This window comes from Triturus cristatus, chromosome 8 (genome assembly GCF_964204655.1).
Source record: "Triturus cristatus chromosome 8, aTriCri1.1, whole genome shotgun sequence".
In the NCBI taxonomy this organism is placed as follows: domain Eukaryota; kingdom Metazoa; phylum Chordata; class Amphibia; order Caudata; family Salamandridae; genus Triturus; species Triturus cristatus.
Window position 1 is genome coordinate 1,461,472,139 of NC_140591.1, and position 288,358 is coordinate 1,461,760,496.

The following is a 288,358-nucleotide window of genomic DNA, read 5'->3' on the forward strand; positions in this document are numbered from 1 at the left end:
CAGAGACACCCAGAAGACACAGACACAGGACTGGTCTGATTTTGTGGATTGTGCCACTAAGGCTTTGGAAGGTTGGTTAACTGGCAGCAAGGTGCAGGACTATACAGGATTGTACAACTTGATTATGAGGGAGCAGATCCTTAGTAATTGTCAGAACCAGCTTCTCCATCATCACCTGGTAGACTCAGATTTGACCTCTCCCCAAGAATTGGGAAAGAGGGCAGATAAATGGGTCAGGACCAGGATTAGGCCTAAAAATCAGGGTGGTGACCAAAAGAAAGATACCACCAAGCCTCAAGAGAAGGGTGGGGATAAAACAAAAGAGAAATCTTCCCCAGGGCCCCAAAACTCCACACAGGGTGGTGGGTCCCAAGCTCCCTCCTCTACCACAGTTAAAAAGCCTTACTGCCATGTGTGTAAAACACCTGGGCATTGGAAAACTGACAGCAGTTGCCCACAGGCTAAAAACAAAACTGTTCCTCCAACTACTCCTGTCACACCACCTATTACTGTCAGCAGTAATCCCCCAGGTGGTGGGAGTGCCCCCAAAAATTTGGTTGGGTTTTCTTGGGGAACACAGGGGGACTCTGGCTTAGCCAATTCCCCTACAGCAGCTACTCTTGTCTGTGATGGTGGCATGGGGTTTGCCAACTTCACTGCCTGTCCCAACACTTTGGGTAGGTACAGACAGGAACCCTACATCAATAGTAGAAAAGCTGAGGCCTACAGAGACACTGGAGCTAACATCACTATGGTGGCCCATAGGCTAGTTCCCTCTGAGCAGCTTTTGCCTGGTTTCTCATACCAGGTAACTAACATTGATGGCAAACAGAACAGTCATCCCATGGCAGAGGTATGTCTCAGCTGGGGAGGGGTCACTGGCCCTAAAAGGGTGGCAGTGTCTCCAACCTTGCCTGTGGACTGCTTACTGGGGAATGACTTAGAACTCTCAGCTTGGGCTGGAGTTGAACAAGACACCCATTCCAAGATGGTAGGCCTTTCAAAAAAGGGTAGTGGGGTTGTGCCAGTCACAACTCCTGTCCAAGTAGATTTCCTCCCTGAAAAGGTTGGAAGGGCAGTGGTAGCCACAGCCCAGGCAAAGACAGACTTCCCTGTAGAGATTGGCAGAGCTGTGACAGTCACAGCTCAAACCCAAACTGAGTGCCTCCCTGAAAAGGTTGGCAAGGCTGTAATGGTCTCAGCCCATACTCAGACTGACATAGGTGTAGTGAAGCCTGAAACTATGGATCACTCCACACAAACAGAGAGTAGTGGGGAGGAAGAAAAGTCTCCCTCTCCCCAGACATTAGGAAAAGGTCAGCCTCCTCAGGGATCTGACCTCACCCCTTGTGAAGGAACTGCCCCAGAGGTAGCCAGGCCTGGCCTGGCAGAGCCTCTGATGTCAGTGGCCCCTTCCAAGGTGGGAACCAGTCTGGTGCAGGTAGCTTGCCTCTCTCTACCCTGCCTCAGTCAGCCCAGGGCTGCAGAGGTCAGGGAGGCCAGTGGACCCCGAGAGGGCCCCTGTCCACAAGAACCCCCCAATCAAAAGAATGAGGATTGCCTGGCTAGTAGCCCTAGCCAGGTGATGGGTAAAAACATTCCTGAGGGATCCCCTTTACAGGTAGTTAGGGACCTCCCCCAGAGGGATTCTGTTGGGCACAGGCAAACATGGGACCTTAGGGCCCCAAACCTGACCTGTCCCTCCAGTAAGCCCACAAAAGGGACCCAGCCTCCAGCTTTAGGTAGCCAGAGGCTGACCCTGAGAGCACAGTGCAACTCAGTTAGAGAAAGAAAGGCATCCATGGTGGAGGATGATTGGAGGAAGCTGAGGCCTCACTTTGAGGACACTCACTTTAGTACTCCATCTCAACACCAGCCTTTTACTTTGCAAAGACACACCAAAGGTAGAGATTCCCTATGGTGGAGACCCTATGATATCTTTAGGATGAGGGCTTGCTTAGTGGACCATGAGACAGGGGGTAACCATGCCAGTGCTGGTTCTTCCTTATATGGCCACTCAGGCAATAGAGGCTTACCTTGTCAAGGCCAGCCTTATCTCCTTTCGTTTGGGGGGGGTTGTGTAGGAAGGTGGATATCTGACTATGGTTACCCCCAACTTTTTGCCTAGTGTCTAGCTGGTTTTTAGACTTAGTTGGCCTGAGATCCTGCCATTCAGGGTCTCAGGCTGTCTGCTCTCTCTGTAAAATGGACTCCATGTACCCTAGGTACATACACAATTGGTAAGGATCACCTTATTGGACCCTGTACAGTGTACCCTAGGTACCCAGGGCATAGGTGTACCCTAGGCCTCCCAGGGGCTGCAGCATGTATTATGCCACCCCTGGTCTGGCCTTCCAATCAGACACAACTGGCTGATCACTCAGCTGGGGCAAGGTCGTGTAATCACCCCTTGCTTAGATATAGTATGCCTATATCTACCCTTATATATAGACACATGTGTACCTATCAGTCACTCCTATGGCAGGCCTTAACAATCCTGGAGGCAGAGTGCTTGGTAACATGTGAGATGGTGCTCTAGCATGAGCTGAGCCTGTCTGCAGCTTTCGGAACCATGTCCTTATAGCTGTTCTATGATATAGCCTACCATATACTCTTAAAGTGCATTATAATCTTAAACGGTTATGGTAACTATGGTTTGGCTTTATCAAAACATGTCGTGTAAGGTGTCTAACACTTTGGAATAATACCCCCATACCATTTCTGGTGATGAGGATATTATTCCTCCCTTCTAGAGGGAGAGACATGTTAAAATCCTACTTTGCTGTTTAACTCTAACCAAAGCCTCAGCATCACAAAATGGATGCTGCTGCCACAGACACAAGTCTGACCTCCTGCTGCTGGGAGTGATCCCAGCCAGGGAGGCCTGGACAATAGGTTTCCTGCTTGGGGAGGTGCTAGCACCTCCCCAGACAGCCTTTAGAGTATTGGGGCAGGGTGGGCTGAAAGGAATTAGACATGCCTGGGGCACACAAGGTGTTCCTTGCATAGTCCAGTTCAAACCGGCGCTGGGGCACTCCAGCCCCAGCTCTGGCGCGAAACTGGACAAAGGGAAGTGGGTGTAACCACCCCCTCCCAGGTCCCACCCATAAGGCGTGACCTAGCAGGTATCCCAGCCCCCCAGATTAGTATAAGAGTGGGAGTTGGGCCTCAAGACTTTAGATTATCCTGAACCTGCAAAACTGAACAGAAACTCTGGACCTTCGACATTCGACGAAAGAAGAAGACTGAAGAATCTCCCTTGTAGCCAAGGAGTGGCTACCCTGTGCAAACAGGCACCATCAAGAGACTACCCTTTGCTTTGCCCACGTTCTACGAGGAACCGACTGCAGAGCCTGACCAGAGCCTTGACTTCCAGACTTCTCCGACCCTGATCCACATCAACAGCAAAGCTGAGATCCGTGGAGGCGACGAGCGACGTGGGACCGGCTTCCTGGAAAAAGTGGCTAGTAACTTAAAGCGCAGCTTCTGAGGTACCCTCGAAGTTGTGCACCGGGGATTGAGAAGCCCCAACCTCAAGCACCATCTGCACCGAAGATCAGCCCCCCACACTCCACGAGTCCTGCGTGGGGCCCTTCAGCATTTTCCTGCTTGCCGCGTCTGTCCGGTTGCTTGCCCGCTGGCTAGTGGCCTTTGTGACGACGCACCCTGAAATCTTCTGCGCTGGTTTGGCTCCTCCAGACTGGCTCCCGCTTCTCTGCAAAGAAGAAGCACCCCAGACCTTCCTGGTCTGCACCAGAAGCAAGTCCTTCGTTCTTCGTGGGTTCCGCTTGCCAAGGCTTGGTGAGTCCTAGTCCAACTTCGACGCCGCCGACAGCAAGAGCTTTCGTGGGACAGCTCGCCTCCTGGTCCTGGTCGTCCTCGACGCTTCCTGGTCCTCCTGGCTGCAGCGACAAGCTTCACCTTCACCTGCAATCTTCACGACATCGCCTGGTTCCTTCCTGGTTCCACGTGGTCACTGGCTAGTGACCTTGACTCTGTCCCTTCTGCTTGCAGGTTTCCTCTCTTCTTGATCCCAGCCTTGGGATCCACCGGACACTCTTCACTGACTGCCTGTCAGCATCTTTCTTCAGGCATCCATAGGAGTCGACGACGAAAACGACGCATCTTCACCCCTATGCACCCGCAGCCTGTGGGCTAGGTAACTTGGGTACTCCGGTGCTCATCAGGATAGTGACTATCCTAGTGTCTAGTTTTCAAGTCTCAACTTCCTAGATACTCCAGAAGTGTCCTAAATCTACCGTTTTCTAAACTGTACTATTGCTATTGACTTTTACGCATTACGCGTGAGTGTTTCCACTCTGCACACGAATCCCGTGGGCCTCCCACTTCCTAACTAACGCTAGTGTAGTGTAGCCCCAGCGATTCCCTAGGCCTAGGCCTATTCTATTTCCGTGACAGTGGTTCTTATACCACTTACTTAGTATATGGTTTGCGTGGCCCCTAGGGCCTAACTGTATTACTTACCTGTGTGACTTAATGTATGCTTAAATAAGACTGTGTTGTACTTACCTCTAATCTCATAAAGAGTGCTGAGGGTTTGCTTAGAATAAATACACTTTATTTTATATATATATCTGTTGTGGTGTCCTTTTATTTGGTATTCAAGGGATTATATATGGTATCACAGCTGGCTTCACATGCCATTCAGAGTTTAGCCTAAGACTGCTCTTGTCCATGCTACCACTAGGATAGCTGGTCTATAAGGTTGACTTTACAACCAATCACCATAAGGGTATTTGGACTGATATAAGGTGTACACTAGAACTAGTGACATCATACATCAGGCCAACTTCTCACAATGGGTCAAGAATTTTCAATTCTATTAAGGAGACGGAGACGAGGATTATGCTTCTCTTTCTTTACTGTCGCAAAACAGCAGCCAATAAAACTTTAATCTACATAACCCTTAAGGCATAGTTCGCCTTCTCTCCACCAATCAACATGCACCCCTCTGGGTATATAATGATAGCTCACTAATGTCCGTCCTCTTTCTTTGTCAAACAGTCAGTAAAACCATGAACACTAAACTCCATAACTTTTTCAGTCTTCTGAATGCTCTCCTTCACAGGTCCACTAACAGAAGGAATCCTCCAATCTTCTTCGAAACCAGGTTATTTGTTCCTCAAGATGCCTTAGGTCTTCTTGCTCTCTGTGCCTGAAAAGAAACAAAAGCCATAATATCTCCTGTCTAAAAGGTGTCATCAACATTGGGTGGGAATTTATAACACTTTATTATACATGTATTAATATACAGTTGACAGTCAACATATCTCCCAATAATCAAATAGTCGAATATATCAATCTCTAGGGTGGGATAATCCTCGCCTCTGTGTCCTTAATACAATTGAAAATTCTTGACGCCTTAGCTAGAAAATGATTTATTCTATGTAAGGAAACTGAGGCTTCTGATTATGCTAGTTTAAAGTTTTTCAACTACATTAGATGCCACATCAACAATTGGTTTAAGATAAAATGTCTTAAATGTTGAATCAGAACGCCAATCCGCCGCAGTCATAATGTCCTATTCAAGCAAGAACCAGTTATAAAAGCCTTAGAAGCCATAGCTCCTCTCACTGAATGAGCCCCAAATATAGAGACGTCAATTTCGGCTTCACTGAATAACTATTTGACCCATCTGGCCAAAGTCAATGAAGAGACCGGACGGAAAGGTTTCTGTAAGGATATCAACAATTGACCTGACACATAGCTTCTAAATTCACGAGTACAATCCTCTTATCATTTCAAACATAACTTTCTATGATGTAGAAAAGCAAGATAACTCACACATGTGGAATTCTTATTAGTCCGTTTAGAAATTGTGAAAGACACTCCTGAGGGTTTAAATACTCTACCTGCCAAATCCAAGGTCCGTACACCCGAGACCCGTCTGCATGAAATAAGACACAGCAAAAAAGTAAGTTTAGCTGATTACTGTTTGCGCGAAAGTCCTTTAATCGCCGGCCAGTTTTTGATAAAACGAAGTACCACATCTACATCCCACATCATGGAATATATGGGTTTTGGTGGTCTCACCAATCTAATGCCTCTCAATAGTTTACAATCCAAAGGGTGTTCTCCCACAGTTTTCCGCTCCACGTGGGAATGTCCTGCCGAGATCGCAGAATGAAAATTGTTGACCGTCCAATACGCCATTCCCTGGCTGGCCACCTCTGAAAGAAAATTCACAATCATATGTATACTGGATCGCAAGTGATCCACCTGTCGTTCACTACACCAACAAACCCATCTACGCCAAGCCGATTCGTAACATTTGTACATAGCGGGAGACCAAGATTGTGATAGAAAAAACATTGTGTCCTGCGAAACTCCTGCCTCTTGCCAGCGTCTCCAGGCCATGAGGGACAAGTGAGCCTTCAGCACCAGTGAATGCGGACATCCCATCGGGTCTTGCAAAATTTCCGGGAATGAGAGAAGATGCACCGGAGAGGCACAAGTCAAGGTTAATGTCACCGCTCCCTGACGGCGAACTTGCGCTAGCACTCTCTGAAACATGGCGAATGTGGGAAAGCCGTAAAGCGTGCCCGTCGTCCAGGACTGTAGAAATGCATCCGAGTTGAGCCCCAAGAATCTGGTCACCAACTGGGGCAATTGAGTGCTCAATCTGGATGCAAAAAGATCTATTGTTGAAACACCCTGGGGTGCAGCCTCCAATTGCTGGAATCCTAGAGAAATCGGGAGTTAAAATCCGCAACTACGTTGGAGATGCCCGGAATGTATTCCGCCGTCACTGAGATATGATGTTGAAGGCAATAGTGCCAAAAATCCTTGGCTATCTCTGCCAACAGACGTGACTCTGTGCCCCTCAAACAATCGATGTACTGACATTGTCCATCCGCAGAAGGATACAACTCCTCGTTTTTTGTGGTGATAGAGTTCGAATCGCGAATGAACCTGCTAGGAGTTTCAGACAATTTATATGCAACTGAAGTTCCTCTGGGGAACATCTGCCCCCATCTCCACTGACCCAAACCGGGCTCCCCAGCCCCAACGACTGGCATCTGACTCTATCACTATCTCTGGAATTGATGCAAAAATGGCCTTGCCATTCCATGCATCCATGTGCTCCAACCCCCCGGACATTTCCGTCCTGGCTTCTGTGGATAGGAGAATCTGCTCTGAATAACTCAAACCCTAGCACAAATGCATGATCTCCAATTGTTGCAACGCCCGGTAATGCAGAGGGACCGGGAAAATCGCCTGAATCAAGGAGGCCAAAAGGTCTACCAGGAGAGCCAGAATCCTCAAGGATATAGTCAGAGAGGCAAGCGCTCTCCTTAACTCCTTCTTGATCCACCTAGAAATCCATCAACTGTTAAGAGATCAGGATCGACTTGTCTGTGTTGAAGACAAAACCCAGATCCTGAAGGAGCTGGATCGTCCAAGATAAGTAAAGTGACACTTCTCTGCATTCTGTGCCATGATCAGAACGTCGTCTAGATAAATGATCAGCCAAACTCCTCTCTCTCTCAGATATTGTACTATCAGTTTGAGCAGCATGGTGAAACACCAAGGGGCGGAGGAGAGGCCGGAGGGCATGGCAATGACTTCGAACCATCGATGTCGCCATTGAAACTGTAGGAACCGCTGATGAGGTGGGAGGATAGGTACTGCCAAAAACGCACCTTTGAGGTCGAGATGCACCATCCAGTCCATTTCCAACAACAGATCCCTCAACAGGTGTATGCCCTCTATTTTGAGATGGCGATACACAATCCAAGAGTTGAATTCCCTGAGATTTAAAACAAGGCAGAATCCCTGATCCGTCTTTGGCACCAGACAAACTGTGCTGACAAAGCTGTGTGGATGAGGGACTGATTCTACAATAGCTCCCTTGCCCATTAAAGACATTACCACGTCGTCTATGAAAGAGCTCTCTGTGCAGGGAAAAAAAGGAGAGGGTTCGGTCTCCAATTTTGGCTCTGAAGGAGTAGAACTAGAGGTGGAAAACTTGAACAGTTTAAAGTAACCATGGGTCTTGCGTTAATGCCTCCTAATTTTGAAGAAACAAACCAATCCTTCCTCCCACCAACACCTCCCTGGTCTGAACAATTCTTACCTGCGTAGGTGTCACTGGAGTTGTTGTTGCCTCCTCTGTAACCACCACGATTCTGCCTGCCTCTCCAACGTCTGTTACGGGTGGGGTAAACATTTTAAAAGGGGGTTCCACCACATCCCCTAATCTCAAATCCTCTGGAGGTCTGGTAGTATCCCTGGCCAGCCCTCGAACCCCTGAAGAGTCCGGACCTGGCAAAAAGGCCACTATGAAAGACCTTCCTAATGGAAGTCTAGGCCTTATCTAGGGCCGAAAAGGTGGCAACATACTTCCCTAGATCTTTGACGAATTTGTCGCCAAACAAAAAAACTTTGGCCAGCAAGCCTGCCTCCGTAGAGGCCATATGTGCAAATTGAGGGTCAATCCTGATCAAGAAAGATTGTCTGTGTTCTGTGGACAGCGCACAGTTCGCGTTCCCTAAAAAGCATAACGCCACCTGAGCCCATTCTAGTATCTCAAACGGGTCCAGGTTGGAGTTCGAGTCCTTAGCCCTGACTGCTAGGTCTAAGATCTTGGTGAGGGGTCCTGACACGTCTAGTAACTTATCTTGGCATCCCTTCCATGCCCTATCCAGCCCCTTTTTAGGGTCCTTAGCAATTTTTTTCAAGGAGGTAGCCATATTAAGGTTTAACTCCGGGGCGTCAGTTACCTTACACAGTAGAGTGGGTTGTGGACATTCTGATTTTAATGTGATGCGCAACTTATGCTTGAACCCCTGTCTCATATTCTCCCGCACGTAATGTGCGAACTCTGGGCAGGGCACCCATTCTGTGCACCTTGGGTGAATGATGTTCTTAGGGTCAAAAAGGAGGTTTTTATTGGAGGACTCTGTTCCCATGTTATGTGTTTTGCGCTTGCGTTTAGCAGCTATGCGCGGTTTGTCTAGAGCTTTGTCTGAGTCTGACGTTTCTTTCGAGGAAGGAGAAGACACCTCCACCTCCACTGGGTTAGAAAAGAAATAATTACCTACGGAACCTGAAGGATAGGAGCTTCCATACCTATGGTCCTTAAGGACCGTCGAGGCAACTTGCCACAACACCTCTGCTGAGGAATTGAGGGAAGGTCTCTCATCGGCAAAGCCCTGCTCACCCAACAGAACATTCTTAACTAAGGATTCCCAGCATGCGCTTGCTATAATTTTTGAAGTGTTTGGTGAAGGGTTGTAATGCTCTAATCAATGCTCTGTTGACTGAATCCTGCACATGAGTCCAGGGCCTCTAAAAGTTGCTCCTCCATCTAGTGGTCGTAAGGCACCTCTTCAAATTTGGCATAGTCATTCTAATCATCAACCTCCTCGGCGAAGTACGCCATCTGGATAGTGGAGGTGTGAAGGAGCTTCACGGGGAGAGCAACCCAGGGGTGAATAACTGTGGGACAGTCACAGGCCTAGAGCCTCAAGTCAGCAGGCCTGTTTTATTATTATCGCCTAAAACACTTGTCTGCAGTCAATTTTGCTTTGTGTGGAGGGAGCCACCCCCAAACTCTCCTAGGGCAGTGCCGTTCTCCGTTTTTGCAACTCGTCGGACGTTCCAGGGACCGAGGAGATAGCTGCTCATGTCCACTAGCACGAAGAGACGATCAGAGAATAATTATCTCCGATTGCCTGCTCGCACATGCGCTAGGCAGTCTGCAGTGAGAGGGGACTGCCGGTCTCAATTTCACATGAACAGCGCATCTGTCCCACTCCACTAATTACCACTTCAAATAATAAGCGTTTACCTCGGGCGATCCCACGCACAGCACTGCAATATCATCCACCCACAATGCGCATAAGCTGTAAATTAGTAAAAGAAATGAATGTGTACTTATCTCGCTGCTGCACAGCAAAGAAAGAGGACTTTAGTGACCTACCATTATATACCCAGAGGGGTGCATGTTGATTGGTGGAGAGAAGGCAAGCAATGCCTTCTGGGTTATAAAGTTTAAAGTGTTATTGGCTGCTGTTTTGCATCAGTTAAGAAAGAGAAGCATAATCAGAAGCTTTCATTAACTGACATAGAATTTAATTTCCAACGTGAAAGTTTGCTCGGTTGCAATGTTTTCTTCTTCTTTGAAGGTATGTTTATATGATCTCATAGTTAGTGACAGGCACATTGTGTAAGAGAGATAGTGAGGCTCAGGGGGAGAACTATTGGCAAAGACAAGAGGTGCTAAAGATCAAAAGTAGGACCCCGATTCCTGTTATAACTAGAGATTGGATAAATCCAAGGATGATCTGATGTTCGGACCAGTACATGGGATTATAGAGTACGGTTGCCAAGTTCTACTGTGAGAAGGTGAAAAAGTACTGGGACTCATGATGTGGGATTCTTAAATGTTCTGTGGAGTTGTAATTGGTGGTCACACTTTAGCTTTATTCAGAATTCCCGTTAGACTCAGTGGAGTGCAGGCATCTTTGCTAAATTTCTGTTGTTTCACTTAAAGCTATGCAATACTCTTTACTTGATCTAGTTAGAGTTTTCCCAACTAATGCTAATGAGCTCAGGCTTAGTTAGGTAATTTAGATGTACTCATGTATAGGCAAAAGGACTGGAAATCATATACTGACCAACAGATTTTGTTCCTTGTTTTCTACTTTATTACTGAATTCCTTGTATGCTTTATGCTATCAAGGTTATCTTTGTCAGACGATTTGGACTGCGAGTAGTGATTCTGTATTTTTACAACATATTCTTGAGACTTGTATACATCAGTTCAGCTCTGAATTTGCAATAAAACTACATTTAATCCCATTTATCGACTTTAGGGTCCTCACTGTGTAGCCAAATGGGCTACGCTATAAATTGAACTTTTGGATGAGGTTAACGCATTTTTATTTCTCAGGTATCTGAAAAGGTCCATTGCAGGGAAATTTGTATATGCGGCTCAGTGCCCTGGCAGCAGCAAAGAAAGAGGAATCAAGATGGCGATTCCATTACTTAAGTGACGCTTCACTGTGACTGGAGCATAGTATGGTAGTCATGGACACAGCAACCACGATTGCTAACAACCTACCACTTCCAGCATTTAGCTACACCACCCAACCTTGGCCAGCCACTCTTCGACCCATGAGAGCACAGAATCAGCTATCCACTAAAGACATTAAAACCCTGCTCCTATACTACAATGACCACGCACCACCATGCAACACACTAGTCTTCAACATACAGCCCATGGATTTCAAAAAAAGATGAAATCCTCGAGAAAAGACAGAACACAAACCATGAGAGCCTAATTACAATCATAAGAGAACTAAATCCCAATCCCCGTCACACCCAAAACCAACCATCAAATATATGTTACTAAACTGCAGATACGCGATCAAACATGCCACAGACATAGCCGAAACCATTGTTCACCATAATTTTGATATTCTTTTCCTGACAGAAACCTGGCTAAATCAATGGTCCGCACCGATGCTCGACTTACTCGTTCCTCCAAACGACACCATCCAACACCTCGACAGACAACATTAACCAGGAGGAGGGATTGCAATCATTCATGAGAACTCTTTTCAAGTCAAAACCTTCCCTGTAGACAACCTCACATCCTGCGAATACATCAGTGCACAAATCTACACAGCAGAGAAATCATAAGCCAAAGTACACCTCTTTTATCACTCTCCAGGAGACAACCTGCTGTTCATTGAACAGATAAGGGAAACAATCACAATACATTCCATGCTACACCCCAATGCGATCTTTCTTGGTGACTTTAAACTTCGCTGGAATGACGAGGACGACACACAGGTCTCTACCCTTAAACAGTACCTAACTGATCAAAACTTGACCCAGTCTTCCACAAGCCCAACACACAACAAAGGCTCGACGCTCGACCTAATCATATCCAGAGAAGGGGCATTGTCAATAAACTCAATAACACGCAGACTGGTCGGATCACTACACAATATTATTCCAAATCCTTTCAAACACACAGACCACCAAAGGGCAACTAACCAAACAAAAATACTGGTTCAGAGAAACCAATAACATAGGCAACGTGAAAATGACAGAATTGTGAAAAAAAACTAACTCCCCCTGCAAAAAACAGTATGTGTTAGAATTAACTGAACACTACAACCGAACAGTATCAAATATAATGGAGGCAGTAGCACCTCTAAGACTCAAGAAGCAAAGAATAGAACCTTCCCAGCCGTGGTACTATCAAAGCCTAAATGAGGAAAAGAGAAGTCTTAGAAAGGCGGACCAAAGATGGAGACAGGAACCCTCAACGCTACTTCTAAGCAAACTACATCAACGATGAAACAACTACAAGAAAACACATCTGGGAAGCCAAAGCATCGTGCTTCAGAAGCCAACTAGAAAATGCAAAAAATCATCCAAAATGAATGTTTGAAATTGTCAACCAACAAACGGGGGTGAACAAGTTTACTAAGCTCAGTAATAACTCAGTGGAAAAATGTGAATCGTTTGCCTCATTGTTCAATGAAAAGATTTTAGAAATCGAAAAGGAAATTGCAACCCTCAATCCCAGTTCACAAGACAATATAGGCAATGATCACTATCCCATCAATGACCCTACGCACCAGATGATGGAACAAGGGATGAACCACCCTTACAAGACCAAAAATCAAGCCACATGGAGCGAGTTCTAATCACTAACAGAGGATGAGGTCCTCAAGTTTTTACTTTCTATATAACCAACCTCACATTTTAATGATCCCATCCCCTCCACGACACTAACGGAACTAAGTCACATCTTCTCACCTATACTAACAGGGATTGTTAACATCACTAAAATAAGGCCGCATCCCAGAATGCCTTAAGACTGGTCAAGTGACACCCCTCTTGAAAAAAGTGGGTGCTGACCCTTCAATCCTGAGCAACTTTTGGCCGGTGTCAAATATCCCCTTTCTAGCAAAATTGCTGGAAAAATGTGTGCACAACCAATTGAGCGAGCACACTGAACATTTCAATCTACTCAACAAATTTCAATCAGGGTTTAGATCAGGACAGAGCACTGAATCCGCTATTGTCCATATAATGGATGACACCCTGAAGATATTAGACAACAACGACTCGTGCTTACTCATACTCCTAGACCTCTCATCAGAGTTTGACACGGTCAATCACAACACCCTACTACAAGTACTAGAAAAAAGAATGGGGCTATCTGGGAAAGTGCTTGCTTGGTTTGCTTCCTTCCTATAGAATGGCTCCCAATGCATCAAACTTGGCAACTCACTCTCTGACCCCTCACCAATGAGGTGTGGAGTCCCCAATGGTCGACCATCTCCCCCACACTCTTTAACCAAATAGGGAACCACTAACTGAAATCCTCAACCAATCGAACCTTGCATACCACATGTATGCAGACGACACACAACTATACTTACAGATATCCTCCCCAGATTACGTTATTCAACTAAACAACACTTTAGTCAAAACCCAGTCATGGCTCTCTCAAACCAACCTCAAGCTCAACTCTCTGAAAACCGAATCCCTTCTTTCCTACCCACTAAACAGCTCATCACTCATCCAAGATTGGCTTAAGCACCTAGATGCACTCAATTGCAAACCTACCATCATTGACTCCACGAAATGCCTTAGAATAACATTGGACAAGAATCTAAATATGAAAGCTCACATCAGTGTGACCACATGCAGTGCAGCATTTCAACTCGGAACACTGAAGAAAATGAAACCATTTCTACCACCTTCTGACTTCAAACAAGCAGTACAAGCACTGGTGGTCTTCAGACTAGAATACGGCTCGGCGACCCTGGCAGGACTACCGAAAGTGAGAACAGCTCCACTCAAAACAACTTTTAATGCGGCAGCGAGACTGGGAACAGGAACTAGACGCTTCGACCACATCACCCCATCGCTTAGGTATCTAAACTGGCTTCCTCTTGAGGCAAGATCTCAACATGAAAATTGCCTGCCTCACACACAAAGAATTACACTTCAAAGAACCAAGTTACCTGGCAGAAAATATTTGAATCTCAGGTGGCACCCGCTACCTAAGAAGTGCTAACTCTCTCAGGCTTGAACCTCCTAGATTCCAAAACCAAAAAACGTACACACGATCCTTCTCCGGGGCAGCACCGAGGATCTGGAACTCATTACCACCCAAGTTGCGCCCTAACCCATTGACCCTCTTGTTCAAAAAAGAGGTAAAAAAGATACTAATAAATAGATTTCTTGCATAATCTTCAAAGTCCTACGACACAAGGATGGTATAAAGTACAGCAAGTTTTAGATGGATCAGAGACACGTAGTTTACAGGAGAACCCTCATAAGCTCTGCTTCTCGGGATACCTGGATCCGAAGAGTCTCAAGAGCAGCAGCAAATACCCACCATGGATTGGATAGAAGAATGAAGACTAATAGAATATCAATGGACCAACTGTTGTATAATTATGGTATATGTTGCAACACCCCATTGTGACTCTTATACTTTATCTGTCAATACCTTTCATCTTGCTCTTTCAACTCTATGTACAGCGCTCTGATACCCATAGGTCATGTGTGTGCTTTATAAAACACTCTAAAATAAAAAATAAAAAAAATGGAGTGTGTTCATGGGTGTGGTGGAGCGGTCTAGTGGTTGGCACGCACGCCCCGTGACATCACAGGACGTCCAGCGGCGGCCATTTTGTCAGAGTTAGAGCGCCGATTTCAACGGGTGCGGAGCTCCGTGCCGGCGCTCCTGTGAGGAGAATAAATACATCGTACCAAGACACCGTGTACGTGTGGTTATTACAGCGAGTGGCCACGAGGGCAGGAACATTACAATGGCGACGAGGTGGTGATAGGGGGGATGGCCTTGCACCCTGAACCCGAGCCCTCAGCAACATAAGCTCCGAGGAAAAAAAAATACACCACGTGCAAGCCACAGGGGCGTGGCAGAGCAGCGGAGGAAGCGCCCACCAGCACAGGCGCAGGGAGGCGCACAGAGCGCACCGCACAGAGCGCACCAGCAGGGGAGGCCACAAAGAGTAACTGTGTGCCCCGGTGCAGAACAGCGAAGGTACAGGCCACGACCAAGGGGAGAGAGAGCAGCACCCTGGAGGAGGCAGGCAGCAGTCCCGCGGAAGAGTCCAGTCAGGAGGACAACGAAAGGGGCAGCGACGTTGGAGAGGACGAGACAGCAAACGCACCCACAACAGGAGGAGGACGCGCTGGCAGTAAGAAGATGTCCTCCCAGATGTGCTCCTTAACGAACCCAGTACCGTTCTTGGCCAAACCAGGGGAGCCTGAGATGCCGTGGGACGACTGGAAAAGGTACTTTTTAAACTACCTTGCAGCCCTGGAAGAGGAGGGCGACACTCCATACACGAGCTCACGGCGGAAGAAGATCCTCCTACATCATCTGGGCCCGGCAGGGCAACGAGTGTACCAGGACTTGGTGAAAGAAGACAGAACGGCGGCAGGCGACGACGTGTTTCAACACGCGTTAGATGATCTGGATGCCCACTATCGGCCAGTGGTGTGCACGGCGATAGACAGGTACAACTTTTACCATCGGAAACAGAGTAAAAGTGAATCAGTCGACGAATACGTGCCAGCTCTACAGAAACTGGCTCTAACATGCAAGTTTGGTACCCTCCAGGAAGAGCTAATAAGGGACCAAATCATAATGCACACTGTGAACACGAGTATCCAGGAAAAACTGTGGACCAATGGTGACGCGCCACTGAAAACAGTTGTGGCCCTAGTAAAGAAAGCAGAACTTTCCAGAAGGTGCGCGGAGGCAGCCAAGCGCGAGAGCCTCCCAGAACAGACGGTATGCAAGATAGAAGACCGGACGGCGACAGACAGAAAACAGCCAGCGTGGCAACAAGGTACACGGACACACAGAAGATTCAACACTAGGACGCCAAGAACGCAAGGACAAAGACAAGGGAACAAGACGGCCTGTTACAGGTGCGGCAGCGGCACCCACGCAGCCAGCGACAAGGGTTGCCCGGCATTTGGCGCCAAATGCTTGTATTGCGGACTCATAGGACACTATGAAAAGGTGTGCAGGAGGAAGTCCCAAAGGCAAGAAGTGAAGTTCGTAGCCCAGGGAACACGAGAAGAAGAAGAAGACGGGGACAGAGATGAGGATGATGAAATCCTGATTGTAGAAGATCAAGTATTGGGCATAGAGAGCGTGGCGGACAGAAAACCCAGGTGCGAAATGAGGATAGGGGGCATACGAACCACCATGGTGGTCGCCATACACAATAGTACAAAGAAGGATATGGGCGGAAGACTTTGCGCCAAGCACGACATACTACTTGAGGCCCACTGACATCCATCCTGTAACCTTCACAGGGGAACCGATACCCATGGTAGGGTACTGTCCGCTAACCTTCGAATTCCGAGGCCGCACATGCGAAGGGAAACTGTATGTGGCGGAGAAAGGACCATCGGTGTTGGGCTGGAGAGACCAAGGAGAATTGGGCATAAAATTGAACCCAGGAGGACACACGCAAGTCCTCATGACCGATGAGGGCCAAGACACCGAAGGACGGCGATGGAAAGAAGAATTCCCAGAGGTATTTAAAGACACCATTGGCCGTATGGCGAAGTTTACACACAAGATCCAACTTAGAGCGGGAGCACAGCCAGTATCCCACAAGGTGCGCAATATACCGTTCCGCGCACGGGTTGCGGTGCAAGAAGAGCTACAAAGGTTGGAGGACAATGGCGTGATCGAGGCGATCGATAACGCAGAATGGTTGGCTCCCTTAGTTGTGGCACAGAAGCCCAACGAGAAGGTGAGGTTTTGCGTCGACCTTAGAGAGCTGAATAAGAACATTGTAGTCGACAAGTTCCCGCTTCCCAGGATTAATGAGATGCTAGCGAAAACCCAAGGGGCGCAGTGGTTCTCCACGGTAGACCTTACGTCGGCCTACCACCAGATCGCCCTGCATAAGTCATGCAACCACCTGACGTCGTTCATTACGCCGTTCGGGTGCAACAAATTCCTGAGGATGCCGTTTGGACTCGCGGCCGCGGTCTTCCAGAAGTTGATGCATAAGCTATTCCACAGGAAAACAGGCATCCAATACTTTCAAGACGACATCTTGGTAATGGGAGCCTCCCGTGACGAGCATGACAGGAGACTGGCAGAAGTCTTGACGGTGCTGAAGCAGAACGGGCTCACGGCCCAATGGGACAAATGCAAGTTCGGCTTGAACACAGTCACATACCTGGGCCATGAAATAAGCAGGCACGGTATAGAACCCAAATTATCTAATGTCGCCGCAATCAAGGAAGCGCCCACACCATCGAGCAAAGAGGATGTAAGGACCTTTCTGGGGATGGCGGAGTTTTATAGCAAGTTCGTACCCCATTTCGCCTCCAAAACCCATCTAATGAGGTCACTTCTCAAAAAGAAGTCCACCTTCATATGGACGGGAGAGCATCAACGGGAATTCGAGGAAGTGAAAAAGAACATCAGCGAGGCAGTGCCGATTCACGGATATGACCCGGAAGCCCCCACCATGTTGACGACGGATGCCAGTGATCGAGGGCTGGGGGCAGTCCTGACGCAAAGGACAGTGGGCGGAGAGATAGCCACGATTAGCTTTGCATTGCGAGCGCTAGCCCCGAATGAAAGCAAGTTCAGCGTCATTGAAAAGGAAATGTTGGCGGCTGTGTGGGCGATGGAGAGGTTCCGACAATTCCTATGGGGCGGACGTTTCCTGCTACGCACAGACCACAAGCCGCTAGTGAAGGTCCTCACATCAGGTGGACATGAGCACGCCATGCCACGAATCGCGAAGATGACGCTCAGATTATTAGATTACGTCTACGACGTAGAATATCTACCAGGACACCGGAACAAAGTGGCGGACTTCCTGAGCAGGGCAGCGGCCAAGAAAACCGCAGAAGTCCACGAGGAAGGTGGTTGGGAAGAATATGCAGTAGCATTTACAGGCGACCACAAAAGAGCAATAAGTGCTCAAGACTGGGAAGAGGAGTACGGGAATGACGAGAAGTTGAGCGCAGTCAAGGCGTACGTAACAAACGGATGGCCAGAGAAGAGATTGTTGGGTGAGGAGCTCAAACAGTTTTGGGAAGTCAAGGAAGAACTGTCCCTAGGAGAGAAGCCGTGGTTCTTGCTGCGCGGTAACAAAGTGGTTCCCCCACACTCACTGAGACAACGCATATTAGCCATCACCCATGAGGGCCATCTGGGCATCGTAAAGACCAAGGGGAGAGCCAAGGAGGATTACTGGTGGCCGGGAATAGACCTGGCAGTAGAACGACATGTACGAGGATGTGAGCACTGCAGCAATGCGGACAAGACTCAAAAGATGTTGAGACCACCCCTGGGCAAGTACGCATGTCCGGATAATCCATGGGAGGAGATCTCCATCGACGTCCTGGGACCCATCACAGATGCCGACAACATCCAGAAATACATTACTGTAGTGGTAGATCGATATTCCATATGGCCAGAAGTCCATGTGGCAGACAATGCAGAGACGGAGACGATTCTGGAATTCCTGACAGACGTCTTCATAAGGGAAGGTATACCCAAAGGGATTCTGAGCGACAACGGCCCGCAATTCACCTCCAGCAAATGGGTAACCTTCATGGACAGAAACGGAATCACCATCAGGCACACCCCCATCTACCATCCGGCCGGGAAAAGGGCGGCGGAAAGGTTCAACAGAGTAATCATGGGATCCGTTTAAGCAGCGATCAGCCAAGGAAAGGACTGGGAAAGGGAGTTGAAAAGGCTGATGTGGGCCTATCGGATTACCCCCACCTCAACGGGGTACAGTCCGTTCCGAGTGCTAAGGGGACGAGAGCCCTTCACAAAAGACAACGTTGCCTGGAAGCGCCTCACCGTTCAGAGTCATTAGTCCCCGGCAGTAGTGCGGAAAAACTGGGAGAAGGCACAGGCAGTATACACTGAACATTATGACAGGAAACACAACACAAAGGAGGTGGCCCTGGAAAAGGGAGAGTGGGTGAGAGTCAGGCTACCCACCCCGAAGAAGAAAGGGGACAGTAAGTTCACACCGCCGTTCCAAGTGCTGGAACCGTACTCAAGATCAGCGCTTCTCAGTGATGGGAAGGTATGGTCACAGGACCGCATGGCGAGGTGCTTACCCTTGGAAGAGAAGACACCGGTAGAGGCGACGCCCGCAGGGACACCACGCGGAGCAAAGAGTCCAGCGAAAGGGCGAGAGAGCCCCCCGGAAGGAATGGAAGGGAGTCCTCCGGTGGAAATGGGACACAGTGTCTGCGAGGAGAAGAGAGGGCAGGAAGGAGAGGCCCAAGAGGACAATGAGACCAATGAGAAGGGACATGCAGGAAGGGAAGGCGAAGATGGGGCATCAGATCGACGGAGCATGACAACCACTCCGAAGGCTGGCGAACCCAGTAAGTGGACAAGACGGGGAAGGAGAATCACACTGCCCCGGAAATTCGGGGAATTCTGCATGGACAACAAGTAAGACTGTATATGTTCTAAGGGGAGTAAGTTGGGTTTGTGTTGAAAAAGGGGGAGATGTGGTGTAGCGGTCTAGTGGTTGGCACGCCCGCCCCGTGACGTCACAGGACGTCCGGCGGCGGCCATTTTGTCGGAGTTAGAGCGCCGATTTCAACGGGTGCGGATCTCCGTGCCGGCGCTCCTGTGAGAATAAATACATCGTACCAAGACACCGTGTACGCGTGGTTATTACAGCGAGGGGCCACGAGGGCAGGAACATTACAATGGGATATGAGGTTCTAAGTTTCATGTGTTTTAATTGGTGCTGTGTTTTTCATGCAATAAAGATAGAGAAGCATAATTTGAGCCTCCAGTCCTGACGTACAATTAAGCTGGGCGCGCGTTGCATGCAGTGCAAAGGCCAGCCCCTTACATTAAATTCAAACCAGCAGTGTTTGCTGAGTAAGGCGCCACATTGTCTACACGCGTGGAACAGAGACACCTAGGCTCTGGTGTCCCAAGCAGGGCCTAACATATTGAGATTGGACCAGACAGCGTGCTGCTGTTAATTAAAAAATATTGCAACCATATACTACAATCAACACATTAAATTACAAATAACAGGTAGCCTATCACTTAGCTGAATCCCACTGAAAAATGGGAACAACGTAAGGATGTCATAACAGGCTACATGGAACAGTATTACGTGTTTGGTGGTGTATGTGGTTATTTTGTTACTTGTTTATTTGTGTGACTAGGAAATATAGTTATGAATTTATTAAAGGAACGAACTTGCAAACGAACGCTATTTAAAGTCAAAATAGAGATGGATAATCCTCGCCTCAGGTCATGACCACGTCTGTGCAAGTATGGATCCATGCGTAAAGGAGGTGGGTAGATTATTAAAACTCGTTTCCGTGTAGATCAGCCTTTTATGTATAGTGTAGTCTATCATCTTTGTCTATCCTGCCTATGAGTAATTAGTTCAGTCCCTCTTCTATGTATACGCCCCTTTCCTCCAATCGGCGCGCTCATTCCTCCAGGCCGCCTAGAGCACTGTGGAGCCGCTCTCACCTGAGGGGCCATAGAGACGTGGTGTAAACAAGAGACCCGTTTACGATTATTTATTTTTTAATTTTTTTTTCGTTAACCTCTAGGACACAAAGGCGTACGATGCCCAACTTCTGCGCGGCCCCCAACTGCACACAGAAAAGCACGCAGTCAGACTTGGCCTTCTTCAGATTCCCTCGTGACCCAGAGAGGTGAGGAGCTGATACGTGGCAACTTGGGGCATGTAGGGGCAGAGTAATTCATATACTCTACGAACACACTGGGCAATATAATGCGACTCAAACTTAAGCCTCACGCTAGGAATCGATTTAGCGACGTTGCAATCGGTGTAATCTCAAAGGAGGAGTGTAAATACTTGGTGATGAGTGGTGCGCATGCGTCTTATTGTAGCTGGCCTGTCATAGTTCTAGACCGCTAACTATAATGCTCACGCGTGTGTTCCGTAGCCATATTGGATGTGTGTATTGGCATTTTCCTGCATCCAAAGGTATTATTTTTAGTACATGTATGAGGTCTTCTTTTAACGTGAAGAGAGACGCGTCAGGGAAGACGGTAAACTAATATGACTTTATTAAGACCAGCTACAATACATTACAAGTGAGGAGACTCCGTCGCCACTCAACAGCCTCCCCCCCCCACTCTTCATCTGTTGTGTTCCATGACCCTTTAGAACAGAGTCTGCAAACTTTTTTTCTCTGGGACCCCCTTCCCTAAAAATTTTTCAAATCAGCCCCCTCTCCAAAACCTTTTGGCAAGGATTGGAGTGAGGGAGGGCTGAGAGAATGGGGGGTCGGGCTTTCAGGGGTATTTTTTTATGTAGCTCATGATAATCCACACTAAACGTTAGATTTTTGAGTAAATGCATCAAACAAAAACAGAAATGAGTCAACAAACTCTACTTCCTGTAATTGGGGGTGTTTTGTGCCCCTCACACTGTAGGGCCCCAATTCAACAACACTTGTTACACAATGATAGCACTGACCCAGAGTATGAGGCTGTCTTCTTTGCCTCTTTAGCCCTTACTCACCATGTCTAGCCAATTATTCTAATCTTCCCCTTTCAGAAATCAGCTCCCAATTATAGACTCTCAGTAGCAAGCCAACTTAAATGCCAGCAAAATATATGAGCCTAATTCCCCTTTTGTAAAGTAAGATGGTCATAATTGTGATCAGTGGGACTTCAATCTCCACCCCCTACCGTGTCCTTGAGGCTCAAGCTTGGGTTTCTCCTCTGCATCAATATCCCCCAAAGGCTCGGAATTTTGAAGCACATCCCAGTCAACAGTTGTATGTAGACCGGGATATGTGTCAAAACCCCATGGTGGTTTCATGGGAACTCCCATGCACTACTCATGGAATGTCTCCTTAATGCAAAGTAACACAAGGAAGCATATATTGTAACTTTGTGTTGCCTTGGAAAACAATCCAACGCAAATCCTGATAAGTGTTGGATTTTAAATCCCAGCATAACGCTTTGTGTTAGTTTTGAGTTACAAAAGTAACGCAAACCCATCGCAAAGCATTAGTAAATCAGGGCTCTAAACTGGCACTGCACAGCCTTGCATTATGTTTGATTACAATCCAATGCATATTGTGATTTACAATGGATTGTAAATACCAGCACAACACTTTGGTTCAGGTTTGCGTTAAAAAAGTAAATCAAACCTGACGCAAAGTCTTTATAAATCCAGGCCTAAATAATTTGCTACAGCATGTCATATGCTGTGCCATAGTTACCAACTGTCCCGTTTTTGCAGGAACAGTCCTAGCAATTCGGAGACTGTCTGGGGTAATATTGCAGAAACAGTTCCTCTTTATTACACACAGGTACACAAACAGGAACTTTCTATCTGCAGTAGCCCTGTGCTGCAAAGAGGCACAGGATTTTTTTCTTCAAATTTTGGCAACTATGCTGTGCGTAATACAATTTTAAAATAATAACATTCACAGTGCTTTCTGTTAGAGATTGGGACCTTGTAGCACCATAAATGCAGAAGTCACTATTGCTTACTACACCAACCAGGGTTCAACTTTGACTCTCTTTTGTCACAGACTTCTGTGTGATCACATTACCCAACTGAGGTTTTGAAACATATGAGTGCTTTTGCCACTGATTAAGTCACATTTATTTTTCATCTAAAGTATGTGTGTTATTTTATGTGCAGTTAACCAAAGGTGAAAAAAACAAAAACAGGTACAGAATATTTTGTACTTTTATGCAGGTCATTGACCCTGCCACGAGTCTGATTGCTTTATGCCCCATGCAACTTAGGATCACAGTTCCCGTGCTTACACTTTAATGGCTTTATGTAAATTAAGACAGCCTGGAAACATGCCAAATAAACAAGGTTGTACTTTCAGGCTTACTAACAATAAAGGGTGGACTGTGTGCTATATTTATCCAGGTCCAGCATACATGCCCTTCAGTACTACAAACAGAAAGGTATTCAGTACCTAATGAACACTTTCGGTTGATGTGTAATTAGTGTGTAGTGAAGTACACACTAGAAGCAGGAGGGGGTTTCCTCCTTTCGGAAAGGGACCCTCACACACCCCCCATCAGTGGGGTGTCTTGCTTCATCTTTGGGTCTGCTCCTTATCGGGTCGACGCTGCAATATCCGATTGATGCCCTTAACTGGGCCTTTTGGCAGAGATCTTTTTTCCTTATGCCGCAAGGTGCAATGCGTGTGAGGCCTCTAGTGAGTGTAGATGTAGTATGTAAAGGAGTGAGGTTAAAACAGGAGGTAGTGGTCCATCCAGAACTATTTTAATGATTGTGGCCACTCTCCTGGCTAAAAACGTGAATGTAGTGCACCCCTGTTATAAGGTCACGGGGATCTGCGCTCTCGGGGTCAACATGTTTCTTGCCATTATTTCTATTTGAAGGCAATTCTTCAGGACCAATGCAAGATCTATCCACACTTTTTGGTAGTGGTACACAATCAATTAATTAAGTGACCACCCATACAGCACCCTAAAAAGTGGTACCTGCAGATCTAGGATATCAACCTGTAAGAAAATAGGGAAGCATAGAGATATATCAGAGCATTACATGAACCTACCATACTTGTCTCGTGTTCTAATTGTAAAGTAAAAAAGTGATAAAAGGTATGCATCACTTAAGGTGGTAGTGATCATGCACACGGCGATATGGAGCAGCATTTCAGAACAGCAGTTTTTGAGAGGCAGCATGTGAGGTGTACCGATGCTGCGTGCGTTCAGTGAACTCACCCTATTGGGGTCAGAATTATGTTTCGTCGGTGGCCGGCAAGTTCCAACACTGAATAGTGCAGTGTCCTTGGGAAGGTGGGAAATAAAAGGAACATTCATATCATGCTCGGTAGAGTCAATGAAAGTTAAAAGAGATGTAGTACGTATGAGGCTGAAATACCCCAAGGTTAAGGGTCGATGCTAGTGAGGCGCGTATATCATGTTATCCCGAGTCCACATTGGCTAGTGTAGCACCCTCAGTCAAGCCCCCCCAGGCCCAACCAAGTAGGTAACACTGAGGGGCAGACCGGGATGTCCTCACTTGCCACATGTGTCAGGGAATAGCCTCCGGGTATCTTCAGCAACATCGTGTCTACGTAATAAGGAAACAGTGAGTCCCAATGAGTGGTTTCATGGGAACTCCCATGCACTACTCATGGAATGTCTCCTTAATGCAAAGTAACACATAGGAAGCATATATTGTAACTTTGTGTTTCCTTGGAAAACAATCCAACGCAAAACCTGATAAATGTTGTATAGTAAATCCCAGCATAACACTTTGTTTTAGTTTTGAGTTACAAAAGTAACGCAAACTCATCGCAAAGCATTAGTAAATCAGGGCTCTAAACTGGCACTGCACAGCCTTGCATTATGTTTGATTATAATCCAATGCATATTGTGCTTTACAATTGATTGTAAATACCAGCACTACACTTTGGTTCAGGTTTGCGTTAAAAAAGTAAATCAAACCTGACGCAAAGTCTTTATAAATCCAGGCCTAAATAATTTGCTACAGCATGTCTTATGCTGTGCCATAGTTGCCAACTGTCCCGTTTTTGCAGGAACAGTCCTGGCAAGTTGGAGACTGTCCCGGGTAATATTGTTGCAGAAACCGTTCCTCTTTATTACACATAGGTACACAAACCTGAACTTTCTATCTGCATTAGCCCTGTGCTGCAAAGAGTCACAGGATTTTTTTTCCAAATGTCGGCAACTATGCTGTGCGTAATACAATTTTAAAATAATAACATTCACAGTGCTTTCTGTTAGAGACTGGGACCTTGTGGCACCATAAATACAGAAGTCACTATTGCTTACTACACCAACCAGGGTTCAACTTTGACTCTCTTGTCACAGACCTCTGTGTGATCACATTACCCCACTGAGGTTTCGAAACATGAGTGCTTTTGCCACTGATTAAGTCACATTTATTTTTCATCTAAAGTATGTGTGTTATGTTATGTGCAGTTAACCAAAGGTGAAAAAAACAACATTTTGTACTTTTATGCTGGTCATTGACCCTGCCACCAGTCTGATTGCTTTATGACCCACGCAACTTAGGATCACAGTTCCCATTCGTACACTTTAATGGCTTTATGTAAATTAAGACAGTCTAGAAACATGCCAAATAAACAAGGTTTTACTTTCAGGCTATTATAATTTAAAAGTACTTACTGAGACATTGGCGCTCCCCCTGGGAATGCAGCCACAGATCCCCAGGGAGGTGTTCCCCACAGTTTGAAGACGTCTGCTTTACAGCGTTGCCAAATTAAGTGGTGCACAACGGGAAAGAAATTAAGAACATATTTACATAAAATATTCAGTCGGTCCCGGCTATTTACGTAGCCATCATGCATAACCTTCAACCAATCCTCCAGCTAACGTCACAGAGGAAGGAAGCTCTTTGTGGAAGTAGAAGGGTGTCTGTCACGTCTTGAACATCGTTTCGATGCATTCCTTAGCGTTTTGAAGTTTTCATTTAGTTGAACACTAAAGAACTTCCTACTAGACATTTAGAACTGGGGCTCAAGTAAAGTTTTATTATGTATTCAGTTGGGCTCAGATAATTGAAAAAAATATTTATTGTTCAGTTGTTTATTTGAGTGATATGTGATGTAATCACGTCTGTTCCGATTGAGCATAGGTGGAAGTGCATGAAACACTTGCAGGACAGTGAAATTAGAGAAAATTGGTTACATATATGCCAACAGACCCGATGCAGACAGGAGACTCCTGATTTTTAAGCTAAAATATGTCTATATTTCTTTCACTCTCCCACCTAAAGTTCCCTCTGTTTCAATGTTAGTCAATGGGGAAAATAAGTTCACCTGATTATTTTTATCAGTATCTGCCTCTTTTCTGTATCGAAATGTTGGCATGTATGAACATATGAAATTAAAATGCGATCTAACTTTGTGTCTGTCTTTTGAACGCATGTCAATCAAGAATTGGGGACTTGCTTGAGTAGGCGTTTGAGTGCGACAGGTGCTGTTAATGTGTGCACAGATTATAAAGCAAAGAATAAACTTTTGGTTGGCTACTTGAACAACCTAGAGTAGTTAATAAGGGGACATGCATGAGCTTCACCGATTATGTGCTTTCCTGTGACACTGCTTTAAAGAAAAATCTGAGGTTTTTGACATACTCCAGCAATAGAGTCCAGTGTTTGAAGGCTACAATTGTTTAATTCGACGCAGAATATCAATTGTTGTCCTGGTGGGTGTGAATTTGATACATCAACATTCAGGGGGGGCTTGCTGATCTAAACTTTGCCATGAGACACTGGTCTCTCTCACCAAATGGAAGATCTAAGTTACCTTATGCCTAGATTGGCTGGTAACGAAACATTTCCAAGCGACTGTGAAGTAAAGTTTAAATTGCATTGAGGACACAGTGGTAAAAACTGTGCTTATCTTGTGCTATTCAACATACAGCAGCCTATACAAATATACATTTTCATAATTCACCGGGCATGTTAGAAAACTATAAACACATGGGGTCCTTATACTTAACTTTCATATTCTACCTTACTGTCTCTTCTAAGTTCATCTGCAATCTTCAGTGCACTAGTATTTCAGCATCTAGTGTCTTCATTCTGTTATGTCGAAGATGATTTCCTTTATCATTTCTCGCCTGTTTATTTCTTCACTATCACCTAGGCCTTCCTTTTCACTTGGCACCCTTTGAGCTGAATTAGGCGGTTTACAATCAAAGCACATATGCTTTCATAAACTTACAAGATGCTGCACTTTTTTTCAACCTGCATGAAAAAGGACTTTGAAGACAGAATTTTTTTTTAATTGCATTTTGTGTAGTGCCAACCATAAATACCTTGGGAAAGGCAACTTTTGAGGACAAGCAAGATTACAGGCTTTTAATGCTTAGGCATTCAAAGCGCAAGCAGTGCAGGTTATGAAAGAGGCACAGGTTGCACCATCTTTTTATAGTATTGATGTTTGGGATCCATGATTGAAGGGTCTGTCCTCAGCTCAGACTGACAGCCCCTGAACTGAAGTCCGAGGAGAGTGACATGTAGCCTTGAGGTTATACAAACCCTCACAATGTATGAAACTGACCTGCAGCAGGGGCATACAATCCGCTTACATTTCTAAGGCCTCTCCCCTTTGCATCAGCTGAAAAGATTCTTTAAGTGACTGGGAGCTCATGAGCAGAAATCTTTAAGAACAAGTTGATGTTTCTGAAACTCACCCGTACGCGGAGCCCATCCTTCATGAGGCAAAGGGTTCAAGGCTTTGTCAGACCTCAACCCCTGCTGCCAATCCTCTCCTGTCCAAGGAGAGAAGAGGCACCGAGCCAAGGTGAAAAGACACAGCGGGCACCCCCCTGGAAATAGGCCGGGTTGCAAAACACTGTTCCCAAACCTCTTAATTCAGAGATATCCTGCTTGTCCAAACTCTGCTGCCGAAGTAAATCTCTGTTGTTTTAAGTGCTGGAAACCAACATACATCGGAGCTGACTTATACTCCGAGTTTTATTGTCAACAGTAAAGTGTTCAATCAAACAAGGGAGCTACAGAGGGAACAAGTGCCAGGACGCCCTCCAATCAGCAATAGTTCCAACAAAAAAGTACTGGCACAATGTAGCAAAAAACTTTCTTGTTTCTCTGGACTAGGTGGGAGGGAGTGTACGTAATCACAGACCTCCAATGCTCGTTCATAAAATCTAGAGACAACCCATCCAGAATGCTACAAACTTAACAATTAAAATAGACAGAAAAGTGAGAAAAGGAGAGTGTGTGGTCAGTCCAAAAACAATTACACTCTACAGATGTCCTCAAATGGTGACGAGGTGAGAAAATATGTAGAGAAAGAGAGAGAGTGCCTCACGTGCGCACCACCAGAGGAGCTACTGGTTGGTTCTCACCAGCTTGCCCACGTTTCTTTCATCATCGGTCACTCTCTCTCGAGAAAAAGGGGGGTTTACGGTGTCCAAGCAAAGCACGACCAGCGTTGGTGCCTGCACCCTGTCTCTTGTCTAACCAGGCGTCACCTCAGCACTGGATCCAGACTCCTAACCAGAATAAAACAATCATTTGTGAGTCTAGACACTTTCACTATTTGTATATTTGTCGTTGTCTGCACAATCTATTTGTTTGTTGCGTTTTTCACATGACACTGTCTTGTGTTTTGTGTTTTCTATTGGACACCGTAAACCCCCCTTTTTCTCGAGAGAGAGTGACCGATGATGAAAGAAACGTGGGCAAGCTGGTGAGAACCAACCAGTAGCTCCTCTGGTGGTGCGCACGTGAGGCACTCTCTCTCTTTCTCTACATATTTTCTCACCTCGTCACCATTTGAGGACATCTGTAGAGTGTAATTGTTTTTGGACTGACCACACACTCTCCTTTTCTCACTTTTCTGTCTATTTTAATTGTTAAGTTTGTAGCATTCTGGATGGGTTGTCTCTAGATTTTATGAACGAGCATTGGAGGTCTGTGATTACGTACACTCCCTCCCACCTAGTCCAGAGAAACAAGAAAGTTTTTTGCTACATTGTGCCAGTACTTTTTTGTTGGAACAGTAAAGTGTTACCAAAATATACATAAAAATGGTGTACAGCACGATGTGTCCAATACAAAAATACTGTATTTTTTTTTAGCACTACGGGAAAAGGATAGAGAACTGAATAGTCTAGCTAGAGTTTACAGAGTCAGCGTGTGAAGGCAGTAACACTGTCTTGTGTGCCGGCCCATTGAATTCCTATGTTCTTGGCAATGTTCTGCAGGTGATGTTTTGTGTTTCTCACTGACGATCATGATGATTAGAGAGCACATTAGACACTCTTTTGTTCTGAAGAAAAAGAAACGAGAGGAGACGGCTGACTTACAATTCTTCTTTCTGGTCCTCTGCTCCATCCGTTTGGTGTTCAGACGGAGGCACTAAACACCAGCAGTCCGCTTTTTCGTCACTACAAGCTGTTAAAATGCTCTAACCAGATACATGAGGCACGGTAGCATGCACATGTGTATCTGTTTAGAGCATGCAGCCACTCGACCCGGCCTCAGAGAGCCATGAGTTTAGCCTCATGACTCTGTGGCGACAGGTTTCTCACGATTGGCAAGCCCTCTTGCAAAGACTGAAACCCCTCCCTTTCCCAAATCGTCACAGTGACGACTGGGAAAGGGAGGGGTGGTGAGAGTCAGCTTGGAATTGACAGGCAGCCCTGGGAAATACAGGGCTGAAACTGTATTTGCCCGGGGCTGCTATCAAAATATGACGCTGCATCACGTAATTACTGGCCTATCTCCACGGAAGCATTTTCCAATTACCATCCTTAAAGAATTAAAAGTGAGAGGGGCGCAGCCCCTCCGCCCATCATCAGGAGCCGCCTTTACCACCAATGTAGGCATCTTTGAAATAGGTTTTAAGTTAAAGTTTTTGATGGTGGAATCTGTAGACCAATTTGCTGACTTTAAAATATTCTCTATTCTAAGGGCTTTTGAGGACATGACACTCCTGGTAGAGTGGTCACCGAAAACTTAAATATCAGTACCCACTTCCTGCATCACCTATCTTGCTAAAGTGGGGGGTGGCACTGGTTTGTGGGGTTTGTTCAGAGAGATCAACAACTGGTGGTCTAAGGCCCTACTCATGCTCTTTAAGGCAACGTCTCACATGCAATCTAGGGTTGTTGGGGAAAGATGGATACATAACATTTAGCAAACAGTTGCTTTCTAGATAAGTCCGGATTGTCTGACCAATCACTCACGAGTTTCAGGTCTACATTAACTTCCCATGTTCTAGTGTATTTGGGAGTGGGCAGGTGGGAAAATCTGATGCCACTCACCAACTTCATGCTAGTGGACCTGCTGATATTGTTGACCTGAAAGAGTTAATGGTAGAGTACTCTCTGCCCCCTTCTGCCAGCTGTGCCCGGAAGTTCAGATCCAAAAATATTGTCCACTCCCATGAGCTCTACCTGTCCCTCCTCACACCAACTAAGCCATGTCGAGTAGAGCAATCTATCACCATGGGATGCGATTTCCCCATTCCTGGCCCACGAGGAAGTGCGGATGCAAGGGAATCCTGATCTGCAGGTCACTTGATAACTCCAGTAGAAGAGGAAAACATGGTTGGGCTTTCCATTCCGGCATCACTGAAATCATCTCGGTCTGTTGATTCCTCATCTGATTTGTCACCTTGGCTATCAGCTGGAATGGGAGGGAAGGCATAATGCCATGGTGAAGACCCCCCCACCCTTCAGTTCTGTGGGAATGTATCCACTTGTGTGGCATCTAGCTGAAGGAAAGTGGAACTTGCACATTGAGCCTGGACGGAAACAAATCCCTAGTTGGGGTGCCTCATATGAGGCACAACTGATGAAACACTTGGGGATAAAGTTTCCAGCCTCTGGAGACCTGGAGAAATCAGGAGTTCCAGTCTGCTCCAGTATTGGATAGCCATGCATGGTGAACTGCTGTCACACTCACTTCCTTCTCCAGGCAGTAATTCCAAAACTCATTTGCAGTCTCTATCAGGGTTCTTGAGTGGTTGCCTCTCAGTTTATTGAATTACTGGATCGCTGAGATGTTGTTTTTTTAGAAGGATAGAACACCTGACTTTGCCCTTCGCTAGACTCTGGATGGCGAACAAACTGTCCACAAATTCCAAGCAGTTGATGTGTAAGGACAATTCTTCTGGAGACCATTGTCCTTCTGTGGAAGGTATCTCTGCAATGAGACCCTCTGCCTCATCAGCTGGCATCTGACTCTGTCGCTATACCCAGTTCCGATCTGAAAATTGCTTTACTGTTCCATACCTTCCTATGGCTCAGCCACTATATTATCTCCGTTATGGCCTCCTGATAATGTGGAACCTCTTCCGAGTAGGATACTCCCTTTTGTAGGTGCTTGATTTTTCAAACGTTGGAGTGCCCTGTAATCGAGTGGGCTCAATAAAAATCACCTGGATGGAAAAGGATAGAAGACTTACCATCCTTGCAATCGACTGCAGAAACACTCACTGTTTCGTAATGAGATTCTGTTACTACTTCTTGATGGAAGAAATTGTGGAACCTGGGAGTTTCAAGTTTGTGAATTGCAAGTCTATTTTGAATCCCAGAAAGTTCATCCTCTTCTTCGGGTCCAATGTATCTGTGTTTATCCGGAAACCCAGATCCTCCAAAAGGGATATTGTCAACTACGCCTGGTGGAGGAGTGTGAAATTTTCTTTCAGCATCAAGATGATGTCATACAGATAAATGATCTGCTGCAACCTTGCATCCGTTGGCCAGCAAGTGGCTGGAGGAGTTTTGAAGAACACCAAGGTTCTGAGGAAAGGTCGAATGGGAGAACCTGAACCCCCCACACCTGTTGTTTCCAAAGGAATTGAAGAGAGCATCTGTGTAGAGGGAAAATTAGAATCAATAGATATGTGTCTCTCAAGTCTAGATGAATCATCCAATCTTCCTGTCTTAGAATGTCTCTTAAAAGTTGGATTTGCTCCATCTTGAAGTGACTGTAGATCAAACATCCATTGAAATATCTCAGCTTTATGGCCACTCTTACTCCCTTGTCTTTTAGTCTCTCTTTTATTTTAATACTTGTTTTTTATTAAGCAGTACATGTGAACAGCACAATGCAGAAGTGGATGCCATATGTGAGAGTCATAGCGTTCCAGTACCGTCTTCAAGCAATATGATCACAACAAAAAGGGGTGCCCTTTTAAATGGGGTGCAGAAGAGGTGCCGCTGCTGTCCACGTGGCGCAAGGAAATGGACGCAGCCATGTTTGCGGAGCGTTCTATATTCATTAGACGGGGGTGTCCCCGCAAGTGGGCCAACGTCTGGGGGGCATGGAACAAGTACAGGGGAGAAATATGCGAACCACCGCCTCTTTCCGATGAGGAATCCTCTGACTCAGATGGTTAAGGGGTCCTGTGGGGCGGTGGGGGGATGGGGAATTAGAGTATTTCGAAATACATTAGAACTTGGATTGGTTGAGGGATTGTGCAATGGGGTGATGCTCTTTCTATGGATGTGTATACAAGGCTCGCTTCAATGTCCTACTGTTTTCACTGTTTTACAAAACAATAAAATTCTTTAAAAAAAAAAAAAAAAAAGGGGTGCCTTTTTTCTTTACTACAAAGATGTTGCTTAAGAACCCCTTTGGGTGTAAAAAGTTTTCTTCTGCTCCCTTGACCTTCAGGGATTGGATTTCATGTTTTACCCGAGAAGAGACCTCTGCTAAAAAGGATATGGGGTCGGTTTGACATACTGGGTTGGAGAGCCCCAGAACTCTATCTGAAAACACTGGTGTAGGAGAGTAGGATCTGCTTCTTATAGTTACCCCCACTTTTTGCTGATGTTTCAGGGCTTTAGTCTGGCTGGGATCCTGCTATCCAGGACCCCAGCCTAGCTGCTTCCTCTCTAAACTGCTTGCATGTACTTTAGGTACACCACAGATTGGATTCTGGGGTACTCTTATAAGTCCCTAGTATATGGTATCCTATATACCCAGGGCATAGGTACCCCAGAGGCCTCTCGGGGGCTGCAGCATGTATTATGCCACCCCCTGGGAGCCCACTCAAAATGACACAACAGGTCTGCTACAGCAGCCTATGTAAGGTGGTGCATGCACCCCTTACTTAGATATAGGTTCACTATATCTATCCATATCACTGCACATATAAACCTATCAGTCACCCCTATAGCAGGCCTTATCAATCCTGAAGGCAGGGTGCTGAGTTTTATGTGAGAGGGTGCCCATGCATGAGCAGAGGCCCTCTGCAAGCTTCGGAACCTTTTATCCCTGGGTTGTTTGTGATGCAGCCAAACCATGTACTCTTAAGTGCATTATAACCTGGTGATAAATGCTAACTTTGGAATGGCTGCATAGAAACATGTCGTGTTTGGTGTCATACCCCTTGCAATCATACCTCTCTGCCAGTAACTGGCGGGGGAGGTATGATTCCACCCTACTAGAGGGAGAAACATGACTTCACCGGTACACCCGGTACCAGCTTCACAGACCCTGGCATCACAAAATGGATGCTGCCAGCTACAGACACGGGTCTGCCCTCCTGCTGCTGGACGAAACTCCGCAGGGGATGGCTGGACAATAGGTTTCCTGTCACAGGGAGGTGTGACCACCTCCCAGACGGGCTTTAGTGTATTGGGGCTGGGTGGGTGCACTCCAAGAGTGCTTTGATGTCTGCACTGTGGGCACATTTGGTGTTCCTGTGCATAGTCCAGCTCAAACCGGTTGCAGGGGCGCGAAACTGGACAAAGTACATGGGTGTAGCCACCCCTCTATCCTGACCCTCCCATTGGTGGGTACCCAGAGTTTGTCCCATCCCTTCCTTGGGTATAAAGTAGGAACCCCTTGCTACAGGACTTTAGATTTATCTGGACTAAACTCTGCTACAGAATCCCAGAACTTCAACTATCTACACGACGTTTGATGACCGAAGAATCTCCCTTGGAGTAAAGGAGTTACTCCCCTGCAAGGCCGGCACCAAAGAAGCATCGGTCCGGTTTGCAACTACGCAGCTCCTGAAGGACTACGAAGACTTTGCAACACAGGAGGTGGGTTTCCAAGCTTCCCGTGCTCTCAGCAATCCTGAGATCCAAAGCCCTTGTGGGGACCGTGCAACCCAATTCCTGGACACCGTGCACATTTGCAGCAGCATATGCTTTTTGGCGATCACTGAGGCTGTGCTTTGGGCTACTTGTAGTCCAGACTCCGAGCAGAGACTTCACCGAAGATTACTGGCCCACACTCCTCGTGTGTCCCTTGGTTTGGTATTTAGTGATTCCTCTTGAGTTCCCTTCAAGATCCCTTGTCTGTCGACTTGTGGGTCCCTGAGAAGGGTACTTTAACTTTCAACGGGCTTATTTGGTTGCTCCAGACGTGCCCTGACTCTCCATCGCTTGGGGAGTCCACAGGACCTTGCTGGTCCACACCGAAGCCGTTTTACTCTCACCGCGTGGGTTGCCAAGGCTTGTTGGTCTCCAATCCGGACACCGACCCCCCAGCACTCGACATCCTTCGTGGGACAACTCGCCTGCAGACTGTGGTCGCCGTCGACGCCTCCTGGTCCCCGTGGCAGTGGAGTCAAGCTTCACCTCATCACACCTGAAACACCCAACATTGGTGGGCATTCGTCTATCGTTCCCCTGGTCACTGGTAAGTGACCCAGACTCTGTCCCCTCTGCTTTCAGGTTCGTCCCATCTTCGATCCAGGCTTGGATCACACCGGACACTTCTCCTTTCCACGGCAGCAGCACTTTGCAGCAACTCGCCATTGAAAACAGCGAAGATTCCCAACATCATTCGACACCTATGCACCCGGCTTCCCTGGGTTAGGTAACCCGAGTACTTCGGTGCTCACTTGGGTGCTGTCCTTAGAACCTTCCAAGTCTAAAAGGGTTTGCTCCAAGTCCTCTCCTAAGTGTCCTTAATCTTTAAAGTTCCAACCGCGACTTTCCCATAGGATTGTACGGAGCTCGCGGCTGTGTTCTCACACTGCAGTGCGTCCCCCGTGGCTCCCCTGTGTCACTACCTTAGGTGGTTCCTTGGGGTCCCAGCGATTCTACGTGCTCTAGGCACTGTGTCTACTCAAGTCATGGTTCTTATGCCACTTTCTTAATATATGGTTTGGTCTCCCCCTGGGGCACATTGTATATTGTGCTATTTACTGTCATTTTGGAACTGTAATATTGTGTGCCTTGCTCTCTAATTTCATAAAGAGGTTAGTAGAGAGTATTTAATAATAAATACATATATTATTTATATATATATATATATATATATATATATATATATATATATATATATATATATATATTCACTGAAAAAACCATAGGTTTCACACATGTTATAGTTAGCGGAAATTTTACTGATAAAAAACCAGTGAAATTCCCCCGTTATAGTTAGTGCTGGCAACTATAACTCACGCGACCGCAATCCTCTGCTGATGCTAATACTGTATTTAGACACTTATTTGCCCATGTCTTCTTCCATACATTTTTAGCTATACATATATTATAAATATTTTTTTTTCATAAAGACACATATGTCATCAGCAGAAGATTGCGGTCGCGTGAGTTATAGTTGCCAGCACTAACTATAACGGGGGAATTTCACTGGTTTTTTATCAGTAAAATTTCCGCTAACTATAACATGTGTGAAACCTATGGTTTTTTCAGTGAATTTGCAAGGTTTTTTAAATGCTAATTCCTAACTATAACGTGTGTGAAACCTATGGTTTTTTCAGTGAATTTGTACGGTTTTTTAAATGCTAAGTTACTTTACGCCATTCGTGGCGTGCGCGCCCACTTAACGCAGTTCGTTCCGTGCACGGTAATATTTTAATTTTTCGTAATTTTTATAAGCCATGCACAAATGGTGCCCTTCGGGCACCATTTGCACACGGGGTGGAGAGAGTGTGGATAATTTTTTCTTTTATTATTTTTGTTTAAAATATTTAGTTTTTGTCATCACTCATAAGCCTTGTACATTTGGTGGCCTTCGGCCACCAAAAGCACAGGGGGTGGGGTGAGTGTGGATAGTGTTTTTTTTATTTCCATTTTTTTACCGTACGGTAAGCGTAATCGGCGAAATTACCGAAAAAAAAAAAATTGCATTTTTGCCCTTGGGGGGTCTTTGGGGACTCCCTCAACATGGCTATGTGTGTGGGAGTTGTCTAAACAGCCCCTTTATATGATTTTTGACTTTATTTTACAATCTAACTCTCAGTGCGAGAGAGAAAATGGCGGCCGCCGCTTCCGGGTTTCGGCCGATTCGAATGTTTACTAAGATCGAAGAGCCAATCAGAATCGCGCTCGCGCACGCCACCGTACGCGTACGGTAAGCGTACCGTAAGCGCACCGTAAGCTGGCTCAGATATATATATTGATTTAAAGGCTATTTTCTCAGAATCTACCGAACAGATTTACACCAAACCTACAAAAGGCACTTCCTTGACCTGAGGACTACCTCTCTGCCAAATTTCAAGTAATTCTGTTCAGCCGTTCGGGCTGTAGCCCTGTCTAAAGGTCCTATGGAAAAATGCATGGGAAAAACGCGTTTTGGGACCCCCCTTTTATCTCAGCCCCCGCTTGACGAATCCCCCCGAGACTTTCAGGGTAGGAGCGGAGCGTAGCGCCCCACCTATTTTGAAAAATTCGCGAGGATTCGTCGACCGGCGCCAAAGTTATTCAAAATAGAATGTTGCGGATTTCCTATGGAAAAGGGGTCCTAACTATAACTACCTACTGGCGACCGCCAGTAGGTAATATATATATATATATATATATATTATCTACTGGCGGTCGCCAGTAGATAGTTATAGTTAGGACCGTGTTTCCATAGGAAATCCGCAACATTCTATTTGGAATAACTTTGGCGCCGGTTGAGAAATCCTCGCGAAATTTTCAAAATAGGTGGGGCGCTCCGCTCCTACCCTGAAAGTCTCGGGGGGATTCGTCAAGCGGGGGCTGAGAAAAAAGGGGGGTCCCAAAACGCGTTTTCCCCATGCAATTTTCCATAGGGATATATATATATATATACCTTGTGTGGTTCTCCTTTCAGTTGGTCATTCAAGAGGTTATAATCTGGTAAACCAAGCTGCTTTAAATTCCTTCGAGACTTAGCCTGAAGGCTGCTCTCCATAGCTACCACTAGGATAGCTTTCAATAAAGGTTGTCTTAAACCTAATCATCGATAAGGGTTGTTTGGACTGGTGCAAGGTGCCCACTATAACTAGTGGACAGCATATACCAGGCCAACTTCTCACAACTGGACTGTTTGAAGGACCCAAGCATCTGAAGAAATTTCCCTCCACTTGTGAAGTCACTTGACCTTCCAACCCTCTAGGTTTATGAGTGAAGAATATTTGACTCTTACCTGAGGCCAAAACCTCGATTGGCATGCCCTCTCTGGAATTTATTGCATGATGTAAAGAAGCGAGTGTATCCCTTTTGGTCTGAACAATCGCCTCTTCTTTGCTGTCTCTCCAGGAACTGTGAGAGAACTGGTGGCTGGACAAGCGTCTCCTTCCATGACTGGCCTAGTCACTCTAGATGAGAAAACAGTCTTAAGGGAGGATTACCCTTTGTCCTTCGCAGTGAAGGCTTGGAGGAACTTTTAAAGGTCTTTGATGAATGCTTTCCCAAATAGATTGTCACAGGCTTCTGGTCCTGCCTCTGAAACGACTAGTTCCACTTATTTTAGGTTCAAGCGGAGTAAGATGGATCTTCTATGCTCCATAGATGGTGTGCAATTTGCATTACCCAGCATATGATGGGCCCATCCTGCGAGGACCAATGGGCCTACAGGGGTCCTTGATTTATTTTTTATTTTTTTAGCCATCTCGGCTAGGTCTGTGATCTTTTTTTGTGGGGACCTTCCAGCTCCAAAATGATTGTCCTGGCAACCTTGCCAGGATTTGTCTGCCTCTCTTGAGGCATTTAAGCAGCTATCCCTAAAATGTCACCATTCTGGTCTTGCCTCTACTTTCCCTCAATAGAGGGCATCAGACACCCTAGGTCTGTTTCCAACCTCTTTATACATAGGTTGGCAAAGTCTCTGTTTTAGGTAGTGTGCTACTTTAGGCGTGGGTTCCCACCTGAAGAGCGGGGATGCCTAATATCCTCAGGATCGAAAGAGCGCCATGTTAATCTCGGTCAGTGGAGGGTTGTGCCAGGTCTCATCTGTGTTTCTTGCTGGCCACTCCAGAGGGATGCCATTCCACCATTTGTTTTTACTCTCTGTTAGAGCTGTCCAGTGAAGGACAATTCTGTGGGTACAGTCTGGGACTTTAGGTGAGACAACATTTAGTGTAGCCCACTCGGGCCTGCCATTTCCTCCGAAAATGTATGCATTTGATGAAAGAGGTTGCACAATTTGGAGAAGGGATCTGCCTTATCTGTGGGAACTTCAGGTCCTGGCTCCCCAGTGGGGAGGCTCACGCACCAAACTGATGCTTCAATGTGGAAACACCCTGCAATTCTAGTGGGGTCAGGGCGAGGGTGTCCTGCAACTTCTCCAAGGCCCTAGACCATGCTGATTCAAATGATTTTAAAAATACATGGTCAGTCATGTTGAGGAACCCAGAGACCATGTTATAGGACTTTGTTTCGTATTCCTGGACGCACCCATGATCTTCTGCCATGAGTCTTAGCTTGTATAATACCAGGGGACTGATAGAGCCCAATACCAAGAGGTAGGGTAATCACTCTAACTGTACTCCCACAGTATTCCAGAAGTTTCCACCTAACTACCTTAAAACCTGAGTTAGGTTTTTGTTTTACCAGATTAAAGCAAGGAAGATGCCAGGGAGTTCAAACCTTCCCTTTAGAGCTGTTTCCTAGAAGTTGTTAGACTCAGAGAGTGCACCGACCGATTGAGAAATACTTAAAGTGGTCACTGTGCTCTCGCAAAGGCATATAAATGAGCTTTGTCCCACAAACGACGTCATCACTCTGAAGTGGCAGCTCACTGGATTGAGTCCAGCGCTGTGGAGAGGATAAGAGTAGTCAAATATAGAAATATACTACAGGTTAGTGTTCTGTTGGAACTTCACCTCTTAGAAGTTTAACTTAATGTATCTTGCTGTGCCAGGATCTTGTTGGAGATACATAGTGGACCTACATTTATGATTTTTTAAATTAATTTATTAATTACATTTTTATGCAAACAAAATACAATCACAGTAACAAAAAAGAAAATCACAGGTCGCATATAATATACCACTATACGGTACCAAGGAGGATGAGGAGGGGAAGAGGCGTTCAGCATACCCAGCTGCTACAGTGCGACATCGGCATCTCACAAAGGGTCATGAAATAGTTGAAAAGGCGATCACCCCACAAGTCACTTTCAGAGAAGGATAACCCCAGCACTATGATTCTACATCAAGGGAGATTAGAATAGCAGAACACCACCACTTTAGTTCTCTTGCACTTCGGCTGCTGTATGGTTGGATTCCTGATATTGAGCCAAAAGTCCCCAAAAACTTAAGGGACGGGATGAAGGTGTAAGCAACTCGTTGTACACATCTGACTGGGTGTTGCAATAAACCATGTCTCTCTCCCATTCAGCCACTGTCGGCAGAGGACCCCACAGCCCCCTTATTGCTAGTCTATGCTTAGCCCAGAGAAGACCCATAGCTATCAGTTTACGAAACTTTTTTTACAGAGGTTTCGTATAACCCAGTAGAGCTAATAAAGGATCAGGGGTGATAAGGGTACCCACAGTGGTAGTCAGAGTGGCAAAAATTAGACTCCAATACTCCGCCACAGGGGGACACAACCACGCCAAATGATAAAAACCAGCTCCCGGACCTTTGCAACGCTCACAACAGAATCCCGCAGCCCATATCTGTGCAATCGCTCCGGTGTGTAGTGAACCCTATTGAGAAATTTAAAATGTGCCAATCTATGCCTGCCATTTAGAGAGATTTTACGGGTAACTTCACAGCAATAAAACCAAATGCTATCTGAAAGTTGTTCGCCCGATGTCTGCCTGCCAAGCCAGGCGAGCCTTTGTGTAAGGAGATACCTTAGTTTGTAAGGCTGAGACATATAATTTAGAGACCAACTTAACCGGGTTCTGCGAACGGAGTAAAATGAACAGAGGAGGGGATTCCACCGGTTCTGTCAACTCCTCGCCCAACACCTCGCGCAATGCGTGTCTCGTGCGATGAAACTGAAAATGTGTTAGTACAGATGGCCGCTCCTTATTAGCGATCAAATCGTCCCAAGTGAGCATCAGACCATCCTTAAACAAATTGCCCATTGCCGACAGACCTATGCTATGCAGTGCACGGAGCACACCCCTATCTGAACTAAAAATGAACCAATGGCACCATTCAATACGCAATCGGGGCGAATACAGTTGGGCTCTGGCGAACAAACCAAGGAGGGTGTGCCACGCATGAGTCACGGAGTTCACTGAATCAAGAACACCCCAGCGTCTAATCGGAGCTTTAGCTATAAGCCAAGGCAGAGGCTCGGGAGGAACAGCAACTTTCTCTTTGTGAAGATGCGGTTGGTTTTGGGGCCCATATATCTAGGCATACTCGTCGGATGCCTCCGCAACTCTATAATACAGCTCGAAATCTGGAGCACCCAAACCGCCAGCAGATCACGGCAGCATAAGTGTGTCCATGGAAACGGGTGGCGCTTTGCCCGCCCAAGCCAATCTAACCATCAACACCCATAATTCCTTAAACAGATGTCGGGGAACCACAATAGGAATGTTGACAAACAAAAAGAGTAGGCGAAGTAGCACCACCATTTTCATTAAAGAAACTCTCGCCACTAAAGACAACGGGAGACGAATACAACGGTCCACATCCTCACTTAATTTCACTATTGCTCTGCCATAATTAGCCCGGATCACTTGGTCAGCATCCGAATGAACCCGGATACCAAGATAGCGGACTGGATCAGTGGTCCATTGGAAAGGGTAGTCTAGCTCCACAGGGGTGGTACAAGCAGTCAGTGGGAAAACTAAAGACTTATCCCAATTAATATTTAGCCCTGATAACCCACCATATCGCAAAACCTCGCGTATAACCGGAGGAAGATGTACTTCCGGGTTTCTGATGTTCAAAAGTGTTTTGTCCGCATAGGCGGACACTATCAAATTATAGTTAGAGAAGCGGAGGCCTCTGTGGCTGTGATATTCTGTCAACGCTCTCAACAAGGGTTCAGCTGCCACCGCATACAGGAGTGGATAAAGTGGGCAACCCTGCCTGGTACCCCTGGATATGACAATCGGGTCAGACACCACATCTCCCACACAAACTCTAGCACTCGGCTTATTGTAGAGGAACCGACCAACTGTAAAAAAAATCACCAACCCCCATACGACGCAGAACCGCATAGAGGAATGGCCATTCAATAGAATTGAACGCCTTTCCGGCATCTAAGAAGACCGCCACAGCCGGGACATCTGGTCGGGTATGCTGTAGAACACTGAACACCGTGCAGAGATTGTGCGAATGTGTATGACCCGGAATAAATACGGCCTGCTCCGGGCCAATTAACTGAGGCAGCAGTGGGGAAAGATGATTGGCAAGGATCTTAGCGAATACCTTAGCGTCCACATTCAGCAAAGATAGCAGACGATATGAGGAACAAAGATGTGGATCTTTATCTGGCTTCAATAAGGTAATGATCAAAGCTTCCCTCATAGTCTGTGGCATGAACCCCGCCGCACCAATGTCCTGGAACAAGGTGGCTAAATGAGGGATCAGCAAATCACTAAAAGCTTTATAGAACGCCACCGTGAGCCCATCTTGTCCAGGCGCACTACCTGACTTCAACGCCAGACAAATATCTTGTAGCTCTATAGGAGGCATTAAAAACTCCCTATGCCAGTTTTGTAACCATGGGAGTTTGATATACTCCAGATATTGCATTATGTCCGTGTCGCAGGGGGACACTTTGGAGCTGTAAAGCTCTTGATAGTAGGTCCGGAACTGATCAGCGACTGCAACCGAATCCGACCGAGTCGAGTCAGGGGATGCAGATACAGTGGGGATACCAGTGGAATCAAACCACCTCTTTGCCATGGCTGCCAGGACCGATCCCGGCCGATCCGCCTCCCCGTATACTCGAGCAGAGCATATTTTCCCATGTGCTTAACCTCGCTATCTGCCTCAACATTGAACTCGGTTAGTGTGGATTTTAAAAGGTCTAGGAGTTGAGGAGAGGACCCCCGAGACAGTTTGTCCTCCAATGCGGCAATTCTGGCCTCCAAAAGCACCAATCTGCCATGAATAGAATGGAGTACCCCCGCATGTTTGCTAATGGTAATACCCCTAATATAAACCTTAAAGGATTCCCAAACAGTGGCAAACGAGTCAACTGAGCCTATGTTTAGGGTGAAGAACTCCGAGATAGCTTCGCTCAGTTCTGCTTTAAAAACTGCATCAAGCAACAAATTGGGGGGAAGCGCCACAGGAAGGGTGGAGGCCTGCGTGGAGGGACAGACAGAGTCAACAAAATAGGAGAGTGGTCCGAGATTGTCCCAGCCACCACCTCACAATCCAGTACCCGGGACGTCAAGGTTTGCGAAATAAACCAGTAATCTATACGTGTATGTGTGTCGTGAGGGGCAGAGTAGTGTGTGAACCCACCCACATCCCTTGAGCGCATCCTCCACACATCAACCAACTGCAACTGTACAGATACATCAGCGATCGCTCTGGCAGCAGCCGAAGGAGGCCTAAGTGGGCCCTTGGAGAGGTCCAAAGCTGGATTCAAAACACAGTTGAAATCCCCGCCCCACACCACAGAGGAAGGAGAGTATGAATTAATAGCTCGGGATAAAGAGTGATAAAACTGTATCATCATAATTTGGGCCATAGGAATTTACAACCAATACATCAGTAGAGGAATTGTAGCAGCAAGTGGTCACATATCTACCAGAAGGATCTGCTTCATGGCATCCCATCCGGAGCTTGGCAGCAGGATTAACCCAAGTCAAAACGCCCCTAGAGTGTGAGGTGAAACCCCTAACAGACGACTACCTGTCAGCAAGCTGCAGTGTGGGTGAAGATGCGTTTCCTACAATAGAGCGATATCTACCTCTTTTCTTTTCAAATAGGCTAGGACTTTGCGCACTTTCCTGTGGTCATTAAGACCTCTAACATTCCACGTCAAAGGTTTCAAACACTTCTGATTAGCCATACAGCCCAGTGATGATTATGTAGAGAGAACAAGCGCCAGTTCCGCATGTAACACTCACTAGAGACACCTCCCTTTGGTTCAAGAAATAGTGATCATAATACAGGACCTGTAAAGAAAGAAAATCATGTACATAAAAAAACAAATCCCAACAACGCCATCCCCTCCCACGCCTTGCACACCCCAACCTAGCAAGAGTGACAGTCAACCCTCCACCTACGAAACCCGACCCAATTCACTCATATAAAAAAAACCCACCAAAAACAAATTCAAAAACATTGTCGATAGCAACGGGCAACGCTTGGGGGCGGATGTTACCCAGCAATCGCGCAACACATTCTCCAGTGCCACACCACCATGAGCTAATACAGAGCATCAAATACAGAGAATAGGTTTCGGAAGGAGGCAAGAACCAACAACAAAGCGTTTATAAACACACAAATAACGAAGATCGTCAGAGAGACAATGCTCCAATCAGCAAACAGCATCCCGTAAAGAGGAAACAAAGCTCCCCCCCCCCACACACTAGTATAAGAAAAACAACGACGGAACTGTGATGAGCCCGGCATAGTACACAGAAAAGAAGGAACAGAGCACAGTTTCTGCATTCAGTCATTGTCGTCCAGAGTTGGAGGCGAGGTATCGCCGTCCGTGCCTTTTCCCTGAGCTCGTTTTCGTTTACCCGCAACTTCCCAGGACTTCAAAGTCTTCTGCAGAGATTGTGGGTCAGAGAAAATTTGCGGCTTGCAATCAAAGAGAACTTTCAGGTGCGCCGGGTAGAGCATAGCGTACTCAAGGTGGTGTTCCTGCAGCCTGCGTTTCAGGGGAACAAACTGCTTCCAGGCCTCCTGAACCCTGACGGTGAAGTCAGGAAAGAGAGAGAGGGAGGAGACCTCATAGTGCAATGCCCCCAGCTCTCTTGCTTTACGAAGTTCTGCATCCCTGTTGCGGTAGTTGAGGAGCTTAGCGAGGATGGGCTGAGGGGGGGCGCCAGGTCGGGGCCTAGGACCTAGGGAACGATGTGCCCGCTCCACTACAAACATAGCGGAGAAGGTTTCAGCCCCCTGCAGGGTCTTGAGGAGCTGCTCGACGAAAGTTTCCATGGGTCCTGTAGCTGTAGTTTCAGGGAGGCCCGTAATACGAAGGTTGCAGCGCCTTGACATAGCTTCCAAATCCTCTGCGCGGTCTTGAAGCATGACCAGAGCATTGCTGGTGTCAGCTTGAGCTTCCTCTGTTTCAGTGATACGGCGTTCCGCCATCCTATCCATCCTTTAGGCTAGCGTGTCTATATTGGCATCAACATCAATAGCGGTCAGACCACTCCGCATGGCAGCAATTATTTGTTTGATGTCATTCACAGGGTCATCTGTATGGTTATCAGTGTCCGCCAACACTGAGTCGGCCGCCTCCTCCTGGCACCTCGACTTGCGATGCTCAAAAGTCAGTTTGGGCTGGGATTTATCTGGCTTGCCCATATTGTCGCAGGCGGGGCACGCGCTCCTCACCGCCAAAGCACAACCAAAGGGGGCCGGCCGCCCCTCACCAGGTGTCGGCCGCAGTGAGCTGAGGGAGCCAGGGGCCGTGGAAGCAGCGGGACAAAGCGTCGAACAAGGCTGCCAGAACGTCGATATAACCCCAGAGAAGCGTGCTCGTGACAGCAGACTCCCAAAGAGGCAGGGAGGCCGGGGACCCACTGGACGCACAAAAAATACCCAGTCCACTTGAATGGCACAAGTCCCACAGAGTCCCAAGAATAGAGAATGTGACTGTCCCGGTAACAAACCAGCGCTCAAGTGGCAGCAGCCGCAACACTGGGCAGCTACCCGGCTGCGGCGAGTAGAGGCAGACAGCACGAATCCCTCTGCCCACAGAGAAGCCACCCAGCAGGGCACTGCGCCGTGTATGTCCAAGATGGCCGCCTCTGGCCCAGCGCCACAAAACAGGCATATAGCAGTCCCCAGCTCCGAGGCGCCCACAGAGGCCGGAGGGGAAAGTTACAGTTTAATAGGCAGAACAAAGCACTCACTAAGCCCAGTAGGGTCCGTGTCTCCCACCGTGACTCAGGCAAGCGTCGTTGCCGCCGAGATCCCGCCTTCCACACAGCAGCCGGAGATTTGAAGGAGCAGCAACCCCAGGGTCCCGAAGTATGGCGCCATACAGTCACGGGCCGCTAACCTCCAGGACACAGGACCAGCAGCTGGGCGAGACCGCTCCAAGTTCACTGGAGCAGCCGGAACAGCACCTCAGCGGCTGCCGCGGGATCAGGCCGAACCTCGCGCTCCCGAACCACGGGAGCACAGCACACGCTACCCCGCCGGCACTGTATCATGCCGTCCTGCCTTTACCGCCACAGCAGCCGCCGGCAATGCCAGAAGGCTGCGGCGTGCGCAAAATGGCTGAAGATGTGGGCGATCACCTCCCCAACCGAGGCATACGTGGTTGTGAGCAGAAAGATCAGCTTAGATGCCGGATAAATGACGAAGCGTGCGGTGGCTGCACGAAGCTCTACGACTACGCGTCCATCTTGGCTGCAGGCAAGCTCCGCCCCCCGTGGACCTACATTTATGACCTCTCACTGACTCCATCCCTTCTGCTGAGTCTGTAAACACATCAATTGGTTTATTTTTTCAAGAAGGAAGCTTCCAAGGGCGCACATCAATGCAGGGAATAAGGCATGCCACATATGATGCATGCAAGTGTTTGAAAGACACATAAAGCCATACTTAACATCCACAAAAGCAAATTCTGGTCTTGCCAACGTCACCCCAAAGAAAATGATTTTCTTTTGCAAACTTCATCAGAAGTCCTTATTATTATATAACTGAGTCAATAGATTTGAGGCTTCGCTGCCCAGCTATTTGTCTAGCTTTATTCCTCCTATAAGCATGTAACTTTGGTATTCTACTTTAAAAACAGACCCTCTGCGTGTTGTAAAGGCTACACAAGTTTGGCAAGTTGTATTTTACTAAGAACTGTGTCCTGGACATAATTTGGAAAGTCAGTGATAGTGTTATTAGAAGGGATTATTGCAGCCTAAGTGACATTTTTCCATCTGTCTATTCTGAAATGCCTTATTTTCATGAATGAAAACGAGATCTGGGGGTTCAGCACTGTATGTGGGATGTTCTCCAAGTCTTCAGTGGCACTCTCCCTTCTTTTGTTTTCTCTGCATTCAATTGCAGTGTTGAAACCGTAAGAACTGAATTTTAAGAGCACTTTCATGCACATTTTGGTACAGAAGTTTAACTGAAAGCTTGAACCCAGTAGATTCTTTACAACGTACTGATGTGATTTATACTCCTGTTTGTGAATGTTTAGATGTATGAAGTGGGTGGAATGCTGTCGGAGAACTGATTTAGAAACAAAGACTCCAGATCAACTGAATAAGCACTACAGACTATGTGCTCAACATTTTGAGTCTTCAATGATCTGCAGAAGTGTAAGTTAAACAACATTTATGTCCTATTGATCATATGAATTATTTTATTTGTTCTATGTTTATATAGTTTAAACAATGAGCTTATTGATAAATTCAGAGTGTTCTGAGACAATGTAAAAAGACTGAACCCTAAAAAGAAACTACAGACCTATGCAGCAAACACAGTGCCTTGATTAGTAGCAAATCCATCTGCTAGACTGTGCATTAAGGGTCTCCATCATGTTTGCAATACCAATTTGCATTGAGTCATAAAACGTGGTACATAAAAAAGTAATTGGTCTGTCTAGTTCACTGGGTACCCTTTTTAGGTCGAGCATTAGAGACCTCTTGTATATACTTTAGTACACACTTATATGTATGTTGTTTGTCGGCTCTGGAGATCAGCCCTAGGTCTTATCTCCTTCCGCTTAGGGACTTTTTTTCTGTTCAACTGCCTCTTTTTAACTGTCTTGATAGAAAAAAAAACAGTAGAGGTCAGTAAAATACCAGAATTGCTTTCTGCTTGTTCAACTACCTCTATTTAACTGTGCTGATAGAAAACGACCAGTAGAGGTCAATAAAATACCAGAATTGCTTTCTGCTGAGGGACTTTATTTTTTAAATTTTTCTGGCAACTGCCTCTATTTAACTTTCTTGATAGAAAACGACCAGCAGAGGTCAGTAGAATACCAGAATCGTTTTAGCATTCTCTAGATTCCAGTCCATAGAAATTGTCTTCCACGAGCACCCGTAGACAATAATATTTTTTTCAAATTTTGTATTTTCAGTGATATGACCACCGAAAGCCCTGATTTTATATTTAAAACAGAGCTTTGGACTATACCATTTCCCGCTGTAAGGCAATATTTCTCTACATGTGTTCCTATACCTGGCATGTCACGCAGTTTGGTGCTTATTTTCCCTCCAAAGAACAGTAGATCTTTTAGCACCCAGGCTAATGTGCTGCATAGCTGAATACATATAAGGTCCCAAAGGCGAGAACGATTGCATTGCAAATGCTTGTTTATTGAAGCACCTAAGGGATCTAATAAATATGTCTGCTTCCCAAAACGTGCCCCTTTCAGAATCCTATATTTTGCTGTCTACAGCTTTTAAGTAAACAGTCTGCATTGCGTCAACCTAATCAGACCCTCCAGGATTTCGCGATTTTGCGGTTTGCCGCGAAATCGGCACTTTTGTAAAAATGCAGCGATTTTTACAAAAGTGCCAGCGAAATCGGCACTTTTGTAAAAATGCCGCAGCAATTTTCACAAAAGTGCCTGCTAAATCGGCAATGTACAACCCCTGGACCTCTTTCCGCTGTGAGGGATTGCTGGGTCTGAATCTAAACCAATGATGCAGGCGCTATTTCTTCTGCAGGGAAACACTCGTGCATATCACCTGCATTTGACCTTCCGAAAAAAAAGGCCAACCTTACAACCACAGCTCCTGGCATTGGGCTTCTATTCCTGTAGACCTGCCATAATTGCCTGCCTCCGCTGAACATTCCATTCTGCCAGGAAGATCCTTGAAATGCATTCAGGGTTTGAGAGATCTCTGAGCTTCCCCAAAAGTGTTAGGTAATCAACCGCTTCACACACACCTGTAGACCCAACATCAATATATATGATCAAACCCCGTAGTTCCCAACAATTAAAATATAAAATATTTGATTGTGCAAGTAACTGCTCATGCAGCAGACATGAGGACAATATATTATGCTGCAGCAAGTATACATTTTACTGCCACCCACAACGTTGTTTGCATTAAACTCTTCTGTATGGAATCAAATGAGTTATAATGAATACGCTTTTATTTCTGGACAGAATACAGGGTGAGATTTTGAAACTCCTTGAATAAGTCCCTAGGATCAGTCAGAAACAGCTTACCAGTGCCGGTGCATTGACTGTAATTAGTTGTCAAGTAGTTAAAGGAGGCAGGCTTAAATAAAATTAGAAGTGACCATTTTGTCCCAGAATGCATATTTTTAGATATATTCTTGGCTTTACTCTAAGTTGTATGAATTGTAGTTTTAATGATTTTATGGGCTCATCCAACATTAGTAAGGTTCACGATGTAATTAGATGAGAAGTTGATGAACTGCTTTCACTGGGAGATAAATCTCATTGAGCTGAAACCATCCACACCAACACAAATGTAGCAATATATTTGTAATTTAATAGTACATTGGATCCACATATGTAAAGAAAGCAATGGCAACATAATCTATTAAGCACGGTGGTTCGGCGGGCCCAGGTGGCATTCTTTTTGGGCCCGCCGCACACAGAGTACGCGCCGAGGCCTGGGGGGCATAATTTTTTTTTAAAACACTTCTATGTAGCCTTGAAGCCAAACAAAGTGTCTACATTGTAAATAAACCAAATATACATAGCTTCAGCTTTTTAAACACTTCAAAAAACTAAGATATCTGTTTGTTGTAGGAAAAACTGCAAACTAAAATGCCGCAAAATTGCCGCTAAATTTCCATATTTGTGCCGCTAAATTTCCATATTTGTGCCGCTAAATTTGCTAATCCATGTCGTTATATCCTGGGGGGTCTGCCTAATGTTTATCATTGGTTGACTTTCTTGTCAGTCTCATTTGCTTGCCCTTATTCGGTGGCTTGCCCTACCTGTCTTGTGTTTGTCTCTCACCTGGAGCCTGGCTTCTTCCCCTTCTTTTCTTATTGCATGACTTGTATCCTTCCACTGCTTACATTCAGAGAACTACTTGTTGCACCCCATCCCCGCATCGCCCCTCCATTGGAGTGCATGTTTGTTCTTGCCCTCTTCCCTGTGTGCTGCTTCCTCCTAAAAATTCCAGCCTCTTGCACTCTGTGTTACTTCTGCACCCTCTCCCAATTCATTTGTTGCTTCTCTGTCCCTCCCAAATTGTCTCAGCTTTATTTGATTTTGGGTTTCAACTCCTTCAAATCCTCTCTCTTGCTCCCCATCCCATCTTCCCTTTTTTCTGGGATATTAACTCTGTCCACTTTACCCCTGCTAACTAGGAGTAAGGTGCCTGTTTTCCTCCTTTAAACATTTCAAAATTGGCTTGTCCTTAATTGGCATATTTAACTTTCATATAAGCCCATAGTATATGGTGCAGAAATACATCCATGTTATGGAAAGTTAAATGTCACTTGTGGGTTTCAGCACGAATTTTGCCAGTCACTACAGTGACAGAGAAAACATGGCTTCAGGCCTAAATGGCGTAGCCTAACTGCAGCAGCCTAAAACCTGCTGTACAGACCTGTCAAAATAACCTTTTTTTACAGGCAGGAACCCCTGCTTTTAAATAGTAATAAGTCACCCTTGAGTACACCGAGTCACCCTCAAGACATGGTGCATGACATTGAAAAGTTGAATATGTGTAAATTTAAAATAGGCTCGTTTCTCCACTGGCTTGGCCCCAGAAGCTATCTCCACTGGTAGGGCTGTAGCTGAATCCGAAAAAATGTCATAGTACAGAAACTTCAATCTGTAACTTTGACAGGAAACGGATACAATAACAGAGTAATTTAAAGCTATTTTTATAATTTAGTAAAAATTAAATTTGTTTGTAAGGTCGGACTTTTAAGTTACCTTTTATGTCACCAAACCTCCAGTTAGCTAATTAGCATTAGCCTAGTGACAGCTGGTCTGCAAGCACTTTGCCTTAAATGATGTGTGAAATCTCCTCAGAGCAGAAACAATCGCCTGAGTGTGGGAAGTTGTTTTCAGTAAATGTAAGGATATACATAGAAAAGGCAACCCTTTGTTCCCCTAGTCAGGCTAGCACCAAACCCATGACAGGGGAGCTGCCTCCAGAACCAGTGTTGAATGACCATTCGAGGGGGGTGCTCATTTCATGGTCACACCTCTTGGTGAGCACACTTGTTCTGGCAGGTCTCGAAAAATCCACTCGCCCGATCGCATTTGCGAGCCAGATTCAATTAGGGCGAGCTATTTTCAGGTCCTACTTGCCCTTTCTGGCGAGTAGGAAGACAAACTAACTTTTGACCTTTGTCTCTAAAAGCAGAGGAAATGTGACAAGATAGCAAGGTTTAAAGGCATCATTATTGCTCACAAAGTGAATGAGCAATAAAAATGCCTTTAAATCTTGTTAACTTGTCACATTTGCTCAGATTCCAGAAACTGAGGTCAAGTGCATTTCAGTTATGTCGAGTACATTTTTTAGGTTACTAGACCTGCAGGTCTAGTAAAAATGTAATGCTTTTTCTAGCCCTGTCTGCACAAGGGAGGAAGGGTTTCTCCATCGTGAAATTTAGGAGTACGGTTCATTGGAATTGTATGCACTAGCGAAAGCAGGAACTGCTGCACAAGTGGGTAGCATTGCCCTTGGGATCATTTACGCCATTGGTTAGTGAGGAGCCAGGAGTCACACATCTTACTCTCTAGCTCAGTGTTTTTCAACCTTTTTCAGCCAAGGCACACTTGTTTCATGAAAAAAATCACGAGGCACACCACCATTAGAAAATGTTAGAAAATGTTAGAAAATTTAACTCTGTGCCTCTATATTGACTATATATAAAGTAATTCTGTTGAATAGGAATCAAATAAACACAAAGAAAGTATTTTATAATTACTTTATTATGAAATAGTTAGTAAGTAAACAGAAATATGAAAAATTATAAAATACTTATTTGATCAGTGCGCAACCTGGGCCTGTTTGGCTGAACACAAAGCTGATATTCTGGCTGGAATTGAAGAAAGACACACACGTAGCTCTTCGTCAACAGCTCTCAGTCTCTCTCTGTATTTAGTTTTTATAGCAATCATGCTTGAAAAGCTCATCTCACACAGATATGTAGTGGAAAATGGGAGCAATGTCAAAATAGCTTTGTTTGCAAGAAGGGGGAACTCCTTGGCAGTATCCAACCAAAAACTTTCCAAAGGTAGATCAGCAAATCTTAGCTTGAAACCACGATTTTGCCTCAGTTCAGTTAGTTCCTCCTGCTCCTGTAAAGTCATGTCCTTTCCACCAACTGATGCTGAGCTATAAGGGTCCCTGACCCAGTCAAGGCATTCAGTGGAGACTGAAGAGAAATAAAATGACAACTTCTCCTCGAGAGTTTTTAAATGTTTAACTATTATCTCACACAGTGCAGCAGTGTGAACACCTTGCCATTGCTTGGTGAGTGTGAACATTTCAAGATTGCCACTTTCCACGTGTTGATGCCAGAGTTGCACCTTTGAACGGAATCCATTTATTTTATCTGTACTTGTAAGCAGGTTTTCATTTCGGCCTTGCATTCGTGTGTTCAGTTCATTCAGATGATGAAATATATCTGCCAGGTATGCCAGCCTTGCACACCACTCATCACTTGCAAGCAGCTTTGCGTAATCTGCCCTCTCATTTGTCAGAAATACTTTAAGTTCCTCCCGCAGCTCATACACACGAACCAAGACCTTGCCACGCGACAACCACCGGACCTCCGTATGAAACAGCAAGGTTTTATGCTTCGCTCCCATCTCCTCACACAAAGCTGCAAATATGCGACTTTTCAGGGGTCGTGACTTTACAAAGTTTACCATGCGCACAACATCATCCAACACATGAACTAGGTCTGCTGGTAAAGTCTTGGCTACGAGGGCCTCACGGTGTAAAAAACAATGCGTAACAATCACATCTGGATTTCTTTCCTTCACTCTGCTTACAAAGCCTTTGGTGCGCCCGACCATGGCTGCAGCTCCATCGGTGCAGACACTTGTGCAGTTTTCCCACTTAAGTCCTCCTGCAGCCTAACTAAAGTAGTTATATGCCACGCCATCACCTTGCTTGAGTGAGATAATCTCGCATCTTAATAGTTTACTGCCCATCCCCCTGCCTACTCTAAAAGCCGTCAAGAGTGAATGCGGGTTTTGCAACTAGAGTCTCGGCACAGTGCTCACACCCAACAACCAGCTGCCAGCAGCGGGGGCCAGCTCATATCTCCCTTCATACAAGAGGCTGCCTAGGTCTTTATTAAGTACAATGGGCCACTGAAATCCCTGGGTTCAGGCATCACGCTCTCCCGACCTTTGCACAAAACAGAAACTTTTATGTTGTGTAAATTTCTAAAAGTTAAAAAAAAACTGAAATAGGCCAAACGATATCATTCTAAATATCAGGTTGTACCTCTTACGCAGCCCCTCTGTAATATTATTAGACTGTTGCAGTGTTTAATATGTGTTTAAATTAAATATACGTTTAACATCCGTAGCGACTGATTGCACCTATGTACAGCAGGGGCTCGGGGATGGTAAGAAGGATTGCTAAGAGAGCGGATGAAAGAAGTTTACAAGAGTCCTACGTCAGAGACTGAGTACGCCTTTCTCACATACTAATAAAATTGCATTCCTCTTGACATTAATAGAGACAACTGGCACTGTTGGAAACAACGGGCTGTTTGTGCAGCGAGCACATCCGGGCAGGCTTTTGTTGCACAGTTATGCGATTCACATCAATGCCTATCAGCTGACGGTATCATGCCCTCATTTTCATAGAAGGGCTCGCAACTCCCTCCTCGATATAAAGTGATTTATCACCAAGAATCAGTCGTCAGCAATTAAATACACAGATGCAGATAGCCAAGGGTGATAAATGGGAACTTGGGGAGCACTTGATACTCGTGTTGTACTCTACTGGCAAAAATCTTTCATTCTGTTGAAATTAGAAACAAAAAATAAGACTTCCAGATCATCGGAGCGCTGCGTGCGGCCACCTCCCAGGCGCGCGTACATTCAATGAGGGTGCAAATGAGTGAGACTCACCTCGCGCTGCACCTGCGGCCTGGTCTGGATCCGGATGCGGTCTCTCTGAGTCTGCAGTGCTGAGTCCTGGTCTCCGTCCGTCTCCTCCTGCTCCTGCTCCGGTCCTCCTGGGAGTCCTGGTGACTCGAGTCGCGACGTCTTCTTCTCTCCGCTGCTGCGCACACTGCGCTCGGGCGGGAGATACTGCTCTGTGATAGGTCCAGGCTGGAGTCTGGACCAATCACAGCCCGGACATCAGAAAGGTGGAGGAGCGCCAATCAAAAACCCCACCCCCCCCATACCCAGGATACAGTCCGGCGCCGCCCGGCCTAGTGGGGGAAAATTTGACATTTTAAAAAAAAAATCTTTCGATTGCTTCCATTTTCCCACGTTTTCCCACGGCACACCAGGCAACATCTCGCGGCTCACTAGTGTGCCGCGGAACAGTGGTTGAAAAACGCTGCTCTAGCTGGTGCAAACCATAAATGTAGCACCCACCTGAGAACACTTTCTGGATATGTGGAAGATCAAAAGAGGACTGGGAATTGTTTGCCGTAGCCTGAGAGGAGCCCTGAAGTACTGGACCTGCTCCCGCTTGTACCCAGGACAAAGAGGTAGACTCCAAGGGTCAGTTGTCTGACCTCATGTGGCTACAGGGACACAACAAGCTGTAAGAGACCTTTTTCCAGTTGACCAATACCAATTGGACTTTAACAGGACCTTTGTGGTGCCCTTTGCTGGTGTTATTCCCGGCCCCATAGTGTTATTTGTGAGGTTCTGGGAACCTTAGAAATGACCCAGAGGAGCTGCTCCAGGATTCCTGACCAGTTGGGACTTAATGCATTTTTGGACTTTAATACAGTCTGAGCCTCTAGGGGAACCTTGGTGCAAAGGTGTCTCATTTCGATGCACCAGTACTCAGATACAGCTTCATGCTTGACCGCTGGAAAGTTTTGAATCCAACCTGCGTTCCATTGGAAATTGCACCTATGTCCTGGTCTACCGCTTCCAGGGACTACCATTATCGCTTAGTGCTTTTTGGCACTCTTTTTACCTTTATTTTTACAAAAACATATCTCCTATTCCTTTCATTGTATTTGTTATCATATCAGTATCATTTTGTGTATTAAATTTTACTCTATTAGGTCAAGTCTAGGCAGCGCATGCGCTTTCTCTTCGACATGTTTACACTTTGTGGGCTTACAGCCTACCCATTGCCTTTTTGTTACTTCTATTGTCCCTTAAAAAGGCTTGCTTGCTAGTTGTTCATTCTTCCTCAGTGTCTCTCCTTTCTGATGGATACATCTGCCAGTGGATTCCTCACCTTGTGAATATCCCCTGCGCCAGCAACGTTCGGAAACTTTTGTAGCAGTCCACGCCGATGGGGTCGAAGACGACGTCACAGAGACACAGCTCCGCTCGCGACTCCGCTGTCGTCACCGGCTCCATAAGAAGACCTCGTTGGCGTGATGACGTCAGTTCCCTTTTTTCCGCGCCATCGACGCCAACGGATTTTGGGAATCGTTGCTAGTAGCTTTACTGATACTTTGTGTATTCTTCTGAATTTCATCTGTTTCTCTTCGAGAAGATGTCGACAAAGAAGTCGGGTTTCAAGCCCTGTCGGGAATGTGGCAAACACATGTCAATTACAGACCCACATGAAGACTGTGTTTGGTGTCTCTCATCCGACCACGATGTGGATTGTTGCTCTTGCTGCCGCAAGATGAGCTCCAAAGCACTAAAAGAAAGGGAGGCGAAGCTTTTCATCGCTAGGATGAAAAAAGAAAAGAGAGGAAGAAGAAAGTCCAGATCGAGGTCGAGGTCGGCGTCCAAGTCGACTTCGGGGCATGCTTCGCGAAGCAAGAAGCATAAGAAGAAGAGGAGGCACTCTTCTCATCATCACTCCGATAAGAGTTCGGCTCCGAAGTCGAAGTCGCCAGCTCGACGCCGGAGGGAATCCGTGTCTCCTTCTCCAGTCCCGACTTCACCTCCAGTTCCATCTTCTCCAGTGGCTTCTCTGGCTCCGGCTTCATCTCCGGTTCCGGTGCTATCCCCGACGCCGGTTCCATCTCTGGCTTCATCTACGGTTCCGTCTCCGGCCCCGGTTGAGGATCTTCCAGTCCCGGGTGAGCCTGCGACGCCGTTTGTTCCACCGTCGGCAGGCCCGAATCCGGTGATACCTGACCAGTACCCTGCATTCCCTGAACCAGGTCAGGACCCCTCGCATTATCTAAATGCCATGTACGGGGTGTTTTCGAGGGCCATGTATACCACTGGTGCACCTGCGGGTCCGATTGGTCCAATAGCTTTTAATTTGGGAGTGCCGCAGGTCTATCCTCAAGCTCCATTCATGCCGTTCTTTCCGGCGAAGCCGTCTTGGCATCTACCGGCGCCGAGGACGTGGACGCCGCTTCCCTCTTCACCGGCGCCTGCTCGACCTCGTTCGACGCCGGCTGCTCCAGCGGATCCACGTTCGACGCCGGTGCCGGCGCAGTCGGATTCGAACACGGTGCCGCCGCCGCCGCTGGTGCGGATTCGATCCAGAAGGGAAGCGCAGAGAGTGGTGGATGAAAGGAGGTATCTTTTTGAAGAAGCTGAAGAGGGAGAGCTGGTTGAGTCTGATGAGGTGTTTGAGGAGCTAAAGGAGGCTAGTGGTCTGGGTTTGTCTCCTGAGTGGGAAATCACTCCACCATCAGATGAGCCCTCAAAGGATGCAGCGCTGTATCATGCGGTCATCTGGAAGGCTGCGGAGCTGCTAGACCTCCAGTTACCAACCACGGAATTCAGGTCTAATATTCTTACTGAGGTGCTGCATTCGCCTACTGCAGTCTCGGAGCCTTTGTTGCCCTTTAATGAGGCCATTATTGACCCTGTATTAGAGGTATGGGGTAAACCTTTTTCAGCTCCCGCGGTCTCTAGGACAGTCGCAAGGAGGTATAGGGCGGCTCCAGGGGATCCTGAGTTTTTAACATCGCACCCATCGCCTGAGAGCCTGGTGGTTCAGACTGCTTGTTCGGGAAAATTCAAGGGTGCCTTCCCTCAGGTTCCAGGGGACAGAGAGGCCAAAAAGATAGACCAGTCGGCCAAAAAGGTCTTTTCATCGGCCAGCATGGCCCTAAAGTCGACGAACGCAACTTGTCTGTTGGGGCGCTATATCCATGCGCTTATGGACTCAGCGAAAAAATTGGCACCAAAGTTGTCGAAGGAGGATAGGGCCGGCTTCAATGAAGTTCTGACTGATGCTCAGGCGGCTTCACGCCAAGTAATTCAAAGTGGACTGGACACAGCGGACTCAGTTGCCAGAGTCATGGGGTCTTCTGTCGCCACCAGGAGGGGTGCGTGGCTCAAGTCCTCTGAATTCTTCCCGGATGTTCAGTCGACTTTGTTGGACCTGCCATTTGATGGGTCTGGTTTGTTCAGTAAGAAGGCGGATGCTGCTCTCGAACGCTTCAAGGAGAGCAAGGCTACGGCTAGGTCGTTGGGTCTTCAATCCCAGCCATGGGGATCTTTCAAGAGATATAGAAGGCTTCGGAAGGGCGACTTTTTGCTCTTACAGACAGACCCAGCAACAGCAGCAGCAACAACAGCAAGGTTCTTTGTTCAAAGGATACAGAGGAAGGATCAGGGGTCGCTCACGTGGCCGTCCACTCTCCTCCTCTTCTTCCTCCTCCTCTGCCCCTCCCACCACCGCAAAGCAGCCCTAGATCCAACATTCTGGATCATGCTGGTCCTGTGGGGGGCCGGCTTACCCATTTTCTACAAGATTGGGAATCTGTAACTACAGATCTCTGGGTTCTGGATCTTGTAGAAAATGGGTACGCCCTTCCCTTTCGGGAATTCCGTCCAAATTACCCTCCTTGTCAAGGGGCTTGCTCGGAGGACCACCGTCTTCTCCTGCAGGAGGAAGTCCTGAAGTTGATTCAGAAAGGTGCGATAGAGGTGGTTCCAGAGCAGGAGAGGGGTCGGGGATGCTACTCCCGGTATTTCCTGATTCCGAAAAAGGACGGCAGATTGCGTCCGATATTGGACCTCAGAATCTTGAATCTGTTTCTAAAACAAGAAAAGTTCAAGATGCTCACCCTTGCTCAGGTTCTTCAAGCGCCGAATCGGGAGGCCTGGAAGGTGTCGATCGACTTGCAGGATGCGTACTTTCACATCCCCATCCTGAAGTCGCACAGGAAGTATCTCCGGTTTACGGTAGGATCGCAACATTATCAGTTTGCGGTCCTTCCGTTTGGTCTTACTACTGCACCCCGAGTCTTCACGAAGGTGATGGCAGTGGTGGCAGCCCATCTCAGAAGGTCGGGGATCTGGGTTTTCCCCTATCTGGACGACTGGCTGATAAAGGCGGAGTCGCCAGAGAAGGTGCTGCATCATCTGCGGGATACAACTCAGCTGTTGTACAAATTGGGTTTTTCGATAAACGTGCCCAAATCTCACCTGGTGCCCTCTCAGCGCAACCTGTTCATAGGTGCGGTACTGGACACTACTGTGTGTCGATCATTCAGGAAACGATTCCTTTGTTTTACCATGGGGCGGTCGTTCCAGTTCTGAAAGTCCTTCGCCTGCTCGGTCTGTTTGCTTCCTGCATTCTGTTGGTCAACCATGCACGCTGGCACATGAGGGCGCTCCAGTGGTGCCTCCGCAGGCAGTGGTATCAGTACAATGGAGATCTCAGGGAGTCTGTGAGGATCTCCAGAGAAGCTGCGGCGGATCTGTCTTGGTGGAGCGTGGAGGGCAATCTGTCTCAAGGAAAGCCCTTCCATCTACCTCCATCGATGGCCACAGTGATTACGGATGCATCCACTTTAGGGTGGGGTGCACATCTGGGGGATCTGGAGATCAAGGGTCTTTGGTCTCCAGAGGAAAGGTTGCTTCACATCAACCTTCTGGAATTACGGGCGATACGTTTGGCACTCAAGGCCTTCCTGACTTCCCTTCGCGGTCAGTCTGTTCAAGTCCTGACGGACAACACTACTGCAATGTGGTATATCAACAAACAGGGAGGAGTGGGGTCTCTTTGTCTTTGCAGAGAGGCCCTGCATCTATGGTCCTGGGCTCAGGACCATCAGATTTGTCTAATGGCAAATCATCTGGCCGGGGTTCTGAACGTGCGTGCGGACAGTCTCAGTCGGCAGTTCTCCGCCGACCACGAGTGGAGGCTTCATCCTGAGGTGGCTTGTCACGTCTTCCGGATGTGGGGGACTCCTCGGGTGGACCTGTTCGCCACTCACGAGAATGCTCATTGCCCGTCATTCTGCAGCCTTCAGTATCCGATGCAGGGAGCGTTGAGGGACGCGTTTCAGTTGAGTTGGGGCTCACGACTCCTTTACGCGTTTCCTCCCATACCCTTGATTCCTCGGGTTCTGAGGAAGATTCGCCAAGACCGGGCCCAAGTTATATTGATCGCCACGGATTGGTCAAGAAGGGTGTGGTATTCAGATCTTCTCCACCTCTCCTCGTGCCCTCCGCTCCGTCTCCCTCTGAGGGCAGACCTCCTCTCGCAGTCGGAGGGGCAGGTTCTACACCCCCACCTCCAGAGCTTACACCTTCATGCCTGGAGATTGAACGGGACAACCTGATGTGGTAGATGTAATTTTGTCTGCCAGACGTCATTCCACCAAATCTGTATATTCCTATAGGTGGTCTAAATTTGTACTTTGGTGTGGAGAGAAGTCAATTGATCCTTTGAAGGCTCGTCTATCTAACATTCTACAGTTTGCCCTTTCTCTTGCCCAGCAAGGTTTTGCTGTGGCTACTGTAAAGGGATACTTCTCGGCTTTGTCGGCTTTCCTTTGCTTGCCGGACCAGCCGTCATTGTTCAAATCGCCTATTGTGCTTAGATTTCTGAAGGGCCTTATAAACAGGTTTCCTCCTACTCCCTTTATTTTGCCTCAATGGGACTTAAACCTTGTCTTGACTTATCTTATCGAGCCCTTACACAAGTGTCCCTTGAGGCTGTTGTCCTTTAAGACGGTTTTCCTCATTGCAATCACCTCGGCAAGGAGGGTAAGTGAGCTTCAAGCTCTTAGTTGAAAACCCCTGTTTTTGACCATTCATGCTGAAAGAATGGTACTCAGGACCAGGGCTGCATTTTTGCCTAAGGTGGTAACTCCCTTCCATCTGGGGCAATCCATTACCCTTCCTTCCTTCTATCCTCCCCCTCACCCTTCCAAGGAGGAGGAGAGACTTCATCGCTTGGACCCTAAGAGGGCGGTGAGCTTCTACCTGGACAGGACAAAGGACTTCAGAGTTGATGACCAGCTCTTCGTGGGCTTTGTTGGCTGCAGGAAAGGACGAGCGGTGCACAAGCGCACCCTTTCCAGGTGGATTGTCTTGTGCATCAAGATATGCTACTCTTTGGCTGGTAAGGAACCTCCAGAGGGTTTAAGAGCAAATTCCACTAGAGCAAAGTCTTCCACTTCTGCTATGTCTAGGGGTGTTCCTGTGGAGGACATTTGTAGGGCGGCAACTTGGGCCTCCCTCCACACCTTCACAAAACATTATTGCTTGGACACCGAGGTGAGGAGGGACGGACATTTTGCTTGTTCCGTCCTTCAGGACTTTTTGGTTTAGAAGGGTGGACACCCTCCTCCGGGAGTAGGGACTGCTGTGGGAATCTATTCACAAGGTGAGGAATCCACTGGCAGATGTATCCATCAGAAGAACAAGTTACTTACCTTCGGTAACGCTTTTTCTGGTGGATACAGTATCTGCCTGTGGATTCCTCACTGACCCACCCGCCTCCCCGTTGTCCATCCTTCTATACCTGCAATTCTATTAATGGTATTTCAAAATGTGTTTTGTTACTGTCAAAGGCAGTGTGTTATTTCTTTTGCCTTTCTACTTATTCTCCACACTGTGTGTGTTGCTTTATATATTATGTACTGTGTATGCTGTGTATATATATTGCTGTCAGTCCGTCCGTCCGTGTGCCTCGAAGGCACGGAAAAAAGGGGCGGAACTGAGCGGAGCCGTGTCGCTGTGACGTCGTCTTCGACCCCCATCGGCGTGGACTGCTACAAAAGTTTTCGAACGTTGCTGGCGCAGGGGATATTCACAAGGTGAGGAATCCACAGGCAGATACTGTATCCACCAGAAAAAGCGTTACCGAAGGTAAGTAACTTGTTCATTTGTAATTTGTTTCCTCCCATAGAGCAGCGCCTAACTACTGGTATCTTTCCACTTGTGTGCTTATGTGTTATTTATGGGCACTATTTATTTCTGCTAGTGGCAGCGTAATGGCCTAGTTTTAATGTGAGCGTGTGTTTGCGAACCCCTTCAAAAATTACTTTTTTCCTGAAGAGGAGGTAGCGTGTGTATGCATGTTTGAATTGTATTGTGCTTGTCTTTTTGTTCCAGAAGCATAAACAAACTTTATTTAATTATTTAATTTTGAAGGTCTCGTGCCTTTTTTTTTTTTATCAGCATGGTGCCCGCATCACGGATGCTGCGCTTCATGTTTCAGCATGGCTGCTGCTTCAGGAGGCAGAGTGCCTAACTTTTATCCGCCCGCTTTTATGTGTCATAATTGTGGCCACATCAGGAGGCCACGCGCCATTTATTTGATCAGCACGGTTCCTACTTCATGGCCGTTGCGCTTTCAACATGGCGGCGCATGCTGGTGCCCGATTCATGGCCACTGCGCTTTGTATAACTTTGTTTTTGGTGGGCTGTCAGAGGATAACACAGGGGTACTTCAGAAACCGTCCATGTATGTGCTTGTAATTTATGCAAAACCTGCTGTACGCCGACTTTTCTAACTATGCACACTCACTCCTGTGTGAAATCTGCTCCCCTAGATATTTTAGATTTGAAATTCTTACTGTCGTTGGTTTGCCTTTTTTGCAAAAAAAAAATTCTCTTTGAATATTGACTTCCTTAGTTCATCCTGTGTTTTTGCAGGAACACTTTAGTGCATTTTCATGGGTGCCCTGCACCACTACTATCGTTTCAATCACATAAAACATAATGACCAATATTTCGTAATCACTAGTAAGTTCAGCCTGACTGAATGTGGCCCACCAAGTTTACAATTAAAATACATCCTACTTGCTCGTCAGACACGCCTTTCAGTCCTTTGTTGACAAGTGACTGTTTAATGTGCACGTACGCTTTGGACTCACTGCAGTATTTGATGCTTTTAACCATCTACGTTTTGTTATTTTACCTAGGTTTGACATACACTTTGTAAAAACTCTGTAAACGTTGTACAAATGCATTCTTTCCAACTTCTTGTACATATGGCATACAGCCTGTTCACTTCCTGTGTATGGTCTAGTTATGTTAGTGGTTATTTCCTAATAGAACAGCGTATAGCATCCGCCTCTAGGCAGTTGTGTAATACGAGCGGCATTTGTTGAAGACGAGTGACTTTTCTTTAATACCGTAAATTGTATATCAAAACACGTTCACCTGACTTACTCTGAGCGGCGTTGTAAAAGGCTGTAAATCATGTTCTTATCTTGTCACATTCCTTTAGACGCAGTGAACATCGGGGGGAGGGGGACACAATGAATTTTAAGTCCCATTGAGAGATTCCAGTTTATGGATAACAGCAAAGCTGCAAACTGATGGAATACAGAAAGAACCCTATCATGATACCTTCAGAGGCTGTCTACTCGATGGTGGGCCCCGTACAAGGCATCTTGACAAGAACAATATAGCGGTAACTAGAGGTCCGAGCCCAACAAAGTACAATGATGCACTGAAGCATGCGCAAATGTGAGGAAATCAAAGGTTTGTGCCTGGACAGAACAGGTGGCCCCCAGTCGTTCAGGTTCCTGCAATCATGCAAAGATCAATAAATATCTGTGAGTTATGGTAGACTCAGGGGACCCTCCTCACAATCTGGAGGGGGAGCCCCGTCACTTTGTGTTACGCAACTGGTTTGCGCGAACAGCATTCATGCTCCTCAAGTAATTCCACAGCCCACACTAGGTGCATTCCGAGCCCCAAATTCCCTGGACCCCGAGTCTTGCTCGATTTTCTGAGATTGAGTATGAACATTTTGGTGTTGCTGCTTGCATGCAGTGGAATGTAGGAGACAGAGCTGAGAATAAAGGAACTTTATATACTCGTTTGAGTGTGTATCATTCCCACTTGTGTTGGAGCTGTATTCTCTGATATGACACAAGGGCATGTACTTAAATCAGCGTAGAACCCTTCAATTGAGTCTTGCGTACCAGCTCTTCCTGCTATTTACCAAGTACCCTAAAGGTCTGCACTGCCCAGTGACACCACTCACCTGTGTGTGTTTATATAAACACTGCAACACACACAACCTTTTATGTTAGGGGGACATTAATATACAGTGTCGTTAGTTAGAATAAAGCTGTCACGATGTTGAAGAACTGTGATAGTACTCACCTTTTTGTTACCCGTTTTATACATGCATTCTGTTCAGTGCAGCCAGACAGACTGTAAACAGTGCATTATTCATAGGGTGCTCCTAGTGTGGTCCAACATAAACCACACACACTGGATTAGCTCACCCGGAGACACACACTGTTAAAAAAAATGTATAGTAATTGTGTAGCTCTTTAATCCCTGGTGGTACAGCACCCAGGATAATATGCTGCATGGTTACACACAGAAGACAAGACCTATTCGCTAAGCCAATGGTAGTTTTTTATTCAGGTTGGGATTTTTACTGTTTGATGTTTTAACTTTGTTACGGTTTTGGTACTACATAAATACTTTACACATTGCCCTAAATTAAGCCTGTCTGCTCCATGCCATAGCTACCAGGGAGTTGAGCTTAAGTTAATTAAGTGAGTTTGAGTTCGACCTTACAAGTTCATGTTAATATTACTAGAGGTGGGGGTCCATCCATGTAAAATAATACTCCACTTTCTTAAATTTTTCTAAACAAACAGACTAACTATTTTGAGGTGGATCAGCAGAGTAAAAGTTTTCTTTTAGAGGAAAGGCAGAGTCCTCTTAACTAACCATGTTTCACATAAGTAAGGAATATTCTCCCATATTTTATCACATTTGTCCACGTTATCTTTTACCTCGAATGTAGGTTTTCAATAGCATAATGTTCCACACTATGTGCCCTCCAGTGCGCTGTGGACAGGGGTTACTGTGTGGAAATGTGCCTAAATGTGGGCACACTGGTGCAGGGTCACCCTCTTGTCCACGGGTCCAGAGACCAACAAAATAGAGATCAGCATTGGAGCTGGAATAGATAACAAGTTTATTAATCACTCATGAGTGGGACCACATCCACACAACACTCTCAAATGATGCAAGGAGGTAGTACACTGAATTCACAAACTGTGTTCCTTTTATACCGGTTTTCTGCACTGTAAGCATGTGAACAGAAATAGGAAGAACAATTTTTAGAAATAGTTATCAGCAAACAAAGGCAGATGAATAACCAATTGGTCAGCAAAGTGGGAGAGGGAGCAGAAATGCTTATGGCAGCAGTAAATGGTCGACAGTTAACATCTAAGACCAGGTGCACTAGCCGCTACAAACCCCCAGCCCGTACATTGCTTTAGCTAAGTCAGGAAGTCAACTAAAATAGATAACACAAGCAGAGTGAAAAGACGAGCAGCAGAGGACGGAAGAATTACGAAGGAAATGAAATGAACACCACAGTCAAAATGGCTGACGCTTATGCTAAGTAAAATATTACACATTTCCACAGACGACCCTTTTAGCATAAGCTAAGGCATTTTCTTATGCTTCAGAAGGGGTACGATAAACATCATGTATATCAATTAACATTATATCGCTGACTTCTTGGTCTATTGCTAAACGGGCATTTACATTTTGGACATTCGTTTTAGATGGTAGACAAGTTGTACAAGTGGAAATACAGAGGGGACAAAGCATTGGCCCGCATTGGATACATAAACAACAAGAAAAGAGAACTGAAGTAATTATGAATAAGGCAGATAATATTTTTAGACCCCATACAGAAAATATGTTCCATAACCATTGAGCCCAAGTCCATGTTCCTGAGTCTTGATGTATCTCAGTAGCTATTTTGTGTAGTTTGGAGATGACAGCATATACAGAAGGTGAATTGTCCTGTGTGAAGACATAACAGCTGGATCCGATGATACAGCATGCGCCACCTCGATCAGCCAGAATAACATCTAGAGCAAGTCTATTTTGCAAAGCTACCATGCGGATCGATGCTTGTTCTTCTGTCAAGTTCCCTAAGGCCGCAGTTGTCTGATTGATCACTGCTTCCATGGTACGGGTGAGGCGACGGACCAGCGTACTGGTCTGTACTGGGCCAACAAACAAGAAGAATCCTCTGTTAAAGTCTATATTGTTCCCATGTGGTCTCTGTCTGGTCGACTACAGAGACATCAATTGCACATTTTTTACTACTACCAGCATGGTGATCGAACAATTGCAAATCTTGATGGTAGGTTGGGGGAGCTAAAAACACAGGTGGTAGAAGGAAGGCTATGTAACAGGTACCAGACCAGCCTGAATGTAGGAAGTAGTATGCCTTAGTTCCACAAACAAAATAAGTGTGACGTGAAGCAAGGATGCTGCATCGGCCTTTCGTAGACATCTGCAACCCTGTAGTACAGTTACTGTGGCCCACTGGCACATCGCCTGTACTTTGTTCACAAAGGGGGCCAGTGGTCACTGCAACAGAGATAACAAGGGGTATATTTCCTTTAGCTGACCTAGAATTTGGATACACATAGTTTGTTGCTGCACATCCATTTCTATATTCTTCCATTTCTAAAGCAGTCCCTTTTGCTTGTGGGTCCCCATCTTCGTTGGGGTAACAGACTTTGTTCATTAGAGGCATATAGAAGTTTGAACCAAGCTGGGCATGAGCCATTGTGAGAGAATGGCAGCGGTGACAATTAGTTTCCTTTTATGTTCTGATGAGGAAGAATCTTGCCACAAACCCAACAGTTAGTAGCATTGCTTAGCTGGTGTGTCTGGTGCAACATTTGTAGAAATTAATTGTTTCTCAGATTTTGCCGGTATCCCTGTTCATGTTGCGGCAAATCAAAATGATGGTGCTCTTTTGCAGCAAGTGATGTAACAATAATGTTAGGTAAGGAGGCTCCAGGCATTACTTCCTCCACTACCCACATTACAGTAGCGATGATGGCTGCAGTTAAAGTCAGACCAAGGATGCAGATTGTACAGCCGTTGCACGTTGTCGCAGCAATCTCCTTCTTAAACAAGCTCATTTTCATCGGCATACAACAAAATAGATGATGCCCTAAGGTCCTAGGCAGGCATTGATTTCTTCACTAACGTTGAGATGAGTAGTCACTAAAAGGCTACCCCCCTTTGTAGTCAGTCTTTAACCACCCAAAACAGTGGCTCAAACAGTCTCTTTCTGTGATGAAGTGTCTTTCTTCCTGGATCGAAGTAGGTTTCTAGATGCACCAGGGATCGTGTGGTCCGGGAAGACTTCCTCAGGTCCTTCAGGTGACGCAGCTCGTCCTCTCTCGTGACCAAAATGTCGCGATGATCTGTCAGCACAGCAGGGCTCACGAAGGAAGAACATCCCGCATCTGCTGTCAGTTAACTGGGATAAATAGTCACTCATTAACATGTCTGGGGTACCTAATACTGGTGCAGAACCAAGGGCTTGGCGCAACTGTTGGAAGACGCTCTGGCACTCGGCAGTCCATGGGAGAGGCATTGGAGTGTCTTTAGTCAAAAGTACCAACAAAGGTTTAATAATGTGCGAAAAACTGCCTACAATAAGAAGTAAGGCCAATCAGTGCACATACATCATTCTCATTAGGGGCACAGGAGTATCTAAAATGGTCTGAATGCGGTCTGGTGTAAGTGCACGTCCATCCTTAGACAGGAGGTGACCTAAATAGGTAACCTGCTGTCTACAATATTGCAATTTCTTTCGCAAGACTTTGTGATGATGGGAGGCAAGAAATGATAGCAATAACAGTGTTCCTTCTTCACACTAGGTAAGGATGCCAGAGCGGCATCCTCATTGATAAGACAGGATCTCTCAACCATTGGATAATTGTTATTTAAAATAACACGCACACCTTCCGGAGAACAACGTTTTGTAGCACGAAAATATTTAGGCATATCGATACCCACAATGTTGTCCGGCGTGTTAGGGAAAAGCAAAAATGGACATGCTGCAGTGAATTTTTCAAGTCTGAATTCCAGTGGCTGTGAAAGCGTGCTAGATGTAAGTGTCCCATAGAATCCTATTGATGTTATCATTGTGCCGGACAGGGGAGCCCTAGAAACCAATCCCCTGTATCAACCAGAAACTGATCAGTAGATCCCAAGACGTTTGCGTCAACATAAGGACCCATTTAATCTACTTGCACCTCAGCCGGTTCCTTACCGCATCCTAGGCATCCCTATGCATAGCTGGAAACTGCAAGGGCATCAGCAGAATAATCAGACATTTGATATTGATTTTGTCTATCAAAAGTGTTAGAGTAATTTGGTCCTTGTTCAACTGCTTCAAATCTAGGGCGAGCTCCTGTACCTCCCCTGTTTCCTGAATTCCCTGGGTGCCCTCTCATACTTCCCCTTCCCCGCTGATACTGCTGACCTCGCAAAAGAGGGCAATCAGAACGCCAATGCCCAGTCTCTTTACAATAAGCACACTGATCAGGGGAGAAATATTCTCAAGGGAGAGGGGGCACCCCATGTGTACACTTTGCACGTCTGCCTCTTCCACCTTCCCTAAATGGTGGACATATACTTGAGCCAACTTAACTTTCGGCTAATTATTTAACCTTCTTGTCCTCCCTGCCTTTCGCTTCCTGTCGTTCATAATATTGGGCCATAGACAAAAGGGAAACTGGGGAAGACGTGGTCCAAGACCTCTCGCTGGCCTTTAAGAGACTAGCTATTTCCGGTAACATATTAGCGTCAAATTTATCGACAAACAAATGCTTACCCATATCATCTGCCAATGACTGACCACTAAAATCATGGAATGTCTCTTCAAATCTTGAAAAGAAATCAGAAACTAACTCATCCTTTTTCTGTTTACCGGACGCTAACGTAGTCCAATCTATTTTCTTAGGGGTTATGAGAGCCTTTAACTTAGTCACAGTAGGTTTAGGAAGACCTAATCTCTCCTTCTGAGGATTCTGCGCAGGCTCCCTTTCCTCATCTATTTGTTCTAAATGTTCCCAGGTATCACCATATGCTACATTGTCATCTATTTTACGTATCGTTCTCCACATATCAGAAGGCAAAATAAGCCCGAAGAACATATCAATAGCTGGCAAGGTCATAGTGCAGGAACTAATGGCTCCTTCCACCTACTCATAGAAGGCGGCAGGATTTTTCCGGGAGTCGGACAAAGCAGCATTAAGAGCCATCACGTCAGCTCTGCTCCAAGGAGTGTAAACCCAATTATATATAAAATATCCCTTTGCATCATCCGAAGTTTTATCATCATTGGTTCCCGCACCCTTCGGAGGAACATACAGTGGTGCAGCTTCCGCATAGGTTTCACAGCAACTATAGTACTACTGGGTGCAACCTCTTCACCGGAACATCTACGTCCTGTGCTTGAGTTTGAACTGCTTCTATAACTCTCTATTTTCTATCTAATTCTTGCTCCTTTCGTCAACGTAATGTTGTCTCGTATTTTAACCACTCGTCTAATCATATCAGATAAGGCCGAAAAAGGGAAAGTCCCCTCTGCTAATCGTTTATAATCCGTATTTATATTAGCTGGCTCTAGATCCTGAGAAATTGGTCTATAATCAAATATTACCTCCCAAGCTAATTTTTCTACAAAATTAAATTGCTCCACATTTTGCCACTGTTGAACCATAGCTACGATGACAGATACAGTTTGAGGCCGACGAGCCTCCTCTCTAGCAGCGGTTTTAAAAATTTTTTTTCTACTTTAGTCAAAGTAGAGCTAGTCTGTCGCCCATCTTGCTTATCTTGTTCTTTGTCGTCTGAAGACAAATGCTCGTCGTCAGAAACCTCATGAGGGGCACTTGGAGTGGGAAATGTATATGAGGACGTTCTAATAGGATGCAGTCATCCTGAGGTTTATTAAGTATGGAATAAATAGGGCGCCTAATAGGGTACTGGCCATTTACCTCTAATCGATGTTCCCTATCTTCTTTTTTTATTTTTTCCTTCTTTTCTTTTCTTTTTTTAATTCTAGCGCTTTTTGATATATTGTTTTTCGTTGTTCTTTTTCTGCTATAGCTTCTCCTCTCTTCGCTCTCTCTTTTGTACTTTTTTCTCCCCCATACACACACAAACATATCCTGTCCACTATTTCTTTAAATAAACACTGCTCTACATATTGAACCTTTTTAAAATCTAATGACCCATTCACTGGCCATTGCAGATCAGAATATTTCTTTGTGTATTTGTTCCACAGTGTACCGTACATTATGGAAGAAGTACCATATTTGACATACATGTCTCTATTAGGTGTCCCCTCTGGGGGAGCTGGCTGACTTTTTTTCAAGCTTACTTTGGTACTACCAGAGCAGCAACACCACCTACGGAGTGTGATGAGAACAGGCGTGCTTTACCAATATGTGTAAAATATTACTACTCCAAACAAATATTTCAAAAGGAGAAAAATCTCCACATTACCTGCCTTCAAACTTAGCAAAGATTGAATAACAAATCTAACCGAAAAGCCCAGGCCAAACAAATCAAGTGTGCCGCGTCAGCGACCTTACCAAACAGAAGTCTCCAACTCCCACCTGCTGATCTCTTGGTCGACCTAATGGTCACTTCAAAATTGCGCCAAAGAAAACAACAGTTGAGACCAGTCACCACCTGGAGGGTCAAATCGGGAAAACCGGAAAAGTCACGTCGGCCTGCAAAGACAAAGGTCTCCTTGTGAAGTGCGCTTCCTCAGTTAGATTTCGATCCTCCGTCAAGACCATTCCTTCGGACGGCAGCGTCTCCAATGGGGCCGCACATGTTGGGTGCAACTGTGGAAATGTGCCTAAAAGTGGGCACACTGGTGCAGTGTCACCCTCTTGTCCACGGGTCTAGAGACCAACAAAATAGAGATCAGCACTGGAGCTGGAATAAATAACAAGTTTATTAATCACTCATGAGTGGGACCACATCCACACAACACTCTTAAGTACTGCAAGGAGGTAGTACACTGAATTCACAAACGGTGTCCCTTTTATACCGGTTTTCTGCACTGTAAGCATGTGAACAGAAATAGGAAGAACAATTTTTAGAAATAGTTATCAGCAAACAAGGGCAGATGAATAACCACTTGGCCAGCAAAGTGGGAAGGGGAGCAGAAATGCTTATGGCAGCATTAAATGGTTGACAGTTAACATCTAAGACCAGGTGCACTAGCAGCTACAAACCCTCAGCTCGTATATTGCTTTAGCTGAGTCAGGAAGTCAACTAAAATAGACAACACAAGCAGAGTGAAAAGACGAGCAGCAGATGTCAGAAGAATTACAAAGGAAATTAAATGAACAGCACTGCCAAAATGGCTGTCGCTTATGCTAAGTAAAATATTACAAATTTTTACAACTGTGCTTTCCACTTCTGTGCAGTAGAGCAAAGGACACCTAGTAATAACTGGAAAATTAGCTTGCCGAATCAACGAGAGACAGTTGACCTTGTCCTCATCTGTATGTATCTCATCAGTACTACATCATCCAAAAAGACAGAAAAAAAAACAGAGAGGAGGGGGTATAGCAATCATACATAAGAACAACATCTCCGTGACGGAATCTGACGCCCTCAAATATAACTTTTTTGAATGTCTTACTGCCACCATTAAGATGAGCGACAACAGAACATTACTCTGCCATCTCCTCTATCATATGCTAGGAAGCAGTTCCTCTTTTGGAGAACACCTCTCCGACCTGATAGCTCAGTGCTCACTCCGTGACTCCAACAACATAATTCTAGGCGACCTCAATCTACACTGGAATGAGGAAAACAATGCGCTAATCAAAACCTTAAACGATCTCCTAAGCAACAACAACCTCACCCAACACTGCATAGAGAAAACCCACAACAGTGGCTCAATCCGCGATGCCATTATCACTCAAGCAGATATAGTCTCCATCGACCACACCTTGCCTGTTGACTTTTCAGATCACCATATCATTCTGTTCCACTTGAACCAAACGATCCAATGCCAGCCCCTTACGCAGAACCCCCTTACCCCGGTGGGCGAGAAATCTAAGTCAAATTCCCCTTGCAGACCTGGAGGAAAGCGTAAGCTCCCTCCTCCCCAGCCACACTGGTGAGCTCTCAACAACCTAACTCACCTCTCATTACAACACTACTATGACTTCCATTATGGACCAAATAGCCCCCATGAAACTAAAAAGAGCCAGGAACATGCCTTCCAGATCATGGTTGAACACAGACATACACTCCGAAAGAAGAGAACTAAGAGCGGCAGAAGACTCTGGCGAAACAACCCGTGCACAGTCCTACGAGCTAGACTCAGATCAGTACGAGGGAGATACAAAACACAAAAAGAATGAAAAAAACTTCCTTCTTTTGTAATGCCCTTGACAACGCAAAAACAGACCTAAAGAACTTTTCAATCTCATTAGGCAACAAACTTCCAAGCCCCCTTCGACACAAGTTGTGGCCCCAAAGACCTGTGTGACAACTTTGCCAATTTCTTCAATGACAAAATCACCAAGATAGAACTCTCCTTGGACATGCAAAGCAGTCCCCCTGAAAGTAAATCGACCCCAGAGACAGAAGATATCAAACCCAAGCACCCTCCTAACTTATGGAAATCTTTCAATCCCATCTCCGAAGCAGAGGTCATCAAAATGATTTCCACCACTAAACCCTCAGCACACGTCTTGGATCCCTTACCTGCCCAACTGGCCAAAAAGCTCAAACTCTCCCTAGCCCCGCACTGGACCAAGATTATAAACAGCTCCTTGAGTACTCGAGTCATGCCTGATTGTCTCAAAATCAGCCAAGTCACACCTCTACTGAAAAAACCGGGCTCTGACACAAATGATCTGAATAACTTCAGACCCATCTCCAGCCGCCCTCTCCTAGCGCAAATCCTGGAAAGATGTGTTCTCATCCAACTTACACGACACCTAGACAGCACCAATCTTCTAGATCCTCACCAATCGGGTTTCAGAAAAGGTTGTAGTACAGAGACAGCGAACCTAAATGTAATAGATGATATGCACAAATCTCTTGATACAGGCCAATGCTGCTTACTCATACTCTTGGATCTTTTGGCAGCCTTAGACACGGTTGACCACAAACTACTTATTAAAGCACTTCAAGAAAGGACTGGAGCACAGGAGGTGGTCTTACAGTGGTTCACCTCTTTTCTACAGAACCGCACCCAATGTATAAAAATCAAAAACTTCTTGTCTCACCCACTCCCCGTTAGCCGGGTTGTCCCCCAAGGATCAGTATTCTCCCCCCAACTTTTTAACATCTATATGGAACCCCTTTCCACCATACAAAAAAACAGCAACATTCCCTTCCACCTCTATGCAGACGATACCCAAATCTATCTGGAAACCTCCTCCATTGAAGGCATTTAGAGACTGAACAACACTCTAAGAGAAGTCCAACACTGGCTATCAGGCAACCACTTAAAACTAAATCAAGCCAAGACGGAAATCCTCCTCATCGCCAACAAAGAGAAGAACCCTAAAATCACAGAATGGCTAAAAGCTACTGATGCTCTCAACTACAACCCCACCCTAGCCGATTCTGTAAAATCGCTAGGAATCACTCTGGACCCTAAATTAGACGTGAGCAAACACAAAGAGCGCCTTCCTCAACCTTCAACTACTCAACAAAATAAAACCCTTCATCCCTCCGAGCGACCTCAAACAATCTACTCAATCCCTGGTACAGTCTAGACTGGACTACGGGATTGCAACCCTCACAGGAGCAGCAAAATCCCACCTAGCTTCCCTCAGATCAACTCTGAATGCAGCCGCTAGAATGGTCACCGGAGCTAAGAAATATGAACACATCTCGCCTGCACTCGGAGTGCTAAAATGGCTCCCAATCGTAATGCGTACCAACTTCAGAACTGCCTGCCTCACGCACAAAGCGCTGCACACAGGTAAACCTGCCTACCTGGCCTTTAAACTCCAGAAGGCTGGTCAGACAAGAAGCCTAAGGAGTACCAACACTCTACTCCTTATCCCCCCCAAAACTCGCAAACAAAAAACCTCATCTTGATCCTTTGCAGGAAATGTGCCCAAAATCTGGAACTCCATACCAGTCCATATCAAGACTAACTCCTCCTACTTAAAATTCAAAAGGCAGCTCAAAGAACTCCCCCTCAACCGATCTCTCCCGAATGGATAGCTACAACCTAACCGCAGAAGCCAGCCCACAGCAGCACACAGACACTTTGACATTAATGACCTCTACCTTGCTCTCCTCATGACTACCTCCTGTATCCCCTCCCTCCCAGGTCTAATCTCATCACGAGTCATTAGGCTTTTTACGACGACATTACGCGAAGCGTCATGAGTCTCTGTACATAATAATTAATACCAGATGAATCACCAACTGAAGTGTCTTGATTTACTTCCTATTCAAATCTGTTTCCTGCACTCTTCAGAACAACCAAAAACATATGTGCTTCATTTTTTTAAAACATCTTTTTATTAGGTTTACAGCAGTTCAGTCGTACATAATTATACCACAGCAGTCTTACATGTTATCATTGATCATCAACATTGCATTCGTATTGTTGGCTATGTTCCCTGTTGGCAATTCAACACGTATCCATCCCGGGGTACAGTCGATACTTCCCCTCTGGGTATGGGGGACGCTATTGACATAATAGTGGGGGCAGCACATGAACTTCCTCTGTAGAAATTCTATTTGCCCCAAACTCTCTCCCATTTCTTGGGGCAACCCCTTTTTTTATAAACCAAATTCCTTGCTACCACACACCAATCCAGGTCTCTCTTCCAATCTCTGAGAAGTGTTGCGGATCCAGCCCCCACAGACGAGCTATTTTGCGCTTATCAATAATCATGACAAAAGAAACCCAAATTTGGTCTGTGAGCAAGGCCAGTGGATTCCCACACATTAAGAGGGCACCATTTAGAGGAGAGTTTCAAATCACCACCACATATATCGTTCATGCATGTCACTACATCTCTGGGCATACCCATAGAATGTACCTTCCTGACCACAGTGCCTGCGACACAGCAAATCTAAGCTTCTGCCCATTTTTACGATCGTATTTCAAGATAGGTATTTTGAGCTGCACCATTCTAAAGCGTGTCCTAATGGCGACCTCTTTGGGTGATGCTAGGGCCTCTAGCCACTCATCCTCATGCATGCCCTCGAGGTCAGCCTCCCATTGGCTCCGAAGGCGCAGAAGTGTATGAGGGGAGGTGTTGATTAGTTTTCGATATATGAGTGAGATCACTTTGTGGGTCATCTGTTCTTCTAACAGTCTGTTTTCTAATAGTGGCAACTCTGGAGGAACTCCTCCCAGGGAATCACTTCCTGGAGAGCATGGCGGACTTGTAGGTAATTGAAGGACTCGGTGGTTGCTAGGCTGTAGTGTTGTGTCAAGTCGGAAAATGGCACCATCCCCCCCCACGGGACCAAAGATCCCCTACATTGGAGATTTCTATAAGGTCCCATTGTGTTCCCCCTGTGCCCAATAGTTCAGAATCCCCCAAAGGTGTCGCCTGGGTGATCTATTCCCCCAGCTCAGTGTTTTAAGTGTTAGTGCCATAGGCGGACCGTGAGTGCAGTTGGTCCTGCCTGGCTCAGGCGTTTTGGGTTTGTGCATAGTGCTTGCAAATATACCCCTGGGTGGCGAACATGGCAGTCCATTAACTATTCTGGTTCATTCATGGGCTGGTGGGCCTATTGATTGATTGTCACTAACTGTGCCGCTCTTTGGTATATCTGAATAGCAGGCAGGGCAATCCCTCCATCATACCAGCCCTGTGTCAACTTCCCCAGGGCAATCGGCAGAGGGCCTCCATCCCACAGCAGAGTATTGACGTCACCCTTTACAGTTTTGAAATATTTATCAGGTACAGGGAATGGCATGTTCTGTAATGCATATAGAAAACGTGGCAAAGCCATCATCTTAAACAATGCTGCTCTTCCGAACAGGGAGAGCGGCAGCGACCTACGATGCTCAACATCACTCTTAAGCTGCGCCAGTGGTCCCTGTAGATTTGTGGTGGCGAAACTGGTTGTAATTTAAATGCCAAGATACAGGAACCATCTGTTACCATCCGGGCCTCACAATCAGGCACAGGCTTGGTGCCTGTCCGTAGAGGACATACATTGCAGATTTGGACCAGTTAATGGTATAGCCTGAATATCTACCAAAGTTAGTGAAGATGTGCAGTACTCTGGAAATGGAGTATTGTGGAGCTGCAATGTATAGGAGGATATATTCGGTATAAAGAGATATTCCATCTTCCCAATCTTCTGTCCAGCGTAGTCCATGGATCAATGGATCGCCCCGTACCCACACCGCCAATGGTTATAGGATTAAAGCAAATATAAGCGGTGATAAAGGGCACCTGTGGTGGGTACTTTGCTGGAGGGGGAATAACTGGGATATCTTCCCATATACCACTAACTGCGCCAAAGGTTTGAGTCAGAGCAGAATCCTGGGGCCAGAGTCCAGCATTTTCAAGGATTCTATCAATTTGCCCTAAGACTCGGTGAATCCCTCGCAAGTTAAGGGCTATGTTCCGATTTGGCATAAAGCTGGATTGCTCTGGATGAACCAATTTGGAAATAATGTGAATAAGGTGGAGCACTAGAAGGTTGGCAAGTATTTTTGCCTCAGCGTTGCGAAGCGAGATTGGCTGGTAGGAGGTTCACTACTCTGCCAGTCTATCCTCTTTGTTTATGTCCACTATAGAAGCGAGCCCCTGATCCTCAGGGAGTGCATTGTTTTGTCGGCTCTCCTCATTCTTCTGCAGTAAATGTGCTGCTATGGTGGATACTGTAAGTTTATATAATTCTATTGGTAGACTCTTGGTCCCCATTGCCTTGCCCAATTTTTATAGTCTGAATTGCCTGGGCTACCTCATCTTCAGTAAGGTCGCTTACCAAGAGTGTTACATCCTCTGCAGAGAGTTGGAAGTGACTAGTAAGCCAAGTGGTTGTGGGACTTGTCCTCTGTGGCCATTCCCAAAAAAGAATAGAGACGAGAATAGTAGATTGCAAAGGTATTGGCAATATCCTGTGGATCTCGCAAATGCTTCCCGTCGTCAGAACGTGTGTCAGCCATCCATCGGTTTGTTCGCTCGCACTTCTCTGACCATGCAAGCAGTTTGCCCGCTTTGTCACCTACTTCGTAGGCACAATGCTGATTTGCCCTATGTTTGGTTCTGGACACCTCTGGCATGGGATGCTTGTATTCCTACTGTTTAAGGCTTAGGTTATGTCTTGCGTCCCCGGTCTCATCTACCACCAGGTTAGCTTCTATGTCTAGAATGCCGCGTTCGAGTACCTCCACCGAAACTCTTTTGTCTTGTTTGTGTCCCACAAGCAAGGAGAGAGCCAGCCCTTCTGATAGGTCTCCCAAAGATTCCTCGAGGGGGTCGACCGAAGCCTCATTTTCTTTGACGTATTGATCTGTGGCTTTCACTAGTCCCTCCCTCACACCCGGGATCTTAAGATATTAAGGATTTATTGTAATGGCTCTTCTGGTCCGTTGTACGCCAAAACTGTATCGTGCCCATAGAGGGGAGTGATCAAAGATTCCACCCACCAGAGGCTGTACATCTTGGAAATTAGGAAGATGAGAGGCCAATGATAGAATAAAATCAATACTCAATAGGCTCCCGTGGGCCCCTGAGGGAAATGTGTAATGTAGCCTGGCAGAGTTAAGAGCCCTCCAAACATTGATCGGGCCCAGTGTAGAGAGGAAGTCAGCCAACTGGGAGCCGGAGTGTGACAATTGTCTTGGGGAAAGGCGGTCCCTGCTGTCACATTAAAATCTCCTCCCATCAGAAGCCTCCCAACAAGAAGTTCAAGCAGAAGGGCACCCAGGTCAGGGAAGGTGACTCCATGCATAGCTGGTGGGACATATACAGACAGAATATTGATATCTCCGCCTCCCATGTTCCAGAGAGGACTGCATACCTGCCCAGTTTATCTGCCCAAAGTCTTAATGGCGAGGGGAAATTGTTTCTTAAGGAGCATTCCTGTGCCCCTAGAACCGGAAGTGATCCTCGCATGGACCACCATTTTGAATCCCCAACTATCCAGGGATCTACACCTAGAGCCACTACATGCGGACTATTAAACTGTGTCTCTAGTGTTCGTCGCATCCAACCGTGAGAACCCCCCCTCCTCCTTTATATCTGCTGGACCAGTACGAGCAGTCAAGTCTGATGCTGTCGTGACAAGACCTCCTCTGCTTGGACGTTGTTCCTTGTCTGTTGAACGATGGAAGCGTCTAATCGCCTTCTCTGTCTCCCCTGTTGTGCTCTCGGACTGGAGTACCCCACCATTCGTCCACCCTCGAGTCATTCCCAGGCCTCCTCAGCGGTTGAGAAGAACCTTGCCTTTCCCTCGGATTCAATTCCTAGCCTTGTCGGAAAGAGCATAGAGTACTTGATTCCTTTATCTCTCAAGGTCTTTTTGACTACTAAAAAGCAATGTCGTCGCCTCTGTACTTTAAGTGTAAAATCAGGGAAGAAAGTTATGGTTGCATTATCATAAGTCACTGGAGGGGTGCTGCGGGCCGTCTCAAACACCACATTGTTGTCACGAAAGTTGAAGATACGGGCAAAGATAGAACAAGGCGGAGCACACAGACAAGGCCGTCCACCCGGCACTCGATGGGTCCTTTCTTCGTAAAAAATATATAGAGAGGCAGTGGGTCGAAGATGTTTAAGGATAAGATCTTCTACAAATAAGTATATCGCTGGCCCCTCTGCGCATTCGGGGTAGTGCAGAATGTGTACATTATTTCTCCTGGATCTTCCTATGTAATCTTCAAGCCTAGCTTCTAGGATTTTGTGACCTCCAGTTCGCTGACCTGTGCCTTGAGGACTTTTGTGTCCTGGCAAGGAGTCGCCGCTGAATCCTCCACCTACTTAACTCTTGCCTCCATGTTCCAGAGGTCTGCTCGCATCAGGGAGACCTCCGTCGTGACTGAGTTTGTGTGCGTTTTCAACTCAGATCGCACCCCATTTATGGCTGCCATGATATCGTGGAGAGACAGGGTGGTACTCTCGGAGGTTCGCAGGGCCGCAGAGGATGACTGTTTCTGTGAGCCCTCCTGAGCATCTGGCCCTCTGGGGAGCATGAATTTGTCCAGTTTAGTATGATGGGATCCATGCATATTCTTTCCACGTGGCATTTTGTTGGAGCGGCTGAGATGAAAACTGGAGGGGGCAATTGGGGCATTGAGATACTCTCTGCCGCCTTCCTGTGGGCGCACACCAACACTCCACGCGGCCTGTAGGGTTTCTCACCGCTTGCATCCCGCCCCCCATGCCTCCAAGGCCACACTCACAGAGCCCCAGCCAGTTGGCGTGGTACCCCTCCAGGAAGCAGAGTACAGGCGCTACAGCAAGGGCCAACATCCGCACTGCCACAAAATCGGTATGGTGCTGAGGGGGTGGAGGGAGACTACCCCTGTCACAGAGGCCAGGCCCAGGACTCAGGCTGCAGTAAGTAATAGTTTATCAGGCTCTTCCGTATACCTCCTCAGCAGCACCTACGGTATAATTCAGGGCAATTATTGTAGTTGTGTTGAAGAGTTCTTCTCTCCTCCCGTGCTCCACAAATGGTCTCATTGGCCTCAGACCCCGACTTTTACCTAGTCTGCAATATACAGGCCAGCCGCCTGTGTGTGTTGTTAATGCTGCACAGGGTGGCCGCCACACTGCTCCCGCAGGGCCTTCGCTATCACGGAGTCCAGTACCGGCAGACAGTAAGGGAGAACCTTGCAGCAGGTCCTCTTCATGCTCTGCACTCCGCTGTCCACTCAGACCCCCCATCGGGCAGGTCAACGCTGACGGTCGCCACTGCGATGGTCCTACTCGGGCCACAGGGGGCATGGGAGGAGAAGGAGACTCTCCGTCCCCTCAAGTGTGGGCAAGCGGTGCAGGTGTGATGACTACTCAAATAGGCAGCGGGGCTCAGCGCTGCTCGCGTCTCAGATTGTCTCGTGCCCCTGCGACCTCCACGGAGCCAAAAATCCCCCTTGTGCTTCATTTTTGCTTCACTAACTGCTGAATACATACAGCTCATTTACAGGTTTTTACATTTTGTTGCGTATTGCTTTGAGACATATGTCCGTTTCTGTGTTTCTTAAAAAGTTAATGACCGAGATTCTTTTTGCCGGGGAGTTGAGACCCTTCACACTTAAGCTTACTATTTTAAACATTCAAGAATGCTTGCTGACAGTGTCTATATTTTACTTGTACATTATAGCTTTGGTGTCGCCCTCTTCTCTCAAGGAGTCTTGCTTTGCTGTCAAGGGTGTCCTAAATCCCCAGGCAGTTGGCCAAGTGCTTCCCTATCGCTCCCCAGCAAATAACTACTAAAAAGAAACATCTCTCAAGGAGTCTAGCTGTACAATCAAGGGGTTTCCTGTATTCTCTAGCAGCTGACCATATACTTTCCCTTTCCGCCCTGCAAATAACTACTAAAAATAAATATAACATTGTACCAAACAAGTAAGTCCTGAACTAGTATTATGTCTCCTGTTGTGGCTAACTTGAATCAAGTAGTTGACAATGTACTTCCTTCTCTGTCTCCCCTGCAAATACTACTAAAAACAAGCATAACTTTTTGACAAACAAGTAAGTGCTGAACTTGTAGTACATGCCCTGTTGCGGTCATCTTGAGTCAGGTGGACCTTTTCCTCTGTTGCTGCTCCCTGAAATGAATATATCACATCACACATCCCCAGGGCCCCCTTTCAACTCACTGTTCTGTGTCTTCACTTGATTCACTTTCACCGGGATGTCCTTTAGCATTGTGTAGAAATCAATGAAGACTCGTAGACTGCTCTTGTAGTATGTTATTTATTCTTCAGTTACATATTAGTAAGTTCCAATGTAAGTCTTAATATAAGCCCCACCAGGAGCAGCCTCCTGGCTGCTCAGCCCATCTTCTCCAACTGCCTCCCTTCAAGTACCAACATCCATAACATTCCAAATGACATCATATAACTAGAGCATCAGGCAGAGAACCAGGGCAAGGTAGACGCATTACATCAGAAGCAGATTACTACACATTGTCACCTTTGTCAGCGTCAGGTTCAGTCATTCTTATCATTTCAGTCTTTTAGAGAACTGCTCGCTTCACTCTTTTGATCTCTTCAGGTGGTTCCCCCTTTGCAGTTTCTCGTCCCTGTATGCCCTGTGAAGGGGTCTCCTAGATGTGTTTTTTGGTGCCTCTTTCTGTGTTAGCTCTAGTATCCGGCTTGATTCCTGGATTGTCTTAATGTAGTATTTCTGTCCGTTCAACTTAAAAATCAGTTAGAATGTGTGGCACCATTGACGTACTGCTACTGCCTAAGTAATTTGTAATCTGCTTCAATTGCCACCAATGCTGAAGAGACACTGCTGCTAGGTTGCTGTAAAACATCAGTTTGTGGCCTTCATCAGTGATATTGTGTAAGATGCAGGCATGATTCCTTATCTCCTTCTTCACATCAAAGTAGTGTACACGTGTTAGAATATCTAGCAGGGCTTCCTGTCATTGGCCTCCAGGATTCGTTCAATGTGTTCGGTCTAATCACATATGTGGCTCTTCAGAGTGATTCATGATGTGTTGGAGAAACTTCTGAATATAAACCTGAATGTCTTTCCCTTCAGGAAGAACTTGAACCATACTTTTGTTGCAGTGAGACCTGTTTTCGAGGTCCTCTTGTTTTAAATCTAATTCTTTATACCGCTCTTCCAGTATCAGTAGTTCATTGGATGTACTTCTTCCAAGCATTTATTGATGTTGTGTTCAAGAATGCTGACCCTGGCTCTGAGTTCTGATATTTCCTGTTGAATATGCTTTAGGTACCCTTTGATGTCACTCCAGATTGTGCTGACTTCATCCTTTATGTATTGAAGAAACTGTTGGCGGAACTCAACATCTATTGACTCCTGCGCCCTTGCCAGGATATGCCAAGGGTCTTGTTGAAGTGTGGGCACCCTCGAGGCTGTCCGCTTCGGTCTTTTTATTAGTCAGCATGTCTTTGAAGGTTGCTTATCGTCTGCTTCTATAGGCAGCCACGTTTTAAAGTTCTTTACACTGATGTGTCTCTATGCTTCGGGAAGGTATATGTGAAGAGGTCGTAATTCAGTTTATGCGGGACTTCCATGATAATCCAGCTCCAAGGATTTTATGGAGCTGCTTAGCTTTTCTTCACCTTGCTTCTAGGGCTAACAACTAATACTCAATATTCTGCAGTCCTCACATCAGGGGCCTCTGTGTCCCTCCTTACTGTGTAATGTCTCTTGTTTTAGCATTTAAGCATATTCATGTATTCCTTACTGTCAGAAAACCACTGTGGTGGAAATTGACGCCTCGATCATCCGCCGTCACCTCCCCATTGCTGTTGCTCAGACCTGACCCTCTATGAGGAACCTTCATGGATTAGATACAATCTTTATGGCTCACGTCCTCTTACTTAATTCTTAGGGGCCTCCCTGAGGCTCTGAAATGCCCACAACAATTCACGCCCCCCACCCCCTCAGTCAAGACCTATATGACAAATTCCCAAATCACTCTTTCAGGTTACAATTGGGGCCCGCACCTCTTGTTTATGGACTTTCCAGGCCAGTTCCTTACCACATTGTCCCATGTTCTCGTGCACGGTTGTTATGTATGACCCCAATGCACCTCCACTCCCACGTTCTCTCTTACTGTGACTCCAGCTGGTGGTTTTCCTCGGAGCTGCAGATGGGGCCTCTGACTCTATTGTTGGCGGACTGGTTTGCCAGTCACACAGAAAACAAGGATGAAGCCGGTCAAGATGCATCTGAAGTTCAAATTTTCACTTGTTGAGGCCTCCCCAGGGTAACGCGATAGGGGCAGGCCTGGAGGGTTTATCCAGTGGCCACGGCTCCCCTCTGCTGCACCGTTTCTAATGTTTAGCATTAGGACAGGTGATTTCCAGCAGTGCGGGGCTCTGACGTGTCATCTGCAATTGCCTCCTTAATTTTTGTCATCAAGAGGCTTCTCGTGTGCCTTCTCCATCCGTGCTTCCCATCAATGACCCACTCACTCTCCAAGCCGCCTGTGAGTCCTAACCTACTGCTGATGGCAAGCTCTATGCCAATCTTCATCTCTCCACGGAGCCAAGCACAGAGGTGGGTGGTCGTCCACAGGACAGCTTTAATCCTGACTCTCAAGCAATTGCGATTCCCCCAACACTCCATTTCAGGATCAGACTTGGTACATTAAGATGGCAGACGTGGCTTCTCGACAGCACGCTGCTTCTCGCGATATATTATTTCAGTTGGCCTACCTGGTGCCTCTGATGCCACCTGAAGGTAGTGATTTGCCTGTCTTCTGGGCCTTGCAGGACTGCAGGGGAGAGCTTTGTGTAGCTAATAACTCTGGGATAGAGAGGAGCGACTGGCACACACGTCTGTTCCATTCCCCTGCTTGCCAAGCCCTCCTTGGAGCAATCTTTGAAATTTTCTTCCATTAGCGCACAATAAATGACATATAAAATGTCATCAAATTTAATTTCTGTTTGAATAGCTAGATAAATAAGGCTTTATAATTCTTGGGAATCTGTCTCGCTGTGGTGTATGATCTTTTTTCAAAGGGTTTGGGATAAAAATAAAAGTTAAATAAAATGGTGGATAATTATAATGCCATTACCTGTAATTACTGGAACTCTTCAGATCGATCGGCATTCCCCATGTAAAGCCAGTTACCTGTGGTGTGCAATTCAGTACTTACTAGGCCATGGTGGTGTCACTCTTTAATCAGCTTGGTACTTTGTAGCTTCTACATCTTAGATCTCCATTAGCTTGGCAGTTAACGTTTTTTTTCCCATGAGATGGCCACGCGGCGCCATCTCAAGCCTAAATCTAAAATATATCCTTCACTCTCTAAAATGCCAGAGCATAGCTTTGATTCAATTTGTCTTTATCTGCCTTCCAATGCTTGGCACATTTTCAACTTGTTAGTGATCCAGACACCTCAGGGGATTATGAGACTGCTAGTTCTCCAGGGTTCGCAGGAAAACCTTTGCAAATCCTGTACAGGGAAAATGCAGTCATTTAATGATTGACCCCAAACAGCCAGTAAGGACTGCTATCAAAGATGGTAAACTGTCCCTCCAGTTGGATCTGTGCTTTATGGACTTACCTCTTACACCTTCACATCTTTAAATTGTTGTGAAGCCAATTTTGAGCAATACTCTGTCGAAATAAATATGAAATAGCAACAAATCATATTGTTTTAGTATTGGATTTGTCGCCACAGCTGCTTTCTCTCAGAGCCATTCTCCCATCAATTTCCATAGGTCCCTTTTACTGGTTTGGGCTGGTTTCTCAGTGTTGGAAGTTCTCAAAATGGCTGCCAGGCTTATACTAGACTGACATGACGGCGGCAGCAACATCTCTTTCCTTGTTCCCTAACAGTTAATAAACATTGGCACATAATATGCCAATCACTGTTTAATATTGCATTGAACAATTAAGTCTGTCAATGTCATATTGTACATGCAAAGTTAGTGCAGTATCTTTGCATTCCTTCAGTATCAATGTAATATGACTGTCTACATGACTCTGAAATAAGCCCTGTTCAGTGGCAGTACATTAGCCAGAAAGTAGATGGGGAACAGAACTGCTCTACAAGTGTAGTGCTTTTTAAACCCCAGTACCCTTCAAAATATTCCTATTATAATGAATGAAAATAAACATTTTATTCTAAACGGATATACGCATAAGTATCTGGGGTTTTTTTTCTCCAGAAGCCCTGGGTGTATTTGTGTTGAGCTTCCTCTAGTTGTGACTCCGAACGTAATCCTAACTCTGACATTCTCACATACAGTGTTGTTTACCGAAGCCAGCCCCTATCTAAGACTGCCCCTGCTTCAGACATTTTCACCAGTCAGTGAAATTTTTCTGCCTATCCATTGATTTCTGGGGCAGTGGGGAAAAGCGAGGTGTAGGTGATGCAGCAGAGTTTACCAGCTCCTACATACACACACACAACACTCGATTGAGCCCATATACATTCATTCATTTAATGAGCTAGCAAATATCCGCTGGTCATCAATTTAGTTTACCTTAGAGAACCTTTACACCAGTATTCTTTCCATTCCTGTCTCCTAAGTAAATGTACTTTGTCGATAGATCTAGTTGTAGATTTGAATAGGGAGGAAGTAATAACACATTTAGCTTTTATTTTAAGGACCACAGAAGGAGTTTTAAAAGTTTATCTGTATTAATACTTTGTGAGTCAAATCAGAATACAGGTAGATACACAAAAATTCTCCATCAGGGAAAATAGTACAGTTAGCTTATAATTCAATTCACATTAATTAATTTCTTGTGATGACAGTACCTGAGGAGAGAAGGAACAGAGAGCAAACACGAAACATAACCCCACAGAACTATATTTACCTAGAATGGTGTGAGGACCTAGACATCAGGGTATCAAGGATTCAGGACAGGTTCTGGTCCGGGAAGGTGATCTCTTCTAGTTGCAATGCCAGTGTTGAGCTCCTCTCTGGTACTACTCTCTCCGTCTCGGGCGGACCCCTTCCTAGATGTGCCTCCTCAGTTGTTCCGCGATTTTTCCCTAGTGTTGGATTCTTCAGTCAGATTGCAGCAAAATCGGGCAGCATCTCAGCATAGCATCGGCATCAAGTGGGTCAAGTGTGTCTAACTAACTAGGACTTTCCTCTGTTATACGAATTCAAATGAATGATCCACCCCCAAATGTTTCAATTCTATGTACACCACTCAATTTCTTTGGGCCAGGCAGTGGGGTGAGGACATTACACCATACTAAGTGCAATAACTTTCTTTAGTTCTATTGTCTAATTCCCCGCCCCTTAATTTTAATACCCACAAGCTTTATTCCCACAAGCATTTCATATGTGGATCGATAAATCTGTAATACAATGTTTCGGCTTCTTCCTCTCGTAGGTTCAAAAGTTGATCTTCCCATGTCCTTGCTGGGCACATGGGTTGGCAGCCATTCAATGACTTCATTGGTCTCAGGACAAGGATGTAGGACGTATGCGTACTTGCCGCAAAGGAACAGGGACGTTGGTCAACCTCCAAGGCCCAAATGTGAGCTATTTATAAAGTCAGAGAAGAGCATGTTGGAATACAAATTAAATGAATTCACTGTATACCGCTTACTTCTACTCTAATCCCATTTACTTAATATATACTTTGCATTAATGGCTTAGTACAACTTGCATAGGTTAGTTAATGTGAGGTTTTCGAGCAGCTATGTTAAAAGTTGCTGCGCAGCTGCAAAGATTTCCCACCAAGCGACAGGAGACGTCATACTACGTAGATGTAGTAGACGCATGCTCAGAAAAGTTCCAGCGTTTTAGCGGCCATTTTAAGGACACTCGGGTTACTGGTTAGTAAAATACATAGAAAAGCTTCCCCTAGATATAATATGTAAAATGTGATGCAAAGTTAGTACTCACAAACATGTTGGTTACATTATTACATGTTATTCGAGAGGATTGCATACAAGCAAGTCTCTTTTATACGAAACCTTGCTCCATCATAGGAAGGCAGCCCTTGCTTTAGACATCTTCACCAGTTTGTGATTTTTCTCTGCATGCCTGCTGATCTAAGATGAGTAGAGGGATGTGCTATGGCTGACCCAGATTTGGACCGCTAAACCAGTTTGTGATTTTTTTATGATCTCTAGAGGAGCGAAGAGTAGAGGCATGCAGCAACATTCATGACACAGTGAAAACAACCATTGGCTAAACCTATAGATATGGCTATTTATTAAGCAAATTTGCTCCTCCCTTGATTGGCTAGACCATGGGACCAATTCGCAAACTGCATTATGTAGTACTTTTAGAAGTTTTACATTAGTACTACAAAAATGGTATTCTCAAACTTATGAGTCTAAATCTCCACCTTGCCTATCCTTTCTATGGCGATATCCTCACAAAGGTAAGACTACCTACTTGGAGGCCGATTATGATGCCGTAAGAAACCGCTCCGACCCTCGGTCGGAGCCATTCCTATGGCATCGTAATTTACTGTTTGGATTAATTTCAAACCAACCGATTTTGATGGAGTCGGTCGAAAATTAATCCAAACAGGATTTCCGAATGACTTTCGGCAGTCTCTGAGAGCCCGTCTGCCATTCGGAAAAGGGCATATAACCCCAAGGGCGGCTCTTTCCGCCAGAGGGATTACGATAGCAGATTCCTACACACTTTCTGTTCTGGCCTTTCTGACACTGAAAGGCTGTGGGAGTCCGACTTTGGGGTCCCCAGCAGGCCCCCATTGGTGCAAGACCTCCAGATGGCAGCCTAGGTGGCACCTAGGGTGCCCTCCTTTTGATCCCTGCACGCGCTGGCAGGCACCTTGAGGTGCCTGCCATGGGGTGAAGGGCTGAACTGCACCTCATCTCTTTACAATGAGAGCATGCATTCCAGTTGGAATGCTTGCGCCCATTGTAAAGAATAGGATTGCGACTGAACAGTGTTTGGTCGCATCCTAATTGCTGGTTTGGGACTGTCGACAGAAGGTCGTTCTGTCCCAGTTCCAGATCGATGTCGAACTGACTCTGGTCGGTCCAACATAGAAATCGGCCCCTTATTATTTAATTTGCGAGGGACCGAGGTAGCGGTTGAAAAATGGGCATACTTACTAAAAATAGTTGGAGTGAAGGGGAGTTGTAAGAAGAAGTTTATGGAGGAATAGACACCCATCCACAAAAGAGTAAGCCCATTCCTATTCACACACTGCACTTCTAAAGTTGCTACAGCCAAAAAGCACCCAACCCAGTAGTACATGTACTTCATCTCAGAGCTGGAGTAAGTCCAGAATAACACATGGCCAACCACTGGTACTTTAACCCCCTCCCATTGAAAATAATGAAGGTAAGATCTGAAAATAATACCTCATATGAAGTAAACTTAAATTTAATATAGTTAAAAGTTTAAGAGTAAATTACATGCTTAGGTTGACTCATATGTTCACTTTTGTGAATAGGATGAGTGAGTAACTTTATGGATAATTCATGGGCAAGTGGCTAGATGGTTGAACGGTTGAATGGATGAGTGCAAAGATTAAATAGTTAACAAGTGAGTGAACAGATGTTTAGTTGGATGACTAGTTTTTTTTTGTTTTACAGAATTTTATGTAGCACGCACTTGACCTGAAGCGGGTATCAAAGCGCTTTACATAGCACCAGTTGCATTACATGATGACACATTCATTTTTGTTGGGCATGGGGAGATTAAGTGATATGCCCAGGATCACAGGATGTACAGCGCCATTGCCGAGACTTGAACCCAGTTCCCTCGATTCAAGGTCGACCGCCGTAGCCCAATTCCTTTCCTCAGAGATGCTTTCCTTTTGCATGAACACAGGTAAACCAATTGCACTCAAGCCTGCCTCAGAGCCTAGTGGTGAGCTAATTCTACAAGCTGGTGCATGGGGAATTAAGTTCAGCCAATTGCACCTTAAGAGTGAACTTAAACTTTGATTCCTGTCTTTTACAGTTTTTTAGTGCTACGTGCTTACTCTTCAGTGGCTGGCAGTGTTGCCCAAAGGCATCAACCCACTATGACATAGGAAGACACAATTGCAGACCAATACCAATGCACACAGTAGAAAGAGGTTTTGCCCATCAAAATTTAAGTATGGAGATGACATGCAGTTGTCTAGCAGCATTTATGCACAAGACGCATTGTTAGTTATAGGCACATACAAAGGTGCAAGCCAGCTTCAAACACACTGATCAGTAGACTGAGAACATCAAATCTCTCTTAATATATAGCTATTACACAACAAGGGGCACATAGGAGTGCTATGCCAGTTGCATGTCAATTCAAGGCACACATGGAGGAAAGTATACACATGAATGGAGTGGGCAATTACATACTGGTCATCCATGCATGTATATTATTCCATGTTGGCAGGGATTGAGGATGCAATTGAAATAATTGACAAGCCATAATCCCCTGCTTTCCTCCCCAGAGGTGTGGTGTATTGTAACACCAATGCATAGGCGCACAAGTTTAAGTAGCAACGTCAGGTTCACATCTGCATCTAGAATTAAAAACATTATTGATAATTCTCAATGTGCAGGGAGTTACATCTGTTTCACATGACTACCCTGCTCTCCCATTGGTTCTATAGTATCCAAGGAGAAACTCATCTGCGCATTCAACTAAATCCCCTAACCCATGACACTTTACTCCAGCATGGTTCAGTGGGTTTATTTAATAACCCCAAAACCCACTTCTGCATTACTAAAGAGCTTCCCTGGGGCAGATTTTGGGATAACTAAGGAAATTGATCGGTCCACATCTGTAGCACACCCTGTTTCTCATGGGAAGGAGCATGTGCCTGAGGGGCTAGTGGGTGCTGGCACTTGGGTATTGAGCTGATGCTGAATGGCAGAACCTAGGTTTGCAAATAACAACCTCCTACTCCCAGTCAGGCTGCATTATCCCACAGGGCCACCACTTACTTCCGGAGGAGAGCCCTTTAACTTGGTTCTGCCTCCATCGCCCTAGCTGTGATCAGTATCCAAAAGTAGCTGGGAAGAGTTGAATATGTTGTCCACACATGGTACATGGTAAGATGCAGCAAGTTTTTTTGTATTGGGGGGGAGGGGGTCTGTAGCCCATGCATAGATGCCGGGGCATTTAAAGGCTGCATTGTAGGCCGGTATACACCTGCAGGACTCTTTAGCTTCCAATTCCTGATGCCGCTTTTGGAGCTAATTTTCCACTGCGCTTCAGTTTGCAGAATGGTGACAGCAGTATAGACTCAATGGCTGTTGGTTTTGGTTGTTGCTCTAGTCACCATCCATGTGCCGGAAATGCGAGTTTTGCTTCTTGAAGGACTGGGGTAGACATGACAAGACATGCCCCCCACATAGCTGCCTTTGGCATGTTTATATGGAATTGCGTCTCTTTCCCTGTAAAGGAAGACACTAATCAAGGCCCAAGCATAACAATTGCATGCAGCACCACATAAATCAAAACAAAGTGAGACTGATTTCAGGCCAGCATTCACTGGTTCTGTGTGGGTGTCTGCCCGTGTGCAGGTTGTTCTTTGATCCCTTCCCCTCTGTGCTCCGCTTGCTCTCTGATGCTCCCCCCCTTCACCCTTTCCAGGTCACTAAGGACAAGAAATAGTGGTAATATGTGGTTGTTGGGACCTTGGGGAGTATTATGGATTTAAAGTCTGGGATTAAACCCTTGTGCAAGCATACAAAATATGAGAAAGACAATCATGAAGTTTCTCTGTCTCCCAGCTCCCGCAAAGCAAGGTGAGCATAGCTACAGTAACCAGGTGCATCCTGTGGAGGGACAAATGCTCCATATGCAGCAATATTCGCTCAAGAGCGGAAAATATACACATTCACAAAATGCTTTGTGCTGGTCTCAAGACGTGTTGAACAACTTAGCAAGCCACTGCTTGAAGAGGACTTTCTCAAACACACCAATGGTTGAAGTGGGCTGCCCAAAGCCCACTTCATTGTTGTGCTGATATGAGATCGCCATAGAGCTAAAGCTGACTTACTCTAGATCTAAGAAGGAGTATGGTTTGTGACTGCTACAGTCTACCTGTTAAGACTTGTTTAAATGCACAGGGACTGCCACGTCAGTGTCTCTCTGAGCTACAGAACTATCCTGAGATCTCCGCCACATTTTGCCATGTCTCCTATGAAGGGTGTGAGTCGTGGTACCCATGTCTGGCTTAGGCTGCTTCTATAGAAATAGAAAATGTTATCAACAGTCCCATTACTCTGCGCTCATAGGAATCATGCTGCAGTATATGTTGTTTTAATCTCCCATACAGAAGAGCAAGGTGAAGGTTACGGAAATGGCAAAACCATATTACAATTGTTTCTCACATACCAATCATTATGGTGGTTCAGGCTTTCACCGAACAAAATCTGGAATCAGTCACATTAACATCCACTTTTCACCAAAAAGTTCTTTATTAATCCACTAGTGTGGCGCCTAAATGACAGCACAATGCACTTTATAGATCTTGTAAGCTGCTGATTTTTGTACCTTTTTTCAATCAAATCATACTTATAAAGTGCTTCTTATCACCCCTAAGGGTAACCAGGCTCTGTGCTACGGGTATCAGAGAGCCAGGTCTTGAGTCCCTTCCTGAATTCTGTCAGCTACGGTGACGTGCAGAGGTGGAGGGGAAGGGTGTTCCAGGACTTGGTGGCAAGGTGTGAGAAAGAATGTGCTCCATTGCGATGGTGGATGCACGGTATCTGTGTGAGGGCGAGGTGAAGGGAGCGGAGGTTCCTGAGTGGTAGGTGAAAATTCAGGAAGTTGTTCATTTAGTCAGGTCCTTGGTTGTGAAGGGCTTTGTAGATGTGGGCAAGTAGCTTGAATTGGCATCTTTTCTGGATGGGGTGCCAGTGGAAGTCTTTCAGGTGCCAGGTGATGTGGGTTCTCTTGGACAGGTTGAAGATCAATCTGGCTGCTGCGTTCTCGACTGGCTGGAGTCTTCTCATTAGTTTAGTGGTGGTGCCTGCATAGAGTGTGTTGCTATAGTCCAGCCGTCTGGTGATGTGGGCCTGTGTCACCGTTTTCCTGGTGTTGGTGGGTAGCCACTTGAAGACTCTGTAGAGCATGCAGAGTGCGTGGAAGCTGGCTGAGGAGACAGAGCTGACCTGCCATTTCATGGATAGTACACTGTCCAGGATGATGCAGAGGTTGCAAGCGTGGTCTTTCGGAGTGGGGGTGTGTCAGAGTTCCAATAGCCACCAGGAGTCATTCCAGTTGGAGGTGTGTTGAGTAGGGTGAGGGTGTCATCTGTTGCTGCAATCAAGGCTGTCTCTGTGCTTTCTTGGCTCAGAATCCTGATTGAGAGCTGTCCAACAGGTTGTGAGTTGGATGTTGATGGCCTTCTCCAAGACTTTGGTGGGAAACGGGAGCAGCGAGATGGGACAGTAGTTTTAGAGTTTGCTGGGGTCTGCAGAGAGTTTCTTGAGGAGGGGTCTGACCTCTGCGTGTTTCCAGGCATCTGGAAAGGTGGCAGTGGCTATGGAGGCGTTGAGGATGGAGGTGAGCTTGAGGATGATGATGTCTCTTCCGAGGATTGAAGAGTCGGTGGGTGCTCCAGAGTGGGTGGAGTTCATTAGAGTAGTTGTGTCCAGTGTATATATAGAGTTGTTCCCATACGGTGAGATTGTTGCCGGCGGCCGTGATCATGGGAGATGGAAAGCTGAGGAGGTCGGTGGGTTGGGGATTGAAGTTGCTGTATATGTTGGTTATCTTGTTGTGGAAATAATCTGCGAGTGCGTTGCAGAGTTCCTGTGGGGAGGGGATCATTATTTCTGTAGCTGACAGGCAGGTGAACTCTCTGACGATGGTGAAGAGTTCCTTGGTCTGGTTGGTGCTGGCCTCGATGCAGTGTTTCAGGCCCCCCTTTTACGCTGCTTTTAGCTGGTGATCGTAGTTCTTGAGGGCAGACCTGAAGACAGCCCAGTCAGTGTTGTTTATGATGGTACGCCATCTTCTTTCGAGTTGTTTACATCTGCGTTTCAACGTGTTCCGTTCAGGGGTGTACCAGCTGGCTCATTTGTTACATTTTGAATTAATAAGGAACTGCTATAGAAATGGGGAGAACCCTATTTTTAGAACTGCCTAGGGATGGGGCTGGTCAACAACTATGCGGAAACATGACAAACAAATATGAACTATGATAAAGCCCATATGAGAAAAATACGTTCCTGACCTCGCCTTTATGGAGCTGCTCCCTTCAGAGTTATTTAGTGCCAAATGCTACTTGAAGGGTTAATTTCAGATAATTTGAAAAGCTATGAAAATCTTCGTTGCATAAATAACTATGTGCAACTCATCCCTAGTCTGGCTATGTAGTCAGCCTTGTCACTTTTGCTGTGAGCACACAGGGCCTTGAGCACCTTCCTAAATATTTACATTGAGTATTTAAATGTCCAGCTAGGGTTTAACAGAGAATGTTCACACCAGTAACCCTAAAAGGAAAGCAATAACTAATGAAGGCAGACATAGAGAAACGTGAAATAATAGGCAGTCGGTCTTGTTTATAACGCTCTTCTTCCAAAATAGTTGGACTCCAAAACAGCCTATTTTCAAATGACAAATTCTCTGCGTTAACTTTTAGTTGCTGTTGTAACATACATTATGTCCTAAATGTCTCATTTGCTCAATACATTAGGAAGTTTTCTAGTAAATTACTGTCCTTTACTATGAATATGCTGCCAGTGTTTTCCATAGAACTACGAGAACTTAGAAATCTGGTAGAACAAGCTTACTAGACTAACATTTTATCAAGTAACCCCACAAAAAGGTCTCTCCTGGCTTTATCCATAATTATTCTGCTAAGCAGCTATTCATGGCAAAAAAGTGGAAATTACACAGTTCATAGTCTACTGCAGGCTTCTCTAACGAGCAGCTCGTGAGCTACTGTGTGCAGCCAAGTCTAATAAATTAGAAACTTTTTCTTTGCTGAATTTATATTTGTATAGTGTGTATTTGAGATGAAAATGTATGCATCTTCAGAATTCATAAGCTGATGTTTGGAGAAAAATGCTTGAATTTCCAAATATGTTTAAAGCTGATATTTTGAGTGATAAATCACATGGGGAAGAGGAGACTTATAACTAAAGTTATTACTTTGGTGCCAGGGGCCTTGCAGCTGTGGCTGTTGTATAATACCCGTGTAAAGGCATGCCATCTTGACACAGCTTTTTTGTTGTTGGTTTTTTACTTTATTGCTGGCAACTCTGCCTTATGTACTGAGGTGACCACTGCTGGTAATCTTGCTTATACTGGGTGCTAATGTAACCTTGTCTGAAGTGGTCAGTGTTACACCACTAATAATATTAATAGCGCAGGGTGAATTTCATTGAACATAAATGAAAGGCTGGAGAACTCTATTCTCCTGAAAGATGGTTACTTGGCATGAATTCATGAAAATGATGGGCACCACTATTACTGTAGTCATATTATACTCTCTGCTACTTTGTTCAGGTTGTGCTGTTTTTTGATTATTTTAATGTTGATATTTTACTGGATATTTCACCTACAGGATGCAAAATATTCACAGTTCACCAAAACACGCACCTGAACCAAACAATGCACCCTTAATAACCTACTGTATCTCTTACTGAATGATTATGGGATTAGTGATTTATGATGCAATCAGTGATTTCTGAAGTTTGAAGCCAGTTTCCATTAGGGGTGGGCGGAATTTGCGAAATCCACTTTCGCAAATTATCGCGAAAATGTTAAAAATTATCGCAAACATGCGGAAATATCGCGAAGATGCAGATGTTTTTTTCCCGCATGTTCGCGAGATTTTCTGCATGGTTGCAGCTCGCCAACTTACCTATGTGGTTGCTCGCGGGTGCGGCCATCTTCTTTTCAGTTGTCTCGCGGTGCATGATCGCGAGAAGAAAGACGTGATCGCGCGACGCATGACGTCACTGCGGGCGCGAACTGTCGCGATACAGCGCAAATGGCTAAAAACAATACAACATCTCATGGAGAACGCGACCGGACCAAGAAAACTTGTCGGCGAACGCAGGTATTCAGGTAAGGCGATCGCTCGCGCGCGAGAGAATGTATTATTTTACAGCGCGAGCAAGAACCAAATTATCGCTAAGCTGCGGAATGCGGAAATGTTGACATTTTTGCGTTTTCCGCGGAACGCGAAAATGTCAAATTATCGCAATTTCCGCGAACGGAACGAAATTTTAGCCCAGGCCTAGTTTCCATATTATATTTTGTGAAATCTGTTGAGCCTGGATTGAAGTAATAATTTGTATGTGGGTGTTCTGTCAAGTAGGAGAGCAACATATTTTGTGAAGTTAAGCTGGTGGTATTTATTTTTCAGAGTCCATACAGAACAGTTCTGCGAGACAATGCTATACCTACAATCTTCGATTTGACCAGTCACCTTGGCAACCCTTATAGCAGACATCGAAAAAGAATCAAAGAAATGGTATGTGCGCAACGTGTGCTGCCAGTGATTACATAAACATTTTTGTTCACATTCTTGAAAATGTTAATTTTAAAAGCACTTTTGCTAAAATTCTCCCCTGTTTACTGGAGTATGTTGTTTTCTATGTACATTTAGCTGAAGATATTGTTGCGTGTACTCTAACAACTAATAGATGTTATTGCAGAGTCACAGAATTCCAGAGCACAAGATAATAATGTATTAGTCCATCTGCAACTGCTAAGCTTCAAGTGGCTACTCTTCTAATGCAATTATTGTCAGGCATGTTCTTGTGGTATGTTATGTTAAGTGTATTTGTAGAGCGCACAATCACCTGTGAGGTCATCCTGGTGCTATGCACATGTGTGAGGCTAGCCCCTGGGCGGGGAAAGGAATTATTCAAAGAGCCACGTCTTCAGCTTCTTGTGGATTTCAAGAAAAAACAGAGCTTTTTTTATGTATTTATTTTTTTAATTTTTTATTGATTTTTAAATATGCCATTTACAAAGAAAACAGAGCAGCACGATACAGCGACCACCACCCCCCCCACCACCCTGAACTTTCCAGTCCAATATGTGCTCATGCCAAAAGCAGAAAGATCCATTTTGTATTTTAGGCATATTCATCATTTCAGGTCCCCAAGAGCATAAAAGTCAATACTCCTAAAAATATCCTTTTGGCCTTAATGCAAAAAATACATAAAGTGCAAAGTTACAATTCATAATTTTTCTGATATGCATTCATTAGAAGTAAAGTGACCGGAAGGGGCAAGATGGCGGACGCGACGGCGTTCGTGTGAGAAGCTGTGATGGTGCTCTCTATGGAGACCCCTTGTGCTTATCTTTTAGAACTGGAGTATATCATGGTTCACTTGCTCACCGACTAAGCGGAATCCGTATTCTCTGAGAAAAGCACCGCCGATGTGTTAATACTGTGTTAGTACTGTCTTACTTGGAATTAGGTCAGATCTTCGGTGCTGCTTCCAGCATTCACTGCAGCGGGTTTGGCATTCCTCGGCCGTTGATGCGTGCCGGTTCTGGGGACCTGTGCTGTTTGAGGAGCGGCGGAGTTCCGGGACTTGCTTGGCTCTTCACTTCTCGGTTCGGAGAGGGACGCAGTTTCTCCCGCGGTGTCATCAGGGAAAAACTCGACATATCACTATGGCACCTAAAAAAACGATTCCTGCCTTAAGCTCTAAACCTCAGATGCCAAAAACTAGAGCGGTTACGGCTGCCGCTTTAGATCCCAGTCAGAATGTGCCCGTTGTCGGCTTGTCTCTCGACAGCGGAGCTATTCAACGCCTTCAACCGCAAGTAACTGACCTGGGAGTAGAAGCACTTTCTAATGCATCTCCTGCCTCTATTCTGTCTAATGATTCATTGGCCGTTCAGTTGGATTCTGGGACATGTAGTTTTGGTGTGATACCAAAAATACCGGGCATGTTTAGAAAGAAGAAGAACCAAAGTAGAGTTAAAACTTTAATTAATGAAGCAAATCCGACAGATGGTGCGGTTTCTGTAGTTAAGGCTAGTGACAACGCAAGTCTATCTTTGATTAATGCTTCTGCAACGGTGATCCCTGTTGGAGTCAATATACAGGAGGTCTTGGTACCAACGGGAGATACTGACTCGGATACAATTGACTCCGCAGGGAACTTTTATTCTATGTGGGATTTGTCTAATGCCTTGGATTTTGAGAGCTCTGAAGGGGACATAGATCGTCATGGTGAGAGGGGTGATGCTGCGAGTGTTAACAGTTTGAGCAGTTTAACACAGGATCATAGGAGTTCTTCAGATGAAGATGAGGAGCAGGAGATAGAGGTGGAGGGGTCTCCGGATAGCCCAGAATGGGAGACAGTTGAACACACTGTTTTATCGGTACAAAGAGCCAGTGCTGGAGCTCCTACCATTCAGAGTTTAAGCAATACCGATGTCTCTCAGGCTCCCGTGATTACGCTGAGTACATTATACCAGGTTATGCTCCAACACAGAGAAGAGACTAGGACTGAGAATTTACGAACACAAGGGGCTGTACGTAAGCTGCAAAACAACCTGAGGCGAGTGGCTAGATCGTGTAACGAAATAACTGCAAGGGTGGCTGAAGCTGAAGGAAGGATCTCTGAAATCGAAGATAGGATGAATATTCAAAAAGTACAGTTATCCTCCTTGGAAGGTTTAAAGGAAGAGATTAACTGGAAGCTGGTTGACCTTGAAAACAGATCACGCCGTAATAACTTACGCATACTGGGTATTCCTGAGGGGAGCGAGGGGGGGAATGTCAGGCAGTTTGTTAGTGAGCTCTTCGTGGAAGCATTCCCAGAATTATTGCATTGGAAGTGGGATGTGGAACTTCAAAGGGCTCACAGATTTCCGTTTCAAATGAATACTAGATCTAGTAGTAGTACTGTAAAGCCAAGAGCTATACTGATCAGTTTGAATAATTTTCTGGCTAGAGAGGCTTTGTACGATTTAGCCAGACCAGATCGAAAGCGTAGGGGGAAGGGCCTGGAATTCTTTGTTCGGCCTGATTATTGTCATGCTACTGTTCAACAATGCTGGCAGCTGCGTCAGCTAATACCGTCTTTTCAGGCTAAGGGTGCCCAAGCATTCCTCCTCAATCCCTCTAAATTGAAGGTAATCCATAATTCAAAAACTCAATATCTTCTATCTGAAGGGGCAGCTAAGGAGTTACTTGCTGTACTGTGAGCACGTCCCCTGTCTTATGCTGATGTGCTACCAGCACTCATTTATTCCTGACGCTTACGTGATTTCATTTAAGTTAATCTGCACTTAAATTTGTATATGTCTGTTTTTCTTCCATTATGTTTGGTATATCATATGGTGTAGAGCGAGCCACGAGGCACAGGGCACTTCTCACCACATCACATGTTAGGGACTTTTCAGTCCCTTGGCCCTTTTTGGGTAGGGGTTATGGCAGGGAAAGGGGAGGGCAGCTGCATGGGGTGGGGGGCGTGGGTAGTGGAGGGGGCAAGGATGGCTATAAAAGATGGCTCGGAGAACGACTTGTGCTATAAGATGATTGTGATTATGCATAGGAATATTTTTTTTGAGATTCACATACTGTTCAATGGTATATTTAACTGGAGTTCTAGAATAGAGGGTAGTTTTCTTTGTACTGGTTTGAACTGGGAGATCTGTGTCTACTTAGAGGTATATTGGGGCAGTATGCTGTCTGGATTAATTTTAATAAAATGGGTAAATTGAGGATCTGCTCTTGGAATATTTGTGGATTAAACAATAGGGAAAAAAGGGGGGTCTGTGCCCAATTCATACAGAGTATGAGGCTTGATTTATTGTGTCTTCAAGAAACGCATCTGGTCTGGAATGATAAACATTTTTTTAATGATTTGGGTATGCAGTTATTGGGCTGTACCCGTCAAGGAACCACTACTAAAGGTGTTGCTATCCTTATGAGGAAAGGACTGGCCATTTTGAAACGATCCAAAGTAGACGAGTATGGCAGATGGATAATTATTGAGATCTGTATTGATTGCAAATTATGGACTATATGTTCAATATATGCCCCTAATACAGATGATCCTGACATATTGCATTTTTTAAATTTAGAATTAGTTGCCTGGCCATCTCATTTAATTTTTTGCGGAGACATTAATATCCATATGGAAGGGGGTTTGGATATACGGGGCACTTCAACATACTCAGGTTTGAAAAAAAAAGACATTTAAGGCATTAAGAGCTTTAATTCTGGATTTTGGTCTGTGCGATGTCGGTTTTGATAAAAATCCGTTGGCACCAGGGTATACTTTTTTTTCTGCCCCGCATCAGAAGCTCCGCCGACTGGATTATTTTTTTCTCACTGTATGGCTTAACCATAATACTAGCTTTCATATTTTCCCTCGAATAATCTCTGACCACAACCCTGTGCTGATAGAGGTTAAAATCGACAGACCAGGCACACCTCCGGTGAGAACTTGGTCTTTTGAGCGTAAGTTACTTGCGGACCCATTATAAATAGAATATATGGGAAAATGGATCAGGGAGATTTTTGAGTTTAACAGAGGGAGCGCCTCGACCCAAAATGTCTGGGACGCTTTCAAAGCTGTAGTACGTGGGGAAACACTGTCTTATTCGATTAGAAAGCAAAAAAACATTCGGAATAAGCTAGATAGTTATTATAAAGCGATTCAGGAATGGGAGGAAAAATTAATTACCACTATTAAAACTATTTTAGATATACATAAAGCTAGACTTTATGAGGTGTTAGCAACTAAAGTGGCTGAGCAGATGGCAATATTTAGATCACAGATTTATGAGATGGGGGAAAATTCTGGTAGGATTTTAGCAAAAACAATAAGACAAAAAGAGGCCATTAATGCTGTTACTACAATACACGATGCTACTGGTCAGATTCATTATAATCCTGAGGAAATTCTTGAGGTATTTCGACAGTTTTATTCAAAGCTATATGAGCAAGATGCTGTACCGTATTCTAATGAGCTTTTTTTAAATTTCTCCTCGCTTGATAATATCAAAAAATTAACCACTGCACAAGCTCAGACTTTGGATTCTGACATTACGTGGGCCGAAATTGAATTGGCCTTACTTTCTCTTGCTTCGGGTAAAGCGATGGGACCAGATGGCATTCCTCTGGAATTTTTTAGGATGTTTAGGCAATTACTTAAACAAGATATGTTGGCCACTTTCCTAGTGGCACAGAAAGGGTTAGCCCCTGCCTCCTGGAGACAATCTATAATAATGTTTTTTTTTTAAAAAGATAAATCTGCCACCAATCCGGCCTCCTATAGGCCAATTTCGTTAATTAATGCAGATAGCAAAGTTTTTTCAAAAATTCTAGCCTCAAGAATTTCAGGAATAATCTCTACCATAGTCTCCAGGTGGCAGCATGGGTTCATACCTGGTCGGGACACTACGGATCATGTCCGCAGGGTTATTGCTTTCATGGACTGGGCTCAGGGCACTAATACGTCTATAGCAATCACCCTGTTGGATGCTGAAAAAGCATTCAACAGGGTGGCTTGGCCTTATCTCTGGGATATGCTCTTTTTGAAGGGGTTTGGTCCTATTATGATCTCGGCTTTGAAGGCCTTGTATGAGTCCCCTATGTCCTGTGTCAGAATTGGGACAAATTAATCTGCCCCGTTTTCTATTAATCGGGGGACTAGACAGGGCTGTCCAGCTTCACCATTGCTTTTTGCTATTTATAACGATTTTTTCCTTACAGAATTGAACCAAACTGAGGATATATCCCCAGTTTTGGTTGCGGGAGTAAACTATAGAGCTCTAGCTTATGCCGATGACGTGGTGGTGATCACTACAGATATTGTTAGAGCTATCCCAAAGGTGGAAGCATTGGCAATTGAGTTCGGTTTATTCTCTGGGTATAAACTTAATATGGCTAAAACGCAAATTCTCTTGGTGGACCAGAATCCTCCCGCCTACTCTTTGGATCACTTCAATATAGTCCCAGTGGCAACATATCTGGGTATTAAGATTACCACCCCAGTTTCTGCTATTCCGGAACTTAATTATAAATCAGCTTTAAAAAAGGCTAACTCTACGCTGGAGCGCATTAACCATCTGCATTTGTCTCTATATGGGAGGAATAATGTGTTGAAAATGTTGATTCTCCCTAAATTTTTATATTTATTTCGATCTATACCTCTTGAATTCCCTCTTATCTTTTTTAAAGAACTTGAGAGAATGGCGGCCAGATTCCTGTGGGGTTATAAACGTCAACGTAGAGCTTATAAGAAGATGATTCTTCCTAAGGCTAGGGGTGGGTGGGGTACACCATACCTTTTATTTTATTATTTAGCATCTGTCTTTCAGTTTATTTCTCCTTTGATAATTGGCGCGAATGCGCAAATACCTGAATCCCATGCTCCGTCTATTCATGAGTTTGCTTTGGGAGTTGAAGCGCGCGGATGTTTGTTAGTAAATATAGAACCTAGTAATTACAAAAAAACAAAATTTAAGATATTGAAAGCTGCTTTTTTTGTTTGGAAGTTAATCCGGCGCCAGTTAGGGATTCCAAAAATCTGTAGATATACTCCTTTGTCATCACCACATATTTTTCCTCCCACTTTTAGAGATCATACAATGACGAGATGGGGGAATGGTGGTATTAAATCATTAGGTGATTTATGGCATAATAATCATATTATAACATTTCTAGAACTTCAAATCAAGTTTACTCTTACAAATGTGGATTATTTCAAGTACCTCCAGGTGCATAGCTTTCTTAAGAATATGTCCTCTTTGGCTTGTTCTGGGATTGCTGAAATCCCTATTATTGACGCTTTATATACTAAAAAAAAGATTGGTGTCTATTACAATCTATTATTATCATCTTGCTCTGATGATATGTTGGATGTTCAACACCGATGGGCGGAGAAGATGGATTGTGAGAATAATTCGATTCAGATGTCTATTTTGCTTGCTAATTCTGTTTTGTTGACGGGTAGAATGCGTACTCAGCATTTCATGGCTATGTTTGATTTATATTACACTCCTGCAAAATTTTTTAAATGGGGCTCAACAGCTGGTACTACATGCACTAGATGTGGGTTACTTGCGCTGATTCAGTTCATATGTTTTGTAGCTGCCCACTTTTAACACCTTTGCTACACGAAATTCAATCTTTTCTTACTGTAGTACTTGGATCTGTAATAACAATAACAGCAGAATTAGTTCTACTTGGAGTGTCTTCTGCGATACCGAATGAGTCTAATAGAAACTTGGTCTTTATTTTTATGGCAATTCTCCGGGGGTGTATCACTCAAGAATGGATTAGTCCTGAACCACCATCTTTTCGTACCTGGAGGGCTCGCTTATTAGCAATGTATAATTTGGAATATGCTATTTACAGAACAAAGGGGATTAAAAAACAGATTATAGGAATGAAAATTTGGGAGCCAGTGTCACAATGGATTGAGGGGGAAGTGGGATAACTTCTGGATATCCTTTTCTCCCTTATCCATGTAAGTTTATTTTATGTTTTTTTTCCCTTATATATTTGAGACTGGTTAGTAAACACAAGCTGTATGTATACTCACTTTTATTATTTCATTTGTTCTCCGAACCACTTGTATTTTTGATTGTATTGTAACTGGCTTGCATTAAATCAATAAAATTTATTTAAAAAAAAAAAATTAAAATAAAAAAAGAAGTAAAGTGACCTGTGCAAAAGTGCAACATACGAACACCATGAAGAGCAGTGCAAAAACTACATATAGATAGCATGCCGGTTTAGGCCAATCTTCTGATCTTCAACTATATCGACTACCATAAAAGTCAATACTCATAAAACCATCCTTCTGGCCTCGGTGCAAAAGATACATAAAGTGCAAAGTTGCAATTTATCATTTCCTGATATGCATTCATTAGAGGTAAAGTGACCTGTGCAAAATGCAAAGTACAAAATACATGAAGAACAGTGCAAAAAATACATATAAATAACATACCGGGTTAAGTCATTCTTCTAGTCTTTAATTATATGGGCTAGCTATCACTCTAATAGTTTAACAGCCAAGCACGAAAATCAAGAAAGTTAACCCCCTTCCCTAAGTTTATTGGGGGTTTGTCTGGTGGTGCCAGTTAGACAAGGGTTCCCAAATAACGAAACCTATCTTTTTGGCTCGGATGCCCTTTTTAGAGTAAATAGCTTTTTCAAGGTTAAATATTGAGTATAGCCGGGCCAACCACTGTGAGAATTGAGGGTGATTTGGGTCTATCCAAGCAGATGTTATACATAGCCTGTAAATTGCCATAGCGATAAAAATTAAGGCCCCTCCTGTCTTCCTATCAACCGTATCTTGTATACCCAGCAAGATTGTCGTGGGGGTAAGCAAGGTATCTCGAGATAAAACAAGCCAGAGAAAATCTTGTATCTTAGTTAGCAATGGCCCAAGTTCTTCACAATTGGCAAACATGTGGACGGAGTCTGCGCTATATCCAGCACATCGAATAATGTGTGCCTTTGCCAGTGCCCTATTCTGCAATTCTACTTGGTGTAAAATACAAAAACAAGTTTTATAAAATTGTGCTTGTAAGTTGGCTGATAATAGATCTCTTTGAGCGAATTGGAGAGCTAGGCAGAAGACATTGTTGGTAATATCCAATTTTTGTTGCCATTTATTTGAGATTTTGGCCAGGTCATCAGGCATTAGGCAATTTTGAGTGTCATAGATAGACCCAATTCGGGGAATGGTGGATTCACTTAGCCTCTCAATGAGTTCTCGTTTAGTGAACCCCGTGGGCCCACCTGCCTTACGTGATAAAAAATCCCTAATGGCAAGATACTTGAAGGCCTCATTATGACTAAAGTTGAATTGGGTTTTAAGATCCTCAAATGCCAGGGCCCCCCTCGATCGACTACAAGACCCCCAATTTGTTTATGCCAGAGTTGACCCTATTTTGAAAATATGATCCCCCAAATATGCCTGGCAAATTAACATTATTACCAGTAGGGGTTTAGTAATTCAGTCTGCCTATTCCTAAAAGCTTGCGCATGGCGGTGAAGACCTTAAAGGTTCCCATGAGGGTCTTAAATCGAACCTTCTTGTAATACCCAAATTTGAGTTGGCGCCACAATCACCCCCAAGCATCAGACCCAAGTAAAAGTTTGACGGAGACGGGAGTCACGTTATCAACATTAGAGGTTGGTCTTGTACCAATACTGGGCATGTATGCAGGACTATGGCCCAGTAATATAATCTTAAATTTGGGAGTGCCCAGCCCCCTCTTTAAGTGATCTCCTTGGCTGCGAATACGCCCATATAAATTGAGAAAAGAGACAATCAAATTTCTGCAGTATTATATTCGTGAATTCAAGAGGGATAGTTCTAAAGAAATATCGATTTTTTGGGAAAAAAGATCATTTTGAGGACATTGCACCGGCCCACCATGGACAGATGTAAATTATTGAGCCAGTCAATGCCCTTTTTGTCCCCGCAGCAAGCGGATCTAAATTTTCACCCACTATTAAATCTGTTTCAGCCAAGATGTTCACCCCTAGATACTTTGCCTTAGAGATAATTCTATTATCTGTCCAATTGATTTTATTAGTACCAATAATCTGGGTCTTTCCTTTGTTTAGCTCGTACCCCGAGACCTGAGCCTCTCGTTCTATAGCTATTATAGCTTTCTTTGGTTCTGGGGTCACAAAAGCAAAATCATCCGCATTTGCCATGATTTTAGTTTATAGGCCGTATTTGTATATAGCCTGGATTTCTTGATTATTTTCAAGTTTTTTTTATAAAAGGATTGATACACATTGCAGAGAGCAGTGGCGAGCAGAGGCAACCCTGAAGGTTCCTATGTGTGATTGCAAACTGCTCGGTTAATTGCCCGTTTATCGATACCCTAGCTGTAGGATTGAGGTATAAAGCCTTAATGGCCTGAATAACCCTGGGCCCAAAGTTCATTCTCTTCATAACAGCTGTAGAATTGAGGTATAAAGCCTTAATGGCCTGATTAACCCTGGGCCCAAAGTTCATTCTCTGCATAACACACCAGCGAAACAGCCAGGAGACCTGATTGAATGCTTTTTCAGCATCAAGAAGTATTAGCAGCATCGGGGCTCCTGTAGTCTGTGCTGCATCAAACAGAGTGATGCCTCCGGATATGGTCTGTTGTACTTTTTTGGGGGATAAACTCGTGCTGCCACTTAGAGACAAGGTTTTCAATTTTAGTGGAGAGTCTGGACGCAAGGATTTTGGAGTAGATTTTAGAATCTCCGCTGATAAGTGTGATTGGACGATAAGAGCCCATTTCTAAAGGAGATTTATCTTTTTTAAGAAAGATAATAATCTTGGCTGTCGACCATGATGAAGGTGGGGTCGCGCCATTGTAAATTTGGACCACCAGGATTTTAAAAATATCTCTAATCTAGGAGGAGAAAACGTTATAAAATTCGACCGGTCTACAGTCAGTGCCTGCCGCCTTGCCATCTGAAAAGCTTGTCATTGCCGTGGCAATTTCTTCCCAAGAGGGAGGATCCTCTAATGGAACACAATCCTCCGGGCCAAGGCGTGATAGCGAGACTGAATCAAGAAAATTGTCATTCTCTTCCTGCCTGGCATCCTGTGAGCCAGCGCCCTCTTCTGTATACAGGCCTTGATAGAATTCGTGGAAGGCTGTTCGAATTTCCTTCGGGTCACTATTGGTCCCTTCTGCAGGAACGCGGATGGAATTTATCCCGTTGTTTGTAAGATGTTGCCTAGTTCTTATGGCTAACTGGTGGCCAATTTTCTCGCTGCATTCATAGATCTTTTCGCGTGCAGCGGCCCAATTTGCGGCAGCTTTCTCAGCCAATATTGAACCAATATCTGCTCTAATGGTTGCTGTTTCCAGTTGTGCTGGTTCAATTTCTTCCCCCATCTGGACGGCACCAATATGTTTTTTCTCTGCCTCTGCTAGCTTTTTCTGGAGTTCTAAGATTTGTGATTTCTCTTGTTTATTCTTCCTAAGAGAGAACTGTAGTGTCTCCTCTCGAATACATGCTTTCAAAGCTTCCCAAAACAACCGTAACTGGGGCAGAGCCAATATTCCTTTCAAGGAAGTCCTGGATCCAGCCTTTCATGAGTTTGATATCCTGTATCGAACAATAAGGCTCTCTCAAAGCTCCAAGACGAGACTTCCTTGCAAAAAGCCATGCCCTTAATATTTAAAATTAAGGGGTTGTGGTCCGAGAAGAATCGTGGGATAATATTGATGTTACTTTCCCGAATCAGAGAAGGCGACGCCAAAAATTAATCTAGTCTCGCGAAAGAATGATGTGGTGCAGAATAAAAAGTATACCCTGGCTGGTTCGGCTTTAGGCTGGACCAAATACCCACGAGCCCATGTGTATACAGTAGATTCTTTAAGGCCTGTAGGACCTTTGGTTTATGACCTGTATACCGCGGTTGGTTATTCATCACCCAGTTACTGGGTAAATTGATGTTAAGGTCTCCGCAAATAATAGCTGGGAGTGGCCAATGGGTTAGCTCCCCGGAAACCCAGTTAATTACCTCTGGGTCATCAACTATACTCCTTTATATTGAGCATTGGGTGAACGAAAATTCAGATTTTAGCCGGCATTCTTCTAAAACCCATCTCCCATAAGGGTCAGATTTAGTTTGAGTGGGCTGGAACAAGCGATTACGTTGGGTCAAAATAGCTACACCTCTCGTGCGCGCACCCTGTGATGTCCCCCCAATTAAGCTATATCCCATCGTATTTAAAAGATGTATCTGTGATCCTTCAGTATGTGTTTCCTGGAGGCAGACTACATCAGCCCCCATCAAGTGCAAGCCTTGGGAAACATTCTGCCTCTTCCGAGCATCATTTAAGCTGCAAACATTCAGGGAAACAATTCTGAAATGCATTACAATTGTCGCATTAAATCATTACTAGATTCGTAAGTAGAATACATCAGAAATATATGTCAAGCAAAGCCAATACCACAAGACCCCACCCGGCAATAAGAGACCAATTGTCCTAAAAATGAAAAAGCACAAAATTCTTGCACTTTCTATTTCTTCAAGAAAAAAATACGTAGTAATAGTGGCACAGAGACCAAAAACATAGAGAACTGGGGGCAGTAAAAAGACCTCAGGGAGATCTGCTGAGGGGGGGGGGGGATAAAAGATGGCATGGGCACACAACTTTCAATTGCCAAACTGTTTCCCGCTACGAGTTCTTTGGGCCCCAAGGAAAAAATAATGATAAGCCCCGAGGGAGGTGATGAATTTACAGAATCAGCTACTGATAAAGTGGGGCAACTTAATTTGCAGGAGCAATCGGTTATGCAGCAATCGGAAAACCTTGATCTAGCACAAGCAGTGGAGTCCCACAGACGAGTCCCACAGACAAGTGATTTTAACTGTGGGCACCATCAGCCCCACGGAAAGTCTCGAACCTGTAGCTCTGCCTTTGCTATTTCCGCCAAGGATGCTATCGCCCAGGCTGGGTCTTTCACCATTGGGAAGTATCAGAAAACTTGTGGCTTTAATACCATCAATCAAGGCATTACCAGCGCCCAGGTGTCTCAGGGGGTTCTGTCCCCCAAACTGGCAGGCAAACATTTTTGTTCGGTATCGGATGGTTCATACTCTGCGGCTGAAGACTGCTCACCCACCTCAAGCGCTGGGGACCTATCTGACACTAATTGTAGTAATTTTTCTAAAGAAATTGGCACGGTCCAGCGCTAGAAAATTACATCCAGCAGGCGAAGGGCGAAACGTTTAGAGAAGCACAGTCAGCTAAAATGGAATTATTCTGGCTCACATCTTACGCTCCCCTATGGCGCAGAATCTGGTAAGATCCCAGGTTTAGAGAATACAAGAGTTACATTGGATCAATTGGAAGAACCTTCTTTGACAGCTATACTATTATCGATCCAACTTATCTTATTTATTTATTTTTTATTTATAAGTTTTCCAATAATCATAATCAACCATGCTTACATAAGTCATCAAGCCAATCATATGCGACACATTATACAGTGACAAGTATGTTCAGCGCAGTCTATGTGATAATTAATCCACCTTGTATCCATTTTAGCATTACTACAGAAATGAGAGCAAATACACTAATCATGCGTTAGTTTGGAATAGGTCCGGGTGTGCACGCAGGTAGTCTGTAAGTGGATTCCAGAAGTTGGAACGTTTAGCTGCCGTGGGCAGTTCTTCTGTGTATATCAAAAAGATATCTTTGCAATATATAGAGTCCGATATCCAGTGGGCTTTAGTTGGTGTTATGGAACTGTCCCAATGTACGACTACTCTTCGTTTTGCTAGTAGTAACATTATGGCTGCCAACTTTTTTCTTATATCGATCAAACAGATTCAGGAAGAAGTGTACACAGACAGTAGACAAGCTAAAGGGGCAGCCAAAAAGAAGATTGAATAAAATCTGCTCAGACATCCGGGTGCGGGTCACCATGATTGAAGGCAGCACTGATAGTTTGGAAGCTGAAGTCACCACCTTGAAAGATCTATGCTCCTTCCAAGGCGCTTGCATGACAGACGTCAAGTGGAAAATGGAAGATCAGGAGAGTAGACAGCGTCGAAATAACCTTCGCCTATTAGGGATCCCTGAAGGAGTGGAGGTTGAAGATCCCCGGCGGTACTTCGTGAAACCTCTGAAGGGGGCCTTTCCTGATCATACGGAGTGAAATTGGAAGCATGAGATTCAACGGGCCCACCGCTTCCCCTTCTCCCTAAAGAAACAACATGCTAATGGTGGAGAGAGACCTAGAGCCTTTTTGGTGTTCTTCGGAAACCTTCTACTTAGACAGATGGTCTACGAACATCCTCGACCAAATTCTCAGAAGGGCTTTGAGGGGGTGTCTTTTTCCGCCAAGCCCGATTTCTGCCACACTACGGTGGAACGAAGGTGGTGCCTTCGCCAGCTATTTCCCCCCTTTCAGCAACTGGGAGCGCAAGTATTCCTTATGAATCCTGATAAACTGAAAATCATTGTGAATGGGTCTTTACATAGTTTTATGTCCAAAATCAAAGCCCAAGTATACCTCTGTGAAATTAAGGTTTGAAAAAGGCAGAGTTAGTGATTGTTATGACCAATACGCGATGAGTCTGGATTCTGTTTACTCCTCTCTTTTCCCTTTTTTTCTGGAAGGGGGCAGAGTGTAGGTGCTTGCTTGGCTCTTGATAGGCCCTTGATAGGGTTTGGGGGGAGGACATGAGGTTTAGGCACTGGGGGGATCTGGGCAAGGTTAAGGCTAAGGTACCTTTTGTTTAGTTACTTTCTTATTCTATTTCTCTATTTTTTTGCTGTCCTATTGGCCTAAAAGGTTCAAAATTGTGTCTGAAATCACAGTGGGGCTGGGTGGCGGGGTTTTACTACAGCCGTTTATCATTCAGGTTATACCTGACTGCTCTATTAAGAAACAAAGAGACTCTAATGTGATTTTGGTGTTGTTCCATGCTCTGGGGGCGATGTAAGTGAAGGCCTGGTTCCGTTTCTGTAAATGTGTGGGATGTGTGCTAGTTGAAGTCCAGCTGAACGGAGGTGCCTTGATGGTTGGTGGAAGTAAATGGAGCTGTTCAAGTAGTCTGGGCCTGCTTTTTGTAGTGCTTTGTATGTGTGGGTAAGGAGCTTGTACTGTGCACGGTTTTGTTTTGGGAACCAGTGTAGCTCCTTGAAGTGTGGTGTGAGTTTTGCGTGGGAGCTTGTGAACGAGTCTAGCAGCTGTGTTCTGGATGGTCTGCTTTCTTCTTGTGAAATTTTGATGATTCCTCCGTAGACGGGGTTTCCATAGTTTAGTCTGCTGCTGATGTGTGCTTGTGTGATGGTATTTTTTGTGTTGTTTGGTAGTCACATGTAGATTTTTCTCAGTATCCTCAGAGTGTGGAAGCAGAATGCGTTGACGACGTTGACCTAGGCAGCATGTCTAGCTTGTTGTCAATGATGATCCTGAGGTTTCTGGCGTGTGCACAGGTGTTGGGAGTGGGTCCTAGTTTGGCAGCCACCTGGTGAAGTCCCATAGTCAAGGACCCGACTGAAGAGGCTTAACTATGCTGAAACTGGTTTTGGTTGCTTGTGTTCCAGTTCAGAGAGGACCTGGTTTGATAGTTCGGGCTGGGCAGTTCCTGTTGTAGTAGAACAAAGGTTGATTTGCACATGGCTGCGTCTAATCTGAAGTGGCATATTGGGCAGAAAAATATGCACTGGGAAGCGGCCCGAAGTCATTAGCAGCGGCTGAGATTCTTTCAAGCGTTCCAACCATCACTTTTTTGTATTTTTCCTTTTGATGCCCAAAAATAAACTGGGCATGATGTAACTGATTTTCCAAGCCATGCTTCATTCCTTTGAGAACCTTACAATAGGCTCTTCCAGCTTATAGTTGTGCAATGCTTCAACAGTTTATACAAAATCTGTAGTGGGATGAACTGACCATAAACCTGTATGTGTAACCCTAACAGATAACCCATTCCCGCCTTTTCGTTTTTTAATTAAAGTAGGGCTTTCATTCGGTATAACAGAGTTTGTGAGAATGTTTGACTGTGAAAGCCACTCATAAATTCTAACTAGTATTTTTGTTTTCATCCTTATAACCCCTCTAAAGAAGAAACCCACCAAACCCCACTTTAGCATTTTGTGTTCACCTGCCAAGCAGCTTTTCCTTTTATTTTTTACCGTATTGCACCATTCTTCTGCTCTACTCCTTTATTGGCGTGGCTTCTAAAGAAGCCGGGTCAAGATATTGACTCCAGATATTGAGATCAGCCTACTTGTTGGCTCAAAGACATTCCTGTCTCAAAACAGTAGTGGAGGTAATGCTTGTTACTCTGTTGTTGAACTGTCAGACTTGTTTCATTCAGTTGCTATTTTTTGTCCGGTGAGCAATTGGAGTGCTATTGTTCGAAGAGATGTACTTGGAGGTTGGTATACGACATCAGCCCCCGTTAGCCTACCGCAGCCCTTCAAGAAAGCTCATTCATAAACTCTGAGGCAATTTGATGAGATCCCCTTTGAAAATACCTAAAACACTAGTTTGCATTGTCTCCTATCCCAGCAGCAGACCTCAGTGTAGGCCTACAGACTGTCTTTAAAGCTGCCTGCAGCCTGCCTGGCAAGTAGTGTAATAAAGGGGTTGCAGTGACTACTTAGAAGGCTCTCAGTTGGCCACTCTCCAGAACGCTATGTTGTGTGTTTTTGAAGCTCTGGTTGTCATTAAGCCACACACGGACTGATGCTCAGAAAGTGTCCAGAGTCACTAATGTCCCGAGGGACCACACTTCAGGTCGTCCTGTAGCTGTATTACCAAGGTCAGGGGTGATTAATACAGGCCGAGAACCCCATTATTTGCTTCTGAAACTTCATTACTCTGAACGATGTGCAACCAGCCCGAGGTCTGTACTCTTCCTGTATGGTCTGTTAAATATATCTGTTAAATATGGGTCCACATTTGAAAGGAAAACCTGATCATTGCAAACTATAACTCGATCTCTGTTGCAGTAGCTGTACATATTGTGGAGATAAAAGTGACAATGTTCCATCCGTAGCTTACAGAAGAAACAAAAACATTGTTGCCAATGACACGTGGCCTTTTCAAATAGTCCATTTTTATTAAACGTCTTGTTTACATACACATAAAATATAACCAATAGTGTTCCATGTTCGCTGTTGTTACTTGTATATCCAGTCGTGGGCATAAGTGTCAGGGAATAGGCCCTCCCGATATTTGTACAAGGGCTATACAAATATTGAACAAAGTACAATGCACAGGAGATTCCATTCGGTCACCATGCTATTAAATGGCAGCCCTCATGGGCCAAGCACTGCTGTATTAATGTAAAACTACTGCTAAAACTACACACTGTAGTTACAAGTTAATAATAATAAAAATTGCAACTTCATGTACTTTTAGCAAAGATATAACGAATACCGACCTTATACTGTGTGTGTTCCCTCTCTGCAGAAGAACACACAATGATAACTTGGGTTATTTGGTCCATTAGGCAGTTTTTGTTTCGGATACATGCACTGATGGGCATTTTAGTATGTTTTTTTTTCCTTCAGAAAGTCCTCTTCAAAATGACCATCCACACGTGCGCAAGCATGATGCATCATTGGCAATCTTGGAACAGACTTAGCTTATGAAGAGAAAGCATTCAAAGATGGGAGACATGGTATCCGCATGCAACACATCACTAGCTATTTTGAGTTTTTGTAATATATATATATATATATATATATATATATATATATATATATATATGACGATAATTTCTCTGCACCTCCACACAAATGGCGAACAGAGACGCGAACCCAACGAAATGAGGTCATATGGAGTTTTTATTTGTCTGAACCTCGAACCTGACGCGTTTCGGGCTTCAGAAGCCCTTGCTCACAAGTCAGATTGAAACACATACGTCATCATTTTTAAATGCATTGCAGTGAATGGAGTGTTGACACCACGTGGTGCATGAACATAGAAGAAACATTACAAAACGCTAATGCTCAGGTAGGTCTGTTTTCACAACACTTTGTTACTAATTGCTGCTTAAATGCATATAGATAGTCATGTTCACTAAATACTGTAACCAAACAATGCCAATAATTAAATATATTCTAAAAGCATATAAATATACTAATAAATAGAATAAAAAATGTGCAAATTAGCCAAGCAAAAATTCATGATAAATAATTGCAACATTCATTTGGTCAGAAGTTTTTACCATATTGTGCAAACAAGCCTCTTATGCCAAACTAGTATCTAATAGCAGCTTAAATGCTGTGCTTTCCCAGGAAGCATTCAAAAGTAGTAACAGACAATCTTTCACAGTATATCATACCCGAGTATAGGTGCTAAATACATGATCCTTAAATGGATCCCCATAAAGTGCTAGTGCAATGGAATGTATAAATAAATAAATAGGCGGTTTAAAACATCTAGGTAAAGGAAGGTAAAAACCCTAATCCAACAAAGTTAAAATCAGGGCTAAGACCTAACAAAACCATCTGACGTTTTTTAAATAAAAAGAAGAAGAACCGCAATCACCTCTACTAAAAGACAAAATACAAAAATTGCTCAGAAAAGCCTAGTAAAAAGATCTGTCAACCGGATGTATATCATATATTTTACAGAAAGTGATACATCTCATCTGTGTTATTTAGGCCATTGGGGGTCTTACTATCTAGTTCTAAAATCATTCTGGATTCCAGTTGTCTCAGACTTTTTTCTCTGTTCCCCCCACGACGCGGTTTAGGTACATTTGCCACTACAAAATATTTTAAACAACTCAGATCATTGTTGTGAACCGACTTAAAGTGCCTAGCTACGGGATAAGAAGAATCATTATTCACTATGGCACGTAAGTGTTGCAGAATTCTGACGTGCACCTGCAGCTTGGTACTACCCACATATCTGAAGCCACAGGTGCACATCAGAACATACACTGCAAATTCTGTTTTGCAGTTAAACCTACCCTGAATTCTGACCATGTTTGGACTGAAGGGGGTAGAGTATGTATCAGTATTTACTCCGAACTTGCATGCTCCTCAGGAGGAGCATTTAATGAACCCCTGCCTTGGTTGTAACCATTGTTTGGCAGCAGCTAGTTCAGGAAAAGGTTTAACGATCTGAGTTTTCATGGAAGGTCCCTTCCTATGTGTAATCGTGGGTTGTGATGGTAAAATGGGAGCTAAAACCCAGTCTGTCATAATAATGGGCCAATTGCGCTTGACAATAGACCTAATCTGTCTTTCCTGTCTGATATACGCAGTGATGAGTCTGGGAGTGTTGTTCGCGTTATCATTAACTGCCAGACGGTTGTTAAAGGATAGGAGTGGTGCCCTAGATTTTAAATCCACTTTAGAAATTGCCTCATTAAGTATTGATTCTTTGTATCCCCTGGTATGAAATCTTGTTAACGCCTCTTGTTTACAGACTTCATAGTCCTCTGCTGTGCTGCAGATGCGTTTTAGGCGTGTTAGCTCACCTAGGGGTATACTCTTAATGGTGTGGTGGGGATGTGCACTGCTGGCGTGTAAGGTAGTGTTCCCTGCTGTTGTTTTTCTATGTAGGGAAGTAGCCAACTGATTGTTTTTGACATAGATTTTAACATCTAGAAAATCTATTTGTGTAGTACTCAAATGGGATGTAAATTTGAGATTGTAGATATTAATGTTAATCTTGTCAATAAAATTCCTAGCACTTAGCTCATCCCCTTTCCAAATAATCAGGACATCATCAATGTACCGCCACCATTGAACTACATGGGTGCGGTATTCCTCCTGAAATGTGCGTTTGAGGACCTGCTCCTCCCACCAGCCTACATGAAGACATGCATAGCTGGGGGAAAAGCAGGCCCCCATCGCTACGCCTCTCTTTTGTACAAATACTTCATTTCCAAACATAAAAAAGTTGTTAAACAGGCACCACGTTACTAGATCTACTAACATCTTGTTGTGATTATACAGTTCTAACGGTCTAGTACCCAGAAAATGGGACAAAGCATTTAGCCCTGTTTTGTGTTCGATACTAGTATATAGCGATTCAATGTCTAACGAAATGAGCAGTAAATCATCTGTCCATTGTACGCTAGTCAATTTGTTTAATAAATCTCCGGTGTCTTTGATATACGTCGGGAGTTCCTTGACCAAATCTTGTAAAAAGAAGTCCACATACTGTGTAATGTGTTCACCCATGCTGCCAATGGCTGCTATTATTGGTCTTCCTGGCACTGGAGTGGTTAGTTTGTGGACTTTAGGAATAAAATATAGCCTTGGTAAGATTGGGTGCTCCACAAATAAGAAATAAAATTCTTCAGAAGAGATGCACCCATCTCTCTTCCATTGTAGCAGCTTACTTTTCAAACCATTCTTGGCTACATTATATGTTCTGTGATCTACTTTTTCATAACCAGATTTGTCATCAAGGTGTCTTTGTGCTTCCATTTTGTAATCCTTTTGAGGCCAGATTACAACATTGCCCCCTTTGTCTGATTTCGTTACCAAGATTTCATGGTTAGACTCGAGTTTTTTCATAAGTTGAAAGTATTTTGACTCCTGATTACTCCTACGACGTTTTTTATGTTTGGTTTGATAGTGTAGTTGTTTAATATCCTCAACAACCACCTCATGGAAAATGTCGATGGCATCTTTAGGCACCATGGGGATAAACCGTGATTTTGGTTTGAAAGGGCTTATGCCTGCTCCGCTTTGTTTGATTGCAGCGGCGGCTAAACGATCTTGCGTATTCAAAATATCAATGTCTTCCTGTGTTTCATTGGACCTATTATCAAAAAGATGATGTAAGGTTAGGAGAGCTGGAACATCTTTTGCTTGTAGTTCCTTGTTTCCTCTGTTGACATTGCCCTCTGTTTGAATGTCTTTCAAACCTTCCTTAATGGCAAAGAACTTTTTCAGTTTAAGTTTTCGTATGAAACCGAATATGTCAATCCTCGTGCGGGTGTAATTGAAGTCACTAATCGGGCAAAATGAGAGTCCTAGCGCTAGTAGTTGCTTTTCTGCTTGCGTGAGAGTGATGGTGGACAAATTGATGATGGTGTTGTCATCCACATTTATTTTTTGCGCCAGTAGGTTTTTTTCGGCTTTTTTATGTTTTTTGTAGTTTTTCCGCCTTTCCCTCCTTCGTATGTTGTTTCTTTTTCGTCTTCTCTCCTCATTTGCTGTCTCGGTCGTAGCGTTTGATGGCGGTCTAATGCTTAAAAATCCACCTCTTCTCCTAAGTCCAGCACTCTATTTTGCGCGTCATCTTCCATATTACTTCCCCTTTCGGATGAATTCTCGCTTGTTAGTGAATCTGTATCCGATATTGTTGTTTGTTAATTGGTGGCGAAGTTGGAATTGGTGCTGGAGCTTTGTTCTTGCAACTTCTTTCCTTTATTATTGGTCTTATTACGCTTTGCTGTTTCATATTTACGTGCGAAAGTGTATATGCGACCATGTTCATAATCCGCTTTATCTCTGGCGAATTTGAAAGCTTTGCGCGCCTTTATTTTTTCATCCTGTTTTTTTAAACGTTCTTTTATTTCTGCCCTTGTTTTGGTAATAAGATCATTCGGTTCCATTTTGCTTAGGCTCTCATTAATCTGCTTGATCTCCCGCATAAGTGCTTCTCTGTCGATATCCGCATATTTTACCAATATTCTTACCAAGTTTGCTGATGCCTGTAAGTTACTTTCGCCCCATTCCCTTAGCATGTTTGGATTAGGGCATTCGTCACTAGGTGCCAACAGAATTCTTAGACCCCTCGGGACTCTTCCTGCTTCAATGTATTTAGACAGGGATTTCTGTTCCCACCACTTCGTAATTTCTGCTTTCATGCATTTTTCCAATCTTTTTAAAAGAACCTTCAGGTCCCCTTCTTTTGCTGTGTTGCTATCAGCAGACGATACGATAGTGGTATTCGTCTTAGGTGTACTGCTAAACAGCTCTTCTGCCGCTGCTTCTCTCTCCGGTACAGTCTCCGCTGACATGTCGAGGTTCTATTAGTTAGTAGCAATCTCCGTCTCTGTGTGTTACCAAACTTGTAACCACTGACACACCTCTTTCTCCTCCCCGCCGGTACCTTTCCACCGAGACAATCACCACTCCCCGCCTTGGATCTTCTTCCGACCGTTAGTCCGTTGTTTGCTTGGCTATCGGGTCAATCCTCCTTCCGGCTGGTAAGATGACTGGCTTAGTGGTACCAGGGGCTGCCGTTTCAAGCTCCTTTCTCGAACTGTGCACTTCCTCTTCGGTTTCACCACGGCAGCCAAACTTGAAAGGGAGTGGGTTCACTTGCGGAAGAAAACCGGCTTCCGTAACTTAATGTAGAAAGACGATAATTTCCCTGCACCTCCACACAAATGGCGAACAGAGACGCGAACCCAACGAAATGAGGTCATATGGAGTTTTTATTTGTCTGAACCTCGAACCCGACGCGTTTCGGGCTTCAGAAGCCCTTGCTCACAAGTCAGATTGAAACACATACGTCATCATTTTTAAATGCATTGCAGTGAATGGAGTGTTGACACCACGTGGTGCATGAACATAGAAGAAACCTTACAAAACGCTAATGCTCAGGTAGGTCTGATTTCACAACACTTTGTTACTAATTGCTGCATATATATATATATATATATATTCACTTAAAAAACCATAGGTTTCACACACGTTATAGTTAGGAATTAGGATCTAAAAAACCTTGCAAATTCACTTAAAAAACCATAGGTTTCACACATGTTCTAGTTAGCTGGACATTTCCCTCGTAAAAAACCAATGAAATTCCCCCGTTATAGTTAGTGCAGGCAACTATAACTCACGCGACAGCAATCCTCTGCTGATGACGTCAGATATTACATCACTGTATTTAGACACCTATTTACCCATGTCTTCTTCCATTAATCTTTAGCTATACATATATTACAAATATTTATTTTTCAGAAAGACACATATGTAATCAGTGATGTAATATCTGACGTCATCAGCAGAGGATTGCGGTCGCGTGAGTTATAGTTGCCTGCACTAACTATAACGGAATTTCATTGGTTTTTTACGAGGGAAATGTCCAGCTAACTATAACATGTGTGAAACCTATGGTTTTTTAAGTGAATTTGCAAGGTTTTTTAAATGCTAATTCCTAACTATAACGTGTGTGAAACCTATGGTTTTTTAAGTGAATATATATATATATATATATATATATATATATATATATATATATATTACCTACTGGCGGTCACCAGTAGGTAGTTATAGTTAGGACCCTGTTTCCATAGGAAATCCGCAACATTCTATTTTGAATAACTTTGGCGCCGGTCGACGAATCCTCGCGAATTTCTCAAAATAGGTGGGGCGCTACGCTCCGCTCCTACCCTGAAAGTCTCGGGGGGATTCGTCAAGCGGGGGCTGAGATAAAAGGGGGGTCCCAAAACGCGTTTTTCCCATGCATTTTTCCATAGGACCTTTAGACAGGGCTACAGCCCGAACGGCTGAACAGAATTACTAGAAATTTGGCAGAGAGGTAGTCCTCAGGTCAAGGAAGTGCCTTTTGTAGGTTTGGTGTAAATCTGTTCAGTAGATTCTGAGAAAATAGCCTTTAAATCAATATATATATCTGAGCCAGCTTACGGTACGCTTACCGTAAGCTTACCGTACGCGTACGGTGGCGTGCGCGAGCGCGATTCTGATTGGCTGTTACATCTAAGTAAACATTCGAATCGGTCGAAACCAGGAAGCGGCGGCCGCCATTTTCTCTCTCGCACTCTGAGGGGGGGGCTGTAAACAAAGGCAAAAAACATATAAAGGGGCTGTTTAGACAGCGCCCATGCACATAGCCATGTTAGTTGAGTCCTCAAAGGCCAAAAACGGCAAATTTTTATTTTTTGAAAATTTCGCCGATTACGCTTACCGTACGCGTACGGTGCGCTTACGCTAAAAATTTTAATTAAAAAAAAAAAACACTCTCTGTGCATGGCATATTATTGTCATCACTTACAAATTAAATTTAACAGATTACCTATCACAAGGAAGCGCATAATATGTCCTCCATGTGCGCACGGTGCGTAACGTGGGCATGCGTGTACGGCACTAACTGCGTAAAGTGGGCGCGCGGTGCGCGAAGCGCACCGCGTGCTCACCGTGCGCGCACGGTGCGCAAAGCGCACAGTGCGCGCACGGAACGAACTGCGTTAAGTGGGCGTGCACGCCACGAATGGCGTAAAGTAACTTAGCATTTAAAAAATCGTACAAATTCACTGAAAAAACCATAGGTTTCACACACGTTATAGTTAGGAATTAGCATTTAAAAAACTTTGCAAATTCACTGAAAAAACCATAGGTTTCAGACATGTTATAGTTAGCGGAAATTTTACTGATAAAAAACCAATGAAATTCCCCCGTTATAGTTAGTGCAGGCAACTATAACTCACGCGACCGCAATCTTCTGCTGATGACATATGTGTCTTTATGAAAAAAAAATATTTCTAATATATGTATAGCTAAAAATTTATGGAAGAAGACATGGGCAAATAAGTGTCTAAATACAGTATTAGCATCAGCAGAGGATTGCGGTCGCGTGAGTTATAGTTGCCTGCACTAACTATAACGGGGGAATTTCATTGGTTTTTTATCAGTAAAATTTCCGCTAACTATAACATGTCTGAAACCTATGGTTTTTTCAGTGAATATATATATAATCAGTTATAGTTACAACCTAGTTTCCATAGGAAATCTCAAAATTCTATTTTGAATAACTTTGGCGCCGATTGACGAATCCTCGCCAAATTTTCAAAACTAATGGGGCGCTCCGCTCAGCTCCTACCCTGAAAGTCTCGTGGTGATTCGTCAAGCGGTGGCCGAGAAAAAAGGGGGGTCCCAAAACGCGTTTTCCCCATGCATTTTTCCATAGGACCTTTAGACACAGCTACAGCTCGAACGGCTGAACAGAATTACTTGAAATTTGGCAGAGAGGTAGCCATAAGGTCAAGGAAGTGCCTTTTGCAGGTCTGGTGTAAATCTGTTCAGTATTTCCTGAGAAAATAGCATTTAAAAGCATATCAATATCTATACGCGCGCACCGTGCGCGCACACTGCGCGCACCCTGCTGTGCGCGAGCGCAATTCTGATTGGTTGTTAGATGTGGGTAAACATTCGAATCGGTCGAAAGCAGGAAGTGTCGGCCGCCATTTTGTCTCTCGCACTCTGAGGGGGTGAAAAAAAAAGGTGGAGAACGTGAAAAGGGGGCAGAGAGGACAGTTCCTGACCCTCTAGCCTTGGTCAGGGGGTCACAGAAGGACCCCCAAGGGAGAAAAAAACAATATGTTTTGTTTGTTTAAAAATCGCGAGCTGCGTGCACCCTGCAGCGCCCACAGCGCGCGCACGGTGCGAGAAGCGCACCGTGCGCGCAGGGTGCGCGCACCTCGCGATTTATAAAAAAAAATAAAAAAATTCACGGTGCGCGCACGGTGATAAACCTGAAAAAAAAAAATTATAAATACATAACTTAGCATTTAAAAAACGTACAAATTCACTGAAAAAACCATAGGTTTCACACAAGTTATAGTTACGAATTAGCATTTAAAAAACCTTGCAAATTCACTTAAAAAACCATAGGTTTCACACATGTTATAGTTAGCTGGACATTTCACTCGTAAAAAACCAATGAAATTCCCCCGTTATAGTTACTGCAGGCAACTATAACTCACGCGACCGCAATCCTCTGCTGATGACGTCAGATATTACATCACTGATGACATATGAGTCTTTATGAAAAATAAATATTTGTAATATATGTATAGCTAAAGATTAATGGAAGAAGACATGGGTAAATAAGTGTCTAAATACAGTGATGTAATATCTGACGTCATCAGCAGAGGATTGCGGTCGCGTGAGTTATGGTTGCCTGCAGTAACTATAACGGGGGAATTTCATTGGTTTTATTACGAGTGAAATGTCCAGCTAACTATAACATGTGTGAAACCTATGGTTTTTTAAGTGAATATATATATATATATATATATATATATATATATATATATATATATATATATATATATATATATATTCGACTTCTCAGAATTTTCTCTTACCAAGAATGACCGAGCCCAAATCCATAAGCGTGATAAAGTAATTGATTAAGTTACGGCAAAATTGCCCGACGCGTTTCGGAGCAGCCGCTCCTTTTTTGTTTGTTTTCCAAAGTATATATCAAAGGTGCACACGTCACATAAACAAGACATAGGACTACTGCACCACATCTAGCAGTACAAGCAAAATAGCAGCCATATATATATATATATATCACGCTCAAACTCCACCTTCATGTCGAGCACTCTCGGGCGGGTTCTTGTATGCGGCCGTAGACTCCGCAATTTTATTCAAGCTCTTATTTTCTTCTGTTGCAAAGAAAATCAGCACTCGCGGGGGCGCTTGAAAAACTTTATTCAGCAGCAAGCAACACACGCGTTTCGGCGAACTGCCTTCCTCGGTGTTACTGACACACCGGAAGAGGCCATGTTTAAAAACCATTTCATTAGTGCATCACAATCAAAAAGGGACAAGCGCATAAGCGCATACATGAGCGCCATTTTGTAGTATCATCGATATATACAGTTAATACCTACTACTTGTTTACTTGTGAGACGCCGCCAAAGGAAACGAGATCAACTCGACTCAGTCGGAGGACGCAAGATACACAGAGGAGACTCCCGACTTCCAGGGCTTCACAGAATACAGGTATTCAGGGGAGGAGAGAATTTGTGCAGGACGATTGTGGTTTCACATATATCAGGAAACCGCAACAAACGTCCGTTAAACTATTGGTAAAATTGTGCTTGTAAAATTGAAGAAATTTTTTTTTGTGCCACGAAAGAATGCAAACGCTTCGCCCCAGAATACAAAAGAACTACAACGAAAATACACAAATTGCAAGCGGCTGCAGAGGTGCAGGGCGAGGAAGAGGCACATCATTTCAGAACAAAAAGAGGAACAGGGGTCAATGGGCGCCCAACAAACAGTAATAAGACAATATACAAATCAAACCATCATTAACTTTATTGCATTTACACTCACTGCAGAGGAGGAAGAAATATTAAAACTGGACCTATCCTTCGCACCACATAATAACTTTGATTATGTAACAACTAGACTTGATATATATAAAGCTGTGAGAAAGCTCAAGTTGCGAAAATACTTTATGCTAAATGCAAAAAAGAATACCAATTCTGACAACACAGAGACCTTTGATGAACTGGGAACGCCGGTGTCCCAAGTGCTATTTGAACTCTGGGAAACTGAAGGGGTAGGATACGAGTCAACACAGAGACAAGATACGAATACAGCGGAGGGAGCGCAAAATATTGTACAAACAGCTCCAAGTACTCCATTCAAACCAACATCAACCTTCAACCCAATAATGCCTCGGGACACAGTAGATGTCTTCCATGAAAATGTATCCAACCAATTGAAACCATTTCAACGAAGGATTCAAAATCAAAAGTGGAAATACAACAGACAATCTCAACAATTCGAGGCATTAGTGACTAAACTAAGTAAAGAGAAGGATATTGTTATCAGGGCAAGTGACAAGGGTGTAAATATTGTGCTACTCACCCGTTCTAATTATGACAAAGAGGCCTATTTACAACTTAATGATAGGCAATGTTATGAGCGCATAAATTTGGCAACGATGAAAATGGCACACAAAGAATACCATCTGAAATTGGCCAAGTGGCGAGGCAGAAAAATGCTGTCAGAAAATGAGTACCAATACCTAAAGAATGATCATCCAGTAACACCCTCCCTATACTTTATCCCCAAAGTACATAAAAACAAGGACACACCACCAGGTAGGCCGATCATATCGGCCAGAGGGGGGATGCTAGAAAGAACTTCTGTGTACATTGATTATTTTTTACAATCCCATGTGAAAGCTTTGGATTCATTTGTGCAAGACACAGGAGACTTTCTACAGAAGATACAACAAGTAACTTGGGAAAAGGACTACTGGATGGTGGCATTGGATGTCACTGCGCTCTACACGAGTATAAAACACGAGGACGGTTTGATGGCAACACAATATTACCTATCACGAAGATTGGATCAGTACGAAGGTCACAGTGAAATGCTAATGCAAATGTTGGAACATTGTTTGAACAATAACATTTTTATTTACAACAGCTTGCTATATCGTTGGCTGCAAGGCGTGGCAATGGGGGCCAGTTTTCCCCCAAGCTATGCCTGTTTGCATATGGTCTGCTGGGAAGAACTGGTCCTCAGAGTCCGCTTCAAAACCATATGGGAGGAGAAAATTGTAATATGGTTGCGATATATTGACGACCTTTTTGTGGTGTGGAGGGGCTCTAGGGATCAAGCTGAGGCCTTTGTAACTGACATCAATACTAATGAGGTTAACTTACGATTTACAGTGACTATGAGCCAGCTATCAGTACCATTTTTAGATAATGAGGTATACGTTAATAAAAATAAAATTGAAATCAGACTATACAGAAAGAGTACTTCTGGAAACACAATACTACGTGCCGGCAGTGCACACCCGGCCCATCTAATAGCGAGCATTCCATATGGAGAGATGCTTCGTCTCAGAAGGGTGTGCAGTAATGAACAGGATCTGAAAATGGCACAACAGGAAAGTAAGATCAGGTTCCTTGAGAGGGGCTATACAAAAAAAGCCATAGAAAATGCCATAGCTAAATCGATGAAATCAAGCAGGCAGGAACTGCTCAGCACATATAGACAGGCCGAAGAGACTCATATTGTGAACACTCCAATTGAAGTGAAACAAATGAGTATGCAACCTAGCCCCTTCAGAATCATCACGGGCTATAACAGACAACATGCTGACATACGTAGAATTATCAATCGAAATTGGTCCACGGTCTTAAATGACCCTGTGATAGGCCCGACATTACCCCGTAAAGTGTCACTGACTTTTAGTAGAGCACCTTCTATGAAAGACCGCTTGGTAAATACCAGTCCTGAAGTCATAGAGAAAACATCTTGGCTTCAGACCAACAGTGGCTTCTACAAATGCAATACATGCAAATCTTGCACACATGGTATCAATGTTAAAACGTATAAAGATGCCTTTAGAAGTAAAGAGCATCAGATTAACAAAGTACTCACTTGCAAAACCGAATTCGCTGTATATGTATTGATATGTCCATGTGGTCCTAAGTACGTGGGCAGTACAAAATTAGCTGTACACAAACGTATTTTACAGCATCTTCGAGCCATAGCCAACCACGACAATACCTATCCTGTGGCCAGGTATTTCAAGGAAAAACACCACAGTGACAATTCTGGTCTTAAGTACTTTGTCATTGATGCAGTTATTGCAAGTAGGAGGGGTGGTGATGTAAAAAAAAGGCAGGATGGGCAATCAGCGAACAACATAACCTTAAGTATTGCCCGGCGGTAATCGCCTCTTATACCATTCGATGATTAACCAACAAAAGAGGCAGGCGCTGGAGACTGGAAGGCAGGAAACAAAGTTTTATTCTCTCCGGAGGAGAACACATCAGATCAGACCAACAGGGAATCTTCTCGAGGTGCTCTCCCCACATCTCTGAGGCCTGGCCTCTTATACACAGGTTTATTGCTTTATTACATGTGATACATTCTTGTTGAGACTTTGATGTACGGAAAGACATCCTTGGAATCCCCACTTCAAGCTTGTTCCCACACATATCTACAGTAGAAGTCCCCACCCCACCCATAGTAGGAGATGGCTATCACACAGCTGGACATTCCGCCAATTCCTGGGGGTGTGTGCGACTGGTCGGGTCTCAGGGGGTGGGGTGTGGATCTACTGTAATCCCTTTGATGTGGGGTGTCTCCCTTACAGTAGGGGCAATAAACTGCATCCGCAGGGTTAGGTGATGGCCTGGGATCGGTTCGGACAATCGGGCGCAGAGGAAGGGGGTTATCAAAAGGATGTATGACCATGTATGGGATGAAAGGAGGTGTTGGTCAGGCGCGGGATGTGGTTCCATGGCAGGGTCACGCAGAAGGAGGGGGTTTATGGCCCATGTATGAGAGAGCGGGGGTGGCCAGCGCGCGGGGGGATGTTCGCAGCACCAGAGGGACGCGCTGGCGATCGGCAATGAGCGGGGAGAGGGGCCATGGTGTAAAAAAAAATGGCCGCCGTGTGTTTCTGCGTGCGGCGCTGGAGAGAGACAAGATGGCGCAGATAATGTTCAGTTACGAACTAAATTTCCACAGTCCTCCCTTTTAACATATCTCGCCAGCTTGTTTAGTTCGGATCTATCCCCATAATACCATGTACTTCTACATCATACAGGGCTTTCATTCGTTCTGCTTCAAAGTTCAGAGTCTTTTAGGACAGACAGGAATGATCTGGCACAATTGTACATAATTTCATGTAGTTGATGTGATAGGCGAGGAGGTGGTGCATACAAAATTACATCAGCTGCGACATATGTCAGAACCGGAGATAGGAGGAGGGAAGCTCGCTTGAACACAAACAGGATACCGCAAAAATGTTCTTGCAAAACAAGGAATATCACGTGCATTACTTAAGGCCTAGACTTCGTGTGGATCAAACTAGACAGCATAGTCATGTGCACGGCTGATGTTATACAATTGTTATTATACAAAGTTAATGTTTCTTAACTATCAGTGTACAGTTGGAAGTGACCGATGTAATATCATGAAAACTCGATTGGAAGATAGTCAATACGAACGCGGTTGGGAGAGGAATTCAACTCAACATGAGTTACAGTCAGGGAAGGGAGTTCTTCTTTCCAGTGTCCTATTATAGCGAGCCATCACTGGTAAGCTCTCATTGTTCTTCTTCTTTCGTTGGCACTGTTGAGCACCGGCGGTGGAGCTAAGGTCCAGCTCAAATCCATGTTTTCACGTTGCAGGGTGTGACCATTCTTTGCTCTCGGATCACAGTCCTGTTTTGTCCTGTTCCCTAACTGATCTTATCATAGGTACCTTGAGGCGGGGTACCCGCATTTCGTTCTTCTTTGTCAAGTCAGGTTCAAAATCCCATATGGAAAAGAGGGGGGGAATAGGGGCGTGCTTTTGGGAGGCCGAGGGAAGAGGGGGTGGAGTGGGAACGGATCAAAAAGCGGACCAAGGAGAGCAGAATCTTTTAGCACTGAGCCCATCAATCGGGCTCGACGGGCTGGGACTACAGGCACGAGCTGATCAGTGAGCGGTGGCTTCGGTATAGCCCTTCTTTCTATCGCTTTCCATGCTGAGAATGGTGCCTCGTCCCGCATCTTTTTGCTCCGTGGCTCCCCCTTGGTCGAGGCCATAGATGTTCCATGATCCGCAGCCAGGCTGTGCGTCACGTCCGACCCCTCTCCTCCGATGACCGCACGTTATCTTTGAATGCGTACACGAAATAAAAATCTTAGAGAACTGGTAGGGAAGACGTTTACACACTTAATTCTCTCTCCCGACCCCAAGTAGTCGGCGAAACGTTTATCGGTCACTCTATCGTGGATGTCTATTAACTCTTATGTAGGTGTATGCTACTAACTCATTAATCATTGCTGTGGTGCGGGTTTGCGAGTGTTCCTGCAAATTTCCATCATCAGGTCTGCTAGGTGTTGATTCCTGTACCTTATAGACATGGCAAGGAGTCTGACATCTATCAACTTCCTGGTCTATCAAAATTTGAACCAGCTTCTCCGGTAGAGACTCGTCTTTCTAACACAAGCCCTGTTGATTCATACTTTTCCCCAGGGACTGCTAAGTTTATGGAAAAAGTGCGAGGTGCTACTGTCATGGGCTCACAAATATCTGTTTCGGGGAGGAACACAAACTAAACATTTTTCTTGCTGGAGACAATAGTTAACCTTTATCAGTTTAGGCGATGTATCTTTAAAAACAAGGTCATCAGCTGTATTGCTTAAAATATCCAGGGACGGGAGGGAGGGAGAGAGGGAGAGAGGGAGAGAGGGAGAGAGAGAGAGAGAGGGAGAGGGAGAGAGAGAGAGAGAGAGAGAGAGAGAGAGAGAGAGAGAGAGAGAGAGAGAGAGAGAGAGAGAGAGAGAGAGAGAGAGAGAGAGAGAGAGAGAGAGAGAGATATGCGCATCAAGTAGGCTATTTGGTACACGTATGACATAAAACGAGAGAGAGAGAAACGTGTACGGTAATAGGTTACTTGGTGTACACACAACATAGGGCAGCACGGGTCACTTTTACGTATAAAAAAAACACAAGCTGGGGGAAAACATAAATTCAACGTTCACGTACACACAAATACTGGATAGGGTGTAACAGTACATACATCAAGCACAGAAACCTAAGACGAAGACACAGAGCTATATTGGGTAAGGGGACCTTTCCTTTCCTATCCTTTTTTCTATGCGTGCTGCGTATTTTCAGTATTTTCCGTAATTCATTTTTGGGGGGGAGGGGGGTGGTCGGACCTTTTACTCCCCTCCCTTTCTGGGCAATTTTGTTGGAGGCCTCATTTTTGAAAACTACTTACTCCTCTTTTTCCGACCGGACATCAGTCCAGTCGTGTTTATACTCACGGTGGAGCCTTCCGACCCCTGGGCAGGCGGTGATCCAAACTGAGGCAGAGGAGGAGTATCGGTCGGACGTTCAATGGTACAACTCTTATTTTCTAAGTGGATGGAAGAAGAAGTGGTGAATCTAAAACATGCCAGTATCCCTAACTTCTGGGCTGAGGGGGGGTTTCGGATGAACCCCGACCTGCGGTATTCTTAACTTCTCTTAGTTAGTCAGCACAAAAATCGACTCACTGGTGGTACATTTTGGGTCATCGGTTGGAGTCGCGTTCGTCGTACTGAAATGATCCTTCGAGTTTCTGGCCTAAGTCACCCTCCAATTTACTAGCTTCCGGGAGAAGGAGAGTCGTTTCTTCAAACGGGGAGTTACCATATTCGGGTTTATTTTCCCATCTCCTTGATCGATAGGCAAGCATTTCAGTCATACAAAGACGTTCTCTCCAGTGACCCAGGCATACGCAATACATACACATTCATACCGTACAATCAGGGCATGTACGCACAGTCATACCATACAGTTTTTCACGTTCTCAGTGATGGTCTGCACTCCACGCACCATCTCACAGCGCTTGTCTATGTCTTTCCCTACATGGAGCACGGTGCGGTCCATGTCCACTCCATTCTTCAGTCGGAACTCCGATGTAACCTACAGAGAAGAAAAGAAGGGGGGGGGGGCAGCATTCAAAGCACATCAGCACGCATAAACACGGAAAAGTTCTACTTACCACGTACCAGACTAGCTGCAGGAACGTATAATACCACAGATCTTGACTATCCTTTTCGCATTGTACTATACCCTTCCTTTCTATCATACCAAAAATGCTTTATTTTATTTGTCCCTAAATTCGAGTTCCCTCTTCGTGCATTTGTTTCTCAATTAGTCGTAAATTATGGGACAAAATACCATACCTTACATTCGGCAGATACCTTAAGTTACAGTCAACCATTTTCTAACAACTCTGGAAAAAGACAGGTGTGATGGATACAAATTTTTACTGATCCAAAATTCAGGAAAAGGGTCTGCATTATCTGTCTTCTATTGTTTGGGAATGACAGCCGTTATTCAAAACCTTACCAGCCTAGGCGATTGTTATGACGCTGATTCCATAATTCCTTCGAAAACCCTTTATTGTGAAAATGTCAATATACAAATACGGGCCTACAACCGTATAGGCCGGCCACGGTGCAAGAGGCGTCGAGTATCATGAGCAACACTACCTTAACGTAAAATAAAAATAATCAATAATGAGAAGACCAGCATCAATAAGGTTGTTCGCATGCCCATTCAGTACCCTCCTCGTTCCCCGCCCGCCATCTGCAAAAAAAAAAGAAAAAGAGACCGTATACATATCCCTTAACCTCAATGCCAAGTAACCTGGAATGCCATAAGGAAGTGTAGGCCCCTCCTACATCGGCGCCATTTTGGGGCGAGGTCGGGTGGGTCCAGGGTACAGTCTAAATGTTTCCACTAACTAACGGTCGGACCAGAATCCCTTTCGGCAGTCAAACAAATCTTCATTAACGCCAACAGAGAGAACAGACAGCATGAATCGTGACTCTAAGGTGGGGAAAGCAAAGTTGTTTCCTACCGGATCATGCTGAGGTTCCACCAGAACTGATTCAGGTTGGTAGACTACAGTGTCTTCTGGTAATTCAAACAGAAGCTGGCGTCAGCATGAGGGCACCACCATCTCGCAGCAACGCCGTGGTCCTTTTGGAGAGCGAGACAGCAGGCGTGTCTCTCCGCCGATGCCCTGAATCAGTCTCTCTCACGGCACCAAACGGGGACAGGGTGGCTGCCGCCCGGGGCAAAGGCAAGTTAATGTGGAATGATCGAGCAATAGTGGCGGTTGCCCCCACCGGAAGTCCGCGGGAGTCGAGGGCCAATGACTCCCGTAGAATCTGCAAAGCTGAGAGGACGTCTTCAAGGGCGTGGTCCACGCCCGAGCAGGCAAGCTTCCGAGTTCCAAGGTAGCCCAGAGCCATCTTAGTGGACCAGGCCTGAATCCGAAGAGCCGGCTGCCATTTTTGAGAGTTGTGTGGCAGCAGCAGTTCTCCACCACAGCCACCGGAGTGGGTCCCCCGGCCAACCAACTGCGCGAGCCCACTTCTTGGGTGGAACACCAATGGAAAACTTGGTGCAGAAAGGAACTTCCGCCTGGGTGGTCGTCCGGCAGGTGAAACGTTAATGGCTGCCCTGCTGCAGCTGGCCGGTGAGGGAAGCGTTAAGGGGTGCCCTACTGCTACTGGTGAGCCTCCACCTGGGGAGGCGGGGGAGGCCCGTTCGCGTCGCCTCCCCCCAGGGCACCCCACGCCGTCTTTTGGCGCTGCATTGTAGGACGGCCAGGCCAGCACAACAACTTGTTGGACACCACCTCGATGCCGTCCGGGTCTCGGCGCATCGTGTTGCCTCCGGCCTCTTCGCACAACGGTCCGCCACTGATGCCGCCTCACAGGCGGATGGATTTTGTAGGCCTTTTTTATAGCCCAAAGCCGACTAAAAGACAGCAATGTTGCTACTTCGAAGAAGGAGGGGCGGGCACTGTGTCACGCGGATGGTGAATGCTTTGGGATGGATGTTGCAGCAGGCTGCCATGTAAATAGTTGTTTAAAAGAGTGTTTTAACGTGTTTACCCTGTTGGAGCGTTGCCTATACCTACAAGTTTATTAAAGCGTTTTAGTCATACTACTTTGTTGGAGTGTTGTACATATTTGTAATCTGGCAACGAGCACAAGGATGTTACTGCATAACCAGAAAAAGACATAGCCCAATTGTGCGCGATCTAGCCCAGTTCGGCGACGCCGATGGTGGGTATCAGCAGACTTCCATTTGTGTAGGGTTTTGTCGTTTTTATTGGACGTGGAGGGTGGTAGGGCAGACATGCTTAGGCAGCGAGAGCGGCGGGGCCGAGCTACCTCGTGGCCATCTCGACCGTGAGCTTGGCTCCTTTCTCTAGTTTCCTCTTTTTCACGAAGGGCTATTTTCCTAGTGTTCTCTTATTTTTGCAGGGTCAAAAGGATCCCATCAGTGGCCTACTGGTTTTGCTCGATTCCTTTTGTTTTTCTATAGCGATTTTTATGCCATAGTTTGCTAGGAAGGTACAGCGGCTAGTCCGTATTTTATATATGTGTCCTCTTTATTAGGGGTGCCCTCCGGTGGGGCCGGACGAGCTACCTCTAATAAGCGGTCCGGGCGGAACCAACTATCAATCAGTGGGGAGAAGATAGGCATGACGGGTTACAACGGGGACAAAAGTCTGGACTACCTATCTTTTCACTGCTTGCAAAGACTAGACAGAATATTTCTATTCTACGTTATTTGCAAACAGAGAATATCTCAAAAGAACTAGATCCAAGTAACCAATCAGTAGGGAGAAGATAGGCACGACAGATTACAAAGGGGGACAAAGGTCCGCGTTACCTATCCTTCACTATCTGCAAAGGGAGAGAGACTATTTCTATCCCTCATCGTTTGCAGACAGGGAATGCCTCAAAAAGGAGCTACTCTGATAATCAAAGAAAAAGAGAGCTACCCTGACAATCAATCAATCAAACAATCAGTGGGGAGAAAAGATAGGCACGACAGATTACAAAAGGGGGACAAAAGTCCGCGTTACCCACCCTTCACTGTCCACAAAGGAAGATAGAGTATTTGTACTCTTCCTCGTTTGTAAGCAGCGAATGTCTCAAAGAACCATCATCGTTTCGCAATTTGTCGTTCTTACACGACCTTACCTGGACCGCATGGGCTGTTTCTCGTCTTCCGCCTCCAGCGCCCGATCGTCCTCTATTCTCCGTATTTGCCGCGGCACTCCTGATGGTTCCCAGTCAGGACCGTAGATCACTCGAGAGAGGTCGGTTCGGAACCAGTGAAGTTCGGATGATCGGCTGCCAGACGAGGGTCTATCAGGCAGGAGCTCTTCCGATCGTTGCAGTCGTTCACTCTGTCGTCGGGACCTCTCCCACTGGATCCACGTGTCGCTGATGGGCCCCACGCTTGGGACGCCAATTGTAAAAAAAAGGCAGGATGGGCAATCAGCGAACAACATAACCTTAAGTATTGCCCGGCGGTAATCGCCTCTTATACCATTCGATGATTAACCAACAAAAGAGGCAGGCGCTGGAGACTGGAAGGCAGGAAACAAAGTTTTATTCTCTCCGGAGGAGAACACATCAGATCAGACCAACAAGGAATCTTCTCGAGGTGCTCTCCCCACATCTCTGAGGCCTGGCCTCTTATACACAGGTTTATTGCTTTATTACATGTGATACATTCTTGTTGAGACTTTGATGTACGGAAAGACATCCTTGGAATCCCCACTTCAAGCTTGTTCCCACACATATCTACAATAGAAGTCCCCACCCCACCCATAGTAGGAGATGGCTATCACACAGCTGGACATTCCGCCAATTCCTGGGGGTGTGTGCGACTGGTCGGGTCTCAGGGGGTTGGGTGTGGATCTACTGTAATCCCTTTGATGTGGGGTGTCTCCCTTACAGTAGGGGCAATAAACTGCATCCGCAGGGTTAGGTGATGGCCTGGGATCGGTTCGGACAATCGGGCGCAGAGGAAGGGGGTTATCAAAAGGATGTATGACCATGTATGGGATGAAAGGAGGTGTTGGTCAGGCGCGGGATGTGGTTCCATGGCAGGGTCACGCAGAAGGAGGGGGTTTATGGCCCATGTATGAGAGAGCGGGGGTGGCCAGCGCGCGGGGGGATGTTCGCAGGGCCAGAGGGACGCGCTGGCGAACGGCAATGAGCGGGGAGAGGGGCCATGGTGTAAAAAAAAATGGCCACCGTGTGTTTCTGCGTGCGGCGCTGGAGAGAGACAAGATGGCGCAGATAATGTTCAGTTACGAACTAAATTTCCACAGTGACAAGGAATCTAAACTTCGCAAGTTAGAAACGAAGTATATCATCCAATTAGATTCCAAGAGTCCGTGCGTTCTTAACATTACAGAAGACCTACACACAAGCTTATCCTAACAACTGACTGTAATACATGCATGGTAGGTAAACTATAATAGTAAGATTCGTAGATATTTATTAATTATATTTTTAATATTTATTATATAAAATAATGGGATTTTAATAATTGTATCCTATTTATTATTCTGCATGGAAAGAGAGTATACAAAAAGACATCAAGATGATAAGCTGTGTACAAAGTCATCCTTTCTGGTCGAGTTAATTCTATTATCTGGATACATATTGGAATCATAATTATATATTTTTAGATTATATTTTATAATCTGAATATGTAATAACAGCCTTCTCTACAGCAATATACCGAGCACCCATCCATCTAGCTCTACAGCATTCTGATAGTAAGTGTTGTATGGGTCCAGTACAAGGTCTATGAAGAGAGGACAAACAAAACACAGAATATGATTAAGAGAAGTAAATATAATGAGTCACTAATGATATAAAACAAAGGGGTAAGAGCAATACAAAGCGAATTAATAAATAAATAAAAAAAGAAGGAAAAGAAGCAGTAAAAAATTGGAACAAGACAATGGCCTAACGGATGTTAGAAAGGTTTTTACATTTTTGACACTACGCACTTTCAGCACTCTTTGCACAAGTTTCTTCAGAACCAGTAGAAGTCCGAACAAGTAAGATTTGGCTAATGTTTCCTAGGGCATGTCCAATGTAATACTGACTGTCTTCTTTTGCACATTAATATTTGGAATTATGTACATATTGAGCCAAGCCACTGAGGGGATGATCTGTTTGTACAGACACCATGAGGATTTAACCCGTAATATTTGAAAACATGCATTTGATTCAGTATACTGTGTCGTCATGTAATCGTGACTGACCTATAGGTGGCAGCATAATTCAGAATTGAAAACCAAGATGAAGGGCACACTATCCTCACACTTCATCCCTGACACAGGTACTTTCAGCACAATTGGACATGTATAGAGTGCATAAGATGTGTATGATTACTAAATGATCATAGGCGATGGTACCGCTCGTAATAAGTGATGATCGCAATTCAACGCAATGTATATTACTAAGTATGATATGCTGCCTATCAACGTCACTTGTATTATGGTTGTGCTGATGGATCCCTTAATGTTCATGACACCACTAATTATGTATTTTTATTCAGTGAGGAGTCTTGTTAAGGGTTTAATCTAGCAAGATATGCAAATATATATGGTCTACATTGATATCATAATATGCGCATATCCACAATGCATTCCAGGCACAATTACTGTTGTTTTTACACACTTGCGAAATTTGCACATATTTATTAACAATATTTCAATATTTGGATAAATATCGAAGCCGACTGTTGGAAGGCGGACCCCGAGGAGTCGGCGAGACCACCAAGGGGGGCCCTCACACGGTACGAAGTAGCCGAGCGCTGCCGAGAAGTCTCCTGAGAGATCCTTCTCCTATCACGTACTAGCACAGTAACACCACCACACAGGACTCAAGGAGGTTGTCTCCAGACAAGCAATTCTTTATCAGCAATAAAAAGGTTACGAGGTCAATATTTACACGAAGGGATCGAGGGATCCACCAAAAGTCTCAGTGTCTCTTTGGAAGGGTAGGGGTAGCGGGACAGTCCTCGGCAGGAGTACGGTACGAGGGTACCTGGGGCCCAGTTCTTATCCTCAAGCTGGAGGACCTCCGGATCTTGGAGGGGTCGAGCCGCGACGGCGTCAGCAGGGCTCTGGCGGACAGTTCGTGGAGAGCCGCGATCCAATCAGCAGGGCTCTCAAGATGGTTTCTGCTCAGCTCGAGCCGCGACGTCGTCAGCAGGGCTCCGAGGGAGGTTTCAGCGAGGTTGGGTCGCGACAGCGTCAGCAGGGCTCTGATGTTCCAGGTGGCTTCAAAGTGTTCACAAGAAGGAGCCGCGACGCAGTCAGCAGGGCTCGTGATGGTTCCGACAAGAGTTCTTCTCCGTGGGGTCAGCCGCGATTCAATCAGCAGGGCTCTCGACTCCGGGATACAACTGCCGATCTGTGGCGGGGTCGCCCCAGATATAGGTCTGGAACCCTTTGATGTCCGGACCCAGGCGCCCGGTGGGGGCGGAGAGGCCAGGTGGAGGTGGCCAGACGCCCAGCAGGAGAGGCGCCAGGCCCAAGGGAGTTGCAGGGCGATCACACCTCGAGAGGGGAGGACAGTTGGGGGTCCCATCGATACTGTCCTCCGCCGGGGGTGATGAATGGTTCCTGCGGCACCCCCTGGCCAGTTCGTGGTGCCTTGATGTCGGGGCTTCGCTGGGGTCGAGGCCGGGTTGAGCGGGGTCGTGCTGGCTGGTGCACAGAGTCACGTGGGTGCCAACAAGATGGCGGAGCCACGAGGGGTATGCGACCTCGTGCCGCTCAGGAGGAAGGGCCTCGGTGCAGTTCAGAAGGGTGGCCCGTGAAGGCCGGGGCGGGGAACGGGCACAATCCACGGGGGTAAGGACCATGCCACGAGGCCGGGTCCAACAGGCGTCCCCCCCAGCCGAAGGCATGGAGAGTCACCCATCTCCTTGGGGATTCTCCTCGTCAAGGCGGAAGAAGCGGGACAGGCCGTCGGCGTTGGCGTGGTCATTGCCAGGCCGGTGTTCAACGTCAAAGTCCATCCCTTGTAGCGAGATGGACCACCGCAGCAGCTTGGGGTTCTCGCCCCGCATTTGCATTAACCACCGCAGGGGCCGGTGGTCGGTCTGGACCCGGAAGTGGGTACCGATGAGGTAGGGCCGGAGTTTCTTAAGGGCCCACACCACAGCGAAGGCCTCGCGCTCGATGGTGCTCCATCGTTGCTCCCGGGGCAGTAGCCGTCGGCTGATGAAGGCCACTGGTCGGTCGAGCCCCTTTTCATCGGCCTGGGACAGGACGGCCCGATCCCATACTCGGAGGCGTCCGTCTGCACCACGAACTCCTTATTGTAGTCAGGGGCCTGTAGCACCGGGGCAGTACACATTGCGGTCTTTAGGGTGTCGAAGGCTGCTTGGCAGCGGGGTGTCCAGTGCACCTTCTTGGGCTGCTTTTTGGACGTTAGCTCTGTGAGGGGGCCAACAATGCTCCCATAGTCCCGGATAAACCGCCGGTAGTATCCGGTGAGACCCAGGAAGGCCCGGACAGCGGTCTGGGTAGTGGGGGGTTCCCAGGCCTGGATGGCATCTATTTTCGGTGGGAGAGGGGCCACCTGCCCGCTCCCCACTTGATGGCCCAGATAGGTCACGGATCCGTGGCCGATCTGGCATTTGCTGGCCTTGATTGTGAGCCCGGCCCGCTGGAGGGCGGCCAGGACGGCTTTAATGTGAAGGAGGTGCTCTGCCCAGTGGTTGCTGTACACGGCAATGTCATCTAGGTAGGCCGCGCTGAAGGCCTCAAGCCCGGCCAAAACCTTGTTCACCAGTCTTTGAAAAGTGGCCGGGGCGTTCTTCATTCCGAAGGGCATCACCCGAAAGTGGTAATGCCCATCCGGGGTCGAAAAGGCGGATCTTTCTTGGGCGCCGGGGGTGAGCTGGATCTGCCAGTACCCGGCGGTGAGGTCCAGCGTGCTCAAGTAGCGAGCGGCCCCTAAGCGGTCAATGAGTTCGTCGGCCCTGGGTATAGGGTGGGCGTCCGTCTTGGTCACTGCATTCAGGGCTCGGTAGTCCACGCAGAATCGCAACTCCGGGGGGTGGCCGGGAGCTGCGGCCTTTGGCACCAGGACGACAGGACTGGCCCACGGGCTGTCGGAGGGTTCGATGACCCCCAGGGCCAGCATCTTCGTTACTTCGGCCTGGATGCAGGCCCGCACTCGGTTGGGTACCCGGTAGGCTCTGTGTCGCACGGGGGGGGGGCTCTCCCCGGTGTCGACGTCGTGGACGCACCAGTGGGTCACCCCCGGGGTGAGGGAGAAGAGGGCTGCGTAGTCCTGAAGCAGTTGCTGGCAGTCGTTGCGCTGTTCCGGAGTCAGGGAAGAGGCGAGTTGGACACCCTCGATTGTTCCATCATGGACGTTGGACTGCAAGAGGTCGGGCAGGGGCTCGGAGTCGTCCTCGCCCCCCTCGTCGGTCGCCAGTAGCAGGCTCAGTTCGGTCCGGGCAAAGTGGGGTTTTAGCCTGTTAGCATGTAGGACCCGGAGGGGGTTCCGGGGGGACTCCAGGTCGACCAGGTAGGTGACGGGACTTTTCTTCTCCACTACCTTGAAGGGCCCGGTCCACTTGTCCTGGAGGGCGCCGGGTTCAACCGGGGCCATGACCCATACCTTCTGACCTGGCTCGAATTCTATGGTAGAGGAGTTCCGATCGTACCACCGCTTCATGTCCTCCTGGCTGGCCTCGAGGTTGGCTTCGGCCAGGGCTCGGAACTTGCGGGTCTGGTTTCGGAGGGTCAGGAGGTATCGGTAGACGTCAGGAGGGGTGCCTTGGGGCTTCGTCTCCCAGCTCTCTTTGACCAGGCTGAGCGGTCCGCGGACCGGGTGTCCGTACAATAGTTCAAACGGGCTGAACCCCAGGGACTTCTGCGGGACCTCCCGATAGGCAAACAGGAGGCACGGCAGCAGGACATCCCATCTCCACCTGAGGGGCTCTTCTAGGCCCTGGATCATTCCCTTTAATGTTCTGTTGAACCGCTCAACCCGTCCGTTCCCCTGAGGGTGATAGGGGGTCGTGAACTTGTATGTGACCCCGCACTGCTGCCACAGGGACCGCATGTATCTGGAAATAAAGTTTGTGCCTCTGTCGCTCACCACTTCGCGGGGAAATCCCACTCGGGAGAAGATCCCCATTAGGGCCCGGCCTACCACGGGGGCCGTTACAGTTCTTAGCGGGACCGCCTCCGGGTACCTGGTGGCGTGGTCCACGAGGACCAGGATGAAGCGGTGGCCCAGGGCGGTCTGGGGGTCCAGGGGCCCCACGATATCGATTCCGACCCGTTCGAACGGGGTGCTGACGGCTGGAAAGGGTTGGAGGGGGGCCTTGACCCGACCCCCCGTCTTCCCGCTGGCTTGGCAGGTCTGGCAGGACCGGCAGTGGTTGTCCACGTCTCTCCGCATCCGAGGCCAGTAGAAGTGGGTCACCAAACGGGGCCAGTAGAAGTGGGTCACCAAACGGCTGTACGTTTTGTCTTGCCCCAAGTGTACGGCGAGGGGCACATCATGGGCCAGGTTGAGCAGGAACTCCCGGAAGCGGAGGGGGACCACCAACACTCGGCTGGCCCCGAGTTCTGCCACTTTCTGCTCACTGTATAGCAGGCCCTCGGCCCAGTAGACCCAGTGGGTGCCGGTCTGGTCCCCGTTGGTTTGGGCGGACGCTTGTTGGCGGACCCCTTCGAGAGTGGGGCAGGACTGCTGCTCTTGTTGGAACTGCTCCCGGGTGGGGCCCCCTTCGTGTCGCCATTGTATCAGCTCTGGTAGGGCGCACGGGGAAGCCATCTCTTCGGGGGAGGATTCACTAGGTCCAGGGTCGGTGTCCGCCTCCCCCTCGCTGCTGGCGGGAGGTGGTGCGAGCCCCTCGGGCTGGGCGGCCCCGGAGGCCGAGGATGAGCGGGGGGCCCGGGCGGTCATGGACCGGGTGATGGCACAGGCCCAGTCAGAGAGTCCCAGCATTCGGAGGTGCTCACGTCGCTCTACTTGAGCCCAGGGGGAACTCTCCAAGTCGTTCCCCAGGAGGCAGTCGACGGGGGCGTCGTCGCGTACCGTCACCTTCAGCAGCCCCGTCACCCCTCCCCACTCGAAGGGGACCAGGGCCATCTGGCACAGGCTTTCGCTGTTGTCGGCCGTCCGGACGGGACACAGCACATTCGGTAGGATCTGTTCGGGGGTCACCAGGTGGCAGCGGACAGCGGTGACACTGGCGCCGGTGTCACGAAGGGCTTCGGCCCGTTGTCCATTGACCGTGACCTGCTGCCAGTACTTCTGGGTGTTGCTTGGGATGGGGGTGCAGGGTACCATTTCTCGGCTACCCAGGCAGACCAGGGACATGGCTGCCGGCTCCCATTCAGTGGTCCCTCGGTCGAGGGTCTCCTCTTCCTCTTCTCCTTCTCCCAGGGCGGCAGCCGCCAGCTGTCGGGGCGGGGGCCCGCCGGCCCCGTTTCTTCGGTTCAGGGGGCAGACCGGATCGCTGGCATAGTGTCCGGTTTGTTGGCAGCCGTAGCACGTTACTGGTGGCCGTGGTCCGGATCTGACCGGGGGCGCCCCTCTTCGGGCTAGGCTCGGGGAGAGTTATTGCTGCGGTGGCCCTCGAGGGGGACTCCTGGGGGCCCCGACGGGAGGGTCTCGGTTCCTGTTCGGCCCTCCCCCTCCACCGCGTTGGCGGGGGAGTCCGGTGGGGTTCCTCTGGTACTCCCCCATTGAGTTCCGGGGGACCCGGGAGTTGACCCATCGATCGGTCTCGACGGCGAGTTTTCGCGGGTCGGTCATTTTGCTGTCGAGGAGGTGCTGTCTCAGTTCCACGAAGCAATTGTTGGAGAGATGTTCCCACACGATGAGGTCGACCAGCTGCCCGTAGGTGGTTACTTTGCTACCTCGGATCCACCCTTCTAGGGCCCGACTGAAAAAGTCCACATATTCCACCCAGGTGGTGCCCGGGATTTTCTTGCAGTCTCTGAACCGCTGGCGGTACATTTCTGCGGTTAGCCCGTAGCGGGTGAGCAGAGCCTCCTTCATGTGATCGTAGGAGGTCATCACCTCCTCCGGCAGCTGGAGCAGTGTGTCTCGACCCTCACTCAGGAACCGCCCCCACAGGCCCGCACCCCAGTCTTTTCGGGGCACCCGATGAGAGGTCATGGCCACCTCGTAGGCCTTGAACCATTGTTGGATGTCGTCATTCTTGTAGTACTCCTTGACGACCTCTTTCGGGATATGTACCTTGGTCTCGGCAGGCGGTAGAGTGTCTCCAGTACTGGGGGCGTTGGTCCCTCCGTTCTCTGCCTTGATTTCGAGCTCCTTGAGACTGCGCTCGTGCTCAAGGGTCAGTTTATTTTCCTCCAACTCCCGGTGTCGCCTCTTCTCCTCTATCTCCTCTTGAAGCCGTAGCTGTTCTAGGGCCAGTTTCTTTTCCGCCAGCTGGAGTTCGCCGTCCAGCCGCAGTCGTGCGAGCTCTAGCTCGTGGTTCCGGACCTTCTCCCGCTCTCGTATTTCTTCTTCGGAGAGGCCGGTTTCTAGGCTCTTTCTTCCTCCGGTTGCCGGAGTCCGTGCGGTTGATGAGGTCTCAGTCAGGGGTAAGGGACCTTCTTCCTGGGGGGGGGCCTGCCCCGGCCTCCAGCCATGTCCTCAGAGCTTTCTGCATGTCCTCTTTGGTACTTAGGCCGGTGGTTGCAATGCCTTTGTCTTTGCAGAACTGTTTTAACTCTTTGTGCGTATATTCTTCCAGCCGTTCGGGCTGGAACTCCATTGTCGCGTTGTTTTCCTGGCTGCTCATGATTACTGTACGTTTGGATGGGTAGCTAGTGGGTACTGGCTGGTACGTACTGCGTTCGGCTCGGATCCCGTCGCTGGCCACCAAATGTTGGAAGGCGGACCCCGAGGAGTCGGCGAGACCACCAAGGGGGGCCCTCACACGGTACGAAGTAGCCGAGCGCTGCCGAGAAGTCTCCTGAGAGATCCTTCTCCTATCACGTACTAGCACAGTAACACCACCACACAGGACTCAAGGAGGTTGTCTCCAGACAAGCAATTCTTTATCAGCAATAAAAAGGTTACGAGGTCAATATTTACACGAAGGGATCGAGGGATCCACCAAAAGTCTCAGTGTCTCTTTGGAAGGGTAGGGGTAGCGGGACAGTCCTCGGCAGGAGTACGGTACGAGGGTACCTGGGGCCCAGTTCTTATCCTCAAGCTGGAGGACCTCCGGATCTTGGAGGGGTCGAGCCGCGACGGCGTCAGCAGGGCTCTGGTGGACAGTTCGTGGAGAGCCGCGATCCAATCAGCAGGGCTCTCAAGATGGTTTCTGCTCAGCTCGAGCCGCGACGTCGTCAGCAGGGCTCCGAGGGAGGTTTCAGCGAGGTTGGGCCGCGACAGCGTCAGCAGGGCTCCGATGTTCCAGGTGGCTTCAAAGTGTTCACAAGAAGGAGCCGCGACGCAGTCAGCAGGGCTCGTGATGGTTCCGACAAGAGTTCTTCTCCGTGGGGTCAGCCGCGATTCAATCAGCAGGGCTCTCTCCGGGATACAACTGCCGATCTGTGGCGGGGTCGCCCCAGATATAGGTCTGGAGCCCTTTGATGTCCGGACCCAGGCGCCCGGTGGGGGCGGAGAGGCCGGGTGGAGGTGGCCAGACGCCCAGCAGGAGAGGCGCCAGGCCCAAGGGAGTTGCAGGGCGATCACACCTCGAAAGGGGAGGACAGTTGGGGGTCCCATCGATACTGTCCTCCGCCGGGGGCGATGAATGGTTCCTGCGGCACCCCCTGGCCAGTTCGTGGTGCCTCGATGTCGGGGCTTCGCTGGGGTCGAGGCCGGGTTGAGCGGGGTCGCGCTGGCTGGTGCACAGAGTCACGTGGGTGCCAACAAGATGGCGGAGCCACGAGGGGTATGCGACCTCCTGCCGCTCAGGAGGAAGGGCCTCGGTGCAGTTCAGAAGGGTGGCCCGTGAAGGCCGGGGCGGGGAACGGGCACAATCCACGGGGGTAAGGACCAGGCCACGAGGCCGGGTCCAACACCGACAATAACGTACGTAGAAAATATCAGGTTGATCATGCACTTTTATAAGCGCTGAGGACATTTCAGTACCATAGTATGTCTACTATATCTATTACTGGTTCTGTCATGTGATTGATTTTAAAACAAGCACTGTCACTTTAAAAACTGTGGATTGCCAATGTCACATTGTCATGTGATCAAGGCTCGGAGGAGCCGAAACGTTATGGCGGCACTTTACAAACAATAAACAAAGAATTTGCACTTATTCACGGTCCGTGTCCTCGTATGCTGTTGAAATGGTGGGGAAGGAACTGCCATCGCCCAGTTGTGGATTTTGAGATGTATAATATATATATATATATATATATATATATATATTTTTCCACTATATGCTTTACAAATAAGCATTGGCAAATCCAGTAGTTTGCAACCAAGACCTATTGGCTTTGTCAGTGCTTATTTCTTTATTTGATAGATAAAGGAGCTGGATGAACATGTGTGAACCGCTCCCATTAACCATTCACCAGTCTTCGTACAGGAGCACTCGTATGACCAACTTTCTTTGCGCATCTAGATGTATATGCTATTTCTGTAGTGCGAACATTGACAAAAAGCAACAGAGCACTATACAGGATCAAAGACAAGCAACAAGTCAACGAGCAATAGCAGAAGTAGCTGGGTTATGGACAGTTAATGGACTGTGATCTAGTATTCTTTCAAGAGTTGAGCCTTTAACACTTTTCTATTTTTAAATTGGAGCAACGTTGGGGCAATCCTGATGGATGCGGGGATGCTGTTCCAGATCTTGCATCCATAAATGTAAAAACGTTGCTGCCATGTTTTTTCTTCTTTACACTTCAAAGTCTGCAGTCTGATGATATCCTGGCTTTGGATGTTCCAAGAACCACCACAGATGATGAGTTTGGCTGCTAGATAAGCGACGGTGCTTATTGAAATGGCTTTGTAAATTATGCTGCTGGCTTGGAAGATGGTGTGGGCCCAGAAAGGGAGCGAGCAAATGGAGTTAAGACAGGATGGGAGTGATGAGATTTTTTGTTTCACGCCATGAATGAGTTGTGCTGCAGTTTGTAGGATGTCCTCAAGTGGGGCCAGTGTGGAGCCACTGTGGAGCATAGAAGCCACGTAACAGGGGGTTACCTCCGTTCAGATGCAAGAGTGCCAGGTCTTGAACAGTAGTTCTGAAATCGCTATCTGGAAGAAACAGTTTCATTTTCTTTAAAATAGAGTTCTCGTGCCAGAGTATCGTATTTTTTAGCTATATGTTCCTTGATGGTTAATTTGGTTACCAGGATGAATCTAAGTGACTTGGCATTTGGTGAAAGTTAGGGTTGAAACCTATCAAGGTTTGTCATTGAGCCAGGAGTTCTGTCATGTTTAGATTGAGCTTCAGGTAGGCAAAGGCCATCCAGATCTGAATGATGTGCAGGCATCTTTGAGGCATTTGATGTCTGAAGCAGAGGATAGTTTCAAATAGAGGTATGTATCATTGGCTTATTGTTGAATCGTGATGCTGGTATCGGTGAGTAGAGCACCAAGTGGCTCAATTTAGAGATTGAAGATGACAGTACAGAACCCTTGGAGACTCCGCAGTTGATGGGTATCTTTTGGGACTCGTGAACAAACCGGTGTTGTTTGGAATGGTAGGAAGAGTTCCAGTGAAGAAGATTAGTGGTGAATTCCATTTGAGACTCCAGGATGGTTGACCGTGTTAAAGGTAGCCGAGCAGTCCAGCAATATCAGGTTTTAAAAGTCCTCACCATCCATGATCAGGAGGACATCGTCCACGATGTATAAAGTAGAGATTGCTGTGCTGAAACATGATCTGAAGCCAGAATGGTATTAGTGCAGGAGATGATTAGCACTGATGTGATATTGGAGTTGAACATAGGCAGCTTTTTCCATGATCTTGCTTATGAATGGTAGGTGAGTGAAGGTCCGGTAAGTGGCAAGGTCATCAGAGTCTATGGTAGGCTTATTTAAGAGTGGGAAAATCTGTCTTATTTATTCATTACTGGAGCAACAAATTTCCTCAACGCACAAGATCCTGAATTTCTAGGGATGGCACATTGGGAGATGAACATTCTATTTTTATGTACTTGAGTATTCCTCAATGAGTCACACATTGCAAGCTGTACACACAGTGGACCCGATTTGCAATGCAATTGTATGCACATGCTCTGCCTCCACACATGTTATGTTTCATAGAAGGGACCTCCCAGAGGGTGAGAATGCATGCCTGCTGCTTTAGCATTCACTGTTTCCCATACTTCATGTTGGAAGAACAGGAGCTGGTTGCCATGTAATCCTATAATCCAGTGATCACACCCTGCATGATCATTGATGTATTTGGTTTGGTTAAAAAGTGCAGTCAGCCGAACATACACCTTCACCTACAAGATCCCACCACCAGAGCAGAACTATTGCAGTGAAATTTGGTCTGTGGACAGTGAAAGCCCTGGAACATCTCACTGTGGGCTAAGTGTCTAGCCTGTACCTTCTACGCCTCACTCCTCGATGCACTTTTCATCAGTAGCTAATATTTGTGTGCTTCCGCAGTAAATTCTGTAAGTCCACACACATTTTTTTATTTACTTTAGCAAAAGTTGCACTTTCTTCCTGACCATTTTGTTTCATGTAACAAGCCCAGTATGTTATTGTTAGGCTAAGTTTCCATAGCACATTCTTGTTTTATATACAGGTGCATGCAATTAGTGAATTTCTAAGTATCTGAAATTCTCTAATTACATATTTTCTTTCTGCAGAGTGAAGAGGAAATACAACTACTCAGACAGCAGAAACGTAAGTGATCAGTATGGTAAAGAAATATGTGCCATTGATCTCCAATTGTTTTGTTTTAAGGAAATTTCAGGTCCTTCCACCTGTCCTTGGATAGATATGGGCCTGATTCCTGGTACTGACAGCTGTCTGTGCCTCTCCTGGTTTCTTGACTTTGGGGGCCCTCACTCGGGGACAGAAGTCTGACCTGGGAGGCAAGATTGGTCACATCACCTTGTTGGCCACGGTGGGGCAATTCAGTGGGTAGGTTTCCTTTATGGGTAGGTAGGCTAGGGCTTGCTTTATCCCAGGTAGGGTTGGAAGTTGAAAAGGGTTCTCCATGGACCAGGTTAGTAGCTGGGATTGATCTTGACAGACTACCAATACTACCAGAGACAGAATTTGAGGGAAGGTCTAAAACTGTTGAGGTAGTCCAACTTCTCACAGGGAGTAGACTTGACTAGAGGATGTGAGGCTGAGACTGACCCCACCAATGGAGAGGGGTTTTCCACATTGCCTTCAACGAAGAACTGCCAAGGAAATGGCTGTTGCTCTTTTTAGCTCTGTCTTTTTTTTTTTTTTGCTTTTTCACCCCCCACTTCTGCTATATTTTTCTGCTTGCTTTTGAACTCTGTACACTGGGATGCTTTTCTCCAGTGCCCATTGTTTGTGATCAGAGTCCTAAAACACAATAGAATTGGCTACAATCCTGAATGGTTTATGTGACTTACCTAATAGTCCCAAGTAAAGTACAACATTGTACCCATGGCCTGTAAGTTAAATGTTAGACTGCAGCACATATTGTGCCACCACTAATGTGACAATGCAAAATGTCTTCGGGTCTGCCTCTACTTCCTGAGTTTGCAGTTTTAAAACTGTTAATTTGACCTGACAAAATAAACCTTCTACCAGGCCTGTACCTTCCTTTTCAATACTAATAAGGAACCCCTTAGGTACGCCCTAAATAGCACATGTATATTTTATGTTTCATGTTTCCCAGGAGTGGAATACCTCCAAAGTCGTTCGTCTCTGTGGCAAGGCAGGCTCTTCCCATAGGGAAGCACTGGGTTACTTTATAACACTATATCATACGTAACTTAGGTTTGGTAGAAGTGCCTAATTTGAGCCGGTGGTTCCTGGTGCTTGGCACCGGCACTTAATTGTCAACACCAGCAGTTATGACAGTCTGCCACATGGTGGCACTGTCTATCTAATTTAGAGATGAGGACAGCAGTTGTTTTTTTAATTTAATATACATTAAAAATGACAAATACCTGCCGCCCAAGCCATTGTTATAGCTGTAAGGGCTTGGAATAGTTTGAGTTTAAATTGTCACACGTTTAGGAGAGTGATGGTCACTAATTGTGTTTATAGTGTCATGGTAAAACTGGCAGAGGAAATGGGTTGTGCAAGCTGCAGTAGCCTCATGCCGATGGCCCTGGCTTGTATATTTTTTTTTTTACAACTTGTGCTCAGTTAGGGAGTAGCTGGAAACATGATTCGAGGACTAATTTTAATATCAATTTAAAATCTAATGTAATGGTCAAGTCAGATTTCATATTACCTTTTTTAAAATGACACTTTTAGAAAGTTGTAATTAACCTGCCTGAGCAAAATGGGCCGCTTTTATTAGGTGTGAAGTGGTTCCCAAACGCTGAGACATAGGGAGAGAGATTGACCCCCTCCAACTCCCCCCCCCCCCCCCTCATCTCCCCCCGGCAGAATGGCCATCTGGTCTCTGCCCAGGACCTTAATTAACTTCAACGGATGCCTATTGTGCCACAGCCAAATGTAGTTCTCACACCTGTGCTCTATTGTCCTGCCAGCCAATGAGGGACCAATCTCATTGGTTAATGAGCTGCACCCAAAAGTGGTTTGGAATGACCACAAGGGAGGGTTTCCCCATTATTGTGGTGACATCTCTGGGTTGGCCCAGGGAGCTCTGCAGAGGTGAAGAAAGGTTCTGCCATCTTGGTTTTAGGTAGAAAGGGGCACAGTGGTATAGTTTACAGGTTGTTCCCACTCTGAGCTTTTCCACATCAGCAAATGATGGGACATTGTGGAGAAAGTATCTGGCCTCACTGATCCCTGTTCAGGCTACATCTTGCAGCCTTGCCCCACTTGAAGAATCTGAGGTCCAAAAAAGTGACTAAGTCCGATAATAGAAATCCTCACTGGGTGAATGGGGCAAAAGTATTTGGCCGGTGAGGGGCCTTCCTTGGGGGCAAATATTTGATTTCTCCCACTTGGAGCTTTGCTGCCAAAAGTCAACAGCTTCACCAGGACTTCACCCGACTGATATCCGATCTCATGGAATTCATTTTGGCCACAGTGTACTGCCTTACCCCGCTGAGGATCTTTAACTTCAATTTCAGGGACTAAGTCAGAAAGTAAAACTTCTGACCGGGACGGACCTGGTCTCTGTATCCGATCTGCTCTCCTTTGCAGTCAGCACTACAGTTAGATAGCAGTTGGCACTTGGCGCTTTTTGGTGCCTTTATTATCGAAAAAAATTAAAATCATATCTCTGGTTCCTCTTATTTAATTTATGTATTTTTGGTTACTTTTTGTTCATTCAAATATTCTCGATTTTTATAAATTGGAGTGGAATATTTTATTGTTTGTGTTCAACTTTCTAACTGTCATGGCATGTGGACCCAAGAACCTTAAGTTTCATAGCTTGGCCTTACAAGGAAAAACTATAGCACAAATGTATGATTTTCCCTACTTAGGCGTTATATTTGACTCAAAAGGCCGCTGGGGACCATGTCTGTCGAAACGGCACTGAGATTCTTGAATGCTGTTGGGATTTAATTCAACCTCCCTTCCTCTATTGATAGCAAACCTATAGGCCCCCTGTTAGAGATCTACAAAAGAAAGTGCCTACCTGTTCTAATGTATGGCTCCAGGTATGGGGCCATAAGAACATGAGAGTTCTACTATTGGAGGAAAATAGGGTCTATAGCTACATCCTGGGTTTGCACACCAGGGGTCCTACTTATGCCATTCATGAGGAACTTGGGCTTGCATATGTGGAGGACTCGATCAGCCTTGCCCCGCTATTACTATGGTGCTCAATTTGGTGTACCCTGCGGGTGACACTCAACAGGGGTATCATAGAAGTCTGCCTGTCCTGTGAACTAGGGCCACAAACTCGATGGTTTTCTCACATCCAGTAAGCTGTTAACAAACTGAGTAGGCCTTCAATTTTTCTGAATCCCTGAGCCTAACCTTTAAAGATAAAGATTGGTTAAAACTAAACCTTCCTGCTTTAAGGAGGTAAGCCGCCTAATTACCCAAGAGCATAAACTCCGAGCACCTTATGATTTGCACGACTGTAGGAGAGAAACTTTATTTTTGATATGGTTATTAATACCTGGGATCAGATCCTTCTTACCACATTTAGATTCAGCGTTATTCAATGTAATCTATGCTTCCCACTGGGTCAGTTTGATCGGTCATCTATTATGATCTGTTTATGCGAGGAGTCCTCTACTCAAATTCTACTGCGCTGTCCCCTTTTCTGCAAATTTTATGTTATATATTCCAAACTATTTTTAAGTCCTATATTGACAGAGTAGAGTACAGCCATGACACCAAACTCACCTGGACAGTCCGTGCAATAGTTCACTTCACCATCACAGGTGCCCCGACACTACCACCTGGCCCCCAAGCTCCTCCCACCACAATTAAAACAAAGTGATGGAGACCGAGTGGACAAATGCGCTCAAAACTACCCAGACCGACAACGCAACCAACCTGGAACAGGCTGTGCAAAATGTTGCCGACTGGATCGTCAGCAGAGTTGCCCCCTTGAAGCCAGCCAAAACCAGCACATTCACAAGACAAGCCGCTGGTACACACCAGAACTCAAGACCATCATTCACACCTGCAAATGACTAGAGAGGCAATGGCACACCAACAGGGACCCCACAGATGAAACATCTTCAAGTCAGCCCTCAACAAATACCACCAACGCATCAAGGACACAAAAAGAGACTTCCTGAATGATCGCATCGAAGCGAGCACCAATCACAGTAAGGAACTTTTCAACGTCGTTTGAGAGTTCTCCTTCCCATCAGCCCCGAGAACATGGTCCGCCCTTCCAAGTAACTCTGCGACACACTTTTAAACTACTTCCACAATAGGATATCCACCTTCTACAACAACTTCTAATCCCACCCTCCGACTTTGATTTTAACAACCTTCTCTCTCCAATGTACACCAGCCAACTACCAACCGCATGGAATGCAGTCACCACACAGAACACCACAATCATCATGACCTCCATCCACTCTGCAGACCCTTGCTCTCTCCACTTCTTCAACCTTGGAAACAAAGAAATTGGCACTAAACTCACCAGCATCCTCAACGCCTTCATCAACACGGCTGCCTTTCCCGACAGATGGTAACACGCAGCAGTCAGACATCTCCTGAAGAAACCTCCACTGACCCAAGTGACCTCAAAAACTACTGCCCCATCTCGCTGCTTCCATTCCCAACCAAAGTCCTTGAGAAGGCTATCAACCACCAACTCACTGAACACCATGAACAACACAACCCACTCAACGCCTCCCATTCTGGCTTCCGCACCAACCATAGCACTGAGACCGTCCTGATCACCGCCACTGACGACATCAGAACCCTCCTCGACTGGGGGCAAACAGCTGCCCTGATCCTCCTAAACCTCAGCAACATTCAACACTGTATCCCACCACACCCCCATCAGAAGACTCCACCGAGTCTGCATCGAGGGAGACTCTCCCAAATGGATGGCATCCTTCCTCTCAGGACGAACGGAGAATTTCCCTACCACCCTTCACCTCCGAACCTAAAAACATCATCTGCGGCGGACCCCAAGGATCATCCCTCAGCCCTACCCTGTTAAACACCTAAATGGAACCCCTGGCTGACATCGTCAAAACCCACAGACTCAACATCAAATCCTATGCAGAAGACACCCAACTCATTTTCTCGCTTACTGAAGTTCCCTTCAACACCAGAACAAACTCCTGCAATGCCATGATGAGTGTCGCTAACTAAATGAGGACCAACTGCCAAACACTTAACACAGACAAGCCGGAAGTGCTGTTTTTTTCATTTTAAGTACGCCTCCCTGTGGGACTACAACTGCTGACCTCCCGAACTCAGACCCAGACCCACTCCTACCGACCAATCCCGCAGCCTCAACATCATCCTGGACAGCAAAGTCACCATGAAGTGCCAGATAATGCAGTCTCTTCCGCCTGCTTCCACACCCTCCAGAAAATCTTCCAATCGATCCCCATCAAAACTAGAAAGACAGTCACTCATGCCCTTGTCACAGACCAGCTAGACTACGGAAATGCGATGTATGCCGGAATAACCTCCCACTCCTCAAGAAACTCCAGACTACGCAGAACGCATCTACCAGGCTCATCCTCAACCTCCCCAAACAGACCTGCATCACCCCCCTCCACAGGAATCTCCACTGGCTTCCCATTCAGAAGAGATGCCAGTTAAAGTTACTGACACACACCTACAAAGCCATACTCGACCAGGGATAAGCGTACATCAACCACCGCCTGAACTTTCACCAACCCACCAGACACCTGCGCTCCACAGCCCTAACCTTGCACACACCCTCCACATTCGCTGAAGCCACAGTGGAGGTCATTGCCTTTCCTACCTCGCCACCAAGTTCTGGACTGGCCTACCCCTCCACTTGCGAACCTCTCCCTTGCTGGTGAAATTCAGGAGGGAACCCGAGACTTGGCTTTTCGACTGTGACTAGCGAGACCTCTGTGCCCAGATAACTTCTGGGGTGAAGAGCTGCGCTCTATAAATACAGATTGATTGAGAAGATCTGACTTTGTTTCTTGTAATTCTACACTGTAATTTCTCCAGCATTTTAGCTCGCCTCTTGTGTGCTCCAGTGTTAGTTCTTTCTTAAAATCTCCTCTTCGTCATATGAAAAAATTGATGTTTTAATCTTTTTTTTAATGTAATTTTCTCTTTTTATATGTATTTATCAGCTTACACCTTTATATATTTAATGTTTGTATATTCTGCTTTCTTTTATCATTGTTTTTGAATGAACAAATAAAGCTGTGATGACGAACTGTTATGGTACTTTTAAATGCTTTTCGCATTTTCTTAAGTTAAGCTCTGTGCCAAAGCTACCAGGGGTTGAGTTCAGGTGTATATTACTGAAACCTTTACTGGACCTAACAAGGACAGTGCCATTATTACGTGTGGTGGACTACAATCCACCCCAACTGGTGATCCTGTTTCTCACAGAAACAAGATTAAAGCATACATAAAGACTACTCTTTTCACACCAGACAGCCTGTGTACCAGCAGCAGAGACATCTTTGAGCTCTGGTGGGTGAAGAAAGGGAATAGACCGGCTTGCCCCATCTTTACAACTGTTCTTAGCAAGTGAGGTTAGGAAGGAGAAATGAGTGAGAGGAATTGTGCATGTCTGGACACTCCCACGTAATCTAGTTGTACACAGATAACATACTTTTGTATCTTAAAAAAGCATGTGCATAGTTTGGACCACTGCTAGTCTGGTCTGAACACGCCCAAATATAAACCATTCATATTTCCACAGAGGCTGAAAATACGAGAAGTTCTTAACTGCTAATTAAATGCGCTTACCTATACAGTATAGCAAAGGGCAAACATATTCAAGATAGGCAACCTTTTTGCGTAAGGCATTCTACTGACATTTAGTGATATGTGTGGAAATAAGACTCTACCGGAATGTAGCAATGACTTCACTGTTAAAGAAATCTGGCAGTGTGGTGGGCACTGAACTTATTTGCTATGTAATACTAAATACACTACTTACACAGAATGCAATAACACCCCTTTACCGCAGCATCACAGACCAGACAAAGACTTACCTCGCAACACTTTAAAAAAAATTGGAAAGTGGATTCAGAAAAACTGCTTACAAATACAGAATAGTCTGCCGCAGTAAAGTTGCTATCGAAAGACTCAATAAATGAACATTTTAAGCTGATCTGATTTGATATACTGTACAGGTCCTCAATGACACCACAACGATCCCACAAGATATATGCGAATACGGTGGACACATGCGTAATGTGCGTAGCTAGTGATGCAGACGTTAAGAACTAAGTTTTGCAATTTACCAGTGTTAAATGAATATTGGAAAACAGTTACTAATCTCGGAACTCACAGGCAGATTTATCCTGTGCAGAATGGAAGCCTGCATTCTGGGTTTAATCAAAAGAGCGCCCAAAGTGAAGCGGGAAAAACATTTATAGATGACGCAACAATGCTAGTTAAAGAAAAATGCCCAGGTCCTGAAAATCATCAATGATGCCACAACTAGGGGGCGCTAGAGGGCGCCAAACCAAGATGGCCGCACAAGAGTGAGGCTCCCGCCAGACCGGGCGCTTTCAAGATCCTTTCAGCTATCCTGACCAGGCTATCCTCTGCCTCACCTCCACGGCTGCATCCGCAGTGACCTACGCTGCGCCCCGATACCCGCCACGTCTCTGGAGCCCGCCGGAGTGCTGAGATATTCGCTGGAGTTCCCCCGGCCGAGAGTGAGGGCTCGTCTGTGGCCGGCGCGCTGTGGGAGACGCGCTCCACGGGAGCCCGGTGCTCCGAGGCCTTCACGACGCTGGGCGGCTCCGACGTGTGGGGCTGCAGTCGACGCCGGAGGATCGGCGGCCATTCCTGCCTGGGACGGGAGCTCTGCGGAAGGTAGGCGGAGACATCTCCGAGGCTGGGCCGAACCGGGGGGCCTTTCGCCCGCTCGCCCTCCGCTGGTTGAGGCCTGCACCCGGGACTTACGCTCGCAAGCTGCCGCTGACCCCGCTTGGATATCCGGGCACGGGCTTAGGGGCTATCCTATTCCTCCCCTCCCCCTCACGCATCCTCGGGAGGGGAGACACCTAACCGGGGCCTGGCTGCCGGATCGCACCAAGTGAGACTTAGGAGTGCGGCCTCGGTGGCGCACGCTGTCCCGCATTGACCGGCGGTGCGGTCTGGGAGGCCGTGACGACTGCTGCCCCCACCTCGGCGACTGGGGCTGCGGGTGGGGAGGGTTTGCGACTCCGGAGACGGGTGCTGCTTGGAGCCCTTCGCCCGCCCTATACTACGGGGGCCGCGCCCGGACCGGCGGACTACCGACCACTCCTCGCTGCTGCTGCTGGCCTCCCTGGGGGGCTGCCTGGGCTGGGCGGATTGGGGCCCACTCCCTGCTGTCCTGCGAGTGCGGGCCGAGGCCTGCGGGGCCCTGAGACTGCTGCCTCGTCTGGATCGCCCCCCCCCGTGCTTACCTGCTGACGGCGGAGTCGCCCCGCCCTCCCTGGTCGTTCGGTCGCTTGGGGGCTGCCCCTGGACCGGCCGCCTCCCTCGCTTCCACGATCCTCGAGGCGTGTTTGAGGAGCCGCACCACCCCTATCCCCTCGCGGGGTTGTGGCTTGGCTTGGACGGGGCCCCCCGCCTCGCCTGGACTGCTGGCGGGGTGAACTAGGCGAGTTCGACTGTCGGGCACCATGGGACGCAACGACGCGCGACAGTCCAAGCTACCGTTTGACGCCCACAAGGCCCCCGCGCCGGCGTCCGAGCCTGGCCCATCCGCCGCTGGCCCTCCTGACGAAGACTGGAAATCTCTCCTGCTGGGATTGAAACAAAGCCTAACGACCATAGATTCTAAAATTGACACCATCACTACCAGGCTGGATGGTGTAGTGGCCAAACTGGAGCGGCACGATACCCGCATCAAAGAGACTGAGGACAGGATCTCCACATTGGAAGACGGCGCCACCTCTACAGGCCGACATGTTACCCAAATGGACCGTCTCCTCAAGATAATTGCGGACAAGAATGAGGACCTAGAAGCGAGGTCCCGTCGCAACAACGTCCGCATCCTGGGCCTTGCGGAGACCACCAACACCGGGAAAATGGAGGTCTTCGTCGAGAACCTGGTGGCCGACCTGTTCGGGCGGGAATCCTTCTCCCCACACTTCATCGTGGAGAGAGCCCACAGGTCCCTCGCTGCCGGCCCCCCCCTGGCGGCCAGCCTCGGCCCATAATTGCACGCTTCCTTAACTATCGAGACCGGGATGTGGTGCTCAGACGTGCGCGAGAGATGGGAACAGTGCTCTACTGCAACACTACGCTGTCCTTCTTCCCCGATTTCACTGCATCGGTGCAGGAGGCCCGTCGGAAATTTGCTGGGGTAAAAAAGAAACTGCAGGCCCGGGAGATTCCGTATGCAATGCTATACCCTGCTAAACTGAAGGTCTCACACCAGGGCAAACAATTGTTTTTTCAGCAGCCGCAGCAGGTGGAGGACTTCCTCAGGCGGCATCGTGGAGACTCGGCAGGGGGGGCTGCTGGGCCGCGGCCCTCTCGGTCGCCCTCGCCGATGGAGCAACAGGACTGAACATATCGGGGGGGCTGCTCCCCCCCCTGACTCACGCTGCTGTTGGGACTGCACTTGCCCGAATGGATCAACGTCACTCCTGGTGAGGTACCTCTCTTTGTTTCATGTCAATGACACTAGGCTTGGTCGTTGTTATATTTTGTGCCCGGTCGCCCACCTCCGTCCCACATTGAGGGCCTAGTGTAACTCTGGGTTCCCGTGGGTGCAAGTAGGGAGGTGGTTGGCAGGTCTGGCGCCCCTAGAGTACGATCCCCCAATGGGCGCACCCCAATGTACCCCTTTCCTCATCAAGGCAGGGGTAGTTACTGTATTTTTTCTGTTTGTTAGGTTGGGTTTGATGGGGGGGGAGGGGATGGGTGGGTAATGTGTACCCGGCCAGTTGGGGTAGCCGGCGTGGGTGGTCGAATACTCCGCTCTGCATCTGGGTTATCTGTCTCCTCAGTACAAGATGCGGGAGGACGGGTGGGGGGGGTAGTTCAATGGGGTTTTGTTATGGAATTCGTTACGGAGTGCTACGAGCAATTGCAAGCTGTGAGAACATGCCACTTATGCCTTTACACGGGGGAATGGGGGACTTAACTGACAAGCGCCCTGCGCAGAACTTTCAGTTGCTCTCATGGAACGTGCGCGGGTTAAACAACCCGAGGAAGAAGAGGCAAGTCCTGAGCTACCTGACTCGGCAGGGAGTGTCCGTGGCCATGCTCCAGGAAACGCACCTACAACCGGGGATGACCCCCCCATTTGCGTCACGATGGGCTGCGAACAGGGTGTTCTCGTCTTACTCGAGTTACGTGAGAGGAGTGACCATTCTAGTGAGACGTGGGATGGGGTTTACGCTGGCGGGTACTGAGGTAGACTCTGGAGGGCGGTACTGCATGGTTTGGGGGACACTACACTCGCATACGATACTGTTTGCCTGTTACTATGGCCCCAACACGGATGACCCTTCCGCGCTTCTCACTATGTGGGGTAAGATTCAGTCCCTAGGTATTTCCTACATTATACTGGGGGGTGATTTCAACACTGCACTCAAGCCTGGGATAGACAGGTCGCACCCGCAGGCGTCGCACTACACGCACACACAGCGCGCGTTGTTGAACATAGTGGACGAGCACCGCTTAATTGATGCTTGGAGGCACTTCCACCCCACGCTCCGACAGGGCACCCACCACTCCGCAGTACATTCCACCTGGGCGCGTATTGATTACGTATTCCTTTCATCGGGCCTCTCCCCGTGGCTGGGTGGAGCGCTTCATCTGGCTCGCACATTCTCTGACCACTCTCTGGTCCTGCTGTCCCTGCGTATTCCCCTCGCGATCTCCCCATACCTGAGTTGGCGACTGAATCCTGCACACCTCACAGATTCAGTGTTTCAAGCGGAACTTGAGCAAGACATAAAGGACTTTTTTGAGCGCAATATAGATTCCGTTTCCAGCCTTACTACAGTCTGGGAGGCGTTCAAAGTTACCGTGAGAGGGTGGTGCATAGCTAAGGGAGGTGGTGTCCTTAAGTTTCTGCGCGGAGATTTATGCAGGCTCGAGGCTGAACTCCGTAAGTTAGAGAACGAAATGGAGCGGAATGGGCGAGAGCCTGGCACTGCAGCGCAGATGCGAGAGAAGCTAAATGAATACACGGAAGCTGCAGCCAAAGAGAGTAAGTTTCTGGGGAGACCCTTTGTCTCTCGAGTGTATGGCGAGGGCGACAGACCTGGCAGGGCATTGGCCACCGCAACTCGCTCCCCTAGGTATAGTAACTACGTTGCTACCTTGCTGGATGAGCATGGCACCCCGCAGCGGGATCTTGCTGACCAACTCAAAGTCCTCACGGATCACTACACTAGGCTATACACCTCCCACAGGACCGCACCGATTGTATTGCATGATTACCTCGATGACACCGCGCTTGCATGGCTGGGCCCCACACAGCAGCAGTTCCTCCATCATACACTGGAACTAGATGAGATAACGGATGCAATTATGTCCATGAAGTCGGGAAAGGCGCCAGGGTCGGACGGGTTACCGATCGACTTCTACAAAGCCTTCAAGCATGTGCTAGCCCCCATTCTACAGCAGGTGTACTACTCTTCATTAGAGGAGGGTTCCCTGCCAGCCACGATGCGAGAGGCCCTCATAACGTCTTTGTTAAAACTTGGTAAAGCGCCGGAATATTGCGACTCCTACAGGCCCCTCTCGCTGTTAAATACAGACGTTAAAATATTAGCGAAGGTCCTGGCTACGCGCCTTAACCTCTTGATGGAGCGCCTCGTGCTCCCAGACCAGGCCGGGTTTGTTCCCAACCGTGCAACTTCTCATAACTTGCGCACTCTTCAGGCGGTGATACAGGATATTGACCCGAAGAGCGAGGCAGCCGCGGTCTTTCTCGACGCCACTAAGGCGTTCGATTCCCTTGAGTGGGATTACCTCCTGGCCTTGCTGGAACGGATGGGCATGCCCTTCAATTTCCTGGATTGGATCCGACTGTTGTACTGCCGGCCCCGAGCAATGGTGCTGCTTAATGGTGCCCGCTCCCCCCCATCACGATTCACAGGGGTACCCGACAAGGATGTCCCCTCTCCCCGGTGCTGTTCGCACTTGCCATAGAGCCCTTGGCGGCCAAACTTCGGCAGCATCATAATCACTGATCTCTCATCTACCCTGAGCGCCAACTGCTCATTGCACTATATGCGGATGACATGACTCTTTATGTGCATAAGCCGCGTGAAAACTTGAACCCTTTGCTGCGGGAAGTCACTAAATTCGGTGCCATCTCGGGGATTCAGATAAACTGGACGAAGTCGGCCTTGTTCCCCTTGACTGACAACACTACGCAGTTCCCCCTGGATTACCCCCTGGTGTGGGAGCAAGAGGAGATCAAATACCTGGGCATCCAGGTGACCAGAAATCGGGAAGCCCTGATTAGAGCCAACTACGGGACTGTTGTGGATAAAATCACGGACAAAGTTACCCAATGGATTCGCCTCCCATTGTCAATGGCGGGTCGGATCTCACTGATCAAAATGGTGGTCCTTCCCAAGCTGTTGTATCTCTTTACAAACATACCATACAGCCCTGGCGCATATTTCTTCCGTGCCCTCAACTCCCAGCTATCTCGACTCATCTGGGGAGGCAAGCAAGCCCGACTCGGGCTGCGGACCCTTATGCTACCTTACCACCAAGGGGGGTTTGATGTCCCCAATTTCCAGCGATACTATGATTGCGCACAGGGTCACTTCGCCGCCTATTGGCTTCACCCCCCCCCCCCCCTTTATGGCGCACCTGGCAGTCGAAGATGGATATATGAGGCCGGAACAACCTTCCGGATATTTATACACGTCAGCCCGAATAGAACATAGAGACCCCACCACGGTCGACTGCACTGTCAGTGCCTGGAAACGATTGGCGGAACACATGGAAGTGAAATTCCTATACTCCCCTCGCATGGCCTTGGCACATGATCCAAGGGTGAGTGTGGCCCGTGAGGAAATTGGCCGTAGAATGCTCGCAAAGCTTGCGGTTCACACCTGGGGGGACCTGTACCACCAGGGGAGTTTTCGCGCGGCGACACACTTCTTCGGGGATACCACTCCTTCCGTTATGGATACCTTTCTTTACATTCGGCTCCGGCAAAATATCAAGGCGGTCACGCCCGACTTTCCGAGCGAGCCTGATACCGTGGCGCCCCTACATGCCCTGCTGCATAAGGGGACTCCGACACATGTGGTCCCCATGTTATATAACCACGCGCAGGCAGCCCCGTCCCCCCCCCCCTCTCCGAGCGCGTAATGACTGGGATTGCGATCTGGGGGAACCACTGTCGGACGCTCAGTGGGAGGAGAGTTGCTCCCATACCAGCGCGGTGACGGGAAATGCCCGCCTTCGCCTGGTTCATTTTAAATTTCTGCATCGTCTCTACTTTACACCCGCTAAACTACACCGCTTCGGACTCCGGGACAATGATTGCTGCCTACGCTGCAGAAGACCAGGGGCGGACTTCATGCATCTGGCGTGGTCGTGCCAGGCCGTTGCCGCCTATTGGGGGGAGGTGTTTGCAGCTCTCACTGAAATGATTGGGGTAAGCATTGCTCCTTGTCCTAAGATTGCCCTGCTGGGCCACTCCAACCCCGCTGTTAAGGCGCACCGGAAATTCTTCGCGATGGGCCTTCTGTTGGCAAAACGCCACGTCGCATGCAGGTGGGGGCGAGGGCGAGCGCCTAAATTCAAAACTTGGCTGGATACGATGACAACTTGGCAGGAACAACTGCACAACTATTCGGACCTGTTACCTCACAAATCGCGCCCCAGGGACCTTTGGGGTCCTCTCACTGCGTATCTTCTAAAGACGCAGTTCCCAGACGAGCCCACGACAGGCGCGAGTGGGGATGTGACAGTGGAGGGCCCGTCCACCTCGTCGGCTCCAGCACCTAATCCACTGCCAGCTGACACTGATTTAGCCCCCACCCCTCCCGCACTCCTTTAGTTCCCCATACATGCTACGCCTGCACTCTCGCTACACTCGGCTGGGCTTCACACGTCCCGTGGGATCGCCTAACATCCACAGGCTACACGGGTGGAGGGAGCTGCGAGCTTATTGTCCCCCCCCCCTCCCCCCCCCCCCCCCACCCCACTACGGCATAGCATGCACAACACTACAGGAAGTAGCATCATGTCATGTTCTCTACTAGGGCCATTGCCATACCCTCCCAGATCACTTGACGGTGCCTTGGGGCGTGGGACGTCAACGCCCTGGTTGCTGCCTGCACTCCATAGCGTGATACACGGCCCGCACAGCCAGGCGCCACACTGCCATGAATGCCTCGTACTGGGTGTGGTGGATCTCTGCTGGAAGGGCACAGTTTATGTAGCACTTGTTTGGTTCCGGTATTAAAGTTGAATGAAACCTCATGCTCCTCATGCTTGATCACCTCATGCAGCTCTGATTGTTCGCTACTACATGCTTACACAGTTCTAGTTCCTATGCTACGCGGCCGGCCCGTCTGGGTTGTAGGCGACATGCTGTGTAAACCAGTGGTTGCTTTTCAAAATATGCTTATCGATGCCCCCACTGCATGTTGTCGCTGCCGGCCTGATCATTCAGGATGTAGGCGTACAGCTGTGTACTATTTCTTCATGCTCAATAAAGGTTTTTGGGAGAAAAAAAAAAAATGATGCCACAACTAGGGGTGTGGCAGAGAAAACTAATTAAGTGGGCTGAAATGGAAAAAGAGGCAGTCTTTGTAACAAAGCATAGGTGTAACATCCTAGAAGGGAATACTGTTGCCACTGAACCAGATAAATGACAAGACCCTCTTAGACTGCAAACACCTGATCAGGTCGAACAACCCGAGATTCACTAAAAGAAAAGACAGATTCTCGTATAGCATTTCCTCACCAACAGAACCTCCCTTCCCCATATAAGGTGCACACCTTGAGAGTCATATGTGAGGACTGATAGGAACACTTGATTCACACAGAACCCTATACATAATAACCAAAAACACAACCGTTGATACGGCACACTGGTTAAGCCCAGACCTATTAGGCACAGAGTAGGCTGATCCTACCTGATAGTACTATATGATGACTAATCACAGTAATACGGCCAATGTTAGTTGAGTTTCATTGTCATTGATTTGTTACTCATTGTAACTAACAGCAATCATAAATGGAACAATTTATCAATGCACTTCTTTCAAATGGGAAACCAATAAACACACACAAATGTTTCATATATTCTAACACTTCTTAAAATGCATGTTATTTGGGCTTTTGTCTTCTCTGAACTACACTAGTTCTTTCTAAATGCCAGTGCTTTTGTATTTCCTTTGATCTTAATTTTATTCTTATTAAAATGTGTTGGTTCTTTTCTTTTTCATCATTTTGTTAGTGTTGTAACTGATATTAGGCAGAGAAAAGACCTACTATAGAGCCAATGGGGAATTGATGAGTCACCTGCACATGTGAGGTAGTGTAGTTGCCCTGATAGCAACCAAGCCATTCTTTTGGTAATTCAGCTGGGTTTAGAATGAAATAGTTCCTTTAAACTATGAGAAGCTGTATGGGTGGAAAGTTCTGGACTTACGGCGCTACAGTTGTTAGGGCCCAATTTTATATGTGGCACAATCCTCGTAAATGGCTACACCCAAGAGCCATTGAAAAGGTAAGGTTAGGAAACGGTGGAGGGTGATGCCTTCTTAATTGGTCCACGTCAGTGGATAATCAACATCAAGAGCATTGCTCAGAATGAAATTACTTGTGTTGTTTTTATTTCTGGCAGACAAAACAGGTATAAATTGTGAGAGGAAAAGCAACAAGCCGACACGTGTTTCGCCCTAGTGGCCCATTGGCCTTGGGCTTTTTCAAGGCGGTTTTCAGTAAATAACAAGGTCTTCCTGCGGATGAGATAGATGAGTCTCTGCGGTCTCAGGGAAATCGGAGGAATGAGCTGTCAGTCTGACAGCTCATTCCTCCGATTTCCCTGAGACCGCAGAGACTCATCTATCTCATCCGCAGGAAGACCTTGTTATTTACTGAAAACCGCCTTGAAAAAGCCCAAGGCCAATGGGCCACTAGGGCGAAACACGTGTCGGCTTGTTGCTTTTCCTCTCACAATTTATACCTGTTTTGTCTGCCAGAAATAAAAACAACACAAGTAATTTCATTCTGAGCAATGCTCTTGATGTTGATTATCCACTGACGTGGACCAATTAAGAAGGCATCACCCTCCACCGTTTCCTTCCTTTAAACTAACTCGCTCCTGTGATTGAGTCTTTCAGAAGCATTGTATATGTTCATAAAGAAATGGTGCGCCTGGCAAATAACTCCTTGATTATGAATGCTGCATGTTGAGATTTGTCTACAAAATGCAGCTTCATTATTATTCCCTCAGAGAGGAGAAGATGCAGGTCTTTGTTTGTGAAGCCATAAACAAAAAATACATTTTATAGCCCCATTTGTATTCAAGTGCGTTAACAGTTTGACTTGTTTTAGTCCATTGTGTTGTACTCTGTTGCAATAGAGTTTACATAGCACTTTCTATGCCCCTTGCAAGATGCTAACAAATTAAAATTTGCCATCAATCTAGCAAAATAGTGACACCTTCCAAGGAATTTCTTGCTTTTTTCTCAACAAAATCAATGACGATAGGATCAGGGAAATAATTGTATTATGTGGCTGGAGGTTTACTTGGAGGTTGTGCCAGACTAAGACAATAGACATTTATAGTTTGAACTAATAGGTTATTTTTTATATTTTTCTTTTATTCTTTAGTTGATCAAGTTTCTGCGCAGAACCTGACCAATCAAGAGAGAATTGAAAACACCATTCAACTCCACAATGAAGAGGAAACAAGAACTTTAACGCAGGAAGAGAAAGATAATAAAGATTATCTAAAGATCTTATTTGAGAATTTGGTCTTTATGGGCAAGCAAAATATTCTTTTGACTGGACACCATGATGATGAAGATGACAACTTTGAGGATTCATTTACCCCTGATAACTTTCAAGCACTTATGGATTTCAGAATGAATTGCGGTGATGAAGTTCTGAGGAAGCGTTTTGAGATGACTGCTGTAAATGTAGTCTACTGTAACAAGGAGCAACTGAAACAAATGCTGGAAATTTGTGGGAGCTGTGTTAGGGAAGAACTCATCCGTGAAGTAAGAGATGTTCATTTTTTTTCAATCATCATTGAAGAGGTGGTGGAAATGGCCGACGAAGTCTACCTGCCTGTGTTTGTACGGTTTATTGATGACTCCAACAACTTGAGAGAAGAGTTTTTAGGGGTCTTACCTTATGAAGCTGATGCGGACATCTTGGCTGCCCAGTTTCACGCAACAGTTACTGAAAAATGGGGGCTAAATATGGAATACTGCCGAGGACAAGCATATGTGCCTGATCACAAATGTACTTCAAACATGAAAGTTGTGGTTAATACTCTCTTAGAAAAGTACCCTAAAGCTGTTTTCTCACTCTCGTCCTCTTGTGCCCTGAATATCTGGCTTGCAAAATCCATGTCCATCTCCAGTGTTTCGTTTGTTCTGGGAACAATAGAGGCAATTTGTATGTTTTTTAATCTCAACCCACTCTTAGTAACTGTACTGGAAGATACCATTACAGATGTTTTTCAAAACAATGAAGAAAAGGGTAATGAACTAAAGGACATTTGCCGGTCTCACTGGGGTGATCGGCATGATACTTTTGAGATTTTGGTAGGCATGATGCAGTCACTAGTCATCTTCTTTGAAAATATTAGGAAAGATGCATCAACTAAATATACCACGTACATACTAAGGGAGGCAAGTTCAATTTGGTATTCAGTTACAGATTTTGAGTTTGTTGTATCTGCTGTGGTTTTAAAAAATGCACTTTCTTTTACAAGAGCTTTTGGAAAGAATTTGCAAGCATTAACGTCTGACGTTTTCTTTGCATCGGGTAGCTTAACTGCTGTGCTGCATTCGCTTAATGAGGTGATGGAAAACATTGAAGTTTATCATGAGTTCTGGTTCGAAGAAGCCACAAATCTTGCAACAAAATTGGACATTCCAGTTAAACCCCCAAGAGAGATGCTTGGAGTACAGCTGCAGAATGAAGAAAGCAATGTGTTAATTGAAAGTTACTACAAGGAGATACTCAGTATTCCACTGGTGGAAAACACCATTCGTGAACTCAAAGATATATTTTCAGAGCAACATGTAAAAGCTCTAAAATGTTTATCTCTTGTGCCTTCCGTCATGGGGCAACTGAAATTTAGCACAAGTGAGGAGCAGCATTCTGAAATGTACAGGCATGATCTTCCGAATCCAGACACACTTTCTGCAGAACTTCATTGCTGGAGGATTAAGTGGAAGCACAGAGGAAAAGATGTGGCACTGCCAAGTAGCATAAATGAAGCTTTACATTTGCCTGATATGAAGTTCTTCCCCAACATGTATGCTTTGTTAAAAGTTCTATGTAGCCTACCTGTGATGAAAGTTGAAAATGAGAAATATGAAATTGGACGAAAGCGATTGAAAGCATATCTAAGAGACACTCCAAGTGCTGACAGGTCAAGTGACTTTGCTTTACTTTACGTAAACTATGACGTAAAAGTTGACCTTGATTTTATGGTAGATACCTACTTGCAACTATATGGGGATACAGTAGAAGGCCTTATTGCTTCAAGTAATTCACAAGAAAGTACGGCTGTGTCAATATAGTTTGAGGTACAGTAACTGTATATAAGTGAGCACACGTTTTCAAATGTTTTAATACTATGACAAAAAACGATAGTTACTATATGTTTTTGCCAAAATAAATCTTGAACTGAACATTCTATTTTGGCTGTGCTATCATTATCTGGAATGTACTCGGAAGGAGAGGAAGGAGAATCTTATCTTTGCTACTTTTGTCTATTAACAAAATCTGAGTGTAAAGTTACCCAAAAGTGTGAAGTTGCACGTCTTCACTCTCTAAAAAAAGGTTAGAGCCTAGCTTAAAAGAGTAAGTTACTACTAAAACAACAGTAGTAAACCTAGCACCACACATAGCTTACCCCTGGTTCTGTAACACCCTCCCATAGAAAATCATGGAGGCAGGGGCTTAAATGTAAATCAGATAAAAAATAATGCTAAATAAAATCATTCAATTTTTTTAAAAATAGTTAATAATATAAAGAAATAATTTAATGTTAGCAAAATTATATATCAATAGAACATATTTTTATTTTAATAATAAAATATTCAAGAACTTTTTTGCATTGAAAAAAATAATTTTTAATAAATATAATTATATTTTTTTAATTCTGTACATCACATTTAATATATAATGTGTAATAATGTTTTTTTGCTTTAGGTCGGGATTTTTTATTTAACTGTAAGAAGAAAAATGTCAATGTAATTTGATACACTTTAAAAAAAAATATTTGAACATAGTTAATAGTGCTGCTGCATTTTCTTTTCAACTCTACAATTAAAATAAATATATGAAAATAATTTACATTAATATATGACAAAAACCTGTTTTTACAAACTTGTTCCAACTTGAATACCTTTCCCTCTTCTTTGCCGTTCAAATATCTCTGCCACTGCTGTCAAAATCTCCTTATGGAATAGTATTGGCATCTTTTCCCTATAATTCACCATGTGAAGGTCTCTGCCCCAACTGTGCTGTCTCCCTATGGTAAGGTATAGAAAAAGTTTAAAAAAATGTATTCAACTCGGAAAAGGTTTGGTGAAATATTTTGATGTAAAATAATAAAGTAAATTAATTTTATATATTTATTTTAACTGTGGCACTAAGAAAAAAATCCTGCATCACTATTATCTATATGTTAAATTAGAAAATAACTAATGTTAATTATAATAAACTACATTCAAATAATTTTTCTCAAGGTAAAATTTAAGAATGAAATTCCCACCTAAAGTAGAAAAACATTTTTACTATGCATGTATAATTATAAAAAGTGATGTAAAGATTTAATATTTAATAACATGTACTGTTGCACTAAGTATTAAGTGCAAAAAAGTTATTACAATTTAATACTTAAATTAAAAATATGTACTATTTTATATATAGTTTTAGCATTAAATTATATTAATTTATATTTTGAACAATGTACATTAATTTCAGTTAAAGTTATTTCCTTTTGGGTTTTATTTTAAGCCCTCAACTCCATTGATATTTATGTGCAGGTGTTGCAGTACCAATGGTTGGCCGTGTGTAGAGCTGAAGTACTTTTGGGTCTGTTTTGGCTTTGGTAACGTTTTGAAATGTAGTTTGTGAATAGGAATGGGGTTACTCTTTTGTGAGCTGGTAGCAATCTGTGATCCTCCCTTCGCCACTCTTTACCTCTGCCAATGTCCCTCTCCTTCAATAGTACGTATTCCCCAATTTGCAGCCACTCCCATCTGTCCTGCCTACATTTACTGCTAAAGGGTACACTTACATGTGCAGAGACTCTCACTCGGGTGGAGATCTCCAAACGGAAAAATTAGGAGGGACAGAAGCATAAACTCTGCACGTAGGTTTGTGATTAGCATTTTGTAATATGTTTTGAACTACTATAAAACTTACTCCAAAATGCTGTTTGTGAATAGGCTATTTTGTGTCTTAACCACGTTACTACACAAACCTCCAAAAGCAGGGAGGAAAACCAAGTGACAATAAAGAACATATGTAGCATTTAGGTATGAAATTGCTTTTGCCAACACAATGTTTCTTCCTGGGCATTGATCAGCATATGATCATGTTTTTTGCATCTTTAGCTAAAGCTTGAATTAATTGTCATGTTGTTAAGACAATCCCAGTTTTGTTGCAAGAAAATAAAAGTAATCACCTGCTCCCACTCATCTCTTTTCAAATTCAACATTAATTATTTTCAGTACTTTCACTGGGCTGCATAGACATACCAAATGACCACATTTGTTATTGATAGAACTCTGTTTGCTGTATCAATGTGGTACTCTCTCAAGTGATCAGGTGTGTTACCTTTTTGAGCCTCCATTAATTTAAAGTCCAGTACTTAATGTATTTCATATATCCTTTTATTAAATAATACATTTTCACTGTTAATCTTTGTTTGCAACCCTTTACAAATATTTCACAGGTGCATTTTGGGAAATCGGTTTCCTTCATCAGGTGTTATTCCCAACAATACCAATTTCTGTAACCAATATCAAATATATTAAATACATGTAATGCCAGTAGCTGAACAATGTCACCAATTGCATAACTGAAATTCTTGAATCACATTTCTTGAATTATTTAACATTTAGGCATTTTTTTTTACTGCTTTTACCTCCAAAATCAAAATGAACCCATATCCGTGCTATACATACTAACTTTGTTAATTCAGGGTTTTCTGTTTTTATGAATAACCGCTGACTTTTCTGAACCATGTTTGTTGTTACCAGTGTTACTTGATTGTTGAGAAGGCTGCTAAAGTCCGTACTTCTCTGCTAAATTATCAATTGTTTCGCCCAATTGTGAGGCACCATCAAATCATACCTTGTTCTCTATATCAATTACTTAGTTCCATAGTGTTTTTCCTCTTTTCATGAAATGAAGTAGCATCACTCTAGGTAAGCCATCTTGTCTATGTATTTGAATTTGAAATGCCATTCTTGAAGCAATAACTATGTCCCCGTTCCAAAAGCCTTAGCATTTTTTCTGAATTTCTTAGATACTGTAATCCCATGTTGAATCAGCTATCTTAAATGATGAGCAAAACGTTTTTCCATTCTGTTTTTAGGTTTTGCCCGAGGCAGTGCATGCTCTGTCACTTGTGAGATCTTGAGTTAATTAAAACTTAAAAAGGGCTTCAAGCCTGCCCATTACTTACCATTGGCTGGCTCCATCATCAGTCTCACTTCTTTTCATTGGTCAGTGGCTGCTGGTTTGGTTTTGCCAATCTACCTAGGATGATTTGAGTTTCACCTTTGTAACGCCCTGAACGTCTCAGGATCGTTTAACAGACACGATAATGAGAACGCAACCACTTGTGAAGGTTTAGTTATTTTAATGAAGGCAAAAATAATACAGGGAATAAACAAAGGTTATAGTCACTGGAATCCTCCAGGCTAAGTACGTTACCAGCCCACAGCACGGATGGTCCTAACCGTCCTCTGCATATACGCCGATCCCGGCGTATGCCAACAGAGGGCAGAAATGAAATGGCCGACAATGCCAATCGGTAGGCTGCGAGGGGCACGAAGAGTGTTGGGGAGAATCGAGGAGTCAGGGAAACACCCAGCCGGGGTCTCTACCTGAAGGGAGCAGCCGCTCAACCTCTTCCTCAGACTGCACAGGGACGCGGAGTCACCTCCTGGTGATGCGTCACCGATACCCCAATCACAAGCAAAGAAGACTGAACCGAGAGCAGCTGCTCGATCGATCCTGTGGACTTCCGAGTCTGTAACGCGGCAAACACCTCCTGGTGTGCGTTACAGCTGGCAGTCCCTGTATCTCTGGTCGGGCTGGGAGTTACGACTCCAACCAGCAAAAGCGCCACTGCGCTTTGACTCAGCCGAGTCAAAAAGCGAAGCTCAATGGTTATCCGGTAGAGCTTCCGGGTCCTTCACAGGTGACGATGGGGCAAGACACGGCCCAGGGAGTAACGACTCGACCTACCTCCGTTCTTGCCTTACTGGAGCACCACTCCGGAACACTGCTCTTCACTAAGCAGGTACGTCGGTGTAAACACAATATCCGACAGCGTTGTACCTCCCGGTTCCTCCCTTTATAGGGCGTGTTTTCCTTGAGTTATGTAACAGCTCTCCTGTTTACATAAGGGCGTGTTTTCCTTGAGTTATGTAACAGCTCTCCTGTTTACATAAGGGCGTGTTTTCCTTGAGTTATGTAACAGCTCTCCTGTTTACATAACCTCTCAACCGCTAAGCATCCTGGGAGATGTAGTCCGTTTTCGCTGGTTACCGTTTTCCTCCCCTCGCATGACAGGAATTCTTGACAACCTTCTTCCAAAGTACTGCAGGGAATCGATGAGATCTTTTGGATCTGAGCGTGTTTATTACTTGCCATTGGTTGGCTTTATCGTCACTCTTTTTTTCTTTCCATTGGTCAGCGGTGTTGTACCATGCTTATTACATTGTGTACACGTTCTTGCGCGCAGCCAATGCACACGTGAGTGGTGTTCTATGCCCTTCACTGCTCATGCGCTCAGCATACCGCATGCGCCAGATTGGCATTGTTCTCTGTATTATGCTTTGCTTTGAAATGTGCATCAGTGCGCAGATGCGTTTGATCTGCGCGCGGATGCATGCTTCCTTTCAAAGTCAACTGTGCTTTATTTATACAAGAGTCCAGGACAGTTAGAACAGTTTCTGTTATGCTTTCCAGACCTGCTGCTATGGGCTCCTTATTACTTGGACTTAAAAATAAATACCTTTCTGGATTTTATTGGCTGACTTACTTTCTCATTGCCTCGCGAGTGACTGTTCATGATCTAATCAGGACTTGCGATACACGAGTGTGCACATAGGCACTAATGATGCAGGAGTGGAGCTCTGTGCCCTGTTTGTGTCTCCGCTACCCTCATTGTTTAAATTGTGTGTGTTGCTGAACTTCTAGCGCCGTTCATTACTGCTTGCTGTTCTCAGCAGACTGGTCTGGCTTTGCTTTTCCACCAGCATAAGAGTGTCACTGAGTGGCAGAGAATCTTCATTGCCACTTTAATCACAGTGGCACTGAGCGGGTGGCGGCCACTGCTCACCTTGCATGACATTGATTTTGGCCAGAGGCTCAGGGTTGTGTCAGAGCCATGACCTCTGCAACGCTCTCCTGTGGCATTCATCAAGTAGGTAAAAGGATGGGCTATTCTCCACATACAAGAGCATAATGTGCAGATGAAAAGGTTGAAAATGGCCCGGACGTCATTAGCATGCAGAGCCCGGCTGTTCATTTGATTTTGCTGCCGGGGGAAAATGGAAGTTATGATTCTCTCTCTCTCTGCAATCTGAGAAACAGGAAAGGAGGGGGTGACAGTGTTCTTCAGAGTAGGTGTCTGTTATAATTTACTTTATTGAATTGTATCTTTTAAACATCGTGATTTCCCAGCAACTGCATGTGCCGGTTACATGTGGTGATTCTAGAATGTAAGCGGAGAGCAGTTGTACTGGGAGCAGCACTGGGCGCATCAAGGGCCTTTTTACTTATGGAATAAACTTATCTACAATCCTCTCAAGTGGCGTTTCATCGTTTCTTCAGTGGCGACGATTTTGGGATCTCATTGAAAGCGCCGTGGGACATTTATCAAGAAACACTGAACTTCTATCTACGTTCTACACCAACGACGTTAAAGAAGACGGAAACGTAAGGCCCTTGAATTTAAAGTTCACGTTTCCGAACTTTTGCCGATCTTCTGCGTGTGCATTTCAAGGTCTGTGATTTTTATTCAAGATATTAGGCATAGAAGTGCTCACCGTTTATTGAAATCCTCGCGCTGTGTGGAGGTGGAGCGCGGCGTCTGCTCGAGCTTGTTTGACGTGTACTGAGGCTCACGGGATTGCTAACACTGCTACGAGTCACGCACAGCGTGCGTGTTACATGTCATAGCGTGAATGCATCCATTTTGGATTGGGATGCAAATCGAAGGATTACACAGCGTTCTTACTGTCAAAAGCATTTTCGGATTATTTTAATAAGCAATTGTTCGGTGTGACATTAAAATAAGCGTCCATACCGCTAAAAACATCATTTTTATACAGTCTTTCTTAATATTTCGTTACTTTTGTTATTTTTTCTTCTCATTCATTCTGCAACTAAAAAAATAAACCAACTTAACAGTAATTTCCTTAACAGTAATTTCATTTGACTGTAAATCTTTATAAATTATATTATTCCACAATGTCTTCCCAATCAACAATACCTGCTCCTTCACCATTTTTACAAAAGCCAGGACAACCAGACATTACATGGGAAGAATGGAAGGAAGCTTTTGAAACTTATTTAGAGGCCATAGGTGGGGATGTATACGTGTCAAAAAGGAAATTGGCCATTTTAAAACACTCCCTTGGTCAAAAAGGAAGGAACGTGTTAAAGACATTACCTGAAATGGATGAAATTAATGCAACAGCAGACCAAACTGGTGACAGTGGTGATAATAACGATATCGATGTCTACGAAATAGCGCTGAAAGCCCTGGAAGAAAATTTTGGAAGAAAAATCAGCATAGTAGTAGAGCGACACAAATTTTTCTCCCGAGCTCAAAAGCAAACTGAATCCATTGAACAATATGTGTCCAACTTACGTAAACTTGCGGTAAATTGCAATTTCAAAGACCTGAGAGATGAACTCATTAGGGATCAAATGATCAATAGACTGTATAATCTCAAGATTCAAGAAAAATTGCTTGGTATGAAGAATCCTTCATTGGAGAAGTCAATTTCTACAGCAAAGAGAATGGAGAATACATCTAAGTACGTAAAAGAATTAAATGAAAGTTCAACGAGCAAAGATGTACAAGATGAAGCCATCCACAGTATCAATAATCCTAACAAACATTACAATAAACAAATCCAGACAAAGCTTGACGCGAGAAACTTAGATCAAACCAGATCTAAGTCAAGATACTGTTTTAGATCAGGAGCAGATGTTGTAGATGTAAGAAAATTGGGCACTATTCTAGACTATGCAAAGGACCTAATTTTCAAATGAATAAGAAAGTTATTATCTTCGTGAAAGCAGATGAAGTTTCAAGTGAAAGTGAAAACGACGCTATAGAATTGCTAATGATTGATTCTTCACAAGTCTGCAATTGTGAAGGATCCAAAGCCTCTTATCGTCCTCCCAAGTGTCTAGTGAAAATTAATGAGTCAGATGTACATATGTGGGCGGATTCATGTTCTCCTTTTTCTATAATTGATAAATCAATTTGGGAAAAAATAGGTTTCCATCCAAAAGATTTGATACCCACCGATGTCACACCAGAGGGTTACTGTGGCAATAAACTACCTGTCATTGGCTATGTCTCAACTGAGATTAGTTTCAAAAACAAGAAAACATTAGCCAAATTATACATTGTGGAAAAAGGGAAAATCTCTTTTGGGATGGAAAGAACAACGAGCTTTAGACATCATTTTAAATCCCAATCATCCCGATCAAGTGTTGAACATAATTTCTTCCAACAACAAACGGGTTACCAAGTTTCCAGATCTCTTTAAAGAATCTTTAGGATGTCTTAAATTTAAACATCGGATCATCTTAAAGGACAGTGCTGTACCCAAAGTACACAAAGTGAGGAACGTGTCAATGGTTTTGAGACAGAAATTGAAGGACGAATTACAAAGACTATGTAAGGATGGCATAATCGAGCCGATAGAGGCATCGGAATGGTTAAGTCCGGTAGTTTTGGCCAAGAAACCAAATGGCAAGATCAGAATGTGCATTGATTTGAGGGACTTGAACGAGTGCATATGGATTGATCGTCATCCGCTTCCTAAAATAAATGAAATGTTAGCCAGCATTGAGGGTGGCACGCATTTCACCACATTAGACTTATCAAGTGCATACCACCAAATTCTTTTAGATGAAGGAAGCAGACATCTCACTTCTTTCATTATGCCTGAAGGTGCATTTCAGTTTATACGGATGCCATTTGGTCTTGCTTCGGCATCTGCAGTCTTTCAAAGAGTAATGCAAAAGATTTTAGCGGGGCTTAAGAACACATTAGTATTTCAGGACGATGTATTGGTTTGGGGCAGTGATAGTGCTCAACATGATGTCATACTAGAATCAGTTTTGTGCAAACTGGATAATGCGGGGCTTACGATAGGTCTTGAGGAATGCAAATTTTGTATGCCTGAAGTGGAATATTTAGGGCACACCTTAACAAAAGAAGGGATTAAGCCTAAAATTAGTTTAATTGATGCCATAGAAAAGGCGCCTTCTCCAACAGACAAAGACCAGTTAAGATCCTTTTTAGGTCTTGTTGAGTACTACTCTAAATTTTTTAGCCATTTTTCTGACAAAATTCAAATCCTAAGAAATCTTATGAAGAAGGGAATAAAATTTAACTGGTCTAATGAGTGCCAAACAACATTTGAGAGCATTAAGAAGACCATTGCAAAAGCGGTTTGTTTAAAACCATTTAATCCTAATGACATGACTATCATATCCACAGATGCTAGCAATCATGGTCTGGGTGCTGTCCTCATTCAAGTACACGAGGGAAAAGAAAGAGTGGTAGCATTTGCTTCACGTACTTTAAAGGGTGCAGATCATACTTATTCAACAGTCGAAAAAGAAGCTCTTGCTTGCTGGTGGGGTGTCCAACATTTTCGCATATATGTTTGGGGCATTAGATTTACGTTGAGAACTGACCATAAACCATTGGTGAGTCTTTTCTCTACAAAAGGATCAGCTAAAGCAACTCCCAGAATTGCCAAATGGCTTTATCGACTTCAAGAATACTCTTTTGATGTTAAATATGTCCCTGGGGTAAAAAATGTAAATGCGGATTGTCTGTCTAGATTGCCGATTGATAATATAGTGTGAATGATGACGATGAATGGATGATAGCTGACATTAATGATGTGTGTAGTGCTATATCTGAAGAGGAATGGATATCTGCTGCCAAAGATGATATCACTCTTAGGAACCTCATGGAAGCTCTTACAGACATTCAAGGGTGGAAGTTGCATCCGGAATTCTTAGAGGCTTTCAAACTTATATGGTCTGAATTTACCATTGTAAAAAATTTGGTGAGAAGAGGTCGTCGTCTTGTAGTTCCACAAAGTCTAAGAGGTAGACTGTTAAGTCTCATGCATGAGGGTCATTGTGGCATGTCTGCTTTGAAAAGACGCATCAGGGAAGATTTCTGGTGGCCAGGTATGGATACTCAAATAGAAAGATTTGTACGTGATTGCGTTGCCTGTGCTTTGAGTGACAAATCACATATCACCCAAGAGTCCACAATTGATCCTATACCTTTACCTGAATCACCTTGGAAAAAACTAGCCATTGATAAATGTGGTCCATTTGAAACTCTTGGTACCAGTGACAGGTTCGCTATTGTCATGATAGATTATTTTTCAAAGTGGCCTGAGGTAACATTTGTAAAAGAAGTAAAATCCAGTATAGTAATTGCATTTTGCGAAGATATTTTCAGAAGGGAAGGTTGTCCAGCTGAAATTATCTCAGACAATGGTTCGCAATTCATTTCAGCTGCATATAAAAATGTTCTAAATACATGGGGAATTAAGCATACCAGAACTCCGTTGTATCATCCTAGGGGAAACGGTCTTGTGGAAAGGTTTAATAGAGTACTAGTAGAAAGTATACAACTTGCTAGCAAAAGTGGTTTAAATTATAAACAACAGGTGAGAAACATGTTATGGAGTTATAGGACTACTCCTCATTCTGTCACCAAAGAGACTCCATTCAGCATTCTCAAAGGTAGAATACCTGGCACTGTAGCTGTACCGGCGTGGATGAAGAGAGCGCGCAAGAGTGTGGTAAATCATGATGATATTAGAGTGTGTGTTAAGAAACATCAGGATTCTTATGGTCATAGACACAATTCTCAAATTCACAAGGTTCCTCGATTGTTTAGGACAGGAATGTGGGTTAGAGTTTATATAGGTGACAGATCTAAAAAAGGCACATCTAAGTGGTCTTGTCCCAAGGAGATTGTACATGTCAAAGGCAATTGTGTAAAATTGGCGGATGGTAATTGGTGGAATACTAGGAAGGTTTCCATATGTAATTCCACTGAGGAAAATGAGTGGTTAAGATGTCAATCTTCTAAATCCATTTGCAGGAAAGAAGGTGATTCTAATTGCGATAAGGATATATCAAGAAAAAGTGTACCCAATGCTACTATTACTCGTCAATTACTCCCAGGAAGAGAGGGGTCAGCGCGAGGGGGCAGGCTGCTAACCTCGTGCCCGAGCCTGCTTTATTGAACCCCGGAATACCTCATTACACGGCCGAGTCGCATATTAGGGCCCGGCACCGGGGCCTGCATTGTTTACAAGTGTCCCTGCTGGCAGCGGAAAATGGCATGGCCGCACTCGTTTCGAGTGCGGCCCCATCTGTTCTCCAAAGTTCCCTCTAACTGCCCCTTCTCTTGCCCCAACACTTTGGTCTGCCCTCGACTCCGCCGGTGCCTGCCCGCATATACCCTGAGTGTCAGTTTGCTGAGTACCTCATCAAAACCTGCTTGAGTACATTGTGCCACGTCCACTAATGTGCTGGTGACTTTATGAGTGGACCTTTGTGTGGCTCAGTTGGCTGAGGGGTCCCTCTGAGGGCCCCATGTGACGTCACTGGGCACAGCTTCTCGACATCATCATGTAACTCTTCTGCTGTCTCATCAGACTACTAGGGCCAGACCTCATCGGGTACTAAACTTCTGTGTGATGTCTCCAGAGGGCTAGTGCATCACAATAGATGACTTCTGTGTGACATCATCGGACAAGCCTCTTCCCTCATGTGACATCGCGAGATAGATTGTTATGTGTGGGTTATTTACCTTTAAATTACATTTCTCGTGCTTGCTTGCACGAGTTCTTGATATGTTGTTATTTGTATTCTTGGTTCATGGCACGATCTGTATGTTCTAGAATAGAACATATGATCGTCCCATGAAACAAGGTTGAGGGCGGTTGGGAGTGGAGAGTTGGAGTAGGCACCCGGAGGATGGCAGTCTTGTAACCGGCAGTGCTTCCTGTGATTTATCTACTTGGATTAAAGGAATTCAAATCTACTGAAGATTGTGCTTCCTACTTAACAAACTTGGCGACGATCTTTGGAAGCACTGATTGCTCGAACCCATTTTCAATTCGTTTCACATTTCGGTGCCTCGTGTGTCACGTTTGCACTTTGTGAAGCGTTGACGAAGCAGAAGGGGATTTTCTTTTTAGTGTTTTTTTCTTCTCACCGGGAAGCGAAATTCCTCCTGGCAGTGCACCTGTGGAATCATGTGCTAGTGGACAGTTTTGTTTCTTTTTGAGGAGAACGGACATTGGGGGATTGGTGTTGGTGTTGCCGTGAGGGCGTGGACCTGATTTCTGCTGCCTATTTCTATATTTTGTGGCAAGCGGAGATTCAGTAGCATCCTCATTTGTGCTATATTTAATTGAATACAACCAACGTTCTCTCACCGCAGAAGCGTCCGTTCGTTCCAGTCCCTGCGTCAGGAGCTTTAGAGTCTTCGTTTGCTGTGCAGTTCGGCTGTCTTTGTGGAGCGTATTTCCGCTATTCAACGTATGATGTCATACGCACGTAACCTATTACGTGTCACGCTCTGAGCACTGAAATTGACTCGGATGAAGTTTTCCTTCACGTTATTTTTTTTTAGCGCTAGACCGCTTGTTTTCTTCGTTTTGCTTCCATTTCAATTGGAATTTCTTCACTAAGGTACTGTTTATCTAGAACTGTTTTCTTCACAGGACTGTTTCATTTTTTTTTCAGGAAGATACTTTCTCATCGTTTCAAGTGAGCCTTTGAGTGCAAATTCATTCTCCATTTGTTTTTGTTTTTCAATTTTATTCTCATTTATTTTTGGCGTGCAAAACTGTTTGTTTGAGGTTACACTAAGACTGTTTTTTTTTTAATAATGTGTGCGCAGGGTTATACTCTTTCTCCTCCTCAAGCCTATTGGCCAGCTGGTGGCTCACCTTGTATGCCATGGTTAGAATAGAAGACTTATTTTTTAAATTATATTGATACACTGGACGCAAATGGTAAGATGAAACCACCAGAGAAAAAAGGAATTTTCTTACATTCTTTAGGACCTGAAGGTCTCAAAGCATTTAACCAATTACCTAGAACAGAAAGTAGTGGGGATAGTAATGTTTTTGATAAAGCAATTGCAGATTTTGACAAGTTCAGTTCACCCAAAGTCTGCGTTGGAATTTCTAGGTATAAATTTTTCCAAAGGAAACAACTCACTGACGAAACTGTTGATTGTTTTGTTTCTTCTCTTAAAACTTTATCTCTGGATTGCAAGTTTGGTTCTCTACAAGAAGAACTCATTAGAGATCAAGTGGTTATGCACTCTAATAATTCCACTATACAAGAAAGATTATGGGTCAACGGTGATTCGGATCTTGAAAGCATTTTATCTATTGTGAGGAAATCTGAAATGTCTTATAGAAGTGCCAAACAAGTTTAGGGTGATTCTAAAACCACTAATGATGAAATAGTTGCGAAAGTCAGTGTTAAAACTAGTTCTAGAGTTCATGATTCAAAAAACTTCAAAACCAATGTTAGAAATAAAAGTGATGAAAATAAGGATAATTTGAAATGCTACAGGTGTGGTAGCAGAACACACCTTGCAAATTTTAAATCTTGTCCTGCTATCAAGCAGAGATGCTCTAATTGCAATGTAATTGGTCATTTTTCTAAGGCATGTAACAAAAGAATGGCTAGTAACAAAGTCAAATGCATTGATCAAAGTATTGAAAGTGAGGGTGATGAATCCAATACTAGTTGTAGTGATTTTAGTTCTTACGTTATCAACGATTCTGACTCTTCCATTCTGAAATTTAATTCTTCTGTCATACTGAAAAAACCTATTTGTGATATGATCATTGGTGGGGTGAATACTAAAATGTATGCTGACTCAGGTTCACCCTATTCAATTGTTAATGAAGCTGTATGGAAGTCTGAATTTGTGCCAAAATTGGGTGATGTACTAGAAGTAACCGACATCAAACCAGAAGGTCACTCTGGTGAAAGGATTGATATTCTTGGTTACAGAACATTAATATTTAGATTTAAGAACCGTGTTTGTACTGCAAATTTGTTTGTGTCCAAGAAGGGTCCTTCTGTATTAAGTTGGTTTGATCAGGGTAAATTGGATATTATTCTTAATCCTAACAGTCCAGACCCAGTGATGATAATAGATGAATCTAATGGTCTTGGTGAACACTTACTACACAAATTTCCTAGTGTTTTCAGCTCTGACATTGGAAAGTTGGCTGGTTTTAAACTCCAGATCCGTTTAAAAAAAGATGCTTGTCCAAGAATTCACAAAGCACGCAACATTCCGTTTGCAGTGCGTGAAGATGTTAAAATTGAGCTTGATTCATTAGTAAAAAAGGGCATAATTGATAGGATTGAGTCCTCAGAATGGGTTTCTCCCATTGTCGTAGCTAGACGGGCTAATGGAAATATTAGATTATGCATTGATCTACGCCACTTAAATAACAACATCATAGTTGATCAGTTTCCGTTACCGCGCATTTCTGAATTGTTAACTAATGTTGGTGGTGCCAATCTCTTTTCTACTATCGATTTGTCATCGGCGTACCATCAAATTGAATTACATGAAGATAGCAAGGATTTTACAGCATTTATTACGCCGTTTGGTTGTTTCAGGTACAATAGGATGCCTTTCGGTTTAGCTTCTGCTGCGGCTATTTTTCAACGAGTCATGCAAGATACTTTAAAAGATTGTCATAATGCTGTATGTTTTCAAGACGATATCCTTGTTTTTGGAGGTAACTCACAAACACATTTGTCTGCATTAGAGTATGTTTTTAAGGCTCTTTCTGAGCATGGGTTGACCATAAAACATTCCAAGTGTAAATTTGGGTTGAAATCAGTTTCCTATCTTGGTCATGAATTATGTAAGGAGGGAATAAAACCAAAAAATTATTTGGTTGAGGCTATTCAATCTGCTCCCCACCCTAAATCTAAGGACGATGTTCGTTCTTTTTTGGGGCTTACAGAATTTTATTCAAAGTATGTGCAAAATTTTTCGTGTCGCACGTTCAATATCAGACAACTTATCAAGGGAAAAAATAAGTTTTTGTGGTCTAATGAGTGTGAACAAGAATTTAACGATGTCAAAAAAGCTATATGCTCGGCTACTGCTCTTTCAGGTTTTGATCCTGTGCTTACTTGTGTCATCACTACTGATGCTAGTTCGAGAGGTTTAGGAGCTGTGTTAGGGCAAAAAACCCTCACAGGAAAAGAGTGTATAATTGCTCATGCCTCCAGAGCTCTCACACCTGCGGAGGAGAAATATTCCACCATTGAAAGAGAAACTTTAGCGTGTATTTGGGCACTTGAACATTTTAGAGTATTTGTGTGGGGAAAGAAATGCATTATTAAGAATGACCACAAACCTTTAGTACGTCTTTTAACCACAGAAGGTATGTTGAATGCATCGGCAAGAATTGCTCGTATGTCTATGCGGTTGCAGGATTTTATCTATTCCCTTGAATATCTTCTTGGCAAAGAAAATGTAACAGCTGATTTTTTATCTAGGATGCCTTTACCACTGAAAGAATGTAACCATAATGAGTGGGACAATTTTCATATTGCATTAGTTCATGATGAAGCTTCCATACCCATCGACCGCAATGATTGGGTCAAAGAATCTGAGAATGACTCGGTTTTAAAACATGTAAGCAAATTTGTTGTCAATGGTTGGCCACATAAAAGAAACATCTGTCCTGAACTTAGAGTTTTTGGGGAGATTAGGGATGAACTTTCTTTAATGGATGGTATAGTAAAAAGAGGTGATCAGGCTGTTCCTCCGTTTAAATTGAGGAATAACATTGTTTCTCATGGTCATGAAGGTCATTGCGGTATTGTTAGGACCAAACAGAAGGTAAAAGATTTGTTCTGGTGGCCAGGGATGGATGTCTTTATTGAACGCTTAGTGAGGGACTGCATTACATGTGCAAATGCTGATAAAGCCTTGGTTACCCTTAAAACCAACATGGGAGATCCTCACATTCCCGATGTTCCCTGGCATACTATTGCTATGGATATTATGGGTCCTATTGGACCTAATGCCAAATATGTGTTGGCTACCATTGATGTTTTTTCAAAATGGCCCGTTGTCAAAGTGGTTGATAGGGTCGATACGGAATCTGTTCTTTCCTTTTTGGATGAGACTTTTACTGAAGAGGGACTTCCTGTACGTCTTATTACTGATAATGGGGTCCAATTCTTATCTAATAAGGCTAAAGCATATTTTAGCAGAGTGGGAATTACTCATTGCACGACTTCATTGTACAATCCAAGCGGTAATGGCACTATTGAAAGATTCAATAGGGTTCTCAAGGGTGCAGTTCAATTCGCTGGGATTGATAATGATAAGTGGGAACTACAAATTAGCAAAACTGTTTGGATGTATAGAACCTCCTCTAATGTCATGACTGGTTATTCTCCGTTTGAAATCATGAGAGGTAGGCTTCCGAGAACCAAATGCAATCCTGCTTGGTTGACTTCATCTACTAAGTCTGATTTGGATTTTAAAATAGTTAAGGAAAATCTTCTGAAGAACCATTTTATTGTTAAAGAACGTTTTGATAAAAAGAGAGGTACTGTAAATGATCCAATTGTTAGTGTGGGTATGCTGGTTAAGGTTAAGAAACCTTGGAAAGTTAAAAAAGGGGAGAGTCATTTCATGGGTCCTTTTGAGGTAAAAGAAGTGCTTAAGAATTCAGTGAGGCTCTCTGATAACAAGGTTTGGAATTTAAATAGAATTGCTGTTCTCAAAGCTGATAAGAATGTTTATCTAAATCCAAAGGATAATTTGGAACCTGTTGATAACCTCGATGATGAAGATCTTGTTGCTATGGATAATGTTAATGATGAAGAATCTGTGAATAATCCTAGTGGTAATTCTGATGTTATTAATGTTTCAAACAATTCGTTGGTTTCTGAGAAACGGCAGAAGAGAAAACCTGTTTGGATGTCTGACTTTGTATCGTTTATCAAAAACAAACTTTCTGTTTAAATTTATAATTTTTTTTTTTTGTTTTTTTTTATTAAGGAGGGAAGATGTGTTATGTGTGGGTTATTTACCTTTAAATTACATTTCTCGTGCTTGCATGCACGAGCTCTTGTTATGTTGTTATTTGTATTCTTGGTTCATGGCACGATCAGTATGTTCTAGAATAGAACATATGATCGTGCCATGAAACAAGGTTGAGGGCGGTTGGGAGTGGAGAGTTGGAGTAGGCACCCGGAGGATGGCAGTCTTGTAACCGGCAGTGCTTCCTGTGATTTATCTACTTGGATTAAAGGAATTCAAATGTACTCAAGATTGTGCTTCCTACTTAACATAGATTTCTAACCAAATGTGACATAATTGGGCAAGCTGTGTTTGACCTTAAAACCTCCACGAGGGTCACTTGTGCACACTGCACTCGGGTGACGTCATCGAATGCCTGACATCTTCTAACATCACGTCATCTGCGGGCCCTCTACCCTCGTATGATGAAATCCGGCGGCACTCGGGCACCGTCATCTTAAGGCCATCTACCCTCGTATGACATCACCTGTAGCTGGCGGTGGCCTTATATGACTGGGTGCTCCTGGCACCATGTAATCGGGCTTCTAGGCCCTGGCCATCGGCAGTGCTGTCACTCCGAGGGGCCTTGATACACTCAGCGCTTCTCAGCCCAAGGGCCTAGACGCTTTCCTGGCGAGTCAAAGTGCATCTGCGTGCGCGATGAGTGTGCTCCTGCATCCTTAGGGTTTCATTCCCCCGTCTCACTCTTCAGATACCTGTTGTCTCCCTCCCACCCCCTCTTCCGTCACCCCTCCTCCCCCGATGCCCGGAGTGCAGGTTCAAGGAGAAAGAAAGCAAAGGCACCGCGGGGCGCAGCCCTGAAGCACTATCGCATCCTTTCAAATGCAAGCCTCCTCGGCCAGAGGGTTGGGTGCTGCCCCCCCTCCCCCCGCTCCTCCCCCGCAGAGACAGGGTCCAGATCCTGGAGAAGGGGTTGCCTTTGTGTGCTTGAATGGTTGCCCTGAGATTCCCAGCGGGGTCTAGCTTTCTAGCTGCACCCCCTTAAGGCGTGCCTTTGTGAGCTGCACTGGATTAAGAGGGGAGGGGGTGCATGCACTACAGCTCTGATTGTGTCCACTTCCGGTTAGTGGTCTCTGTGAAACGTGATTTTAGCATGGTTCCTCTGCTTGTGAGTACGGATGGAGAAATGCATGTATGTACAGAAAGTGAGACAAACATGTAGGTGGACAGACAGACAGCCATATCTCGTATACATGCCCACATTTCCGTCCGTCTGTTTTTGTGCATCTATTAATGCTGGGATCTGGCTCCCCGTGTGTGGGTGACTGCCTCCTTTCTTCCCCGTGAATGCCAATCTTCACCTACACACAACTAAACCCGCACGCGCACCGTGCCTGCCTCCCTCCCTCTGCAAATGGAGCTACCTATATGACTGCTGTATGGAAACAGTATATCACAGAGGGAGCTGCTTATGCTGCACCTACAGGCAGACATAGACGTGTCTGTGTACGTGTGTTTGTGTTTCTGTGCGTGTGAGTGTGACTGCGCTTGCCTTCCTCTAACGCCACATTCATATGTACACACACGTGCATGGCCTTCCTCCCCCTACCACCAGATCTCTACGCACACACCGGCTGTATGTCTTTGTACACCCTGCCCCGGCTGCCTTCGTGTGTGCCTGTCCACCTGGCTCTCTGTCTCTTTGTACCACATTACTATACAGCAGGATCTTCTAGACAGCCAGTTGCTTGCCTGTGTGTTTGTAGATTTGTGATGTGTGCGCGAGTGTGAGTGCGCCTGTTTTCATAACCTAAGTCCGACCCTGTCCGTCTATTCCTCGGCTGTGAACTCCCCGCGTGAGTTTGCCCGTCTCTCTTACCTCTGTCCCCCCACACAAAGGTGCACCAACATTTGCCAGTTTCCCCTTACTTGTGGGTGCTGGCTGGCTCTACTCACACACAGCGCTGCCCCTCTTGTCTTTCTGCTTGTGTTTCTGCACCTAGATGTGTCCTTAGCTCTGCTTTCTGCTCCTTCGCATCAAACACACCCGGTGTGTTTCCTTTGGGCCTGTTTCTGCGCGGTTTTACATACGTACACTGTGTTTCCGCTTTTTGCTGCTTCGCAATACGTTTTATTTGCCCATGTTTGCTACTGTCTACTCTTACCATGCCAGTCTGTCTTGCCTAGCTATACTTATTATTTGCCTGTCTCTGCAGCCGCATGTACTCTTGCAAACAAGCGCTCCCTCCATCATCATGAGTCAAGCTGCCCGTGTGTCTCTGTCCGTACACAGCTGCTCTGTTTGCCTATCTGTTTTGTCTGTCTATAGTCTGCGCTTATATACATGTATACTACCAATCTGCGCGCTGTTACAAAGATTATCTTCCTTGATTTCTGACCTACACAAAGCATGTTTCGCCGCTGTCTCCCATGCAGCTTAACAACTTTCCTAATGCTGTATTTAATCACAAAACGTCCCGAACAGCATGCCAACGATCTCAAGTGCCATTTTTTTCCCAGCCCCACCCCACAAGAGGCTATTCTAACCTACAGTAATGTATAGTTTCTGTTCTGTACCGTATACGCCACGTTCATGCATCAGTGATTGTGAGTCCAGGAAGGTCGTTCACATAGCCCCAAAGAGCCATCTAAGGAAACAGCTGATAATAAAAGTGATAAACCCCAGTATGCGGACTCCTCCGAGGCTCTCCCCCTCACACGAGACACACGGCTGTCCTCTCTCCCCTGCAGGATCAGGTTTTCCACTCAGCGGCCATACTGCGCTGTGCACCGTGGTGAACCCGAACTTTCTAAAACTAGAGTTCAGCGAGTCTGGCTCAGAGGCACCAGTGGGCGTTGGCCTATCTCATTGTGCACAGCTACACAAGCAGCACTTTCACAAACTCAATTCCCAGAGTATATCAGTGGCACCTCGAAGTCTGGGCCCCTCTAGGCTTGTGGGTATTTGTCCCTTGTCTATCCCACCCTCCCAGTCACACTTCCTGTCACTCCACTCTCTCCTTGCGGCTTCCCCTGTTTCATCCCCACTGTAAAAACCTCCTTGCTACCTCCCTCGTGCGCGTTTCTACCTCGCCACCCCTGGCACTTTGCACTTTCCATGTGTTTCTCTCCAGTCCCTCTCATTGTGTCACCTGTTTCTCACCAATCTGCTTCACGTTCCTGCTTCTAACCAACATATATTGCACATATATACACATACAATACATCTGCATATCTAAATAACGAAATGTACATTAAAAATGCTAACAATAATAAAAACACTTCTAAAAAGAAACACCGTTTGCTAGAAAAAAATGCTCTAACTTGGACAAAGACGAGACCTGTTGCATTTTTAATGCTTGTTACAACCTGCTTCTGGCTGTTTGTGGAGTTGACTTTTTCGAATCAAAGATTTACTTTCAGCATATTCAACTGTGCGCTTTTCTGCACATAGCTCTAAAGTGTATCTGGCCTCTGGATGTTTATAGCCTCACTCTGAGTGGCATCTTCTCTTCAAAGGATCACTTTCTGTGTTTACAGAAGTGCGCCTGGGACCCATTTCAAGAATTCAGTGTACCTGTGATCTTTCAGGGGTGTTACTGTCTGTCTACAACGGTGACAGGTACACTGTGTGAGTACTCTAATTTTGACTACTTCTTTTCACTGCACAATATTTATCGCTGCTGCTCATTCTGCACCAAAGTCTTTGACTCATTTGGCTTTATTTCTTGAGCATCCTGGCAAGCCCCCTGTGAAGTGGATGCTTTGGATTAGAGAGTTTGAGAACTACTTAATTGCTGTTGGTGCTGATGAATATGTGGCGAAACGCAAAGCAGCTATTCTCTTTAGCCATTTGGGTCATGAAGGGCAACAGGTTTTTGAAAATTTGCCCAGAATACCAGCACCCACTGACGAGCCAAGCATTCTTTTAAAACGCTTTAATTTTGTGAAAAGATGACAAACCTGTGATGGGTCCATGGAGGATTATTTATCTGTGTTGAGACACTTGGCTACCAACTGCAACTTTGGTCCTTCATTGGATATTTACTTACATGACCAATTTGTTTATGGCTGTTCATCCAAGAAGATACAGTAGGAGTTAGTATGTTTCATAGACCCATCTCTTAGTGAAATTGTAACAGTTGCTAAAGGCATAGAACACTCAATTGAGTCTTCTAAAGTTATGCGTCAAGAAATGTTTGCTTCTACTCCAGTGCATATTGTTGATAATGATGTGGATGTTAATGTTATAAAATCGAAAAGCAAAGTTAATAAGTACGTTAACAAAACCGTGACCTTTTGTTTCAGGTGTGGTTCAAAATCTCATATAGGTAATTCACGTCATTGTCCAGCTGTTGGGAAACAATGTGTAAAATGTAAAAAAGTTAGTCATTTTCATACTGAATGTAGGATGGGCAAAAATCAAAGTAGAGTTAATAGTGTGGAAGCACCTTTGGACACCGAGACTCTTGATCTATCCAATTTAGTACTTAGTCTTGATGTGTTGCATATTTCAGATAAATACATTAAGGATCCCATTTGTCAGGTAACTATAGCTGGGACCCTCAACCTGGGCATGATGTGTGACTCTGGTGCTCCCATCACTATTATTTCTGATGTGTTATTCTATTCTAACTGGGGTGATGGGGCACGATTGCATCATTCTGATGTACGACCCAAAGCCTATGGGGAACAAGAAATTGATATGGTGGGGTTTTTCTATGATCTCATTACTTGCCTAGGTAGGACCTTACAAACTAAGATTTATGTTGCTAAAAAGGGCAAAGCTATTGTTGGTTGGAAGGATCTTGCCAAATTAGGAATTTATTTAGTTCCTGGTGGTGATCCTCCAGTCAGGATTCATGATTTTCCCATTGCCCCGGTTTACTCTGTTGAGGAGTCTGATATGGCATTATGGGGAAAAAAAATTCCAGCTGTGTCTAGTGACTCTTTAGATTGTGTGAAAAACTACTTGCATAATATTGTGTTGAAAAAATGCTCTACTCCTGTTACTCACAAGGTTTGTCCTGTTCCATTGAACATTAGAGATGAGCCTAAGTCGGAGGGCGTGGTTTGGACGCCGGAGAAGATGGCGGCTTAGCGCGGCGCTCCTCCCGTGGAAAGTGAAACCCGGAACGATTTGAGAGTCACTAGCATCGTTGTGCCCGATGAAAAGAATAAATATGGGGATCGGAGGATCGTGCCTACGTCTGGGCTGACTCTGGGACGTCTAGGTGACTCTGAAGACGAGTTTTGGTCAGGAGCCCTGGAGCCCGATCACAAGCGGTGACTGCGAGCGGTGCCTGCAGTCGTAGGATCCTGCCGACCCCGGCGGCTAGCGTCGGTGCTACTGCGACCTCCTGGGGGTACAGAAGGGACCCCGTCGACACACAACAAGAGTGAGTGGATCGAATTTCGAGTATGGGGCTGAGTAAGGCGGAGTATACCACCCCAGTCATGCGGAGCGCAGAGAGGTAAAATGGCGGCGGTCCTTGAGCGATTACCGGAGCGTAAGACAGACGTGTTTGTGATAGGAGGTCAGCGGGAGAGCAGCATCCTTGGAGTACGGGAGGGGTAGAATGTTTAATGGCAAGCTGGCATATCACTCCAAACAACCCCACCGTACGGAGTACTACCGACAGCCGCCGGTACACTGATGCAACAAAATGGCGGCGATAGGGGCTTCTGAGGGTTTCTGAGGCTCATGTGAGCACAGCAGAGTCCGGAGTTGCTGTTATGAGGTGGGGGACCAGCACAGGACTGCCAATAGTGTGAATGGGAGCGAAGTCTGTGGGTTCAAAATGCTACAAATGGTGCATAGTTCTACATGTAAGGAGCTGGAATGATGCATGGGGTTGCTTGTTCATAAAATGGCGGCAGCAACAGCGGTGATTAGCGGATTCCTCTAGTGTCACTACAAACAGCAATTGATCATCTGATATTCAATCTTGCATTTATGCTGCGCATGAAGGAGACTGGAGCGCAAAATGAGTATTGTTGGAAACAAGCGGTAAACTCAATGGAGTGCTGGTAAAGCAGGTGACACGATGCGCATTGGAGCTGCCTGCGCGGAGGGTGTTTGAATGCAACGTGGTGGAGCTGGAAAGCTGGTGTCTGGTGTTCGTGGTGTGATAGGAGCCTGAGCCTGAGCCTGATGACACCGCTCCTCCTGCATGGCACGCTAGCCACAAGTAGGGCACTCTACGCTCTCAATTTCCTAATTTCCTAATCACGCTGCTAACAGTGGTGGAAGGGGTCCAGACAGCAGTATCATTACAGTGGTGAATATCTAGTCGGTGTACGACTGATGGACCTGGCAGGAAGCTTCTTGCTACGAGCTGACTGGGCTTCAATCTGATTGGGTCCTCTTAGAGTTATTGAGCTCGGAATTCAAGTCAAGCAATCTCTACGAAAGCTCACGAGATGCGGGACAAAGACACCAAGAATCTAAAAAGACTTGAGGCTGAACCTCCTAATCCGATCTCACCTATCAAAGGTAAAAAGGATGTGACCGATACGATGGACATGATACTGAATAGATTGGAAGAGGTTAGGGAGATTGCGAAAGCCACAAAAGAAGAAATTGTGGCTATCCGTAAGGACATCAGAGACACGAATGCCAGACTTACAGAGTCAGAGTCAAGAATCAGTCGGTTGGAGGATTCGGAGGCCACAACATGCAGTTCACTTAAACGCCTGCATATCTCCACAGAACAGATGTCAAGGAAGCTGTCGGAATTGGAGGACAGAAATCGGAGAGGGAACCTAAGGATCTTTGGAATACCGGAGGGTTCCGAAGAGGCATACGAGTCCTGTGTCCCATTCCTGGAGGCATGGTTCTCGCAGGCAACCAACTTAACTTTCGTCACCCACTGGAATTTGATAGAGCTCATAGAGTTCCAGGCAGGATCACACCAGGTCAAAAAGGCCCACGGCCTATTGTTTGTAAGCCCTTACGTTACCAACACGTGGATCAAATACTGTCATTTGTGCGCAAAAATAACCATGTACTTTGGAAATCTAATAAAGTATACATATCACAGGATTATAGCAAGGAAACTGTTGATACGAGGAAAGCCTTTCTTGCCCTACGTCCAAAGTTGAAATCGCTGGGCCACCAATTTGGTTTTGTGGGCCCTGCAAAGTTCTGTGTATTCATCAAGGGGTCTCCACAGGTCTTCACAGACCCAATAAAACTCGGGCGAATTCTGGAGGGAGATGAAGAACAACGTATGGAAACCTCGTCGATGGCCTCTGCTTCCTCCTCTAAATAGGATCCTTAATTTCCGCAGCAGACTATTATGTCACTGTTACGTTGGTGGTCGTACAATGATGGGTCCTGATGTATTGCTGATGTATTGATGTACTGCTGTACTGTTATTGGTCTGTTATGTCCATGTAGAAGGAAGACGCTCTAGTTCTATTTCAGTGCTTTTGGGTAGATTGTACACAATTTGAATGCTAATCACTAGTCATTAACTGGTATACAATAGGGGTCCTCAACCACTTGAAGCTATAGAGGTGAGCCTAATGCCTCCTCAAAAGGGGATTTGCGGGAAGGGGTAGGTAGGATGCGTCACTGGGGATGGTCCAATTGCACTATGTTTATGTTTGCTGGTTATTACTTAAACAAATGCTACTGCTTAGCGGACGCATAAGTTATGCACTGTTTTATATGTTTGGTTAACTCCTAAATTGGTAACATGGATACGAATTAAGTCCATGGGAGGGACACTATTTTTTCCGTGTCACCATGTCTACTAGTTCATCTCGGGGTGGGGAGAAGGGAGAGGGCGGGTTGGTGGGGGGAGGGAAGAAGGGTGGAGGGAAGAGGGGGGTAGGGGGGGTAAATGTCTGTTTTCTGTGCTTATTTCCTTTTACGTGGTTATTGTTTATGTCATGGTCCAATGTACACCTGGTCCCACATCATTTTATTGCCAGTGCCTTTGCCGATTGTTCCGCCATGGCCCTGTTAGAATGCTATGTCGCATTGCCTCAGCTGTCACTTTTCGACCTGTGTCAGTCTCATTTAGCCGGATTCAGGTTAGATACCGCTTTAAGCCTAATGCCAATGCTGTGATAGTTGGGGAATTTTTGGAGAGTATGAAGGGGGTCTACTTACATACATTCAAGGGTAGTCTATTAACACTTCATCATGTTAGCTACAATTAATACTCCTATAGGCGTAACAGGTTTGAATAATCTGAAAATACTATCTCTCAACGTCAAAGGTCTTAATCAGCACGTTAAACGCCAGAAAGTGCTGGATTATGTACGTAGGCAAAAAGGCGATATCGTCCTGCTACAGGAATCTAAACTTGATGCTCAGCAGTTTCATAATCTTAGGAATACATTTTTTGTTGAGGTCGCAGGGTCAGGGGCGATAGGGAAGAAAAATGGGGTCCTGACATTGATTGCAAAAAAATCTAATGTAGATTTGCTTTCCTCCACTACTGACACCAAAGGACGGTGGGTGACGACTAAGTTGTTTAAAGACGATACTGAATTCTACGTTACGAATGTATATGCTCCTAATACATGTGATCTGACATTCTGGTCCGATCTGACCAAGCAATTAGAAACTATCCCCGACTCAGCCATACACATTCTTGCAGGGGACTTCAATTTACCATTTGATCCCATATTAGATAGAGACTCCAGATGTTCCTTCCGGTGCAATAGATCTCATAAGGCCTTCACTAACCTGTGTACCCGATTTCAGTTAGTAGATACATGGAGGTTGTAGAACCCAGATGGGAGGGATTATACCTTTTACTCTCCTCCACATGACTCATTCTCCAGGATTGGTTATTTATTCATTACGAAAAATGGAATACCCAGAATAGAAGAAACATCCATAGAACCCAGGGTTTTATCCGATCACTCATGCATCTCCCTGTCCATCTCCAACGTCAAATCGTCCACCCGACAATCAATCTGGAGATTTAATGAGGAGGTCCTCGAAAAAGAACAACATAGAATAATGTTAGAGACCGCGATTAAAGAGTATTTAGGGCATAATATTAGAGGAGATACTACAGACCTGATTCGTTGGGAGGCACTAAAGAGTACGATACGAGGAGTCGTAATTAAAATAAAATCTGCTATAAACAAGAACCACAATAAAGCACTGGAGACGTTGGAGGATGAAATTGCGGGGTTAGAGAAGAAACACTTGTTTGATAGGAAGGAGGAAACACTGAATAAACTAGCCAATAAAAAATACGAGTATAACAAAATAGTGAGTGAAAGAGCAGGGATTTGGCTAAATAGGAGGAAACAATTCAAATTATGTGAATCAAATAAGGCAGGGAAGAGCCTAGCTGCATACCTCAAATTCAAAATACAGAAAAATATGATAAATTCCATCAAGGATCAGGGAGGGACACTCGGACCCGGTCAAGGTAGCGGAGGTATTCAAACATTTCTATGAACAGCTTTATGCCAAAAATACAGAAGTTGTCGAGTCAAAAATTGTAGGCTATTTAGATGAGTGTAATCTTCCCTCCCTCTCTACTATGGATCGCGATGAACTTAATGGCCCCATCACGCTTCAAGAAGTTGAGTTAGTCATTAAATCATTAAAGTGCGGTAAGGCACCCGGACCGGATGGGTTCACAGCCAGATTTTATAAGAGTTTTTCCTCACTTATATCACAACCGCTCTTGCACCTATTTCAAGAAATCAGCACTATAGGTGAAGTGAAGGGTGCGCTGTCTGAGGCCATCATTGCGGTGCTTCCAAAGGAAGGGAAAGACCCAACGCTTCCAAAGAATTATAGGCCTATCTCGCTCATAAACCTTGATTGTAAACTCCTAGCCATGATTTTGGCTAATCGACTTCAAATGGTCCTGCCCAAACTGATACACGCCTCCCAGGCGGGTTTTTTAAAACCTAGATTGTCAAGTGATAATACCAGAATACTAGCTCATGTACTCGGAAAAAGCAAAATTGTTATCTACCCCCACTGTTGCAATTACGCTTGACGCCGAAAAAGCTTTCGACAGAGTCGACTGGAACTATTTCAACTTGGGCCAATCTTTCACGAAGATGGTGATGTCTCTATATTCTTGTCCCACCGCTAGAGTTAGAGCTGGAGGTTCACTCTCCTCCGCGTTTCAGTTGCACCAAGGTACCAGACAGGGGTGTCCCCTCTCACCCTCACTGTTCCTATTGGCCATTGAGCCATTTCTTTATCACTTAAGAACTAATGAGAGTATTGCTGGAATTCCATTTGGTGACTGTATTATAAAGCTGACCGCTTATGCGGATGATGTCCTAATCGTATCAGAAAAGGCGGAGGAGGCTATATCGGCCCTCATGACTACCATCGACGAATTCTCCAGGGTGTCAGGATACAAGTTGAATAAAGATAAAACAGAGGTTAAAATGTTGAACAATTTGGGTAATAGAGAGGTTATGGGGAACTCTGGCCTGACGTGGCAACCAGGCTGCTTTAAGTATTTAGGGCTGGAATTTGATAAGGATCTAATCACAACATTGGGGGTTAATGAGGGCCTGGTCTTGAAGAAAATATCTAAATTGCTAGAGGGATGGTCACCGAAATTCCTTTCATGGTGGGGCAGGGCGGAAACTCTGAAGATGATGGTGACCCCATTGGTGAATTACCTGGCGAGTATGCTACCAATGACATTTTCGGAGACCTTCCTGACAATGGTGGGGAGGCTATTTGGTGAGTTCCTGTGGCAGGGGAAGAAGCCTAGGATATCGATGAAGAAGCTTCAGTTATCAAAGGGAAAAGGCGGCCTGGGTCTTCCTAGCTTCAGGAACTATCAGACGGCTTTTCTCTGTAAACAAGGGGCACAGTGGTTGTCTGAGGGTGCGGACTAAACTCCGCTGTGGATCGGTATCGAAAAATCCCTAATTGGTGATGCCCCTCTGATGGCACTGCTCTCGATGGACCTTTCCCACCTACCCCATTCCAGATACATTTTATTAAACACTAGAAGAACACTGTTGAGGCTTGATCAAACTCATAAAGTAGGGCTGCTATGGAGGAAGTCTACCATGGTATCCTTATGGTATAACCCATCACTTAAGATGAAAGGGAAGCCTATACAGTGGAGGAGTTGGTCTAAGAAAGGAATTAACCTAGTGCGAGAGTTATTTGATGGGGGGCACCCGTTGCCGTTCTCTTCGCTTCAGGCATGTCACAATCTGTCACCAATGGACTTTTATGACTTCTTGAAACTCAAAGTTATTCTGTCTACTCGCTCCCTCAGCACGAATGACCCTTGGCTTAAGACCCAGGTTCCGCGACTTCTGAAATCCGGCCATTTCGTTTCCAAAATTTACAAGTTACTTCTTCCTGCACCGAGTAAGGCACACAAGAAAAATGAAGTCAAATGGGAATCTGAACCCAACTCTACCGGTTTAGTATTTGATTGGGATCTGATACATGCTGCTGCCCTAACGAATAAAATCTCACCGATTTTAGCCCAAACCAAATACATGCTCATTAATAGGACATACTGGACGCCAGAAAAATTTCATAAACTTCACTTGAGGGACAGCCCGCTATGCTGGAATTGTGATGTAGAGGTGGGAGACTTAGCACATATGCTCTTTGGTTGCTCTGTGCTGGGACCGTTCTGGGGGAAAGTGTTTGATTGCATAGATCATATTCTTAGGCTCAAGTCTAAAAGAGAGTTCGTCTACGTTCTATTGGGAGTGTTGGATCAGGACCTTCATAATGACAATGATCGTCAGTTGTTAGATGTCTTGCTTACTCTAGCTTGTAAGGTGGTGCTGTGTAAATGGAAGAGCACATCTGAGGTATCATTCAGGGTTTGGCAGGAATGGTTCTCGTTTTTAAGAGGAGCTGATAATCCAGCTTTGCACTCCTCCCCATGGCGTGCTCCTCACAAGAGGTTATGGAAGGCCCTAGACAGATCTGTATTCTCATTTGACCCACCCTGAATGGAAGAATCGGAAATAGAGGAAAGGGCTACACACACATGAAATAAGGCACTGGCAATTAGGGCGCCCAATCACCATAGCGCAATCGGACCTTTGTGTGCTGTACGTGGTATCTTGACATATCTTAGTCTCTTTACTTTAATTTAACTTACTTTAATTTAATTTAATTTAACTTAACATGGTATAAGCTAGTCCATGAGCTAGTCAATGTTCTCGGATGTGACGGCCTGAATTACTGATCAGACCTAATGATTTTATTGCTCTGTTTGTGAGAAGTTTGTATTCATATATGCCCATAATGGGTGTGAACCATCTACAGACTCACCAATCTCAGGTACTAGCTGCTTGTCATATAACTGGATTTCATGTGTCATTTATTGTATGTCTTGCCCTGTCTTTTTCTATGCTTTTTCAATAAAAATGATCTGAAATAAAAAAAAAAAGAGATGAGCCTAAGTCTTTGCTTGAGAAAATGTAATCTGAAGGTGTGATTCTTAAGGCAGAAGCCTCTGAATGGGTCAGTCTCATAGTTATTGTAAGCAAGAAAGATAAGAGTATTAGATTGTGTGCAGACGTGCGCAGCCTTAACAAATGCATTGTTATTGAGATTCACCCTTTACCTAAAATCCAGCAGTCGTCGACCAAAATTGGTGGTGCGCTGCATTTTTCACTGCTGGATTTAAAGTCTGCGTTCCATTAAATTCCTCTTCATCCTGACTCTCAAATATTCACCACATTTGTTATGCCTTTTGGGGCTTACACGTTTACCAGTCTTCCTTTTGGACTGGCGTCTGCCACCAGTGTTTTTCCGAGATTGATGGGCACCATTCAGGAGGGCATCAGTGGCGTGCATGCCTACCAGGGTGATGTGCTCATCTTTGCTAAAACCATGGCTGAGCATGATGCTGTTCTGACCTAGGTTCTTAGTAAATTCACTGAGTTTGGTATTACTCTAATGGTTGGACAAATGCCAATTTAATGTACAAGAGTTTGATTATCTGGGTCATTCTGTGAGTGCAAAAGGTATTTCACCAGAACATTCACTGATAAAGCTATTCAAGATGCATCTAATAAGGATTCTCTCCGTTAATTTTTGGGTTTGAGTGAACATTATTCAAGGTTCGTGGATGGCTATTTCTTCGTTGTGCAGCCATTGAGGGAGTTGTTAAAGAAAGGGTTGAAGTTTATTTGGAATGATGACATGCAGGTTACATATGAAGCTGTCAAGAAGTTATTTATTTCAGTGCCTGCACTTTCTCCCTTTCAGTCTGATAAGGAGTGCAGCCTTACTGTGGATTCCAGTCAAATTGGTCTGGGTGCGGTTCTGTCACAAAGCATTCAGGGCAAAGAGCGTACAGTTGCCTTTGCCTCGCGCTCTCTATCCACCACAGAGTCACGCTATATCACCATAGAGCGAGAGGCGTTAGCTTGTTCATGGGCTGTGGAAAAGTTCAAAATGTATTAATGGAGACAGCATTTCACCATGTTTACTGATCACAGACCTTTGTTACATTTGTTGAATGGGACTGGCTCTGGAAAAGCCTCTTCTCGCTTGTCTAAATTACAAGAACACAAATTCACTTTAAAATACATACCTGGTGGGAAAAATGTCAGAGCCGACTGTCTCTCCAGACTGCCCATTCAGGATGATTCTAAAGAGGATGTAAGTCATGAGGAGTGTTGTGTTGCACTAGTGTCAAATTCTGCTTCTGTCTCACATGAAAAATGGCTGAAGGCCTCTACTTTGGATCCTGTGTTGGTCACTGTGGCTGATTTTAAAAAAAATGGTTGGCCCAAAGTAAGAAGTGTGGAGTCTTCATTGCGACCTTTCATACAAGTTGCTGAAGAGTTGGCCCTGGTTGAAGGGGTGTTAGTGAGAGGAGATCGTTGTGTTGCGCCTTCTTCCCTCAGGTTTTCTCTTATCAATGAGGCTCTGGAAGAGACATGAGACACCCCTAATGCCTGGTCCGTTGCCTGAAGAAGCTTGGAGTAAGATCGCCTTGGATTTCGCAGGTCCCTTTGAGCTGTTACCGCCAGGACAACGTTTTCTTACTGTGGTCATAGACTATTTTAGCAAGTGGGCCTATTTCAAATTCACATCGCATCCAGACACTGAGTCAATTATCAGGTTTTTGAGGAGTGCATTTTTCATTGCAGGAGTACCTAAAGAATTGGTCTCTGACAATGGCACAAACTTTGTTTCAAGAAGGATGTGTGCATTTTTAGGTCTCGCCCTGCTATCGCGTAAGCGATCGCAAAGCGAGACTATAGGGGCTTTTAAAAGTGCTCCCAAAAAGCGGATTGCATGGCTAGCACGCGCACAATCACGCGCATCGTGCCGCCATGCAATCCGCTTTTTGGGAGCACTTCAAAGGGTCCGCTCCCCCGCCTGGAATGCGCTCCCCCGCCCCCAAGCGCGCGCGCCACGCTCTGCCGGGCTTGTTGTACTTTCACTTTCAACTGGCGATAGTTATATGCCCCACACTGTTTCAGATGCCCATGAGGTGTCTGTTGCGTTTCAGAGATTTAAAGCCACCCGTGCCAATTGTGAATAGCGCTGCTCAATGCTTCCCCAGGTAATCCACTTGCATTCTGCTTCCTGGGATTTTACATGCACTATTATAAGAGCTGAACTACAAGTACCAGAACGCAAGTTTAAACCCAAGGACTGCGAGTACCAAAATCATGACTGGCTTATTTTCTCTGTCTAGATATCAGATACCTTTTTGGTGTGTCTGCTTTTGTTCCTTCACATACCTCAGTGGCAGGCTGTAGGCAAACTACCCAGTGGGTTCTCCCATTCCTGGCACTATTTTTGTATTAACAAGAACAGCATAGCTGGCGTGTTTGTTTTGATGACAAAAGGCACATTTTAATGCCCTCCCGTCTTGGTTTGCAGCAGCGCCCTTTGCTTTCTTCTGTTTCACTGCCCGGTGGAGTTTTTAGCCCTGTGTGCTCCTTTTACTGCGCTTGGTTTATTTACCATGTAAAGCCATGCACACCGGTAACTCTGGCTTCTACAGGGAGCAGAGCGCCCGGTACTTTAGCAGGGTGCACAGGGGCTGTACACACCCACCCCCGCCCCTCCCGCGGCCTGCCGGGACCGGTGACCTTCAGAGGGCAGCTGACGTGGATTAGGCCGATAAGACATTTACTAGGCTTGTGTTCTTTAGGAAACCTGAAAAACGCTTTTTTCCATTTGGCTTGTGTTTTTTTGTCCATTTAAGCCTCATTGGAAGCCACGAGACAAAACAAACACCCCTGGCACGCAGCACTGCCAGTCTGATCTGCCCCCGTGGGCATAAACCGGTTTAGAGGTGACCTGGTTCACCCAAGCACTTATTGCGGAAACTTTACTTTGTTAATTTAGAAGTTCCAAGTGTGTAAAATACGACAAAAATAGTTATTTAGACCACAAAAATAACTTGGCAGTGAAGGAACCGGTATAGAAATGAAATGCGCTGCTTCAATGGTTCCTAACGTGGTCTATAAGCACATTAACATAACTTTTTATATGCAGTTATTTTAACCCAAGTAAGGTGTAGAGTCCTTTTAAAATCATTTTCCAGATTTCAAGGCCGACTTTGTAGAGATTTGAATCTGTAACCTGCGGTTCTCGTCAGCGAGTGCTTAGCTCGCTGAGCTACCCAATTCGGTAGTCCAGGCTGCTTCTTTTAGAGAGCCCCTGTGGGTGCCCAGGTGTAGGAACCACTTACATTCATTAAGGGGGTTCTTCTACTCGCTGCCTGTTTCCAGTTACAGCCTGCAGATCATATCTGTGATTTATGTTTAAATGTGCGCTCTCGCGACAAAGTTGTAAACCTGGTTGATTTGTTTTTGCTTTCTGCAGTTTTTTACGCATCATTGTTTGTCTTTGATGTGATTTGCGGCCTTTGAGGCACGCCCGTGCCCCCAAGCTTGTATCGCCTGGCCCCGGGCCTCTGCAGACAGTTCACAGGGGCGCCTGTGTCTCCGAACAATAGCCCCAGAAGGAGCCCCCGTGGGGGGCAAACAACCCGAAACGTAATATAGTTGTCTGGCGGCGAGGCTTGGCGGCCGCACTTCCGACCACAAGATGGAAATGTGAGCACGTACCAGGTGATGTCACTTGGTGAGGTGTCCCCACCCCGTGTCTTGAGTGGTGCAGACTGGTGAGGCGTGGGGTGTCTGGACCTGTGGGCTACTGGGGGGGGGGACAGTGTGCGGGGCTTTGCAGGGTTCAGCTACTAATCGTAGGTGCTGAGCCAACCTAGATCCTATCTGATCCAGACTGCTGCAGACGCTCAGTGTCTCGCCTTTGTTCTTGTATATCTCTTTGACTGAACACTCCCGGGGCGGCCCTGTGGGTGTAAAGTACTCCAAGGAACGCTCAGCTTTTGTAACAGAGTCCACCGTGTTTTATAACCCTGAAAGTGATGCAGGGAGACGGCGCACCGCCCGCACCCCCACCTTTCCCCACCCACCCGCAAGTCATGCCAGCTGCGACTGCCATTACTTGGGGGCTCCGACCTTGCAAGCAGAACAGCAAGGCTTGGTGGCATGTTTTTACTCCGTTAGGATTAAAGAGATACCGTAAAAGCTTTCTGTCTGCCGGTCAGCTTTATGGGATTTAAAGGGTTTGCATGTGGCTGTTTTGTTTCTGTGGCAAAAGAGCAAAACACCCGGACGGCTCTCTTGAAGTATGAACAAGCATTTGCAATGCAATAGGTCTCGCATTTACACGAGTTTAAGCTATTGGCATTGTAAATTACAATGCCTTTTATTTATGTTCAAAAAATAAAAATAAAAGGCATTGTCATTTGCAATGTCAATAGCTCAAACTCGCGTAAATGCGAGACCTATTGCATTGCAAATGCTTGTTGTATGAACAGTCTATCAGACATTTAACCACGGCTTTTTACTCTCCCTCTGTCAATGGACTTGTGGAGCGAATTAATCGCTTTCTCAGAGAAGGTGTCCAAAGAACTTTAACAATGGGTTGGTATGCCAAAGAAATTTTGACAAACAAACTGTGGTCTTATTTATTTACTCCTCGCAGCACTACTGGTGTTTCCCCTTTTCTCTTGTTGAGGAAAAGGTTACCCAGATGTTCATTTTGTCCTGACTGAGTCAGGAACATGAACAAGCAAGGATCTCATTGATGGTTAGAGGGTGAAGCTGCTAGGGTTACTAAGAAACAAGAGCAATCCAGAGTAGCTTTTGATCACAACCATACGGTCCGTGTGAGTGATATGAAGGTTGGTGACATTGTATTGGTAAGGATTCCTAAAAGAGTGAAGAAAGGAGAGTCCAAATGGTCCCTCCCTTTAGTGGTTAAAAGGGTTTCCAAAGGATCTGCATTTTTAAAAGGGAAAGGCTGGTGGAGTAGGAGGGACTTAGTGAAAGTAACTAAGGAGCAGGCATTAAAGATTTCTCGTATAAAGAACAAGCATTGGCAAAGCCAATAGGTCTCGCCTTTGGGACTTTATAAGTGTTTAGTTATCCAGCACAATATCCTTGGTGCAACAACATCAAGTGTTGCATGGCTAAACACTTATAAGGTCCCAAAGGCGAGACCTATTGGCTATGCCAATGCTTGTTTTGAGTAAAAGGCTCGTGCAGGTATGCCCCTGTGAGGTAGAGATGCTGCGAGTGCTTTTACAGAAGCCCCTGTGACATTGCGCCTCTTCAAAATGTATCTTGGGTCTGGTGTAATACTTCTGGCCCCTATTCCTGTCTTCTCATACCCAGTGCATCCTTAAATGTCCCATGTACAACCGGGGTTGACACTCCTATTACTGTGGTTCCGTGAATTCTGAACCCATTTAATGAAGGTTGTCGTATTGTGATGGTTTTGGTATCGGCGAACCGCGACTGACAAGTGCGGTATGCGTAAGCGTTTTCGTCATGCTACACTGATGGATTCACTGTGTATTTGACGATCTAGTGTGCACCCTTGGGTTCCATTTTGTGCATAACCGCCATTTTGTGGTTACCCTCACATAGGCTAATGACTACAGGATGACTGTGGCCGAGCGAGCCTCTAGGGACGCATACACCTTAGCTTGAATTCGTGTTAACTCCTGTTTGACCTGAGTCAACTGACCCTGTTGCCTGAGGCTAAACTTGTTGAGCCAGTACCTTGTTAAGCAGCTTGTCAGATAGCGATCAAAGAGCAGGACATTATTGATTCTATGGCACACGCACACACCCCTCTATCTTGCTTCTCATCTGTTTCTGCTCCTTCCTTTTATGGCCTTATGGCCTAATTATTGATTTGGGTTGAGGTCTTTTATGATGGGCCCGTCCGGCCTGTTCGAGCAAGAATGCTGGATTTATGCCTTGTCATTGGCGATGGGTTGGATAACTGAAAGTGGGTTTGTCGTTATGTGATGCCTCTGTAAATATCATCCTCTGATTGGTCAAATTTGTGAGTAATTGATGCTAGCAAGGAACTCGGTTTTTGGCATAAAAGACGATGCTCAGCTCTATTATGTTGAGCAGTCTCCTGAGAACATACACCGTGTTGTACTTCTAGGACCTCTGTTACTGGCTGCAGCTAATAAATTTGATCTTTGATGTCAACAGAAGAATCCCGTGTCTCTGTACTCTAAGACAGGTGAACCCGAAGACTTCGGGCGTGTCCCCTGCGCCGCTGGGTTTAAATCCCGGTTCTTTAGTTGGCGCCCAACGTAGGGCGACTTCAGCGGTACTGGTCCAAGCCTAAAGATCGTGAGGAGCTTCGTGTGAAAATTCTGGAGGGAGGCCTACCACTTCATCGACCCCTGTATGTCGTTGCGGTCCAAAAGTCTTTGCTGCGAAGTTCCCCGCATTCCGACGGCTACGAAGGACTGCTGCCCTGACTGTCGCCCTGTCTTGGAGCCCTTTGATGACTTGTAAAGCGAGACGATAGACGGGTCTTCTGGCGACGTCATCGATATTTCAGTTAAGTATGAGTGGAGCGTCTCCCAGTCCTTAGTGTGTTTTGGTATCCTTCGGGATCGCTTTGATTTGGTACCTGCAGGCCCCAAAGCCGAGGGACTCGTGTATTCACGAGGCTATCGTTTTGATATTCCCTTGAAGTTTGAAGCTAGACTAGTGAGCGAAGATGCCTGGTCTTAGCAGACTTGGAAAGATATTCTGTTATGGTTGTAATAGGGATTCCCGATTGGAGGACTCGTGTCCGGTGCCTCCGATTGGAACTCCGACCTATGAGCTCTATTTAAAACACGGCGGGGGCCCCATCACGTATAATGATGTATGGATTAGGTATACTAGGAAGGATGGTGTCCTAAAATGGCCCAATATGGTAGTTATGACACGGAGATTTTAGATAATTTACAAGTTAGACTCTTCAAAAAGAAAGCCCGGCCGGCAATGTTTGACTCTTTCCGCCTTTGGCGAAAAGAAGCCAAACAGAAGGAAATTACGTTAGCGAAGCGAAATAAGCGTGCACGAGGTATGTCGATGGTGCAGGCTGCTATACAGTTTAAGGATAATGAGGAAGAGCAAGAAAGCGAACAGATGTTTAGGCAACGTCAATTAGCGGTAGACAAATGTTATCCAGCTTTGCCGCCTCAACAGCAAGAAGAAAAGAAAGATCTTGCGAAAGATCCTTTAATGTCGCATCTATTAAGTTCACCACCCCCTTATGCTCAGAGCGCTACCGCACCTCCGCCACTTGTAGTTGCGCAACCCCCGGTTGTTTTACCTCCAGTGGTTCCTCAACAGCCAGCTCTCCTTCCACTGGCTACTACTGCTTCGGCGCAGCCTTCTCGAGGGCCGCCGTCTTTGCTACCTCCTTCATCTGCTACTCCTATACCTGTGTTGTCTGTTCCTTCTGTTACTGTTCCGACTTCGGTTCCTTCTCATTCTGCTTTGTCTCCTGTTCTTTTGTCACCTTCTCCTTCTGCTCGACGGAGAATGACTGATGCGGTTGCTAGTCTTTTTTCTCCTCTAATGGGTTCATTGGGTATGTCTCCTGTTGTAGAGCGTAAGCAATTGCGTAGTCAATTGCCTGGTCCTGATGAACGGACAGTGTTGGATCACTTGGTGCGTAAATGGGTTACCTTTCCTTCGCACTATGATCCTGAGGGTGTTATGGATGTTTTCCATCAATGGGAAGCATCGAAACAGAGATACGTATTTGATATGATGTGTTCTTTCCTTCGTGAACAGTGGGAGTCTGAGTTGTTCCACGTGGGGTCCGAGTTTGCGAAAAGAACTATAGTGGGTCTTGATGTTGAAAGAGCAGTCGCGACATTGTTGTCGTTTAGGAGTGAGTTTCCTTCTAAGTCATTATTTGAGCCTGATTCTTCAGTTAGGAGAAAGGCACGTCAATATCCGATGCGTGAGGTTCCTCCCGTTTGGAGACCTGGTGATGCGAATGCTAATCCACCTGTTCTGCCACATTTCCAGCGCGTTTGGGTACATGTTCCATGGAAACGTGCCGAAGTCCTAGTTCCAAAGCAGACTCTGCCTGATCCACGTAAAAATCCTGCGGGGTTTTATAAGGAGCTATCTCAAACTGCGGGTTCCTGTATTATGAATTTGGCTGATATAGATATGTTATTTGGGAATGTTGTTCCGCAGCTTATATGGAGTAAGATTCGTCATACGGATCATGCGCAGGAATTAGGTGATACATGGAATAATCTTAGAACTGCAGATGAACGACAAATAGGTGGTGCTAAACCCGAGAATGTGATTGCTGATCTCCCTGGTAGAATTATTGATTATATGAAGACTTTGATGCCTGCTATACGTGTCAATTGGGACAAGTTGTCTCCATGCAAGCAGAAGAAAGACGAAACTGTATCCGACTTTTTCACTCGATTTGAAGAGACATTTGCAGACCACAGTGGTCAAGACATGAGTACAGAAGGTGGTCAAAGGTTGTTCGTTGACAAGTTTGTGCATAATTTGCTTCCCGAGTTGTGCAATAGGTTGAAGGATTCTGAAAGTGCCTGGGCTGTTTCTTCGTCAGCACAGATATTGGCTACTGCCCAGTACTATGAGAATAGAAATAAGGATGAGATAGAGAAAACGGATAAGAAGACTAAAGAACTGAAGACTAAGGTTCTTTTGCAGCAAGCATACCCGCCTCGCAATACCCAGCGTGATTATCAGCAACCCCAACAATATCAGAGAAACTCGCAAAGGTTCGAGTCTTCTCAACAGCGTTTTTCTGTAGGCTCTAATCAGTGTGCGTATTGCAAAGAATAGTTGCCCGATTTTATTACAGCGCACGAATGGTGTTTCTGGTATGAGAGGTCGAGGTGTTCAACAAGCTCCGCGAGGTCGAGGACGTGGTATGTCTCAGATTGCGCGTTCCTTGCCTCCGCAGAATTCGATGAATTGTTTTGATCAACAGAATGGCGCGCCTGGTAGGACGGCTCAGTATTATGCGGACGATTATTACGTTGGAGGTGAGAATATGGAAGGTAATGATTGCTAGGACAGCCACAGACAAAGAGAGGGAGTCGTTTCAGTTCCAGTAGATCAGAGTGGACCTTATGTTGAAGTGATCGCATCAGGTGTGTCAGAGCCTTTTCTGTTGGATACTGGTGCTGCGAAGAGTTCTATCATGCACTCTAAACTCCCTGGCGCACCTTTGTCTGGCTCAACGAATGTTTCAGTAGGTTTTTCTGGCGCCCCGGTTAGAAATCCGATTTCTAGTCCTTTGTCTCTTTCTGTCGGACCTTGTGACTTCGAAGCACCCCTCATTCTGACGACAGGTTGTGGTGAGAACTTGTTGGGATTGGACTTGTTGAAGAGATTGTATGCGACGCTTTATTGTTCTCCTTCAGGAGTACAGCTTACATTGGGAAAGAGAGTTATCCCTCCGATGTATTTGGCTAAAGACCAACTTCCAGCTGAACTGTCTTCTCTTCCTGATTCTCTTTGGGCTACTGGTCCTAATGATGTGGGTCTCTTGGAGATCCCGCCATATGTTGTGACCTTGAAGGCGAATGCTAGATTGCCACGGATTCCACAGTATCGTATCTCAAGTGATGGTGAAAGAGCACTTTTGGCGATCATCTCTGATCTAATTGAGAAAGGTGTGATTGAGGAAACGAGAGGTAATGTGTGCAATAGTCCGGTTTTGCCTGTTCTGAAAAGAACCGATTCTTCACAACCTCCTGTATATAGGTGTCACGGTTCCCAGGGATCCTCTCCTCAGGATGACGCCGATGCTATGTATGGGTCCACCACCCATCCGTCCCCAGTCCGGCGTATGTGTAACACCCACGGACTCAGAAGACAGGTGGACGAGGGAAGGAAGGGTAGGAACAGCGGGGATGGAGACCTGTAAAGAGAGAAGGAGATGGATTACGCCAAGGCTGACCCCCTGGACCCCGCCACCACCCCTGGCCTGGTTCCCTCGGTGTACCTGAGGACCCTTCCTACCTCCGTATGGCTCCTCGGGACACCTGGACCCCTGTTGCGGAACTGAGTAGGGCTTAGGGTGCGGAGAAACGCGGGGCGAAGTCAGGGTGCCCTCCTCCGGTACTACCTCGTTGCGTCACGGGTAGGGGAGAAGGAGAGCAGAGGTTCTGAAAGAGTTAAGGTCGGTTTGCGGTGGCGCTACTACTCGACGCCCCCTGAACCTCCTGGGGCGGAGGAGCGCCAGAAGTCTGAGGGGGTCTCCTCCGTTCCTACACGGAGAGACCTTAGGTTTGCCAAGCTAGTGCTCCCGGCGCTTCTACGTCACGCCCGGAATCCTTGGGCGGAGGAGCGCCAGAAGCCTGAAGGGGTCCCCTCCGTTCCTGGCACGGAGAGACCGATTGTCAGCCCAGAGAGGATACCCGGCGCTTCAACGTCACGCCCGGAATCCTTGGGCGGAGGAGCGCCGGGAATGTACTCAGGGTCTTCCACCAAGTGGAGGGGTGACAAAGGAGGAGGCCCGCCGGGTCGCTGGGAGCCTGAGAGGACTGCAAGGAGGAGGCAGCCCGCTGCCGTGGATGGAGGAGACGGCGGAAGCTCCCCAACGAGGCCGCGAGTCTCCTTACCGGGATGTCTCGCCGGATTTGACCTGAAGAAAACCAAGCGGGAACGAAGCGATTCGGGGACCGCTTCTGAGTCGTTCTACACGAACCAGACGATGGGAATTATTGGCCCCGCCTCCCGGGTGGTCACGCGCCTTATGCGCTTCCGGAGGTCCCATGTTGCCGGTGAGCGCCTTGGATTCTGGGAGTTGGAGTTCGTTCCTTCGAGGCGGGGCTTCGTGGCGCGCCAGATCATGACAGTAGGTTTGTGATCGATCTTCGCGAGGTAAATAAGATCGTTGTTCCACAATTCCCTGTTGTGCCTGATATCACCGCTTTACTGACTTTGATTCCGGCTACAGCCACGTGGTTTTCGGTGATTGATTTGAAGAATGCTTTCTTCAGCATCCCGATTGCTGCGGAGAGTAGAGATATTTTTGGCTTCTCTTTAGGAGGCCGAAGTTTCCTGTTTAAACGCGCTCCTCAAGGCTATTGTGAGAGTCCATCGATCTATAGTCAAGCTTTGAAGACGCACCTTGATTTGTTGGTTTTACCTGATGGTGCCGCCCTTATTCAGTATGTTGACGATCTATTAGTCGCGGCTGACAATGAAGAGACTTGTAGAGAGGCTACTCTGTCATTGTTACGTCACTTGTCTGATTTCCATCATAAGGTTTCTCTTTCGAAGTTGCAGTATTGCCGACAAGAAGTTACCTACTTAGGTCACCTCTTATCGAAGGAGGGAAGAAGATTGACCCCAGAAAGAATTCAAGCGATTGCGAAAATGAGTGTGCCTACGACACAGAGAGAAGTGCGTGCGTTTCTAGGTATTACATCGTACTGTAGACAGTGGATTGCTAATTTTTCGTTGCTTGCAAAACCTTTGATAGCTCTTACTGTTAAGGATACTCCGAATCCTATTCCTTGGACTGACGAATGTCAGAAGAGTTTTTCAGAATTGCGTGATGCCCTGTGTTCGGCTCCTGTGTTGGGTACCCCCGATTACAGTAAACCTTTCACATTATATGTCCACGAGAGAGAGGGATGTACATTGTCAGTTTTGACTCAACAGTTTGGCGATAAGCAACGCCCATGTGCTTATTTTTCGTCGACTTTTGATCCGGTAGCCATAGCGTTGCTGATTTGTTTGAGAGCTACAGCGGCAGCGGCTGTTTCAATCCGACAGTCCGCTGGTTTGGTGATGGACAATACACTGACTGTGATGGTTCCACATGCAGTGGATACATTGTTGAACCGTACCAAGACACAGCACTTAACTAGTGCTCGGTTGTCAGGTTACGAATTGACCTTGTTAGCAAGTCATGTACATATAAAGAGATGCAACACGTTGAACCCAGCCACGTTGTTGCCGATCTCAACTGAGACAGATGATACCGAACAGCATGATTGTTTTCTTAGGACTGAGGAAGAAACGAAAGGGAGAATAGACCTCAGGGACACTCCTCTTGCAGAATGTGATGGTACTTTATGGGTTGATGGTTCGTGCTTCAAGCTTCCGAATGGTGATACGACTGCGGCATATGCGGTTACGACTTTGCATACGATTGTTGAAGCTGCTCGTATCCCACATAATTCAGCACAAGCGGCAGAGTTGATTGCATTGACAAGAGCGTGTGTGTTGTCGAAAGGGAAAAGAGTGACTATGTACACTGACAGCCAGTATGCGTTCAGTGTTGCTCTTACCTTTGGATGATTGTGGAGAGAACGTGGGTTTCTGACTTCGCATGGGACCAAGATCCAACATGGTCAATTGGTGAATGAACTTCTTGAATCTCTTACTCTACCGTTGCAAGTTGCGATCGTGAAATGCAGTGCGCATAAGAAAGTCACGGACGATGTTGGTCGTGGTAATGCGTTTGCAGATGAAGTCGCGAAAGAGACTGCGAGAGATGTGATGAGTCGAATGTATGTCGCGGGTTCGGCGAGATGGGTTCCAGATAGAAGTATGTGTGAAGATACGATTGAGAGTGTGAAATCCATCCAAGCTGAAGCTACAGAGAAAGAGCTGAATGAATGGAGAGAAAGCAAGGGTAAATTGGACTTGAATGGTTGTTGGGTTGAGTTGTCAGAGCATCAGCGATGGTTGTTGCCTGATGCGTATGTACTTCCAGTGGTTACGATGGCAGATGGAATGGCCCATATCAGTGTGAAAGGGATTTGTAAGTTGTTGGCCCCATTATGACGAAATGCTGGAATTCCTAAGTGTGCAGAGAATTTGGTCAAGAACTGTATGGTTTGTTTGAGGTACAACCCTGGTAAGGGAACTCTAACTCCAGCTGGTCATTTTGCTCCTCCCACGTATCCGTTTGAGGCTTTGCAGCTAGATTTCATCCACATGGAGAGGTGCAACAACCTGAAGTATGTCTTAGTGGTTGTTTGCTCTTTTTCTAGATGGGTGGAAGCCTACCCTTTGAAGGACAATACTGCCTTGCCCACAGCTAAAGCCCTTATTAAGGAATGTTTCCCTAGGTATGGGTTGCCGAGAATGGTCTGGAGTGACAATATGAGTGAATTTGTGGGTCAAGTGAAGAAGAGAGTGTGTGATGGGTTAGGAATCCGGCAGAAGTTCCACGCTGCCAATCATCCCCAGTCAGCTGGTCTAGTTGAGTGCTACAATGGCACGTTAAAATTGAAATTGGCCAAAATTCAAGTGAGCTCTGGTCTACAATGGCCTGATGCTTTGCCGTTAGCCCTTCTGTCCACAAGAATGACTGTGCATTCGCGAATGGGTCTGAGTCCTTATGAGGTTGTGTTTGGTCGCCCGGCAAATATTTGGGGAGTGTTGCGGCCGACAAAATTTAGTTAGATAGAACACCCTGTATTGCTTGACTACCTGTACGAATTGACGGCTAAATTGCGTGTTCTGCATCAACAGGTTCATGCTACTTTGCCACAGGTTTCTGAAGATCCAGGGCACACCATTGAACCTGGCGCGTGGGTGCTCGTGAAGAATTTTCAGCGTACCTAGAACGAGCAGCCCCGCTGGACAGGACCTTACCTGGTTTTATTATCTACCCGTTCTAAGGTACGAGTGCACGGTAAAAAGAACTGGATTCACGGCGTACATTGTAAGAGGGCCCCGTTGCCTCTGCCGTACGACCGGTGGGTCCAAAAAGGACTTCCTGATTCTGAGACTGAGACCGTGCCTCGTTTTCTGCCTTTCAGCGATGCCCGTTTGATTGGAAAAAACACTGAGCCAGAAAGCGATAATCTTCTTCAAGAAGCTGTGCCTCCATCGAACCGTTTGAACACTGTTAAACCTGAGCTACTTTTCAGAGGACAGACATTGCCTGGCAAAGAGCGTTATAATTTGCGACCACGAGTCGCGGGACAAATAACAAATTAAGTTCCTTCTTTGTTTTTTTAAGGTTAGCTCCCCTCCGAGAAACTATTTAGATTTTTGTTTTTCGAACCACCATCCTGGTTCAGCTGTAGGGTCACGGTGCCAAGTCCTTGGAGTGCAAGCCGAAGACGTTAGGTCGACGGTTCTGGTTGGTCTAAGGGCGTTCCCTGGACCGACAGGCGCATTCCTTAGCACGGAACACCCATCCGCCGCGAGCAGCACGATTAGAGGATGGAGTTATTCGGGATGGAGAGACCTACTAAAAGAATGAGCTTCAAGAACGAAATGTGTATAATAATGAGTAGAAAACGTTTTTTGATATTATGTCTGTTTATACTGTTTAGTTTAATGATGTTTTTAATTGGATATGTGACATTCTCTATTCAAGTAACATTCATGCCCACTGCACAACCCATGCCTCCTCCTACTGTTTCTTCGCATTCTTTTCACCCTCTGCCCGAACATGAGTCCATTAGGTGAATGGAATTCGCTAATAATTCCTTTGTTCAGCTTCTGCACCAACACCAGCTAGTAGTGAACACAACTAATTGTTGGGTGTGTGGCCTTATGCCCCATACTACCGATAAAGGTATTCCTTACCTGGTCCTGCCATTTAGCTACAATGGTTCTGTGTGGGCATACAGAACAATGTTCATTTATGCCCGTGAAGTCAACCCCCTACGTTCTGTGAAGGATAATCCGAAGAATAGTGCTCTGGTCAAGGGGATAGTCGACATGATTAGACAAATAGGTTCTTATGAGACTATCCCGAGAGATGAGACGCTAGCGTATATTGGATGGAACGTTACTGGATATGGAGCTAGTCTGAGTGGGAACCAGCGAGCGAAGAGATCCTCTCCGATTTGGATAGTACCCCATCAGGGTCATTACTGTCTGCAAGGTAATGGCAAGAATCCTAGAGCTCAGCTAGGGAAGAGTGTTTGCATTGAGATATACGTTTTTGCATCCCAGACTTCCCCACCGTTTCTAGCAGCTAAGGGTACCTACTTCATTTGCCATGACAGAGCGTGTACATGGTTGCCTCCTGATTTCTCGGGCACATGTTTTGTCTCGTTCTTGTTACCTCCTACATTTACAGCTGCGGCAGATTACCACAAGATGAGAGTCGTTAGAGGTGTCTTCAGAAAGGAAGATACCGCAGGACAAGAATTGGGAGATTCCTTGAAGGGTTTTCTGCCGTTTTGGGGACCTATGGTTAACAGCAGGAACATACGGCAATTGACAAGAGTAGTTGAGTTCACCATAGTCGAGACTGCCGGCGCCCTCAGTAATTTGACTGCTGAGCTCCAGTCGGATCGCCTTATGACTCTTCAGAACAGAGTTGCGTTAGATGTCATACTTGCAGATAGAGGAGGGGTCTGTAAATTGATCCAATCAAGCTGTTGTGTTTTCATTCCAGACAACGCTCCGACAGTTTTCCAAGCCATCTCCAAGCTACATAAGCTCTCCGAGTCCGTACATGTGGACGAAGGAGATTGGTCGTTAATGGGATGGTTCTGGGGACTGTTATCCACCTGGGGATGGAAGATTCTGATGGTCATTGGGATGGTATTAGCTATCCTTTTCCTGTTCTGTCTTTGTATACAGTGTGCTCCTGCTATATGTGGCCCGTTTTGCCACCTCGTGTTCGAGGAGACCTGTCCAGAGAGAGTTACTAAGTACCAGGATGATGCTACAGCAACATCTCAATGATCTGATGAACATAGACCTGGATTCAGATTGACGTGAGTTTAGGTTATTGCCTATGTAAGGGCAAAAGGAGGGTCTGTGGTTCCGTGAATTCTGAACCCATTTAATGAAGGTTGTTGTATCGTGATGGTTTTGGTATCGGCGAACCGCGACTGACAAGTGCGGTATGCGTAAGCGTTTTCGTCATGCTACACTGATGGATTCACTGTGTATTTGACGATCTAGTCTGCACCCTTGGGTTCCATTTTGTGCATAACCGCCATTTTGTGGTTGCCCTCACATAGGCTAATGACTACAGGATGACTGTGGCCGAGCGAGCCTCTAGGGACGCATACACCTTAGCTTGAATTCGTGTTGACTCCTGTTTGACCTGAGTCAACTGACCCTGTTGCCCGAGGCTAAACTTGTTGAGCCAGTACCTTGTTAAGCAGCTGGTCAGATAGCGATCAAAGAGCAGGACATTATTGATTCTATGGCACATGCACACACCCCTCTATCTTGCTTCTCACCTGTTTCTGCTCCTTCCTTTTATGGCCTTATGGCCTAACTATTGATTTGGGTTGAGGTCTTTTATGATGGGCCCGTCCGGCCTGTTCGAGCAAGAATGCTGGATTTATGCCTTGTCATTGGCGATGGGTTGGATAACTGAAAGTGGGTTTGTCGTTATGTGATGCCTCTGTAAATATCATCCTCTGATTGGTCTAATTTGTGAGTAATTGATGCTAGCCAGGAACTCGGTTTTTGGCATAAAATACGATGCTCCGCTCTATTATGTTGAGCAGTCTCCTGAGAACATACACCGTGTTGTACTTCTAGGACCTCTGTTACTGGCTGCAGCTAATAAATTTGATCTTTGATGTCAACAGAAGAATCCCGTGTCTCTGTACTCTAAGACAGGTGAACCCGAAGACTTCGGGCGTGTCCCCTGCGCTCCTGGGTTTAAATCCCAGTTCTTCATTACCCCTGTCCTCCATTGACACTTTACCTGTCACGGGTGGTGGTGGATGTGGTGGAGGTGGTAGTGGACGTGGTGGACGTGGTGGTGGATGTGGTGGTGAAGGACGTGGTGGTGGATGTGGTGGTGGAGGTGGTGGTGGACGTGGTGGTGGTGGACGTGGTGGTGGTGGACGTGGTGGTGGTGGACGTGGTGGTGGTGGTGGATGTGGTGGTGGTGGATGTGGTGGTGGTGGACATGGTGGTGGTTGCGGAACTGGTGGTGTTGGACGTGGTGGGGGTGGACGTGGTGGGGGTGTCAGAACCACTGCTGACAAGGAGCCTTCTCTTTGCACTATCAGTACCAATCAACCAAGGAAATGTCAAAAGTTCCTGAAAACTCTGACTTGGAGCGAGGCCTGGGAAGTAAGAAACCTTAAGATGGCCGACGCTCAGGCAGAGTTGACGTTCTAGTCTTTCCTACTGTTTCAGAACTCTATGTGAAGCGCTCAACTTAGAACGTTGGCGCACTTCACCTGAATTCGCCACCCTAGCGGTAACGTTTCCCCGAGAGTCCGAGTTAGTATTAGTGAGGGTTTTTCCCGTTGTTTATCAGAAGAAAAGAACTTCTGAAGTTAGTCCTCATCCGCTGCAGAGCCTGCATGAAAAGGTGTTTTTTCTCCTAGAGCGCTACCTTTATTTTTTGAAGTAGTGTTCGTCAGGAAACTCATGCGCAGTTCAAGAAAAAGATCAATCGATGCGCAACGGCACAACTGTGTAACCCGCCACCGCTTAAAGGAGGAGAAGCATTTGTCAGAGAGTTACGCGTTTGTGAGGCGCGTCGGCTCTATTCGTCGAGATAACTTCTGACAGGAGAGCCGACTGAAGAGTTTGAAGTCTACGTGAAACGACCAGAGCTAAGTCTAAAATACAATTAGTACTGTAGTATATGATATAAATAAGGAAATAAGTGTTGTTAGTACATCTCTCAACGAACTGTTCCTGCCAAATACAAGATAAGGAAGCATGAGTATTACAACGTCTCTAAGAAAAGGACAGGTATAATAAGGTCTTGGAAATAAAATAGAATGTTCTGAGGTATTTTGAAAAGACAACTAACTTATTGTATAAACATTTGGTACGACAGGAGCGAGTTAACAGAGCAGGAAAAAACAGTCCAACACATAGAAGAGAGGCAACACTGAGTTAGAAAGCTGGTATGTAAAAGGGGTTAATAATATAGACTGTTAACACAGGAAGGATGGAAGTTTAGTAGAATTAATAAGTCTAATATTATTTAGCCTCCAGAACGACTAACCAGAAGTCAACTCTGCTGAAAGAAGATAAGAACAGGAAGCAGACAACCAGTGGCAGTCTCTTCTCTTTTGTTATTTTATCCAATCCCCCTACCCCCTCTGGAGAAGGCATAAACGCATCTTATCTCTGTGATGCGTTGGTGGTTCTCGGATGTGGTGTCGGGAAAAGGCATCTCTGTTCCTGCGCATTAAGAAAGGGTCTGACAGAGTGAAGTGCCCACGTTTTTAATTGCGCCCGAACAGAATGGCTGAAGGTTTGGAATTGCAAAAATTAGGCGAGGTCCTACATTTAATACAAAAAGAATTAACCGCAGTTAGAGATGAAAATAGAGGTTTGAAACAGGAGGTAATGGACACAAGGAGGGAAACGGTCGAGCTGGCAGCTAAGATTTCTAGTTTTAATCCAACTTCCAGTTTGAAATTCCCAGACACTGAAGGTGAACACATAGGTCCCACTTCTAGTGTAACAACACATGTCGTTCATTCTTTATCCCCTGTGATTCCTCTAGCCCCCCCAGAAAGGTTTAGTGGTGACCCTCAGAAGGCTCAAATCTTTTTGACGCAATGCTCATTGCACTTTATGTGTCGTCCTTCGATTTTTCCAGACGCACAGTCCCGTGTAGCCTTTATTTTGTCATACCTGAGCGGTGATGCCGCTAGCTGGTCCATGCCCTTAGTCACCAGAGACGATGCTCTTCTTTATAATTTTGAAGATTTCAAAAAAGAATTTTTGAGGACATTTGATCGGCGAAAAATTTCTCAAGCCCCCGATAACGAACTTTTAGAATTAAAGCAGGGTAACAAGGATCTTGTAGCATATCTTGCCCAATTCAATACATCGGTTGTAGAAACGGACTGGCCGGAATGCAAGAGAGCAGCAGTCTTCTATCGCGGTCTGAAAGACGAACTGAAGGATGTTTTGGGCCAAATTCCGAATAGACCTACCGATGTATCTGCCTTAATCGATTTGGTTCTGGAAATAGATTTTCGTCAAAGTGAGAGGAGGGGTGAAAGACGGAAGGATTTTAAATTTAATTTGCCAAGATTCGACAGAACAAAAAATGATTCAACAAAGGTGTCTGACAGTCAATCTGGTACTGAACCTATGCAGATTGGAGTAGTACGGGGCCCCCTGACCAAGGAGGAGAAGGAGAGAAGACGGCAGAGTAACTTGTGCCTGTATTGTGGAGGAAGTGGACACTTTGTCAGAATTTGTCCAAAAAAGCCCAAAATGTTCTCAAAGGAGAAGGAAATCTTCAAGCACCCCCAATAGGAGGAGTTGGGTTGGTAGGTGCAGAGGATAAGACAACTCCGGGAGAACACCATATCGCCAATACCTTACAGTCTTCATCTCCACACCTTGTGATTTCAATGAAATTAAGGTTCAGGAATGTCGATCTGACTGAGGTATCAGTTATGATCGATTCAGGGGCAACAGGGAACTTCTGTGATATCAAATATGCAGCCAGCATTGGACTAAGATCAATCTTGAAGTCAAGAAGTGAGCCTGTAAGAGCAGTAGATGGAACAAATCTTTCCTCTGGACCAATCACTAGTCACACGGAGCAAGTAGAATTAACATTTCACGAGGAACATCAAGAGATTATCCAGTTCAATTTGATCGATGCTCCTCAGTTCCAGATTATCTTGGGCCTGCCGTGGTTAACGGAACACAATCCAAGTATTGATTGGGGAGCAAGAACTGTGAAGATGAATTCAGACTTCTGCAAAGAGAACTGTTTTAATCATCTTGTGGAACCTAAAGAATCAGGACCAGCAACCTCCTTGTGTGAGCAAGAAAATTCTGTGGGTGTAATTCACACATGTGAAATACCATCTGAATATAAGGAATTCGAGGAAGTGTTCAATGAGATCGAGGCTGAGAAGTTACCCCCACATTGGTCATTTGATTGCAGAATAGATTTGGAACCAGGTGCCCAATTGCCTTGCAGTCGAGTGTATGCCTTAACAGAAAAAGAGAATGAACACCTGAGGGAGTACATTGGGAAATATCTGGCCAACGGGTTTATCCGTCCGTCTCAGTCTCCGGTCTCCTCCCCTTTATTCTTTGTGCCCAAGAAGGAAGGCGAGTTAAGAACTTGTATTGACTATCGAGCCATCAACAAGGTCACCATCAAGAATCGGTACCCACTTCCTCTCATCTCTGTACTATTGGACCAGGTAAAAGAGGCACAGATTTATACGAAACTAGACCTGCGAGGGGCGTACCACTTGATCAGGGTACGAGAAGGAGACGAGTGGAAAATGGCGTTCCGAACTAAACTAGGTTTGTACGAGTACCAGGTCATGCCTTATGGCTTATGCAACGCACCAGCAGCCTTCCAACATTTTATAAATAGCGTCTTGAGTGAGTATATTGATCAATGCGTCATAGTATATATTGACGATATATTGATTTACTCCAGAACTGAACAAGAACATCCAGGCCAGGTGAAGAAAATTCTACAAAAGCTGAAGGAAAATAACTTGTACGTTAAATTGGAGGGGTCCTCTCGCAAAGACACAAGAAGACTGGTCAACTCCATCCAGTGGCTTACAGATCGAGGAAATTAACACCAGCTGAAGTTAACTACACAATCACTGAAAAAGAGCTATTGGCGATCAAAGACGTATTCCAAGAGTGGATGCACTATCTATTGGGAGCGAGACATACGGTGACCGTGTACACAGACCACAGAAACCTGAAATTCCTGAAATCTGCAAAAACCCTTACCCCGAGACAGCTTCGATGGTCATTGTACTTCGCGGATTTTGACTTCGTGATCACTTTCCGACCAGGAACTAAGAACGGAAAGGCCGATGCTCTGTCAAGAATGAACATGGAAAGGCTTGAAAATGATCAAGAATCGAAGACGATCATTCCTGAACATCAAATACTTGGGGCGGTGAGTCAAGGAACCCTCGAGGAAAGGGTAGCAGGAACAATGTCACAGAAAGAAATGCATGATTGGGTAGAGCAAGAACCATGTCGAAAAATTCAACATGGATTACCATGGCATGAAGAAAAACTATATCTGCCTACTCTCGAGCTTCAGCAATTAGTTTTAGAGAATAATCACGAGAGTAAATTGGCCGGACATAAGGGCATGCAAAAAACTGAAGACTTGATTAAAAGAAACTATTGGTGGCCACAAATGACAAAAGACATTCATTCCTATGTAAAGGCTTGCGGGGTCTGTGCGCGAGGAAAGTCGGAAAGACAGTCACCCAGTGGGTATCTCCAACCTATGCCCACACCCCCACACCCATGGCATACAGTTACAGTAGATCTGATAGTGGATCTGCCTTCCAGTCAGGGTTTTAACACTATATTGGTATTTGTGGATGCATTCACCAAAATGGTGCATTTTGTTGCATTGAAGGGACTTCCGGGAGCTAAAGAACTGGCTCACCATTTTGGCGTACACATAGTGCGAGCACATGGAGTTCCTCGAGTGATCATCTCAGATCGGGGTTCCCAGTTTCTTTCTCGCTTTTGAAGGGCCTTCATGGACAGTATGGGAATAGAAACCAAATATTCCACTAGCTATCACTCGGAGACAGATGGGCAGACGGAGAGGGTCAACCAGGAGCTAGAACAGTATTTAAGGTTATTTTTGTTAGACCAAGAAGGGGATTGGCCAGAGTATTTGTGGGCTGCAGAGTTTGCACACAATAATGCTAAGAATGTCACTACAGGTTTCTCCCCTTTCTATCTGAATTATGGTAGGCACCCAAATGCTTCTGTAATTGGTAAAGAAATCTCAGTCCCAGCAGTGCAGGAAATAGTACAAAATCTGACCCAAGTCCATCAAATCGCCACAAAAAACATAATACAAGCCAAGCAGACATACAAGAAATACGCTGACAGGAAAAGAAAGGAAGGTCCTAAACTGCAAGTAGGAGATAGGGTTTGGCTGAACGCTAAAAATCTCAGACTCAAAGGAGATAGAAAATTCCAACCAAAATTTGTAGGTCCTTACCCCATTGAGAAGATAGTTAATCCAGTGACTTATCGTTTAACCTTGCCACCTGAAATGAAGATTCATCCAGTGTTTCATGTCTCCCTACTAAAAGAGGTGTCCTCAGATGTTAGAATAAACCTCCCTCCAAAATCAGTGCAATTAGAATCAGGAGTAGAATTTGAGGTTAAAAGGATTCTAGACTCTAAGAAATCGAAAGGAACAGTTTACTATCTGGTGGACTGGAAAGGCTATGGCCCAGAAGAGCGATCTTGGGAAAAATGTTCTGATGTCCATGCCCCCCGTTTGATACGATCCTTTCATCAAAAATTTCCTCAGAAGCCCAGATTGGAGGGACCTCCTTTGAGAGGGGGTACTGTCAGAACCACTGCTGACAAGGAGCCTTCTCTTTGCACTATCAGTACCAATCAACCAAGGAAATGTCAAAAGTTCCTGAAAACTCTGATTTGGAGCGAGGCCTGGGAAGTAAGAAACCTTAAGATGGCCGACGCTCAGGCAGAGTTGACGTTCTAGTCTTTCCTACTGTTTCAGAACTCTATGTGAAGCGCTCAACTTAGAACGTTGGCGCACTTCACCTGAATTCGCCACCCTAGCGGTTACGTTTCCCCGAGAGTCCGAGTTAGTTTTAGTGAGGGTTTTTCCCGTTGTTTATCAGAAGAAAAGAACTTCTGAAGTTAGTCCTCATCCGCTGCAGAGCCTGCATGAAAAGGTGTTTTTTCTCCTAGAGCGCTACCTTTATTTTTTGAAGTAGTGTTCGTCAGGAAACTCATGCGCAGTTCAAGAAAGAGATCAATCGATGCGCAACGGCACAACTGTGTAACCCGCCCACCGCTTAAAGGAGGAGAAGCATTTGTCAGAGAGTCACGCGTTTGTGAGGCGCGTCGGCTCTATTCGTCGAGATAACTTCTGACAGGAGAGCCGACTGAAGAGTTTGAAGTCTACGTGAAACGACCAGAGCTAAGTCTAAAATACAATTAGTACTGTAGTATATGATATAAATAAGGAAATAAGTGTTGTTAGTACATCTCTCAACGAACTGTTCCTGCCAAATACAAGATAAGGAAGCATTAGTATTACAACGTCTCTAAGAAATGGACAGGTATAATAAGGTCTTGGAAATAAAATAGAATGTTCTGAGGTATTTTGAAAAGACAACTAACTTATTGTATAAACATTTGGTACGACAGGAGCGAGTTAACAGAGCAGGAAAAAACAGTCCAACACATAGAAGAGAGGCAACACTGAGTTAGAAAGCTGGTATGTAAAAGGGGTTAATAATATAGACTGTTAACACAGGAAGGATGGAAGTTTAGTAGAATTAATAAGTCTAATATTATTTAGCCTCCAGAACGACTAACCAGAAGTCAACTCTGCTGAAAGAAGATAAGAACAGGAAGCAGACAACCAGTGGCAGTCTCTTCTCTTTTGTTATTTTATCCAATCCCCCTACCCCCTCTGGAGAAGGCATAAACGCATCTTATCTCTGTGATGCGTTGGTGGTTCTCGGAGGTGGTGTCGGGAAAAGGCATCTCTGTTCCTGCGCATTAAGAAAGGGTCTGACAATGGGTGGACGTGGTGGTGGATGTGGTGGTGGATGTGGTGGTGGTTGTGGATGTGGTGGTGGACGTGGTGGTGGCGGACATGGACGTGGTGGTGGACGTGGTGGTGGTGGATGTGGTGGTGGTTGTGCACATGGTGGTGGACATGGTGGTGGTGGTGGACATGGTGGACGTGGTGGTGGTGAATGTGGTGGTGGTGGACGTGGTGGTGGTGGGGGATGTGGTGGTGGGAGACGTGGTGGTGGACGTGGTGGTGGTGGACGTGGTGATGGAGGTGGTGGTGGAGGATGTGGTGGTGGAGGACGTGGTGGTGGTGGACATGGTGGTGATGGTGATGGTGGACGTGGTGGTGGAGGACGTGGTGGTGGTGGACATGGTGGTGGTGGACATGGTGGTGGTGGATGTGGTAGTGGTGGACATGGTGGTGGATGTGGTGGTGGTGGTGGACGTGGTGGTGGTGGTAGAGGTGGTAGTGGACATGGTGGTGGATGTCGTGGATGTGGTGGTGAAGGATGAAGTGGTGGACGTGGTGGTGGACGTGGTGGTGGTTGAGGTGGTGGATGTGGTGGTGGTGGTGGTGGATGTGGTGGTGGTGGATGTGGTGGTGGTGGTGGATGTGGACATGGTGGTGGTGGACATGGATGTGGTGGTGGTGGACGTGGTGGTGGACATGGTGGTGGTGGACATGGTGGTGGTGGATGTGGTGGTGGTGGACGTGGTGGTGGTGGACGTGGTGGTTGATGTGGTGGTGGACATGGTGGTGGTGGACATGGTGGTGGTGGTGGACATGGTGGTGGTGGTGGATGTGGTGGTGGTGGCCGTGGTGATGGTGGTGGTGGTGGTGGTGGATGTGGTGGTGGTGTTGGCAGTGGACGTTGTGGTGGTGGACGTGGTGGTGGTGGATGTGGTGGTGGTAGAGGTGGTAGTGGACATGGTGGTGGATGTCGTGGATGTGGTGGTGGTGAAGGATGTGGTGGTGGACGTGGTGGTGGTGGTGGTGGATGTGGTGGTGTTGGCGGTGGATGTGGTGGTGGTGGCGGTGGACGTGGTGGTGGTGGTGGACGACTATTGGGTAGGAGGGTGCTGGCAGAATGCGGAAGGAGAGGAGGATCTCGAAGGGGGCACATGGGAGAGCAGAAAGAGGCCAAATATTAGAAACAAAAAACAGCGAGTAGATAGAACACAAAACAGATTTAGCGGGGTGGTCCCTTGTTATATGCCAATGCTTGTTTTGAGTAAAAGGCTCGTGCAGGTATGCCCCTGTGAGGTAGGGATGCTGCAAGTGCTTTTACAGGAGCTCCTGTGATATTGCGCCTCTCCAAAATGTATCTTGGGTCTGGTGTAATACTTCTGGCCCCTATTCCTGTCTTCTCATACCCAGTGCATCCTTAAATGTCCCATGTACAGCCGGGGTTGACACTCCTATTACCCCTGTCCTCCATTCACACCTTACCTGTCACGGGTGGTGGTGGACGTGGTGGTGGTGGATGTGGTGGTGGTGGAGGTGGTAGTGGACGTGGTGGACATGGTGGTGGATGTGGTGGTGAAGGACGTGGTGGTGGATGTGGTGGTGGACGTGGTGGTGGGTGTGGACGTGGTGGTGGTGGTGGATATGGTGGTGGTGTATGTGGTGGTCGTGGACATGGTGGTGGTGGACATGGTGGTGGAAGTGGTGGTGGTGGACGTGGTGGGGGTGGATGTGGTGGGGGTGGACGTGGTGGTGGATTTGGTGGTGGTTGTGGACGTGGTGGTGGACGTGGTGGTGGCGGACATGGACGTGGTGGTGGTGGTGGACATGGACGTGGTGGTGGTGGTGGACGTGCACATGTTGGTGGTGGACATGGTGGTGGTGGTGGTGGATGTGGTGGTGGGAGACGTGGTGGTGGTGGTGGTGGACGTGGTGGTGGTGGACGTGGTAATAGACGTGGTGGTGTATGGTGATGGAGGTGGTGGTGGTGGACATGGTGGTGGTGGATGTGGTGGTGGTGGACATGGTGGTGGATGTGGTGGTGGTGGTGGTGGTGGATGTGGTGGTGGTGGTGGTGGATGTGGTGGTGGTAGAGGTGGTAGTGGACATGGTGGTGGATGTCGTGGATGTGGTGGTGGTGAAGGACGTGGTGGTGGACGTGGTGGTGGATGTGGTGGTGGACGTGGATGTGGATGTGGTGGTGGTGGACGTGGTGGTGGATGTGGACATGGTGGTGGTGGACATGGTGATGGTGGACATGGTGGTGGACATGGTGGTGGTGGACATGGTGGTGGACGTGGTGGTGGTGGACGTGGTGGTGGATGTGGTGGTGGACATGGTGGTGGATGTGGTGGTGGACATGGTGGTGGTGGTGGACATGGTGGTGGTGGTGGACATGGTGGTGCTGGTGGACATGGTGGTGGTGGATGTGGTGGTGGTGGCCGTGGTGATGGTGGTGGTGGTGGTGGATGTGGTGGTGGTGTTGGCAGTGGACGTGGTGGTGATGGTGGTGGACGTGGTGGTGGTGGATGTGGTGGTGTTGGCGGTGGATGTGGTGGTGTTGGCGGTGGACGTGGTGGTGTTGGCGGTGGACGTGGTGGTGGTGGACGTGGTGGTGGACGTGGTGGTGGTGGACATGGTGGTGGACATGGTGGTGATAGACGTGGTGGTGATAGACGTGGTGGGCGTGGTGGTGGACGTGGTGGACATGGTGGTGGTGGTGGACGTGATGGTGGTGGTGGACGACTATTGGGTAGGAGGGTGCTGGCAGAATGCGGAAGGAGAGGAAGATCTCGAAGGGGGCACATGGGAGAGCAGAAAGAGGCCAAATTTTTAGAAACAAAAAATAGCGAGTAGATAGAACACGAACCAGATTTAACGGGGTGGTCCCTTGTTATAGCGCATGTGAATGTTCCTTAGCACCCCGTTTTTAGTAAACAGGGGGACCATGGGAAGATTAATTGATTAATCAAGCATGATGATCGCTCTGTACAGCCCAGTACTGCATTTAAAATGTAAAGCGCATAAAAGCGCAATGCTCCGTTAATAAAAAAATAAAAAAATACGTTGTGCCTGCAGTGAGAGTGGCTCATGTAATCTAACTGGGTGTCTTGTAAAGGTCTGTACTACTCTTGAGTTCAGTTTGCGCTGTATGAATTTGCTAAACAAACAGCCAGCAGCCCTTGTAGAGCAAGAGCCTATTATATCCGTTCATGTAGTGCACGTACAGCAATGAGAGCTCTGTACACCCCAGTACTGCCCACTAAACAACAAATATCCGTTCATGTAGGGCACGCACAGCAATGAGGGCTCTGTACAGCCCAGTACTGCATTTAAAATTTCAAGCGCATTAAAGCGCAATGCTCCGTTAATAAAACAAAACACGTGCCTGCAGTGTGAGTGGCTCACAAAGAAAAGAAACAAGCAGTCTCTGCAAGGTAATAGGGACCAGACACGCCACCGTTTACTTTTGCTTAAACGCGTGCATGTTTTGCATTGGGTTGTTATGCCACTCGTGCACGTTTGGCGTTTACCTTACGGGAGCGAGCAGTGGCAGGGCGATAATTGCTAACAGATGGCGCCGATGCTCGCTCCCGCAAGGGAAACGCCAAACGTGCACGCGTTGCAATACAAAGCAATGCAAAACATGCATGTGTTTAGGCAAAAGTGGTGATTGATTACAACAGGTCCCTTCCTATGCTGCGCTTGAACGCTGCGTAGGCGAGACCTAAAAAGGAGGATTCTGACTTCTTGGCTCTGATTTAGCTGTGTCAAGCTCTAGCAATTCTTGTTCTGTATCCAGAGAGGTTAGTGCCAGCTTGGATGGCTCTATCTCTTTATTTCCTGTTGGTGAGACATCAGAAGAAGGAGCATCCTCTTCTGCTCCGTGGAGATTTACACGAAATGTGGGTATGCCTGCAAAGGTTAAGGATTTCTTGTGGACTAATTGCTTTGTTTGTGATATTCACAGCTTCTGCTTTTGTTTATTTGTATAAGGGGGAAGGTGTTGTACCATGCTTATTACATTGTGTACACGTTCTCGTGTGCAGCCAATGCAGTGGTGTTCCATGCCCTTCACTGCTCACACGCTCAGCATACCGCACGCGCCAGAATGGCATTGTTCTCTGTATTATGCTTTGCTCTGAAATGTGCATCGGTGCGCAGATACATGTTTCCTTTCAAAGTCAACTGTGCTTTCTTTATACAAGTGTCCAGGACAGTTAGAACAGTTTCTGCCTGTCTGTTGTGCTTTCGAGACCTGCTGCCGTGGGCTCCTTATTACTTGGACTTAAAAATAAATATTATTATGGATTTTTTTGGCCAACTTACTTTTTTCATCATTCCTGTGGTGGTACCTTTTTACCTGGATCTCTGTTCCACAAGCGGCAGCTGGTTTCATTTTGCCGGTCTCGCTCCAGACCGGTTAAGGAGTGTTTGTCCTTCACCTTGTTTAGATTCAACGCAGAGAGCAAAGCACTACAGGGAATCAGATATGTGTTCTTTAAAACTCCCTTCCACTAGTTTTTTTTTCTTTTAAGCATTCCCGATCCTCTCCGTGATGCGCTTGCCTTCTTGTGCTCCTCCTCTCCAGCTCCATGTTGCAGTCTGTCTCGTCAGTTTGCTTCCCCCACTCCGTTCCACTTTCCTCTCAAGGTGCGAAGGGTGTATGAACCTTTACCCCTTGCACAGCGGTTGGCACACAGCTGCCTCTCCGGCAGTGGCGTAGCTAGAGCTTGTGGCTCCCTGGGCTATCCCTCAGATTGCCGGCCCTGGGGGGGGGGGGGGGGGGGGGGGGGGGGGAAGGGATGCTGAGGAAAAAGGACGGCTAGCACTTGAAAGAGGTCCGAGAGACACATAGTATCGCCACTTATAGTTACCACGATCATGTAAGTTACATGCACATACAAGACACGGTCCAAGGCTACAAAGTTGAATACACCGGTGACCGGCAGTACAAAGGAGAACACACAGACTGCATGATCTATCTGGGGACTCAGAAAAACCGAATGTGACATCCATCAGAGAGCTTCGTGAACGATTACCTGGTAATCCCCTCAGCACAATGCAAACATGCACATATATGACACTGTTCGGGGATCCATCATCTACAGCTGACATTAAATGACCAAACATCATGGTCCCCCCATTAAAGCAGTGAGGACGTGCACAAACGTGATGTGCTCTGGGGACCAAAAACCAACTTAACGGTGTCGAAGCCTGTGATTATTTATCTTTCAAAAACAGCAAATTAATTATTCACAGGGAATGACTCACTGTGTGCCCTTAGAACTAAACTCGGCACAAAGGGGTCAGTCAGCTCCATAACCTTGCCAACACAGGCCATATACAAAGCCCGCTCTGGTGGCCCAAAGGCAACAACCAGGGGTTGCGCCCTGTCATTACTTCTAAGCAGCAGCAACCAACTCCCTAGGAATGAAAAGACGTGTGCTCTTGGCACCCAAAGCCAGCTTGTAATACTGCATCTCTCCTTCAGAGCAGCCTCAGCACACACATGGTGCACAGCCTGCCCAGGGGTCTCAAAGCTAAAATACAGGGAGGGGCCACACATCATCACAATCCTTAAACACAGCTGTAGGGGCCATGGGAACATGTTCAACCCTATCCAAGGGTTGAACAGAAAGGCTTCCCCCGCCGTCACCGGCGCGAAGCTCGGACACGCCCCCTGACGAGGACACGCCCACAAACATCGTAGTATAAAGGCGCCGCTGACCACAAGCGACCCCACAACCATTTCGTGTCTCCTGAGGCGGAAGCCGGGAGCTAGGCCAGAAACTTTTAAATTTTGAGAGTCACTTTACAAATTGTATTTTAGCACTATTATCTGTCACTCGCCTACCTTCATTGACGCTTTTGATGCACCCGTGCAGCCGATACTAACGCTGACTCGGAGTCACAAAGCACAGAAAGGCTTCCCCCGCCGTCACCGGCGCGAAGCTCGGACACGCCCCCTGACGAGGACACGCCCACAAACATCGTAGTATAAAGGCGCCGCTGACCACAAGCGACCCCACAACCATTTCGTGTCTCCTGAGGCGGAAGCCGGGAGCTAGGCCAGAAACTTTTAAATTTTGAGAGTCACTTTACAAATTGTATTTTAGCACTATTATCTGTCACTCGCCTACCTTCATTGACGCTTTTGATGCACCCGTGCAGCCGATACTAACGCTGACTCGGAGTCACAAAGCACAGAAAGGCTTCCCCCGCCGTCACCGGCGCGAAGCTCGGACACGCCCCCTGACGAGGACACGCCCACAAACATCGTAGTATAAAGGCGCCGCTGACCACAAGCGACCCCACAACCATTTCGTGTCTCCTGAGGCGGAAGCCGGGAGCTAGGCCAGAAACTTTTAAATTTTGAGAGTCACTTTACAAATTGTATTTTAGCACTATTATCTGTCACTCGCCTACCTTCATTGACGCTTTTGATGCACCCGTGCAGCCGATACTAACGCTGACTCGGAGTCACAAAGCACAGAAAGGCTTCCCCCGCCGTCACCGGCGCGAAGCTCGGACACGCCCCCTGACGAGGACACGCCCCCCTCTTTCTCGCTTTCCTGACCATAAAATAATGTGTCACTTCCGGACGCGCAGCGGACGGGCGCAGCGGGCGCGCCGTTTGCGCGCCGAAGGCGCGCCTAAGGCAAGCCCGTCTGTGCCCGTCCGTGCCTCGGCCGGGCCCAGGGCCTATCATGCTGCCCTATCTAAGGTATGTACCAACCATATACCTACCTATACAAGAGATCAAATACTCGCCCTCAATCATAAAAACAATCACTGTCACAACATGATTAATGTCGAAAAGTGGTTAGGACCTGTATGTTGTCATATCTGTAGAACACTCCTCACCCCGGAAATACAATCACCCATTATGAAAAACGCGACCGCTCTCCGAGGAGCCCTGATCAATGCAAGGTCAATATGTAAAAATGGCCAGCACATATTTGACCTTATTACAGAGAATAACATTGACCTACTATTCATAACGGAAACCTGGCTTAAACCATGGTGTAACCCAATCATAACTGAAACTGTTCCCCAAGGATACCTCATTCAGAGGACCGATAGACAGGAACTGAGAGGAGGTGGACTAGCCATTGTCCACCGCGAATCACTGAAATGCTCGACGTTCGAACTCTCGGACGTAAAAGGGGCAGAAAGTATGGGATTCTGCTTTCAGATCAATGAGGAGAACACTTTCGTGGGAGCCTTAATCTATCGCCCCCCAGGACCTCAAAACGGCTTCTTCGAAAGCTTCGAAGATGCACTTAGCACCTTAACCCTGAAATATGCCAATTTCACAGTCTTAGGCGATCTAAATTTTCACCTAGACAAGCCCAACGACCCCAATACAATATGGCTTAATGACTTAACTGATATACTGGGGCTGGAAATACTGACTAAAATGCCCACACACAAAGCAGGCCATATATTAGACTGTATTTGTACCAACATCAAAACCTTAACTGTCGAAACCCCTCTCATCCAAACATGGACGGATCACTGGTTAATCCCTTTCAAACTTACAACCAAAAAGAAAAGTCCGAACACTGCCAACCTAAAAATCGATTTCTCGACACAGAAAGATTGGAAAAAACTTGCAAACTCACCTAATCTGCACCACATCGCAGAGGAATCTAAACCGTCCATTACAGGATGTACTGAATCCGATTATAATAACTTCTGTAAATGGGTCACAGATTTCTGTGGTCCTGCAAATTCAGGAAAATTACGGAAAAAACAAAATAAAAAATCTCCATCCTAGTTCTCCCCCGTTCTAAAAAACAAACGTACTGAGGTCAGATCCCTTGAAAAGAAATGGCGCCATAACTATGATGTTACGGAAGCTCTCGCCTATAAAACCGCTAGGAAACAATATCATTTTATGATAAAAAATGCCAAAAAAGACCATTTCCTAGAAGTCATCAATTTATCCAATAACAAACAGAAGGAAATTTTCAAAATAGTTGACGAGTTCATGAATCCCAGAATCCTCAGGCAGGAGATACCACCGTCATTAACACTTTGTAATTCCATAGCAAACTACTTTGAAATGAAAATACTAAATATCACCAAAGATTTCCCAGATCTTTCAGAACCCCCCGCTTTTGAAAATCTACAATTATCCAACAGTATACCTCAGCTAAATAACTTTGCCCCCATTAGCCTCGATGAAACTCGACAAGCTATCCTCTCATGTAAATCAGGCTCCCCTTTTGATCCATGTCCCCCACTGCTGCTCCACATGTTAGTAGACATGGTAAACCCAATTATAAATTCCATCATAAATTCCTCTTTAGCCACTGCCGTCATTCCATCTGAATGGAAGCGTGCTGCTGTAAAACCGCTACAGAAAAAGCCCCTAGCTGATCCCACCACACTCTCTAACCTTCGCCCAATCTCGCTGCTTCCACTGCTATTCAAACTGACTGAAGCAGCAGTAAACAAACAGCTGACTAAACACCTGGAGGAAAATCACCTCTTACACCCTAACCAGGCAGGTTTTAGGGCAAAACACTCCACAGAGTCAGCCCTTCTACATACTGTAGAGACACTTAAGATGGCACTGGATCAAGGAAAAAAGGCTGTCCTGATCCTGCTCGATCTATCGGCGGCCTTTGATACGGTTTCACACCCCGTATTAATTGGCCGCCTGGCAGAATCAGGACTAACAGGAACCGCTTTCAAATGGCTGAAAAATTTTCTAAGCCATAGAAAACAAATCACCATATTAGGAAGCTATTGCTCAGAGGAAAAAACTTTAACAACAGGGGTACCACAAGGCTCAAGCTTGAGCCCGGTCCTTTTTAACCTTTATATGTCCCCTTTGATTGAACTGATTACATCATTCAACATCAGTACAATATCTTACGCGGATGATACCCAACTCATCCTTGTATTGGACAACAACTCAACTAAAGCAGAGGAAAATCTGAGAGTTTGTCTCACCGCAACCTTTGAATGGATGAGAACTCACCACCTTAAATGCAATTCAGGCAAGACTGAGATCCTCCCTTTTGGTCAGAATAACCTCTTTTCCCCTAACAACTGGTGGCCCAAAGACGCCGAAGTTCCACCTAATACCATCACGTCAGCCCGCAACCTCGGGATAAGGTTTGATGAAGCCCTATCCTTCAAAAAACAAGCAGGGACTGTGGCAGGGTCCTGTTTCAACATTATTAGAGGCCTCAGAAGGTTCTTTGACCTCCTCCCCCTGACAGCCAGAAAAACGGTAGCAGTAGCCCTCATTACATCGCGGCTAGATTACTGCAACAGCATCTATGCAGGTTCCAACAAAGCTGTCTTACATAAATTGCAGATGGTTCAGAATGCTGCTGCCCGCTTAGTGCTAAGACTACCCAGGAAATCATCTGCATCCATGGCACTCAAAACCCTGCACTGGTTACCCATTCATAAGAGAGTTTTATTTAAAATCCTACTCATCACTTTCAGAGCTTACCACCAGTCGGGCCCCTCATACCTATCCCAAAGGTTTGGAAGATACACTCCCTCCAGGTCACTCAGATCATCCAACTTAAACCTATTAGCTGTCCCCAAATTCAGACGGACCACAAAAGGTGGAAAATCCATCGGAGTGCTAGGAGCTAGAGCCTGGAACAAGCTCCCACCCCAGATGCGTCTGATTCATTCAGAGAATCTGTTCCGAAAAGCCCTTAAAACATGGATTTTTAAGGCCACTGACACACTATGTCTAGCGTTAATTTAATTTAATATCACTCACCCTTTCTGTATTAAGTACTTCTCCACTTTCCTTTATGTTTTCGGACAACTCTCCCTCCCTTCTCACCTATGACACGTGATGTTTCTAGCGCCAAGATGCTCCATGGAGTGTAAGTTGCGCTTTATAAAAGCCAATTCAATTCAATTCAATTCAATTCAAGGCCCGGGACAAATTTATCCGGCACTTCGCCACTCCGTGAATAATCAGAAGAAACAAGAAACATTACCTTTTTCTGCGATTTTGTTTTTACATTACTTTCATGGTAACCAACACTGTTAAAAGTCCGCAAAAACAGTAAAATCATAATAATGTGTCTAGTATGGAACGGCAAGGCTCTGTAACACACGTCACTGTAACACACGTCTTCAGCTGCCTCCCAGACCCGAATGTAGGCAAGGCAGAACCAAAGTCTGGAGAAAAATAGCCACTTAAAAGAAGTCCGGATACGAAGTAAGTTATGTGTGCATTTACGCATGTGTGTTTCAGTATGTTCACGGCTCAATCATTGGAGAGTAGTAGCTAGCTATTACTGGTATTGTTCTACTCACAGACATCCCGGAATAAAGCCCTTCATCAGATCCCTTACGCATTTCAAAAGGTTCATAACCTTAGTGGTACACAGACCTGTATGCGCCTAGAAAAACTGCTGACTGACTGGAGCAATCACACTGGCAACCTGCGATCACGACTGGAGCTCTCGCCAGTGGCGTCACTAGGGGGGAGCAGGGGGTGCGGACTGCACCGGGTGACACCATCACATGGGGTGACACCGTGACACCATCGGGGGACTGGGGGCGTGCTTTCGAAATGGAGCCACTGACTTTGACGCGCTGTCCTTACCCTGGCTGAAGGGGCGGGTGGGCGGGGCCTGGAGACTGGCTGCTGTCAGTCTGAAGCTCAGCTGGAAAGTTTCTGTTCAGAGAGCAGAGCTCGGGACCGGAGACTGCGGCAGGAACGAGGGTCAGAGGAAGAGCCTGGGGCCCGAGGGACCACCAGAAGACCTCAGAGGACAATTGAGTGTGGAGACTCCTGGACACCCGAGTCCGTGCAGCGCCGGCAGGTGTCACCGGAGCAGCAGGTGGAGGGGTGCGGTGCCAGCGGTGCTCAGCTCCGGGACTGGCCCTGGACGGTGCCCCAAGCTCGGAAGATGCGGATCATCTGGGGTGCAGAGAGCGACGCGACCGCCGGGTCAGGTAAGAAAAGAACCTCTGGCACCCCCATGCCTCCGGTGACTCACCTGCCCCTTGTGTAAAAATAAAATCTTCAGCCCCTCAGTCTGCTGTGAAACACTAAACAGGGGTTTATTGTGCAGACCGAATAGCCGTGTTGCCACAATAGCCGCGTGCTCAGCCACGTTCCTCAGCGAGGCACCCAACAGAATCTGGGTTTTGCGAAATCCTGGCGAAATACCTGTTGACCTCAGAACCAACCAATTAAATACGAGTCTCTTCAGCGCTATTTTGTGGCGGGCTGGAGAAGTCTATTTACATAGCATTCATTGTGGAGGAGTGTGGCTCAATGGTTAGAGCGGCAGACCCTGAAGCAGAGTTCTGGCCAGGGACCAGGGTTCGATTCCCATCTCGGCGGGGCTCTGGCTCAATTTCCTCGGACCTGTCTATTCTCGCCTCGGTGCCTATTCTAATCACGGGCCCCACGCTGCAACTCTGGGCAATAGCTTGCTTAGCCTCCACACCGGCCCCAACAGCGCTAAGGATGCCTGGCTTCACCCTGGGGGTGCCCAGGAGTGGACACTTCACAGGGAAAGCCAGGAGGGGTTCCACAGCGGTATGAGTATCAGCGCCAGGAAACCGCAAAAGGCGACACCGCAAGGTTTCCGTCTGGTGACAGTGCGCTCTATAAGTACCTTGACATTTACATTTACATTTACATAGGGAACATCTGTTTTCTTGTCAAGCGGGAGCTTGCCACTCTTATGTGTGGGAGGGAATAACCTGTGCTGTTTGTCTTTCCTTCCTCACTAAAGTTCAGTTGCCGGGACAAGCAAATATCAGGAAAGGGAGGAAGAAGCCCAAGGGGGGTCATGGGACCTGTAGTTTATTTTAAAACACACTGGTTGATGTAGTCAAACAGACAAAGATGTGGGTTAGTTTTAGGCTCGTTACATGTGGCTGATGATTCGCCAAGGACAACACGTGTATTTTCATCACTATCATATTTAATCCAGTAACGAAGAGGTTTCATGTTTTATCTCTGCAGTGGCGTCACTAGGGAGGTCCGTGGTGTGCGGACCACACGGGTGACACCATGAGTTACCGTACTGGGTGACACCAACCCTTGTGACGCCGCTAGCTCTCGCAACCTAGGCCCTGGTGCCCTGGGATCAGAGAAAACCAGGTTCTCCTCTTACCGCCCAAATTATGGCTTGTATCTCAATCTTTTGTGTTCCTTTCCTCTCACGAGCCAAAACTCTTAAGGTAAACAGCTCACACGCCATTCAACTGTGTCTAGAACTCTAGGCTCTACAGATGAATGCATTATTTAGGAAGAGAGAGTAGAAAGGCTTGCCTGTGCTTGCAGGTAAATGTATCAATGAGAGAATGGAAGCAGAGAGGTCAGTTTATCCCTGCTGTTTCCTGAGCAGAATTACAAGAACACATCAACATAAGGGCAGGGTACAGACTGACATTTACCCAGAGACAGGTGCAATAGCCCACATGTCTAACTGGCGCTAACAGCACAGCCACCACTTGCTCAGATGAAGACTTATTCCACACTCAGCACTTATAGTATCAAATATCAATCATATGTCACAGATAGCAAAAGTCCTACTTACGTGCCACAGTGACCACAGCTATCCAACACATGTCAAAGGCAGCTGATTAGTAACATTCATCTAATCAATCCCTTGCTCTTCTTGTTAATTTCTTACTCAGTGCAAAAAGCAAATCTATCCTTTAAGGTCTTTGTCAGCAGAGCTACTCTCACCAGATAACAGAGCATTCTCAAACAAGTTACAGGGAGAATACTTTGCCTTAATAGCAGCTCAGCTTTTCCTGGTTGGTGATTGTCCTTCTGACAATCTGTCTGCACTGTGTCTAAGCAACTAGGGAACAGGGAACCAGTGAACAAGAGGGGTTCGGGAGCTAATGCTTGCAGGATGGCGTTTGGAGAAAGAGAGCCTCTCATACTTTAGCGGGACAGGTAAAACAAAGGAACTGGGAGACGCAATAGATAGGCCTTGGAGACAGAGAGACCTCAATATTGAGCGGCTTTAGGCTAGGAAACATCAGGCAGAGTAGTAATGGAAGGCTAGAAGAAGACAACAGAGACAATGCAAGTAAGAGACAGGCTAGTTCCAACTACAAGGAGACAGGCAAACAAGAACCTAGGGTGGAATGTTTCTATTAGAACCTAGATGAGGAACTATGCATACCATAGGAGAAACATAAAATCCACAAATATTACACTAGAATGACTCTTACATCAACCGCCTGTGTCCTTTAGAAGGGTACATGGCATTACTTTCAAACAACACTACCATAGCTGACACTAATTAGGGGGAAGGATTCAAGACCCTAACCTCCACTGTGAACCACCATGCAGAACCCCCAAACACACTCAACATTAACACAGGTTAGGCTGGAAAGTGTCAAGAGTCTCTCCTCCCCCCTCCCCCCAACTCCCTTTATAGAACAGCTCTATGAGGATAACCAATGTCTTTCAAGTCAGCCACCCACATTAATGTGATTCAGTTCCCCTACTGGAAAACCTCTGATGGATGAATCACAAACGCAGACTGATGTCTGCAAAAAATGCAGAGGCCAAGTAATTGGCTAACTCTGAACCATATCTGGCAGGTCAACATAACAGAACTGCTGCTACACATGCTAAACCTCTTCTCTGTGCGTTTGGAAACGTTGCATACCAGCTGTCCATACTGTCCCTATGCTGTGTGTGAATTAGCAAAGGTTTATGAGACCGTTCCACTTAAAAAAAAAAAAAAAGAAATCAAAATGGCTGTTCTTGTCAATATTTTTTTATATTTAGCTGCTTACAGTTGTGTTTCCATTATTTGTGATCAAATTTCCCAAATGAAGCTTTAATATTGACGTTCAAACAGTTTGAATCAAACCTCTATGTAGGTACAGCAAGAATACACTGTTGTATGTATCAAGTCCGCATCAACTAGGGCAGTAAGGGCACAGCCTGTCACCATTTCACATAATTATAAAAAGTAACGAAGATAGCCTTTGTGTGCATGGATAAACGTTTCTTGTCTCTGTCCCCATTTATCTCACAAGAGGAAGCCTCATAGAGAAGAACTACTCCGGGGCTTACTTGTTTGAATGAAGCTCCCCTCACGCTGCATTCCACAAACCGTGCTCTGGGTTTAAATGTCCCGTCCCCGCAAGCACCAGGAGACCCCAAGCCAAGGCACCCCAAGCTCCGCTGCACAGTGCCGTCAACACTAAGCGCAAGCACTACTTTGTGTCCCGACACGGACCCCAGCCGGCGTGCACAATGAACCCGGACGCCTCCGCCCGGCGCGCAGTCAACCTTGCAGAAGTTCGTGCAACGTCACGGGCCTATGCTAGGTGGTGGTGGCTTGCGTGCTCTGCACGCTGTAGTTGCAAGCAGTATGATTCAAACTGTTTGAACGTCAATATTCAAGCTTCATTTGGGAAATTTGATAAAAAATAATGGAAACACAACTGTAAGCAGCTAAATATAAAAAAAATATTGACAAGAACAGCCATTTTGATTTATTTGCTTTTTTTAAGTGGAACGGGCTCATAAAGCTTCGCTAATTCACACACAGCATAGGGACAGTATGGACAGCTGGTGTGCAATGTTTCCAAACGAAGAGGTTTAGCATGTTTGGCAGCAGTTCTCTTATGTTGACCTGCCAGATATGGTTCAGAGTTAGCCAATTACTTGGCCTCTGCACTTTATGCAGACATCAGTCTGCATTTGTGATTCATCCATCAGGGGTTTCCAGTAGGGGAACTGAATCACATTCATGTGGGTGGCTGGCTTGGAAGACATTGGTTATCCTCATAGAGCTGTTCTATAAAGGTAGTGGGGGGGGGAGGAGAGACTCTTGACACTTTCCAACCTAACCTGTGTTAATGTTGAGTGTGTTTGGGGGTTCAGCATGGTGGTTCACAGTGTAGATTAGGGTCTGGAATCCTTCCCCCTAATTAGTGTCAGCTATGGTAGTGTTGTTTGAAAGTAATGCCATGTGCCCATCTAAATGACACAGGTGGTTGATGTAAGAGTCATTCTAGTGTAATATTTGTGGATTTTATGTTTCTCCTATGGTATGCATTGTTCCTCATCTAGGTTCTAATACAAACATTCCACTCTAGGTTCTTGTTTGCCTGTCTCCTTGTAGTTGTAACTGGCCTGTCTCTTGCTTGCATTGTCTCTGTTGCTTTGTTCTAGCCTTCCATTACTACTCTGCCTGATGTTTCCCAGCCTAAAGCCGCTCAATATTGAGGTCTCTCTGTCTCCAAGGCCTATCTATTGCGTCTCCCGGTTCCTTTGTTATACCCATCCCGCTAAAGTATGAGAGGTTCTCTTTCTCCAAACGCCATCCTGCAAGCATTAGTTCCCGAACCCCTCTTGTTCACTGGTTCCCTGTTCCCTAGTTGCTTAGACACAGTGCAGACAGATTGTCAGAAGGACAATCACCTATCCAGGGATAGCTCAGCTGCTATTAAGGCATAGCTTTGCTCCCTGTAACTTGTTTGGGAATGCTCTGTTGTCTGGTGAGAGTAGCTCTGCTGACAAAGACCTTAAAGCAGAGGTCTTCAAACATTTTTGCTCTGATCCCCCCTAATGAAAATGTTTTGAAGTTGGGCCCCCCTCCAAAACTTTATGGCAAAGCTTGGGGGAGCGGAAGTGGTAAGGCTGAGCACAGGGGGCTGGGAGTACGAGATCCTTTCAGGGGTACTTTTCTGTAGTTCACATTCTGCACTAAATGTGAGCAGTATAAAAGAGCAAATATGTCACACAAAAACAAAAATTGACCCAAAAACTCTACCCCACATATTTAGGGTATTGTTAGCACCTTACACACATGGGCCCCAAAGCAACTTTACCTTACCTTACCAATTGCACTAATGATATCTGCATCCCTGAGTAGTAGGCTGCCTCTCTGCCTTTCCCCCATGCCTGGCCATCACTTCAATCCTGAAACAGACTCTCCGTCCCTTTCAGAAAAAATGAGCCCCCTAAGTTGCCCCCACTCTGCAAAAATGTTTCCTCAGCTCTAATGCTAGCAAGGCCCTGGGCCTCTTTTGGATTGTAAGACAGTCATGATCTGATGTACTGGGCCCCTCAATCCCGTGGGATCCAGAGCCAGACCTGCTACACTAATGATAGCTGCTACCTTGCGAAACAGGCAGTCTCCTCAGCTCTTTGTTAAAACCATGGGCCCAATCTTTCATCATACCCATTCTGTTGTCACCCTGAGTCCCAAATAAGCTGTGTCTTCTGCATCAATATATTTGCCTCCCTTGGGCAATTGGTATGAGGCCTAAAACACTGGCACAGCAAGGGTGCATGGGGCCTAATGCAAGCAAGGAACAATGAAGGAAGGATAGTAAAGCAGCCATAATTGGTATTTAGTTGGCCCCTCACACCACTGGGCCTCAGTCCCACTGCACCTGCAGCACCAATGATACCTACAGCCCTACGAAACACTCTTCGTTCTCTACCCACTACACAGAGCTATTACTCCTTGGCATGAGGCTCAGAGTAGACTGTCCATTTGTGTAATACAAAAAAAGAGAACAACGCCCCACATCTTGCCACCCCCTCTTCCCTGGTGCTGGGGTCCCATTCCATGTGGCCACATTGGTGCCCTGGACCTTAATACTAGCAAGGAAAATGGGCCTCCACTCCTTGCTAGAAAGATAGGGGTGTAGTGGTCCCCTCACACACGTGGTCCCAGTGCCACTGCAACTGCTACATTAATGGTAGTGTTGGCCCTTCCGTGAAAAAACAGCCCCCATATGTTGCCTCCTTCCACAGGTCATCTCTCTAAGAGTGACATGTGTCTGTCCATTTGTAGATGGAAACATTAGCTTGCAGATAGCACCCCTCCTATGGGCCATGTCTTTGATGTTATCCATGGATCTCGCTCTTTCCCTCTTTCTCCTGGGCCATTACTCTCAAGACTCTGGGGGCCAAGATGATGAGGGAACTGAAAATGAGACCCTGCAGCCACCCTTCAACTTGCCTGAAATGACATATGAATGTCAAAGTGGGCAGGATCTGTGGGGACTGATGTGCCTATATTTTTTTTGATTTCACAAAACCAGTTACCATACTTTTTGGTAAACAAAAAGAAACAGCCAACCCTGCATAGTTAATATGGATGTTGTGGTGCCTCTGGGTGAAAGTGGATGGGGAGAGTGTGGTGCCCTCATGTGTTATGAAGTAGAGGGCATGACAGCGACCAAGGCGCCTGCTGCCTGAAAGAAATGTAAATGTGTGGAATTGGTTAATCACCAAATGTAAGGGCTGCTTAGGACCCAGTATAAGCCTTAATTGATGGATTCACTTCAAGTTTCATGATGACAAATGACATAATGGTGTTGAATTCTGGAAAGTGTCATTTTAATGGATACTTATAGAAATGCTTGCACTAGGTACAGTCTGATTACCTATTACTAAAGACATGCTTTGAAGCACTTGTTTTATGTTAAACACTAAACCCAGATCCACTGGAATTATAAGCCTTCACCTGGTGCATATGCTGCAGATTTCAGAAAAAAAATATTTCTAGCTCAAAATGATCAAAAGTTACTAAAATATGGTGATGTGTTCCCACGCAGTGGAAGGCCCTTCACAAAGGTTAACTGGTCACCTTTCATTTGCTTATTTCTGTATTTGGTAAACTGGTACTAATGAGGTAAAATCTTTGCCCAAATAGTATTATCTTGTGTAAAAAGGACAAAATAATGAATTAATAGTGTCAGAAAGTATGCTGCATAGTTTCGTAAACACTGCTGCATAATTTGGTGCTCCACTCACATAATTCCAGTGGCTCTGACTAAACCATTCTGCAGCTCCCTATCCTATACTGTGTATACAGTTTTAAAATAAGAATTGACATATTCACATTCACAGTGCTTTGTGTAAGAAGCTGGGACCTGTAGCACTATATATACATAGACACGCAAGCCCCTTTTCCCTCCTGCGCCCACCAGGATTCAATTATGTGGCTCTTTGGCCTTACACAGAGACATTAACAAATTGAGGTTTCAGAAGTACTAATATGAAATTATTTTTCATTTCAAGCGTTGAGTCCTTTTTAAATCCTTTCATTGACCTTGCCATGCACTTCAGCTGCTGCTTGTAAATGAAGAAAGCTTGGAAACACAGTGAATAAACAAATTCGTGTTACCAGGCCATTTTCATTTACAAGTTCTTACTGAGGCCTTCGCGCCCCCCTCGGAACACTGCCACGGCCCCCCAGGGGGGCGCGCCCCACAGTTTGAAGACCTCTGCCTTAAAGGATAGATTTGCTGTTTGCACTGAGTAAGAAATTAACCAGAAGAGCAAGGGATTGCTCAGATGAATGCTACTAATCAGCTGCCTTTGACATGTGATGGATAGCTGTGGTCACTGTGGCACGTAAGTAGGACTTTTGCTATCTGTGACATATGAGTGATACTTGTACTATAAGCGCTCAGTGTGGAATAAGTCTTCATCTGAGAAAGTGGTGGCTGTGCTGTTAGCGCCAGTTAGACATGTGGGCTATTGCACCTGTCTCTGTTTCTACTCTATCTTCCTAAATAATGCATTAATCTGTAAAGCCTAGAGTTCTAGAGAGAGTTGAATGGCGTGTGAGCTGTTTACCTTAAGAGTTTTGGCTTGTGAGGGAAGGGAACACAAAAGATTGAGATACAAGCCATACTTTGGGCGTTAAGAGAAGAACCTGGTATTCTCTGATCCCAGGGCACCAGGGCCTAGGCTGCGAGCACTCCAGTTGTGATCGCAGGTTGCCAGTGTGATTGCTCCAGTCAATTAGCAGTTGTCTAGGCGCATCCAGGTCTGTGTACCACTAAGGTTATGAACCTTTTGAAATGCGTAAGAGATCTGATGAAGGGCTTTATTCAGGCATGTCTGTGAGTAGAGCGATACCAGTAGTAGCTAGCTACTACTCTCCAATGATTGAGCCGTGGACATACTAAAACACACATGCGTAAATGCACACATAACCTACTTCGTATCCGGACTTCTTTTAAGTGGCTATTTTTCTCCAGCCCTTGGTTCTGCCTTGCCTACATTCGGGTCTGGGAGGCAGCTGAAGACGTGTGTTACAGTGACGTGTGTTACAGAGCCTTGCCGTTCCATACCAGACACATTATTATGATTTTACTGTTTTTGCGGACTTTTAACAGTGTTGGTTACCATGAAAGTATTGTGAAAACAAAATCGCAGAAAAATGTAATGTTTCTTGTTTCTTCTGATTATTCACGGAGTGGCGAAGTGCCGGATAAATTTGTCCCGGGCCTTGGATAGGGTTGAACATGTTCCCATGGCCCCTACAGCTGTGTTTAAGGAGTGATGATGTGTGGCCCCTCCCTGTATTTTAGCTTTGAGACCCCTGGGCAGGCTGTGCACCATGTGTGTGCTGAGGCTGCTCTGAAGGAGAGATGCAGTATTACAAGCTGGCTTTGGGTGCCAAGAGCACACGTCTTTTCATTCCCAGGGAGTTGGTTGCTGCTGCTTAGAAGTAGTGACAGGGCGCGACCCCTGGTTGTTGCCTTTGGGCCACCAGAACTGGCTTTGTATCTGGCCTGTGTTGGCAAGGTTGTGGACCTGACTGACCCCTTTGTGCTGAGGAGTTTAGTTCTAAGGGCACACAGTGAGTCATTCCCTGTGAATAATTATTTTGCTGTTTTTGAAAGATAAAGAATCACAGGCTTCGACACTGTTAAGTTGGTTTTTGGTCCCCAGAGCACATCACGTTTGTGCACGTCTCCACTGCTTTAATGGGGGGACAATGATGTTTGGTCATTTAATGTCAGCTGTAGATGATGGCTCCCCGAACAGTGTCATGTATGTGCATGTTTGCATTGTGCTGAGGGGATTACCAGGTAATCGTTCATGCAGCTCTCTGATGGATGTCACATGCAGTTTTTCTGAGTCCCCAGATAGATCATGTAGTCTGTGTGTTCTCCTTTGTACTGCTGGTCACCGGTGTATTTCCACGGTGACAGTAGTCTCCGACAGTAGCAGCATCTCTACGCTGGGTGCATTCTGCAACTTGGATGGCAATTGTGGTCATAGGCAACAAGGAATATCCGACGCTTGAAGGCAGCACCAGTTTCTTGGGCATGTGGCAGGAAGCCAAAGCCAATAGCACACAATGCTTGCCACTTTCAAAGTCTTGGTGCAGTTCACAGCAAGAACCACTCAGTGAGTGAGGTGAAGAAGTAGTAAAAACCAAATATATATTACGTGCTTTACTTCTTAACTCAAAATAAAATGAATAGTACGGAATGCTTCTGCCACATTCAATCTGGAGTTCAACTATGCGCTATATGACCTGTAGACGTTCTGCGTGGCTTACCTGTATGACAGCTGATTTCAGCGATTTGAGGAAAGACCACATGAACAGGTGCTGTTGCCAATGCAATGGGTCAAACTGACTATCAAGTTTCCGATGTGCCTGGCGTTTCAGTTCTCTCTAGTCAAACATTAGGTGAGGAGGGGTAAATATTTGCCCGTTTGAGGCAAAGGTACAGGCAGTCCTTAGTGCCTGTACTAGGAGTCCCAGTAACAAAGACCCAGATGAGCACTTTACAATGCCTTATTGGGTACAACAGAAATGTTTCCAATTTTGGACCATAGTTGCCTATTTGAGAAGTCTGGCCTCCAGGTAGCAGCCAAGGAAGATGATCTGGTCTGCAGAGTAACAGAAGGGCTTCAATGTGTTGAGGGCTGCACTGTGCAATGCAGAAGTCCTGACCCCAGACTACAGGGAGCCCTTCATTGTGCAGGTAGAGGATTTTGATAAGTGAATTGGCATGATCCTCTCCCAGTTCATCAAGAAGGGCATGGCATATCCAGTTGATGGTTCCTGCCTCAGAAGCAGAACTGAGCATCCTTTGAAAAGGGATGGTTTGCAATAATCTGGTCCCTTCGCAGCTTCAGGCATTTCCTGTGTGGTACTACATTTGTGATCCAAATGGATCACAAGTCACTGAAGTGGTTGATGGCTGTGAAACGAGAGAATCCAAAGTAACTCTGATGGTACATCAAATGAAAGAGATTAGAATTTACTGTGGAGCATAAAGCACGATTACAGCATGGGAATGCAGATAGCCTTTCCTGATAGTTTTCCCAATTTGATGACTGGGCTTCTCCAATGGTGGCTGTTGTATCTGTGAGGAAATCTGGTGGGATGGAAAATGTATGCTGCATGGCTCTGAACAAAATGCATTCTTGGCAATTTCCAAAGAGAGTTGTTTTGGTTTCAGCACACACGTCAGTCATGCATGTGTGCTGATGGCCCACCGCAACACTGAATATAACGCCCTTCTTTGGAGTCAGCACCATATTAAAATGACAGGACAGGCCTTTTTCCTGTCCCCTCACAGGGAGAGCTGACTACTGGCCTTTTCTGCTCTGAATGGGCCAGTCTGTCCCCTGCAAACCGGTCCTTTGCTCAATCCAAGTAGATATTGATGGCGCATGTATGTTTACCATCTGTTTGCAGTTAGCTATGTGTGGAACGTATCTGTTGTCCATGTAGACGGCAGGCAAAGGATCCATTTTGATGGCCTACCTATAGAAGTTCATAAGATGGAGGTTGGAGAGGATCTGCCAGACAACAAGGTGAATTGCAAGGTTACATGTGAGCTTTCCCTTGTGCAAATAATGTCACATCTTTCTGGGTCCAAGATGTATAGCCATGTCCCTTTACATAAGTCCATGGCCTTGTAGGGTATTTCTCAGGTTTTGTGTAAGGGGAGTTCACAATTTTATTTTACACCAGGTAGGGATTAGGACAATAACGCCACTTCCAGTCTTGGGTGGATTGAGGCTTTGGTGGGAACCAAGTTTGCGCTTCCAAAACTCTTGTGTGAAAAGTGGAAGTCTTGCAAGACTTCATGCGAGATTCTTATTTCTCATGAGGCTTGGTAGCCGTCTTTTGTGTACTGTACAAAATAAACAACACCTACAATTAAGGGCATTCATTGATCATCGACCGGAATCAAACAAGATACATTTAACTTCCAAGAGTTTTTGAAAAGCAAACCTGTTTTTAGGACACTTTAATATCTACAAATCTTGCAATTTTGATTCTAGAAAATATTTCTCATATGGTTTGTCATTTTGAATTTGGATAAATTATGAAGTAATGACAGATTTTGATGAAGACGCAGATATTGCACAACAAAAGGAACCCTGACAGAAAAACTTTGAGAGAAAGTAAGACTCTTTTTAGAAATCCATACAAAAATACATATCAAAATACGTGAGATTGACAGCAGAACTTTGCTCACCTTAAGACAGGAAAAAGGACAGTAAAATCCATATAGTTTTTATTTAACAGGACCAAGGAGATTAAAACAAAAACATTTATACTAAAAACATAACCTCTCCTTAAGAGACTGTCACATATGTTAAAGGAATCAACAAATCTGTAGAAATAGGAGTGCTGACGTCATGAAACCTTGGGGAGAGAAACCAAGGTAATGATAATATAGTTAATGGTAGACACTGTTAGATTTAATATTGAATGATCACCTCTTGAACATAACTAGCATGATAGTGAGAACATGAGAAACGGTGTTAATTGTTCAACTGAGCGTAAGGCAGGGCTCCTACTCAGAGGAGGAATTCAGAATATTGTTCGCTCTGTCTTTCAACTTCCCCTTTGTGTTTACATTATCGATTGTGGTCAGTGACAATGCAGGGGTTGGCTATGTTGTTTCTTCATTGCGTTGACCGGTGAAGTGCGCATAGCTTCTTCTGGAGTCATATAAGTGGCCTTGTCAAAGAGGGCGAGACAGCACTTAGATCTTTGTATCCTTTTTCTTTTACTTAGTACAGTGTTGTCTTTAGGACAACATTGTACCAAAAGCATATATATTGCAGACTCTTAATCGTCAGTTTCTTTCAGAGTAAGAAGATGCAAGATTAAACCTGACTGACGTTGGACTGGTGTCATTAACTGCCTTCCCTTCACCCTGGTCGAAATAAGATGCAGATATCAACACATTCTCCCAGTCCATTGCTGTCTCGCTTACTGACAGGGTGTGTCAGCTTATAGATAAACTTTTTCCCAGGCTGCCTCTGTCTAGGATCCTCCACTTCACCTACATTGGATCTATCCCAGAAGAGCTCTGTCTTTCCTTGGAAAAAGGTAACTGTAGAAGGCTCACTCTTTATATACTATACCAAAGTAAGGTATAGTGTGCAAAGTCCAGTGGAACCCATAAGGTATAGCAGAGGCTAAAGTAGATAATACCTTCCTCTCTTTTGCGGTAGTGTGATTGATTAGTCAGGCTTATCAGAGGGTAGTGTTAAGCATTTGTTGTACACACTCAGGCAAGAAATGATGACAAACACTCAAAGATTGAATCCAGACTAATTGTATACAATTGTATACAAATGTGTTATTTTGTTATTTTTATTGCTAGAACTCAGATTTACTCAGTAGCAGAAAAGTGTTTCTTTCAATGCAATGATATTCTTCAAGATACAGTGTGTGTTGGTTTTGTAAGAACATACAATTTACTTTGCAGTCGAGAAAATGGGTTGTAAGCTGTTCAGAATACTGATCATTACCGAAGATTACTTTAGTTACTTTTCAGTTACTTTTCTACTTTTGCACAAAACAAACTAATCACACAGTTTGTATACTGTACTATATTAGCAAGCAGGTTATCTTGTTAGACTCTAAGTTACTTTTATGCAGTACAAGGCAGGATCAACACTTAGAACAATTTTCAGAGAAACACCTACCAGGCAATCCTATGGAGGAAAACGCAGTGTTAAGTTTGCAGGTAAGTAAATGTTTTTGGTAATTGAGTTTTGGGGGTTAGATCTAAGGATTCCCAAAGTTCAGTTCAGCACTCGAGGTGCACCACCACCAGCGGCACTAGGGCGGCCTGGTGCAGATTGCAAGGTTGAGAATGTTAGCAAATGGAGCTAGGGGGCACCTTGGTTGGTGGCTGCTCACAGGCAGGCCACATGATTTTGAGGGACAAGCTCCTGGGGTTAAGGTAAGGGCAAAGGGGGTCCCAGGTCAGCACCAAGTCCACACCACCAGGAGCTTAGGGTCGCCTGGGTGAAGGGTGCTTAGGAAGTGTTGGGAGCCAAAAGCTTTTCTATGGAGGTTGTCATCTTTGGATTTCGGCTGCAGGCTCTGGCAAGGAAGTCTTCTGGGAGGAACCAACAGCTGGACAGGTACGTAGAGATGCCCTCAACGTCAATGCACTTTGGGATCGAGTCACCAGGATGCAGGGGTGCCTTTCGACGTTCTGCTTACCGGTTCGGTCACGGTGGAGGGAGGGTCATTGTGAAGAGGCTGCAGGCGTCGCCACGGAACCTTGGAGGTGACACTCCTCGATATGTTGGAGGTCAGAACTGCTGGGGGACCACTTCAGGTCAGGTGGACCATCTGGACTTGGGTCGTGGGCGACTGGTGCAGAGGTAAGTCCTGGAGCAGGGTTTCAAGGTCCCACAGAGGCTGAATCTTCTTCTGTGGACAGGGCCACTGTTCTCTGGATTCTCAAATCTTTGTTGAAGTGGGGGATCAGTCCTCACCAAATCTCCAAATCTGGAGGATGCTGATCCTTTCTGGAGCCATTGTTCTCTTTGGAGCTGCAGGCAGGCCAGTAGGGCTGGGGCCAAGTCAGTTGGGCCTGAAGTCTTCAGTGCTGCGACGTCTTCGGGATTCCAATCTTCTTAGGTCGTCAAGAACTGCCAGCTGGGTTCAGAGCTGCCCCTAAATACTATATTTAGGGGGCGTTTTTAGGGGTCTTGAGGTAGTAGCAAATGGACTACTGACCTTAGGGTGACTACACACTTGGTGTGCTCACCTAACATGGGGGAGTGGGAACAATCCCTAACCTTGATTGGAGGGTGCCTGCCATCTGCAAGGGGGGGAGTGGCAAAGGTGGGCACACCTTCTGGGCTGTTCTAATGTTTTCCTCCTGTCTTCCTGCCGAAAAGGCAGTGAGACATCTTGGCTCTCCTACTTCCAGCTCAGAGTGCTCACGGCCGGGTTAGCTGGCAATGGGTGCGTGGGGGTGAAGGCATTTAAGTTGGATCCACAGCAAACATGCAGATGATAGTCTTATGGTAGGCTGCTCCCTTTGTTTCATGACCTCGGTGCAGGATTCTGGTTTTAAATGTTTAGTTTGATGTTCCCCTTTTAATAATGAGGCACTTAACTTGTTGCACTTGCTCTGCCGCTTGACTTCATTTCTCTTCCCCATTCAGCCGCGGCTGTTGCCGATTGCATGGACGGACGACATCATGGCTCTCCTTCTTCCGGCTTAGAGCGCTCACTGCCGTGTAAGCTGGCTAGCGGTGCATAGGGTGAAGGCATTTAAGCTGGATGCCACAGCGGACGCGCGCAGCGGGTGTGCTGCTGGTGCACCGAAGTAATGCCAAAGGCAAGCCCCTCCATGCCTGGATTGCGCCTTGTGCCAGAACCTATGCCATGTTTGCTAGCAAAGAAGCCCCGGGGCTGTTTTACACCAAGAACTAGCTTCTAAATTTAGGTAGTCAGGGCAATGTTTCATCTTGCACTTGTCATTTCGATTTCAACACTCTTTATTACTACAAGACGAACTGCTGCCCATTGTGTCAATTCCAGGCAAATCCCTTTTAACCTTCTCATATTCCAGCTCAGGAATTGGCGTGGCTATCCCCTTCTGAGCATTTGTGCACTCATTCCGCAGTGAGCTTATCGGGATTCCTGATCAATGCTCGCTCCCTCATCAAAAATAAAGTAGAAGCTGCAAAGTTCATTACCACTTATATGCCCTTCTGGGTCTTTCTCACAGAGACCTGGGCCAAAGACTGCTCTGGTCCCAACCTAGTGGATGCTATCCACCCGGAATACCTGATTGAGCAACACAATAGAGTTGGTTGAGTGGGAGGTGGGCTAGCAGTGATATATAAAAGTGGTTATGCCTGCAACCTTACTCCAGTCCACAACTCCGATCTTTGCAAAGCATTATTTATTTCTTTAGAAATTGGCCCTAATGACTCCCTCGCTGGTATTTTAGTTTATAGACTACCGGGATCCAGGTCTACCTTCATTTCTACGATTAGACACCTATTAGAACCCTACTTAGGTAAAAATAACTTTACAGTGATAGGAGACTTTAATTTTCATCTGGAAAGTGACACCTTCAAGGACACCTTGGCCTTTAAAGAAGTGATGGCCTGTTGTGGGCTGTCCCAAATAGTCATGGCTGCGACTCATAAGGTCGGCCATACTCAGGATGGCATCTTTACCAACGATGCCCGGCTTAAAGCAGCTAGCCCTCTCCCCCTTACATGGACCGACCATCTTGAGGTCCCTTTTTCTCATTACTGGATCCCTGCCCACAGTTCTCCTGCTGACAGCAAAAACTTACCTCCCAAAAGAAAATGGAAGGGTCTTAATGCAGAAGCCCTATCCCATACCTTGAATAGTTGCAAATGGAGAGCTCAGGAGGACGCCAAGCTAGTGGCCATAGAACTCTTCTCGTGGCTCACGTCATCTATTAATATCTTGGCCCCACTTAAGGCAATACATTCAAGAAGGAAATTGTCCACTGCACCATGGTTCTCTGAAAGACTTAGGCTCCTTAGACAGACATGGCATCGCCAGAAACGAGTATGGTGTAAATCTCACCGCTTTCATGAAAAATTGGCCTATAAGGCTATGTTGGTTGAATACAAATCGGTCATCAAGGAGGAAAAATTGCGTTTATGCACCAATAAACAGCGGAATCCTCCAAAGATATTTTTGAGTTAATTAGCCATTTAACTGTCCCTTCAATTCCACTGAGTACAGAAAACTCCCAATAATTTTGTGACCGAATGGCCAAATTCTTCTATTCCAAAGTGGTGGATATATATAAAGTTCTGGAGCTTCTTAACTCTAATTTCTCTAATATTTCAAATACAGAGCCTCAGACATCACTTGACTAGCAATGCAACTGGCCCATTCTAGATAACTCCTCAGCAAGTCTTTCACAGTTTACTTAACTGACACAACACAGGCAGAATGTTATCTGCTTGATATCAAATCAGGTTCCCCATTAGACCCCTGTCCCCCCTAACATTTTCCAACTAGGAGCTAAGAGTATTGTCCCCCTCCTCATAGAAACTATCAACAAAGCCATTGCATCTTGATGTTTTCTATCAATATGGAAAAAGGTGGTAGCTAAGCCGTTGCTTAAAAAAGCCAATTTGGATCCTGGAAAACCTAAAAACTACTGCCCCATCTCCTTGCTGCCTGTGCCCAACAAAATCCATGAGAAACTCCTGAATTCTCAAATTATGAATTATCTCAAACAATTCCAACTCATAGGTGCTTCTCAATTTCGATTTAGGAGTAACTATGGCACAGAGACGGCATTAGTATCTGCAGTCAATTACATCCGTTCCATGGTAGATGCGGGGAAGGCTGGAGTGCTGGTCCTATTGGACCTATCTGCAGCTTTCAATACCGTCTCTCCGACTCTGCCTGTAGAGCGGCTCCAGCAGCTGAGAGTTACAGTGTTGGCACTCAAACTCCTGGCATCTTTTATCAGAGATAGAGCTCAGATGATATTGGTGAAACAGTACTGCTTGGACTCCATAATGTTGCCTTGTGGGGTGCCACAGAGCTTTTCCTTGAGCCCTACTCTTTTCAATTTGTATGTCTCCTCACTAGCACAACTTATTAGATATTTGAGCTCCAAGCATTGTCCTGCGCTGATGACACCCAAATCATCGTGTCTATCTCAAAGGACCTTAACGCAACTGCCTCTAATTTCAAAGTCTGTATGCAGGCAGTTGCCACCTGGATGGAGAAAAATTACTTACGTTTGAATGGGGACAAGACAGAGGTCCTGATCTTTTGGTGGGCAACCCTCCCTGTGGTCCAATCTGTGGTGGCTGAACAGGTTGTGGACTTTACCTACCCCAACGGATTCGGCAAAAAATATTGGAGTACTGATTGACACAAAATTATAATTTAACCTACAGTTAAACAGGACAGTTTCGACCTGTTCTTGGATAATTAAATCCCTAAGGAAAGTATTTCCCTTTTTTCCTCTTCAGGCACGAAAACAGGCGACTTTGGCACTTGTTTTGACCAGAATAGAGTATTGGAATGCCCTTTATCTGGACATTAACAAGACTGTCCTTGCTAAATTGCAAGAAGTTCAAAATGCAGCTGCTAGACTGATTCTTGATATCCCTAAATTTCAATCTCTGAAGGGAGTTGGAAACTTCATGGGTGTCCTGTTAACAAGCATATTACCTTTAAGGCTCTCTGTTTGGTCCACAATACCTTTAACAACAGAGGCCCTCAACAACTCAGGAATCTATTTCACCGCTATGCTCCCCACACACAGCTTCAATCTTCAGACAAATATCTTCTAATTATGTCTAGGTACAAGAGATCAAGATGGGGAGGCACACTGTGAAACTCTCTTCCAACATCAATTTCTAGTCTTCAATCCGACTCCTTAAGGCTTTAAAGACCTGTTTGTTCACTCAATTACAGCCACTAGCTAGCTTCTTTTGTTTCTCTTCTTCCGGAGACTATTTGTTACTATCCCAGGACTTTCCAGACACATAAACTACAATGCGAAAGAGTTGACATTGCTGAGGCTGACAGTCGCCCCTCAGTGTTCACACAGCCTCATGGCAGAAAACCTGATAGGCAAGAAGACTGTCTGGTGCCACTGCAAGGTCATTGTAATTAAGGGTACTGCTGACAAAAACGCACAGTCACCAAGGCATGTAGAGAAAGCACAGTGGAAAATTAGGTTAAAAAACAGCAGATAACTCCCAGGACACAAAATGGAGATTAGGCTTCTAATCAAGGTGGAGTGCCTAGATATACTATTCATAACAGAGACCTGGTTGAAAGACTGCTCCTCACCAGACCTAGCCCTGGCTCTTCCCCTGGGATATGCTATTAGAAGACAAGTCGGTGGGAAAGGTCAGAGGGGGAGTGGCCATCATTTTATAAAGATGAATACAGATGTATTAGCTCACCCCTGAAAATAATCAACTGTGATCTAACACAATTCAGTATCAGATTATCCACCACCTATACTTTCTTAGGCACGCTCGTCTACAGGCCACCTGGTCCCTGTAACACTTTCCTAGAGAGTTTCCCTGACCTTAAAGTGAGCACCACCGCCAGTAAAGGATCCGTGACCGTACTGGGTGACTTTACCCTGCACCTAGATGAACCTGGTAATGCATCCACCAATAGATTCATACACAATATGGAAGCTATGCAACTTAAACAGCTTGTGTTATCTGGGACTCATGAAAAAGGGCACACTCTAGACACAATATTCTCCAATGACCCTAAAATGAGGTTCAGACACCTATACCAGTTCCGTGGTTAGACCACTTTTTTATTCCTCTCAGCCTAGTCAAAACACATAATCAAACAGCAGTTTACAGCACCATAAAGGCAGGTAGGAAATGGCCTAGAACAATACAGGGTGGTATGGTTTGCACCCTGGAAGCCCAGACCCCGGTCCTGACACGAAATCTAGAGGTGGCAGATAGGTTATGGTCTGATTGGTTCAACCTAGTGGCCGAACAGTGTATCCAGAAAGACAGGCCAAGGGCTCACCTTGGCTGTAGAAAAACGGCATGGTTCAGCACCCACTTAGCCTCGTTGAAAAAAATATGCAACAAAATTGAAAGAAATTGGAGGAAAACATATGATCCTATTATCAAATGACAATATAAGAAGGCCATCAGACACTACCACAATGAAATTAAACAAGCCCAAGCCAAGCACTTTGAGGAAAAACTTAAATTAGCCCTCAACTCTTCTAGGGAACCTTTCAAGGTTGTTAGATCCCTAACTACCACAGAACAGGAGACCTCCTCAACAATCTTCAAAGGGGAAATGCAACGAGCTTGCGACCTTTTTCAAAAACAAGGTGGAAAACATCTATAACTCAATGCAAGGGAGAATTCATATATACACCACGGATGCCCCTCCAGAAACCGTCGACTCTCTGGGAAAGGCACAGGACCAATATTAGATAATTTTCCAGTGCTAAGTATAGAAACCACAAGCATGATCTTACGGAACATTAAATCAGGCTCCCCCCAAGACTCAGTGCCCGCACACATTCTTCTGCGGGGTGGAAATACTTCACTGGCCACTACATCAGAACCCTATCGCTATCTCTTACACAAGGGATAATTCCCAAAAAATGGAAACATGCCATAGTTCGACCATTACTAGTGAAACCACATCTAGACCCTACAGACCAGGGGAACTACTGCCCCATATCACTATTACCCCAGTTGGGAAAAATAGTGGAATAGCACGTTAACCATACCCTGTCCCAGTTTCTGGTAGAGAATGAGGTGTTACATCTGATCCAAATGGGTTTCAGGCTGCAGCATAGCACAGAGTCAAATGAGGAACTCAAGGGAATTCTCTATCAGGGGGGTGTAGCCGCAATCCTGTTACTTGATCTTAGCGCGGTTTTTGACACTGTGAATCACAACACCATGATCCTCAGGGTGAAGGAGGCAGGTTTCGGAGACAATGCCCTGGGCTGGCTGTACTCATTTTTGAAAAATAGATCCTTCCAGATAATGGAAGGTGCGCATTTCTCAGATGTCTTACAGATCTTATGTGGAGTCCCAGAGGGATCCCCCCTTAGTCCCACTTTATTCAACCTCCTATATGCAACCACTGGCGAATATAGTGCAGAAATTTGGATTATCCATCATGTCATATGCAAATGATACTCAACTGGTATTATCGGTGACAAAGGGCTCTCAATCTAATTACAACCAACCATGGAAAAAGCCGAATGGATGACCAGGTGTAGCTTAAAGTTAAATCGAGATAAAACAGAACATATATTCTTGGGCAACAATTCTGTGCCCAGATCTACCGTTAGCTGGCCATGTGAACTTGGCAGTCCCCCTACACCAAAAAGCTCCATAAAATAACCTGGGAATGTGGCTAGACCACAATCTCTCCATGGAAATATAAGCTAAAAAAACTGACAGCCACCTGCTTTGGGATACTCCTTATGCTTCGGAAGATTTTAACCTTCATCCCTGAACAGACGCGGAGAACCGTTGCATATACCTTGGTAGTCTCTCTGCTGGACTTGGGCAATTCCCTCTATAAGGGCTCCCCTAAATATGTAGTGAACAGACTACAGGTGGTTCATAACGTAGCAGCTAGAATACTCCGAGACAAACCCAGACAAGATTCAGCGAAAGTCTAATTGAAACTGCTGCACTGGCTGCAGATACAAGCCAGGATCAAATTCAAATCTTTGTGTCTAGCCCACAAGCCATGAACTGCAAGGGACCAGTCCTACTGAGAAAACTCATCACCCCATATCTCCCGGAAGGTCTCTTAGATCCGCCTCAGACCTGCTCATAAAGACGACAAGGATAAAAAGATCCAGATGGGGAGGAAGCACTTTTTCGCATCTAGTTCCCAGGCTGTGGAACTCCTTGCCCAAAGAAATGCGACTGTTAAGAGATGAACACATTTTTAGAAAAAAATTTAAAATGCGGCTCTTCCCTTGATGACTCTTATTTCTCTCACACTTCACCGCCTCTCCCCAGCGCTGGGATGCCCTCGGGCAGCTATGTGCTTTATAAATCCATAAACATAAACAATACCTCCAATTCTTCCAAGGAACTATTTCAGGCCATCAAGAAACTTACGACAACCTCCAATCACAATGACTCCTTTCATAGTCAGATGTTTTGTAATGCTCTGGCTAACTCATTTAAAGAAAAAGTTAACTGAATCTTCAAAAACTTTGATAACCACAGCTTGCCGCTCCCAGAACAATCTAATCAGAAAGAAAAGGGTTACCACTCGTTTCACAATTTCTCTGCCACCTCACCTGAACAAGTGCTCCCCTTGCTTCTACAAAGTAAATCTGGATCCTCTACGTCCCCCTTTCCGGTAAAGATATTGAAACTGGCTCCAGATATAATCGCGCGGGACCTGTAAAACATCTTCAACATATTTTTCTACTAATTTAGAAACAGGCTTCCATCCTCCCACTTTAAAAAAAAAATCGAATTTGAGCTGCACCGATACATCCAACTACCGCCCGATCGCGTGCCTGCCCGCCCTGTCAAAATTAGTGAAAAAATCATGAATATAGAATTATCTAAATACATTCAGGATAATCATCATTTAGATACTACCCAGTTTGGCTTTAGACCAGGACACAGCATGGAAACTGCCTTGGTCAAAGCAACGGAAGATGTAAGGATGGCAGTTGACAAGGGGGGTTCCGCAGTCAAGATCCTATTGGACCTATCGGCTGCGTTCGATACGGTAGACCATAAAACCCTCATCCATTACCTAGCGGAAATCGGGGTGAAGTGTAAAGCTCTGGTTTTGCTCACCTGTTTCCTCAAAGATAGAATACAATCACTATCTTTAGGGAAATATGAATCTACCCCTTTCTCCTTACAGTGCTGAGTCCCCCAAAGATCATCTTTGAGCCCTACGCTTTTTAATGTATGTGTTGCCAAATTGGCTCCGCTTATTAAAAGTTTCAATTTAGAGGTAATGTCACATGCTGACGATACCCAAGTAATCATTTCTGCAGCTAACAATGACACATCTGGCCCTCAAAGATGTCGAAATTGTATTGAGGCTGTCAGTAGTTGAATGAGTAGACATTGCCTGATTTGTGGCCGGGGCATCTTCCTCATCCCCCGTTCATGTCACTAAAGCTAAAAGTTTGGGAGTCGTCATTGACGACAACCTTAATATGGACGCCCAAGTATCGGCTGTGACCTCTTCAGCCTATTACATCCTAAAAACAATCAGGAAAATCCTCCCCTTTATCACCCACAGCTATAGGGAAAATCTGATCACTGCACTATTCCTATCTAAATTGGACTATTGCAACAGTCTCTACCTAAGCATCCAAGAGAAACATATTAGATGGCTGCAGCTGGTTCAATATGCTGCGGCTAGAAAAATCCTTAAGCTTCCTAAGTATCATTTTATCTCCCAAGGACTAGGCAAGCTACACTTGCTGCCTATCTGCAGCCGTGCAAAATGTAAAGCCCTATGCTTTGTGCATAAAGGATTGCACAAGATTGGACCGGAATTTCTTAGATCAGCTTTTAAATGGTACATCCCCAACAGAGATCTCTGCTCCACTAACTCCAACATTTTAGCTGTTCCAAAAATTAAAAAAGCACACTGGGGGGGGGGAGAGAACCGTAATGTTTGGTACAGCCATCTAATATGTCATGTCAATGGGAATTTATAGAGTGCACGTACACCGGGGAGGTTTCATGACGCTGGTTTGGCAGGAGTCCAGGCACCAGAGAAAAAGTTAGAAGGCCTGTCGGAAGAGTCATGTCTTTAAAAGACTTCTGAAGCCAAGAAGATTGGTGGAGAGACGGACTTCAGATGGGAGAGAGTTCCAAAACGAGGGGGCCAAGGTTGAGAACCTGACACCGCCGGTGCGTTGAGTCTAAAAGAGGGGGTCAAGAGAAGGTTTTTGTGAGCTGAACGGAGGTGGCGTGTGGGAGCATATCTTTTGATCATGTTATTGACAAATTTCGGGCTATTGCCTTTGAGTGATTTGAAAATGAAACATCTGAACTTAAAGGCACACCGCTGGGCAACTGGCAGCCAATGAAGTTGCTTCAAAATGGGAGTGATGTGATGATGCCTGGGTAGATGAGTAATCAGACACGCTGCCTGGTTTTGTATTAACTGTAACCGTTTAGAGAGGTGATGAGGGATGCCAAAGTATAGGGAGTTGGCGTAGTCGACATGTGACATGACCAGAGCAATAACTACCTGGATGCAAGCGTCATGAGTGAGGTATTTACAAATCTTCTTTATTTTCCGGAGTTGAAAAAAACAGGTGGAGACTACAGAGCTAATCTGGGGCTTCAGAGTGAGATCTTGACTGATGATCACCCCAAGGCTTTTAGCCGAGCTGGAGGGAACAGTAGGCTGACCTAGTTCTCCAGTCTAGAAGTGGGGTCCCCAGGGATTTCTGTCAATACCACCAGTTAGGATAAGTTCCGTTTTATCCGGATTAAGTTTCAGATGGTTCTTGTTCATCCATTGGCTGATGAACAACATGGTGGATTGAAAAGCATGGATCGACTCGGGGGTATTACTAATGGGTTGGAAATCATCGGCGTAATTGAAAGTGCAAACTTTGCGCTCCTTCATGGCTCGGACAAGTGGGTGAAGGTAAAGGTTGAACAACAAAGGGGAAAAGGAGGAGCCCTGGGGGACTCCATAAGAGATTTTGACGCTGGGGGCAGTAAACTGAGCTGTGTGAACTGCCTTTTCCAAAAAAGAGTTGATCCAGCTTAGAGCTGGGCCTGAGATTCCGGCATCCCTGACACGGTCGACCAAGAGACAATTGTCGACCGCGTCGAAGGCAGCGGAGAGGTCAAGTAGGACGAGGGCCTGTGAAGAGCCTTTATCCGCCTCACTGCGAAGGGTGTGCAGTACAGTAAGAATAACCGCCTCAGTAGAATGTGCCGGGCGAAAGCCAGCTTCGTGAGGGTCGAGAAATTCTGATTTTTCCAAAAAGCCAGCGAGACAGCAGGTGACATGGGCTTCCAATAGCTTGGCCATAAAAGGTAGAAGGGAGATGGGCTAGTAGTTGGTCAAAACTGACGGATTGGAACCCATCTTCTTCAAACGGGGGACCACAATGGCCTCTTTAAAGGTGGCGGGGACTGCACCTTTAAGCAAGGATTCATTTAAAAGCTTTAAAGCAGGGTCAGGAAATGCAGTGAAGATTTCCTTCAAAATGCTAGGAGGGCAACAGTCTGTGGGTGAACCAGATTTGATTTTGGAAAGAAGTTTAGAAAAGGTGTGATCAACTAGTATGGGAAAATGCGAGAAGGAGCTGTTATTGGTGATGTGAGGGGAAGTAAGAGACAGGTTTTGACTGGCAGGGATGCTGGACTTGATTTTCTTAATTTTATCGATGAAGAAAAGATTTAAGGCATTTCAAAAGGTTTGAGAAGGTGGGGGCCTACACAAGGTTCTTTCAGGATTGGAGAGCTCGTCTACAATGCGAAAGATCTCCTTAGAGCGGTTGGTTGCAGACAAAATATTTGTAGAAAAATTGGCCTCTTTGGCCGCTGAGATGGATTTTTTGTAGGATTTCAAACAGTTAAGATAGGACTGTTTGTCTTCAGGTTTGTAATTGCTACGCCACTTTCTTTCTAATTGCCTAAGAGCTAGTTTTAGAAGTTTTAATTCACTTGAAAACCATTTTTGAGCGTCATGTGGGCGGGGCGCGTGGATCTTCCTGAGGGGAGCAAACTTATCGCTGGCGGCCAATAACCAATTAGTGAGCTGAGCGTCAGCTAGTGAAGAACCAGAACCTTATGGGCCTGGCGGCGCAGGGTACGCCTTAATCTCCGGGGTTCACCTGCTTAGCTACACAGAGACACGGGACACTCTGTCAGGCGTAAAAGATCGGATTTATTAGCTGCAGCTAGTACAGTTGTCCTAGAAGTACACACGGTATGTTCTCAGGAGACTGCCACTTCACTCCGTGGCGCACAATCTTATATAGTACATAGGTGACATATACATTAACTAAGAACACACCTAAAACATATAAAAGGAGCCAATAAGAATAGTTCGAAAATAGGATAGAGCCAATAGGAAAAGTTGGAAAACAAAGTATCGAGTAACTCGAAGAAGCCTCTCCTCCATCTGTGTTTGCCACCCCTCCCCACAGGTTAAGGTATTAACCAGGTCTGTAACTGACTTGCAGGTGGCGAGAAACATTTGTGTGTTTTGGAGGACAGTTGTGAAACAAGAGAATACGAACAGAGGACAGCGAAGGCCAGACGATAAGATAAAGTCAGAAGAGAATAGTGTGAACCAACAGATAGTTGAGACAGGGATTAGGAAAACCAGACGGGGATTAGTGTACTCGGCCAGTTCTAACACCAGCTTTGTAAATAGAGGCAAAAGGCTTATTTAGACACGATGCTGCAGGAAAAAGCAGAAATGACTTTGTTCGCCGTGCTGCCTGAGTGAGGGCAACACAAAATGGCGGGTCGATACGATCTCGATCGAAAATCGAAGTTCCTCACTAGGTCAAGTAGGGGATTGCCCAGAGGAGCTCAGTTTATGAGGGAGTCAAGAAATGATGTTTTGTCAAGCTTGTTCCAGTTTCTTCGAGTGCAACTAGCTGGGCTGGGGGTTTTATTCATGGCGTTGTTTAGAATAGAAAAATGGATAAGATGGTAGTCAGACCAAGTGCAGGGTGAAACTGAGACAGGAGACAGAGTGACACCCGTGGTCCAGACCTAGTCGAGAATGTGTCCTTTAATATGAGTGGCCGTGGATATATGTTGGGTAAGGTTTAGTTTGGTGAGTAGCTCGGTTAGCTCAGCCGATTTGGGGACACCGAGGGTGTCATTGGCCCAGTAGTTGAAGTCGCCGATCAGTAAGACCCTCCCATAGTTCGTTACCAAGTGTGCTATCTGTTCGCCCAAGGAGTAGGGAAAGTGGGGCATGCCTGGAGGAGGCCTATAAAGCAGGAGGCATACTAATGGCGTAGCGCCAGATTCGAACTAAAATTTCATCATCAGGCTATTCACCAGGGGTAAGTCAAGTGGGGTAAGAATCTTGCAGTTAAAGTCATGGCGAGTAATTCTAGCTACTCCTCCACCCACTTTCCCCTGGGGACGATTGGCCTGGGTGATGTGGTAATCCGAGGGTAATGCCGCAAGAATATCAGGGGATGACTCTTGGGACAGCCAGGTTTCAGAGACCAGGAGAAGGTCAGGCTGCTCACATTTAAGCAATAGGAAAATGTCCGACTGGTGTTTAACCAGTGAGCGAGTATTAAGATACATAGCTGAGATCTTGCTGACATTATGGTCCAGGCCTTGTTGAGTTGTGGATGGGCCAGTTATGTTAGCCCCACATATTTCAGGGAAGGTAGTCCTGAGTTCCAGGATTCCCTGCTCAAGGATGCTGGAGTGTGTGAGGGGACTGAGTGTAAGGTTGGCAGAGGCTGTTTGGAGTGCCAGCAGCTCGCCAGGAGTATAGCCAATTCTTTGTACATGATGACAGGCCCCAGGTCCCGGAAAGGCGTGGACGGGCGCAGACTGGCTTGCCGTTGGCGCGCCTTCCGCGCGCTGCCGTCGCGCCCGCTGCGCGTGTCCGCTGCGCTCCCGCGCTGCGACCGGCACGAAGTAGCCAGTGGCAGCCTTGGCTCCGCCTCCCTTCGCGCTGATAGGCTGAGGAGAGGGTGTGACAGCCAGCAGCAGCAGGGCCGGGAGAGAGCGTGCGGGTGAGTGAATCAATCGGTTTCAATTTTAAAAAACATAAACACAATTCAAGTAGTTTTAAAAAATGGCAATCGAGCAGTTTCTATCTTGATCTAATGTGCGCGGAGATCTAGCCAAACTGCTGGTCCCGCGCTGCGACCGGCGTGAAGTAGCCGGTGGCAGCCTTGGCTCCGCCCCCCTTCGCGCTGATAGGCTGAGGAGAGGGTGTGACAGCCAGCCGCAGCTGGGCCGGGAGAGAGCGTGCGGGTGAGTGAATCAATCGGTTTCAATTTAAAGATAGCATAAACACAATTCAAGTAGTTTTAAAAAATGGCAAGTGAGCAGTTTCTATCTTGATCTAATGTGCGCGGAGATCTAGCCAAATATGATAAAGATTGGTCTATACCTGTTTGGCCTATTTAGTTTACCTGTCAGTCCCTTGTAAAGTGGTATCTCATATACCCAGGGCTGGTAAATTAAATGCTACTGGTGGGCTTGCAGCGCTGATTGCGCCCCCCACCAAAGTAGCCTTTCAAATCTGTCTCAGGCCTCTGCCATTGCAGGGCCTGTGCGCGTAGTGTGACTGCCACTGTAACGTGGCACCTAAAGTGTGTGCCATGTCCGTGACCCCCCTTTTACTGCATGTCAGTCACCCCTAAGGTAGGCCCTAGCTAGCCCTATGGGCTGGGTGCATTGTAGGTAAAAGATAGGACATGTACCTTCAGTGTGTGACATGTCCTGGTAGTGACAAAGAGCCATTTTGGTTTCACACTACTGTGGGGCTGCCCTCCCATAGGACTGCATAGGGGATTCCCTGATAAGTGTTTCAGTGGTAATTCCTGATATGAGAGGAGCAGCGTGGTCAAGTTTGGTATGTTTGAAATAGTAATAATAAATGCTACACAATGGTGTGCGCAGATTTATTATAACTATTTTAGAAGTGCCACTTTTAGAAGTTGGCATTTCTGTGTGCTATGTGTCTGCCTGCCTGATGTGAATTGCATGTCTGGCTTGTGAGTGACAGGGGCTGGGAGGTGTGTGTGGCTCCAGGAGGGGCAGGGTGAGTCAGCACTAGGCTGAATGGGACATCTGTGCTGGGAGTAGTGGGATGAGTAATCCCCTGACCCTGACTAGGATTGTGCCTAGCCTGGACAATGCTGGCTCCACCCTCTGTGTTGCGTCTGATCACCTAGCCCCCACCTGACAAAGGGGAAAAGGAGCTTGGAAAACTAAGTGCTCCAATTCCCCCCTGAACCAGTTGCATCTGGTTCCCCCATGCCCTGCACTACAGACAAAGGAATGAGTGGTATAAATGAAGGGGCTGTGACCTCTTGAAAATGTTCTGTACTTTGGTGCTGTTCCTGACTAGGGGGCGTTCTACTTCTAGGGCCCAGAAGGAACCGCCATGGGGGCTAACCTCCCTGCTGGAGGGTCCTGTGGGCTGGCTTCCTAGGCCCAGCTGTGCCCCTGGACCTGGAGGAGATTTTGCTGGACTTATTCTTTCTCATGCAGGATCTTTGCTGTATCTAGCGCCTTGTGAGCGCTATGCTTTATTTTAATTTGCATTATTTGCCTAGTTTTGCAAATCACCGCCACGGCCCAAAGCAACCAGGAAGCCAGGTGCGTCCGCCTGACTGCGGGTAGGGCCTCGTGGTGGGCTGGAAGGAGGAAGTCAGGCGGGAGCCCACCCGTCCTTCATGGATGCAGCGTAATACGGCCAGAGAAGAAGAGAAGGGAACCTTGCGGGATCCATTTCCGCCCTCATACTTGTCTTGGAGAAAGGGAGGCGGTTTCGCCTGTCCGGAGCCTCGCAGGCTCCATGTGAAAGTCCCAGTCCCAGAAGGGGGACCGGGGGACCGGGTGAAGAAAACGCCGCAGAAGCATCCCCAGCGAGGGAGGAGGACCAAGTGCGGGCCCTAAGAGGCACCTGGTGGCGCCGGCCCCTCAGCGATAGGAGAGCCTCCAGGGATCCAGACCCGCCCCGGTGAGTGGGGGCTGAGGAGGGCACACGAGGGGGGACCGAGTGAATTATCCCAGGAGGAGCCCGGTGAACGGGGCTCCTCAGTCACACTTGGTGCCAGTGCCTCTTTCTTGAGTGGCTCCGCCTGCCAGAGGGCCGCTCCAACGTTGGCATTTGTTTCTAGGGCCCCAGTGAGAGTCCCAAAGGCCAATAGTGCCCGTGCCTTCCAGTTTGGCAATTTTCCTACAGCTGCCCTGCTTGCTAGAGGGCAGCTGCAACGATGGGGGCAAGTGTATTTAGAGAGCCCAAGTGAGGCCCCGAGGGCACAGTTGTGTCAGGGCCTATTTGCTTATTTCCAGCTGCCCCGCACCAGTGTGGGCAGCTGCAAAGGTTTTGTACATTTGCTTGACAGACTCCCAGTGAGGACCCATGCCTACCGTGATGTTCACAGCTGCATGGCAATTAGCGTCAGCTGCTACGTTTAGGCCAACAGTTCTTTGGAGGCATTTCTGTAAGAGATAGGAGTGAGATGCACTCCTCTGCCCCAGCGCAATTGCGCACTTTTGGGTTTCTACTGCATTGGCAGCCCTGACAATTGGGACATTGGGCATTTGAGCCCTCTGAGAAGGCCAGTTGGCCTGGGGGTCAGTTGTAGGTTGGTAGGGCGCAGGGCCATACTGTGATTTATATATGATGTGCCAAATGTGATTTATGCACCCTGATTTATGCCTCTAATGATGTTGATGCTCATGAGGTTATTGCATAATATGTTTATGCTGGTGAGGCCTAATGCGTAATGTGTTTATGCTTAGGAGGGTGTCTAATGCTAATGTGGTTATACCTAATGTCATGCTATGATATTTTAGGATGGTGTCTAATGCTAAGGTGATAATGCTTAGGTCATTATGGTACCAGTAGTTACTGGTTGTGTTTTGCATTGACTTACCTGTTCTGATGGTTCTGACCGTGGCCCGATTATCCTGGTCCTGTATATAATCCCTTGTGAATATTGCCCGTGCCAGTTGGCACAGTGTAAATGTGTGATTATGTTTCTAATGTGTTTATGACAATACAAAGGCTATTTTTTATATAACCAAGTGTGGAGTTCCTTTTGTTGGGTGCCTAGTGTGTTGCTGCTGTGAATGTGTGTTGCGTAAACGCTTTACACATTGCCTCTGAGATAAGCCTGACTGCTCGTGCCAAGCTACCAAGGCGGAGAGCAGGGGTTATCATCAGTGTGTAACTCCCTTGCCCTGACTAGAGTGGTGGTTTCTGCCTGGCTTAGGCGCAAGCCCTAGCCAACCAGAAATCCCATTTTTAACAGCAGTCTAAACTGCACACAAAGGCTCTGAAATGGCAGGCCTGATATGACTTTAAGGGGCTACCTAAGTGGGTGGCACAGTTAGTGCTGCAGGCCCCCTAGTAATATTTAATTTACAGACCCTGGGCACATGTAGTGCACTTTACTAGGGATGTACAAGTACATTAAATATACCAATTTGGGATAAGCCAATATTAACCATGTTTTAAAAGGAGTAAACATCCACTTTAGCACTGGTTAGCAGTGGTAAAGTGATCAGAGTCATATGGCAAACAAAAAAAGGTCCAACAAAATGGAGGAGGAGAGGCAAAAAGTTTGGGGGAAGACCACCCTAAGGCAGATAAGTCTAACACGTGCTGGCTGATTAAGACATCTGGTCAGCTTGCCATTCTGCTCCGAAAGTTCCTGGTGCGCATTGCCTTTTGCAAGTTTTGGCCACTCTGGGTGCATGGATAACGCAGAATGTTATGCGATCTCATTGGAGGTAATGTGGTGACCTCTAGTTTGAGACCATTGTCTGTGTGAGTGTCTCCCAATCCTGGATTACTGTTTTCTGCTGAGGTATTTTGTTTACTCCTTATGCTTCTTATTTGTGGGCTCCAAAGATTTATGCCTTCCACTACCATTTGTGCACTGTAGCCGATGTCTACTCTTTTGTGGGCCCATGGGCATATTTTATTTTTTTAACGTTTTCTCAGCAGTGGTTTGGCAGTTTTTCACCCGTGGTGACGTAGTTCACAGTCTTTCCTCTTTTTTCCAGCCATGACTGTGCATCTTCCACATCTGTTAAGAAGTAGGACATGTCTTTTTCTAGGCTTTTTAATTTGGCCAGAAACATTAGTGAGTATTTCAGACCAGATTGGGGTACTTGTTACTTGTTTTCAAAGGAGGAGTCATGCTTCTGTTACTCTGCTGCTGTGTAGGCAGGCTAAATGGATGCCTTGCTGTTTATGATAGCCCACGTGTCTTGACAGCTGGTGATGTGCAGTTGTGCATGTGAGTTGGTCCCCGTGTCCTGCTCCCCTTGCTTGCTGCCTTTATTGGCTTGCCTTCATTTGTTCCCTGTTTTTTTGTTTTTGTCATGCCCATAGTGTGCTTGCCTCGTTAGATTATGCTTTTTGTTGTTTTTGTCTGATTGCTGTTTGTTTTCCCCCTCCCGGCCACTTGATTCCTTCCATTGTTTTCCCTCTCACCTCCCGCCGGCAACGTCCACAGACTCCCAGCAACACTCCCACCTCCTAGGTAGGACCTACTTAATGGAGGTCGCAGCACAACCCCATTGAGCAGGTCCCCTTGTCCTGCTTCTTTTGCTGCCTCTATTCCCTTGCTTTGATTTGTTCCCTGTTTGTTTGTTTTTGTCTTCCCCTTAGTGTGCTTGCTTCGTTAGATTGTGCTTTGTGTTGTCCTCATTGATTGCTCTGTTTGTTTTCACCTGCTCGATTCCTGCCATTTTTTACCCTCCTGCCAGCACTGCTCACAGCCACCCATTAACCCTTCCACCTCACAGGACTTACTTAATGGAGGTCGCAGCGCGACCCCATTGAGCAGGTCCCGGTGTCCTGCTCCCCTTGCTGCCTGTATTGCCTTGTCTTGATTTGTTCCCTTTTTTTTGTTTTTTTGTCGTACCCATAGTACACTTGCCTTACTAGATTGTGCATTCAGCTCTTATTTTGCCTGATTGCTCTGCTCGTTTTCCCCTGCCGCTCCATCGATTTACACAGTTTATTCCCTCCTGCTGGCACAGCCCACAGCCTCCCAACGAACCCTCCCACCTTCCAGGACCTACTTCATGGAGGTCGCAGCACCACCGCGCAGCGGGTGCACCAGAGACAAACCTGTCAGCGCCTGTTCGTGCCTGGACCAAACCCAGCGGCAGGAACCCTGGCCTTCTGGTCACCCACAAATACCCCTCCGCAGACCTCTGAGCCCTGGACCCCAGACGATAAAAATGCTACCTCTCATCGTAAGACCGTTCCCCTGCCACTGCTGCCTCTTCATCTTCAACTCAGGTTCCCCGGCCCTCACAGCAACCCACGTCACTCCCACTCCACTGACTGAGACCGCCCCAGTAGCACTCCGATGCCTCCTGCTCAGCGCCCGATCTCTCTGCAAGCACTCCACCGGTCTGGGACACCATCGACACCTTTGCCCCCTGACGTGATCTTCATCACAGAGACCTGGCTCAACCTCTCCTCCGCCTCCGACAACACCACCAGAATGGCTACAAGATGACACACCGGACCCGCCCAACAAACGCAGAGGAGGCATCGCCATCATCCACAAAGAAACAATCCGCTGCACCACCTCCACCGAAGATGACAACACACCGATCATGGAACAACTCAACTTCCAACTCCACGCCAACTACAGAAGGACCTTCAAAGCACCCTCGCCTACAGACTCCCAGGACCACACACCGGCCTCTGACACCATCACAGACTTCATCGCTCCACATTGCCATTGAGTCCAAGCACTGCATCTTCCTCTGAGTCTTCAAATTCCACTTGGACAACCCCACAGACACAAACTCTGTCAACCTTCTGGAATGCATGGGCAACATTGGCCTCACCCAGCTGGTCGTATACCCCATACACAGAGAAGTGCACACACTGGAGGCGATCTGCACGTCCAGCGACCAAGTCAAATACAGCCATGCAACACAACTCACCTGGACCGACCAATCCATTGTCCACTTGACCATCGCAGGCTCACTGCACACCACCACCAGCCCCCCGTACCTCCTTCTGCAGTTAGAACAAAGTGAAACAGACCCAATGGATGGATGCCCTCCACACCACCCAGTCCGCCCCGCAAACAACCTGGAACAAACAGTCCAGAACTTCACCACCTGGATGGTCAACACTGTAGACCTAGTCGCCGCCATCAAACCAGCCAAGACCTGCAGATCAACCAAACAAGCTAGCTGGTACACTCAAGCAGTCAGGACAATGAAGCACAGCTGCAAACAACTGGAGAAAAGATGGCTCCCCAGCAGAGACACCACATAACGAGTCACCTTCAAATCAGCCTCAAGCCCCAGCAGAGACACCACAGACCGAGCCACCTTCAAATCGGCCCTCAACAAATACCACCAACGACTCAAAGATGCAATAAAAGGAGCCCTAGCAGACTGCATCGAAGCAAGCGCCAACTACACAATGAAACTCTTCAGCATCATCAGAGTTCTCTTGCCCACCAGCCACTGAGAACACAAACTGTCCCTCACAAGAACTCTGCGATGCTCTAGCGAACCACTTCCATGACAAGATAACCACCATCTACATGAACTTCAAGCCCCAACCCACTGAACTCGACAGCGTCCTCACTCCAACAGACCGCTCAGATGGTGCTTGGGGGAAAATGTATGCAAAAAGTAAACAACAGCCGTTCCTTACGTCGGTCGTAAATACTGTGGTGTTCCCTCTTGATGCAGCGTCGGGTAAAGCTGTGCTTGCTACCAACAAACCTTGATAGTGGTATGGTCAGCAGAAAGTTATTTTGTAGTCCGAGAGAAAATGGGAAATGGTAGCCACCCGAATCTTGTTGGAGAAGAGAATTACTTTCCTTCAATGCACTGGACCATTTAATTTTGGGTGATCCCTCAGAAGGCCCGATGGCCAGTGGTCCTTTGGTTCCAGTATATTTGTTTTTACCTGCTGTTTCAGGGGACTAGTGTCACCAGTCCAAGTGAGTCTGGGGTTGCTTCCGGCTCTCACAGGGGTCCCTCTGTCTGGAAGAACTGAGCTTTGGGCAATACAAGTCACTGTCGAGCAGTTAAAGGAGTGTTGCCACTGGTGCAGAGTATCCCTCTTCTGTTTAAAACAAGTCCTGTGGTCATATATTCGGGTCTCTTCTTTTTCCTCTTGGATGCAAGTTGGTTCAGAACTGAGGTTCTGGTGTAAGGGGTGTCCCTTGAATCCTAGATTTAGGGGAATTGGCAGTGTCGGTGCAAGTAGCCAATGGGATACAAGTCCCTACAGCTATTCTGCCCTTGAGATGGCCACATTCGGTGGTGCTGGTCTCATCTTTTTCTATCCAGAACCCTCTATTCTGCCACTTTTAAACAATGGCACAAACCTTCTTTGGCTATACAGACCATGGATCCCTTCCTAGAGGTGTAGCTAGCCTTCTGGAGGTGTACACCTCCCGATTATCTAATTTTCCCACCTGGCCGGGTGCAAATGTGCCTGGTGGCAGAGGTAGGGCTGTGCCCTTCTCTATGAAACAGCCTGCTTGCATATCAGAGGCAGTGCATGCTTTGAAGCTCACTGCCTTGATGTGCCACTTCACTAGCCATCTTGTCAGGGAGGGAAGTGACATCTCCTTCCCGTCCAGGCCATTGACTCCTGTGAGAGTGTGCACCTTCTGACAGGGAGTCAGATTCCTGTCTTGGCGGTAATAAGCGCAGACTGCCAATCAGAGCATGTGTAAGACTTTGGTAACCAGGTAGGCTACCTCTAAGGTAGCCACCTGGGTACATGCCACAATGACATTGGCACAAGAATCATGTCTGGGTTGCTGAGGCACATTGCTTGATTCCAAACATGACCTATTTCGACGGTACCATAATGGAGCTGCCAGCTTCAGGAATGCCTGGGTGTCAGCCCATGCTATCCTATGGATCGCTGAACACATAGTAGTCCTTCATGGAAAGGGTCACTATAGGGACATCTAAACATGCATTTATATGTCCAGATCTTTAATATACTGCACCTTAGGCCTAACTTAGGGGTTACTGGCATATGTTAAAGATAGTGCTTTGATCTTGCCACACATGGTGAGGGCAAAGTTGAGTTGGAGCAGTTTGCACTGTTCATGCAGTCTGCAATGGCAGGCCTGCTGTCTTCTATTTACTTGGGTACCCCAGGGTGGCACAAATAGTGCTTCGGCCATGGGTACCTCTTTTTATTAGGGATTTATAAGTGGGTTGAAATTCTTGCCAATTGGAGTCCTAGTTTGCTATATTGTGTTTTAAGGAGAGAGCATTAGCACTGGGACCTGGTCAGCAGGCGCCAGTGCACTTTCATCAGCTTTGGGGCAAAAAGTGTGGAGGTGACCATACAAAAAGGGCACTTTCCTACAAGATTCCTTTGTGTGCGAAGGAGGCAAAGCCCCTTGAAGTGTAAATAGGGCTGGTTACAGCCCCTCCCCAGTCATCCTGACAGGATGGCCCATCCCTTCCACACCTAAGCCCCCTTTGTGTAACTGTCTGGGAGCAATATACAAACCCCAACAGCAGTGCGATTCACAGCAATGTGATCCAGGACACTGGTATAAGGCACAGATTATTTGATCAAGAAATGCCAACTTTCTAAAAGTGCCATTTTCAGAATTGTAACTTAAATCCAACTTCACCAATAAAGACGATTTTAAATTACAATTAATTTGAATGTAAACAACACTTCTTTATCTGCCTAAATCCAAACTTGGTACTTATTAAATGTAATAAGGTAAGCCAGTGTTAGTCAATAGGAGAGATGGGCCTTACAACAGTGAAAAATGACAGTTTTTTAATGCCTGGACATTGAAAACTTGAGTACATGTCCTACAGTTTAAATACAATGTACCGTGCCCTATGAGCCTTTAGGGCATTCCTTAGGGGTCATATATAAGAATTAAAACGGTAAGGTTTAGGCCTAGTAAAATGTTCATTTAGTCAGCCTGAAATGGCAGTTTAAGACTGCACTACAGGCAACAGTGGCAGGCCTGAGGCGTGTTTTAAAGTGCTACTTTGGTGGGTGGCACAATGAGTGCTGCTGGCCCACTCGTAGCATTAAATGTACATGCTTTATGTACAGGTAGTACAATTTAGTAGCGACTTAAAAGTATATTTACTGTGCTAATTAGGTGTAGTCCAATTTTACTGTGTTTGAAGGGGAGAGCACAAGCACTTTAGCACTGGTTAGATGTGGTGAAGTGCACAGAGTCTTAAAGCCAACAACAACGAATTTGACAAAACAGGAGGGGTGAAGGCAAAAGGTTTGGGGGAATTCCACCCCAATGTGTCAGGTCTAAAACACATCTTTAAATATAATATACTCATAGGGATTGCAAGATGAAGTAAAACATGAAATGTAAACGGGGATTTCTGTAGAGCCTAAAAGGGACCCCTTTCGATGTTAGTGTTTAATTACTGCCAGGTCTTGGGCTAGCCAGGGTTTGCCCCACTTAAAACCCTAGTTACAGACGTGGCTCCATCAGGTATTTATGGCGTCAGACCAAGGGGAGAGTGAAAAGATGTTAGTTAAATTCGTAGGTAAGATAGGTTTGCCTGCTTCCCGGACATGACCCACACTCAGGGCCTCATTAACAATATTTTAACGCACAGCAAGCCTTCCTGCTGTGCTGTCATGTGTCAAAGTAACAGGGCAGGAATGCTCCATATCTACAAGATACAGCACATTCCTGTCCTCCCCTGTGCCACCACACAAATAGCAGGCGTTCTCCAGTGCTGACACACACGCATCATTTTGCAAGGGTGCCTACGCTGAGGGGATGATTGTTTTTGTGCTGGAAGGGACACCTTCCTGCACAAAAACAAAAAATAAAGGCATTTGTCTCTCTCTGTGGCAGCACGCATAGAAAGAGAAAAAAATAAGGAGAAATTAAAGTATTTCTCCAGATTGCGCCTCCTAACGCTTCCTCTGGGGAGCTGTAGTATTTTGCCTTATTCCCAGGTTTACAAAATGTAAACCTGGGAATGCATCAAGTTCCATGGACGTTGCGGGAGAACACCCCACAGCAACATCCATGTAATGCCCCTTTCACGCAGAGTCATGCGTGAAAGGGAAGCATATTGTCAAGGCCATGAAAAGCCACGCAGGGTGACTTTACATTGCCTTGTAAATATGGGAAAGGGCATTCCGCTGCCAGTGCGTCAATAAAAGTGAGGCGCGGGCGGCGCAATGTGCTTGTAAATAAGCCCCACAGGGCCTCATTTAGAATGCCCCATGCACCACCGGAGCGTCACGTTTTGTGAACTTCCGTAGCGCAGGACCCTGCTCCATATTTACGAGGCAGCACTAAGCCACTTTTTTGGGATTAATGCTGCCTCATAAATATTGTTCCCTTTAACTCCGTTTTCTGCATTAAAGGGGCATGCAATGGTTGGTGTTGTTGTTGTTCCCAGCAACATCCATGGCTTTTTGACACTGCCCCAGATTTACAAGAAATCGTAAATCTGGGGCAGTGCTAAAAACTTACGCCTCCCAGATTGGAATAAGGGAGGCACAACAAGGAGAAACATCTTTATTTCTCCTGCAGCACACATAGAAAGAGGAAAAAGCTTCTAGTGATTGTTTTTGTGCAGGAAGGTAATCATCCCCGCAACACAGGTACCCTTACAGCATGATGCAAAGTTGCCTGCGTTGGCGCACGGCAGCCCTTTGCGTGCCGGCACAGAGGAATAGGACAGGAACGCGCTGTATACGGCACACTCCTGCCCTTTTCTGTTGCCGTAGGGCAGCGCAGCAGCAAGGCCTGCGGTGCTGCCCTCCGGCAAAACCTCATAAACAAGCCCTCACAGTGTAAGGACTGGCGAAAGGATAAGAAGGACCCAGTATGATTGTCTACCTGAAAGTAACTAGAGCATTGCCATTCCCTCCCCCAAACCCCACCACTCGGATTACTTTCCTGTGTGCAGTGATAGTCAGACCCTCCAGGATTTCGCGATTTCGCGGTTTGCCGCGAAATCGGCACTTTTGTAAAAATGCCGCGATTTTTACTAAAGTGCCCGCGAAATCGGCACTTTTGTAAAAATGCCGCAATTTTTACAAAAGTGCGTGCGAAATCGGAAATGTACAACCCATGGGCTGCATGTGATTTTTTTAAGTTTGAGGTTGGAATCTAGAAACAAAGTCAAACACTTAGCAGAGGTGGGCAGCTGTGTGAGGAATATCTGCTAATTTTAGAGATTCAAATCAGCACTGTGGCGTGATGGAGGAAAAATTCATTTCTCAGCACATTACATATGAGATCCTTTTGCTCCATTTGTGGAAGTGCTGAAGTGTGGTTTTCAGCTTGACAATAGATTCAAGCAAATCCAGCTTAAGATAGACATGAGTTTCATTGGCATATTGATGGAATAGTCACTAGTCACCTCGTTCAGTTTTAATGTATGGTCTATGTGACTACTTCCAGCATATCACTCAAGAGCATGTGCACATCCTGTGATTAGCGCTTCTTACCAAAACACTTATTCATAAAAAATGCAAATGAACAGAAGAGTGAGCAGCCCATTCTGCCCTTTGTACAGTAAATCAGTGCCCATATCACAGAACGGGCGCCCTGACCTCATCTGTGTTTGGCACACTTTTAACTGGGTGCTCCAGGTGCAGAACGGACAGTGCAGCCCATCACAATAATTGCACTTCAGCGGCGGCTCCTCCGCAATGGCAGAAGAGCGTCGCCCCACTGTCTGGCTCAGAGCCTGCAAATGAAAAATAAAACTATGTTCTAGCATAGTTTTATTTTTCATTTGCAGGCTCTGAGCCAGAGCTGTAGGGAGGGGCAGGGCCGAGGCATGGGAGAGGGAGGAGGAGCGCTATGTGCACTACCTAAGTGAGCATATGTGTTTGGCTGGCAGTCTCAGGCCAGCCAAACACACATGCGTTCTTAGGTATCTCCAGCCCAGTTGCCTTGAACAGCCAGGCTGGAGAAATCCCACAGACTCCCTGGTCTGCGCTGCTCTCATGACATGAGTGCAGCGCGGGGATTAGATGGGAGTCTGTCCGAGGGGCTGATGGGACCAGGAATAGAGAATTGCATTTCCAAAGGATAACAGCCTTCACCTGTGAGCTGCTTCCTCTGTTCCATATTCCAGGTTGCCTATTCAAAGTGGAATACTCTGCTAAAAGAGTTTCCATTGATTTAAGGCTGAAAATGAATGATTATGAGTAAAATAAAGTGCCGCAAAAATGCCGCTAAATTTCCATATTTGTGCCGCTAAATTTCCATATTTGTGCCGCTAAATTTGCGAATCCATGCCGCTATATCCTGGGGGGTCTGGATGGTGAGTAAATATGCTGCCAAAACGCCTCCTCGAGCAAGTAACCATATGCGACATTTCCATAACGGTTACGAACCGTTACTTAGCGGCCTACCGGGGATATGGCCGTTGACCAAGGTTTTAGAAAATATTTGTCATATTAATTAAAGAAAACGCAGGGATTCCTATGTTGTAGGACAGAATGCAATTATTGTTGTTAACCGTTATACAAGTTAAACGCTAGATGGCACTAATGCTCTTCCGGAGCTGCATTTTAATAGATCGCAGTCACTGCTTGTGTAATTTACCAGATTATTCCGAACTCTATCCAGGCTTTCGTAAACAGTAAAATGTCTAATGTAATAGAATATCTACTGTAAGAGGTCAAAGCTGTCATTACGGACTCGTGCCTCCTAAATGTACTTCCTTGGTCGGTTTCGCCGATTTTCAGTCTTACAATGTCATTTTTTAAATTATTAATTACACATACTTTCAGCATGCGGGCGGCACAAATGTAGAGGCCCGTCCTGACACCAAGGGCGCTGTCGATAAGTGCTTACTTTGTCATAAAAAGAAATACCGGTGCCTAAGGTATTTTGGATGGGACGCCACTGCAGCTTGCACCACCCACAACACCAAAGAGGGCTGCCAAATGCCCGTGCCATCCATGCCTACTAACCATCGATCTCAAATACATATGCCAATTTGGTACACATAGAGGGGGGTGATGGAACAAGGCGCTTCTACAAATATACACAAATATTTTTCTATTAGATTAATTGTAATGTGGTGCATCAAACAATGGGAAGAACACCCAATTTCCCAAATTAAGAAACAGATACACAAGTTGCGCTGATGCACACACTCAATATCCAAAATAGTAAAGAAATTATTAAAATGAACACAAAATTCAACGGGGCTCCTGCTGTTTTAGTCTTCTTTTATTTCAGTGTCTTCCATTCCCAACGTGTTTCGTCGCTATGGTAATCAACCGTGCGACTTCCTCAGGGCTTGAATTTCAATTTTTGGTCAAATACCTTCCGGTATTCATGTATACGTTCCAACTTAGATGCAACTCCACGTTTAAGTCGAAGATATTTCCTCATCTGTTCTTATAGTAAGCAATATATTACGCCACGAAAAGTCCGATATTGTTCTATTAATTATTTGTACCGCATGAAATCAAATAATTGATATTTACAGCACCCGATTACAGGCGAAACAGCGGCTGTTTCGCCTGTAATCGGGTGCTGTAAATATCAATAGGTCCCCGTACTCCAGGTACGCGTGAGCTTTTTATTTGATTTCATGCAGTACAAATAATTATTAGAACAATATCGGACATTTCGTTCTTACGATAAGAACAGATGAGGAAATATCTTCGACTTAAACGTGAAGTTGCATCTGAGTTGGAACGTATACATGAATACAATGGTACGATAAGAACAGATGAGGAGAAATCTTCTATTTAAGCGGGAAGTTGCATCTGAGTTGGAACGTATACATGAATACCGGAAGGTATTTGACCAAAAATTGAAATTCAAGCCCTGAGGAAGTCGCACGGTTGATTACCATAGCGACGAAACGCGTTGGGAATGGAAGACACTGAAATAAAAGAAGACTAAAACAGCAGGAGCCCCGTTGAATTTTGTGTTCATTTTAATATTTTCTTTACTATTTTGGATATTGAGTGTGTGCATCAGCGCAACTTGTGTACATATGCCAATTTGGACAATTCCATATGTCCCAAAGCTTTGAGAATGGCCTGGGTGCCCCGCTATTTAGGTCTCGCGAGCCAAAGGCTCGAAGAGACATTTTATATCTGGGTTTTTTGAAAGTGCTGCCGTAGCCTAAAGCTACAGTGCATGTGCGCGGGCGCGCGCGCCGCGCTTACTTTCACTTTCGCGGCCGCTTTGATCGCGATCGCGATCACTTTCAATTTCGCGGCCACACGGCCGCTTTGCTGCGCAGACCCAGCCTCCTCTGCCGGCACACCCACAACTGGCAACATTACTAGCGCTTGTTAATCCTGCAGGCATGCGCAGTATTCTCACTAATTATCTTCGCCTCTTTTACTTTACCGGATTCTGGCATTTGCCTTCCTGACAAGACGCTCACTGGCAAGTGCTGCCCTCGCTCTACATTGAAAGTCTGTGTGAGGGTTCCTGATACAATTAATCACCGTGCCCCATTTTCTGGTTGGTGTGTCTCCCCCGTTCCCCCCAGACCAAGCAGAGCTGTTAATCCCGTGACGGGTGTACATTTGGTGACCGGATGCTTAGTTGGCAGGTCTGCCAGGAAGGGCCTTGCTACAATCTTTGATTTAGATTACCACATGAACAGCAAAAGACTCTGTAGCTACAGTCTTGTTTATTAAGTGAACACTACCTTCTCACCCCACTGAAGTAACACGCCCGTTAACTGCCCCTTTGTAAACAGTCACGAATCCTGCTCTTCGGTGATCCCTATGTCCGGGGCTAGTTTGCGTCCTAGCAGGGTTTTTGAAATACAGATACCTTTACATATAATACATAAATACAGTACACAATAACAGTCTCTTTTAGAAGTAAACACTGCTACGATTGGTAAAATCAGATTTTTTACTTCCAGTCGTTCCCCGTTACACTTGGAGGCAGCTCCTCTCCCTCAGTGTGCTGGGCCACTCCACTGCCGAGGGATCCGAGGGGTGGCCTGTGGTAGGAAAGGTTAGACAAGCTCCGCTACCAGGGATCAGCACCGGGACAGACCACAACATGCGGAGGAAGGGGAGCAGCTCGCCTTCCTCTGTCAGCAGGGCCCGGCTGCAGGGGATAACAGGCAATGAGAAGTCTTGACATGTAGCGTAAATGTTTAATATATGCCACTCAAACGTGGACGTGCTTCGTGACGCCAGGCAGGGCCTGGGATTATCGCAGTAATCATGGACCCTTTTTAAGGCCCCAGCGTTAGCTGAGTCGGAATGGAAAAAGGTCTTGCCGTGGAGTGGAATTCAAATGTTTTCTCAGGTGTCTCCAATGTAAATGATGGAGGTCCCGCTGGTTAATCAGCAGAGTGGGCTGATAATTCTGCCTGGCTCTCCCTTGTCCCAGTGCTGTGTTGTATGTTGGTACAGGTGGGATGTATAGATCACTGTATGTCAATGCGAGTGCAGGTCCTGCGGGCATGGGACCTTCGTACTGTTGTAACATGTTCTAGTATGTTGAGTTGTCCATCTCTTCGATACACGTCAGCATAATGCATATATGCTAAACAGCAAGATGCTTACTACGTCAAAATCCTCAAAATTTGCATGAAGAGGGCTTCGGGCTTCCGTTGCGCTCTTACACCACACTAATGGCAAAATGTGTGCTCAATAGATACGTCTCACATAAATAACATCATCTTCCTGTGCCATATTTGTGGCAGTTTCTAAATATTGAAGATCTAGGAGATTTCATGACCGGTTAAACTCCTGTTGATGCATTTTGACATCTGCATAGTTTTCAGATATTCATTCCCCATTTTATACTATACTATGAATGATTTGGTCTGGCTTGATAGCGCAGCTGTCAGGAACCTTACGTGATAAATAGAAACAAGCATTTGCAATGCAATAGGTCTCGCATTTACGCGAGTTTAAGCTATTGGCATTGTAAATGACAATGCCTTTTATTTGTTTTAGAAACGAAAACAAAAATAAAAGGCATTGTTATTTGCAATGTGAATAGCGGATACTCGCGTAATGCGTGACCTATTGCATTGCAAATGCTTGTTTTTAATGGATATTTAATTGTTTCACGCGATTGTCCTCTACTAAAAAAAATAGTACCACCATGTGGTAGAGTGTCAGAAATGCTGGTGTTGAGAAATACGAGCTCAGGGCTGGCTTTCGGGCGGTGCAGGTGCGGCCACACCTGGCGCTGACTTTGGTGGAGGGAGGGGTGCTGTTTTTAAATACCTTATGGGTTTTCTTTTGCGTCCTGTAGTTTTCACGCAGCAATGAAAATGTAAAGAAAATGCTGGTGTACAGTGTTCCTACTAGTGAGAGATCAGAATTTTGTCTAGTGGCACTTTTGACTCATCATAAAGTAGGGCAGAGGGTTAATGTGCCTTCTGCGAAGAACGTGTACCATGCAGATCACAGAACTAAGTGTGAGTGAACTATGAGTAGTGCTATACAAACTAAAATATATGTCAGAGAGGGACTATGGAGAGATGAGGGGCACTATTGGAGAGCGGCAGTGAGAGAATTAGTGGAGAAGGAGGTCATGGGGGGGTGCCAAAAAAGACTGTTGCACTGGGCATCACCAGCGTTAAAGCCGGTCCTGCACACACCCATTCACAACACTCACTCAAATACACATACATACGAACATTCAAAAATACATGCACCAAAGATCCCAAAATGCAACTTGCCTTCTCTGCAGCTCTCCAGGAGGGAAGCCCCAGAGGTCCCAAAAGGGTTGGGACTGATACCTTCCCTCATTGACTGACATAAGGTCAGCCAATGAGGGAAGGCAGAAGTCCCTCACTGGTCACAGAATGGGATGGGGCCAATGAGGCTGATGATCCCGCCCCACTCTGGGATGAGGTGTCACTGATTGACACTCGGCCCTGGGCCCTTCAGGGCTTAAAACTGAACAGCTCAGGTTTGAGGCAATCAGCAACGCCCACCTCATCTTAAGGGTGAGGGCCTTGAGCCACTTTTGCCAGGCAGAGAAGGTCACACCCACAGGGCTGTGAAATCCTCAGCCTGGCAAAGTTCAGCTCAGACAGCCAGAAGCCTGCGCATTTAGTGCATGTCTAGCTCCTGGCTGCCTGACCAGAGCAAGAAGAGTCTCTGTCCGGCTGATCTTTGTTCAGCCAGACAGACACTCTCTTTGTTGGGAAAATGGTGGGGAACGTGGCCCCTCAGCCCATGCGGATGGGCCACGGCTGAGTCCAAGGATCCTGAAAGAGCTGCCTGCATCTGAGCAAGGAGGAGGTGTAGACCAGGCAGAGAAAGCAGGCCTTGCCTTTTTCACTTATTGAACAAGGCAGGTCCTGACAGCAGCTGCAGCGAGCACTGCCAGCTCACATCACCAGAGCAACTCTCACAGCAGTCCGTTCTTTGGCCGCAGAGTCCGCTTGATCAGAAAGAAGTTGCAACCTGGTAAAAATAGAGATCAATAGCGCTATTTCTATTGTCTTTCCTGGAAACAGAAGAAGGGCTGTCAGTTGAGGTCACAAACTATTTGTACGTTCCATTCCAAATAGCAGTTAAGAGGGGATGCCATTTCATACACCTTCCTAATTGTGTTTCAGAATAGGCCTGTGAACCCATTGTGCAAGTCAGAAATTATTTTTTTACAGAAAAAAAGGGGTTAGCACATAGCGGAAATCCATTTTGAAGTTACAAACCCTGTGGTTTTGTACATCTGGCCCATTATACTGAGAAGCAGTGAAGGACAACTCACATTAGCCTTCTAAGTGAGGACTGGAGTCCGCCAGGGTGTTTGCTCTCACCTTTTATCTTTCTGCTGGTTGTAGACTGGATAATGAAGATATCCATAGAAATGAGAAGAAATGGGATCCAGTGGACACCTGGGACAGAGCTTGATGGCCTGAACTTTGCAGATGACCTGGCCCTACTATCCATAATCTTCTACAGATGCAAGAGAAGATCGACAATGTGGCAGCCACATCAGCACATCTTGGCCTCAACATCCACAGGAGCAGACCAAGATCCAGAAGGTTAACCCATCCAGTGCAGCTGCAGCCACTCTTGTATGCGATGCACTGGAAGAGGTTGAATTCTATCCCTACCTGGGCGTGTCATAGACAAGCAGGGTAGCACAGACGCAGACAGCAAGGCAAGAATCAGCAAAGCATGTGCTGCTTCTTTGTGGAGTTCTACATAGCGCAAACTAGACCTGAAGGTATCAGAGCACTTTACATGAGCACCAATTACGTTACAGACGGACACATTCATGTTTGTTAGGCACGGGGAGATTAAGTGATTTGCCCAGAATCACAGAATGTTGAGCATCCCTGCCGAGACTCGAACCCGGTTCCCCAGCTCTGAGATCGACCGCCTTAGCCATTTGGCCACATTCCCTCCCCAATGCTTTCATTCAGCTGAAGAAGATCTGGAGCTTAAGGACCTAACGATGAAAACCAAGATCAGGCTTTTTAAACACCAACATAAAATCAGTCCTGAATGCGGAAGCGTGCACGATCCAAAATGGCGGATATGCTTTGAGCTCCATCATAACTTGACATTAATGACGATATTTTACGTGAAATTTCAGCGTTTTTGACACATCTTTGCCCATGTATCGCCTTTTAAATAATTTGTCCACTTTCAGGATGTTTCTGTGCCTTACAAGACTCGTTTTCTTTGTTGAGGTTGTTTCTGTGAGGACTGCCTGAGAAGGGCAGGGCTGAAGAGAGACATTCCTATCAACCTCCTTACTTCCTCTTAAAGGTGATGTCTCCACTATTTTAATCCCTTTCTTAAAGGGGACGTCTGCAGACTCTGGTGTTCAGCAACTTCATAAAGAAATACCTGTTTCCTCATATTTGCTACTTTCTTCTTTCAGTTACCATTACTTTTAGTATATGGTATTAATTGCACGGTACTTCAACCAAAAAGGGTTCTCTCTGTTATATTCAGAAGGGATGCTAAATCACCTCAGAATCCCCCATATAAGTGTAAGCAAGTATATTCTCCTCCACCTGCAAATACTTAAATGGTGGATTCACATGTTGAATGAATGGCAAAAAGTTGGAAGAAATTCATGCCATCGACAATAATACAGACGCTATATGCATAGAGCAAAGTTAAGAGCGATAAAATGTCCACTGTCTGGAAGTGGCCTTTCAGCACTAGTAGTGTTAAATCCAACCTTACCAGCAAAGTGCATTTATCACTACTATTCCACCCATACCAAACATGATAAAACTACTCTCCTGGATTAGGAATTACCACTTAGAAGCACGTAAGGTAATTCTGAATGCTAGTCTATGAGGGAAGTAGGCCTCACCATTGTAAAAAACAAAATAGTCCGTTTTTCACTACCAGGACATGTAAAGTATACAAGAACATGTCCATCCCTTTGACTACATATCAACGTGCCCTCTGGGTTGCCAAGAGCCATCCTTGGGGGTGACGTACATGTAATAAAAGGGGCAGTTCAGGGCTTGCAAAGTCGTTTTACCTGCAAAGTCAGAGACAGCGAGCTGCATGCGCAGGCTCTGCCATGGTAAACCTGAGACATGGTTAGTGGGCTGCTTACGTGAGCGACACAATCAGTGCTGTGGGCCCTCAAGTGCGTAAAAAAACAATGGTTCCGGTGTGGCCAAAAGGTCCAATAATAAAGTGATCCTAAGGAGAGCACGTATGGTTAGAGAGTTGAAGATTAATTATTTTAAAGGAGCAAAAAAATTAATAATGTACATAGGGACATAGGGTGAGCAAGCTCAATTAATGCAATTATTTGTAGCGCAAGGAAGAGCAATTGAGGGCTTCAGAAAACAGCCGAGGGTAGACGAGTTCACCCAGATTAATTCGCTGAAGGTACGAGCGTGAGAATATCACGTGTGTGTAAACTTGAAAGGCAGGGTCAGCTGTATAAATTGCGCTTAATGATTTGCTGCCAATTAGTTTAGTTAAAGTTACTCCCAGTTTATAATTGGTAAAGTCTTGGGAGAGGAGCTCAGCACGTCATGCTGCTTGGGCTGTTCACGTTTTGGGCTACGAATAATTGCATCAATTCAGCTTGCTCACCCGTTATATGTCCTGATGATGATCTCGAACAGTTGAGATCGAAACGCCGTTGACCCTTTACAACAAAACTCTTCCTATTCTATAAAGTTGCTTGACGAGTTTTACACTATTGTTGTCAATGCGATGCCGTTATTTTAAACTTCACCATCACTCTGCACGTCACGCCTCTTTCACTTATTGTGTGAGCACCTGAACTCTATTGTTGTGGAAATAAATGTTTCACATGAACTGACTTATGTCCCTATGTACATTATTAATTTTTTTGTTCCTTTAAAATAATTAATCTTCAACTCTCTAACCATAAGTGCTCTCCTTAGGATCACTTTATTATTGGACCTTTTGGCCACACCCGAACTATTGTTTTTTACCGCATATTTCACCCCAGGTTCACATATTGGGGTACCCTTGTTTTTCTTAAAACTTGCAGGCCCTCAAGTAGCATTTAATTTACAAGACCTGGCCAGCTATAGCACACATTACTAGGGACTTATAAGTAAATTAAATATGCCAATTGGGTACGATCCACTGTTACCGTGTTTCAGGGGAGAGTTCACAAGCACTTTAGCACTGATTAGTAGCGCCAAAGTGTGCAAAGTCCTAGAGCCAGCACAAATGATTACAGAAAATGGAAGGAGGAAGGTGAAAAAGTTGGGGGAAGACCCTCTCAAGGCTGTCAGGTCTAACAACTAATATCAACACACAATACTAGACTTATTTGTCACGTTATTGCTTCTCTCTATAACATTAAAAATCCTAGTGGCCTCCTAGCATTAGATGCTGAGAAAGCATTTGATAAAATTAATTGGAAGTTTTTGTTCAAAACTCTGGAAACGTTTTGTTTGAGTACCACATTTATTTCAATGCTCAGAGTATTATGTTCTTCTCCCAGGGCAATGGTATATGTTAATGGCTTTAATTCTACATCTTTTACTTTATTTAAAGGCACAAGACAAGGTTGTCCCTTGTCTCCGCTATTATTTTTGTTAGCTATTGAACCTTAACTATGTCACATTTGTAACTCAGTAGAAAACAACAGTTTCACTATTCATAACACAACTATTAAACATTCTGTTTATGCAAATGATATCCTAACACCTCCATAAACCCCATTGAAGATTACGCTTTGATTTCTGGTTATACATTGAACATTAATAAGACTGAGTTTTTCCCTCTAAATGTTTATTGTACAGCTGATATGTTCTGCAGCACTAATATCATATGGAACTCATCTGGACTCAAGTATTTAGGTATGTACTTTCAAAACTCAATAAACAATACTGTTTATGAAATTGTAAGCAAATAATCTCTCAAAGTTTTAAAAAATTTGACAGATGGTCATCCTTTCATTTGTCTTGGTGGGGTAAACTTGAAGCTATAAAAATGGCAATAACTTCACTAATCTTATATGTACTGTCAATGTTACCTATATCATTTCCAGTAACCTTTTTTAAACATATAAATAACATACTCACTAAATTTCTTTGGAATGTCAAACCTTCACGGGTCCCTTATAGAATATTACAACTCTCTAAATTGGAAGGAGGTTTTGGTATTTCTGACTTTCAGAAATATCACATCTCCTTTTTATCTGCACAAGGGGTTCATTGGTTTTCAAGCTCAGAACCACATTTAATTCCCAAATGGGTTCTCATGGAGAGGAATATTGCTGCACCGTTCCCTATACCAGTGATCCTTACTCTGGACCTTCGTAAACTAGGATCTCTTTCTGTAATTCTCAATGCAACAAAACTTGTCTTAGCTTCTGTTGATACCATATTTAATAGCACAATTGTGTCCTCTGAACAAGTATTGTGATGGTATAATTTCAAAATCAAACTTCATACACCTGTAACCGATTGGAAAAAATGGATAGATGAGAGAATATTTTATATTTCTGATATCTTACAGCAATGTATTTTTGTCTTTTTCAGATATCAAAGCTAAATTTCACATTCCTACTGCTCATTACCGTAAATATGTTATATTATGTAATGCAATACTAATTGCTTATGACTCCTCTATTACTCACACTTACTGCACAGATATGGAACTCTTCTTTAATATTCATAGTTTTTCTGGACATATTGCCTCTGAAATCTATAAAAAATTGATGTATAATAACTTTTCAACTATTGGAATTGTGTGAATGTTTGAATCTGATTTTTAATACGAAGTAAATTCCTCTGCAAATTAAGAAAAATTGGCTTTTTAAAATTTCCAGGTGGCTACCTTCATCTATTTGTCAATCTAACTCATTTATATTAAATAATAGCTATTGGTCTCCTGGCAAGTTATATGATGCCTATTAATGTGACAACTCGGAATGTTGGCATTGTAAGTTGGAACTAGAAACTTTGAAACATATGCTCTTTGATTGTCCGATTATTTCTCAATTTTGTTCTCATATTTGGGATAACATCTCTTTAATCTTCCACATTACTATTCCCTTAACATTTGAAATTGTTGTTTGCAAATCCTCTACCCTACCTCCTCTTGTAACATTTACAGATATGAAATTATTTGATCTTTTAATCTCATGTGCTATTAAATCAATTACCATTCATTGGAAATCACCTCATCTCTTATCTGTACAGATATGGTGGGATTGGATTTTATATTTACGGAAAGGAGATGAACTTCTTTTAGCCAGTCCAAGACACCATCGCCAATCAAATTACTAACATGGAATACCTTTGATTAATATATTTCTAACTGCTAATTGCAAATATTTTTTTTCCTATGTAATTTTGTTGCTCAATACTATATGGATAGCCCACTTATGTGCTTATAATTTCTGTTTATTTAAAGATTCTGCAAATGTTTTAACTCTTGTTTTGTTAGCATACGGTTACTTATCAGATTATTTATTATTGTTACCTACAATTTTACCGCTATTTTTTGTCTATCTCAATGTTCATGTACTTTAAAAAAATCAATAAAATGATTTGAACAAAATCAGTCCTTCTGTATTGAGTGAAACTGGGAGGACAATAGTGACCACCACCAACAAAGTCCAGACCTTCATCACATCCTGTCTAAGGAACATCCTCCAAATCAGCAGGCCAAACACCATCAGCAACAATGACCTATGGCAGCAGAATTTCCAACTCTCTGCTCATGAAGAAATCATGAAAAGACACTAAGGCTGTAAAGGTCACACCCTTCGCAAGCCTGCAACAAACACTATCAGGCAAACCCTCTGCTGGAACCTTCAAGGGACAATGAAAAGGAAAAGGAAAAGGAAGGCCAAGAAAACCTGGCGCAGAGGCAAGGAGATAGGTTAAACCTGGAGTCAGATTGAAAGACAAAGCCAGGACAGAAATGGCTGGAGAATCCTGGATCATAGCCAATACCACAGGCGGGGTAGTAGGCATACGTGAGTGGAAGAGCAATTGTGAACTAATATGTACAACTGCTATTTTGGGCAAACCCAGGGCAGGCTCAACGAAATAATGTATTTTCACAAAAGAATACATAAAGACATTAAGTGTCAACATTTGACCCTGTTTTCTATTGTTTTAAAGGCACACCAGAAGCTTTTGGCAGTATTTTGTTCCCTTTTTAAGAGAGCTGGGATACCTGCTTCTTTGGGTCTGGCTTGGCTGGTGCCTCATCTGACACCTATAAATGTGTAAGGGATAGAAATATGTTAAACTACCCTATGAGCATCAAAGAGTAGAGGTGACATCTGTGTGCCACCATTATGTTACATACTTAGGCTTATCTTCACGACATCAGAAGTGCATCATCTTCTTCCACTACAAGGACATAATTGGCAATTCTTATCACTAGGTTAAGTCCTTTGATCTCCGTAACATAATCTTTCCTGCTCCATAAAATAATTTTTCTGTCTTCCATACAACAATAAATATCTGCCGCCGGCAGTATCTTAACTCGCACAAACCTGAAATGCTTCATTCTTGCTTCTTTACCACACTCCTGTTCACCTCTTTGATCTATTCATTTTTCTTCTACTCATCCACCTTATACTACTTCTCTGTCGACTATTGGTGTATACATGTTCTGTTTCTTTGAGTTTGTGTATATTCGCCAGTACTGTTGCTTGTGCCTGTCTATTTCAACTATGTGTGCCATGAATAGAAATCACTTCTTGATCACCTTGCACTCATTTAAACGTTTATTTCTCATTTTGCCTTCTCTTCTCATGATTGTTAGGTCCCACTTTTTAGTGCTTCCTAGTGGTATACAATATCCCCTAATCAGTGTATTTTCAATGCATCAGTTGAATTATTTTTGACACTACCCTATGTGCCTCCTATCCTTCCTGCTTTTACATTTATTCCTGGATTACTCTTCCATCTTCAATCCTAGTTGCTGTTGCATAATGTTTACATGGATATGTGGTCTGAACCCCCCTCCCCCCAACAATCTTTCACAATTTTTCTCCATACTCCTTATCTCACTACATGCAAACCCAGAGTTTTCTTTGCTGCTCCTTCTCCACCATGTACTGCCTCATTTCTGTTGTTTTTATTTAAACGTCCCCAAACGTAAGAATGATGTTCTTCTCATCATAAGGTCCACTTTTCCTCACACTTCTTTTTTGTGGTGATGTCTCCATTAATATGTCTTCCTCATCATCAGTTTCAGTTAGAGATTTAGAGATAACAAGAGCATGTCCTTGGCCTAGTGAACTAGTAACAAGACTTTCTTGTTACTTTTCTCTGCATCTTCTGGACTCCACTAGGCTATTCATGATCATCTTGATATGGACATGGCTGCTTTTTTGTAACCATTCCCATCTTCATGCGAAAAGCTTTGACTCCAGATGTATTTTCCATTTCTTCCAGTGCTGTATTTTCCCATGCCCCCACCCCTTCATTGAATATTGTGGGATCCACATTGCTGCCAGTGGAAGAGGCTCTTTCTCAAAGTGTAAATGCTGACTTGGTTCCTACATCTCAAGTTTGCTACCCTGGATGTACCTACCAGAATCATTTGCTTCGCTCTTTTGAAGTGCCCAGAATCTCTGTTACTAATTGGTATTATGCTAGGCTGCACTTTATTAATAGCATTCAAATTATGTAGGTATTCAGAAGATCAATTGCTCTAATTTAAGCAATGAGTAAGTCGCAAGAACTAGAAATATAGAAAATGCTTAAAAGCACACATATTTTTGTTATCAAAAAGCACAAGTTACACAGTAGTCATTGACACTGAAGGAAACTACTTTGTATGTGGATGTGTTCCTTGTCAAAGGACAGAAAGACATCACAGTAAAATTAGCCAATGGTTAATGTCGGCTTATCCGGTGTCCCATGCTGTCTGATGCAGTGGAAATAAGAAAATGTGACTGACACAACAGATCACTGGATGAAGATGGTTGGTTGAAAGCCCCTATAAGTAAGAATATTATGTATAAAATATTTAAGGAAATCAAAAGATCTTGGCTAACGCCAGACCAAAAAATAAATGTCACTGTCTCCGCCCTGTCGACCTTTTCAAAGCATAAGATTACCCACTTTATTATGAGCTGCGATCAACCTTCTCTTAATCTCCTTCATACTCACTTGTTGGAAAATGTCCCTCTCTGGAGGATCACCCCAAACTTTTTGCATTCCTCCCTCTCTTTTTCTGACCTTCTTTTTGTTGGCTTTAGGATCTGAGTACTTTACCACTGCTAATCAGTGCTAAAGTGCATGTACTCTTCTCTAAACATGGTATAATTGGTTTACACCTGTTAGGCATATTTTATTTACCTATAAGTCTCTTGTAAAGTGGTATACCTTATGCTCAGGGCCAGTAAAATAAGTGGACATGCAGCACTGATTGTGCCACCCACCCAAGTAGCCTTTCAAATCTGTCTCAGGCCTGCCATTGCAGGGCCTGTGTATGCAGTTTACTGCAACTTGGACTTGGCATTTAAAATCCTTTGCCAAGATTTACACTCCCCTTTTATTACACTTCAGTCACCCCTAAGTAAGGCCCTCGGTAGCCCTGAGGTCAGGGTGGTATGTAAATAAAGTGTAGGTAAAGGGTAGGGCATGCACATTTAAGTTTTGCATGTCCTGGTAGTGACAAACAGCTAAATTAGTTTTTCACTACTGTGAGGCCTACTCCTTTCATAGGTTAACATTGGGAATTCCTTGATACACTTTTAAGCTGTAATTCCTGATTAGAAAGGAGCAGCTGCATTATGTTTTATATCTTTGGAATGGTAATGATAATTCCTCTTTACTGGTAAAGTTGGATTTAACATTACTATTTTAGAAATGCTACTTTTAGAAAGTCTACAAAAAACAGAGCTCTGTACTTGCGCTCTTTTACTTTCGCACTGCTGAAAGCGAAGACAACTCCCTCCAATATGTAATATTCATCCAAGTATTCCACAGTACTGTTTGTAATCAACGTATCCGTTTATCATCCTTGTTGCTGACTTTTGCATCATATTCTTCACCACAACGGAGACAGCAGGGTTCAATCTGTAATCTTTATTAGATGTTTCTAATACATGCTGTATGCCATTCTAGGCTTCGTACAACAGTACGTACAAATTGATCTCCATATGAAACGAGCACACCGTATAATGTCCCAATGCATTTCGTGCCCTGGGGGCTCTTCATCAGGGGATTCTGAAACATATCAAATGAACAGTTTTGACTCATCCAATCCATGGTAACATGCGTGAAATGTCAGAAAAATATAAAGTGGTGCTGTTCATAAAAACCCAATCTGCTTAAAACACCCTCCCTAAAACACCCTCCCTTCATCCACATTAATGAAAATCATAATACTAAATACACCACCCTACTCTACTTCCCTCCTACCTGAACATACATTCCCCCTGTGAACTAAACAAACATACCACAAACCCATACACATCCCTAGCTACACAAACTCAACTCTCCTGACAAAATTCCACCCACCATACCTCTCCTCCGTTACTGTCGCCTTTCTTCATGTCACACCCACTCTCTCGCCTTATCCCTCACTGTTAATGTCCACACTCACACTTATTAATGCAAACTCTCACCTAATTCATTTAAAACCCCATGCTCCCCTTAGCTCACATACACTTTCCTCCATTACCTATCTCCTTCATTGTTGTCTCTCACGCTCCTTCACCTTATCCCTCACTATTAGTCTACATACTAACACTGCCTAATTGCAAGCAAACACATAATCACTCCAATCCCACTTCCTTTCCATCGTTATCACCCGTCTACCTACATAACACCCCCTCACTTCCCCACACTTCAAAGTACTTTCATTCCTCCCTCACAAATTCACGCTGTCCCTCGCTATTTTCATACAACCACCTACAACAGTCTCACCTGCTTTGGTGTCTCTCCACAGAGAAACTACGTCCTCATACCTCCTTAATGATAAGTCTGAATGCTCTTCACTCGCGTTCACTTTAATACCTACCAGACGTGCTCATTAGCTCCCCACGTGACACCTTCAATCTTCCCGCTCACACGATATGATCAAAAAGCTACTCCTGAAAGCTTCACCTGAGAACTCTGACTCACATACGGCACTTCCCTGCCCCACAGCAATATCAAAATACCACTATGCACTCTTTTATCAGAAACTTCTAATAAAGATTACAGATTGAACCCTGCTGTCTCCGTTGTGGTGAAGAATATGATGCAAAAGTCAGCAACAAGGATGATAAACGTATACGTTGATTACAAAGAGTACTGTGGAATACCTGGATGAATATTACATATTGTAGGGAGTTATTCCCGCTTTCAGCAGTGCGACAGTAAAAGAGCGCAAGTACAGAGCTCTGTTTTTTGTATACTTAGTAGTATTTGTGGTTTGGGGGCAATCTGCAATTACTGTTCGCACACACGTTTCAGTCAAGTCAGCAAGATAGGGTTCGCCTTAAGGGAAGGAGTGCATTCTCATCATGTCTTTTCCACTTTTAGAAAGTGGGCATTTTTCTGCTCTTTGGGCCTGCAGCCTGTTTCCAATACATGTCTAGGGTGGGTGACAGCTACACTTTGTGCATTTCCTGACAGCCACCAACACAGGACGGTTAAGTGTGTCTGCCTACTCATCTGCATTATGATGGCTCTTCCTGAACGGGAAGGGAGGGGGGAGTTGATACACCTGAATAGGAAGTGTTTCCCACAAAAAGGGTTCATTACCCCCTACTGATAGTCTGAAGCTAAGACTGGGAAGAAAGCAACCGTGTACACTTCAAAGGAGCAACTTGGTATAAGTACTGGGTCTCTGACCCTACCAAGACACTACACTACTGGACTGGTGAATAATTCTGCCAGGAAGAAGGACTGCTGTGCTGCTACAAGAACTGCCACTCTGATGGACTGCTGCTCTGGAAGAACTGCTGTTCCCTCTCCCCTGCCGAAGAAAGGACTGGACCAATTCACTTGAACCCAGAGTGACTCCAAGGGCATGCTGGTTTGCCTCCTGTTCTGAAATCTCAAAGACATCAAAGACTTCCTGTTACCCTTCAATAGCACCTGGACTCTGCCATCTCTGAGTCCTTACCCTGCCAAGTGATGCCAGCCCAGTACGGGGCCATGGAAGGGAATTTTTCTGTGATGCAACTCTAGAAGCCGACGCATCGTTGCAGTGATTGGAACTGGCGCAGTGCACCTGATGATGATCGCCAGCTCCCACACTGCTCAACAACGAAGTCTCCCTGAGTGCACAGCTCGACGATGACCCATTGCCCATCTTCAGTACTGCTCAACAACGAAGCTTTTTCTGAGTGTGCAGCTTGATGACGACGCATCACCCATGAATCATTCGGATCGATGACCATGCTTTGCCTCTCTGCTCCTCGCCTCGTCGACGCAGGTCCTACAAAGGTACTGGTTTCAGTGGGTGAAGGTTGGTCCCTGTATCCGACCCGTGCTTCATTGCGGTCAGCCTGAACTTCGGATTTTCCCCAGTCTAGCATTACCAGATGTCTACAGTTGGTGCTTTATGACTCTAAGCACTGTATTTTTATTTAATCTTTAAAAATTCATAACTCTGGTTCTATTTATTGGATCTTTGTCATTTACTTGTTTCATTCATAAAAGTACTGTCTATTTACCTAACCCTGTGTGGAGTATTTTTGTGGTATTTTCATTGTGTTATTGTATGAGTGTGTTGCGCAAATACTTCACACATTGCCTCTTTAGATAAGCCTGACTGCTCTGTGCCAAGCTACCAGAGGGCGAGCACACGTTATCCTTTTGTGTGTATCTAGCTTACCCTGACTAGAGTTGTGGTTCCTCCTTGGACAAGGTGCATACTCTAACATCCAGAAACCCAATTTCTGTTATCCCCCCTCAAAAAATAACCATCTGATGTATCCTCCATCTCACCCATAGAATGTGTTCTCATATCCTTGCTGCCTTTGGACACTGTAGTCCTAGGTTCTGATGCCGGCTTTTACGCTGGAAGCAAACAAGGCATTCTAAGCAAATCACTTAATCTCCATTGAGAGGAGACTGTAAATAATTTGTAATGTAATTTAATAACAATAAATATGTGAACACCTGTCATGTTAAGTGCATATGATATACTTTCCCTTGATTCTTCGCATTCATCATTCCTCACTACCACTACTGATTTATTAAAACCATTTGTGCCTTTGGCATAATGTGCCACCTTGTTACAATCTTCAGAATTTGAGGTAGAAATGTTTTGTTTGCAAATAAATTCAAACGTTGCAGCCAGAATTTGGAATAACATCCATACAGAACTAAGAATGTCGGCAACATACATTGCCTTGTGAAAGAAGTGTGAAATCATTTCTGTGATTAAAAGTGCCCTAAGCAAACCAGGCAGGTTGGTATTCCAGATCTTAGACCAAGAAGAGTATGTTCTACATACATTTTTCCTCTGATATGTGCCCTTTGCATTCTTGAATATTTCTGAGATTCATGTATACTTTTTGGTTGTAAATACACATAAATGTATATATATTGCTGCAGTGGTCCATATATTTCCTTTCTCTATATCAACAGTAAAGTACTCTGATGTCTCACTGATGTGGTCCACACTATACAAAACTTCAAATAAATACTTAAATAACTAGGGGTGATGGGCCACTATAACCACATTTTTAGATCTCGCTGAGCCCAGCGCATGCGCTGGCTCGGAGAGACATTTTGTATGTGAGTTTTCAAAGTGCTGCTGGCTGGCTTAGCGCTTGCGTTCACGCGACCGTGCACGCGCGAACCGCTAGCCTTCAGCAGCACTTTGAAAACTTGTGCGTCATCGCGATCACGATGACGCACGCTTTCAATGCTTGTTTAGCTCCTCTTGTCAAGCTTTAGAAGTGAAACCCCATAACTTCTGTTTTCACTCTTCATTGAAACAGCTGCATTCTTAATCCAGTCCCCTTTTTTGGCCCCACCCCCATCAGTCACTTCACACTGTCGCTTCAGAGCTATATGAAGAGTAAGACACTGAACCATTGCATATAACGCGATAAGCACTGTTTATTTTGAGTGTTTCATTTACAGGTAACGCAGAGAGCGAGAGAGTCATTTGATGGCACTTTGTCATTTGTCAGTTCAAGAGCACTACCGGGCAAAGATGCAACATTGTGCTGAAACGATTTTCAGAATGCATGCGCCTTGTCATGAAGCGCTTGAATGCCTTGTCAGGAGTTGGAAGCGCCATATAAATCCAATTACAATGATGCAACACAATAAGGGATTAATAAACAACTCAAATGTAACCCCCTAAATATACACCAACCCTAACAGCTCTCAAATTAATGTTGGGGGATGATAATGTGCAACAGCATTCCCTTAAGCCCCCCACCTCTTCACCTCAGGAGTTGTTGCTAATGCTCCGCTGCGATATTTGAAATGAAAAACAAGGGTGATTTTAAATTGTATATGGCACTGTGCAATGCTAAAAAATAAAATGTTTTGCAGAACTATAAGGAATTATTCACTGACATGATGAGGGAAGAAGATGTGGCGTATGGCCAGAGTTGCCGACTTTGTTGTTGGATAACCACGTTCTAATCTCTGCATCGACTCAAAATCCTGTGTTTCTGGGCAAATCATGACAGTGTGCTATACAAATCTGAATGACATCAAAAATGTACACACACAGATTAACATGCCATTTACACGTAGATGGACCTATACATGCATACATAGACATACTGACACATCTAGACAGATGTGCATACACAGAAAGAGAGAAATACTACTTCATACATTGAGAACAAGCATTGGCATAGCCAAAAGGTCTCGCCTTTGGGACCTTATAAGTATTTAACCATGCAACAGTTCATCTTGTTGCACCAAGGATATTGTGCTGCATAAATAATACTTAGAAGGTCCCAAAAACGAGACCTATTGGCTATGCCAATGCTTGTTCCATTTACCCATGGGGAAATTTTTCACCGTGGAGAAACCCCTTTCTTAATTCCCCCTTTAGATGTGGGAGTGTTTCCATTTCATTCCTACCCTCGACAGGAGTAATTTGGCTGTGCTTCCACGGAATGGAACTACCTACCTGCACTCCCACAAACCTACAGATTTTTTTTTTTTGCTTTATCATTTTCTACAAACATAATGCGGACATCATGAGACAAACAATACTATACCCAATAGCAGAAGAAAGTCATAGCGATTTTTCAAAGTGGAAATTGCAGTACATAATGAAACAGTAAGACTCACCAGTGCAGTAAACACAGGAGAGTGCAATCAATGGCTGAGAGAGTGACAGGGGAAGTGACAAGCTTTATGCAATAGCATCTTGACTGCTGGAATATGGAGAGGACGCGGCAGGGGGTGCATGAGGGGTTGTGCCCTGAGGTTCTAATTCCAGAGAGTAAATAATAAAGGAGAGGTTGCCAAATATCTTTAGGTCTAGCGGGGGGGGGTTGCAGCGTGGCATAAACTTCACTTGTCAAATCACAGTAGGTCATGTTATGTAGCCAGGCTTTAGTAGTAGGTCGTATCCCACTGCCCCAGCGGAGTGCTAGCTCTCTCTTTGCGAGTAGCAAAGCAACTGCGACAAACTTGTGGGTGATTTTTGGGACATTGCCCAACAATGTCATCAGAGGAGATGGTTCAAGAATGATCGAAATCATGAGGGAGTGGGCACGTAAAATGTCAGTCCAAAACGTAGCAATAGGCGGACAGGTCCAGGACAAATGGGAGAAGTCCGCCTCCGGAGATCTGCACTTGGAACACAAGGAGGACCTGGAGGGGTCGAATTTGGCTAAACCAGTGGGGGTGGTATAGGATCTATGCAAAACCGAAAATGAAGGTGGTTTGGGGATAATAATATGTTTGCCTGCTGCAATAAGACCAGTCTTCATCAGAACCTACAGATTTTTAGGTATTCAATCATTTTTATTGGAGGACCGACCTAGGAACGCCTACCAACCTGGGCTTCCAACTGAGGTTGTGACTGCAGGAATCCCACCATTCTAGTGGCACTTACATATTTGCCAAGCTCCGTTTGTGCATGGAATATTCTCTCAGTCCTGAATATGTGGATTGGGATTGGGCCAGTCTATGCACACAGTGAACATTTTTCACACTTTAATTTAATTTAGGCATGCAAACTAATTTGCTAAGCTAGTCCTGTGCATGGAATACCCACAATGACTTTCTCTCATGATTTACAAGACAACACTTAGTGGTGAATGGTGAGTGTGCCTACTGAGAGATGGCACGAGGACAATTGTCAAGTGTTTAATATGTTTTTTTTTTAAAAAGCTGGTAATTCTCGGATGCACAGTATTTTAGGATAATACAATATATTGTCTTCCCTGGGAACAGGTACTTCAATAGTATACATGGAGGCTTTCCTGATAAAAGAAAATGCAGGCAGGCCCACCATTTTAATGGGGGCCTGCCTGCTATTTTGTTTTGGTTGCAGAAAGAAACCCTCAAAAGAAGGTTTTTTCTGCAAAACAAACAAATCAGTTTCCCTGAAGGGTGGGAAGGTTCTGATCCTGCACATTGTGGTCATGTTAGCGTTTTTCCTGTTTGCACCCACCATCTCTCAAAAAACAAACGTGAACTGGAACGTTCATCATTTGAAGGCCTGCCCTAAAAAGTTGGTGACTCTGTGGTGTATGATCTATGGCAAGAAGGTGAAAAACACTTCTGTCAAAGGCAAAATCCCTTTGGGCACCTTTAGAAAAGCATACAAATATTTTCAAAATATTTGCATGGTTTACTAAAGGTGCCCAAAGGGATTTTGCCTTTGACAGAAGTGTCTTACCTTGGTGTCCTGTCCCTTTGGAGAGTGGGACCCCTCTCTTTTTATTTTAAAGAAGGTGAAAAAGCCATTTGAATCCCTGCCATTGGAAACTCTGCAGTACTCCTGCTTCCACGTGAGTCAGAGAAGCCTCAAGTGTGGCAGAATAGGGGATCTCTCAGTTTAAAGTGAGGCCCGGCAGGAGGCCTGCCGTCTGACCTCTCTAATCTTTTTACTCCATGTAGTGCTTCATAGCTGCCAAGGTTTCAGATTGCTTATGTGTGATATTTTCATAATTTCAGTGTAATTATGAGTCACATTCAACAACTATGTGTGACACTCGCGAGCAAAATCAAGCAATGAAGACAAGGGAAACATATAAATAACAGAAATTACACCCGTTTGAGCAACGAGAAACTCTAATAAGATCTTAAAACTGCTGCAAAGCACCAGAAATCGAAGGGCACTAGGATGTGAGGGAGGCCCCAGTGTGAAGCCTGAGCCAGCCCCACTGACGCTGAACTCAACTTTTTGCAGACTGCAGACAGTGACTGCAATGCAGAGCTCAGCTCAGGTGCTGTAACTTCATTAGAGCAGACTGGCACATTTACATAAACCGTGGGCCGAACAGGGCCACGTCCATGAACCAGAGCCGGAACCAGAATCCAATAACTGAGGCCGCCTCCGCCTAAAAATATTTCTATTTACGTACTTTTGCAAATAATGATCCCGCCATTAAGGAGCATGTACAATCTGAACTGCCTTCAGGCATGGGTAATACATGATTGTACAAAACTCAATGGCACTCATACCTCTGAATCTGAACCGGAGCATACACAGCTCACAGATTTCTAGTTCATGTGTTAGTCCACTAGCTACACAAGCCATCTTGCTCTCCATAGTTTCAATGCCTATTGCTTATCAGAGGAACTGGTTCAATTAATAGACAAGACATGGATCACTGATTTTTCATCATATCTCTTTGACCCAGACCAAGAGGGAAAAGGCAGAAAAGAGAGAACAAAGGAAGCGAAAGCAAGGAAAACAGAGAAAATGGGAGAAAACAGTGATGAAAAATGACCTGCATGTTTGAGAAAAAGAATCAGAAAGTGCAGAGTGGTGGAAGAAAGAGTATGCAGGGGGAATCAAGGCTAAACTAGGTAGGCTGCTAAGAAAAACCTCGGGGCCCTGCTCTTATTTTTTTCCACAAATTAAAGGCTGGTTATTAGTATTTGCTATTTACTTTATTACCCTACTAATACGCTTTGGTACTCTTACAGAATTCTGTGTACAGCGAGAAGGAAATAAATTGCTTGATCTAATACTTTTAAATATGGCAGGTTTTCTCTAGTTCACCTGCAGCACAGAAGATGCTGCAGGTGAACTAGAGAACACAGTTAACCTTTAGAGAAGCTAGTAATGAACAGTATCCTGAAATAGACCCGAAGCCAGAAGGACAGAAATTCTAAACCATCAGGTAAAGGCCCCAGAGCAGCATTAGCCAGATTTTTTTATTGCTTAGTCTCTTCGGTTTCTGTCTGCCTGTATTCCACCTGAGTCTGTCCACTGTCCCTTGTTTTTGTCAAGGGCAATCTCACCTGCCCTCTTCCCCAAACAACCCGTTCTCCCCCTCCCAGGTATCCACACTTCCCCTCAGTCTGCTCGATTTAACTGAAGCCTGCCCCTTCTCTGCAGCCAGCCCCTTACCCTCCTCAAGTCCGTTTTTTTTTACCATTTTCTTAGCCTGCTTGCTTTGAACCAGACAGCCAGTGCTCCCTAGAGTCTGTCCACTTTCAGTCTGCCCATATTCCAGAGTCTGCCCACTTCCCTCTCAGCTTGAATAGATCTGCTTTCCTCTCACCCTACCCATTCTCCCCAGTCTGCCCATTCTCCCTTGATTTTGTCCATTACTATAACCTAATCCTGCCCTCATATGACCTGAGTGTTACGTAATATATTCACCCATCTAATAATGTGAACATGTGTTATTAGGCTGCCAGTAAAAAATAAATGATTATAATGTAATGTTATTATTATGTCTATTTTGTCCTTCTGCTGCGGCAGCTTGCATGAGGAGGCGGGGTGGGGCTGAAGAGTGCGCAAGGACTGTTTGGTTGGCACTCTCGGGCCGCCCAAAACAGTCATACACATTTTCCCTGTTCTCCATGCAGGCAGCATTACAGCCTGCATTGAGAACATGCCCAGCCCTTGGCCGTGCACCCTGTCACAGCCCTCAGACCAATCACAATGCTGCATTGCAGCATTATGATTGGTCAGGGGAGCCTGTGTGCCAGGTTCTTCCTGTTCCTGGAAGACGAGAGCAGGAGCAGAGACGCGGGACCCGTGCTCCCCTCTACCCCCTGCGCCTGCCTATGCCCCCCGTGCCCACCCCACCACCCACGAGCCATGCCAGCCGCCATTGCCAGTGACACGGTCCTGGGCTCATGTTAAATGCTGATGTGTGCAGACAGGGCAACCCTTGACACTCCTGTGGTTTGTTACCTGTATCAATCTCACATCCATGCGTCTTCCATTCCTTGCATTACACAGCGTGAGACACCTTCCTAAAAACAGAGGGCATCATGTACTATATTTTGGCGCACGGCAGCGCAGCAAGCCTTCCTGCTGCGCTGCCATGCAGCATAATAAAAGAACGCCTTAAAAATAGCATATTTCTGGATGGCTTTTGGATCAATCCAAAGTTGATGGCCAAATTTTGAGTGTCGCTTAAGGAGCCGCCGTTTTGAGAAGATTTGTTGTATAGTTCTGATCATGTTTACCCTGAAGCTCCCTCTCATCCATACGATACAGTATAAGTGCTGCATAAAAAAATACATGTAATCAAAATACAATGAAAATAATATATGTTACAGCTTTTCTTTATTTACAGTTCACTGTCATTTGGTTCCTAAACTTTCTTAATTATGTCACCTCCATTTTATGTAACATTTAGTTTCAGAAGTTAGACAAAAGCACCAGTTGCCATGGTGACACTGGTGTTTACCATCTTGACTATTTAACAGATCAAGCACTAGTCAGTACAGGCAGATTTTAGAAAGAAAAGGAGTTTAACGTTCATTTCAAGTTCGGTCTCAGGATTTGGGGTTAACTGCTGTGACTTTGTGCGACTGAAAAGCCGGTTGAATCTTAAAAATAGGATTGCACTTTAACCCCATTTATTTTGGCAAGCACGTGGATATTTTACCATTGACGTTGATTTGTGTAATAAAAAACACGTTCCTCCCTGCCAGTCCTAGCTGACTCCTCGCTGACGAACATTGTACCTTCTTATCCAAGATTTTATCCAACATACATTTCTAAATAGCTAAATGTAAACAGACACTTTCTGGACACTGGAGGAGATAAGAAAAAACGCGGCGCTAAAACAACAGACAACGTTTGCTTTTGCCATACAGAAAAAAGAAAAAAATGATTGTATCTTACAGATGGTCTCGTGTGAATAGTTCGCTGAGCAATGGATCTGGGCAATCTGTGTGACCTTGGATACATGGCCATAAAGCAGACTACTTAAAGAAGAGTCTTTCTGCTGACATGTTATTTGAATGTTTTATGAACTATTTTCTCAAAGAAGAACCTAATTTCCTTTGCAAGTGTAAGTTACAGAGATTTTTTGGCATGCATTTCAGATTTCTTTTCTTTGTCCAATTAGGTCTGTATTGTTCATTGGATCGAAAGAGGAGCTAAATCTTCACAAACATTTAACACGCAGAAACCACCTGTGGATTCTGGCAGTGGGATGCTAGGCTGGTACAACTGGAGTGGGCAATCGTGCAACTTAATGCTAAGCAATGAGACGCGAACAATAGTGTTGATCGGCTTTCATACGTAGTAGGGTGTTCTGCGCTGAAAGTTGAGGCAGGCACAGCGCTACATACCTTGCAGGTCATAGCGCCAGCTCCACGGTAATCAGGGTAAAGGTGGCCTTCAATGCACAGGCATAGCTCAAAAGACCCATAAGATTCAATGCAAAGTCATGACTACTAATGTCGCTCAAAGCAACACGAAGTAGTGTTGCATCGAACCTTTGCGCCAAATGAAAGCAGGTGCAAATACTGCAATCTGCTGACCCCAGAAAGCCACCATACCTGTGATTATAGCCATTCGTAGTGGGTTGCCATTTGTGACGTACTGCATTAATATTTTTGAGATAGAATGAATTGCGACACACTACGATTCTGTATTTTGTGAACCAACCTATTAATAAATAGTAAAATAACCACTGGAGCAACCCGTAGACCTAGGAGAAACAGGGTAATTTTTTTAGAAAAACAAAAATGTTCAACCAGGCATTATTTTTTTTTTTTTTATGTTTGGAAAGCTTTATTCAAGAAAATGTTAATACAGAGATATCAGCAGAGGCATAAGAAATAAGCAAATAGAAGTTAAATAACATTAAACAAGCTAATATCATATAGAAACGAGCAAAAGCATTTTTATACAGATTTTAAGGAAAAACGGGAAAAAGGGAAGGGAAAGGAGGGAGATAAAGAAATAAAAAGGGGAAAAGTGGAAATGGTGACAATGTATTATGAAAATACAAAATTATGCTTTAAAGAGTAAGTGCTGTAGGCAAAACAATAATCAAAATGCAACATAGAAGAACAATTATAACAATAAATAAATCCTGTACTTTAATATAGGAGAAGAAGATGTAATTTCCTCAAGGCGGATCAAAATTTTCCGAAGTGATACTTGATACATTCTTCCGAACCATCTGGTCTAAGTATGAGGTAAGAGGTAACCAGAAGAGATCCCTATTGTGTGTAGGATTACAGGAGGAAGCAAAAGCGGTATCAAGCCTGTGAAAGTGACATAGAGAATTCCACCAACAACGTATGGAGAGCTTTGTGAGGGACTTCCGGTTAAAGGAGATATGCTGAAAGGCTAAAGCAAGCATAAGGTCAAAAAGACCGCGAGAGTGTAGAGGAAGATCTAAAGAATCAGATAAACTGCCAAGAAAAAGGGTAGAAATAGAATACTGAGATGAGAGTGTGAAAATACGAGAGATGTATAGCCAAACAATATTCCAGAATTGAGAAACAGAAGGACATAAGAATAAAAGATGAAAGAGGTTAGCGTTAGGGGCAGAACATGTCCAACAATTAGACTCAGTAGAGGAAGAAAAACGGGCTAGAGAAAGTGGAGAGAGATATAGCCTGTGATACAGGTAGAATAAAGATTGAGTGAGGGAGGCAGAACGGGAAATTTTCAAAGATCTGGACCAAAGTTTATCCCATAGGGCAACGGACCAAACACAACCCAAGTCCGCCTCCCAAGAGAGTTCCAATTTAGATTTAAGGCGATCTGGATTAGGAGAAGAAAAGAATTTATAAATGAGAGAAGCTTTGGGGAGGGCAGAAAGAATTTTGAGAAGAGGAGCTTGGGAAACAAAAGAAGGGGAAGAAGGAAGAGAGTAAAAAAGATCAAGAATAAGTGTCATCAGAGTAACAAACTTTTGCAAAAAGGAACGAGGACAGTGAAAGGACATCTGCAATTGGGGAAAGGAACAAGGTTGGTTCACCCATATGATGCCCTTAGACCTCCAAGCTTTCCAGAAGATGGGTCTATTATTTATAAGGATAAGTGAATTATACCAGACAGTGGAACCCAGAAAAGACTCACGAGTAATAGGTGTAGGATTAAAAAGAGGCTTTAAAAGAGAAGAGGTATGTTTAAATAAAGGAAATGACGTGTGCGGAGCCTTGGCAGAGAAGTGTATGATCTCTCCCAAAGAAAAGGGCAACAACAATGTTTGTTCGATGTGAAGCCAAAGAGGAGCGAGAGGAGAAGGAATGGACGCAAGCCATCTGGACGCCTGACGAAGAGAAAAAGATTTATGATAGAGAAGAAAGTCTGGGAAATTGACACCACCATTGGATTTGGATTTACGAAGCCTTGCTAAAGAGATTCTAGATCTCTTTTTGTTCCAAAGAAATCTTGACAAACAAGAATCAATACGTTTAAAATAAATTGCGGGGATATGAACGGGTAACATGGAGAAAATGTGAATTAAAATGGGAGCTATCATCATCTTGATTGAGTCCATTCGTCCCCACCAAGAGAGAAAGAGGGGGTTCCAGGAGGAAAATAATTGTTCAATACGAGACAAAACCGCAGACATGTTTAGGGTAATTGAAGAGGAAATAGAGTTGGAAAACCATATTCCTAAGTATTTAATTTTGGAGCTATTCCAAGCAAATCTAGTAGAGGAAAAGACAGAAGGGGTGCAACATTTTGTAAGAGGAAGAATTTCAGTTTTATCCGAATTGATTTTATAACCCGAGACCTGTGAGAAAGAATCGAACTCAGACAGTAGAGGGGGAATAGAAGTTTCTGGAGCAGAAATGAATAGAAGAATATCATCCGCATACGCAGAGAGTTTCAATTGATTATCGCCATAAGGAAAACCTAAAATGGAATCATTGTTACGGATAGAAGACAAAAAGGGTTCAAGGGCGAGAACAAAAAGTAAAGGAGATAAGGGGCAACCTTGACGAACACCCCACTGAAGAGGAAAATATGAGGAAACTTGACCGTTGACCAGAACCGAAGCTTTAGGAGAGGAATACAACAGAGAAATAAGAGAGATGAAATGAGGACCAAAACCATGCCAACGCAATGAAGCAAATAGGAAAGACCAATCAACTCTATCAAAGGCTTTCTCCGCCTCAACAGAAATAGCCGCTAAGGGAATAGAAAGAGATGAAACCTTATTTAAAACATTAAGGAAGAGGCGAGAATTATCAGAGGTAAATCGGCCTTTAACAAAACCACAT

General features: G+C 45.5%; 1 protein-coding gene across 1 annotated transcript; it reads left to right on the plus strand.

Annotated features, from left to right (window-relative positions):
* Positions 1 to 20,483: 20,483 nt before the first annotated feature.
* THAP12 (THAP domain containing 12) lies at positions 20,484 to 159,509 on the plus strand. The gene is made up of 5 exons (XM_085623280.1): positions 20,484 to 20,736; positions 46,013 to 46,133; positions 92,818 to 92,925; positions 140,776 to 140,812; positions 157,466 to 159,509. Exons 1-5 carry the CDS (start codon positions 20,648 to 20,650, stop codon positions 159,391 to 159,393), a joined length of 2,283 nt encoding a protein of 760 aa, XP_085479406.1. The 5' UTR covers positions 20,484 to 20,647; the 3' UTR covers positions 159,394 to 159,509.
* Positions 159,510 to 288,358: the final 128,849 nt, after the last annotated feature.

Coding starts and splice junctions, on each gene's coding strand:
- THAP12 (XM_085623280.1), top strand. CDS start 20,648: ATGCCCAACTTCTGCGCGGCCCCCAACTGCACACAGAAAAGCACGCAG. Junction 92,926..140,775: donor GAAAAAGAATCAAAGAAATG/GTATGTGCGCAA, acceptor TTCTTTCTGCAG/AGTGAAGAGGAAATACAACT. Junction 140,813..157,465: donor ACTACTCAGACAGCAGAAAC/GTAAGTGATCAG, acceptor TTTATTCTTTAG/TTGATCAAGTTTCTGCGCAG.